This window comes from Phymastichus coffea, unplaced genomic scaffold, assembly GCF_024137745.1.
Source record: "Phymastichus coffea isolate CEN01 unplaced genomic scaffold, Cenicafe_Pcof_1.1 PCOF00208, whole genome shotgun sequence".
NCBI lineage: Eukaryota > Metazoa > Arthropoda > Insecta > Hymenoptera > Eulophidae > Phymastichus > Phymastichus coffea.
This window is the reverse complement of record NW_026707019.1, coordinates 1-224083: the sequence shown is the minus strand read 5'-3', so window position 1 is coordinate 224083 and position 224083 is coordinate 1. Positions and strand designations below refer to the sequence as shown.

The following is a 224083-nucleotide window of genomic DNA, read 5'->3' as shown; positions in this document are numbered from 1 at the left end:
CCCTGGGGTTCTTGAGGCTCTTCCACACTATTGCGTTAAGTTGGACGACTAAAACTGCGAAGACGACGTTGTCCTGGTGCAGTAGTATCGCAATTTTCGCTAAGACTGTTGCATAATGACGCGCAAGCCTCGACGTCGTTTGCCGACGCTCGCGCAAATGGCGGCGCACCTGCGAGAGACACAAACACACGCGAGCACGCAGCACACAGACACGAATACACATACAAAGAGAAAGAGAGAGTGTGAGACTCCAAAAACGCGCTGCTATGACTCCCGCTAGCTTGCTTTGCTTGACTTCTCCGTCGTAGGTTAATAGTACGCGACGAGGAGAGTATAGCGTCAATTCCGGCCGGCGGAATACGAGGAGAGAGTGACGGCGGCGGCTACGCTACGCTACGCGACAGATAATATGCCTTGAAAAATGCTCGGTTGGCTTTGTCCGCAGTGTGGCGGCACACCCAAGCGACGCGCAAGGACACGAAGCGCGGTAGTGTGGTGGCGGTGGCGGCGCGTCAAGCAACCGACTGCATTGCTACTGCTGCCTGCTATATGTGTGTGTATTTATTCAAGCAACCAGGCCAGAATCTCGCTCTTCGGCGCGTATGCTTCGCGTTGTATGGCTACCGCACACACGATCAATCGCACAGCCGGAGCAGCACTGACGCAGCTCCTCCACGCCGCCAGAGCGCAAGCCCCTCTTTGTCTCGCTCTTTCAGCAACCAGCACACATTCGCGCTAGCTCGCTCGCCCATTCGTTTGCTCACTCGCACAAGCGAGTTGAGCAGCGAACGAAGGCGTAATATTAGAAGAGGCTGCTTCACCTTGCGCGCGCGCTCTCGCTCGCTCGCTTGCCGCCACGCAGAAAATCGTTGAGAAAACGCAAGCCAGCGCGAATTCGTGAAGGGTGGGAGAACGCACCTCGATAGCTCGGTGACGACGCTGCTGTGGTGCTGCTGGCGAACACATACGCACACGCGAGAAAACTAAACGGTGTGACTAACGAAATCGAATAGTAGGTTGTGTGCGTGTATATTATGGCTATATACCGGGGACACGACACAACCCGCGAACAGCGACATCTTGTGTTTCCCCCAGCGTCAGATCACTACATTAGATTTAAACAAAATTCCCGCTGAGAAATAGTTGCAGATGACCGCAGCAGAGCTGCTCAATGCAAGAATAGAAATAGCAAGGAGATTATTACACTACCTACGTGCACAATAACCGTCATTACCGGGATAGTCCTTGATGAATTTATGATTATGACCTTTTGTTTGTGAAGATTTTGTTTGCTGAACGTGCTGAATCGGTGACTGCGACTTTTCTTAAATAGTCAAGTCGTAATAGTTTTAAGTCGTTCGGACTTTTGAACTCCAAATGTTTTTCTTTCGTTGCGATGATAAATTATTTAAATAGTATTAAGTACGACATGAATGGTGATATGAACTTGTTTGATTAAGACGTTCAACCAATCGTTATTTTTTCCAGTTAATTGAACAGCATTGTTTATCTTCCAGATACTCAAAAAGTATTATTTAAAGAAAACGGAGCTTTATTTTGTGGTTTTAAACTATGTGCGGTCTAAACTATGTATTTTCTTTGACACTTATAAAGCTATTTTTGTTATTATGATATAACTCACCCATAATACACACTTATAAATATTTTAACCATTAACTGCTTAATTTGCAATTGTTAAAGTATATTTTAATTTATATAAAATTTCATCCCTAGCCGTTGCAGACAAAATATTTTCCCATAGTATTTCCAATTTTTCGTTGTAAAACGAAAACATCGAATCATACTTACAAAATAAAATAATTTTATAAATTTAACTGTAATTATAAATGACAATTTAAAGCTCCATTTTGAGTATAAATCTATATATCTATATGTTGGTTCAATGAACTAACCTAACCCCAATAAAACAATGCGACGTCGTCGTCTTCAATTTTCCCACGTATCATTGTCGCAACATCGGTCGATATACGTTGCTTGAGTTTTCCTTTATTTGGCATTTTTTACGAAAGTTGATGACAATCAACAATGTAGTACACTAAAGTCCAATAAAAGTGTAATATATCATTTGTTTATTTCTAAAAATGGAGATTGCCAAATCTCTCTTCAATGTACGTGATCATGAAGGTTACGTTGGAAAAGATCACGATGTAAATAAACATTTTTATTATGTTAATTTTCATTGTTCATACGAACTTTGTTGTCTCGCTTATTCTTTTTTATTTATCAATTCATTATTCGCGTCAATTCATTAATTTGTTTCACTATTTGCCAAATAATCACATTATTTATCATAGCTTGATCATTAATCTTTTATTTTTGAAGCTGTTATTTCTAACATATTGCATATCAAAAGTAGTAGACTATTTCTTTTCCAAATTTACGTGACTTGTGATACATTGTAGTTCAATAATAATTTATAAACATATATTTTTCAGAGAAAACTTGACACAGCTGTATCTGATGATGAGTGTGACATTGAGATAAATGAATTTAGGGGTGAAGCATTATCACCAACTCCTGGAGGTCCATTTTCAGCACTCACATCTTCTATGTGGCCTCAAGATATACTAGCAAAACTTAATCAATCTGATGAATTAAATGCACAACCTAAATATAGGTTTGATGAGTTTGGATTCAAAGTCGAAGAAGAAGATCCCATGGAAGAAATTTCTAAAAAGCTTCTCAATGTATCTTTGGTAGAAGATCCACAGCAGAGGTAGTTTTTTTTTATAAATTTATGTTATAGTATAAAAAAGTAGTTTTCAATTTATGTAATACATTTCAGACTGCATTGGATAGCATTATTAGAGTTTAGTCATAACAAAGAAATAACAGAGCTTTCCAACATTAATAGTAAATTACCTCGTAATGACAAACTACGGGACATGGTGCGTCAAGGTATTCCTCATTCTTTGAGGCCAAAAGTATGGATGAGAATGTCAGGAGCACTTGAAAAAAAATTATCTTCAGAAACAACTTATAAAGATATTGTAAAGGCTTCCAGTAGTGATGCACTTATGACTAGTAAACAGATTGAGAAAGATTTGTTAAGAACTATGCCGGCCAATGTTTGTTTTAGTAATCTACACAGTACAGGAATTCCTAGGTTGAGAAGAGTTATGCGAGGTCTTGCATGGTTATATCCAGATATAGGGTATATATAGAGTTTTGTAATTAATACATGGTATCAAATGTGATGTCATGTTGTTTTTACAATTTTTCAGGTATTGTCAAGGAACTGGAACTATTGCAGCTTCGTTACTGTTGTTACTTGAGGAAGAAGATGCATTTTGGATGATGGCTACTATAGTTGAAGATTTACTACCTGCTTCTTACTATTCTTCAACATTGATTGGTAAGATTTTTAGTCTCTTAAGGTATCTCCTTTCATTTCGCTTACTGATTACTACACTTATATTTTTTTACTTTCATTTTATTGATACTTGCTTGTAATTTATTTTATATTTTTTGTAATTTAGGTATTCAAGCAGATCAAAGGGTTTTACGAACTATTGTTACCAATTTTCTACCAGACATTGATCAAGTATTGGTTCAACATGATATAGAGCTGAGCTTGATATCTTTAAACTGGTTCTTGATGTTGTTTGCCTCTGTTGTTCATATGAAAATTTTATTAAGGATATGGGATCTCTTTCTTTTTGATGGTTCTATTGTTCTATTTCAAATAACATTAGGAATGTTGAGAATCAAAGGTAAATTTCCAACTTTGGACAAAAGTATATTTTCACCAAATATACATTATTAATAAGCTTAAAAAAATTAAATGATTTATTATTTATAATAAGACTTTTGTAAATTTTAGAAACAGAGTTGAAAATGTTAGAAAACTCTGCTCAAATTTTCAATGCCTTATCAGATATTCCTGGAGATATTGTTGATGTAGACCAGCTCATTCAAGTATCTTTGGAAGTTGGTTGTCCCATAACAGATGCATTAATAGAAACTCACAGAAGAAGACATTTAGCTTATTTAATGGCAGATCAAGGTGGTCTTGTGGGAAATCCTGATGCACTACCTAACTTACCAAAGCAACATCTAAATAGGTAAAGGTCTCAATAAAAATTGAAAAATCGAGCAGAAATGAAAATTGGAATATTTTACCTAAATATTTTTTCATCATTTCAGGAGACAAATGAAAAGAACGAAATCAATGCTTCAAACCATTTTATTTGGAAGTGACGAAACTGAGGACAACATCAAGTGTAAAAATATTAGGCAAACAGGTAACTGTCTTTTTCTTGAACGCACTCACGGTTTATATAGTTAGCATCGACTCAATGTATTTTTTTGTACAGAAATATTAGTTGATCTGAGAGAATCTGTTTTACAAGTGGCACGACATTTCATAAATCTTGATCCAAAACTATCTAATTCTTACTTGACGGCTGATTATACCATGGAGAGTCATGCAAAAGATCATGATAATTATATTAATGTTTCACGAACACGAAAACGACGTGCCAAAGCTCTATTAGGTAAGCATTTATTTCATTTTTTTCTTTCTACTAATTTTCACACATGTTAATCATTTAATTTTCTATTTAAGATTTTGAAAGACATGATGACGATGAATTAGGCTTCCGAAAAAACGATATAATCACAATTATCAGCCAAAAAGACGAGCACTGTTGGGTCGGTGAACTTAATGGACTCCGAGGTTATTATTCTAATAAAATTCTAGTTATCAAAATCTTTACAGTCATTAATAATTTCCTTATTTTATAAAAGGTTGGTTTCCAGCAAAATTTGTTGAACTGTTAGACGAGAGGAGCAAGCAATATACTTGTGTTGGCGATGACGCTGTCAGCGAAGCGGTGACTGATCTTGTTCGAGGTGGATTGTGTCCCGCCATAAAAGCTGTCCTCGAGCATGGAATGAGACGACCGTCGTTCTTGGGTGGTCCTTGTCATCCGTGGCTATTCATCGAAGAAGCTTCTAATCGAGAAGTTGAACGAGACTTTAATTCCGTTTATAGTAGATTAGTACTTTGCAAAACATATCGCCTGGATGAAGATGGAAAAGTTTTAACTCCAGAAGAAGTATGCGCCAAGTTTATTTTCTTTTTGTAGATTTCAAAAAATTTCTTTGGAATTATAAATTAGTTGTTGGCTTTATTTTTAGGTTTTATATCGTTGTGTTCAGTCAGTTAATTTAACCCATGATAACGCACATGCTCAAATGGATGTAAAATTACGCTCTCTGATCTGCCTTGGATTGAATGAACAAGTTTTACACTTGTGGCTAGAAGTTTTGTGTTCCTGCGTGGAAGTTGTACAAAAGTGGTAAAATATTTATTTGATGATTTTAATTATCCAAAAAAATACAATTAAACTTCTAAATTAATGAATGGACAATGCAATAAGAATTTGAAAATATTTTTTTCAGGTATTATCCATGGAGTTTTGTGAATAGTCCAGGTTGGGTACAGATAAAGTGTGAACTTCGTATTTTAGGTCAATTTGCATTTAATTTAAATCCTGATTGGGAACTTCCACCAAAAAAGGAACAATCTCAACCATTAAAAGATGGGGTACGTGATATGCTTGTTAAGCATCACCTTTTTAGCTGGGATCTGTAGGATTCATTTACATAAACTTATGCAATATGTTAATTACTTTTATTGAAAATATGGCGCTTAATTTACTTGTAAGATATTTAAATAAGCTTTTACACTTTTTTTAAATGGAACAAGTATTTAAAAGTTTCAATTAATTTGATCTTATATAATACACTCACAATTTTATTTTTAATTTATTTTAAAAATACATCAAATATGTAATTCGTATGAGATCTCTTTCAACTAATTTTTAAAAGTATAGAAGTACCTGTTATATAAGACAATAGTTTAATCAGATTGATAGTGCAATATTTTTGCTGTTACACATTGTAATATACAACATTCACGTTATAAAATCATTATTAATAAGTAGTTTACTATATCTCTATATCAAAGCTTTCAAAATGAAATATGCCAATGCTTTTATACTGAGCTTTTAATGATCTTTGTTCCGATCTTTTGTCCGTCCTGTAGCACAGTTTTAATACAAGATTATTTTTACGTTTTTGTATTATTTATACATTCGTTATAAAGTATAATTGTAAAAAGTCTGCAAATAAGAATACGAATATGCATTGTTAGATTTACAAGCATGAAGGTATATACATAAAAAAGCGTGGTCATTGTACATGTGTGAAATAATATGTTTGATAAAATGTATGATATTTTACATATAACTTTCAATTTGCTAAATGAAAACAGGATCAAATTATTTAATGAATAATTTATTTCAAAACTCTGTACATAATAAGATATAATAATAAAAATAAACAAGAATAAAAAATATATTATTCATTATTTTTCTAAATTTACCATGTAATTGTTGTGAATGAACAGTCTCCAAACTTTTTCTTTTGTTGACTTTCATCTTTATCAGTATTTTTTATTGAAAAATACGTCTGAATATTACATTCACAACTCCGTCTTTTCAAATAAATGAAATGTAAATCCATCACATTAGTTCCAGTAAGACCAGTTTTTACCTGGTATTGCCCATCTTCAAAGCTTGAATAAAAGTGATAACTGTTGTTTATTTTCAGTACGTTTTCAGGCAACATCTTTTCAATATGCATTAGTTGACTTTTTATATCTAGTAACTCTTGTGATTTTAATGTAACTTTCTGCTTGTCCAAGAGTTGCTTGTGGAGTCCACTCAGCTTTGGATAGAATCCTGGATGACCAAAACCTCCAGTAGCATCAGTTGGTCCATCCTGGCCATCTGTTCCAGCACTGAGAAATAGAATAAAGTACCTAGCTAATACAGGATCTTTTGCAATTTCACTCAACCAGTCCAGAGAAAATCGAAGAGCAAGTTCTTGATTTCTGCCTCCTTCACCAGAACCTTCAACAACCACTGTTGGCTCTCCACCAGCTAGTAGCAAAATACCCTTGTCTTTTCGCGTTTTTGTTAATATTTCATATGCCTCTTCAAATTTTTCATTATTAATTTTCAAAATATCTAGATTGTGATTTTGAACTTCATTGACAAATTCTGTTTTTGTAGGAAAGCTCTTCTCCAAAACATGGCATATCACTTTTGTCAGTTTGGCATAAGCATAGCTAACATTTTTAACATCACCTTCAATCACATTGCTCAACACAATGCTTTCCAAATTCAATTTCTTAGCGAATAGAGAAGAAGCTACTAGAGCAGTTGCATTGTTCCCAATAATAATATTGTCCACATGTTTATACCTTCCTTCTTCAATCATAGCTTTTTCATCTACTGCATACTCTTCTGGTTCAGTAAATAGAATCTTTACATCTGTTTCAAGCTTTTCGTAAAGATTGTACTTTTGCAGTATATTTATTACTTCCTGTTGAGCACCTTTTTCCTCTGAACAAATAACATATTTAAAATATTTAAATGCAATTTTTGAACTATAAATGAGTCATATTAATAGACTTTGTGTAAATGATATTTATTACTACCGCATGAAAGTATTGGACAAGTTGGTCCACTGGCAATAAATTCAAGAGGATCTCCAACGATATCAGACAAAATGAGTGCAATGACTTTTGCTGGATACGCGATTTTCGCGAGTCCTCCTCCTTTCACCAATGACAACTGTTTTCTGACACAGTTAAGTTCTGTAATACTTGCCCCAGCGTTCTGCAATTTCCTGCACAAATCCCGTTTCATTTCCGCAGTAATGGGAGCTTTCGGTTGGAATAACAAAGCTGATCCACCTCCGGATATCAAAACAATCAGCGTATCGTTTTCACCAAGACTTTTAACCAATTCGACGATCTTCTCAGTATTTTCCAATGAAGCCACATCTGGTTGATTATTTTCTGCTGCCTCGCAATATTCGATGACAGTTGACCTTTTCAGAGCTTGCAAGTACTGGCACTGTTTTTCCGTACGTTCCTGTAGTAATTCCAAATCTGGTGATTTGACTTTGTAGCATTTGGAGGTTCGTGGTACAGAAATGATGCCACGCTTGAGTCGCGATCCGAGCAATTGCTCCATAGTGTAGGCCATTCCTGCTACTGCTTTGCCAAAACCCACGAGGTAGACATTGTGGTTTATTAGATGAGGTTCACCGTCAATAATAAGGTCATTCGATTCGAGGCGCACTTTATTTTCAATTAACACAGCCGGCAAAACTGATGAAACTCCGGCATCAAAGATTTTTAGCATTTGCAATTTTACGGTATTGATAAGTTTGGCATCAATATCCATCATCAAAATTTGTTTAGACGATTTTACATCTAATTTTGATTGTTTATTTGAAATTTTGTAGCTGATAAAACGCGGTAGAAGAGAATATAGGTTAGATTTATTTACGCTAGCTCGAGCAATTGTTTGAGTAAATAAACAAAGTAGTAACATTTGACTTAGCAAAAAACACTGAATAGTATTTCAAAAATTAAATAATGATATTACCATAAAATTAGACTATAGTAATGTAGATTTAGTATGTTATAAATTGCTAAGATACATTATACCAACACAATGTATAATGAAGTATTACGGTACACAATGTGAAAGTTTGACCTAGTTAAAAATTTGTTTATACGTTTAAATAAATTGATGGCCCTGATAAGGGCCGATTGAAAAATTAATAATTAAAGAGATTAAGATCTAATATTCTTGACTAGCTTTAGAAGTACTACCGGTCTTCTCAGTTTTCTTGGGCAAAAGTACAGCCTGAATGTTAGGAAGGACACCACCTTGAGCAATAGTTACACCAGAGAGCAGTTTATTCAACTCCTCGTCGTTACGGATGGCAAGTTGAAGATGACGCGGGATGATCCTGGTCTTCTTATTATCACGGGCAGCATTGCCAGCCAACTCTAAAACTTCAGCTGCCAAATACTCCATCACAGCAGCCAGGTAAACTGGAGCTCCAGCACCAACACGTTCGGCATAGTTGCCCTTGCGAAGAAGACGATGGATACGTCCAACAGGGAACTGAAGTCCTGCTCTGGCGGAACGAGTCTTTGACTTCGCCTTAATTTTGCCTCCCTTTCCACGTCCAGACATGTTCAAATTTAGATTGACAACAGTTATTTAACCAAGAAGAACAATTGAATGATTTTAAGAAATTTTTTTTCCGCTTTTATGTTCTCTGGCAGTCTCATTGCGAACCAATCATCGCTTATTTTCACAATTTAGTGGGGGAAAAAGGAATCGCCTTTAGGTACTATAGCGCGGGAATTCGCTCGAAAATAAAAGGCTCCAATAACTGACAAGCTCACATGTATATAATTTGTGCGTCCTGATTGGTGTAAATGCTGGTAGAAGTGGAATATTTTTTAATAGTTCAAATGAACTTCTTTTTCATAGCAAAAAATATAGTAAAATCATTATTATCAACCCTTTTTTGTAGATGTCACTATTATTATTCAAAATATTATATAATTAATTCACGTCAACATATATTCGATGATTTGTTTTTACAGTCCCTTCATACATGATAGCGGGAATCAGCTGTTCTTGCTCGGTCATTTCGTAATTAGGAGTTTGTATATCTCCACACGTGATAATATCAGTAGATTTTAATGTATAACGATATAGCGATGTGAAAAATATAATAGAATTTCTTAATTTATAGTTTGAATTTGACTGATACACTGAAAATAAAAATGGTTCGAAATTACATTAAAAAAGGGTTAAGACAAACATGGGCAGATGATTCAATGAGGACAGCTTTTGAAGTTTTAATCAAAAAAGCTTATAGTATTAAGAGAGCATCTGCTATTTATAAAGTTCCTCATGCAACCTTTTCAAGAAAAGTTAATCAGTGTCGTCTCGATCCTGAAAGACAAAATGAGTTGCTAGCTAATCCTAAATGTAAGTTTCATAATTAGTGTCAAATTAATATTTCTACTGTATTGTAATTTTTAAGTTAAATATCATTTTTCTTATTTGTAATTGTATTCAGAATTCATAATCATTCTTACATTTATTGCATTTATTGCAGCAATAAACATTTAAAGAGTATTTAATAAAGAGCAAGAAAATACTTTATGTAAATACATTAGTGAACTGGAAAATGCCATAGTTGGGGTGATAGGTATAGACGTTAGACGCTTGGCTTTTCAATTTGCTGAGAAGTTCAATATTCCTCATCGATTCAAAAAAGACAATGGATTAGCTGGTGAAGATTGGTACAAAGGATTCATAAAAAGAAACCCTTGTACAAAAGTAAAGAGAGGTGAAACATCCTATGAAAAGAGTAAAGTATTCAGCAAGGAAAAAGTGTACAAATTCTTTGACTCTAGAAAGTTTTTTAAATAAATACAACTTAAAGCCTAGTGATTTATATATTCTTGATGAAACTGTTATAAAATGCTCAACTCAATCAGTGCAATACTTTGGAAAAAGTATTGAATCTAATGAAAGTCAGGACAAGTTAATTACAGCTGTGGTTTCTTTTTTAGCTAGTGGAGCTTATGTACCATTGTTGATGATATTTCCTGATATAGTGAAAAATAAACCTTTGATCCATGGTGCACCTCCTACAGCATGGGCACTTGTTAATTCATGTGGACAATTACAGCTAGATATTTTTATCAGATGGCTTCACAAATTTATAGATTTAAAAAAACCTATAAAATCTAAACCTACACTCATACTTGTTCATGGATATCATTTGTATCTAAAGAACTTAGATGTACTTGAAATAATGACAGAAAATGGAGTTTATATGTTCTGTTTGCCTCCTAATCGTAGCAACAAACTACAACCTTCAAGATACAGTTTTATGGATGTTCTTGGTACAGCTTATAAAAATGAAGTGACAAACTGGACAATGAACTGTGCAGGGCAATCTGTTTCTGTTGATGAAGTATTCAAGTTTTTTGGCAATGCTTTTAGGAAAGTTTCAACAGTACTTACTGCTAACAGCAGCTTTGCAAGTACTGGAATTTGGTCTTGTAATAGAAATTTATTTAAACATGAATTTATTTGAACTATTTAAAATCCAACTTCTAAGGTGAATTGTAAAATAGCTTTAAATATGACAGAAGTTTGTTTACTTGTTCAAGTTTTATGTAGCTATATAGTATTTATTTGCAAATGTACAATCTTTATTTAAATCTGTCATAAATGAAGAATATCAAATAATTCAAACTAATGTATTTATTTTGAATATTGCTATAAATGATTTGCAAGAATTGATGATTTTATAAAATATTATTCAATTATATAAACTTCAAAAAACAAATAAAGTAGATAAATCTTGTAAGCATTCTATACAACTGAACATTTTCTATTAATTCAGGTATAATGATAGTGCCATAAAATATAAATAGATGTATCTTTAATATAATTCAAAAAATTTTTCTAATTAATGCAAAATAAATCATTGTAGTATGTAATGCATCCAAATAATAAGTAGACAAGCAAAAGTTCTATATTGTCACCTCTAAAAGCTCAATTTAATGAAGTTTAACTAAAAGATTTGGAATTTTTCGTACAAAGCCAAAAGAAACTTTTTATATTCCTCCCTACAAGTTGTAATTGTCAAAGATTATAAATTACTTGATTATCTTATTTATGATAATGTCATAAATATAGATGATTACATTAGTATATTTTTAATTAAGAATTAATACAGATTGATTAATCTGAAAAATTGATAAAAAAATTATTTAAGAGTAATATCAATTTCATCTCTTTTTTTGTATTTGTTCATGTGAATATAACAATTTTACATATAATGACATTTGAAAATTCTTATACATTTTTCATTTTTTTTAGAGTATTTAAAAAAGTTTACTTGTTTCAATAAACATTTAATATAGGTATTGTAATTTTAATGAGTTAAGAAATTTAACAAAAGAAAATGAAATTAGAGCATCTATTTGTAAATATGTATATAATTATTAAGTTTTATATCAAATTCTTAATTTATATATGTGTGTTTATTTATCATAAAAAATTTAAATACCTAAATATAATATCGATAAATAATTAATTGCTTCAGAAAACTAATCATATTTAGTAATATTTTTGTACATATTATAAATAAAAATAATTATTTTTTTAAATTATTAGCATTTTTTCTTGTACCTGCCTTATTTTTTTTTACATAATTAGGAAGAAGTTGTATAATTTTATATCACAGATAATTTATTTTCTATATACAAAAGTTTGGAATAAATCAAATATTTATGTTTTTGAAGGTTAAGTACGTGGAAATGGTTGGGTTCTAAGTTTCCATAATGCACACGAATTACCAAATTAACTAAATAGCTATACAATACCTACGTTAAATTAATAAAATGAACATCGTGCAGAAATGGGAACAAAAGAGTCATGCGAAAACATAATAGATATAGTTAAGGTACTGATAATCTTTGTGTGTGTGTATGTATACAGATTATTTGATATATTAATTATTAAAACTAAATGAAAAACAACAAAATTAAAAAAAATGTTATATTGCATAAAGCTATATCTAAAGTAAAATATACCTATATACTTCTACGTTTTCATTGGTGCTAAAGTAGAAGTGGGGATTGCGCTGAACGCGAAAGCATAAAAAAGCGCTGAAACTCAGTCGGCCATCCGTTCGCTTAGCCTCCGCCGCGCGCGCTGGTTGTGCTAGCCTTCTACACCGTAATCCTAAACAACCTCACAACCGGTCCTTATCAGGACCCCCCCCCCCCCCCCCAGTGCTTTATCGGTCCTTCTCAGGACCTCGTGCAAACATACAAACGCCAATGCCCAAGGTGCCGGTGCAAACTACGACACCCACCACATAAATCCTTCCTCTCATGTCCAATCAGCCCTTTTCAAGGCTTATCCCCCCCCCCCATGTCATCGACAGCTCCCCGCGACAACACCCAAAACAGCGGCCGCAGCCAACAACAAACTCAGCAGCAGCAGCAGCAACAGCAGCAGCAGATGCAACATCAAACTCAACAGCAGCAGCAGATGCAACATTCCCAACAGCAGCAACAACAACAGCAGCTACAACTACAACAAATGGGCAATCCTGATGCTTCCCAAGTAAGTTCTGCCTCCCCCGAAAAAAGGGACTCTGAGATTGCTGAATTAAAAGCCAACCTCCTTAACTTCCGCACCAAACGAGACGCCTTCTTTGTTGAAGCCAAAGCCTAGCTCGCCGAATTTGACAGCCACGTCCTGGCTCTATCCCAAGTGCTCGCGCGGGCAACCGCAGCCTCTGCCGCCGGCTCCCCCTCTCCCCCCGACCGCGTAGAGGCCAATCCTCCGCCCCCGCCCATGGACTGCTCTCCCATTACAATTACCCCACAACTCCCCCCCATCCCCCCAAAGGCTCATCCACACCATCCCTGCCCAAACGTCAACATCCTTTCCTCAGACTCATCAGAGGACTCCGATCCCTTTTTTTTTTTTTTTTGATTGGCGGGAGGGGAAATCTTCAGAAGATTCCTAGAGATGTAGGTTAGGGGATATGCTGGATTCGCCTACGAGATTCGTGGGCGCCTACCGGCTAAAACCCCTCCCCGTCGGTTACCAACCCGAAGGTTATAAGCCACCAGAAGTGAAAAATCCGAACAGCGGGGGTTGGCGGGGGAGGCCGCTGAAGCGAAAGTTGTTGAGGGGGGGGGGGGGCGAGGAGAGAGCAGGGTCTTCTGACCCTACCGGATGATTTTTTTCGGCATGTATAAGAATGGTTGCCTTTCCTGGCTGTTTTTGGGTGGATAGGGGAGACAAACCACCTATCACAACTCGCGATTTGGGGTCACGTGGTAGGGAATCCGCTAGAGGTCACTGGAAACCGGTAACTAATCCGCCAGAGTGCGTTATTAATTTTTGAATTACAGCACGAAGATTGTTGCTTCTCGCGAATAGACCACAGCATTGAGAATTTTCATTGTTTTGCATACAAGTTAACGCTTCGAATAATATATTATTTATGAGTAAATCTTTAATAAAAACAAAATATCTATCTCTATTTCACTTAGATAATTTGCCATTATCCAAAAAATTAAACACTAATCAAATTAACAATATTCATGATTGTATTGATGTAGAAAAGCATTTAGAATCACTCAATCTAGAAAATAAAAAAATTATTTTAAATTTATATACAAACTACATAAAAAAATATTTTGATCAATATGCAAAATCAGCGTATATTACAACGATAAAAAAATACGAAAACTGTTTAATTTTTGGAACAAATTGCTTATATTGTGATATACAAAAAATTTATAATCACAGAAATACAATATATTTTGTGTTGAGACTTGACATAGAGCAACTTGAACTGAGATGTTTTAATTGTAAACAAAAAATGTATATAGTAAATGGTTTTGGAAATAAAATATAACTTTATATAAATACATAGTTTATTTTATTATATATTTATAAAAATATGTTTATATATGTAAATATCCAATACTCGTTTTACATAATTTTAAATCAATGTATAAAACAATTAAAATTAAATTTTTATCTATTATCTATTAAATCATAATGTTAAATATATATATGACAATTATATAAAAATCACAATATTTTTATCTACATTATTTCGATGAAGAATTACAAAGACGTTGTTCTAAACGTATATATTTTTTCCGATCAACTACGATATTTTGGTCTTTTAATAAAATAACGATATTCGGTTCTTGAATACTATTTATTTGTACCTCCACTTTTTCTTTTGTATTTCTACTAACTTGCTGATTCTTCACTGAAATAGTTAAATAATAATTTTCATCTGTCAATGACCAATTAGGTTTGAAATTATTATCAAATTCTTCAATTTCAAAATCTTTGTTCCATTTAATCAATACACTTTCCAGTTGATAACGTAATAGTCGAAACATATAGTCGGTGGTAACAACAGTTTTTTCAGGTTTGTAGGAATCTCTAAAATATAAATATAAAATATTATTAAAATGATATATAATCAATATCAAATAATTATTAATTTACTCAATATATTTACAAATATTTAACAGTTAAAAACCAACATCTAAATAAATGTACTGGTTTTTTTTGGATCCTTGATACAAAATATTCCACTGCTTCCAGTTTATTTCCCGTTATATTCAACGATTTTCTGACAATGTCAATACGAGGATCAGAAACTTTTTTGTCCAATATTTGGCATAATATTGATTGTGTTAAACGGAATGCATTATCTACTGATACATATTTTAATGCAAATGTGGGATTGTAAGTTTTCACAACTCTGCAAGATTAAAAAATAAATATAAATAAAAATATATTTTTATTCATATTTTTGTCTCAGATAAAAACATATTGTATATGATATTTTTGTTTAATAATAAATATTTTTATATATATACTCACTGTTTACAAAAAAATCTTATACAAATGTGATGACTATAGTTGTACGATTCCGTTCGTAACATTTCGTTAATCCCACCAAAATGTTTAATTACACTTCTCACAGCATTATAATTTTTTTGATTACATTTGCTGACATTAATCGATTGACATAACCTATGCATGTCTAATTCAGATTTAATATTAAAATTTTTATTGTTAATTGCACTATCACAAAAATAATCCAATAAAGTTTTTAAACTGTCAAGATGTTCACTGAAGTACGTTTTATCCATTAATTTTGACATTTTCCTAGAGTGATAAAAATACATGTGCACGAAAGATGATTGAAAAGCGTACTAATCTGTTAGAGAGCATTAAAAATTTAAATGATCACGTGATAGAATTCAAATATCATATTTATCAATTACAATTGTATAATAGTTTCATATTTTTTTTTTCAATCGTATTACTCTTTATTTAAACAAACAAAAATTAATTTTCGTTTAAATTGTGTTCTTTGTAGATAATAATTTTCAGACGAAAATATTTTATTTTTGATATAATTGTTTACCGACGGAAATTTTCGATATACAAGTTGGATGTAGTTTTTACCATTAATCGATAAGTATGGTATTTGCTATAGCGAGTGATATTAAATGGTACTTATTTTTGAATTATGAATAGAAAATTACTACACCAATATATTAATATAAATAATATTTATCTACGATTTTAATTATTTAATTTATATAATATAATTTGTTACATTATACGATTTTCTTTAACTTAAATAATACATTTCGTTATTTATAATACTCACTTAAACAAATTCTTTTGTTTAGATTTATATTTTCTATTGTAATGATTTGAAATTAAAATATTCTGCGATTTGACTGTTTGTAAAACCAAATTGCAGCAACTTCAGATTTTCTAATCGTTGATTTAATATAAAATTGGAGATGGTAGTTGAATCTCTTTTTATGTTTTTAAACTAAAAAAAAAATATATCATTATTATTAATTTATATTATGATAATTGTTTATAATTTTATTGATTGAAGAGTTTACAGATAAAAATATAATCTAAATAATATTTTCGTCTTAGAGGAAAATATTGATTAAATTATATTTATGTCTGAAACACATTCAATATAACATAATTATAATATTTCTTTACCATAAACATTCCAATATATTTGTAGACTTTTTCGTACATTATTTTTGATGAAAATCCATTAATATAGAAAAATGCTAGGAGGATCAACTTTTTTTCAATGTCAGTTAACCGACTTAATGATTTTTTGCTATTATTAAGATTTCTAACGCTATCGATTAGAATATTTTATTGTTTCGCAAACAAATTTAACAATTTTTCTAGTATTATTGTAAATTGCGTGTCTAAATTTTCCTTTTGTTCAGAATCTAAGTCGCTTGTTATTTTTTCGCATATTGTAATTAATTGTTTAGCAAATTGAATACTCTTATTTTCTACTTTCTGTACTAATATTGCTATAAAATCGTCATAAGTAATAACATTTCCATGCTTATCAACTAATATTTTTACATTATAATTATCTTGTAGATAATTAAATTCAAATTGATTCATTTGTCGTGTTAAGTAATTAGAATATAATTCTATTGCTGTCATTTCTTGTTTTGATTTTAATTTAAATAATAAATTTTGATAATATGAGAAGCAATCAAACAAAATTTGTGCAATAATGTGGAATGATCTTTCAGTAATTAAATTTTTTAAATTATTAATATAAGTGATGAACAAATCGTAGGTTTTAATAGTTTCAAACGATTTTAAAAAATTGTTTGTTAATAAATTTTGTATAATTTTATAATAATCAATATTAACTATTTTCGCAATTCTATAACAAATTATTTTAATGACTTTACGAAATGTTTGAATAATAAATTTTGTTTCCGTCATATTCATTATTAAATAGCTATAATTAATGTTTTTTAAAATAAAAATATCCTCATATTTGAATATATTGTTGGTAAAATCTAATAATTTAACATAAAAATTATGTATAATATCATTGTCGTATAAATTAGTTACAAAAAACGGGACATGAATTTGCGTATAAACATTCATTGCTGTACATATATATAATTCTAATACTCCAATATTTTCAAAGAGATATTTATAAACAAATTGCAACCCATTTGTAGTCCAATTACTTAAGCATCCATAATTTGTAAACAGTAATAATTTATTGAACTTTTCATCATCATAAAATTGCAATTTACCTAATAGAAAATTGTGAAAAATTTGGAAAGAAACAAACTCTGTATTAAAATAGTCTTTAAGTACGTCCCAAGCTTGTTTAATAATAAAGATTGTATTTGTCAAATCAACATTTATAGTTTTAGACCTAATGTTTTTAAAAATATCTATGCAGTTACTACAGTTGTTTTCGCATGGACCAAGTTGTAAAGTAGATTTTAAAACGTGGGCTATTAAACTATGCCAACAGATTAACTTGTTAGAAAGAAATAAAAACATATTATACAATTCTCGTTGTCTGCGTTGGTGCTCTATTTTGTCTACCTGTTGTTTCTTTTGACACGCTATGTTTAATTCTTTTAAACTGAAAATTAAAATAAAAACAGAAAATTGATTTGATTGTATTTCAATCGCAGACAGAAATATACGTGTATTTATATTTCTATCTTAGACAAGAATATTCACGACAAAATATTTTAATCTGATAGATTTAATGAAATTAAATAAGAATATTAATTTGATTATATTTTGATAGAATTATATTGATTATATCTCAGATAGAAATATTCGTATTTATATATTCTATTTATAATGAAAATATTGATAATGATACATTATAATTTTGTGAATAGAATAAAATTCATTATAACATACCTTAAATAATCATTATAGTCTACATATTGTATACACATCGCTGGTTGACCTCGTCGACCAGCTCGCCTAATTTGTTGTGTATAATCAATTAAACTAGGAAACATATTATACTGTATTATAAAGTCAACATCATCTCGATGGACACCCAAGCCAAAAGCAGACGTTGCTATGATAATATAACTGCTATTAAAACTTTTCCATAACTTACTAATTAATTGTTTCACCATTGGTTTCGTTTCCGATGTATAAGTATCAACATTAAATATTCTATTTTCTTTTAAAAAATACTCTAAAAGATAACATTGTTTAATCGTCATGCAGTAAATGATTCCTGACTTATTTTGTAATATTGACTGTAATAATATTAAAGTCAATTGCATCCGTGCGTTCTTTTGGTCCAAAATTTCACAAGTATCTAATTTAGTGTTTATTTCTTCAACTTCTAATTCAGTCAAATTAAAGGTATTGTGATAATTCATTTCTTTAATAACAGTTTTGATATCTTTTATTTCTTTTAAGTTCAAAATAAACAATTTTAAATTTAGTCTACTATTCAAATGTTCTATCTCAGTACATTGATTATCATTTAGACTCTGACGAATGATCTCTTTGTCCTCTGGGTATAATGTCGCTGAATATACCGTTATCGGTATATCATATTTTAATTCTTCAAAAAAAGTGCTAAAAATATTTGCGCAGGCTTTTCGGAACGTATTGCCCCACAATACGCAAGTATGCACTTCATCGATAATTACTCTTTTTAAATAATTTTTAGTATACAAATACTGTAAAAAATCTGTTATTAATTGCCGATTTTGCAATTTTTCAGGAGTTATAAATATGATACTGATATTTGTAATAGAAGCTGCATATTGCTCAGGTTTTTGTAAAAGCATTAAGGTCTTTCTGTTTAATTTTTTTGAAATCATCAAATAATTAATCTAAAAAATCATAATGTAATTTAAATTAATTATTTATATTTTTAATAATAATGAATAAATAGTTATAAATTTCTGATTGAATTGCGTCGTTTGCAGACAATAATATTTAAGATTGTATATTGTCGTCTACAGACGAGAATATTCTATTTTGGGTATTTCTATCTATAGACGAGAATATTCTATTTAGGATATTGCTATCTACAGACGAAAATATAATAGTGAAATATGTAATATATTTTTGCGACCATTATTTTGTAAATCTATAATAAAACTATAATAAAAGTACAAAAATACTATAATAAAAGATCTTTTTTATGATAAATTATGACTAGATTAAGATTTTTTTTAGTCTTACGTTTTTTTCTTTACAATATAATGCCTGATCTTCCATGAGAGCTATTAGCGGTGATACAATAATGTATAAACCCTCGCTTAATACTGCTGGCAACAAATACGTTAAAGTTTTTCCACCACCAGTTGAAACGTGTACAATTCCATTTCTTTCACTTAAATTAGTTTCCATCACTTCGTTTTGAAATGGTCTTAATTCATTTAATTGAAATTTATTAACTAAGCACTCTACAATAGCCATTGTTATTATTATTTTGATATATATTTACCACGACCGTTAAAAATTTTACCATACACTTGTTCCCTACGTCCGTCACTTCGAAATTCAATGGCCGATATGAAAAAATAACATAAATTAAGAAAAAGAATTTTTTTGAAAAATCGCGCATGCGTAAGTTTGCTTCGATTTAGGTTTTCTAACCACTAATTTTTAATTGATCAATTATAATACAACGTTCAGCATCATGTCAGTCGTGTTAAAAAAGAAAAAATCTACGTGCACAAATCGATTTCCAAATGAAATCTTATTTGAAAAAAAGTATTTCGCATACTTGCCGATAACAGCATACCGAATTGTAGAACAAATGAAATTCCAATTCAAAGCAGGTTACCGCGTACCAATGGCTACGAACATGTACAAAGAAGAACATGAAATCCTTTCTTTGCAATATAGCAAACCTCTTTTCAAAAATATAAAATGCCATGGACGATTAGGGTCTAAATCAACATCCAATTTAATTGGATTTTTTTCAGGTGCATATTTAGAACACATGAAACCTTGGATTTTCTCCAGCGCTTATATCATAGGTTATTTTTTGTACCGATAGTAAGTTTTTATTTTTTCTATTATAATTTATTACTAATATAATTTCGAAATATTCTCTAATTTTTTGTTTGTATTCCTTAATGACTCTGCATATTGTCGTCCACAGACAAGAATATACTATGGAATATTATAATCTCAGTCAAAAATATATTTAAACAAATATAATAATCTTAGTAAAGAATAATATAGAATATTTATTATTGCAGCAGAAACGAATCCGAAATCACACCAATCTATAATAAAATAAAAGACGTAGAGAATTACGAAACGCCACCAGGATTACCTCCCAAATCATATATGAAGTTATATGATGTGGCCATAGTTGTCAATAAATATATATTAGGATTTAATACTAGTAAATTTGGCAAATATGATACACAAGACGGACCACTATCGCGTAAAACAATTGACCGGTTACGCAATGGATTAAAAGGGAAAAAATGCCTATTGCAATTAAGGGAAATTTTTTTTTTTTTTTTTTTTTTTTTTTGATGGGAGAGGAGGGGAAATCTTTAGAAAGACTCCTACTTAGATGGAATAGTGGGGAGTGTCGGATTTGTACCGACTAAAACCCCTCCTCATGGTTGCCAACCCTAGGGTTATAAACCAAGGCGCCTTTGATAGGCAAGAAGAGTTAGGGGCCCTGCAGGTGTTACTGAAGGGCACTGTGCGCGCGGGGCGAGGCTAGATATAGTTTGGTGTAGGGGGATTAGGGAACAAGGTCTAGGGACCTTGTCAGAGTTTTTACTGGTTAACGTGGCCAGTAGGTTAATGGAGGGGTTTTCATGATTTATGATGGAAGTGCGGAGGTTATTTGCGTAAGTGGAGGCTGCTGAATGGATAGAGGGGAGGCCTGTTTCTTTGAGGATCTGGTCGTTTCTTATGAACCAGGGGATGTTGAGAGAGCCGCGAAGGGTCTTCATATATGTACCGTTGAGGTTTTTGAGAGAAGAGGCAGTACCCCATACCGGTATGGCATAAGTGCTGATGCTTCTGATGATGGCATTGAATGCTCTGATTTTTGTGGATTGGGAGATAGATTTGTTGTTGAAGAAGGGTTTAAGAGAAGAGAAAGCTCCGTTGGTTTTGGAACGGACAGCTTTGATTTGGGAGTGCCAGTTGAGTCTTCTGTCAAAGATGACTCCCAGATATTTGGCAGTGTTGCTCCATTTGATGGGATGAGAGCCGACAATTAGTTTGTCCGGGGGAATATTTCTGTGGGAGAAGAAAATGGCTACAGATTTGGCTTCGTTTAGGTTAAAGCCCTATCTGTGGTACCATTTTAGGAGAATGGGGGTGTATTTGTTTAGGACAGATGAGCAGTGGCTTTTTGTTTTGCCGGTGTAGAGTAGTGCAATGTCGTCTGCGTATTGGGCTATCATGATATTCTTTTGAGTGGGAATGTCATGACAATAAATGTTGAAGAGAGAGGGGGATAGTTTGGAGCCTTGGGGGACTCCGGCGGGGAGAGGGAATTGGAGACTCTGACTTTGAGGGAGCGGTTCGTTAAAAAGGATTTAATCAAACCGATAAGGTAGTGGGGGAATTTTAGCTGGATGAGTTTATGGATGAGTCCGTCATGCCAGACTCTGTCAAAGGCTTGCTTGGCGTCGAGGAGGAGCATGGAGGTGTGTTTGCGTTTATTGCGGTTATCCGCAATAAATTCGGAGACTCGGAGGAGTTGGTGACATGTGCCATGATGGTGGCGAAAACCATGTTGAAAGTTGGGGAGGGCTTTTATTTCTGAGCTGTGATTGTTGATGCGGTTGAGGATTATGTTTTCAGCTACTTTACTTAGGGTGCAAAGTAGGCTGATTGGGCGGTAGCTAGAGGCGGTGTTTAGGGGTTTTGCGGCTTTGGGGACGCAGACGACAATTGCTTCTTTCCAAGAGGTGGGGAAATAGCTAAGTCTGAACATTGCGTTGACAATGTTACAGATGAATACTATGTGGATTTTTGGGAGAATTTTGAGGACGCTATTGGGGATGCCGTCGGGTCCTGGGGCTTTATTGTTTTTTAGGGCTTTTATGGCTGCTGTTATTTCGCGAGGGGATGTGGGGTTGATATCCTGGGAGGAGGGGATGAAGTTTTGGACTGAAAGGGTGACTTGTTTGTGGAAGTCTTGGTGCGCTACCGGGGTGGGGAAGGAGGAGCATTGGTCGGAGAGGGATTCAGCGAAAATTTTAGCCTTGTCCTCGTCTGCGGAATAGTTAATGCCGTTTTTGGTGAGTGGGGGTGAGTGCGGTTGTCTATTACGGAGGGTTTTGATGATTTTCCAGCAGCGTCTGGGGTTTGCCTCGGCTTCAGCAATATATTTGTTGAAGTGTGAGTCTCGAGAGGCTTGTAGGGCGGATTTGATTTCGCGGATTAATGTGTTGAGTCGGGGACGGAGTGCGTGAGTTTGGAAGCGTTGTATTTGTCTGCGTGTCTGGTTTTTGAGTTTGATGAGTGCGCGAATGTCGGGAGAGAGTGGTTGTTTGCTGGATGAAGGTGTTGTGGGTATGGATGCTAGTGTGATTTGGTTCTGGAGCTCGAGAGTGAGAGTTGTGACAGCATTGTCTATGTCTGCGGTAGTGTTGATTGGTGAGCATTTGAGTGAAGAGTGTTCGAGTTGGTATTGGAGGGAGAGCCAATCTATTTTTGTGGGTGGTGGTGTGGGGAGAGTGTGAGTGTTTGGTATTTCGAGAAAGACTGGGTTGTGATCAGATTGTAGGGCGGTGATGGACCAGGGATCTTTCTCGAGGGTGATGTTTTTTGTGATGAACAAGTCTAGGATGTCTGGGGAGTGGTTTGTTACACTTGGGAAGTGTGTGAATTCAGCGGGGGCATCTACTGAGAAGTTGTGTGAGTGGAGAAGATTGCGGAGGGTGGTACCTTTTCGGTTTTTGGTTCGGCAACCCCAGCAAGTGTGTTTGGCATTGAGATCGCCGGCGATAATTGTGGGGCAGTTGGGGTTTAGGAGAGGGGGTAGTTCTTTTAGGTTGTGGGTGAGGGGGGGAGAGTAGCATGAGATGATTCTTAGAGGGTGGTTGTTGAGAGAAATTTCACCACCACAAACCTCTAGAGAGGGGGTGGGGGTGCTTATTGCTTTGTGTCGGACGGAGTTTATAACAAGGGTGGCAACGCCGCCGAAGGCTGAGTTGGGGCGGTCGTTCCTGTATGTGGTGTAATTTGGAATGTAGAGTTTTTGGTGTGATTTTAAGTGTGTTTCAGTGATGCAGACTACATCAACTGAGTGTTCGTGTATGAGGTCGGAGAGTTCGAGAATCTTGTTGTGGGCAAGGATTCCTCTGGCGTTCCACGTCATGATAGTGAGGTTAGTGCTGTTGGGGGAAGAGGGGGATGTTCTGGAATTGGAGGAATTGCATGAAGGCACGAAAAAGGTTCAGAGTGGACGGGTCTGATAGTGGATTAGCTGTTGAGGGGAGCGGGGAGGGAGTGGAGTTGTTGATTTGCTGTGCGATTGGGGAGGGGGAGAGAATGTGTGCGTATGAAGTTCTTTGGGGGGGGAGGGGAGACGTGGATTGCGGTGCGAAAGGCGGATTAGGTTGCGTGTGTGTTATGTTGTTGTGAATGAGTTGAGTGATTGGTAAGTGTTGTCTTTTGGTGGTAGGGGGAGAGAGCTTAGTGCTGGTGTTTGTTGAGTGTTTGTTGGGTGTAGTGGATTTGTTGTTTTTGTGAGTGTTGTTGTTTTTGTTGTTGTTTGGGGCATTGGGGCAGCCTCGGTAGGTGGCGCGATGTGGGCCTTGGCAGTGGGTGCATTTGGGGGATTTGTTGGGGTTGTCCTTGTTGGGACATTTGGTTGTGGCGTGTGGTTTGGCGCAGAAGGCGCAGACCCAGGCTGCGTGGCAGTAGTTGGCGGTATGTCGGTACTGTAGGCAGCGGCGACACTGAGGGATCTCCTTGGATTTACGTTTGGGCTCAACTTTAATATTGAGCCCACCTAGAGTTTGGAGGTTAAAGATGGAGTTCGCTTGGGCGTGCTTGGAGTCGAGGTGAATGTGTATAAGGGGCCAGATTTTGTCCCCTTTTCTCATTCGATAGATGGATTTAACAGGTATTTTCTTCCTGTCAAGTTCGATTTTGATGTCGTTTTCAGAGAGAGTTTCGAGGACTCCCCTGATAACGACTTCGAGATCCCTATCTTGCCTGACTTGGAAGGTGGTGTATTCTGTTTTGTCAGAATCAAGTTTGGAGGTGAGGTGACAGAAGTCGTCAACGGTGTTTAGGTAGAGGCGGATGCTGTCGTTGGTGGACACGCATCGGCGGTAGGGGATTTCCTCGGAAGTGATGTAGTTATGGATTTTGGGCCATTTATCTTTCTGCTTGATGCAGATTGGAGGGGGGCGACCATTGTCGACGTCGGGAATTGATTCCGAGTCCGAGTCGGAGTTTGAGATAGAGGAGGGTGCTGGTGAGGTTGGGGTGTCTTGAAGGCGTTGTGTGGTTGGTGTAGAGGAGGGGAGAGTGTTGGAGGGAGCAGCAGGATTTTTCCTGCTGCGTTTGCGCGAACGATTGGGAGGTACGGGCTTGAAGTCCGAGGATTGAGAGTGGGGGGTGCTCAGGTCAGCGATGTTGCTGCTCAGGGGGGTGAGAGGGGTCTCAGAGGTTGTGTCGGTGTTGGAGGTGTCCATGTCGGATAAAGAGCCTGTTGGAGTGGCGTTGAGTGTGGCGGAGTTGATGGCATTGGCGATTGCCGTTAGGTGGCAGTCGAATTCTTGGATGCGGGCTTTAACTTCATTGATGAAGATTTCTCGGTCGCGGCATATTTTGTCGTAGTCCGCTCGCAGAGAAGTAATATCAGCGCTGCTGAGTGAATTGTTGCCCGGTGGGGGCATGGTGATGCTGGTGGATGGGGCTTGTGGAGTTGGCTCGTGGCTGACTTCGGGAGGGACGACTTGGGTGCAGTCCGGCAGCCCCGAGGTGGCGCTACTGGATGGCTGAGTGATGTGGAGCGCAGAATCCATTTCTGCGAAGCACGGCGTGGTTGGCTGAGAGGCGGCACGTATAGATGGCCCTGCTGTGGGCCGTTGGATGAGGAGGCGCAGCCTTTGCGGCGCAATGCCTACGGGGCTCTTGCTAATGGCGGGAAAAATAAAGGGCGAGTAGCCGTTATGCTTTGTTGCATCAATTGTGTGAAAATGAGTGTGAATTGGTGGTGTGGATGAGTGAGTGTGTTGAGAGAAAGGCAGAGTGGCTGGCCCTGATAAGGGCCGGTAAACTTATCTTTTAGTGGTACGCTGAGGATGACGACCGTTGGGCGCGGACGTTAAACAGCGAATGTGATGTCGCTAGCTACTACAGCACGCTTCTTTTCAATGCTGTTGGAGTCAAGAAAGTTGCGGATATTGGGCCACAGTTCCGTCTGCTTAACCCATTAACGTCCAAAATGTCAAAATTTCTTGCACGTTTTCAAAGTGATTTTTTCCTATGTAATTGGCGTTGAAAAAATTCTTGAACCACATATTCTGATGTAAAATTGCATGCTCTTTCAGAATCCGTTGCCAGAATCATGATAAAACTCACAGGAAATGAGATATGCTCGATTGAAACATAAAAAACACCTAAATTTTCGAAAAAAAAATTTTTAGGATTTTTTTTCGAAGTGTTACGGTGAAGATATCACCTTGCGACCGTGATCAAAGGTGATCATGGGATTTGAACTTTAACAGGGAATTTTTTTGTTTACCTTGAACCATCGCTTCTTTACAAAATGGCGGAAAAAACGAATTTTTTTTTTTCAATCTTCATCAACTTTTTTCTCAAAATCTATGGTCTTTAGAAAAAAATTCATAAAAACAAAAATGTCTTAGAATCACTCGAGAAACATCCTAAAATTTTTTCAGAATTTTTTGAGACAATTTTTGATTTTCCGGGAAACTTGGGAAATGGAATTTTTAAAAATGTCTCCAAAAATTCTGAAAAAATTTTAGGATGTTTCTCGAGTGATTCTAAGACATTTTTGTTTTTATGAATTTTTTTCTAAAGACCATAGATTTTGAGAAAAAAGTTGATGAAGATTGAAAAAAAAAAATTCGTTTTTTCCGCCATTTTGTAAAGAAGCGATGGTTCAAGGTAAACAAAAAAATTCCCTGTTAAAGTTCAAATCCCATGATCACCTTTGATCACGGTCGCAAGGTGATATCTTCACCGTAACACTTCGAAAAAAAATCCTAAAAATTTTTTTTTTCGAAAATTTAGGTGTTTTTTATGTTTCAATCGAGCATATCTCTTTTCCTGTGAGTTTTATCATGATTCTGGCAACGGATTCTGAAAGAGCATGCAATTTTACATCAGAATATGTGGTTCAAGAATTTTTTCAACGCCAATTACATAGGAAAAAATCACTTTGAAAACGTGCAAGAAATTTTGACATTTTGGACGTTAATGGGTTAATGTATATGGGAGGAGGGTGACCAGGGTGAACATGGTCTGAATCGGAGTCAGAATCTGATTCGTCAGAGAGAGATTTGTCGTCTAAGATGGAGATGGTTTTGAGGCGTTTGGCGTTCCGCTTGGATTTGCGAGCGGAGGACACAAGAGTGAATTTGGTAGGCTCAACGCCATTGGCGGAGGTATCCATGGTCAGATCGTTGTTTATGTCACTGGGAGGGCCGATGAAGGCATTGGCTCTAGTGAGAGCAAGATTTTGAGTGATGGCTAGAATGTGGGCATCTAGCTCTTTCAGACGGGCATTGACTTCGGTAACATATTTGTTACGCTGGAGGTCGAGTTCGGCTACTTTGGCCTGAAACTCTGAAATGAAATTTGCTCGCTCGTCTCGGAGACGGCTGAGGGAGTTGTTCAGGTTATGTAAATCGGTCTCAGGTAGAGAGGTGTTTGTGGGAACAAACCCATGGTTACTCAGAGGAGAAGCTGTAAAAGAATTAGCTTGATTATCAGGAAGAGCGTTGTTACCATTGTTGGTAAGTTGACCGTTGGCGTCTTGGTTGTAGGCGTCTTGGCTGCGGGCATCTTGGTGGCCGGCTTCTTGGCTGAGGGCTTCTTGATGGAAGATACCTTAGTGGGCGGCGTCTTGAAGAACAGAGGCTTGGATGAAGGCTCCTTGGCGGACGGGGCCTTGGTTGAGAGAAGAAGGGCTTCCAGTTGATTCGGAGGCCATGGTGAGTGGAGGAGAAGGGGAAGAGGAGACGACTAGGCCGTGTATACTACCACTTCTTAGGCTGGGAAGGTCGTTGGCTAAGGTCAGTATACTAGCCATACTTTGTAGTGGGAGGCCCTAAAAAGGGGCCGATTAGTTGAGCGCGACTCCACTGAAAGTCGGACGCGGTAGAACGCACGATTCGACGAGCGAGAGTAGTTGCAGAGTGAAACGGCCCTGAAAAGGGCCGGGTGGAGGGATGATAGAGGGAGCCTACAACGGGCACCTTCTAGCAGGAGAGTGAAGCGAGGGAAAGGTCCTGAAAAGGACCGTTTGGAGAGCGGAGGAGACTGGGGTTAATATCGTCCACGGTGAATAGGAACAACCGGCGCGCGCGACGGCTGAGCATCGACTGACGCTAGGTTTGCTCTAAAGAAATCCAGCACACAAACTAGCATAGCGTTAGCAATCTCCCTACTCATTTCTGATTCTATCCACCCCATTTGAAATTAAAAATAGCAGCTTGCGTGATTTGTCAACATGGCATGATTTTTAACGTTGTCTTCTGCTGCATACACATGTAAACATAATCAAGTTTCAAACAGTGTATTGTGTTGTGGTAGATCAAGCCAACATCAAAACTTAATAATTAAATATGTCACTGAAAAAAGATTAATGACGCCCTAGGACTATACTATATCAGATAAGTATTCTTGATTCTATCTATTTAAACATTACAGTGTAAAGAATTTGATTCTTTGTGTATTCTTTTCAGGAAATGAATTATCATAAACAGAAATTATTGTTTGGTCTGGATTATAAAATTATTTAGATCTGGATTAGAAAAAAAATTCTTCCTCGTCTCATTGAGCGAACTCATACAGTTAAATCAGCACTGGTATAACAAATTACCTGGTCTTGCAGAAAAACAACCATCACTGATCATTGGAGATAGAATTATTATGTTTTTCAAATGCGATGAAACAAATAGTATAAACTGATATAAATTTACATTCCAAACCTTATTAAGATCTTGATTTTTAAAAATGTATTTTTATACATGTTGTTTTAAAATTCCATTAAATTTTACAAAAATAAACTGAAAGTTATTATAACTAAAATTATTGAGTTATATTTTCATCTTATTCTGGACTCTACTTTCTATTATTTGCAGTCTTTTCCTCTTTACAAATGGCTTATAAACTGAAAGTTTATTTTTTAAAAAACATCCCTATGATTCTGTATCTCTATATTTCTTAAACAATTCAATACATGATCGAGGTTTTAAACACTCAAAAACTATAGAATCCGGATTTGAAAAATTAAATACATCAATTGTAGGATATAGATAATAGTTACTGCGTTTAGCTATAGAATTTTTTTAATAAGCCATTTGTAAAGAAGAAAAGACTGCAAATAATAGAAAGTAGAGTCTAGAATAAGATGCAAATATAACTTAATAATTTTACTATAGTAAAGGGTATCCAACGACTTTTTCATCATTTCAAACTGGAAATACTTTTTATTAAAATGGATACATATACTTTTTCATTTATTTATTTAATTTTTCCTTGATGACTATCACAGAACCTATAATATTTTAACAATTTGAGAATAGTCTTATTTTATGAAATAGAAATTATGAATGAATTATTACAATCTTTACAGAATTTTGTTAAACAACTTATAAAAAATTGAATAATTGAATCATAGCCGAGATTATAAATATTAGGCATCATAAATTTTTCTAATAATGTACTGGGAAAAGTTTAATGTAATATCTAATTCGCATATCCGCCGTGTAAAATATTTATTACACAAGCAACTACTTAATATGACATAAAAGTATCTTATTATTTTTAATAGTTGTAAGACGACAATAATCGCTTCCACAGCCGGCTTGTAAAGGCCTGGCCGAGTTTCATGAGCGGCTCCACGGCTATTGGCCTTCCTACCTTTGAGAGAACATGTACGCAGAGCTTCCTCCTTGAAGATGGCATCCATTAACGCTCGTGCTAGCAGGGTTTGGCGATAACACGATTCCTTAGCACTCTTGAATTCATAGGCATTGATGAAGATTTTCGTACCGGTTGATAACTCAACGATCTATAAAAATTTTCGTACATTTACAAACTTGTCTCGAATATTTTTGTAGTTTATTTTACATGGTTTTCTGCATTTTCTTCGTAATTCTTCAAAGTCCAATATCCATCACCGATATTAATATCACCGATCTCAGTTTTTATTTTTTTTGCAGGCTGTTCAATTTCGTCCTCGAATAATTCGTTTCCTTTTTTTTCTTTTTTCACTTCTATCATCATGGTTGGCTCGATAGTTCGTTTCGTTTGGCTTTTATGAAGACTGTTTGGCTAGCATTAAATGAAATGATGAAAATTTAGTTTTTTATGCGATTATTTATTTATTATTATTTTACCTCGTGGTTCTCTTCGTCTGAGTCGTCGCTAATGGTGATAGTCCTGTTACCTTTTTTTTGAGGTTTTACACGTAAGATCGGCGAAGACTCAGGAGATTGTGGTGTGTCCAAATAAGCCTTGTCCTACAATTATTTACAATGTTACTGAATAAAGTTTTATTGGTTTTAAAAATTAATTATGCCTACCACTGCATCTTCTTCCTTGAAAAGCTCTTTTTCGTTATCAGATAGTATTTGATCGTCGTCATTGTCAGACTCCATGTCAGTTGGCAAACCCAGTTTTGGCTCAAGTTCAGCAATGACACAAGATCTTCGCTTAGTGGATGAACTATTCTGCTGAGATGTTGATGGCTCCATACAAAAGACTTCATTACCATTTGGAAAGCAGTCACCAATATCGTCGCATGCTCTTTCTTGATCGCTTTCTTCGTCGGGAATGGTGTAAGAGCGCCTATTTTTCTGAATATCAGAAGTGGCAACACTTTCAACGTTTTCAGATTCAGTTGAAGATTTCTCAACCAAATCAGCGACGGAGATACCTGCTCGCGTATCATAACTTCTGATAATTTCAGATAGGTACGCCACTTTCTAAAATAAAATGATTGTTGAACATTTTTTTTTGGTTGATATTATTGGCAAAAAATATAAATAATTTATCATACCCTCTGAAGAAGTCCAATATTTTCGTTTAAAGTTACGTACAAGGCAGTGCAAGCATCAATGTAAGTAGACATGGTTCGGAACTCGGCTAATAACCAGTGCAGTCCTTCTGGTAACTGTAGTTTGACTGTTTCTTCAGAGCTTGCACTTACTTCACCGCTATTTATTTTTCTATCAGCCGAATTTTTGCCTACATTTATTTGGGATTCCATCTCCATCATGATACTTTTAGTCAACAAGCTATCAATTCTATTTGTTAGACGATTCTCAGTAGCCTAATAATGAAAAATATTTCATTAGCATACGAAATTAAAAAAAAAAAAAAAAAAAAAAAAATGTGTAGCTTTAAAAAGAGTACCTTTTTCTTTGTATTCTTTTCAGCAGTTTTCTTTTTCAGTTCCTTACTTTTTGCAAGTTTCTCTTTCTTGAGCTTTTTCATTTCGTCAAAAAAATATTCTTCATCATCTTTATGCAAATAATGTATTTGAAATTCATTTTACTTATTAAAACCATACTTATATACAAATGAAATTAACAATTAGTAATAATGTTACGTTTACTGCCAATCAAAAGTATAGAAGGTTATGAAATATTCGCAGGTTGAATAGAAGTATAATTTTTAGTTGACTTTACACAAGTTTAAGTTAAGAATATACATCGATCACCTCAAGCTCGATACATTGCGAAAATTTTATCTAGGCACTGCAGTCGATTTTTAATAGTTTGAATACGAAGTAAAAAAAAAAGTAAGTAGTCAAGTTCATAAAACACATCTATTAATTTGTACCTGATATTTTGACGATGGTCCCGGTATACTTTTGGGCTTTTCGAGAATCTTCTGGCCACAAATAAGAAATGGTAGTTCCTTCGCTGAGCTTGCTGGTTTTTTTATCTTTGAGGATCAATCGTTCGTAGATCAAACATACCGTAGATCCGCAGTCCAAAAGATACTGCATTTTTGACATTTTCGCACCGACTTGATATACGTATCCGCTCGAAGAGGTAACAAATTATTCTGCGTAGAAGCTCGAACTTGGTCAGCTTGCCGCTGTCAACTGCAGTAACCTATCTTTTCAGCATACTTTTTTTTTTTGATGCCATGAATGTTGTACATTAAGAGTGGCTTTTTTTTTGCTGAATCGTTGAGTGACATTCTAAATTTGAAATGGTTAAAGTTGCAAAAAATGATATCGGAAGATAAAAATGCTGAGGTATCGTGCATATAGGCGTGAAAATAATCAGGTAAATAAAACACCGAATTTTGTTCATATAAGTCTATAATTATAATTTTCATTTTTCTACGTACCTGTATACAACTGCGTATTAAATATCGTAAGTTCAATTAGCCTTTCTTTTACACTTTAACTTTTGTAAATTACTTGCTTCGTGTACTCTTGAGTCGAGTACGCAAATTCAAATTTTTTTATTGTACTATTTCTTTACAATTCTTTTTATTCAAGATTGGTGAAATTCCACCATCAACACTACGGCGCTAGAATCGACTGCAACAATTATTGCCGATTCAACCAGAAGCAGACATTGAGGCGGATGATCAAATTCGAGATGAAATAAGATACATGGATTATGATGAGGTATTTCATTGATTTCAAACTCTTGATTCTCTTATTTTATTTGCAAAATCAATACTGCTTATTAAAGCAAAAACATCATTGCAAACATCATAATATAACCCTTTCAAGTTACATTCAATTGGTATAAATACAGACGCGTAAAAATTAAGAAATAAAACGTACTCATTCGACCGCAACGCGCTGTGTGGCGCATATACGCAGGCCAACCGATGCCGCCGCCACTCGGACGAACGACCATAACAGCATTAGCCGAGCCTTGAAGCGCCGCTCGCTTGCCTACTCGCTTGCTCGGCAGCGAACAGCGTGCGAAGCTTTGTAAGCTCGCGCGGTGCGCTACTTTTTTTTCAAACAAATATCAAGCATTTTTGGCTCCGAAGTCATATAGTTATTGATTCAAATAACTTTTATGGAAAATTAAATAGATTTAAATTAGGGTTATGTAAACAATATGTAAACTTACAATATATAAATGATATTTTTTTTTAATTTACATGAACTTTCTATAGATGTCAAGCGACGATGATGGAAGCAGTTTATGCTCAACACCAACGAGATCGATGTCTTTTGAGTCTTTACGTAGCGATGATAATTTCGAAACTGAATCTGATTCTGGCAACGATGTACTTGATCAAGACTGCGATGACGATGATTTTTACAAGCAACTGTATGAGGGCTCAGACTTAACGGTTGGTGAAGCAGTATACACGATGTTAGACTATTATTTACAGAATGCTACAACAAAACAAGCTTTATACAAGCTACTTGACGTAACCAACAAATTTATACCAAAGCCAAACAATTTGCCGAAATCAAAATATTTTCTGTTGAAATTGATTGATTCAATTTTACCTAATAGCAGCAACGTAATAAAAAAACATCGTTATTGTGAGAAATGCGGTGAATATTTAGGTGAATGGCAAACTCAAACACCAATTACCAAGTGCCTCAATGGAGCATGCGACAGTAAAGATCTAAAAGGGCTTTTTGTAGAATATAGTTTAGAATCTGCTATAAAAAACGCACTTGAATGTCAAAATTTAGGAATGTACTTAGAAGAGTTCTATAACAATTATGTAGTAGATGAAAATTTTGTATGCGACATTACCTCAGGTGTAAAATATAAAAAATTGAGTGAAACCTGTATAAAAGATAAGTTTGATATTTGTTTACTGTGGAACACGGATGGACTTCCTGTTAGCAATAGTTCAAATGGTCAGGTTTGGTTGATACAGGCGCAAGTTGTTAATATAGGGCCTCAGCATCGTAGAAATTATTAGTTCGTTTGTGGGATTTATTATAGTAGAGTTAAAAAAGCCGATATGACTTCTTTTTTGTTTCCATTTGCGCAATCTTTGCAAAAACAATATGCAGAAGGTATAAATTGGATCAGTAAAGACGGGCAAAAATTTAACAGCAAAGTAATAGCTCCGGTTGCAAGTATGGATGCTCAAGCTCGAGCAGCTGTTCAAAATATCATGCAATATAATGGTGAATACGGTTGCTGTACTTGCGAGCATGAAGGTGAAACTTGTGCAACGGGTAAAGGCCATAATCGCGTGTACTCGGTGTCTTCCAATAGCGACCCTATTTTAAGAACTAAAGAACGAATGTATGCGCAAGCTAGAGAAGCTATAGAAAACGGTGTAGAACATGTAAAGGGTATTAAAGGACCATCAGTAGCGGCTCTAATTCCTTTTTTTGACGTAGCGGAATCGTTTATTTCCGAACATATGCATATGTCACTTCTTGGGGCTGGTAGAACACTTTTCAAGTGTTGGTTTGACCCCAAAAATAAAAGGAAACCTTATTATGTTAAAAAAAAATTTCGTGACGAAATTGACAAAGAATTACAAAAAATATTCCCACCTGATTACGTGACTCGAACACCGAGATCATTGAAATACATGAAACATTGGAAAGCTATCGAAATACAAGAATGCCTCTTAAACTATTTTCCAATTTTGTTAAAAAATAGACTTGCCAAAAAATATTATGATCACTACTTAGAGTGGGTATACGGCTTGAGAACTCTATTAACAAGCAACATTCATGTAGATCAAATTGAAATTTCAGATTGCTTATTATTTTTATTTATAATGAAACTGGAAGATTATTATGGACTAGATAAATGTGTTTCTAATATGCATCAAATGTCTCATACGGCTAGAAATGTTTTACTTTGGGGGCCGTTGCCAACGTGGTCTGCTTTTCCATTCGAAGATCAAAATGGTTGCGTAAAAAGACTTATTCACGGTTCAAATAAAATCGACATGGAAATCGCTAACACGCTAAAATTGATTAATGCTCGTATAGCTCTACGTCATAAACTTAATTATGTCAACTTGCCCAGAGATGATTCGGGTTGGAAAGCCCTTGGTAAACAAGTCAACCATGAAGCTTTGGTAGAAAACAATTTGGATGTAGTGCTTACATTTTTTATACAGAAAGGTGTGGATATTGCTGCTTTAAGATTTTTCATGCGCTTAGAAATATCTAACACTGTAGTAACTTCTGTATTGTATACGAGACAAAAAGTACAAAATAATTTTCATGTATTTTTGAATGATAATACGTTTGGATGTGTACTATACTTTGTGCAATATCAACATGAAATGTATGTCGTTTTACGACAATATGTCGTAGATTCACTAGCGTCGAAAATTTCAATGAACTCAAATAATGTATCTTTAGATTTTTCAAATTATTTAATACCTTTTAGGGAAACTTATACTACTCGCATTGTTTCCGTTGAGTGCATTCGAGGTAAGCTCATGCGCGTTCAAAATTATTTATGTGTACCAGCAAATACCTATCAAAAAAAATAGATTGCAATATATTTGTTGTCGCAAGTATAATTATAAGTAGATTCATACATCTTTTATGTACCCTTATGTATTGTAATAAATAAAATCATGTAAATAAATTGATTTTTACAACAATTTTACAAAATTCACGTTTGATAAATTTTTATATATAATTTATACACAATTTATATTTTCTATAAAAATTTTATAGAATCATTTTTTTATAAAAATTTTATAAAAACGTTTCTATAAAAATTTTATAGAAACTTTATAAAATTTTTCCACTTGGGTTTATATGTTCATTTTCAAAAACTTATTCTAGTAAATATTCTATATTTTAGTTAATTACTTAGCTTTATAATGATTAATAAAAATAATCTATCTGTTTATATTTTTTTCTCTATTAGATCGCGTATATTCTTCTTAAAGTTTTATATAAAATTATTGAACTTTTCATTTTTTATTAATAGTTATTAATTCAATCAATTCATAATGATTACAAGATTCAAACCATGAACGCACACAATATCTAATCAGCTTACTGTCACATATCAGCACGTGACTATCTTCTAACTAATTTAAATGTCGGTGCCATTTTTTTCAGATAAATTACATCTGGTTTAATAAAAAATTTCGTATGTTGTATGACGACTGGAAGGTCATCACCAAGGCGAAAGATGCGAGCAAGTTCGTCAAAGGAATTTTGAGAGCAATGCATTCAAAAGATGGTTATTATGAAAAACATTTGAGTACTAGATGTGTATCATTAAAACCATCGTATACGCCGCGGGGCGTTAATAGAAGAAAACCTCTTGACGATTATGAGCTTATGACAATAGAAAGTTGTCATAAGCTCATAATCTTAGTAATATGATAATTATTAATAATAATTATTAATATAATATTAATAATAAAAGAAATTGAATTCATAAAGTTAAGTTTATTCGCTTTTTTATAACTGTAATAACTTATTTCATTGAATTACAGAATGTTTAAAATATTATTGCAAGAAAATCCGTAAATTGAATGATGACGAAATAAAGAAAATCGTTGCAAAAAAAAATGGATACATCACTGAAGAAATCAATGTATGTATCAAAAACCAGAAAAAATTATTGAATACCAGATCATTGACCGAAGAACTTGATCCTTAAATATAATGTATCAATTTTATTAATAATCTTATAACTTAATATTATTTAACTTATTTTATTCATTACTTTTTAAACTTCTACAGTTTTATATAGATGCTTAATTATTTATTAATAATTTATAGATATGTCTAATAAATAATTTACTGAACATACATTTTTTAATAACGTATATCCACTTCCTTGAACGATTAATTATCCTACCAGTCAATATAATAAATGTATGAATGGCCCTAAAATTTAAATAGATTAAGATTGAAAATCCTTATTGATTATCCAAGAAATCCATTTTGATTCTGCTTAAAAATCAATGTGGATTGACTAAGAAATCCACCTGGATTCTGCTTAAAAATTCATGTGGATTGTCCAAAAAATCCATATGGATTCGGCGTGAAAATCCATGTGGATTAACCAAGAATTCCACCTGGAATCTGCTTGAAAACCCATATAGATTATCCAAGAAATCCATTTGGGTCGGCGTGAAAATCCTTGTGGATTAACCAAGAATTCCACCTGGAATCTGTTTGAAAATCCATGTGGATTGTCCAAGAAATCCATTTGGATTCTACCTGGAAATCCATTCTGGAAATCCAGCTGAAATCCATATGGAATCCACATGAATCCACGTGGAAATCCAACTGGATATCCAGCTGGATTTTTGCAATAGGGATACGCCATCCCTGTCTGAGGTTCCACAAAATCCATCAACAAACTTGACAGCACATACATGCGCATACTTTACATCTCCCTTAACACTCTTGGTTCATCAGAAACACCCAAATTCTAAGCGATACCGGCCTCCCCTCTATCAAGAAAGCTGCCGCCACCTACGCTTCTCAATCTCCGAGCACCCAAACCCCTCCATCAACTGCCTGGTGTCCTACACAAGCAAATCTAAGAACAAGATTCCTAGACCTTGTTCTCTCCTTACCCCAAAATAAATTCTCAAATTTCCCCCATTCCAAGCCTCGCACTCTGTGTAAGTGTCACCGACCCCTACCGAGTAACTTCCACCCTTTCTTGATTCATAACCTTCGGGTTGGTAATTGTCAAGGAGGGGTTTTAGCCGGTACAATTCCGGCACTACCCACTACTCCATCTCAGTAGGTGTCCTTTTGAGAATTTCCCCTCCACTCTTATAAAAAAAAGACTACTCCAGAAAACCGGCAACTTAGACCTCCGTCATAGACTCGAGCTAAAACGCGAACTGAATAACGCCATATAAACCTCCCGCTATTCCCACTTTAATAGCTACACATCCGAAGCCAAACAAAATCCCAGACGTTGCTGGAAAGTGATTAAAGCGCAGAAGGAACAGGCCCAGGGGGCTTTGCAATAGTTTGCCGTGTGTCGGTATTGTATACAGCGGCGGCATTGAGGGACGATGTTTGACTTCCGTTTAGGCTCGACCTTGACGTTGATGCCGCCAAGGCATTTGAGCTCGAAGATTGTGTTTGCGGAGGCGGTTCGTTAGAGGTGGACGTGGACAAGGGGCCAAATTTTGTCGCCGTTGCGCATGCGACGGACGGACTTAACGGGTAGACCTCTTTTGGCGAGTTCGGATTTGATATCGTCGTCCGAGTGAAATTCGAGGACACCATGGATGACTACTTCGAGGTCGCGGTCTTGTCGGACTTGGTGGGTAGAATAGTGGATTTTTTCGGCCTCCATTTTGGCGGTAAGTTGACGGAAATCGTCGATGGAATTGAGGTAAATGCGGACGGAGTTGTTTGTGACGACTGTGCGTCTGGTGGGGTGTCTTCGGCGTCCATGTATTTTTTAATAGAGAATCAGAGTTCTTTTTGAATGAGATGGATGGGAGGGGGGCGGCCTTTAAGGTCGGATTCATCGTCGGGGTCGGAGTCCTCTGAAGAGTCTGAGGAGAGGATGTTAGCCATCTTTTTCCGTTTGGGAAGGCATTTGGGCAGGGATGAATTGGATGAGCCTTTGGGGGGCTGGAGGGGGAGTTGTTGGGAGATTGTAATGGGAGAGCAGTCCATGGGGGGGGGGGGAGCCGGCGGTAGAGGCTGCAGTTGCACGCGCGAGCGCTTGGGTTAGAGCCAGAACGTGGCTGTCGAATTCGGCGAGCTGGGCTTTGGTTTCAGCAAAGAAGGCGTCTCGTTTGGCGCGGAAGTTAAGGAGGCTGGCTTTTAATTCAGCAATCTCAGAGTCACTTTTTTCGGGGGAGGCAGAACTTACTTGGGTAGCATCAGGGTTGCCCATTTGTTGTAGTTGTAGCTGCTGTTGTTGCTGCTGCTCTTGGGTTTGCTGTTGCATCTGCTGCTGCTGTTGCTGCTGCTGCTGCTGTATTTGTTGCTGTATTTGTTGTTGGCTGCAGTCGCTGTCTTGGGCGTTGTCTCGGGGAGCTGTCGATGACATGGAGGCGGGGGGGGGGGGGGGGAGATAAGCCCTGAAAAGGGCTGATTGGACATGAGAGGAGGGATTAATGTGGTGGGTGTCGTATTTTACACCGGCACCTTGGGCACTAGCGTTTACACGTTTACACGAGGTCTTGAGAAGGACCGATATAGCACTGGGGGGGTCCTGATAAGGACCGGTTGAAAGGTTGTTTTAGGATTACGGTGTAGAAGGCTAGCACAACCAGCGCGCGCGGCGGAGTCTAAGCGAACTGTCGGTGTGATGATCGGATGGCCGACTGGCTGAATGCCGATGGATGGATGGCCATTTTTTTTTTTTTTTGATGAAGTGGAGGGGAGATCTTGCATAGACTCCCACTAAAATGGAAAAGTAGGGAGTGTCCGATTCTTAGCGACTAAAACCCCTCCTCGAGGTTACCAACCCGGGGGTTACAAACCAAGGAGCCGTGAGGCAGAGAAGAAGAAGAAGTTGGGGACCACCAGTAATACCGGAGGCCATAGTGCGCATATAGGGAGGCGTTAGAAGTTTAAGAGAGAGGGTGGGGCGGGATGAGGCAGCAAGGTCTGGGGACCTTGTCAGAGGGTTGGCTAGTGTAGGAAGCTAAGCAGTAGATGGAGGGGTTAGCGTGTTCGGTGATTGAGGTGCGGAGATTGTACGCGTAGGTGGAAGCAGCCTCGCGAATGGATAGGAGATCCGTTTCTTTCAGAATCTGCGCGTTTCTGATGTACCAGGGGATTTTTAGGGAACCTCGAAGGATTCGCATGTATGTGCCGCCTAGGTGGTTGAGAGAATTAGCAGCACCCCAGACAGTGATGGCATATGTGCTGATGCTACGGATAATAGCGTTAAAGGCTCTTATCTTAGTTTGTTAGGAGATGGTTCTGTTCATGAAGAATGGTTTGAGCGAGACAAAGGCACCGTTAGCTTTGGAACGGACAGCTTTTATTTGTGCGTTCCAGCTGAGTTTTCTGTCAAACACTATGCCCAGGTATTTGGCAGAAGGACTCCACTGGATTTTATGTCCGCCGACAATTAGGTTGTCCGGGGGGTTGTTACGGTGGGAGAAGAAGACGGCTTCGGATTTGGTTTCATTGAGGTTGAAACCCCTGGTACCATTTAAGGAGGGCCGGGATGAATTTGTTTAGCACCGAGGAACAGTGTTTAATGACTTCCTGAGTAGAGCAGGGCGGCGTCATCGGCGTATTGCGCGAGCATTATGTTATCCTGGGTGGGAATATCGTAACAGTAGATGTGGAAGAAGGAGGGGGAGAGTTTGGAGCCTTGAGGGACGCCAGCTGTAATGGGTTGGGATCTGGATAGGATTTTTCCGATTCGGACTCTGAGGGTTCGATTTGAGAGGAAGGATGTGATGATACCGATCAGATAGCGGGGGTAGTCCAACTCGATGAGTTTGAAAATGAGGCCGTCGTGCCAGACTCTGTCAAACGCTTGTTGCGGTTATTGGCGATATATTCAGAAACCCGAAGTAGTTGGTGACAGGTGCCATGGTGCTGACGAAAGCCATGTTGGAAGTTGGGGAGGACATTTTTCTCATCGATGAATTTGTTGAGACGTTTGAGGATTATACTTTCCGCGACTTTGCTCAGGGTACAGAGAAGGCTAATGGGGCGGTAACTGGAAGCTTGGCTGAGGGGTTTGCCAGCTTTGGGGATGCAGACCACGGTGGCCTCCTTCTAGGTTGAGGGAAAGTATTGCAGTCGTAACATTGAGTTAACGATGTTGCAGATAGCTACGATGTGGATTTTAGGGAGTATTTTCAGTACGCCATTGGGGATGCCATCGATGCCGAGCGCCTTATTATTTTTAAGGGCCTTGATGGCTTCGGTGATTTCTCGGGGGGAGGTGGAGTCGATTTCGGAGGGGGAGCGGTTGAGGCGGCGGACAATTTTCCGTGACGCGTTCGTGAAAAGCAGCGAATTCTTCTTGGATGGGGAAGGGGGAGCATTGTTCCTTGAGGGACTCGGCGAAGATGTTGGCTTTGTCCTCCTCAGCAGAGTATGAGATTTCTTTGCTCGTCAGGGGGGCGAGTGAGGTTGTCTGTTGCGTAGTGATTTGATCACTTTCCAGCAACGCTTGGGGTTGGATTCGGCTTCCGAGATGTATTTTTCGAATTGGAGGTCCCGTGAGGATTGTAGTGCATGGTTAACTTCGCGGGTGAGGGCGTTAAGTTTGGGGCGGAGATCGGCATTGCCAATCCTTTGCAGCCGCCTACGCGTTTGATTCTTGTGGCGGATAAGGGCGCAGATGTCCGGAGAAAGTCGCGGTTTAGAGAGGGTGGTTGAGGAGTAGCTGCTGGCAAGTTCCATTTTGCTTTTTAATTCTTGGGTGAGGGATTGGACGGCATGGTCAATGTCGGCGGTGGATAGTATATGTTGGCATTTAAAGGGGGAGTTTTCTAAATGAAATTGAAGGGCTAGCCAGTCCATTTTGGCTACCAGTGGGGTTTCCTTCAAGCTTTTTCCAGGGATTTCGAGGAGGACTGGGTTGTGATCGGATTTTAGGGCCGTGAAAGTCCAGGGCTCTTTTTCGAGGGGGATGTTTTTAGTGAGAAAAATGTCCAAGATGTCCGGGGATTTAGTGGGGTCATCGGGGAAGTAAGTGAAATCAGAGGGGTCATCTATAGAGAAACAGTGGGAGTAAAATAAGTTAAGGAGAGCGGTTCCTTTCGGGTTACGAGAGCGGCAACCCCAAAGGCTGTGTTTGGCATTGAAATCCCCGGCGAGGACGGTAGGGGTGTTTGGCTGTAGGAGGGGGCCGATTTCTTTTAGGTTTTTGGTATCGGGCGGGGAGTAACAGGAGATAACCCGGAGGGGGTTGTCGTTATGAGTGATTTCTACACCACAAACTTCGAGGGAGGGGATGGGAATGCTTATAGCTTTGTACCTGACTGTGTTCCTGACTATGGTGGCAACCCCGCCGGATGCAGAGTTCGGGCGGTCGCCTCTATAAACAGAGAAGTTAGGGATGAAAAGCTTTTGGAGCGGTTGAAGATGGGTTTCGGAGATGCACGCGACATCTACTGAAAGTTCTTCTAAGAGATCGCAAAGTTCAGGGACTTTATTTTTGCCTTTGGCTAGAATGCCTCTGGCGTTCCAATTCAGAATGGTGAGTTTGGGGTTGCTGGTGAAGGTAGGAGGATTGCTGGAGTTACATAAAGTTGAGAAAGGAATGAAAAAGGTTCAGTGTGGCCGGGTCCGTGAGTGGGTCAGCGGGGGAGGGGGGTGGTGAGAAAGGCGGTGGTGGTTGAGAGTTAATTGGTGAGTTAGGCGGGTGTGAACGTGGGTATCTCGGGTTAGGTGATGGTGGAGTACGTGGCGGAAAAGTCGCGACGGCGGCGAAGGAGGTGGCGAACGTTTCATAATTCTGATGGCGCCGAGGCGGTTGGGGCTGGATGGGGGAGCTGGTTGTTGGTAGTTTTGGAACCGGGGAGACGGGGGTGGGTGGGAGGTTCAGCTCAGGTGGTTGGGAGCGTTTGGGTTTTGGTCGACGTTTGAGTGGGGCTTTTGGGCAGCCACGGTAAGTCGCGCGGTGAGGGCCTTTGCAGTGAAAGCAATGAAAGCAAGTGGGTGATTTGTTGGTCTTATTTTTGTGAGGGCAGGTAGATGTGGGATGGGATTTTGCGCAGAAAGCGCAGACCCAGTTGGCGCGGCAGTAATTAGCTGTGTGCCGGAAGTGCATGCAACGAAGACATTGAGGTGAGTCATTTGACTTGCGTTTACGTTCGGGCTTGATATTGAGTCCGCCGAGGAATTTCAGGTCGAGGATAGATTTTTGGGAGAGGTGGAGTCGAGGTGAACCAACACGAGGGGCCAGATTTTGTCGCCTTCACGCATGCGGTAAACGGATTTGACGGGGAACTTTTTCAATTCAAGTTCGCTCTTGATGTCTTCTTCGGAGAGCGTTTCTATGACGCCTCTGAGGACGATTTGGAGATCTCTGTCTTTTCGGACTTGATGGGTAATGTAGGGGATGTTTTCGGCGTCCATTTTTGCCGTGAGAAAACGAAAGTTATCGATCGAGTCGAGATACAGACGGACTCCGTTAGTGGTGCTCGCGCACCGGCGGTAGGAGATATCCTCGTTGTTGAGGAATGCTTTGATAGAAGACCATTTAGTTTTGTCATTGATGCTGATGGGGGGAGGGCGGCCGATAGTTTCTTCAAGATCGGGGTCGGGTTCAGAGTCCGAGGAGGAATCAGAGATATGTTGGTTTAGGATAGGGTTAGTTTTACTGCGCTTTAGTTTGCGCTTAGGGGTCACCAGACGAAAACCGTCGTTCGGTTGTGAAGAGGCAGTGTTAGGTGGCGTTAGGGAGGAGGGGTTATCGATCGTGGAGCCGGCCGGAGTGTAGTTGGCCGAGTTATCGGCAGGGCGCTTAGCGTGGGAGCGCGGTTTTTTGGCGGGAAGAGTTAGAGGGGCGTTTTGTGCTGTCTCAGGGGCGCTAGTGTCCATGTTTGCTTCCTGGATGTCCAGGGGGGGGGGGGGAAGCGGGGCAGAGGCTTGGGTGATAGCTAGGTTTTGTGTAAGGACGCCGATGTGGCAGTCGAGCTAGGCGATTCTTGCTTGGAATTCAGCGAGGAGATCGTTCCGTTGCTTGGTAAGGCACGGGGGTTAACAATTTCCATGGGGAGAGTGTTATCAGGCGGATGCTGTTGAGTGTTATCAGGGGGGTTGGAATTAACAGAGTTATTACCTGCGGAGGTGATGACTTGATGTTGCTGTAGTTGTTGCTGAGGGTCCCCGGGCGTCGGCTGCGACGGTTCACTGGGGCTGCCTTGGAGGGGAGTCATACGGTAGGACATCATGACTTCACTGTTGTTGTGTAGAGTAAGCCCTGAAAAGGGCTGTTTGAGAGAGTGTCGGAGTCTTAGGGGGGCAATGGCTGTAGGAGCTCGTGCGGGAATGGAGAGAGACGGTGCTGTGGTACCGCAGGAGTTAGGTGGTAGGTGGTCCTGAGAAGGACCGGTAAGTTTAGGTGGTTGGAAGAGTAAATGCACTCGCGGGAGCGAATATAGGACGCAGCCAGCGCGCACGACGGCTAAGCGTCAAACTGTGTGGATGGCCGACTGTTATTTTTTTTTTTTTTTTTGTTGATGGGAGAGGAGGGGAAAATCCTCAAAAGGACACCTACTGAGATGGAGTAGTGGGTAGTGCCGGATTTTTCCGGCTAAAAACCCCTCCTCGGCGATTACCAACCCGGAGGTTATGAATCAAGAAAGGGGAGTAGGTCATCGGTGGGGGCCGGTGACATTTACGCAGAGTGCGAGGCTTGGAAGGGATGGGAGGGGGAGGAGAGATTTGGGAAGATTATATTAGGGTGAGGAGAGAACAAGGTCTAGGGACTTTGTCCTTTGTTTTGCTGGTGTAGGACATCAAGTAGTTGATGGTGGGGTTTGGGTGCTCGGATATAGAGGAGCGAAGGTTTTTTGCGTAGGTGGCGGCAGCTTCCTTGATAGAGGGGAGGCCGGTTTCCCGTAGAATTTGGGAGTTTCCGATGAACCACGGGAAGTTGAGGGCATTGCGAAATATGCGCATGTAGGTGCTCTCAAGTTTGTTAATGGATTTTGCGGATCCCCAGACAGGGATGGCGTATGTGCTGATGCTACGTATGATGGCATTGGGTGCGTGGATTTTGGTTGGTTGGGAGATGTTTTTGTTGGTAAAGAAGGGCTTAAGAGGGCCAAGGCGCCGTTAGCCTTATTACGGACGGCTTGGGTTGGGTTTGTTTGTTCCAGTTGAGTTTTCTGTCGAATACCACTCCGAGGTATTTGGCAGATTTACTCCATTGGATTTTGTGGGATCCGATTATGAGATTTTCGGGGGGGATGTTACGGTGGGAGAAGAATAAGGCTTCTGATTTGGTTTCGTTGAGGTTGAAACCCCATTTATGATACCATTTTAAAAGGTCTGGGATGAATTTGTTGAGGACTGGAGAGCAAAACTTTTGTGATTTGGAAGTATATAGGAGGGCCACATCGTCAGCGTATTGAGCGGATATAATATTATTTCGGGAAGGGATGTCATAGCAGAAGATGTTGAATAGAGCTGAGGAGAGTTTAGAGCCCTGTGGGACGCCAGCGGTGACCTTTTGGGGGGAGGAGAGGAATTTATCAACCCGAACCCTGAAGGTCCTGTCGGTAAGGAAGGACTTTATGAGGCCGATCAGATAGGGGGGGGGCAGTCAAGCTTTAGAAGCTTGAAGATGAGACCGTTGTGCCAAACTCTGTCGAAGGCTTACTTGGCATCTAGGAGGAGCATGGTGGTGTGCTGTCTTTTATTCCGGTTGTCAGCGATGAACTTGGAAACCCTGAGGAGTTGGTGGCAGGTACCGTGGGAGTGACGGAAACTGTGTTGGAAATCGAGAAGAACCTTGTTGTTAGTGATGAATTGGTTGAGGCGGGAGAGGATGATGTTTTCAGCGATTTTGCTGAGTGTGCTGAGAAGGCTAATTGGTCTGTAGCTAGAGGCTTGGTTTAAGGGTTTTCCGGCTTTGGGGAGGCAGATGATGGTAGCTACTTTCCAAGATTTTGGGAAGTATTGTAGTCGCATCATAGCATTGATGATGTTGCAGATAGAAACGATGTGGAGGCGGGGGAGAATTTTTAGGACACTGTTCGGAATACCGTCGGGTCCTGGGGCTTTGCGGTTTCGAAGGGTTTTGATCGCGTTGGAGATTTCTCTAGGAGAGGTTGGATGGAATTCAGGGAGGGAGGTTTTTGGGTTACGTACTGTTTCGTTAACAGAGTTGTGGAAGTCGGTGAAGTTTTCGTGTTTGGTCTTGGAGGGAGTCTGCGAGGATGTTTGCTTTGTCCTCATCGGCAGAAAAGGAAAGTCCGTTTTTGGTGAGGGGGGGGTGAGTAAGGTTGGCGATTGCGCAGTGATTTAATCACTTTCCAGCAACGCCTTGGGTTTTGTTCAGCTTCAGATATATAGCTGTTGAAAAGGGAGTCGCGGGAGGTTTGTAGAGCTTTGCTCAAATCGCGTTTGAGTTTGTTGAGCTTGGGATGAAGGTCTGGATTCCTGGTTCTTTGGAGGAGTCTGCGGGTTTTGTTTTTCTTGCGAATCAATTCGCGGACATCTGGGGGAGTTTTCGCTTTGGAGAGGGGAAGGGGGGAGGATATGCTGCTAGCTAGAAGCATTTTATCCTCAATTTCAGTTGTGAGGGCGGTGACGGAGTTTTCGACATCGAAGATGGAGCGAATTTGCTGAAATTAGAAGGTGGAGGTTTTGAGGAGGTATTGAAGGGTTAGCATATTAATTTCGGATTTTTTGGAAGGATCTGTTAAACTATGGCTGGGGACTTCGAGGACAACCGGGTAGTGGTCTGAATTCAGTGCTGAGATTGTACGGGGGTCGTTCTCTAGGGTGATATTTTTAATGATAAAAATATCGGGAATGTCAGGGATTTTGTTGGGATTCCCGGGAAAGTGGGTGTGATCAGCGGGGGCTTCAATTGTAAATTGATTGGTTAATAGGAGGCGGAGGAGGGTTGTACCTTTGGAGTTTCGGTTTTGGCAGCTCCAAGAGCTGTGTTTGGCATTAAAGTCGCCAGCTAGAACGGTCGGAGTGTCCGTGTTGAGAAGGGGGGTGATTTCAGAGAGATTATTTGCGTTTGGGGGAGAGTAGCAGGTTATGATGCGTAGGGATTTGTCATTTAGTGAGATTTCAACTCCGTTGACTTCAAGGGAGGGGGAGGGAGTGCTAATGGCTTTATGCCTGAGGGAGTTGTGAACTAAAGTGGCGACATCGCCGAATTTAGAGTTGGAGCGATCGTTTCTACAGACGGAGTAGTTGGGGATGAAGAGCTTTCGGTTGGGCTGTAGGTGGGTTTCGGTGATACACACGACTTTTATGGAGAGTTTGTCGAGAAGGTCACATAGTTCCGCGAGTTTATTTTTGCTGACGGCCAGGAGGCCGTTTGCGTTCCAATTTAGGATGGTTATTTTGGGGCTGGGGTGTGAGGAGGACGGATCGTTGGAGGACGTCGGTGAAGTTGTTGATAAACTCCCGAAAAAGCTGAAGGAGGGGTGGATTTTCGGTTGCTGTGGCTTGAAGTGGGGGGGAGGGGAAATTGGGGCCGGCTACTTGTGCGTAGGTGAGAGGGCTTCGGGGGGGGGGAGGAAGTCCGGCTAGAGGGGGGGGGAGACGGTTGTGGTAAAACCGAGTAGAGGGGAGGGGGTGGAGGAAGCCGCGAAGGGGGCTGAGGTGGATTGGAGGAGGGAGGGGTAGCTGCGTTTCCCTTGGGATGTGGGCGTGTGGGTGGCGTGGGTGGAGGTGCCTTAGGGCAGCCTCGGTAAGTGGCACGGTGCGCGCCTTTGCAGTAGAGGCAGGTGGGGGTTTTGTTGGGTTTGTCTTTTAGAGGGCAGGTGGGGGAGGCGTGTGGTTTCGCGCAGAATGAACACGCCCAGGGGGCTTTGCAATAGTTTGCCGTGTGTCGGTATTGTAGACAGCGGCGGCATTGAGGGACGATGTTTGACTTCCGTTTAGGCTCGACCTTGACGTTGATGCCGCCAAGGCATTTGAGCTCGAAGATTGTGTTTGCGGAGGCGGTTCGTTCGAGGTGGACGTGGACAAGGGGCCAAATTTTGTCGCCGTTGCGCATGCGACGGACGGACTTAACGGGTAGACCTCTTTTGGCGAGTTCGGATTTGATATCGTCGTCCGAGTGAAATTCGAGGACACCATGGATGACTACTTCGAGGTCGCGGTCTTGTCGGACTTGGTGGGTAGAATAGTGGATTTTTTCGGCCTCCATTTTGGCGGTAAGTTGACGGAAATCGTCGATGGAATTGAGGTAAATGCGGACGGAGTTGTTTGTGACGACTGTGCGTCTGGTGGGGATGTCTTCGGCGTCCATGTATTTTTTAATAGAGAATCAGAGTTCTTTTTGAATGAGATGGATGGGAGGGGGGCGGCCTTTAAGGTCGGATTCATCGTCGGGGTCGGAGTCACATCCATCCATGAGTCTATCCTCAGCCATCGCGCGCGCTGGCTGTTCCTACTCACCGTGAACGGTATTACCCCAATCTCCTCCACTCCCTAAACGGTCCTTCTCAGGACCTCCTTCTCGCTTCACTCTCCTGCTCAAAGGAGCCCGCGTGGGCTCCCTCCATCATCCCTTCACCCGGCCCTTTTCAGGGCCGCTTCTCTCCTAAACTCCTCTCGCTCATCGAATCGTGCGTGCTACCGCGCCCGACTCTCAGTGGAGTCGCACTCAACAAATCGGCCCTTTTCAGGGCCTTCAGTGCAAAACACGGCTAATAACCTTAGCCAACGCCCTTCCAACCTAGGTCGAGATCATATCCACGGCCTAGCCTTCTCCTCCTCCCCTTCTCCTCAACTCACCATGGCCTCCGAACCAACCGGAAGCCCTTCTCCTCTCAACCAAGTCTCCGTCCACCAAGGAGCCTCCATCCAAGCATCTGTTCATCAAGAGGCCGCCAACCAAGGTACCTTCCATCAAGAAGCCCTCACCCATGCAGCAGGCCACCAAGATACTGGCAGCCAAGTTACCTACAACCAAGACGCCAACAATGGTAACAACGCTCCTCCTGATTACCAAATTAACTCTTCTTTCACAGCCTCTCCTCTGAATAATCATGGGCTCGTTCCCACAAACACCTCTCTATCTAAGTCTGAACTAAATAACCTGAACAACACCCTCAACCGTCTCCGAGACGAACGAGCAAACTTCATCACAGAGTTTCAGGCCAAAGTAGCCGAACTCGACCTCCAGCGTAACAAATATGTTACCGAAGCCAATGCCCGCCTAAAAAAGCTAGATGCCCACCTCCTAGCCATTACCCAAAATCTCGCTCTTACTAGAGCCAATGCCTTCATCGGCCCTCCTAATGACACGAACAACGATCTGGCCATGGATTCCTCCGCCAACGACGTTGAATCTACCAATTTCACTCCCGTGTCTTCCGCTCATAAATCCAAGCGGAACGCCAAACGCCTCAAAACCACCTCCATCCCAGACGACAAATCTCTCTCTGACGAATCAGACTCCGACTCCGACTCAGACGATGACCACTCTGGTCACCCTCCCCCCATTTACATTAAGCAAACGGAACTCTGGCCCAATATCCGCAACTTTCTCGACTCCAACAGCATCGAAAAAAAAGCGTGCTGTAGTAGCTAGCGACTACATTCGCCTCTACCCCCGCTCAATTGACGATTTTCGTCTCGTCACTTCCAAACTGGATGAGAAAAACATCCAATACACCACTCATCAACTACGACAAGATCGTGACCTCCAAGTCGTCATCAGAGGCGTCGCCCTCGCACTCTCCGATGACGCGATCAAAGCCGAACTTGTCCGCAAAAAGCTTCCCGTCAAAACCGTCTACCGCATAAGGAAAGGCGACAAACTTTGGCCACTTATCCACGTCCATTTGGACTCAAACCACCCTTCTGCAGAGGACATCTTCAAACTAGAATTACTCGGCGGTCTCAATATCAAAGTCGAACCCAAACACAAAAACAAAACCATCCCTCAATCCCGTCGCTGTCAAAATTATCGACACACGGCCCACTACTGCCGCGCCCCCTGGGTCTGCAGCTTCTGCTCCGAAAACCACGCCACTCTCGATTGCAAACAAAAAGACAACCCGACCAAAACACCATTGTGCGCTCTCTGCAATGGCCCGCATCCCGCCTACTTCCGCGGCTGCCCGAAGGCCCCGCATAGAAAACAACCAATGCCTAAACCTAATCCTGTTAGACCTACCACCCTGTTCAAACCGATGATTAGACAAACAGATGTCTCCACCTCAACCAGTTTGGCCCCCACGACCCAAGGCTTGCCCTCCTCAAAAACCGACCGCTCGGTCTCCTCCACCCATCCCCTCCACCAACGTACCAGGACCCCCCCTGTGCACCTACCACCCTGTTTCCTATGCACAGGCTACCTCCCCCAGAGCCCATCCCCCACCACCCACAATTCACAGCTCTCCTCCTCCTCTCTCACCTATCGGCCCCCTCGCCGATCCCGAAGCTGCACAGCTTTTTCTTGCCCTCATCACCAGACTCGGCATCACCCCCCAACAGCTGCTCTCACTCTACCCCACCCAACAGCCACACATTTCCCCCTTCCGATACCAGTAACCCCAGACTCATCCTTCTGAACTGGAATGCAAATGGCATTCTAGCAAACAATAAAGTTGCTGAACTTTGCGACTTTCTCGCCTCTCAATCGGTTGATGTGGCTTGCATCACCGAAACACACACTACCCCACAGAAAAAGCTCTTTCTACCAAACTACACTGTCTACAGACGCAACCGCCCAGACTCCTCCTATGGCGGAGTTGCAGTCATAGTCAAAAACTCCTTGAGGCACAAACCCATCAGCACCCCCACTCCCTCTCTAGAAGCTTACGGCGTAGAAATCTCCCACAACAGAAAACCCCTTAGAATCATCTCCTGTTACTCTCCTCCAAATGCCTCAAATAACCTAAAAGAACTTGTCCCCCTTTTCGACACTGCCATCCCCACAATCATCGCTGGCGACTTCAACGCCAAGCATGGAACATGGGGCTGTCGTGTGAAAAATCCCAAAGGTACTAAACTACTCAACTTGATGTACTCTCATAGCTTCTCCATCTAGGCCCCCTCTGAACACACCCGTTTTCCAGGTGGCACCACTTCCAGTTCAGACATCCTAGACATTTTCCTCACCAAACATCTCAATCTCTCAAATGACCCACGCTCAATCTTCGCTCTTAGCTCCGATCACAATCCTGTAATCATGGAAATACCCGGCTCCAGCGAGTAATCAACTCCAACAGTCACCAAATTCGACTGGCTTGCTCTCCAATATTACCTAGAAACCTCTTCCTTCAAGTGCCAACCACTACACACAACCACTGACATTGACAATGCTGTCCATACCTTGACACTAGAGATCAAGTCTAAAATTGAACTCTCATCCAAATCTTCTACAATCTCCCAGTCCAATCCACAAATCTCTCCCGAGGTTAAGGCACTCATCAGTAGAAAAAACCGTCTGCGCAAGCGCCTGCAACGCTCTGGTAACGACTCCCTTCGTCCAAAACTCAATGCCCTCAAACGTGAAGTCAATGAAGCCTTCCAACTCTTCCGCGAGTCATCATTCAACAAATACATCAATCAGGCCGAATCCAACCCCAAACGCACTTGGAAAGTGATTAAATCACTTCGCAACAGACAACCCTACTCTGCCCCCCTTTTCAGTAATGGACAGACCCTCTCTGCCGATGAAGAAAAGGCTAACATTTTTGCCGAGTCTCTACAAGATCAATGCTCCCCATTTCCTGTTCATGAGGACTTCGCGCACTTCCACTCCCATGTTACGGCCACAGTCTGCAACTTCATTTCTACTAACCCTGACATCCAACCTACCTCCCCCAAAGAGGTGGCTGAAGCCATAAAATCACTCCTAAACAACAAAGCCCCAGGACACGATGGTATCCCCAACGGCGTACTGAAAATTCTCCCCCGCATCCACATCGTAGCTATTTGCAACATTTTTAACTCAATGATGCGGCTACAATATTTTCCTAAGGTCTGGAAGGAAGCAACTATCATCTGCATCCCACAAGCTGGCAAACCTCTGAACCAGGTGTCCAGCACAGATCCATTAGCCTTCTCTACACCCTAAGCAAGGTCACGGAGAGCATCATCCTCACTCGTCTCAACAAATTTGTTTCCGACAAAGACATTCTTCCTGACTTCCAACATGGCTTTCGCCACCACCATGGCACCTGCCACCAACTCCTCCGAGTTTCCGAATTCATTGCAGGCAACCGCAATCTCGACAAACAAACCTCCATGCTCCTCCTGGACGCCAAACAAGCCTTCGACAGAGTCTGGCACGACGGACTTCTGTTCAAACTCATTGAACTCGATCGCCCGCACTATCTAATCGGTCTGCTCAAATCTTTTCTCTCCAACAGAACCTTCAGGATCCGTGTAGGTAAACACCTATCTTCACCGCAACCTATCACCGCGGGTGTTCCCCAAGGTTCCAAACTCTCTCCATGCCTCTTTAGCATTTACTGCTTCGACCTCCCTACCCAGAGAAACATATTTCTAGCCTAATATGCTGACGACACCGACGTGCTTTATACCGGTAAAGTCATCAAACACTGTACCTCTGTCCTCAACAAATTCTTATCTACCCTGCTCAATTGGTACCTCAAATGGGGCTTCCACCTCAACTTGGCCAAGTCCGAAGCAGTCTACTTTTCTCGTCATCATAACCCTCCTGACAATATTTATATCGGCGGTCACAAAATCCCATAGAGTAACTTTGCTAAATACTTGGGCGTAGTATTCGACAGAAAACTCAACTGGATTAAACAAATCCAAGCCGTTCGCAACAAGACAAACAGTGCCTTCTTCTCTCTCAAACCATTCTTTTCTAATAAGACTATCTCCCAGCGCACCAAACTACGTGCCTTCAACGCCATCATCCGCATCATCAGCACTTACGCTATTCTTGTCTGGGGTACAGCAGCCCATCTTGATAAACTCAATGGCACTTACATGAGAATCCTCCGTACCTCTCTGCAGTTTCCCTGGTTCATCAGAAACGCCCAAATTCTGAGGGAAACTGGTCTCCCCTCTATCCGCGACGCTGCGGCCACCTACGCGAATAACCTTCGCGCCTCTATCTCAACACACGCCAACCCATCTATCAACTACCTGGCCTCCTTAGTCAGCAAACCATCTGACAGGGTCAGAAGACCCTGCTCTTTCCTCATCCCCCCCCCTCTTCCCCCCACCCTTAACAATTTTCCGCTTCAGCGACCACCCTCCGCCAGCCCCCGCTGATCGGATTTTCACTTCTGGTGGTTTATAACCTTCGGGTTAGTAACCGACGAGGAGGGGTTTTAGCCGGCAGGCGCCCACGAAATTTCGTAGGTGAATCCGGCATATCCCAAAACCTCTATCTCTGGGAATCTTTTGAAGATTTCCCCTCCTCGGCCTATCAAAAAAAAAAAAAAAAAAAACCTAACGGCCACAGTTCTATTTCTCGGCTTGTCTATCTCCCACCCCTATTTCTGCTAGGTTTCCCTGCTTCCAACTGTGGCTACTAGGTTCGCTCTAAAGAAATCCAGTGCATGGTCTAGCATACCTTAAGCAATCTCCTATTCATCTTTGGTATGGCTTCACTCACCAAAACACAAAACTTGGTTAGGTACTGCACATGTAGCAGAATGTTAGATTTGCTTCCTGCAGCGTTGCCAGATTTTGAAAAATGATGCTTTGAAAATTCATACGGGATGACAGAATCAATGACCGGCGACTGTACAAGTAAATGTGTAAAAACGAAAATGTATAATATGGAACCGGTGTCACGAGTCATTAACAGAATCACCTTATCTACGGTTTAATTAATACAAGAGAAAAACATAAATATGTGTAAATTCTTTAAGAATACATGTGGCATCATCGTTAATTAATATCACTTGTTTTATATATTTTAGGACAGTTATCCGATATCAGAAGATATAGAGGACTTTGCAGGTAGTAGTGACGAAGAAGAAGATTTTAAAAATCTATCTATTAATAACGATGAGTTTGATAAAAGTAAATTTAAAAAATTAGATAATATTATATATAATAAAGAATACAATATGGTGAAACATTCACAAATAGGCCTTAGTAAATTAGAAATGATTTTGTCGATAATGAAGTATTGTCAAAAATATAATATCTCGATTCCAGGTATAGTAGATTTGTTTAAAATGCAAAATATGTTTCTTAACAAGAAAATTTTTCCTCAGAATCGTTATGAAGTCGATAGCCTATTCAATCCAGAAGGTGGTATTGATTATCATGTCGTATGTCCGACGTGTAATATTTATATTGGAACATTTAGTAACAAACAGCGGACAACTTTTTGCGAAGTGTGCGATGAACACATAAATTTGAAAGATCCATCATTCACTAATTATTTTGTGATTATCGATGTGGCAAGTAAGATAAGAAATTTGATCGAAACTAATAGTGATTTCTATATTGATATTGTATCTCGACGAAACAAAGAACTAACTGTTCATTTGAGGGATATTGGCGATCATCAAAAATACAAAAAATTTGTAGCATCGTTGCCAATTAATAGGAGAGAATCTTATATCAGTGTTACGTTTAATAGCGATGGATCGCCAACTTTTAAAAGTTCAAAATATTCCATCTGGCCAATACAAATTGTTGTAAACGAAGTACCGCAAGATATTCGTTCTACGCAAAGCATAACTTGTGCATTGTGGTTTGGACGTGACAAGCCAAACATGACATATTTTCTACGTCCCTTTGTTGATTATATTAATAAACTTACGAGAAACGGTATAACATGTGAACTGCAAAATGAAAAAAGGAATCTCCATCTTTACGCATTATGTTGTGTAGATGCTGTCGCACGGGCACCTATGAAGGGTACCGTTCAATTTAATGGTTATTATGGCTGTAATTAGTGTTTGCATCCAGGTGTACGTATTCGCCATGATACTGGATACGTTATGAAGTATCCGATAATGGATGAACATCCTGAAAAGAGAACAGTAAATAACACATTTGCACTAATGCGAAGATCAGTTGATTGGGATGCTCCTATTCTTGGCATCAAAAACGTAACTAGTTTGTTACTTATGAATAATTTCGACATCGTTGATGGGTTTGTTCCAGATCCACTGTACTGCGTTGATGCAGGTGTAGGTAAACAATTTTGCAACTATTGGATGGTTTCATCTGATATGCCGTACTCGGTGCCGAAGAGTATAATTAAAAAAATTGATCGATACATAAAAAACTTCAAAGTACCTACACAACTTGTACGATTATCACGTTCCGTAAATGAACGAGCCTATTGGAAAGCGGCAGAATGGTCAAATTGGATCCTTTTTTACAGCTTACCAATATTCAAATATATATCACAAGAAATTCCACATTTTGATGTGTATATGAATCACTGGTCTCTGTTAGTTGAAGCATATTACTTATTATTAAAAAATGAAGTAAATATAACGGAGTTACAGGAAGCAGATTTACTGTTGAAAGAATTTGTATTCAAAGTCCAAATTCTGTATGGTAAAGACGCAATGTCGTTTAACGTCCATCAACTACTACATTTAACTCAAAGTGTTGCTGATTGGGGCCCGTTGTATGCGCATAGCGATTATGTATTTGAATCAGGTAATGGAAAATTAAAACGAACTATTTATGCAGCCAAAGGTGTATTGAGTCAGGTATGTCGACATGTATGTTTTGAAGAAAGTATAATGATATTACAAAAACATGTTGAAAGTACTGAAGATTCAACGTGTTTAGAGTACGTGAGATATTTAGAAGGTGGATTTGTTAAAAAAACTGTTAAGTTTACTTACAGATATTTTGGAAGAACAGTTGTAAATAAGAATTATATGGAACAGTTTGAGTTACCGATAAATCAAGTGAGAGCCTACGTAAAAATGGTTAAGGATAAATGTTTATTTAAGACATGTGAAAAATTATTGTATAGATCAGATAATGCTTTTGCAATGCTGAAAAATGGCTATTTTATACAGATTCAGCAGTTTCTTATCAATTTTAAGGACGGAAAAGAGTACACTGTATACAAAAAAATAGAAGTAAGTAATGATCCAATCAGTAACAAGTTAATCTGCATAAAACAAGTCCTTGGAATGAGCTTAGATATTGATATAACAGAAACCAAAAATATTGACAAACTATGCGTTTATTTCAGTATTGACTGTAACGATTACATTTCATCTGTTCCTATCATGTATTGTAAAAAAAATATGAATTCTCAGTGTTTGTACTTTCTATTATTACGAATTTTTTTATTCTACAGAGTGGGCCATTTTAACCGACCCAGTGAATTTTCTCGGAAACTATGGGAGATAGTGAAAAACGATTGAGAAGAATGTTGTTCTACTTGGAAGAATACATATCCCTGTGACCATGCCTTTATCCTTTGAAGTCATGTTCAAGGTCAACTTGGTTTTTATAATAGGAACTTTTATATTCGACCTCGAATTTAGAAAGAGCAGGGAATTCTACTTTTATATGAGATAAGCGAGGGATCAGATAAGCCCTTCAATATTATGTAAAGGACAGTTTTCGTAAAACATGACCTCAAAAGTAGAAGACAAAAGTCATGAAATTATTGCTATTTAAAAGTCAACAACTTTAGTCAGAAATATTTAATGCTGAACACAATTCTTGCTCGGTTATTCGAATGTAAAAATTAAGAGAAAAATAAACATAATGTCAACCTGTATAGGTTACCCGGACCCCGCACATTACCTCATCTAAATGTAGAATATCCCGCTCTTTCTGTATCCGGGGTAAAAAAAAGGAGTTACTATTGAAAATAATTAACTTTGAAACTGACCTTCAAGTTCATAAGAATGTCCCCCTCAAATTTGAGCAACTTTCATTTGAACCGTTTTTCGCTAAATCCCATAATGTCCGATAAAAGTCGATCTTGATCGATTAAAATGGCCCACGGTTTACACCAAGATATTATGAAGTACTAACTTGATTTTAAGTATTAACATTAGTAGTGGTTTGAGTCGGTCTACTATTTAAAGCTATGAAATATAAAATAAATCAATTTTACTGATCTAAAAATTCAATTTTAGATACTAAAGAAATCTAATTGTATTACCTAATTACGATCGATAATAATTTGTACGATAACCATTGTTTTGTTGTTATGATAATATTCAAATACCTTAGGTGGTATTTGATCAATTGTTATTTTTTGTTAGAATTTTTTTACGATTTTTAGTTAAGTTAATGATGTAATGGTTTAATTAGAAAGACAGAAAGAATGAGACACTATTTGTGGAAAAAGCCTGCAAGGCATAAAAAACCACTTTATTTTAAAATGCACTGATAATGAACGGATTGATACAAAATGGAATTATAAAAGAGATTAAAAAACGAGTGACGTCGCACAAAAAGACTCGTACGCACGCCGGTATTCGTTAAAACAAGGAGATAAAACGCGCGCAGAGAAATTCACTAACCACGTGGCCGTACGCGAACCGAGAGCTCTTAAACGCACACACACACTTTCACACAACTAATTCTGCTATCGAAGTGACGATGATCTAGCTGATGTTCGACCCGGTGAAGCCGAACAAGTTGTATTGGCGATGAGGAGACCAATCACAAGAGTTTGTTGTTTGTTGAGAAGCGTGGGCTTCTGATGATTGATTGAGAAACGTGGGTTTCTCGTTAGTTGAGAAGCGTGGGCTTCTGTTGTTGATTGAGAAACGTGGGTTTCTCGTTAGTTGAGAAGCGTGGGCTTCTGTTGTTGTTTGACTGGTTAATAATCTGTTGTAGGTTGTTGCTATTGTTGGAATCGCTGACTGTTACTTTCGTTGTTGCTAACGGACACGGCGAACAAAGACTCCGTCCGCGGAGCGCAAGTGAGAGCTGCGCACGCGATCACTAGCTGCTCTTGACTGACTAACTGACTATTCGTTTCCGTGCGCTCTCTCACTCGCCGGTAACAAAATCGCGGGAATCAAGCCCGTAAGGTGGCGCCGCCTAGTCGCCTTTGCGCGCGCCTACCTCCACACTCACACATACGCACACATACATTGTGACGACGGAACATGCTCCCGGGGGAGGCTGCGGAATACAGATTTATCTAATCTTATGAAGCAGATTATGTTAATAATACAATGAACGCTTAATCTAGAAGTGACTGAACATATCACAGAACGCATTTACAAATCTTTGGTTGCTTGACAAGTTGGATTACAAGTTAACAAGTAAGAGACAATTTCCATTGGAGGGATTGCCCTGTTGATTAGGTAATGAGGATATGGTTAAGACTAGGTAAACAACAAAGGAACGTATTTACAAGTATGTACATGGTAATTAGGCTAACTATGATCGATCCTAGTCTAATTAGAACCTCAACGTCTCCTAATCCAGTTCTACAGACCGGATATCACGTCTCAAAAAACTTTGAGCTTCTGGCTGTGAAAATATTCCGAATTTCACCATTCTCGGACCAGGCTTAAGCTGTATTCTCAGAATACAGCGGCCTCTCAGAATACGATAGGGTTCGACTCATTTATGGCAAACCCAATCGCGCACATCTGGGGCCAATCAACGATTCGAATTTGGAAGTTGTTGAGGAACTATGGGGGGACTGCTCTATCGTTCGGTCGGTAAGATACATAATCGAGTAATATTGCGCTTGTAGACTCCAGCTGTAGTTTTTACAGAAGCTACTCGAGCGATGCCGTCACTCCCAGGAAAGACCTCGAGGATTACGCCCAGTGGCCACCTTGCACAATGTGTTAGGTCATCCATCATGAGAACAACCAGTCCAGGTTTAATTTCTGAGTTTGACGTATGCCATTTTTGTTGTAATTGGATCTCATGGAGATATTCTCTATGCCACTTCATCCAGAAGTTTTGTCGGGCTTGGATCATGAAGTTGGTGGTCGACAGACGATTGCTTGTAACTGAAATCAAAGATTCCTCGGGTAAGACATTGAATGGGCGTCCGATTAACAGATGCGCAGGTGTAATAGCTAGTGGGTCATTGGGGTCAGCTGAAAGAGCACACAAAGGTCGCGAATTCAATATCGCTTCAATTTCGATTAAGAATGTTTCTAGTTGTTCAAACGTAAGTTGTTTGTCTAGTATCCGCTTAAGATGATGTTTAAAACTCTTTACAGCTGCCTCCCAAAGACCTCCAAAGTGGGGCGACAAGGGAGGGTTGAAATGCCATTGTATTCTTTTCGTGATAGCATGTTCGCCCACCCTTTCGCGAAATTCAGGTTTCTCGAAAAGGTCGTAAAGCTCCTGAAGCTGTCTGTCTGCACCCACGAAATTGGTGCCGTTATCGGAATATACATTACTTGGTATGCCTCGGCGTGAGACGAACCGACGGAAAGCAATCAAAAAACCTTCAGTAGACAAATCTGATACGAGTTCGATGTGGACGGCCTTTGAAGCTAAACAGATAAAAACACTACCGTAGACCTTTAGGAAGGACTTATTTCGATTTTTCTTTTCTTTAATGAGCATGGGCCCAAAGAAATCAACACCGGTGTGATCAAAGGCAGGAGATCCCTCTACTCTGGCCTTAGGTAAATTTCCCATCTGAGCATGAGCTGCTGGTGGTTTTTGACGAATACAGTCTACGCAACTATGAATGATTTTTCGGATTTGTCTCTTTCCGTTGATGATGAAAAATTTGGACCTAATCGCGTAAAGTGTAGTTTGAATTCCGGCATGCAAATTGGAACGATGAACTTTACGAATTAATAGATTAGTTATGTGGTGGTCTCGGGGCAATAAAATTGGATGTTTTTGATCATATGGAAGATCAGCCTCCTTCAAACGCCCCCCCACGCGAATGAGACCCTGATCATCTATGAACGGAGTTAGCTTGTCGAAGCTAGTTCCCTTGCGACATGATCCAGATGAATTTGATAACTGACGAAGTTCTAGTGAAAATCTTTCTTGTTGAAGAAGCTTGAGAATTTTAGTTTCAGAAGCTGCAACCTCAAGAACTAGTAATGGAGGCATCAACGCTATGATCTTTCTAATTCGGTTCGAGGGATCCGTAATTTCGGGAAACAACCGAATGCGTTGGTTTGGGTTTCTACACGTGAGTTTCCATCGCGAGACATATGCTATTATCCTGGTGAAACGATCATAGGAAGAAAAACGTGAATAGATTTCACTGAATGAAGAAACTGGAACTGGATTGGTTACTAAACAGGTTCCTTGTTTGAGTCCTGGTAAGTCTTTGGGAGAGAGATGAGCAGATGTCGGCCAATCGCGCGGTGGAAGAGCAAGCCACGGGGGACCCGAAGTCCAGAGTGAATTATTAATAAACTCGGATGGCAACTGACCTCTAGACAGAGCGTCCGCCGGGTTGTCCTCCGAACGCACGTGCCGCCATTCGACCTGGTCTCCTAACGTTTGAATGTCGGCAACTCTGTTTGACTCAAAAACTCTTAGCAGGTGCGGGGCCTTTCTTAACCAGGCCAGAACAATGGTGGAATCGGACCAAAAAATAGTTTGATTGATCGGGAAGTTGAATTGGGGTTTAGCCTCTACATAAAGTTTCTTAAGAAGAGAAGCGGAACACAACTCTAACCTAGGAATGGTTACCCCTTTCAGAGGCGCGACTCGCGACTTGCTGCAAATCAACCTAATCACTACCGTATTGGTGGAATCTGAGGATCTAAGGAACATGCAGGCTCCATATCCGTAAGAGCAGGCATCACAAAATCCAAGAACTTGAACTTGAATTGGATTAGAAACTAGGAATTGTCGAGGGAACGACACTTGTCTTAATAGTGCAAGTTCGCTGGTCAGCGATTTCCATTTGAACGAGATGTCTTGTGGAAGCGACTCGTCCCAGGTAATCTTTGCCTTCCAGCAATCTTGGATCAAGACTTTGGCATACAATACGACTGGTCCTAAAAGGCCAAGAGGGTCATAAATCTTAGATGTTTCAGATAAAAGTAAGCGCTTTGTGGAGGTGGCTTGAGCGTCAACGACGTTGGTAGAATACTGAAGAAGATCTTGTTTGGAATCCCATACGATGCCTAACATTTTTTGGATGGGATCTTCCTTGATCACGCAATCTAAATCAAAGATGGTTTTGTCGATACTATCTAAAGCAGACGAGTGATTAGAGGCCCATTTTCGAATGGCAAAACCTCCTCTACGTAACAACGCTATCATCTCGTCGCGAATCGCCAAGATCTCCTCAAGAGTTTCTCCGCCTGACACGAGATCATCGACATAAAAATCACGGAGTAATATTTTGCTAGCTCGTGGGAAGTCCTTGGCTTCATCGCGAGCGAGCTGTTGAATGGTCCGGATTGCTAAGAATGGAGCTGAAGCAGTACCAAAAGTTACGGTATTGAGTTGACAAGTCGACAGTTTTCCTTCAACACGCCATAAGAGCCTTTGGAATTTCCTATCGTCTGGATGTATGAGAATTTAACGGTACATTTTTTCTATGTCCGCCGTGATAACGTACGTATGAGTCCGGAACCTAAGCACTTGCTCAAAGATGGTGTTTTGCAAGGTGGGGCCTACCATCAGGACATCGTTGAGAGAGATTCCCGTTGAAGTTTTCGATGAAGCGTCAAAAACAACTCGAACCTTGGTGGTTTCGCTGGATTGTTTGATCACCGCATGATGAGGTAAATAATAGCTGTCCTCGGAGTCTTCGCTTAGACTCATGTGACCTAAAGTGAGATACTCGTTCATCACCTTTGAGTACTCTACCTTTAACGACGGGTCCCTTTCAAACCTTCTTTCTAGAAAATGAAAACGCTTGAGCGCTTGCGATTTGGATTCACCGAGTTTGAATTTGGAATCTCTAAAGGGAAGACGCACAATATAACGCCCGGAAGGATCGCGCTGAGTGTGATTGAGGAAATGTTGCTCGCAAGCAACATCGTCTCGTGACTTAATCGGTTCGTGATCGAAGTCTTCAATAAGCCAGAAACGCTCAACGAGTTTGTCTAATTTAGTTAAGTTGCACCGAGCTGAGTTTGGAGATGGTTGGTCCCTGACCCCTCCTGCTACAACCCAACCCAGACTAGTTTTTTGCAAGATGATTTCTGATTCCTTGTGTCGGAGTTTAATTTGACCTACAGCTAATACTGACAAGGTAGTACTGGATGATAAAAGAATGTCGATGGACTTTGGTAAATGAAATTGAGGATCAGCGAGTTTTAGATTTTTTGGAATGTCAAAGAGTTTGCGAGGAAAAGTGTCGTTAGGCACAGCATCAGCAATTCTAGGTACAATCAAAAAACGAACTGGAAAATTTGAATTATTGTAATTTGAATGAACACTGGTTTGAATGAATTTGTTAACAGCCGTGGATAAGCCATCGACTGCTTCAATGTTTACTGAGCAAGGTGAATTAGGTAAGGCCAGAGAATTTGCAAAGGTTTCAGTTATCAAATTTACGGTAGAACAAGAATCCAAAAGTGCTCGTGCCACGACCAAATTACCTCGTTTATCCTTGAGCTTAACGAGAGCTGTTGTCATCAGCTGTGAATCTGCAGGAAAAGCTATCGAGGTGTAGGATTTATGGACTAGTCATGCTTGTGGAGTATTGGAGCTTGAGGTATCTTTGTTACCCTTGGGTTTGGAACCTGTATCCGAATGAAGTAATGTATGGTGATTCTTCCCACAAGGCTTGTTATCAACCCGATATCTACAATGTTTATCGCTACTACAAGGGCGAGGATGTTTCCAAAGGCAATTGAAGCAAAGATCGTTCTGTTTTGCGAATCTCCAACGCTCTTGAACTTCAAGAGACTTGAAGGCATCGCACTTAAACAATCGATGAGTACCCTTACATTTTGGACAGGGTAAATTGACAGACGCAGGAGCTGGTGATGTGGATGCATTAGAGGTAGTGGTGACTAAGGATTTAGCCCTTGATTTTGGGTTAGAGGTATCTATAGCAGATCCAGCCGGACGTTTTCTGGAGTTTGATGAGTAATCATTCGATTCATCAAAGGCTTCTTGTTTGAAAATTGCCTTCTGGATGAACTGGAATAAAGACTCTAGAGAAGGGAGTTGATTAACTTCTAATTTGTCATTCCAACGCCCAAAGAGGTAAGGGGGCAAGCACCTCTCAATGATCCTCACGACAATCTCGTCGCTTGGTTGTGCGTCAATTCGCTTCAAGACATTGAGATGTTGACGAGCGGTGTCATAAAGATCAGAGAGAGCCACTCCCTTGCTATTCCTATCTCCCCTAAGCTTAGGAAGATCCAGAATCGCGTTTAGGTGACGATTAGCTACAATCCGTTTGTGATCGTATGAATCTAGCAAGGCTTGCCACGCATTGGCATAGTCATCCGCGCATGGATCGTATTCCTGGACTTTGCTACGAGCACTACCAGTTAAAAGGGAAAAAAGCTGTCCGGCCTTGAAATCATCGCTAAGGTCGGTTCGGTTGTGAACGAGGGTAACAAAGTTGCTTTTGAATATGGCCCAATTCTTGCGCGATCCATCAAATTTCTCTATGGTAATATCCGGAAGTCTGGGTCTATCCTGCCACTCGGTGATTGTAATGTTGCTGTTGTTCAAGGTAGAATGAGCTGAAGGTCCTTCAAATAATACCGTAGTTGAAGTTGCTACCTCGTAATAAAGGTTAGATAGCTCTTGGAATGACTCGATAAGAGCATGCGTTGGTTGGAGTTTGAAAAGCTCTTCATTGAGCTGACTGTACTCATCGTAGAAGCTCTCGACTCGTTTAAGTCGTAACTTAGCGTTAGTGGGATTTGGGTTGTCTTTCAAATAATCCGCTAACACCTTCACATACCTTTCAAGGGACTGAAATTTAGTGGCGATTTGCTCCACTCGAAGCGTTTGATCGTTTGATAAATTCATAGTATCTAGCTTTATCAAATCAATAAAACAAAAAAAATCAGATGTGATTTTAATGACTAAAAACAATTTAAAATGGAATGAATTTAAAAAACGAAACGTTAATTGTGTAGAGAACATGACTATGAGAATTACGCTAATAATTTTAAAAGCGTTGTTTGAGTTCGTTGAACTCCGTGCCTAAAATTATTTTGCTCGCTAAGCGCACGACATTAAAGGGGATTCAATTTCAATAAAATGACGCATCGCTAATATGATTTCGTTATGCGGTCGCTGTAACGCACGCAGCAATAACGCGCGTTGAAATGATGTGTTGCAAATGTGATTTCGTTATGCGGTCGCTGCAACGCACGCAGCGACAACGCGGATTCGAACAAATGTCCGAAAATTCAAATCAATAAATAAGTGGATGAAAATAGTCGTAAATTTCAAATAAACAAAAGTCTTATCTTAGTTATTCCCGCGATGCAGAGGCTCCACTGGGCGATGAGGCTTCCTTAGTTGAGAGTGACGGTTGTATGCTAATAGATGATGTCGACAAAGAACGAAATTGAATGTTGTAGTTAAAACTGCGACAAGTCTGCGCTTGCCTTTCAACGGCGTGTTCGCGCCGAATTCTCAGAGGTCAACGAGTACTAACACACTGTGTTTATACGATGCGCGCGGTCACTTGTTTTCGCATGACGTCACTCGCGCACAAAGGAAACGATCGGTATTCAAACCTCACAGGAGGCACCATGTTTTGTTGTTATGATAATATTCAAATACCTTAGGTGGTATTTGATCAATTGTTATTTTTTGTTAGAATTTTTTTACGATTTTTAGTTAAGTTAATGATGTAATGGTTTAATTAGAAAGACAGAAAGAATGAGACACTATTTGTGGAAAAAGCCTGCAAGGCATAAAAAACCACTTTATTTTAAAATGCACTGATAATGAACGGATTGATACAAAATGGAATTATAAAAGAGATTAAAAAACGAGTGACGTCGCACAAAAAGACTCGTACGCACGCCGGTATTCGTTAAAACAAGGAGATAAAACGCGCGCAGAGAAATTCACTAACCACGTGGCCGTACGCGAACCGAGAGCTCTTAAACGCACACACACACTTTCACACAACTAATTCTGCTATCGAAGTGACGATGATCTAGCTGATGTTCGACCCGGTGAAGCCGAACAAGTTGTATTGGCGATGAGGAGACCAATCACAAGAGTTTGTTGTTTGTTGAGAAGCGTGGGCTTCTGATGATTGATTGAGAAACGTGGGTTTCTCGTTAGTTGAGAAGCGTGGGCTTCTGTTGTTGTTTGACTGGTTAATAATCTGTTGTAGGTTGTTGCTATTGTTGGAATCGCTGACTGTTACTTTCGTTGTTGCTAACGGACACGGCGAACAAAGACTCCGTCCGCGGAGCGCAAGTGAGAGCTGCGCACGCGATCACTAGCTGCTCTTGACTGACTAACTGACTATTCGTTTCCGCGCGCTCTCTCGCTCGCCGGTAACAAAATCGCGGGAATCAAGCCCGTAAGGTGGCGCCGCCTAGTCGCCTTTGCGCGCGCCTACCTCCACACTCACACATACGCACACATACATTGTGACGACGGAACAACCATAAAGTTTATTGCTTTACTCTTGTTCTTACTGAATATGTATTAAACTTAATTTATAACTGAACCGCCGAGTACATTTAAATTGATTTACATATCCTCTATTCCAATCTCGCGCGGACAAACCAAGAGACCGCCCGAACGAGAGGCGTCTCGCTGTGACTAGCCCACGACTAACATCAATAAGGTAAGCCTAAATGTAACTAAATCCATTTTGGATTTCCAGCTGGATTTTTGCAATAGGGATGTACTAATACTACTCACAATGGCGTTAAGTGCGCGGATTTTGGTGGGCTGGCATATGTTTTTGTTTGTAAAAAAGGGTTTAAGGGAGGCGAAAGCGCCGTTAGCCTTATTACGAACGGATAGAATTTGTTTGTTCCAGTTGAGCTTTCTGTCAAATATACCACTCCTAGATATTTGGTAGATTTACTCCACTGGATTTTATGGGAACCGAAAATGAGGTTATCGAGGGGGATGTCGTGATAGGAGAAAAATAAAGCTTCAGATTTAGCTTCGTTGAGGTTAAAGCCCCATTTATGGTACCATTTTAGGAGATCTGGGATATATTTGTTGAGAACTGAAGAACAGAACTTCTTAGTCTTGGAGGGTTATAGGAGGGTCACGTCGTCGGCGTATTGGGCGGTCATCATATTAGTTTGGGAGGGAATGTCATTGCAAAAGATGTTAAATAGAGAGGGGGAGAGTTTTGAGCTCTGAGGGACACCAGCGGTGACCTTTTGGGGCGAGAAGAGAAATTTGCCAACCCGAACTTTAAAGGTCCTGTCGGTAAGGAAGAATTTTATGAGGCCGATCAGATAGAGGGGGCAATCAAGCTTTAAGAGCTTGAAAATGAGGCCGTTGTGCCAAACTCTATCGAAGGCTTGTTTGACTTCTAGAAGAAGCATGGAGGTGTGTTGTCTTTTGTTCCGGTTGTCCGCGATGAACTCGGAAACCCAGAGAAGTTGGTGGCAAGTATCGTGAAAGTGTTGGAAGTCGGGGAGTATTTTTTTTCGCGATGAATTGGTTGAGGCGTGAGAGGATGATGTTTTCCGTAACTTTGCTGAGTGGGCTGAGAAGGCTGATTGGTCTGTAGCTTGAGGCTTGATTAAGGGGTTTTGCAGCTTCGGGGAGGCAGATAATTGTGGCTACTTTCCAAGTTTTTGGGAAGTATTGTATAGTCGCATCATTTCATTGATGATGTTACAGATAGATACGATGTGGATGCGAGGGAGAATTTTTAGGACACTGTTCGGATTACCATCAAGTCCAGGGGCTTTACGGTTTCGAAAGGCTTTAATCACGTCAGAGACTTCTCTGGGAGAGGTTGGTTGGAATTCGGGGTTGGAGGTGTTCAGATTGCGCACTGTTTCATTAACAGAGTCGTGGAAATTGGTGAAGTTTACGTGTGTGGGGAAAGGGAAGCATTGTTCTTTGAGGGAGTCCACGAAGATGTTCGCTTTGCCCTCTTCGGCAGAGAAGGATATTACGTTTTTGGTGAGAGGAGGCGAATAGGATTGACGGTTGCGTAGTGATTTAATCACTTTCCAGTAACGTCTTGGATTTTGTTCAGCTTCGGACATGTAGCTGTTGAAAATGGAATGGCGGGAGGCTTGTAGGGAATTATTCAATTCACGTTCGAGTTCGTTGAGCCTGGGGCGGTGGTGTGCATTTCCGGTTTTTTGGAAAAGTCTGCGGGTCTGATTTTTCCTGCGAATTAAATTACGGACTTTTGGAGGGATTCTCGCTTTGGAGGGGGGCGGGGAGAGGGCATGCTGCTAGCTAGCTTATTTTGTCCTTAATTTCCACTGTGAGGGCAACAACGGAGTCTTCGATGTCGGAGGTGGAGTGTATTTGCTGACATTTGAAGGAGGAGGTTTCGAGAAGGTATTGTAGGGTTAGCATGTCGATTTTATTTTCGCTGGGAATGTCGATTAAACTGAGGCCGGGGACTTCGAGAAGTACCGGGTAGTGATCTGAGTTCAGAGCAGAGATGGTACAGGGATCGTTTTCAAGGACGATATTCTTAGTGATAAAAATATTGTGAATGTTAGGGGTTTTGCTGGGGTCCCCAGGAAAGTGGGTGTGTTCTGCAGCGGCTTCAATCGAAAATTGATTGGCTAACAATAGGCGGAGAAGAGTTGTACCTTTGGAGGTTCTATTTTGGTAACCCCAGAAGCCGTGTTTAGTATTAAAGTCGCCAGCTAGAACAGTCGGGGTATCCGTGTTGAGAAAGGGGGTGATTTTGGAGAGATTATCTATATCTGGGGGGGAGTACCAGGTAATGATGCGTAAGGGTTTATCATTGTGGGTGATTTCAATTCCGTTAACTTCTAGGGAGGGGGCGGGAGTACTAATAGCTTTGTGCCTGAGGGAGTTGTGGACTAAAGTGGCGACACCGCCGAACTTGGAGTTGAGGTGATCGCATCTATAGACGGAGTAGATGGGGTTGAAAAGTTTTCGGTTGGGCTGGAGGTGGGCAATATCTACCGAGAGTCGTCGAGAAGATCACACAATTCCGCGACATTATTTTTGCCAACGGTCAGAAGGCCGTTTGCGTTCTAATTTAAAATGGTTATTTTAGGGTTCGGGGGGGGATCGTTGGAAGATGTCGGTGAAATTTTTGATAAACTCCCGAAAAAGCTGCAAGAGTGATGGATTGTCGGTAGCTGCAGCTTGAAGTGGAGGGGGGAGCTGGGGCCAGCTACTTGCGCATAAGTAAGGGGGCCACGGGGGGGAGAGGGTTGGGCTTGAGGGGAGGGCAGAGACGGTTGTGGTATGATCGAGTAGACTGGAGGGGGAGGAAGAGGCCGTGATGGCATCTGGTATGGCTGAGAGGAGGCAGGCAGCTCAGGGGGCTTTGCAATAGTTTGCCGTGTGTCGGAATTGTAGACAATGGCGGCATTGAGGAACTACGTTAAATTTACATTTGTACTCAACCTTGACGTTAATGCCGCCAAGGCATTTGAGCTCAAAAATCGAGTTAGCAGACGTAGTCCGTTTGAGGTGAACGTGGACTAGGGGCCAAATTTTTTCGCCGTTGCGCATACGCCGGACGGACTTGATGGGCAGGCCTTTTTTCGAGAGTTCGGCCTTAATTTCCTCGTCTGTGTGGTATTCGATGACACCGCGGATGACGTCCGCAAGGTCACGGTCTTGACGGACTTGGTGGGTGGAGTAATGAATTTTTTTGGCTTCCATTTTGGCGGTGAAATGACGGAAATCGACAATGAAGTTAAGGTAGATGCGTACGGAGTCGTTGGTAACGACTGTACGTCTAGCGGGGATGTCTTCGGAATCCATGTATTTTTTGAGCGAAAACCAACACTTTATTTGAATGAGTTGGATGGGAAGGGGGCGGCCCTTGGGGTCGGACTCGTCATCGAGATGACAAAGAGTTCATCGAAGAATCTGAGGAGATTTTTCTGTTTGGGAAGGCGTTTAGGCCGAGGCGATTTGAGCTCGCTCGTGTTCGACGAGCACTTAGTGGGCTGGGAGGGAAGTTGTTTGGTGACTGCTACGGGTGAGCAGTCCATAGAAGATGGAGGAGGATTGGCCTCGATGCAGTCGGAGGGAAGGGGAGAGCCGGCGGCAGAGGCTGCTGTTGCACGCAGGAGCGTTTGGGATAAAGCCAGAGCGTGGCTGTTGAATTTCGCGAGCTGGGCCTTGGCCTCAGCGAAAAAGGCATCGCGTTTAGCATGGAAATTGAGTAGACTAGCTCGCAAGTCAGCGATCTTATTCTCCCTTTCATCGGGGAAGGCATTGATGGGGAGTACAAGACTTACATGTGTTGTATGTGTTGTTTCAAGGTTGCGCATTTGTTGTTGTTGGAAAGTGGGTGAAGTCAGAGGGTGCTTCAATGGAGAGGCTATAGGAACATATTAGCCTGCGTGGGGAGTACCCTTTTGTGTTACGGGCGCGACAGCTCCAGAGGTTGTGCTTAGCGTTAAAATCACCAGCGAGAACGGTGGAGAGTTGGACTGCGTGGAGGGCCTAATTTCCTTAAGGTTATTGGTATCGGGAGGAGAGTAGCAGGAGATCACCCTTAACAATAACCCACAGGGGTTATCGGTATGGGTGACTTCTACTACGCAAACCTTGAGGGAGGGAGTAGGGGTGCTTATGGCTTTGTGTCTAAGGGTATTTCTAACTAGGGTGGCGACACCGCCGAACGAGGAGTTCGGTCGATCGCATCTGTAAAGAGAAAAGTAAGGGATGAAGAGCTATTGGTGAGGTTGGAGGTGGGTCTCAAAGATGCACGCAACATCCACCGAGAGTTCATCTAAACGGTCACAAAGTTCAGGGACCTTATTTTTGCCTTTGTCTGGGATGCCTCTGGCGTTTCAAATGAGGATAAGTAGTTTGGAGTTGCTGTGGCAGGAGGGGGAATTGCTGCAATTGCATGAAGGCGAGAAAGGAACGAAAAAGATTCATAGTGGTTGGGTCTGAGAAGTCCCCAGAGGTGATGGGTGGAGAGAGGGATTGCGCATTTGGTTGCGCTGGGGGTGAATGAGTGAAGGGTTGGGTACGGGTGCAAGGGGGGGGGCTGAGTACGAAGGCGGCGGCAGCCGCATAGGTATATAACGGGGTACGAGAGGAGCCTTGTTTGCATGAAGGTGTAGAGGAGTTGCCGAGAGAACCGCATGAGGGTGCTTAGGTGGTTTGGGCGATTTCTTGGGGGGGAGGGGGGCAGCCCCGATAGGTAGTGCGGTGGGGTCCTCCACAGTTAACGCAGGTGGAGGATTTGTTGGGCTTTTCTTTCCAGGTGCAGGTGGCAGTGGCATAGGGTTTAGAGCAGAACGCGCAAGCCCAGAAGGCGCGACAGTAATTGGCCGTGTGCCGGAATTTTTGGCAGCGGCGGCATTGGGGGATTTCTTTTGACTTATGCTTGTGCTCAACCTCCACATTAAGGCCACCTAAAAGTTTTAGGTGGAAAATGGAGGAGGCACTCGCATATTCGGAGTCTAGATTAACTTGGACTAAGGGCCAGATTTTGGTTCCTTTCTTCATGCGGTAAACGGATTTAATAGGGAGACCTTTCTTTTCGAGCTCCTGTTTGATGGAGCCATCTGAGAGGGTTACTAGAACACCTCTGATGACTACTGTAAGGTCTTTATCCTTGCGAATTTGATGGGTGGAGTATTCGATGTTAGATTCATCGAATTTGGAGGTTATGAGACGGAAATCGTCAACTGATAGGGGGTATAGTCGGATCGAGTCCAAGGTGTTGCTACATCGGCGGTATCCGATGTCTTCTTGGGGAAGTCTTGGAGAGCGGTCCAATGCTCTTTTTGTTTGATGTATATAGATAGGGGGAGGGCGGCCTTTTTCACTTTCTGAGTCAGAATCGTTCTCGGAGTCAGATGATTCAGAGGGAGCGATATCTAGAATGGGGTTAGTTCTGTGGCGTTTGAATTTACGCTTGGAATAGGTGGGTTGAAAATCAGATTGGGCTAAGTTGGAATGAGGTGTGGGAGAAGCATTAGAAGATAAATTATGAGCGGAGTTACCGAAAGAGAGAGGAGGTGTTGAGTAATCGGTTTTGGGGATGTAGACCACGGTGGCCTCCTTCCAAGCTGGAAAGAAGTAACGTAGCTGCAACATTGCATTGATGTTGCAAATAGTAACGATATGGATTTTAGGGAGAATTTTCAGTACTCTATTTGAGGGTTTGGATAGTCTAAGGGTCATCAGGAAAGGGCGAGAAGTAAGGAGAGCTTTAATAGAGAGATTGTGGGAGAATAGTAGGTTGCGAAAGGTGGTCCCTTTCAAGGTTCTGGCTCGACAGCCCCAGAGGCGGTGTTTGGCGTTGAAACCGCTAGCGAGGACGGTGGGGGTGTTAAATTGTCTGAGAGTGCCGATTTCCTTTAAGTTTTTGGTATCGGATAGAGAATAGCAGGAAATAATCCGTAGAAGGTTGAAATTTTTTGGGTTGCCCAGTCGATTTTAGAGGACGCAGAGGGGGTGGAAATTGTACTACCGGGGATTTCTAGGAAGACGGGATGGTAGTCAGAATGTAGGCTAGGGGAGGTTCAGGGATCTTTTGTGATGCTGATGTTTTTGAATAGGAAGTGTCCAGAATATCAAAGTTTTGATTGTTTTTGCTGGGGTCAACCGGAAAATGAATATGTTTTGAGAGGGCTACGATCCGTCAAAAATTCATGTTAAATAAAATCGTGTAGAATCCGTATGTGTACGAAATGGACCCAGCCAAACAGTTCTCGTAATGAGAAATAATCAAGTAAATTTCAATAGGATTTAAGATGACGCTTAATAGATTTTTGTAATCAGAAATAATAATAACAATAACACTACTGTTTTAGTGTGTGTGTGTATATATATATATATATATATATATATATATATATATATATATATATATATATAATGCAGGCTTTATAATGTTCTTTGGCTATTTATTTTATATGATTGACACCAAGAAATAAGTCATGAACGCATGTTGTAATTAAGGCTAATCTTAACATACATAAATTATCACACTGCAAAATGTCTACTATTCGACCAAATTCCTCTGATTGTAATTGAACTACATTATTATCCTTTTTTATATTTTGACCGTATTTTATAGTATGATACACTGTCTCTTTGTATATATATTTTTGATAAGTAATACAAACACTTATATTTTTCTATTTTGAAAAACTTTTTCCGCATATTGTTAAATTACTTATATGTTTATAATGTTTTGTTAACCTTTTTTACTGAAACATACTGCTGTAAAATGTAATAAACCGATTAACCGGATTAAATCCGATTAAAAATCAAGTAACAGATTGAAACTGATTAAAAAAGATTTTGAATACCTATGTGACGGCGGACAATTTTTAATTTTAATTATTATAAGAATATTTTTTTTTGTGTAGCATCTAAGCCAAGCACAGAACGAGAACAGTTGCTCAATAGCGAGGGGGACTGGGATGAGTGTCGCGATAAGAATTTCCCTCGAAAAGCAACAAAATCCGTACTGCATCCGAGCCAGCGTTCTCTCACGCATGTAGAGAGCGCGTAGCCCCCTTAGCACATGTTTAACGAGCGTCAACATGTCGATGAGAGGAGAGAGTCGTAAAACCGCGACTGCATCCTGTATGCTACTTTTCTCAACGGATCCTTCCTCCTTTTAAGATGCTCGAAAATTTACCATTGAGATGAAATAAAATTAAAAATTATCCAAACATAATTATTTAACTTTCGCAATACATCGTGGATAATTATGACTTCTCAAACCTCTCATCGAGTTTTCACTCCGAAATCCTGATTAGCTAGAAAATAAGAAAAACAGAGAAAATCCAAAAAAAAAGGAATTATATATGCGCACTATGTTATTACACAAATTCTTATCGTAAGAAATTGGGAAATAATCGCCTTGTTAAATTACATTTTTTTTTTGTATTAATTCCCCGATTAAAACTTAAAATAAATAAAATTGCATGATTAGAGAATAATTTAATAAACCACCCATAAATCTGTACAATACAGCGTGCGAAATAATAAGATTATACTTTATTACTTATTTTCAATACAAATTATAATCAACTGTAATTGCGAAAAACCCTACGATATTGTCCTTAGTACTAAGTAACTTGTAAGTTGAGTTCGGTTCGAACAGTCGCGAGAGTAGGACGTGTTTATATAGCTCTCCGATTCGTCACAACTGTTTACCGCTCGCGTCGCGGCTCGACCGCGGCGTGTCTGACTTGTGCATATACACGTAAACTTTAACATACGAAACAGTTTTCTATAACTACAGATAAAATCAATCCAACTTCGATAGGCGCAATGCCTAATAATCAACAAAGTGATAATAGTGCTGAAGGCGTGACAAAACTGCAAAGCCAAAATCACAGCCAACATCCAATGAGAAACTCTACAACAACGTTTTCTAAAATAGTGAGTAATAGTATGTACCCTAAAGAAGAACAAGCAGTTGTTATCGACACTGCAGATGGTATACAGATCAAAGATTACATAAAAGCCATAGCAACCAAAACCGCACCGACCAACATCATTGCTGCATCAAAAATTTCACAAAACAGACTCTGCTGCTACTTAAACAGTGCAAAACTAGTTGAACTTTTGACAAAAGAAGATAACAACTCCATAGATATAAATAACCAACAATTCAAACTCAGACCTTATGTTGCAAGAACCCGACGTGTCATTTTCTCCAACGTTCATCCAAGCATACCGAATGACGTAATAATCTCAGAGTTGACAAACAGAGACATAGCAGTAAAATCAAGCATGAGCTGGATTAGGATTGGGTTCGCGGAAGCGGGCTTCACTCACATTCTAAGCTTTCGAAGGCAGATTTATATCGATCCGGACGATGTAGCGAAACTTCCAAATGAATTTACCACGAAATACGGCGAATATATCCATCACATCTACGTGAGTACTGACAAAATAACTTGCTTCATATGCAACGAAGAAGGTCATACTGCTAGGTATTGCAAAAAATCAGATAAACAACAAAATGATGAATCTAAAAAAAATGCTACAGCACTTAGCCAAGACAATCAAGAATTCCAAACGGCATCCGCAACAGACAACACACAAAAATCACAAGAACAGAGCAAATCAACTAGTGAAATAGGTTCTGATTTAACTACAACACTCCCGACAACACCATCCCCTACTCAACTCAACGGGCAAGAAGAGTATGACAACATGAACACAGACAAGGAAGCAAAGTATTCAAAAGACCACTCTCAGTCAGCACATCATCGAGCGATAAGAAAGCGTCTGAAACAGAAGATAAAAGCAAACAGACAATCAAGCCACTTAAAAAGAAAAAGAAAACGGTAAAAAACAAAGTACCACCAGAAAATTTACAGACATTAATTGAGGATGCAGCTAACAATATAGAAGAAGAGTATAAAAGTGTATACCCTATAACTCCCACTCAACTATGCTTGTTCCTGACAGATACCTACTCAACGGGATACGCCGAAATCCCATCTATTGCAGAAAAATACACCCCAAACGTAAAAGCGCTCATAGTCATGCTGACAGATGTTCACAAACACATTATCGGTAGATCTATTAAAAGAAGAATAACGAACATAAACAGACACCTTACAGACACCTTAAGGTACTGTTGATTACAGTACCTTGCGCACTGTAATCAACAAGATATGGAAATTGATGATGCTACAACAAGTGAAAGTGAAAGTCAACAAGAAAATGAATAAACAATTACTATCAAAAATGGCTAAAAAAAAACAATTTTGTGATAACCAAAATAATGCTACTAATCTACGAGTGCTATATTGGAACGCCAGAAGTGTTTGCAATAAAAAAGAAGAAATTGCGAAGATAATTCAAGACATAGATGTGTTGGTTTGTGTCGAATCGTGGTTGAAGGACAGTGACCACTTTCTGTACGCCGGCTTCAACACACTCCGTAAAGATAGACAATACTCTATTGGAGGAGGTATAGTTTTTTTAATACGTAAAAATTATAATTATACTGAGATTAAAAATGTAATCAACGATAATTTTTATACCGAAGTATGTGGTATTGAAATCACCAATTTAAAACAGCCGGTTGCCATTATAGCGTCTTATAAACCCTCTGATATTCTACTAGACAATGATGAGTGGAATAGTTTGCTAAGTAACTCTTAAATTAAATACAGAAGCATTTTTCTTGGTGATTTCAATTCGCACAACGAATCATGGAACTGTCATACGACTGATTCCAATGGAGAAAGATTACAAGAGCACTCCGAGAAATACGATTTGTTTTTACATAACTCGAATACATATACGCGATTCAACAGTAGCGACAACACCAAGTCTAATATCGATTTAATTTTTTCCACTATGAACATAGCATATCTAATAAAAATCAAAGTAACTGAAGATTCACGGGGATCAGATCATTTTCCGATTTACATTAATTATGACTCGGAAAAAATAACATATAACAAACGCTCATTCAAAATACAATCAAAACGCACCGACTGGAAAAAAGTTAACAACACACTCGAGAAAAATTATGAACAGTTTCTTACGTATGACTACGAAAATTCCAATTCTCTAGAAAAATACAATCTTTTTACTAAAACTATATCTGAAGCGGTTATAAACTGCAGCCCAAAGAGAGTATACAACAAAAAACATCACAGAAACCCGGTCGAATGGTGGGACAGTGACTGTGAAAGAATTAAACGCCTAAGACAAGTTGCTTATAAGAAATGGGAGTATTCAGGTAGACTTTCGGACTTGATAGAATACAAACGTTTAAGAGCAGTTGCTAAACATACATTCAAAACAAAAAAGAAAAATTCTTTTCATAAATTTGCAGAATCTATAAATATGAATGTCAACTTAAAATACACATGGGAAAAAGCTAGAATATTCAAAAATAAATGGATAAAAATTAATCCCCAGAGTAAAGACGAGTATGCAAATAATAAAGAAAAAATCGAGTCAACCTTAAATGAACTATGTTCTGAACCGAAATTTTTTAACTGTCATGAAATATTGAGCGGCTCTGACAACCCCTTGTTAGATGTCCCATTCAGCTTTGTTGAATTTAATACTGCCTTAAAGTCCAGGGGAAATAAATCTGCACCAGGCTTAGATGGAATAAACTACGAAGTTCTTCACAACCTACCCATAAAATATTACCTTTTATTACTCGACATACTTAACGAATGCTACGCCACCAACACTTATCCGGAGAGCTGGATACAAACTTACATACGCTTTGTAGAAAAACCAAATGGCAAAGGACTACGCCCTTTAGCTCTGACTTCCTGTATTTGTAAAATATTCGAACTAATGCTCTCGTACAGGCTAAGGTCATGGGTCGAAAATGAGAACATTTTACCCAGCAGTTAATCTGGATTTAGAAAAGGAATGTCTTGTATGGATAATTTATCAACCTTTAAATTAAATATAATGAACGCTTTTAAGAAAAACGAGCACGTTCTTGCTTTTTTTCTAGACATAAGCAACGCATTCAACAATGTTCAAAGTCATATTTTATTACAAACACTAGCATATAAAGGATGCTCGTCCAAGGTTATTAATTTCATCAAATACTTAATAGAACACAGATTGTTGTTTTCGGAAATTAACATTGATGACCCAAAACACTGTTATAAGGGAGTCCCTCAAGGGGGAGTGCTTAGCCCACTTTTATATATTATTTATGTCTCTAGTATCTTTTTAGAACTCAACCAAAAAATAAAGAACTTACAATTTGCTGACGACGTAGTTTTGTACATTGAAACCTCAGATTTTGACAATGATAAAAAAATAATAGAAAATACAATAAAAATAGTGACTGACAGACTGAGAACTATTGGCTTGGACGTTTCCCCAACTAAAACAAACTACATGCATTTCAACCGAGACGGCTATCTACCGGGCGACACGGAAACCGCGATAGGCAACACCATGCTACCATCTCTTGAACAAGTCAAATTTCTCGGAATGCTCTTTGATTACCAAATGACATTTGACAAACACTTACAATATATACATTGTGACGGTAAACGTCAAGTTAGCGCTAACTATTTAACTTTATTGCTGTCCGTGAGGGCAGCACCTCCCGGGGGGACAAAAATACGTAACGAAGGAATTCGGCACGCGAGCAGACGGAACGCGCGCGAACGAATTTGAACCAGTGAAGCCTAGATCATCTTAGCGTCTGCCCGCTTTCGTTACCGCTGCCGATAATTCACGTGCCCTTGACATCCACCCGCTTCAAAACAGCAGTAATTGGTGACTCCGGATTACAGCCGCCAAGGAGCTACCCAGCTACGAGCCAGAGGCCAAATCAAGAGAGAGAGAGTGTGTGAGGTTTCGCCATCGAGGGCGAAAGCAGTGTGTGCGCGCTTTCGCGTCCCGCGAACAAAACAATAAGCGACTGTTTCGTGTTGTGCGATTTGCTGTGATTGTCTCCGATCGCCCGCAATTATAAGGTAAGCTGGCCAGCTTCATTTCGCGATCGCGGGCATAAAATAATAACTTGATACTAACTCTCGAGGCGTGCATGTAGCGGCTCTAATAACAAAGAGCAGTGGGCGTTCCGGCAAAGCGTGTTGTCGACGAGCGAGCGTGCATGTAAACAAACGCGCGGGCCGATCTTTTGTGAGTTTAGAGGGATAATAAAAGATCCGATTTACCTTACTAACAAGTGTTTTCATTGATTCTCTCATCTCACATAGCTTCCACTCAATTTAGTTTAGGTTATAAACGATTATCGGTTGACTGGCGTATGCTTTCTCGTGCTCTCCCGTAATAGTAGTGAGCATTAACGATTCACGCGTGTCCCCTTAGTATAATCACGCGACATAATAATTAAACGGTCATACCCCGTTACAACATGAAAAAACATACAGAGCTCTCAATATTATTAAATTCTTAAGAGGTGTATGGTGGGGAGCGCATCCCACCACTCTTCTAACGTTTTATAAAAGCTATGTAAGAGCCATAATTGATTATGGATCGTTTATTTACTACCCATCACAAAAAGCAAAAAAGGACAAACTAGAAAGAATACAATATGCTGCTATTAGGATGTCACTTGGTCTAAGGATGAGCAATCCTACCAATGTATTACTTGCCGAAGCGAAATTGATAATGTTGCAACACAGAACTGAGATAGTATGTACAAACTTTTTGTTAAAAACCTATAGCATTAAAAATTCACTGACACTATCGACTATTGAAAAATATGAGTTATACATTGGCACATGTACAAGGAAAAAAAAGTCCATTTTAGAAAAATGCATTAAAAAAATAACTTGCATCAAACATTTAATACACAAAGACATATATCCATCCTTATACAATTACGAACATGATATTATTAAATATAAAATTAATACAAATTTTGAATTTGGGCTACAAATGCAAAAAAGCGAGCACCCCAATGAAATGTTCAAACAAAAATTTGAAAGTATTGACTCCATAAAAATCTATACAGACGGCAGTAAAAACGAGAAAGGTTTATCGGTAGGCACTGCTTGTGTGTGCCCAGAGTTAAATGTCATCAAAACTAAAAGTATAATAAAAAAAGCCTCAATCTTTACCGCCGAATGTATAGCAATATCTGATGCAATTGATATTGCACTGGAGTTTAATAACTATCAAGTTGACATTTTTACTGACTCACTCAGTGTAGTGCAATCATCAACTAACCCCAAAAACACGGTTGATCAAAATTATATTTTATTAGAAATAAGACGTAAACTTATCGAAGTAATGAAAAGAAGCAATGATTTAACTAGAGTTACGATCTATTGGGTACCAGCACATGTAGGAATTGATGGTAACGAACTGGCAGATGAGCATGCTAAAAGAGCAACGGAACAAATACCTTTTATCAAAAATATTCCTTACAGTGATGTTAAACCATTTTTCAAACAAATTCTTCTAAATAAAACCAATAAATCGATCTGCTGCGACTCTACTGTAAAAGGAAAAACTTACTTTGAATCATATTATAAAGACATGTCGAAACCCTGGTTTGCTGATAAGTCACTCCCGAGACAACTTATCGTTACTATTTGTAGAATTCGCAGCAATCATGTTAATTTAAAAGAATCATTAACTAAAATAAAAGTCGTGCCTGATCCACAATGTGAATGCGGAAATTATGTACAAGATATAAACCATGTAATTTGGCAATGCTCATTACATGAAAACCAAAGGCCTACACTAGTTAAATCATTAGCAAAAATAAAACTATACCTCCCCTTAGATATCAAATGCTTACTATCTGAACCAAATGTTAAAGCAATGCGTATTGTTTGTAAATTTTTGACGGATTGTAATGTTAAAATATAGCAACCTAAGTTAGACTGTATTCCTCGAACATGCTTTGCCTGATCGCAAGAACAGAAACAGAATGATATGTTCTCAAATTTATTATTGTATTTTGTATACTGCTAAATAACTTATGTATTAGAAGTTAATAAAGCTTAAATTAAAAAAAAAAAAAAAAACTTGTAAGTTATCGAGTTTATACAAAAAAAATAAATATTAAGTTATTGTAAACCCGCTTATTGGATAAATCTTGGTTGAGAACGGTACTCGAGGAGCCATCTCGCGAGCCAAGGCCTGTACCTTTGCGTCCGCTCCTCCGATTTTCTTCACGCCCCCGCTCCAATTAGGGCCCGAAAACCCAGCGAGGAAAATGAGGAGAGACAAATGATCCAACGCATCATCGCTTGCTCTACTCCTCCCGAAACCAAGACACTGAGAGAGAGGGACTTACCACCCAGCCACCCCTAGTATATAAAAAGAGCTGTACGAGCCTCGAGAGGCAGAGAGTGGAGAAAAAAAATCAAGTGAAAAAGAAAAAATCAAGCAGTTAAGGAAATACCAGGCAGTGTCAAGGAAAAATCAAGGGAGTTGAAGAAAAATCACGTGGTACTATCAGTAAGGAGCAGGAAGTCAAACAGCTAAGCGGGACGAGAAAACAAGGGAAAATCAACTAATTTAAAATAAGGACGCGCAGGCCGAAAAATGCGTATTATTCAATAAAAAACAGTAAGCAAACGAAACAATTTTTATTTCCTGTTTTTTAATCTTTCTTTCTTCTAGTTAAGAAATAGCTCGTGCCTCTCTTTCTCTTTTTTTTATAATCTGGAGACTACTTTTGATAGGCTCCAGGAATTAATTTTGTTAGGAAAACCGGGGTACTACTATTTATAGGACCCGTGGTGCTTCTCGCCCAAGGATTACGACTTTCGATCGGAATCTAAAGCCAGAAGTAGGCTCTGTCGAACTATCCTCCTAGGTTAAGCATATTTCTTGACAAGTGATCCACGCCTGTTTAGGCGAGAAATCGCAGTTCTGGCGACATCGAAATCGTGAAACTGCGCTAAGCCTCAGGCGCACCTGAGTTGTGTCGTTGCCACGACGTCACACCTACATCTTATACTATAATTTATTTTAACCCATTAACGACCAAAGAGGTCAGTTTTTGGACATATTTTTGATCGCAAAATTCATTTGTAAAACGAAACAATAAATTGATCCAGGGTACCATACCATATGTTTTTAGGTGTGCTGAATCTAAATCCGGGCTCAAAATTCGAAAATTTTGCTTACATAATTAAATATGGCCGTTTTCTTATAAAAAAATAGGGACATTTTGAAAAAAAAAATTTTTTGGAATTTTTTTTCTACCATAACACATGTCAATATCGAAATCTTTCTTCAACCATGAGTGCACAAAATTGTTGAACTTTAACCGAAAATTTTTATATTCAAAGTTTTTTTTCCAAAATGGCAGAAAAAATGCCAAAATCTGGAAAAAAAATACGTTTTAGGTTACTATTTTTTTCTTAAAAACTATGAGGTTAAGGAAAAAGTTTTATATAACAAAAATGTCTTATGATTTGTCAAGGAACACTCTAAAACTTTTCAAATTTTTTGAAAATTTTTTTAAATTTTTTAAAAAATTACAGAATTGAAAATTTCAAAAAAATTTCGAAAAATTCTGGAAAAATTAGAGAGTATTCTTGGACTAATTCTAAGACATTTTTGATCTTATAAATTTTTCCCGAAAGCCTATAGTTTTAGAGAAAAAAATTCTCAAACAATTGTAGAAATTCTATTCAACTGTTTTAACTTTTGGAATTTCATAAGATAAGATGTACGGGATTTCCATTCTCCATGAGGTTGGAAGAAAAAATCGTATTACCTGAGTATTACCTGAGTGCTCATAACATTTATATTTAGATTTTACTCTCAGCGTAGCCCATCTCTTTTCTTAGAAAAGTTTTACCAAAACCTATTTGGGCAGATCGATTGAAGTCGATAAACATAACGTAGTTTTTCAACTCAAAAGTTATTCAAATTCATCATTTGAAATTAGGAGATTTTCTTAACACTTTCGTCTTTATACTAGCAATGCCTCGAAAAAGATCGAGAAGTGCTGTTTCTTCTGAATCTGGAAGTGAATCTGAATCATGCACCACAGACGATGATGAAAATTGCATGATACCAAATGCAGAATATTCTGGTTCGTCAGATTCTGAAAATGATTCAGATAGTTATTCAGATAATTACCGTGATGAAAAAATACCGAAAGCTACTTACAAGAGAGTTTCAAAAAGTTATCAAGCTGATCAAGCTAAGCTTGAAAAAGATCATAAATATGATTGGGTAGATGGTGAAATATATATTCTGATATAATTGAAGATAAAATATTATTTCCTAGATCTACAAAAAAAAAATTAGAAAATGTGATCCAAGAGAACTGTTTGAACATTTTTTTTCTATTGAAATGAAAAATTATATTATCGATGCATGTAAGGAAAATCATTTTGACTTATCATTAGTTGATCTAAATACATTCATCGGAATCATTATAACAAGTTCATTCAATAAACGAAAATCTCAAAGAGATTATTGGTCAACTGACCCTTTTTTATCTTGTGAAAAAATTTCTTCAGCAATGTCACGATCTCATTTTGAAATGATAAAGTATAAATTGAAATACTCAAAGGCCAAAGATAAAGATCCACAAGATAAGGCTTGACAAGTTCGTGCTTTGTTGAAACTGTTTCAAAAGAATATTCTGAAGTTTGGCTTTTGAAAATCAGCTTTATCAGTACATGAAATGATGGCTAAATCGTATGCTAGAACGTGTTTGAAACAGTTTATACGAGGAAAACCTACACGATTCGGTCTTAAATTTTGGGGTTTGTGCGCTGCTAATGGATACTTATTCAATATAGATTTATACTGTGGAAAGAACTCTGTAATAGGAGATAAGTTATCTAAATGCGCTTTAGGATCTCGCATGGTTTTACATTTATTGAAGTCTTTTTTTGAATTGACTTCTGATGCAAAAATTCCTCTTTATCATCTTTATTTTGACAATTACTTTACAAATTTAGATCTTGTTGTACATTTAAACCGATTAAAATTGAAATGTACTGGAACTGTTAGAGACAATCGTGTCCCAGTAAAAAATGTCATTCATAAAAAGGCTCCACGTGGAACATATGAAGTAAAGCATGAAAAAAACTCTGGAATAAATTACATCACGGTTATGGATTCAAAGCCAGTATTAATACTATCTACAGCTGCAGGGGTCACTCGATTATCATCAGCAAAGAGATACAGTTCGATCGAAAAAAAAAGTCGATATACCAGTTCCGCAAGCTTTTCATCTATATAATCAGTCCATGGGTGGAGTTGATGTACACGACGGCCACTGTAACAATTTGTTGCCAAGTATTCGTTCAAAGAAGTGGACGTGGGTGGTTTTCATTAGACTTATCCAAGCAGCAATTACAAATGCAGTTGTAATATTCAATGCTGCTGCTGATAGTAAAAAAAAAGTTGGAACTAAAGAATTTGCAATGTCAATAGCGAAAAGTTACATTCATGATGCTGAAAAAAATAAGGAAAAGCATACAACAATTCGAAAAAAGAAACAGAACAAGTGTTCCATTTGTCCAATAAGAACATATGTGTACTGTGAGAAGTGCAATTTGTTTTTTTGCAGTGCATGTATGAAAGCAAAGCATGTCTGATTACAGTGAGAGACCAGGAAACTCACTATAAAAAAGCACCTCGTAGAGTAAGAGGCGAGGGGACTCACTATAAAAAAGCACCCCGAGGAGTGAGAGGCAAGGGGACTCACTATAACAAACACCCCATAGAGTAAGAGGCAAGGGGACTCACTATAAACAAGCACCTCGAAGGAGACATGATTTTACTACGTCGACGCTGTTGTCTCTGGGTTACGCTAAGAGTAAAATATAAATATAACCTGAAAGTAGTCACACTTTAGAGGTACTCACGCAATACTTTATTTAGAACCTCTTGATAAATTAAACTTAGGTACGTTTATACCCCAACTTATCTTATGAAATTCCAAAAGTTGAAACGGTTGAATAGAATTTCCACAATTGTTTGAGAATTTTTTTCTCTAAAACTATAGGCTTTCGGAAAAAATTTATAAGATCAAAAATGTCTTAGAATTAGTCAAAGAATACTCTCTAATTTTTCCAGAATTTTTCGAAATTTTTTTGAAATTTTCAATTCTGTAATTTTTTAAAAAATTAAAAAGAATTTTTAAAAAATTTGAAAAAATTTTAGTGTTCCTTGACAAATCATAAGACATTTTTGTTATATAAAACTTTTTCCTTAACCTCATCGTTTTTGAGAAAAAAATAGTAACCTAAAACGCATTTTTTTTCCAGATTTTGGCATTTTTTCCGCCATTTTGGAAAAAAAACTTTAAATATAAAAATTTTCTGTTAAAGTTCAACAATTTGTGCACTCATGGTTGAAAAAAGATTTCGATATTGACATGTGTTATGGTAGAAAAAAAAATTCCAAAAAAATTTTTTTTTTTCAAAATTTCCCTATTTTTTTATAAAAAACCGGCCATATTTAATTATATAACAAAAATTTTTGAATTTTGATCCCGGATTTAGATTCAGCACACCTAAAAACATATGGTATGGTACCCTGGATCAATTTATTGTTTCGTTTTACAAATGAATTTTGCGATCAAAAATATGTTCAAAAACTGACCTCTTTGGTCGTTAATGGGTTAATCGGATTTAATATTATTTTAATAATTGTAAATAGAAAAATACCATATTAAGATACCTAATTTAAACTAATTATTGAATTTTCAAATCGGTTTTAATCGAGTATTTTTAGCAGGGTTAAAGGTCAAATTTTGAAAAAGAGTCGTTTGAGAGTAGATGAATAATAATTCTATAGTTTTAAAGATATACATCATTCAGTTCGTATCTCAGTTCATTCGATGCCATCAGTCAAACTCAGGGTTATTTCTATGTTAAATATGTTTATTTTGAAAAAAATGTATTTTTGATTGCAGATTCTGGAAAAAAGAAAAATCATATGTCCAGATATATCTGGACATATGATTTTTACATATATGTATTAATTTTTTTTCTATCATGGTCCCTAAGCTTATTTTGAGGTAACTTTATATATTTGTACAGAAGGTTAACATAAAAGTTAAAAAAACACAACTAGTTCATTACAATTGCCTTTCAATTTTTTAAATATAATAAAATTAAAGAAATCGATATATCCATTATTAATTAGAAATTAAAATTCATAAAAATCTAATCTATTAAGTATCATTAAGATTGGATAGAAAACTGTTCAATTAAGTAAAATTAAATTTTCATTGTTAAAAGAATTATTAGATGGTATTAAAAATGTTGTTCGAAGAAGTACAATTTATTAAGAATTAATTTTTAAAATAATTGTTACAATTCATAAAATATGATTACATCAGATACGATTAGATATATAGCTCCCACTCAATATTCATTAAAATCCATAAAAAAACCTTTCGATTAAATACGATTAGACAATTATTCCTTTATAAGTTCGTTAAAATTTATAAAATATAATTCAATAATAGACAATTGAATTGGTTTTTATTTAAAGTATTGTTTACAACAATTCATTATGATTAATATGAATGGAAATTCTTATTGTATGTTACGATTGCTGTTAGTTATGATTGAAAATGATTTATTTCCAATCGTCACTGAATCATTGATCCATTAATTCCATTGAATACAATTGATTTCCATTCGATATGAATGATTTTGAATAAGAACCAGTGGCCCTTTTCTAGCAGAGAATAGCAACAAAACGCTAATTGCTATGGGAAATTGTTTTATTTCTACAATAATTTCCCTTGACGCTTTCCATAGGCAATGTTTTTATAGATAAGTTGATAAGGCTTAACGAGGTATACAACCTAAGATCGTCTCCCCTTTTCTGTTTATGTATTTCCCCGATATTTCCCTGGTGCCAACACACCGGATCATATTTGGTGTGCTTACTGGGACCAACGAAACTAACCGCTTATAGAAGAGAAAGTCTATATATAAGTTTTTCCGACTAAAAATTATCCGAGGTAGGACGCACGGATGAGATGGAGAGATCATTCAGGTAGCAAAAAGAAAAAGTGTTCGGTAGCAATGCATAAGAGAGGGAGCGGCAAGTTCATGCGAACAAATAAGCCTTCTCACTGGGATAGTACATTACATGTTTACAGAAGTAAAGTATTAGCAAGTCCATAACTGGCGTAAATTGATACCCGAGGCGAAGCCGAGGATGACAAACACTAGGTATGAGCTTGTCATTTTACTTCCTGTAACGGGTATACTTTCTTTTCGTAGCAAGAAGGCCGAAAATAAATATACTAATTTTGAATATGTATAAAATTTATACAAGATTATATATAAAATCTCTACAAATCTTGTGCGATACCCGTATAAAATTCGTACACGGCAAAACCTTAAAATATTATGTGTTTAAATTTAAACGTTTTAAGTGTGCAATTGTGACGTCACCCATAAGAAATACATTGTCGCTGAATTTAAACGTTTAGAAGTGTTTACAATTGGGGACAATGTATTTCTTATGGGTGACGTCATATTAAACGTTTAAATTCAAACACATGGGTTTACCGTGTACCTAACCCATTTTTATCAGAAAAAATCTAAACCAAATTTTTATAAGTTTATTACACGTTTTGTATAAATTCTTAACCAAATTTGGACGAAATCGGTACAAATTTTATACTCAAAGGTTGACTGTTTCCTAAAATTTTAATGAATAAAGAATACACGCATATTATAAATAAAATAACGCGAACACTTCCGTTCAAAATATGTATACTTATTTTCAGTGGGGTTTGACTTTGTATCCGAAATTTTTTGCCTTACTGACTAGACAGATTTGGTTAAACAAGTCCGCGTGATTCATAATTCAAAAACAAAAACGACTATTTTGTTATATAGAAGTGACTGCTTTATAATAACTTCAAGGAAAATTACTAATTGAAGTATTTATTTATTTGCATAATTTCTTGACTAATACTTTTTGGGGCATGTATAAGGTAAGATCAACTGCGAAATGGTCCTACAAAGCGGGACGTCCAGTGCTTAGGTGACCGCTTTGCGTTAATCCTCTTATCTGTCATTGAAATGATTAAGCTACTGGAATATCAGTATTTAAATTTTCAGCCAACAAGTTTTTGACATCAAAATAAATACAGAATATGTCGTAGTAAATAACCATATTTATTCTTGTTTTTAAAAACATAATCGAATTAGTCAGTAGACACGAGAAATGCGAACGCAAAGTTAAAGACTAATTTGTTTGCATGGACTTGCCGCTCTCTCTCTCTCTCTCTTTCTGTCTCATTTCTATACCTGATTTACTGGCGACCACTTTCTCTTTTCGCAACCCGAAATGTCACTCCGACATAGCTGTACGCCTCATCCCTCGAATAAGTTTTAGTCGGAAAATCTTGTTCATAAATTTGCTCTTCTATAAGCATCTATCTTTGTTGCTTTCATCGCTGCACGTTGGAAACTTCAAAAGGCAAAATCAATATTTCTAGTTTATTGAGGCAGCTGCTATATAAATGTTGACGATGACGATTGTTTTAGCCATGCCTTCTTCTGGCACATGTGAATTGAAAATAATGAAATCATATATCATGAAATCATACATCGAATGATCCACAGAATTTAAAATCATTAGTCAATTACATATAACGAAGTAATTTATAGAACCCACGATGACTGTAATGTTAATTTACAAATGTTATTTTGTTATGTTATTATAATATTTTAAATAAACTTAATATTATGAAGGATTATTATGACTATTAATATTTCGGTAAATTAATTAAGAAATTGTTGTCGGCATCGTTGATAGAATGTTCAGCAATTAGACCGAAGTCCCGAAACCGTAGGCGGAGCAATTATTATCCTCCTTTAGCGGTGAAAACTATGGTCAACTCAAGTAGATTAGCGTAAGGGCCAGTAAGAGATGTCAGCAGGTGCTCCGCCTACGGCTTCAGGGCCTCGGCATAATTGCTGACAATTCTGTCGCCAGCGCTGACTGGTTAGTAGTTAGATCGAAGTCGTAGGCGAAGACTCGCTAGCACTTCTTACTGGTTCCTACGCTAATCTACTTGAGTTGACCATAGTTTTCACCGCTAAGGGAGGATAACAAGGCCTAATCGCAGGCCCAGTGAAAGAGAAATTCCAGAGAAGAGGGGTTGGATCGATGTGGTATAAAGGCTCAAGGCGAAGCGGCGGAACGCATTCATTCGGTTCAGTCGCAACTGCCTAAAACGAGTGATCTGTTTAGCATTCTGCAGACTAAACTTCACTGTGTAGATTTTTCGACCTGTTGGAAATTTATAGGCAAAGCAAGATGTCGGATAAAACTCAAGGACAAGAGTCTCAATTCATTGAAAACAATAAACCAAATGACGATACACCAAAGGTTGATGAACCAAAGGACGATAAAGTAAAAGACGATAAAGCAAAGGACGAAAAAACAGAGGAGGATACGACAAAGGACGAAAAAACAGAGGAGGATACAACAGAAGAGGATACGACAAAGGATGATAAAAAAGTTTGTATTATTACTTACTACAGTGTAACATGACTGTGTTGAGCTATTTTTATTTAAAAACTTTCTCTGATGATTACGTCATTACCGGATAAATTAATATTGTATGCACAATTAACTGAAATCTGATAATGTATGTAACGTTATTTATATCTTTTACTCAAGTTTATATCAGCACATGTCACTAAACAATTTTAACGATCATGAAAATCTATGTATACATTTTAAATAACAATTAATTTTTTTAATAGAATTCTCGAGATCTCACGGAATTCCCATATAATTGTGTGTTTAATTTTTACTGTACTCCGTATTTATGTAATCCTCATGGATTACGAAATCCACGAAATCTGCAACGTCAGTGAGCTTTAAATGACCGTGGACTTGTCACCGAATCACCTAGATGGCAAGATCCATAGTTGTCTGGATTATGCCAGCAAAATCAAGAAACGAACACTAAACGTAAATATTCGATTTTGATATTTTTATCGTTGAAAATTTGCCTTCAGTTTGTGCTTTTTAATTACATTAATATTATGATTAATCTAAGAGGGCATTCATCATAATTGTTTTTTATACGTTTTCTCTAATGCAAAATTACAAAGTTCAATTGCGTAAAAAAAATTTGACAGAGTGAAGTAGAGTACTTTTTAAATTTTATATTTCATTCTGTTATAGAAAACTTTCTAATTCGAAATTAATATTTTTATCAAATAATCACAGTAACATTAAAAATTCTTGTTAAGGTTGATTAACAAGAAAAGAAAACTCATCGTGGGAAGAAGCAATCGGCAATGTCGATCCAATGAATCTGTTGATACATACTGCTTATAAGATTAAACTGATTGGCCATACTACTAATTACTTTATGAAAGAAGCTGCTTGATATTTGAAAAATCAATAAAGTATTTTACTGTGAAATATTGAAATATGTTGATAAGTTTATTAAAATAAAGAAATTTGAAAACATATTAATAATTACTGTGGGTATATATAAGCATTTAAATGTCAAAAAATACAAAATATAAATTTCAGTGCAGATAACTTTAAACTATTTCAATTAATAAATAAATTATTTATTATGTGGTAATAATTAATAAACGATGAGCTTATACACATATTCAGCTATACCTAAATAACCTAAATGAAATGAAATCGAATTTGTACTACAGGAGACAATGTTTCATTACTGTCTAATTCATTTTATTTGTATATTTTTTATATATTTTAAACTTTTGTTTCTTAATTGTAAAATCCAGGTATATCTATCGAATGAATTAAAAAACGATTGGAAATTTATGAATTCGGTGTAATAAAGATATATAAAAAATAATAATAATATTGTGCAATCAGGTATTGCCGAGTTATATGGATGAAATGGATAATCTTTTTTACAAGATTATTAGTTTTCGTCATTCGTAAATTTATACTAAAAATATCGAAGTTTCTATAAAAATGTTATCATTTGACCTTAAAATAAACAAGAATAATTTATTTTAAGTTTTCATTTTATCGAGTCAATGATGAAATGGGATAATCTAATTTACCATCAGGGATATATTGAAAATATCCCTTTTAAATGAGGCCACCCCAATGAAATTGGTTGGACTAATCTAGAGATATGTGCGAAGATGCAATGCAGAAAAATGTAAACGATTCATTGAGCTTATCCGCACTAAGTACGACTCGGTACCAACACATTTCTACGGTGGCTCAATTATCAATGAACGCTGGATTCTCACTGCGTTATTGGGTAAATATAACATGCATATATATCACGTATATGAAGGACAAAAGGTAAGATTCAAGCGACCGTGCGAAAAACATTTGTAGACGTAGGCAAGGTACGGTGGCCGTATCTGCAAGTTCAGCGATAGTAACGAGCAAGTTGTAGTTTGAGACGAGAAATACAATTCTTCCAGATTCGTCAATGACATTGATCTCATCCATTCAGCAACAACTGATTCCCCTTACCGACGAAGACTTCAGCAAAGATAACTATCCTCTTACTTTGACTGAATAGGGTAGTATTGAGGTAGCTCTATAATCATTTTTATACTGCTATTATCTATTACTATATAAAAGAAATTAAATGATTCTAATTTACTGTGATAAGTTAAAGCTAATAGTGAGAAAATTAACGAAATGAGCGTCGCGATCATCGAATCTTAAATTTACATGTTGGCCAGGGTTGAAGTTGTAGATAATTGTTTAATCCGCGTATTTTGTTAATTGTTTAATTGGTATTGTTTCCTTTGATATGCTGTGCGCACGTAACAAACCTGATGCGTTTATTCAAATTTTCACTTTCGTTCACTGAATCTAAGAAAAAATGTGATATTTCTAATCTATCGGAAAAGGAGATGACATGATAGCCTACTCTGTCGAACATAATAAATGTAACATTAACATCGTTAAAGTACTAATTTGGAAAGCTTTCTTTCTTTTCGTCCAAGTTTTTGACAATGGAAAGTTAGAAGCATGCATTTAAATTAAAACAAAAATCAATTGTTATAACTATTTGAATTCAAGCATCTTGGAGAGAAGTACGGTAGGCTCCGCAAATGAAAGTGAATGGTAGAGGCGAGTGCAGAAGTTTTGCGCCAGCATTGTAGTTTGTGATAAAGTGATCGATTGAGCTCTTCATCTTTTACTCTTTGCAAGTCGTCGCAACCAAGGATGTCGAGCAGGCGAGTGGCATTGATGACAAAACATTGCTCGATATTATGAATTTGATTTGTAATCTCGTGCGTGTTTTTCTCACAACTTCCGGTCAGCAAGGAGTTACGAGCAGAGCTACGATTGCGATAAATAGCCTATTCGTATTCATTTAGACGCGTTCTACGCACTGACGTACGTTACGAAGATCGATCATTCCACATAGTCTCAAGCGCGTGTTCTGCTCATTCAAAAAAACAAACAAGAAAGGGAAAAGCCACTAGCCAATGGCATCGAAGCCAGAGAAGAAGAAAGCACGACCCCTATCGGTCGGCCGTGCAGCGTTAATCGAGCTGCAGCCTGCGATCGAATTACCGATCAATCGGCTGGCAGGCAGGCGGAGAGTGGCGGGCCGCTGGCGCGCAGAATCGCGCGGGCGAGACAGGTGCCAAGTGAATCGTCCGTCTCGTGGCTGTGCGGCGATGCCGCGGCTCCGCAAGCTCCGTAGCTTGCCGGTCCTGCCGCTCGCTTATCTCTTCTCCAGCGCCCAGGTGAGTTATCCGTCGCGTTTGTCGCGTGGACTTAGGCACGTCGTCGCTCCGTTCGTCCGTGCGGGCGTGTTAGGTGTGCCCGCGCGCGTGCCACCGTGCCGATCAATAGAGCGCGGGCCTCGTCGCAGCCGCACGAGCTAGATTACGCGCCACGTATATATATGTGTAGAAATCCGCCTATATGTACGTACTTCCGGGTGCGCGATCGGCCTTTGCGATTGCGCATCGAGAGGGCTCCTACTTTCTGGGGGCACGCGTGCGCAGTCGCAAGGATTTTCGATTTCCTTCGAGATAGGCTTTGCAGCGGATTCACGCGGATGAATATTCAAGCGGATGTGACGGAATTCAATGAGGCTGCACTCGGCTCGCGTTTCAGGATGGAAACTCGCGAGGTAGTCGTTGTTTATTGGGCAATAGGTAGCGCAATCTCATCGTCGGGTAAAGTTCGTAAGATGCAAAACTAGCCCTTGCATTCCGACGAGCGCTCGCGAGGAAAACGGTTTGGCAGCGGCCGACTCGTCGCAAGTACCTACTGACAAGCCAGTAGCCGGAGCTCGGACGCGCGGAAAAGGTGTACGCAGGCGTACTAACCGACGAGCCGCCGTGGTCGAGGGCGCAATTCGCGCGCGTCACTGCGTGGGGAGGAGGAGGGGGGGGGGGGGGGGGGGGGGGAGGCTGCGTGCACGCGCGGGCGCGACGGCGACTGGCTGGTCCGCCGCGATGCGACAGTCGCCTCACGGGTCGATCGTCCCTCCGCCGTGGCACTGCTGTTCGCAAGCTCCCGACCACGACGATGAGAGCATGGAGCTCGACATGGACCTCGACCAGAACGTAAATGCTACGCGTCGCTCTCGCTGTGCGTCCGCGTGTGTCTGTGCGCGCGCGCTTCCCCGGCGGCCCGGGCTTGCGCCCCGAGGGCGGCTTCCTCGCCGTTCGCGCCCGTGTTTACCTCTCTGCGCTGTCGCTTTTCCGTCGTTGCGCAACTACACAAGCGCCCGTTGCCGCGGTCCGGCGCACGCAGACGCACAGCATCGCTCCGAGCTTCCGTCGGTCTCTCATAATCGTATTTGCTTGTTGAAGGTCTCGGCAAAGCTCTGCGATGGAGGTCACGTGTAAGTATACGGCATCCGCGCACCCACCAATCGCTTGTCGTCAATTGTCGACGCTGCTCGTTGACGCAGGTGCAGCTTCCCCAAGGAGTGTTGCAGCCTCGGCTGTTGCAGCTACTCAGCGTTTCCCCAGATTGGCAGTTCCGCCGTGAGCATGTTCAAGTTCGTCTTCTTCTACTATTGGTACTTGTGGTGAGTGAACGACGACGATGACCCGTATGAACAGTGGCCAGTTGGACTGATCGCGCGTATACACGCACGCAGGATCGCGGTGCTGGCGGGTCTGCTGATATCGTGCGGCTGCGCCTGCTGGCTGTGTCGCAGGCGACAGGCGTACATGATGGAGGAGGGCACCATCTCCGATCGCGCCTCCACGGGCTCGTGCTACCTGCCACCGCACTACAGCCGCTGCAGCTCCGTCGGGCAGGCAATGCCGCCACCCTACAATGAGGTTAAGCGAGCAGTCGCTTCTTACTCGTCGTCAACTCTCCCTTGTTGTCCATTCGCTTTCGCGTCTCTCGCAATGCCGACGGCTTTTGGCTCGACGCCGTACTGTTATACATTATTACATTATTCACCTTTCATTTCGAACCTTTTCTATGAAAAGCTTTGAGAACGAGTGACCTTGTGCTTTCATCGAATAGAGAAAGCGGAAGAAACTTAGCTGTGTAAAACCGAGAAGGTGCTACTCGGTGTTTGCAACCAAGTGTGATCAGTTTCGCTACGTCATTTTCAACTTTACCATTTGCAGTTTACGATTTGGCACTGTATGCTGCCAAGTTCAGACGCGATTCTTTTATTGTACACGCCAGTTGCACATTTCGAAATATCGTATGCTAATACCCTATGATGTAAGATATATTTACAATTGGCTATAGAAGATTTCATGTTTATTTCTTAACAAAGCATTAACATTTAATATTCTAAAAATTTTTTTTTTCGTGTACTTGGGATTCGTGGGCGAAGATGTAGTTAGGTGAGAAATGAGCATTACAATAAAATATGTATATTGAAAACTCGAAAAAACGGGTGTGCCGTACGCAGACAGATATTGCAGCTTTGCGGATCGGTGCGCGCGTACAAGTACTTAAACGCGTTCGAGCGGAGAAGCCGACGTCGCTCGCCCAGCGAAGAAGCGGATTGATCTCTCTGCTATAGTGCAACAATGTATTATTCATATCTTTTGTCTTTCCATCTTCCTAGGTCACTTTGTTATTTCAAGGATAGAGTAAAGTGGAGAAAGTTAGGTAGGAACAATGCGCGTGGACCTGATAACGAAATTTGAGCCGTTTTATGGCTGGTGCCTACTTTCGCGGCATAATTACTCGTCGGGTCTGTCATGTGCGCGTTCTATCTTGATTTACGAGGCATTAAGCGATTGAGATTTACAGGCGGCTTATTAGATTTTCGAGCCATTGAATACTCGTAAATTGGCTGAACCTTACGGGCAATTGTAAACGAGAAAATATGACGGTTTGAAGAGAAACGTCGGGTATGTTTGGCACAGACTTGATATATAATACTGTGACCCCAGCCTTGGTCCAAACAAATTGCGAATGCCTTGAAAAGAAAACATCGTTTCAAACACACAAAACATTAATGAAAAATGCGCGTTTCACTAGATGTGACGAGTGAAAGCATCGATTAATAATCATATTTTTAGTAACAGATTGAAAAGGAAACGGTATGTGATTCGTAGGTGACAGCCAAGCCCGACCTGTATCCACTGGTGATCGGTTACGACGATGGCTTCGGCAAAGGCGCCTCGGGTCTGGTGATGCGTTACTTCAGGACGCTGTCGCACGCGAGCACTCTGGACTCGTTGAGCTCGAGCTTCATGTGCAACGTGGTCAACGATGCCAACACCATCATCCCGCCGCCTTACTCCTGCAACAACAGCATTGACGAACTGTCGACTGCCGGCACTGGTGGCGGCAGCACGTTGGTCAGAATCGCTTGCCCTTTCTTTGCCTCAGCTAAAGTCGCGTTACGCAGAGTCGACTTCCGCGTCGCGGAGCATTCACTCGTAGACATCCACACGTGGGGTTTTGGAATCTTTTGGGTGACGAAGAGCATGACAACCGTGCAATCGTTGAATCTACTATTAACAGAATGAAACGACGAATCGTGCGCTCAATTATTCGCCAGGATTGTCTGATTTTTGGCCCGCGTCTTGAATCATTCTCGCACCTTTCTCGTCGAGCGAATCAATCAAGCTCGCGTCTCGATTCGGTTTCCACCGAGGAATTCACTCGTATCGCATCGTTGCAGGGCGAAGCCGTGGGTGGAGCACGCGAGCGACCAACGAACTTCGGCGAAGGTTCCCTCGGTTCGCTGGCGAATCATCGCACCACCTCGGACGTATCCAGTCTCGCGGCTCAGTCGCCGCTGTCGCCGCCTAGAGCGACCAGCCCAACGATAGAGGTCAGTTATTTCTCTTTCACCATTTCTCTAACCGCGCGATACATCCATTCGTTTGTCCACACGCGGCAACACTGTTTTTCGCGATGCTCAAGCGATGTTTTTCGTTCTCTCGGTGATTACTATTTTGGTAACAAAGTATTTATGACTTCTTTTTTTGCAGCTGACACTTTTGGATGAACACACGTTTTTTACGATTTGAATCAATTTTTGCGATTCGCGATGGTTTTTTTTTTAGTCGCATGATTCACATACTTGTATATATGCTTTTCAAAGATAATCACGATATACATTATAATTGTGCTTTCAAACAAACAACATACACAAAGATTCCTTCAGAGTCGGTATGTGAAAATTTATCAAAGTTGCTCGTTTTAGCTTGGTTGTAATTGCATTCGTGCAACTGTAACTATTCAGCTTTAGCAGTTGCGTATGTTTGCGTGTATTTAGCATTGAGAGCACGTAGATAAATCGAATCTAATTATCGATGACCTGATTATTATTTGCGAGCGTACATTAATTGCCACCCAATCTGATCCTTGTTTGACAACCTTATTGTAGATTCGATGACGTTATGTTTGAAACAATCGATCGCTTTAACTATTTTTCTACTGTCCATTATTTTAAACGATCTATTAGTTCCAAAGTAAAGCAAGATATACTCCAATTGAAAAATGTATTGCTATCATATAAGAAACAAAAATAATGAAATTGCAGCTTCGCGAGCTCCTGGACAAGATCCAACAGCTGCCGGACCTGCCGCCCGCTCAGCAGAACCGACCGCAAGCTCTGTTCTCTTTGGGCCTGAGTCAGCGCTCGAGTAGTCCGTCGACCGACGAACCGCCGACGCAGCAGTCGGCCAACAGTGCCCGGACGAAGCGCACGCGTGGCAAGACCTACATCTCGGTGGGAGCGGGTCTGCCGACGCGCAACACGCGGTCGTGGCTGTCGCGCTCGGCGCCCACCACGCCGTCGGGAACCAGCGGCCCCTCGACGTTCCACCACTTGCACCACCAGTACCACCAGTATCATCGGGACAGCGACGCGGCCAACAGGCAGCAAGCTGTGCCGCTGCTGCTGGCCGAGCAGGATGAGAACGCGCCAGAAATTGTCTGAGGGTTCTGTGTCGTTTGGGCTAGACGCGGTTACGAGCGATGAGCGACGCCGTCGCCGTATGCTGCTGTCTGCCTCGCTCCCCGAGCTCGCGTCTAGCGCGCGACATTCAGCCCGCGCATGATTGCGATATCTGACCACCGGCGTTGCCGAGGAGGCTTCGCTCGTCGATCCATGCCGGCATATCGATCACTTCCGCTTTGTGAATTTTCAGTTCGCACAGCAATTTCATGCTTCGCGACAGTCCGTGTATGCGTGCTCTCGACCACGATTCTTCTCCATGGACAGGCCGGCGCGGTAGTGTGGATTGTCCTCGGGCGCAATGCCGACAAATACCTCGCTGGATTTAGTCCCTCGAGTGTGAGATTGAGTGTGTTGTTCAGTCTCCCCACAGCCAACTGTAGATTTTTACGAGGACTTCTTTTTTTTCTTTTTTTTTTTAATATCGACAAGTCATTGCTGTACGCTCGCCGCGTCCATCCGATGACGAACGGGCCGATTGTTCTTTAGCTTTCGGCACCAAGGTACACAAAGCACGTTTCGTTTGCGCGTAGTTTTAAGAGGACGTATTACAAAAATGCCGAATTCCGTAGCAATCGCAGTCCCATTGGAAGGCTGCTGCCGAACCACTGGAACGCGCGGTCAAACATGAAATTGCGTCATAGGTAGTCGATTAATTTGAGCACAACGCGTTCACACGGGGAAAAGAAATATATTTCTAACGAGAGAGTGAGATATTTTTCGCGCGACAGCTAGACAAAGGATCATTCGTGTTTCGATAAAACGACGACGCGAGCAGTAAACGCAAAAGATTCAACCGAGGTCTCTCGCGAATACCGCCAACATAAGCGGGTCGTCGCACAAGTGTACATAATAATGACTCGTAGGCAAAACGAAGTGTTTGTTCGATTATTGGGTTATTGGGTTATTCGGCAAAAAGAAGCAGCGCATATCTAATTGTGAATTACCCATGCGAGTAAGTCGAGCATATTGGCGTCGTTGATAAAAAATAAACTGAGGAACAACGAACGATAGGCTTCATCATATATCTACCGGAGCATCGAACAAAAACGCTTGATCACCTTATGTTTTTTTATTTCCTGTCGAAGACTCTGAAACTGTTGCTTTTATGTAACTCCGTTGTATTTGCGACGACAACGATGATCGTGGCGTGATTGTGCGATTGGATTCGTCTCGTTTTTCGCGCGTAAAAACCAAGATTTTTACATAATATCTTCTTCCCTATTCAGCTACATTTCAAGTCTGTATTGAATTGTTAATCCGACTATGTAACTTGTCTGCGTTCGTTGAAAAACAGTTCGCGCTATGCCGACATATGTATTGATCCACGTCATTTTCTATCCGCGTTATTTACTCTAATTGTTGTTCGGAGAAATGCACTGGTCCATAGTGACAATTAGCGAAAGCTTGGTGGATCAGTTCATTATCGAATGTGAGTTCTTCACGCATTTCAACGAGATACTGGACCAGAGTGTTTTTCTGCTTTTATTCGATAAGAGCAGCGCAATAAGCGATATTCTGTCACGTGGAAACAAATGTTCGGTAGAAAAAAAAATTGTTCATATAATCGTATAGGATATAAGCGTAACGAGGTGGAGTTGATTGCTCGAATATATCACTTTTTAAAATGCACAGACACAAAGACACATCCACACTACTGCAGATTCACCCAATATGCCGTAACTGATGTATACTCGATAAGCCGTCGACAAACTAGCGCAAGAACCCTAATAATAAACGTTGCGACAGAACTCTTTTGCGCGAGGTTCGGAAACAAAAACAAAATAACGGTCCATCCATTGAGCAGCCACCCAGCCGTTCGAGGACAAATAAACTTATAGATTTCTAGTCGTATACAAAAGAAGAGGGGGACGACAAATAGTAGAGGCAGGAAACAAAGGAAACTAGGTTTTTAAACAAAATGAAAAAGTGAGCATGCGTGACATGCCGATCAAAAGTCACGTCGCGGCGATTTTAAAACGTGGGCAAAGCAATTTTTAATAGTCGAGCATCATCGCGCGAGATGTGAGTAATGAAAAGGCGATAGGCGACGCGCGCGCGCCAACCCCACGCGTTTTTGCAGGTTTAGTATTTGTATAATTAATCCGCACTGCAAATGATGAAGCGAACGCACGCTAGAAAATCCGAGAAGCGTTCGGTACGATGTGCGAGCAAGGGCATCGCCCGTGAAATAGTCAGCAGCATTTTATTGTGACATTTCCTTTGCGTTGTCGGTGCAATAGTCGTTAGTCGAGAGCTCTTGTGCTGCGATTCCATTGGATTTTAAAACGAACCAGCTGACGATTGATTGGGCCTAGTACATCATTTTTGTGTGTCTTTTTTTCATTTATTTGCCTCCATAGAGTGTAAGTTTTTTGTCGCAATAACTGAGTTTATTTTAATGGTTACACTGTTTTTTATGAAATAGCTCAACTTAGTGACAGTACTATAAGCAATTTATTGTACACTCGATGCACGAAAGAAGTAGCGCACAAGAATTTTTATTCAGGCCGGCGTACTCGTTTTAAAGTTCAAATGAACTTGAAACTTTCGTTGGAAAAACAATCGAATCGCATTGAGCTTTGATAATAAACAGAATAACAGAATAAAAAAAATGAAAAAGAAAACACGATTAATACATAATTGTTGAAAGATGCAGAATTCAAGATTCATGGTACTACGCACGTCATCGTGTACTAGCATGTATTTTTTTATAACACGAGTAAAAAAATGAATAAAAGCTTTTATGAAACTTCGTTTTACTTTTATTTTATCCCTGTTGATATAAGAAAAGTATTCTTGCATGATTGTGATTATTAAAATGGTCATGAGTTTTACCATGAGACACTGATATAATGTCAAAAAATTTCAAACGTATATATAGTAGCTACAAACATTATTGTTGTAAAATACGCGCACGCGCTTCGTGTGCTTAGTGCTCATCTCATATCACTCATTGTTGATTGTGTATAGTGTCTTGTATGCGCGACGGGTCGTCACTTCGAACACTCACGAAATTTCAAAACAAAATATGTCTGTAAGTAACGTAAATTTTGTAAAATAAGCGCTTTCACATGTTGATAATACAGAAGATTCACTGTTCTCATTTTTTTCTGTTTTAGGAAAGGAAACCCCAGGTAAATTACGAACATTTTGTGAAAGCTAACCTAAAATATTTTTGCATAAATTAAAACTTTCCACGTGATTTTTAATTCATCTTCATTGTTTTTTAGCAAGGCTCCCAAGCCGATCAAAAAGAGAAGAAAAGGAAAGAAAGTATATTAGACTTGTCAAAGTATTTAGAAAAGAACATCAGAGTCAAGTTTGCTGGTGGAAGGGAAGCCTCAGGTATCCTTAAAGGATATGATCCTTTGCTTAATCTTGTACTGGATAATACAACAGAATATCTCAGAGGTTTGTGCTAAAACTACATTATATATATTTAATGCATGAGAGTATTTATTTATCATTTTTGTAGATCCTGATGATCCGTACAAGCTTAATCAAGACACTCGAGCACTTGGGCTTGTTGTATGTCGAGGTACATCAGTTGTTCTTATTTGTCCAGTTGATGGTATGGAGTCCATTCCGAATCCATTTGTTGCACAAGAAGGGTGATTTGTGCTGAATGACATTCTTTTTCTGACATTCATTGACATTTTTTTATATCTACATTTAATTATTATGAGGATTATTTGAAGAAAATGTACATAGGTATAATAAGAAAAATAAGATATCAAAATTCATAAGTAAAAATATTGATACCAGAATGGAATAGTTTATTTTTCTCTTAGTTAAATTATTAAATCTGCAATGCTGCAATTTTTGTTTCTTTACATTTGATAATAGTTGATTCTCTATCAACAAAAGTTATTTCTACATCTAAATACAAAACACTTAGTGAATTTAATACCCTTGTTGTAATTGATCATCACACTAATTTTAAGTGGTATAAATGTAATTAAAAGTTTGTATTAGGCAATAAGAAAAAAAATCAATTGATTTACAATCTTGTTGTCAAAGACATTACTCAGAGAAATCGAAGTAATATCTTTGGCTGGTAATATACAAGAGTTTGATTCATCACAGACGATTTCATCAATACTGAACTTACTATCAAAGCATAGCCACAGCTTGAAAACATGAAGTTTAGATTCCTCATCCTTGAAGCATTCATGGATGAATTTTAGGAAAGTAGTTTGATATATCAAATTCAAAAATTAATTAAGCTCAAATGTAACAATGAAAGGTGCAAATCGAAAGAACGAGGACATTGATAGGTGATTTAATTCACGACGCTTGGAAATGTAATCTCGAAGATGCTAGATTATTCGAGTACTGTAGTTTGAAATTTTTTTATTAGTTCTCCATAAATATCGTCGTTGGTGAAATTCAGAGAACAGATTTTAAATGCAGCACAACTTTGATCCAGCAATTATCTTGTTTTAAAGTCGTGAATTATTCTCATTATTTAATATATCCGAATCAAATGAGAAGGGAGTGGGCTACGAAGATAATGGAAATATATTTCGGTGAGGACGAGTTGATATATTAAGAAGAGCCGCGAGAAGAATTGCCAATCTAGTGTAAACGCTACATGTCATGGAAAACAGAATATTTTTTAAGCAAAACGTAACGATCATTTTATTCTTAGAAATTGCTAATTTAATTAGATTACAAAAATTGTTAAATATTACCATAATTTTGATTGATTCAAGTCAAATACCCATCGCTTTTACGATTACATTTTAATAACAAATAAAGAATTATTATTTCAATGAAAAAAGAACACTTAATTTTTATTATTATTGTAGAATTTGATCGATATCTCGCCTGGACAATATGATACATCTAATTACCAATAGATCTCTTCTCTTCAAAATCGGCAATTATCTGTTTGGACCACATTCCAAAAGTATAGGAGTTCCTCAAGGATCTGTATTAAGCTCCCTGCTATATAATCTATATGTAAATGAACTCTCACAAATCATACCTCCCAACGTAAAATTAATCCAATACGCAGATAACACTATTATATATACTTCTATTCCAGATATCAAACAATCAATAAACATATTAGAAAACACTCTTGAACTCATAATCAACTTCTTCCAACAATTAAAATTAACTCTTTCAGCTGAAAAAACAATATTTATTATCTTCACAAAAGCTCCCTATTCTGCTATTAAAAATTACTCTCTACTAATAAATAACACTCCCATATACCCATCAAAAAAAGTCAAATATTTAGGACTGTATATTGACTACAATCTTCATTGGAATGATCACGCAAACTACATAATAGGAAAAAGCTTAAAACTACTAAACATAATTAAAGTACTTAGAGGAACATGGTGGGGCAGCCACCCACAAATATTACTAAAAATTTATTCAGTTATTATTAGAAGCACCATAGAATACAGCCTCTACCTAACACACATAAATAACTCAACTCTTCTTATGAAAATACAAAAAATTCAAAACAGTGGAATAAGACAATCTCTAGGATGTAGAATTTCTACACCAATAAATGTCCTACATGCTGAATCCAAAACCTTCTACATCAAAGAAAGACTTCAACATCTAGCTGATAAATTCATACTAAAACTAATTTCATCTCAAAACTCATCAATCTTAACCAACTTAAAAAATTTAGATCACGACCTAAAACAAAAAGACAAATTTAAAATACAAAAAACTTTAAAATACTTTTGAATTTCAAATTTTATCTCTCAAATTTGAATTGTGGCGCATCGGAGTCCTCAGGTATGTACCCAGTACCCACAGCCATTAAAACGAAACGAAACGGACGACGGCCATTTCGATCTATATCTGATCGCATCAACTTCTTTTTCCTTACGCTTTGGTTAAGAAACGTAAGTTTTATCGCTTTTTTTAAATATTTTATTGTTTTTATTAGAAAAGCTTAAAATATCGCGAGCATTAACCAAATAAAAATCAAACAGTTTTTTAAATAAAATTTCTGGTATAAATCGTACCTTGTTAATAGTAAAAATGTGAGTCATATTGTGTCAAATCTTAAGACAACACGTGCGTTTGGTATTGGTTTTTATTTCTACATAAAATTATCAAACTAATGCAAATTTCACTCCGCAATTAGATTTTATTTATTTAGATTTAATCATTTTATCAAAATATGCCATGGAAAAACCTATTTAATTATTCATTTTTTTGTTATAACAAATCTAACCTAACTAGTGAGATTCAAGTCTTTGTTACATAGAAATTAAAGTACTATTATAATATTTTCTAGGTGAGTTATCCGAAATGACCAATTCCAAGGGTTACCGTAGAGGAACGCGAGACCTCTTCTCGCGAAAATTCCGTAGACATGGAGTCATACCCTTGTCTACGTACATGAAAGTATATAAAGTAGGTGACATTGTTGATATTAAAGGTAATGGTGCGGTACAAAAGGGTATGCCCTACAAAGTCTATCATGGCAAGACTGGAAGGGTATTCAATGTCACCCAACATGCTTTGGGCATCATTGTCAACAAGAGAGTGCGTGGACGCATCATTGCGAAGAGAATCAATGTTAGAATTGAACATGTTAATCATTCAAAGTGTAGAGAAGACTTCTTGACAAGGGTTAAGGAGAATGAAAGACTCCGTAAGGAGGCCAAAGAAATCAAAGCACAGGTGTCTCTTAAAAGACAACCTGCTCAACCAAGACCGGCACATATTGTGTCTGGTAAGGAAAAGCCGCAACTTTTGGCTCCCATACCCTATGAATTTATAGCATAAGATGAAATAAACTTAATTTGTAATAATTTAAATATTGTTTCTTTCATTTGTGTTTAAAACATTGTCTATACTTTAAGAACATAAATAAGTTTTTATTCTAATTAATTTTACTTTGAAAGAGGAAAGTAACAATTGCAAAGATAATATTTTTAATTATTTGTAAAAGTAAATACAGTTTGGAGAACACATAATTTGGTAGTTTATATTTATAGCTTGTTAAGAGAGCCTAATTATTTGTATTTAGATGATCTCTACGAGCTTAATTAAAATACTAGAACATTTGGACTTGAGAAATGTGGACCAACGTCAGTTCTCATCTGTTCAATTAACAGTGTAGAGCCCATTCCAAATCCATTTGTTATTAAAGGGGAGATTTGTATTAAGTGACATTCTTTTTCTGACCTTCATCAACATTTTTTTATATCTATATTTAATTATGGAAGAATTGCTCGAGAAAAATGTATATAAATACACTAAGAAAAATAAGATATTAAAATTCATTAGTAAAAATATTAATACTAAAACAGAATAGTTTATTTTTCTATTAGTTAAATTGTTAGATCTGCATCGCTGAAATTTTTGTTTTTTTACATTTGATAATAGATAGTCGATACTCAATCAACAGTAGTGTTTCTACATCTAAATATAAAACATTCAGTCAATTTAATACTATCAATGTATAATCACACTAGTTAAAAGTAGTATAAAATGTATTTAAAAATTTGTATAATGGTCAACAAAAAAAACAATTTATTAGTTATTTACGACTTAATCGTTTCCAAACTCGTTGCGCAGCCAAGGATATTGTTTGGGACAATCGAAGCAGGTAGTCAGATACCTGTGAGTTGTCAACACCTTACTTGGCAACTTGCACGAGTTTGGTTCATCGCAGACGATTTCGTAGGCGTCGAATTTTTTATCGAAGCATAGCCATGGCTTGAAAGCACGCAGTTTGTCAAGGCTCGTTGGATTTCTCATCCATTCAAGCACTTGTTGATTTGTAACAAAATAGGCGTCAGGAAACCGTAGAACGTCGTCGATGAATTTCTGAAAAGCAGTATGCTACATCACATTCGTAAAAACAAACGACACGCAACTGTATAATAATGAAAGGTGCATACCGACAGAGCGAGAAAATTGGTAGGCGATTGGATCCACGAGGCTTGGAAATGTAATCCCAACGGTGCTCGGTTACTTGAGTAATGCATTTTGAAGTTGTTCATCAGTGCTCCGTAAATATCGTCGTCAGTGAGATTCAAAGAACAGGCTTCAAGCGTTGCACAACTTCGATCCTACAATTATCATACATGTTTTTCACCTGTATCACATATCACTTACGTATAAAAATTACACTTATTATACATCAATTTTCTTGTTGTGAAAATAATATCAACCTCGAAGCGTTTTCCATGCAATTTCAATAATTGCGTCTATATGAAACTTTACCCATATTAATTGTGTAACACAAGAAAAGTGTATAAAATTATCTACCTCGACAACCAGTGGGTTTAGTGGAATTTCCCAAAGCCCTTTGTAAGCTTTCGTCGGGCAAGTCTGTCCAACGGCCGAACATCCGTAAGGAACTTGGTAATCAAGGGTGTATGGCCATATCGGTGGATTCGAAGGTGGTGCTATGATACTCGAGTCGTATACAAAACCAAATTCCGACATCATGAGAAATTGACGATTCCATCCAACTCGTAGGAAAGGAACTCTCAGACCTATACGAATTTCATGGATATTGATTCTGTCTTCATTTTGTACATTCAGTTACGCACCTTTAATGTCGTTCAATCGAACCCCAGCAAATCTATTGATGATATTAGCCTCACCGACCATCTCGTCGAACCAATCCTCGACCGTTGCGTTTTTCATCCACCAATCTTCCGGTCCTCTGTGCCTATATACCAGCAATTAGATTAGAATTGCATAACGTTAAAAAACCACCACGACGAGAACATTCCAACGTACGTCACCGAGTGTATGGCAATTTCATGACCAAGATTCCACAGGTGTTGAATATCCCTGTAACTTGTGTACTGATGGCTGATGAAGAAAGTAGCGTGTATCGGGCATCCATTAGGATTTTTCCTATCCTCGGTGAGCAACTCTGAAAAGAGAGAGAAAGGCTGTAATCGATCGCAGCTCTTAGGCAACGACAATGATCGTCGTCTCCGCTTACTCAGAAAGTAGTCGAAATTCTCAGGGTTAACGGCATCCTCGAACGTGACCATGATCATCTGGGGTATTTCAGGAGCCGTGAGATTGCCTGGTATTTCCGTACCATCCGCCGAGCACCAACAGTCTGGCAGCTCGCATCGGGTTCTGTTGCACGGCAACGCGCCGTTCACGTCTATCTGGGTTTCGTCTGCGAACATGCACATCTGGCTTAACGTCCGACCGGGCCTCGTTTAGCTTTCAGCGAATGTGGATCAAAGGTATTTCTTTGTAACGGTTCGGCGTGGAAGATAGACGCGTGGGATAAGCTCGCGGCTGCTAGTAATATTAACGACTGCAGTGGCCGTTCTCACCGCAATTCGCTTCGTCCGAGTTGTCGGGGCAGTCGGCATTCCCGTCGCAGAAGAGCGCCGACGACAGGCAGTTACCGTCGGCGCAAGCCAAGCTTCCGTCCTCGCAGCTTGCGTTCTGCCTGGCCGCCGGCGTCGTCGAGTCTTGCTCTGAAATGATCTTTATTTTCCAACTCTACACCAATTGGCGGAAGAAACGGCGCGCGATCACGCGCCCTGTCGCGCTTACCCAAGACCAGGTCGCAGTTGTCGACGTTGGCTTTGAAGTCGCAAATCTGGCGCGCCACGTCGAACAGCAAGCCCTGCGAGCACTTGAATTCGAACACCTCGTCGTCTGCCAAAGCGACCACGGCGCTCCGTTAGATAATGGCGTTGAAGAGGGAAAAGCAAAAGGACGCGTCTTGCGTCAGTTACGAGATGCCTCGAAGCATGCCTTTCACGTGTGCACGAGTAGCCCGAATTACTTTCACGATGCGAAAGCTTTGCGCTCACGCGCGCTCGCGCGTACGGGCTATCGGTACACGATCGTCGCGCGCCAGCTACAATGGAGTTATTCGATCGCGATTTCCTCTCGTTCTCCGGTAACTACGGCAGCGCGCTCGACCAGCCGTGGATCGCATCGAAACAAATAGGCGCGCGCTCGATGGAAATCCATCGACCCGGCAAAAGAGACGAGCGTTCGATATCGCCACGGAAACGGATGCGCAATCGGTCGCAGGAGAACTTGGCGTGCCGCCGAGCTCCCTGCGAACGTCGCAGCTAATTAACGACGAGCAAGAACGAGACGCGACGTCGCAATAACACACACGTCGTACGCGCGAGCGACCGTATTGTCAGTCTCGCGCGCCACAATTGCAGACGTGCTGGCGAAACGAGAAGATGAGTCGCACGTTGGCTTTGCGCTCGGGATCGTGTCATCATTGTATAATCGGACGCGTGCTTTGCCGCGAACGCACGCGATCACACGCGGACGCCTTGCGACACTCGCGCGCGCCTTTACACGAGCCTAGTTATGTCGTTACGGATTGCCCGGGCGATTGTTCGATTAGCGTGTCGTCGGAATGACTTTCGGAATTCGGACACTCGGCGCGCCGATGCCAATTAAAACGTTGGGAAAGCAGCGTTGACACTCACCGAGGCAGAGGTAATACTTGGAGCATTCCGTGGCTGTCCACAACGCTTGAGCCGCTGTCTTTGGGTTCCGGTAGAACTGCATGTCGCTCAGACAAGGCGCCTCCTCGGACTCTTTGCTCGTTTCGCCTTTCAACACACCCACAAATCAGACTGCATAATTGTCAAGAAACTTTCCATTTGGCCAATAACGCCTGTTAACATATTTTTGCCCGACAAGCGCCATCGGGATTATCGGGGAGAAATTGGCTTTTCTCTTTTTACCGCCCGAATAAACTTCGCGCGGCAGCAAGCTGTTTTGTCCGCGCAGCGAAGTGCCGATTTTACGAGCGACGCGCAGTGTAAAAGTGAAAACGTCGGCTCGACGAGGTTTATCGCGAGCATCCGAGAGGAAACAAAGAAATGCAAATAAACCGTTGCATAATTTTTCCGCGAATGAGTCAACGTACCTCTGTCAACGTCAAAAATATCAAAGATCGTAACAACGGCGTTTTCCTTCAATTCGAGGCGAGGAGAGTTTCGTTACCGCGCGTGATTTGGCATTTTAAAAATGGAAAGATGCAGCCGTGCAGGAGAAAAACTAGAGGCCGCCGCGTCAAAATTTGCTTCTCGCGCGCTGCGAAAATCGCCTTTCGATTGGCGCGTGTCGCGCATCGACGATAACACAAAACAATTGACGTATATACAAGAGAGGCCACTCGTAGACTTTCTATCCCGCGGAAGCATTGACCTCGAACTTGCCTCTCAGTGGGTCAAGGCGCTTTATTTTATTTATTTATATTTTGGATTGGGTTGAAGAGTACGCACCCGGAATTTTTAATTTACAGGTACATGATAGTTACGTCGATACGAATCCCGTTTCTGTTTTTTTTTTCATTGTGCGTCACTCGAGTTAAACTTTTACTTTTGACGTCGATGCACGGTGGTAAGACGGAACGTGCGTAGAATATTCAATGAACTTTTTCCAATATACCATTAGCATAACTAACATTTCCATCATAACAAATTCATTTATTTATAAATTAGTAAGACCTGAAAACGCTAGAGATTTAATCTTCGGAATATATTGTACCCATACATTTCTTACGTAAAAGTATTAATAAAAAAACTACGTTTGGCAATTAGCTGCGATTTTCGGTACATATTAATCACATTCTAGTGAATGAGTCTTTCAAATCAATGCGATACCAAATCATTTACGAAGAATTGAATGAACAAAAAAAATGAATCTTCATTATTCTTCCCGAAAGAAAGTTTTCCGCGTAGACGGCGCGAGCGTTGAATACGTGATTTTGGGAAGAGAAAAATGACGCGAGGACGCAGAGAGAAATGCCACTATAGAAAAGTCGTATCGATCCATAAACGTGTGTGTTAAGAACGGGTTTTGATCTCGCCGATGCTTTCGCTCTCTTACTAAAATGATTAATATTCGAGCTGAATCGACACGTCAACGGGCGCGAGAAAGTTTTCCATGCGTGGCAGCGGCAAAATTTTCGGTGTTATGGTAGTCCAAGAGGATGCGATCCCACGCTCGCGCGATGCCGTAAGACTTTTCCCACAGGCATCATTGTAATTATTAAATAATCGGCGCAAATGGAGCACCGAGGAGGACCACCCGGAAGCTCTCGTCTCTCTCTCTCTCTTTCTCTTTCTCTCACCCGCGAGTGCGACGACCAGCTGCAGGAAGCAGTAGCACAGGCAGCAGCGTGAGCGCGACATGATCGCGGCGCTACACTGAGCACTGGCACACTCTATTCGGCCTTCTCGTCGGAGCGCTCGTGTCCGCGACGTCGTCGACGCGTCTGCGAGCAAGGAAAGTCGCGCGCGCGCGCGCGTGCAGTTTTCGCGCGTTCCGAGCGCAGCTGCTCGCACTTTCAAACTGACTGGCCTCCCACCGCAACCATGCCTTTTACACGGCGACGATGTGCACCTTTTTCGTGCGAGACAGAGAGAGAGAGAAAGAGTAAAGAGTCGATCTGTCCTCTCTTCTTTTCGACGCTTGCGCTTCGGAGAGGAGACGGGCTTTCCGAGGCTTCTGATCCGTATTTCTACTTCTTTTCTTTTCTTCGGTATTACTCACGCACCAATGCAAGTTTCACGCACAACAGGCATTTAAGATCACGCGCCGACCATTATTTTTCGTACTGCAAACTGAGTATCTCGCGGGAACATCGCGTAAGATTATGACACGGCCGAGCGTAATATTTCCTGAACCGTCGCAAAGATACCTCTCAACTAGAACCAGACGATTATATCGCAATATGAAATTCATCGAGCGTAAAACGAAGATCGACGAAGTGCGAGTATAAAAGTGTGACTGGTTTCTTCGGCGAGACATAGCGTTCAACCCTATTTACATCGGAGCAGATCGAACGCGCGCGCAGATCAATATGTGCGCGCTTGCAGCTTGAGCGCGACATGAAGCAGCACGGATATGCACGGCAAATTAAATCTAATTGCTGCCTGGCGAAAGTTGTATAATTCATGATAGTGTCTCAGTGTTCAAAAGCCGCTTGTGCACGGACGCTGACATTGCTTACATTTTGTCAAAGACTCTGCGGATTGTTGCTTAACTTTCCTCTTTTTGCATCCGTGTCGATACGATTTGAATTTTCGTTTCTACTTTCAGGTATTATGAATTATTCGGAGTTGCTACTTTCATATAATATTATTTAATAATAAGCTGCAGCGTAAGGGGATGATGTACCTTGGAATTTTACAACCATTAAAATAAATAAAACAACCCTTTACTCTTTACAAGACATAATTTATTCTTTCGCCAATTTCAACAAAAAGGACATGTTTTCATTTTATGTATGTCCGTGGAAAGCTTTCAAACTACGTGATATCGGAGTCAGGGGGGAGCTCCTTTGAAAGAGTATGCTTCCGAGATGTTCCTGGTTCATCGTCGACTTGATTAAAGCATAACATTACAATATGAAGATACGAATTGACTCTCAGTATACCGATTTATACGTATATCGTATTTTTGTATATTTTTATACTGCATTAAAATGGTATCTATCGAGAAAAATACATACAATAGAGTTCAAAGCCGTTGGAAGATTTTCGAACAGAGATTGTCTGTGCAAATGTCAATCAATTTGAAGCTAAAGAATACCTTTATGGTACAACCATTCTCATGGTATTTTTTAAAAAAGTATACAGTTCAACAGTCTTTTGTCAGTTATTTTTGAAGGTAAATAACTGATTTAAAAATGATGAATTCACAATCTTTTGAAAGAATACCATTATACGCTACTTATATCTTCAGGAGTTTTATGAATATTTATATTTTATCGTGTACAATGTAATAAAACGCGAGAATATCGTTTTAACTTTTGTAATCATAACATATGTAATGTTATTCAACTCACTTTCGTAATATCTTAAAATATTAAGACAGTTTTTTTTAAATATACACTCAGTAGCACATCGTTTTTTTCTTCTATCTAACTAATGCGGATAAATTATGTTACTGTCACTGCCACATCGACATTCGAATATATTTAGGTCGCAAAAGACGTAAATTACTGGGAAATTGATGTCTAGATCGAACGTTTATTATCATTGTAACTGACTATATATTTAAAGTTGTATCGCGTCTGACGTAGTCGGCCTAAAAGTAAATATTTTAACGACTGTTTATTAAAATTTTGATAAAAAGCTACGTTTACTTTTACATCGGTCATATTAGGAGTCGGTTTTCTTTACTAATTTCTTTGGAACGTGAAATTCTTACAAAGATTCAAAACTGAATTATCGGTAATTAGTTCTTTTTTTGATAGCAACTTATAAAATTTGAAAACTCAAATCATTTTTGCTATAATGTTTTTAAACAGAAAAATATTGATTAAAAATAGTCATTGCATATGACAACACAACTCACCTTTAGAACTATCTTTCTCGCAACTTGATAAATATTTATAGTACTCGTGACTTGTGCCAGCCAAATTGACCACTCCTTCCCATAATTTTCTAAGCGTCGTTTTCTGATATCCACCCGTAAACTTTTATCACTACTTAAAGCACATTTGCACAATTGAGGAATATTTCACGCATGATTAGAGATATTAAGCCTCGCATTATATGTACTTAAATCTTACCTTCGACAATGGAAAATTTCCCGTTACTCTGAAATTATAAGTTATGACACTGTACCATTTATTCACTACTTTGATTTCTAATAATTCGTTTATAAGAAAGCCTTGTAGCACCATAAAAGATTACTTCACAAGTTTTACTTAGAAGAAAATATAGAGACGTAATGTACTTTTATGAATAATTTTATGTATAGATTTTTCACTAGCTTGTAACAGTTAAAAAACTGTTAAAAAATTATTATTAGACAAAATTCTTTGGTATTTTTTAAAGAAATACTTGAGTGTAAAAAAGATATTTAGGTCCTGTAATTTTTCTGAAAAATTAGTTGTCATTTCCCTATTCTCAAAACGTTCGACGTCATAATCTTGAAACATTAATATAATCTGTAATATCAGAAAATATTCAATAATATTTTGAAAATCACTTACTGGAAACTGAACCAAATGACAGAGTAACAGCAAATATCTTATCTCAAAATCATTTGAAATAAAGTATCCTGTAATAATTTTATTAAACATATATATCTTGTGCTTAATATGACAGTCTTTTCATCAAATTAATAGTTTTTTACATTTGCTGTTTAAAAATAAATTCAGCACCTTCAATAATTACTTTGATAACAAAAATAAATTTGAAAATCTCCTAAGCAGAAATAGAGCATACTTTTTTGTAACTAAATTTTTCTGAAAATTATATAGTTATTGGTGTAAAACAATGTTACGTTTGCATGATTTAATATATCTATTTAATATAAGAAAATAGAATTTCAGCAGGTGTAAAATTTCTATCAAGCATTTTATTACATAAATCTTACACCTCTAACATTATCTATTTATTATTTTAAAAATGTAAAAAAATGTAAAAAATTTGAAATAAATTAAACAAATCGTATAAAAATTTATAAAACTAATGCAATATATAATTAAATAATGTTTTATTCAAACAAAAACTCAATTGGAGCAGGCTGCAACGGGAATTTGATGAACTATGAAAAATTGAAGTGAATATGGTGGTAACACAATAACGTCATTGATGTTTAAAATCTTTGGTTCAAATTTCGGTAAACTTCCATCATTTTTTAGTTTTAAGATGTTCTCGTTCAAATAAATATCCCTGTTACAAAGAAATATATTATACATATTATTGGTTGTAGCTTTGAGAATATTGATCATTTCTGTGGTTATCAACAAAGACATTATTTATATCGCATTCACGCGTTATAAATACATACCTAGACTGCAAATCTTTAGAAGTGAGAATGTATGCATACACGTGCTTTTCTTTAGTAGGTATCTGCAAATTTATTCGAATGTCTTGAGTATTCAAATTCACGCCATAAATTACTATCGACGAGTCCGTACTTTTAGCCATTTGTTGTGAAGCACAGTGAGCATACATTCGTAATTTACCAAAATTGTCTGGTGCTTGCAAGTCCAACACTCTTTCGGAAACTAACTTTTTGTACAGTACAGACAGCCACCAATCGGGATTTGGATGCAAATCGTGACCAACCATCGCGTAATCACCACCGTAGAGAGTTTGCCTTATCACAACTTGAACGTTAGCTTTGGCGCTATAACCCAGTTTGTCTAACCATAAAAAGCTCGCAACAAATCTATCTGAAAGATTTGGTGCGCCTCCGCCGTACGCTGAACTTGTTTCAGCTGCAAATCGAAGTTAAACGTTTTTTTATTATTTGAAAGTTTTTATCCTTTTAACAATGAAAAATAACATTAAATTTTTTATACGCACATATCCACATATTTTTAACTTGTCCACTTGTTTTGATAGCCCAGTTCATTGTATCAATTTGTGTAGATAATCTATTGAATGTAAGTGGATTTAAAAATTCTTCTAACTGAGCTATGTGACCATTGAGATAATACTGATGCCATGTAACATCATCAATACAATCTTTAACATACTTTAAAAAAATGTGCGCATAAAATTGACCTGAATCTCCAATATGATTTGCTTCTGGACCCATGAGACTACTATCCTTGTAACCAGATTCATTTAATAAGCTACGTAATTTGCAATAATCTTCCGCTAACTGTTGTGCGCTTATTCTGATGTTAAAAACATGAAAGAATGAATTTGGCTCTACAAATTAAAATGAATATTAATTAAATTTATGCCTTATAACAAATCAGTGCTCATTAAAACAAATAATTTGTGTCAGCACAAACTTGAAAAAAAATTAATTTACCATTTCCCATTTGCCAATCAAGTTCCATTCCATGTTTCTTTGCAAAAAGTATGATTTCTTGTCCATTATCACTATTCCAAGATCCATCAGAGTTCCTTCTTAATACATTCAAGTCAAAAATCATTCTTAAATTAGCATCTTGAGTAAATTGATACAATGATATAAAGTCATTGCTAGTTATTGAAAAATTACTTGTATCATTACTATAAACTAACAATTCCTTGTTATCTTTTTTCTCCAGTTGCTCAGAAGTCTGATAAAAAAATATTATTTAATTAAATAAATGTATATTTAATTTGATACACATATTAGGATTGAATTGTACCTGATTGAAAAATAAACAGTCAGCGGATGTACCACCAATTCTAACAAAAGCTGGGCTAAGGTGCCGAGCAAGATTCATAAATTTCTTGTTATTGATTGGTACATTACTCAAATGCCTCAACAGGGACGAGTCCAAACCGATTGAAAGAAACTTATCAGATATAATATTATGTAGTGATAAGTTTGATTTTAAAGAAATAACATGTTTTAAAGGTATTTGAGTTGAATAACCATAATATAAAAAGACGGCACTCAGTATTATTAAAGACATACCAGTGATGTAATCTGTAAAATAAAATTAACAACTTGTAAAAACAACTTTAACATGAACATTAACATTCCTTTAAAACTTACATTGCTTTGTAGTATTTACAAAGCTTACATTAGGTTTTTTAGATGAGTTACTTTTGATTATCATAATGTATAAGAATGTATGATCGGTAAAACTCTAATTTATGTAAATAAAATATCTTTAGCAAGTTGGCTTAGCTATTATTTACTGATTATTATACTATATTATTGGTTATTAATTTTCTTTTAATTTTCTATTCAAATCAACTATAAAAAGTAGATATACCATGAAAATATTAATTTTTATTTAGTAATTTTTTACATCTACAGGTTATAATTTTATTAAATTCAAACAAGATTTACTTTCAAAATTCTCTTTAAACTTATTGAAAAACGTCTTAATGTTATACTGTCATTTTCATCACTCTGAAGAATCACTTATTGCGTTAATTTAATAACAAAGTACGATTATATTCTTTAATCTTTGTTTTGCTTTTCTATTTGCATTTACAAGCACAACGTTCAAATTTGTATTCTGCTACGAGTTGACGATGTGCGCACGCGCATACTATTTTTCCAGTTTTTTTACGTGCAAACAAACCGGTCAACGTATGCAGTAGTTTCTAAATAATTTTAGCGTTTTTAATGTTATTTCATACATGATAATGAATTTTCTAACGTTAGTATGTAATTTACTTATGATATGTACCTTAGTCAATGGGACTTTATCTCCAAAGGAAGGTAAAAGCTCCAAAAAAGATAAATCAATGAAAAAGGTTTGTATTAGAGCAAATCAATTTTTAAGCAATTACCCTTGTATATGAGTAATCTATTATTTACTATTGCTATTACTATTCGCTTTTATGATTGAACAATTAGTTTAATCTCGATCACTTAAATTTCTTAGGTTAGAAAATATATGCCTAATCCTTTCAGTCAAAATTCTTAAAAAACAAATTAATTTTAAACTGGTTTTTCTAGATTGGACCTGTAGATAAAGATGCATATCAAAGACACCTTGTAAAAACTACACCGAAAGTATCAGATATATTGCGTGAAAGTGGTTTATATGGAAAAGATACCAAATACAGAAATTTCGTGGCTGGTGATGTTTTGGGCTACATAACTCCAGTAAGTAATCCAATGATTTCATAGGGCAGACTTATTCTTTATCAAGTTGAAGTAATAACTGTTCATTTATGTTTACAGTGGAATGGGGAAGGTTATGAACAGGCAAAAAGGTTCCATGGAAAGTTTGATATGGTTTCACCAGTATGGTTCACAATAAATAGCAAAAGTCCTTTCAAGATTCCTACTCATGACATTCAGAAATCCTGGCTACATGATATGAGAGCTGATGACAATGACAATCATACTGTAAAAGGTAAGATACCAAAATTCAGCTATTTAAACTGCCAATACAAAAAAAAACATTCATTTTAAAAATGTGTATTATAGTTTTGCCAAGAATCATTTTTGATGGATGGTCAAATGATGATATTATTGAGTTGTTCAGTAATATAAAAAAAAGAGATAAACTTATTAGTACATTAGTGGATCTTGCAGAGGTATAATATTTACTTTCTATCTTTTAATGTGCTATAAATAATGAACGTATCTCAATTTATAAAAGTAAAATTATGCATAATGTTTAGAACTATTCATTTGATGGATATGTTATGGAAATATGGAATCAATTTATATTTGTTGGAGCAAAAAAGAATGTAGTAACTAATCTAATTATTGCTCTTGCTGATGGTTTGAGAAAAAAAGGTTTTTATACGATTTTAGCTGTGCCACCTTGGAGAGGGTATGTAATTTACTAGGGATATTGAGATTAAAGACTAATTAACTAATACTCTGTCTACATGAAAGAAGTTATACATTTATTTTAGAATGGACAAAGAACTTTTTACAAAAAAGAATTTTGAAGCTCTAGCACCACATATCAGATTTTTTTCACTTATGACTTATGACTACTCAAGTGTTCAACGTCCTGGACCAAATGCACCAATTAACTGGGTACGAAAATGTATTGAATATCTTGTACCCAAAACTTATGATCCAAAGAGATCTCAGATATTAATGGGATTAAATCTCTATGGATATCATTATACACCTACTGGAGGGGGTCCTATTGTTGGATCTCAATATTTGAAACTCCTTGACGAATTTAAAGGCAAAATTCAATATGATGAAGACAGTGAAGAACACTTTTTAGAACTTAAGTAATTATACTTCATATTTCTGTTAATTTCTACAAAAAAAATATTATAATAATCTAACATCATTCAGCTTTGTTAAAAATTATTATATAATATAGGTAACAATTCTGGTATATTTATTTCAGAACCAACGACGGTGGTTTCATATTTTTTCCCACACTATATTCCATTCGCGCAAGATTAGACCTCGCTCACGAATTAAAAACTGGCATCTCCATTTGGGAGCTTGGGCAAGGACTGACTTATTTCTTTGATATGCTGTGATAATGTATGTACTTAAATCTAATGTTTTTTGTTTCTATCTTGTATATTTACAGTGGTATATTTTTCACAGTCATGAAGGATATAAAAATGTATCTTGAAGTTGGTATTATTTTATCGTTTCTGTGCTTCGAGCCTTCATCATCATCATTGTCTGAGGACCTTGAATGATATGATACATCAGAGCCCAGCACATTTTAGCCGGCATCCAACTGAAAAACATAAAAATTGCTATGTAATCTTATAACGTCCGATGAACGTAAACATTACAATTTAAGAGGCAGAAAGTATCTCATTGCTCTGGGCAATATAACCCAATTTTCATTTGCACCGATTGCTGCTACGACTTCACTGGCAACATATTCTGGCTCGAGCATTGGCCTTAATCTGTGAAAATGTGCAATTACAATCTCGTGATAATCTTTGTTAATGATGGTTGTATTAATTTTTTATTTTCAAAAAAATAAATTAAGTTTTACTTCTGTTTTTCAATATTTCAGTGTAACAACGTTTTCTTACCTTGGCTTCACTCCACTGAACATTCCGGTGTTTATGAAATAAGGACAAACCAACGTCGCTTGAATGCCATCGTAACCGTGGGTCTAAAAAAATAATTACATTCATAATTAACGAAGAGTAATTTGCAAGACGTTTGACAATGCAATTCTCACCCTCAGCTCCGTAAAGAGGCTTTCGTGGTAACCGCAAGCAGCGAACTTTGTAGCGCAATAATCAGTGCAATTGTAAGTGCCTAGAAGTCCAGCCACGCTTGCTATGGTGACGATATGGCCATGATTTTCTCGCATCATTTCTTTCAAAAATGCTTTTGTTGTCTATTAAAAGAAACACGATTAGATTTTAACGTCGAAAGTGATAATATAATCATTCGGGAATGAAGTACACACCCAATAGTGTGAAATGATGTTGACTTTGAAAGTCATCTCGATTTCATCGTCGGGAATATCCAATAGAGTACTGCCGTAAACGTAGCCAGCATTATTTATTAATATCGTCACCTACAAATTCATTTTGATATGATTGCAGTCCTGATATTCAATGAAACGTAAAAATAATCCCTGACATTTCCAACGTCAAGTTTGACAGCCTTGGCGGTCTTGTAAACCTTCTCCCTGTCCGAAACGTCGCAGTGATAGGCCCAACATTTGCCTCCAGCCTCCTGTATGAGTTTGGCAGTCTCCTCGACTCCTGTTGCAAACGCGCGGTTAGTTCACTTAACACGGATAATCTTTACGGAGAAAGTTTTCGCAGACCTTGAGTTTCTAATTTTAGCTGTACGTTTACATGGGCGTTCATTTTGATTCTATGAGTAACGAATCTCGCAAAAAGAAAGCGCAAAAATGACGAAAAAAAAAGAGGAGCCGCGTGTTGCTGAAACAAAGTAAACTCTTGTAAATCTCGTGAAATCGGCGATTTCGACGAGAAAGTGATGAATCCCCGCGGGCTAATACACGCAAGAGACGACGAACAATGTGACCGGCAGAGAGACACTTTCGTCTTTCGTGCACTACGCGCGATTTTTCAAATAGGCTAATAGGTTTTTTTCGCACCGACGCAACGGCGTATCATTACTTACTCCGCCGAGGGAAAGTTGCACAATTTTTGCGCGACGGGCAATAATTCTATTTCCGTCAGCGAGGGCAGTGATTGTCGTCCGGCTCGGACGCTCTTGCATCGCGTCGGCACATCAGAAACTGCTTCGTGGGGGGCTTGCGCGACTAAATGCTGCCGCGAGTAGCGAGTTCCGTACCGGAGAATTGATTTCGCTTCGATTCGTTCATCGATTATATGGAGCATCGACGATAAAATTACAAATGAACCCGATGTACTGGTTTGCCGGCAAACGTATAGAGAGTTGCTCGCTGTAAACAGCGCGTAAACTCCGGTAATTCGTTTTTACTTACGAGTTACGCGCGCGTTTATGCGCTTAACTCGTCTGCTCGTTGAAAGCGAACGAGCGAACGCGCAGTTGAAGCGTGCGCCGAAGTGCCTGTAAATCGGCTTATGCTTATCTTGGGCCACGCCTAAGCGTCCTGAATTCGCGATAGTGCGTCACCGTAAGAAACCCAACTTTCCGAGGCTCACCCGAGCGGACTTTGTTGCGCGTCGCAGCTGACATCGCAACGGATATGCCGTCGACTGTAGGCGCACTCACCTGTCTGGTTGATGTCCCAGGCAACCACGCTGCATCCCTTGGAGGCGAGCTTTTGCGCGATAAGCCGTCCGATGCCACCGGCTGCGCCAGTCACGAGGGCCACCTCCTCGCGCAGATTTTTGCTACGATAGCGCCGTGGTACGAAGGTGAGTATCGCAGCCTCCAGCGCGTAAATCAACGACATCACCACGAATATCGTCGAGTCGTACAGCAGCGCGAATAGCTCGCGCCACTCGATCACCCACATGTTGTTCTCGGCCTGTGGAAAATTTGCGGTCCTTCGATGCGGGCTAACGCATTCGACACGCTGCCACGAGGCTGTTCGAATGTAACAGCTTCTCGATTCGACTGCCCGCGGCTACGCCAACAATGTGGAATCGGCAGCGTGCTCGTTGCTTGCGTCGCGGCGCCGTCCGCTCCACTAAAAGAGTAGCACGCCCGATCCGTCAAAAACGCGAGAGCTCGCGTGCGTCGCCTGGATATGAAACGAGCCAACGACCGGTCGTCCCGTAATCCCGACGCATATCCATTCGCTTCTTTAGCCGCGCAAACGAAAGTCGGTTGCGTGCTGCGCTGCTCGTTCTATATACGAATCACCGCGTAATGGGCTTCCCGCGTAATAATATATCGAGAAAGAAGGATCAACAAACCCACGGGAGCGTAGCGCCGGTGCGCGGGCAATCTTCTGACTTTCTACATAAGAGCCATCGGGTATCGGGCATCGAACGCCAGACGTGTACGAAAGCTTAAAAATGGATTAATTATTTGGTATTAGTTTGTAAAATAAAAATAAATCTTACACATGGTCTTTTCAGACCACGGATAAATCTTTGGTAAGAAAATGACAAACAATGAATTTGCTTTTTGACCTCAGTATTCGTTCAACATCCGACATCCGATGTCCGATGGCACTTATGTAGAAAGTCCCTTATAGCTTTGAAAACCAGCTGCATGCCGCGTCCCTTTTTTCAGATTTAATCGCATCGTTGGAATGCTTCACAACAAACGGTACATCTCTGCGCGTCGTTTGTTACTCTCCTGCGGTTTGATTTTATTGTAACCTGACGCTATGTTGAATTTGATCGTCAGCTATAGCACAATTACACTTTGTCTTAAAAAAGCAAGTGGTTGATAGTTACGCGCGAAGTATGTAACAATTACTGCAGAGACAAGTCAATGGATGTAAGTTAACGAGCAAATAAATAATTATAGTATTCACGCACACACACACACACACACACACACACACAATGCATTCATCAATCAAGTTTGCTTCACGACCCATTCAAAATCATTTTAGCTTTGTTTTCACGCCAATCGGACCCTAAGAGCGAAGACTGATCGCAGCACTTACTCAAACGGGATATGTCACTGGTTGAATGTAAACACAACCGACAATTGAACGCGGAAAGAGGTAAAGGCCGCAACGGTACATCTATACGCGCGTACATGCGGCTACACGACGAGATGTTGGCCCGACGCGAGACTCTAACGGAGTGACGAGCGAACGACACCCCACGCGTGGTCCGCTGCCTGGAGTAGCGCGCGCCGAGTGAAAGCGCGGCTGCTGGAAAGTGCGCAGCTTAGCATGTGAATGGACGTCGCGGGAGGAGGATCGGCTTTGTTTGCGATCGTCGATCTGTCGGCGAGATGCGCGTTCGACATTCACTTTCGTCGTCGGCAAAGCTCAAAGCGATTCAAAATTCCGAATATACATATAGAGCTGGACGATCGCGCGATCGATAACCGCTACGGCCTACCCAATGGGCGCATCGGACGAGCTTACCCATCGAAGGAGAGCGACGCTCGCGCCAAGCACAGCCGACTGTCGATCGAGCGGTTAAGAGGTTCGCTTTTCTCCTCGACAAGGAGCGTCGAGCGAAGAAAATAAAACAGATACGTTTTTCGGGTGCGCGGGCGTACGCGTCAGCTTGTCGCGTGGAGCAGTAGAAAGTCGAAAAAAAAACTCGCGGGCGTCAATTGCCGAACGTCACTCGCCACCCGATTCGAGGGCAACATTTTTGAAACGGACGCCGTATACGAGCCGCTCGATCGGAGCTGCAGATCCTGCGGGCTTGATTGCACGCGCGCTCGGAACTTCTAGGTCCAGGAGCAGAATGTCAGCGGCGAAAGCGGTACGACGCGACACTTTCTTCTCCCTCTTCTTCGTCTCGTTTGCGGACAATCGACGAACGTTTCGCCGGCTGTGCGACCAAGTCGTGCTGGTCCGACGATGAAGAAATTAACGCTCTCCCTTTTAGTTTCTTTCGAAGTTATGGAATTAGGATGCGGCGCAAAGTCAATAATTGAACAGCGATTGCGTTCAGTGCCAGCGCTTAGCTAAATACATCGTACAGTTTGCCTCGTTGTTGCGCGCAATAGTGAAAACTCACGGGCCAAGATTTTTTTTTTATCTAAAACTAATAATCCACGACAGTTTCGCCATCGCATCCGAGGAAAGGAAACGCTTCTCTTTATGAAGTTTGCACACCGCAAACATTCGTTTCGAGTTGCGACAAGACACATCTCGATGCAGCTTCGGCTCTCGCGCGCGCGGCTGCTACTTAGGGACGCGTTGCGAAATATATTACAACGGTAGCGATCGTTCGCGAGACAGAGAGATAACTATCAAGAGAGCCTTTGCAATGCTTGGTTATGGGACTTATCCGTTAATGAGAAAGTGATTTTTGTCTTCGAATCCAGGCGAATGAAGCAATTGATATTGTGAGCGTGGAAACGGATTGGCAATTATGCAACGCGCCATTAGAAATTCTACGTGGACTCACGTGTGTCTTTAAAGGACGACGTTAGAAGGAAAAGCAGCAAAGGCTTCTCGATCACATTGTTACCATAGTCGATCAATAATTCATACGGGGCTCTCGAGGGATACGAGGACAAAGCGATGTTCGTGAATACACCCGATGAATATTCAGCGCGCGGCAGATTGAACGCTTTTCCGTAACGCGCGCGGCTGATTGAACGACGTCAAACGTTACTGCGTGGCTTTCACGCGTGTACAAAAGAAACAAAGGGCTAACGGCGCCGGAGTGAGCCGCGGCACGTTTCTCGATCGGTCTATACTACCCAGTTCGTGCAACTTTCGCGAGGCGTCGATTTTGCGGAAGAGGGTCGCTCCAATTGCGAAGAAGGGCAGGTCGAAATTCCTGCTTTCGGTGTAATTCATCGCTTACGCGGCGTTACGACTACTTATTCACACCTGGTGCAAGGAGAAATCCTCGCATTTCTCGTTCATTTCGGTACGATCGCTCGTGAAAAATATCACTAATCTTCGTTGATCTCTCTCTCTCTCGCTCTCTCTCTGTCGTCGCTTCCGCGAGAAAAAAATAAACGCGGAGAATTTCGCGTGAAGCTATACGTGTGCCATGCACTAGGCGATGCATCTTCGCGCGGGTGAAAGGACTCTCACGGAAAGAGGAAATCGGGTCAGCGAACCGCTGAGTTTCTAGGCTGTCGATTGCGCGTATAAGGCGCTCGACGGACGTATACGTAAATAAAGAATGCAACGAACATAACAGTCCCTCATCGCGTAATTAATCGATTGATAATCGACGTTCGTAATGCGCTCCTCGTTGTCAATCGAGCTTCGAAGCGCCGGCCGGGTGCAGCGCGTTCATTCGGTACTGAGAAATTCAATGAAGAAGTTTTTCGTTGGTATGTCCGTGCAGACGATTTCTTTTATGATAATAGCGTGCTTGATAAAAGCTTAAATGACGCTAAAGACTGCTCGTGTTGCCGATCGTTGCCGACTCGTTTGTCGGCCCAAGAAAACCAAATCAAACGAAAACCTGACCTCCCCCCTTTTCCCGGTCATAAATATGCAATCTTCAATTGCCAACTCATTTCAGTAGAATTGTCGTTCGCAGCCAAACCTCATGGAAATTCGCCGTCACGTACGCGGACTGCAAGAACATTGCAGATGCAAGCATCAAGCGCGACAAACCAATCAACTTCCCTTTGTCTTTCTTCGCGTCATTGTTTATCCTGACTGAGGCAAGACATTTCTGTTTTACTACACGGGTTCAATGGAATTGCCGATCGTCTATTTGCTTGACCATTTGTTGAGAGAATGAATTACTTTTCTTAAAATTAAAAAATGGTTAAAGATCCGATGTTTATAAAAAAATAAGCGAGTCAATGATAAATTTAAAACGAATATTTATGTTTCTCTCTTCAAATATACTCATCATGTAGAAACTTTAAATGCTCGAGGGTAGAGTGCTTCCATCTAACATATAGAACTTGTCTGTATGTTTTCTAAAAAACAGATTCTTCGATCGGTTGGAAACTTGCTATCCTACTTGTCCGACCGAATCGCGGAGAAACCAGCAGCACCTACCATCGATGAGCCTTGGTAATGTAAAAATATCACGTAGACAAATACATTTCCAAACCCGTTATCGTCGAGCACTGCTGCGATTTTTGTGCGAATTATAAGATCTTCGTTCCTATTGATCGCAATTTCAAAGCTAAAAGAATTATCATTAAGAGAGAACCTTGAAAATGAAGAAAAACATGACGAACGCTCATTCATTCCGAAGTGATAAAATAAAGCATTCACGGAACTATTTTCCAATCGTCAATGTTTACGACGCACAGGCAACTGATCAATTTACAAAAAAACATCATTTATATTAAAAGATATATATGCGTGTATTCCAATTATCATTGAAAACATCGACGCCTTTTCAATAAAAGCGACCGTATATATGACTCGGACATCAGCATCAATAACGTGTTTCGTGACTTTCATTCAGCAGCTGCGAAAATGAGATTTGCCGTGTTGAAACGCAACACAAAAACGCAATAAATTCTTTTGTGTGCAAAGTGCTTACTCACTAGAAAATCGAAAGTGTTGTAAAACATCGGACAGCTTTACGGTCGAATCGAGATCCCTACGCATTTTTACGGAGTGTAGATAACGGACGAAAACCTGTTCGCACAATTGACCGTCTGACCGTATAGTCTCGCATGCACTCACGCGCGGCCAGATAACAATTGCGACGACGAGCTCGTGTTATTTCTAAAACTGATATCGGTAGCTTTTGTGACCCACAATTTCTTCAACATTGCGCTCTAACGAAGCACACGCGCGGCTTCGGCGTGACATTTGCGTGATTCTAACGGGTTTCTCCGTCAATAAAAGAACAGTCGACAAGAAAAGTACGAACGACATCTGGATACCATAGAATCGGTTTGTTTTCGAATAATAAATCAATCTCAATTAAGAAAAAACTGTCGACAGGGTCACGTGCCCGGGATACTTCGGACACTTCTCAAATGGACGCATAACGATCCACTAACCATCGGTAAACGATCTATAAGCGATTTTACAGGCTCATTAAATTGACATTCGCTCGTAGCCTAAATTATCTCCGGCGCTACTAAGTATAGCGCGTAGGCTGATATTTGTCGAACACTCCAGAAAGAGAGGGGGAGAGAAAGAGAGAGAGAGAAGAACCGCGATGATTTAATAATGCACGGGCGCATGGATTGAAAAGGAAAGGAAAAAAGTTCAAGGTTACGAGGATCACTCGATCTCGTAAACAGCAGTTGGGCAAGGATTTTCATCTCGCCAGGGTCGCGAGCTTTCACTCGACTGACAGGCTGGCATAAGGCAGGAGCTATCATAACAGCGCGCACGCGTTGAAACTAGACCGGACGAGTACTCGATGAGCATCGGCGCGCCGTGGCGCTGCGTTGGAAAAGTGCCGCGCGGCTTTATTTACAATTCGCGACGCCGTAAATCCAGCGCCGACTGCATTGCAAATCTCATTAAAAGGATACACGTGTATACTTTTCTCGCAGCGCTCGATTCGCTCGATGCGCGTGTAACTAGCTCGATGAGTTACACATCCTTGCATACGCATTGTTAAAAACCGGTATTTAGGTACTCCGGGAAATCGAGCTTAGCGGTATTCGCGAGATTGGAATTAACGTGATTTACGAGAGAGGTTTCTCGTTACATTTACTGCCTTGTCGTGAGAATTATAAATCCAACGAATAATTTTATGGGGATGTACGTTTAATTATTTTTGAATTTTATGGCTGTTCGTGGATGTTCTTGCAATCGTTTTACATTCTTTGCTAACTGAAGCGCAAACCAAATTGAAATCTTTTCTAGAAATGATGTTACACAACGTGCAGCAAGGTAACAGTGACTTTGGCGTGCGAAAAAGAAAGGAAAGGGGTGGGGGGCTACGAAGAGCAAAGTGGCCAACGCACGATCACTCGCCACGTGAAATTGCGAATATATTGAGAAAAGAGAAGCCGCGAAATGTATATCTTGGATCTGAATGAGCGCAAACCGGTGGAACCGCCTCGCGCGCAGAGATAAACGACGCAGGCGGCGCAAGGTCATAAAGAACAGATCGCACCGACGCTCCGGTGCTTTTATTTGGAAGTGCACTCGCGCAGAGTTGCCCGTGGTATATGGTGTATGCTTTTGAAAATTTTGCTTATCGGACCCTGCGTAGCCGCGGAACGATGAGCGATCGGTCAAGTGACGTAACTGCGCATCAATTCCAAAAATCCATTATCGTGTCGGTCCATAAGCGGTGAATATGTTTTCGGTACCTTGGAAATGATTTGCTCGCGCTCGCGCGAAAAGCATTGATCAGTCGAACGTTAAAGCATCCGTGTATCAGAGCGAACGAAAAGAGAGAGAGAGAGAGAGAGAGAGAGAGAGAGAGAGAGAGAGAAAATTGACCCGGTCGATATCCGTAAAACCGGTTGGCTGTTCTGCCTTGGAGGGAAGAGGACAGTTACGGCGAGAGCAATGGCACGTGAGAAGGATTTTTGAGAACGCGCGCAAACCACACACACGCTCGACGGATCAAAGTCTGAAGAGCCGCGAGGTTGACGACAGTTTCCTCTCGCGATTTTTGCATTGTAGACAGTTCCTGTTTTCGGTGGCAATGTCGCTAGCGAATACTGACGGCTCATTTCGGACACGAGCGAGCACGGAAATGTTGTTGTTGACGCGACGTTTGCCGTGACGATGGAACTGGACCTTGAGCGGTTTTTGCGGATTTGTTTTCGCTATTCCACTTGAATTCACACGCGCGAAGAAGAAGCGAATAAAAAAAATGAGAGAACGAGAAGAAGATGGTCCGGTTGTTATTTGCGCATTGAAAGGATGCAAAAGGAAAACATTTTCGCTGCCAACGCAAGTGGCAATGATTGAACGCGGAAGCGAAAATACAAATGATCCAATGAGCCGACAAGTTTTTCCGAACGAGAGCGCGATCTTACTGCGAGTTAATTTTTTATCCAGTGATAAAAAGAAGCCTTAATAACCGCCATCGAAGTATCACGAACGACACGTTTATTGCGTCTTCGAGACAAAAACACTGGCTTCGCCGTCGCTTCTTTTTACTGATTTTTAATATCGGCAGACATTCGTATCGCCGTACTTAATTTGCGCCTAATAATACTTGACACAGAAAAACACACAGCACGCGCCAGCCAAATGAACGGCTATGCGAGGTATTTTTTATCGAATTCGGGACGAAGAAAAAAAACCAATGAAATCTCTTACCCACGAGAATTTTCGGCGCGAGGTCGCGTACATAGATCCTACGGAGGCACACCTGCAATAATTAGGCGAACGCATTGGGGTCAAGGGCGTTTATGTATTTCGTTGCGCGAGCGACATATTTTTCGCAGACATTGCGTACGTTGAGGCAGTTTATGAAATCTCGATCGAGATTTTTTGTACTTTCGACTGGTATGTCTCATATTGATGACACAAAATTCGTGATAATCATTATTTCAGTGGACGATGAATCAGACGATTACAACAATGTCTCTTTTTTTTTAATAAAAATGTTGTTCTAGCGACTTTTAACGCAACGAACGTCCTAGATTCAAGTAATTTCTCTTTTTTTTTTTCAAGAAACTTTTTCACAATCGAATATAAGCAAGAGAATGCTGCAGAATCGTATAATAGCTCGACGATAAATTAGCGCGTGAAGTTTAGTAATTGCATTTATCGTTCATCATGAGATTGCGTCGGAAATAAGGTTGATGATTGTTACATCAACTGTTACATCAAGCGACAAGCAGAATAAAGAGAAAAAGAGCGCTTACATTTTCCATTCATTGGTTATCCGAAATTTCCCTGGACCGATTCATAGCCCGACAATTTTCACTTTGGTTCTTTGCTTATGACGGTGCCGCGGTAGTTCGGTCAGTGTATTATTCAGAGAGATGCTTTCGTCACGGAAGACTGTTCGTGACAACTAATTTACGGTGAAAATGAGAACTCTAGAAGTCTGGAAAGTGGCCTGAGATGTTACTTCCGTTACGGTGAATTATTACGCATGCCGTTTAGTGGTCATGGTTTATCTTTCTATTCGGTACGCGACATTGTCTTGTTTCTCAGATTTGCGTGATTGTGCGTCATGACGAATTCAGAAAAGTTATTTCTGTAAGTATTTCATGGGAATGCCAATGAAAGTAGCAATGCGTTTCGATATCAGTCCAAAGAGACGAATGAACAATTGCGAAGGGTCTTTACTTTTTCTTGAAGAGCATGTACGACTCGTCATTTAGCAAATTTCACGAAGTTAATTTAGGCAAGTATACCTTTAGATTTTTGGGACTATATATTCGTCGTGAAAACTTTTTGTAGAAAATATATTAAGGAATATAGTGGCATATGTAATGATGTTTAATTCTATGCCGGCATTTTTTTTTATTTTTTCATCTACTTTAAAATAGTACGCAAGTTTCTTTCAACCTCAATTATTTACAAATTTGAAACTGAATCTTCGTTAACTCCCATTTATTACAAATTTTTAATAAAACTTACAATCATTTTCTTAACTTCTGTTTATTTCCGAACCTACTTGCCGTTATCTATGAACGAAAAGTAATAATAATGCAATTAAAAATTTATTCCTTTAAATTATGACATCCATATACATTATTATTTTTATACAAACCTTCTACCGTAAATACCCGTCAAGTATGAACATTTTCTAAATCATGGGTAGGAAAAAGATTATATGCTATTACATATATAGGTATAATGTAGGTAGTGTAGATAATAGAAGATGACAATTTGGAAATATTATGGCGAAGAACATTTCTTTTGCGTATTTCGATCATTTAACCTAAATCAATTGTCAAAAGTTAAATAAAACGTTTAATGCATTTTGTAATCTATGTAATTATATAGAAATGAGAATGAATAGCTATGGTGATGCATATTATTAATCATGTACGACATTAAAATGAAAAACACCTCGGTCGAATTCTCCAGAGATAGTGGTTGATAGCGAGCCTTCGACATACTTGCCCAGCCGTTGTAGCGACGACAAACTCGTAGAAGCTTGTCATTACGACTGAATTCGGACGGATGAAGAAAATAAAAAAAATTAATGACGCCCGTGCCTGCTCTTGGGATTCGTTGGCATAGGCAACGTCGAGCGGACACTGTTGTGTTATCGTTAGCCCAATTTTTCGCGACAGTTAGCCGACAATTTGCAGCGCCGATCGCGTTCGTCCTGGCCACCGTAAGGTGCGCTCGTTCACCTTCGACCGCTTACCTCGGAAGTTATCGACGTTTTTACCATTTTTTCTTTGCGTCTTTCACAATGTTGTCCTCTCATTTGGAGAGGGGGGAGCTTACCTCGCGTTAACGTACAAATTTAATAACGGAAGAACGGCCGTCGACGCATCCGCGAAAAGCTTTCTCCCGCTACCAATTGGCCGCGATATTGATATATATTTACCAACAATGGCTAGTGAAAGACGAAGTCCCGAGAGAAGCGACACGCGGTCGGCAGTTACCACCACTGGGGGGGTCATCCCCCTGTTAAAATGAAAGCGGTCGCGTCGCGACCCCATACTGCAGCCGCGCGCGCGCCGAGTGAGAGTCTCTCTCTCTCTCTCTCGGGCAGCAGTGCGCGGCTCGATTCATATTATAACTTCAGTCCATCGCAAGCCTCAGCGCCAGCAGGACTGGCCCTCTCTCTCTCTCTCTCTCGCTCTCTCGCTCGCTCGCTCACTCACTCGCCGTTACAATTTGCTCGTACGCGCTTGCGACACTATATATAAGCAAGGAACAAGATTTGCTATTTCTCTTTCGTGGCCTGGATACACTCAGTGTGTGGCTTTTCCTTCTTCTGCTTGATTTGGGAGAAGACGTCGATCAGTGTGTTTTTTAACGATTGGTGAGTGATGCACATTGGCTATTTTGGAAAGTGCTTGCGGATTGGGACACTCGTGATATCTGTTAAAATGAGTTTGTTGAACCATCGGACGATTTTTCTTATTCTTCTTTTTTCAATTTAGTAGACTCTTGCAAATTGAAATGATATCTTGCAATCTCCTCTTACTAAAAAAACCTGTCCAATCACATTATTGAGCCTATTCCGCAAAAAAAAAAAAAAAAACACGAGCCGGACCCGTCTTTTTTTCTTTTTTTTTTCTTCGTCCTCGAATCGGCTTGCCGTTTAACCGAACCCGTCCGCGAATTCGTCAGCTTCGAATTAGGATAGCCGAACTCTGTTGGAAGATCTCGTTGCTGGTTTATCTTTTCCATTGTTTTCTCGCGGAGAAAGCTCTCGGTAAATCGCTAATGGTTCTCCGACGGCTGACGTTATTGCCAAACACGTGACTCCGCGTCGTTGGGCCACTTAGATCGCGCGCGCGAAAGCTCTCCACAATTACAAAGCGCACCGCGGCGGCTTAACTTCCAATTTGATCGACAGCCGAGAGTCGGAGAGATGTCGTGCTACTTAGCGGACGAGAGAGGAGACGTTTCGCATCTGCAGACGACGATCATGGTGATGATGATGCGCGTGTGTACACAGCCCGTTCATAAACGCGGATGGAACGCTCTTCGCATATTATCCCGCGTGGTTTCTATCTTTTGTAATTATAGCGTTTCTCTTCGAGAGAGAAAAAAATGAATCCAGCGTGGTAGCCGTGTTTATCTCCCGGCGATGTTTGATTAGGAAACGTCGTCGCGCGCATTCCCCATTTAGAAACTCCTCGCCTGTCTTTTTCGCTTTTTTTCTGAAAATTTCGCGCGCGCGTCCTCGAGTCTCGTGCAAAGGTCGATTTCCGCGGTGAAACACAAACGAGAAAACCGTTCGGGCGAACGCGACTTCCTCTGTTTATCCGCTCCGAGCCGTCGGCTCGACATTATGATGTCGCATATAGCGACCGGCCAGCGGTGTCTTGAATGTCACGCGACGAGCGAAATAGAAAAGTCATCTCGTTGGCATCTCGGACGGAACCCAAAGCGGAGCTATACGCGCGCGCGCGGTAAGAAACTGGTGCACGCGCGCGTTGGCCAGTTTTTGCCGCGATCACACGCAAGAGATATCAGACGGTTGCAACACGCGGGCAGGTGCACGAGCGATTTCCGGCGATTGGGGAAAACGAAAGGAATCGATTTTCCAATCTTGCCTTTAATTCCCGAACGCGCGCGCGATGCCATATCTATGGGTATAACTAGCCATGTAAATGTACCTACACTTTCGGAGGATTCAAGGTGAACGCGTGTGCCGTTGCGATATGCAAGACTCGAAAGTTTGGATTACATTTCTTGCGCGCTCCGTTTTCGACGAAGGAAAAAAAAAATTTAATGAGACGATTGCGACATTTTTCTTTCTCGGGTAATTACACCGCCGACATGGTTCTAATGCGTCATAAAATCACTGGGCTGCGTACGCGTGCATCGCGGCAAAATTACACCGCATGAAGTGAATCGCAGGTGTGCGCGCGCGCCTGTGAAAATTGATCGCGCGCGTACGAGCGGAAACAACGCGGACGAAAACTCATCAGCAAACCAAACACACCATTACCCAAGCGCCTCGTGTGCAATTTTAGGAGCGACTAATTCGCCACTTTTGCGTTCGCTTCGCATGCGATTAGCTTACTTCTGGCGCAGCAGCAGCAGCAGCAGCAGCAGCAGCAGCAGCAGCGCCACGTATACCAGAGGAAAGTTAACGGCGAGCGCATCTACTTTGCGGCAGAGATCGCGCCTCCTTTTTGTTCTGGGCGTCGGCGTATCGGTTATTGGCTCTCTCGCGCGTATTCTCGTCGGCGTTTCGCTTTGGCTTCGCTTATGAATTGCCGTTTATCGCGCGCGCGCCCTCGAGCGACAACTCGCGATATTCCGCATGCAAATGACGATCCTCGAGGCGTACGCTGAAAGTAAAAGCTGCTCGCTGGCTCCCAGCGATGCGCGCCGAATTTGTTCCACAAACACGTCCCGCGTACACCAATCCGTACGGCATCTAAGCGCCCGCAAACTTTCACAATGACAATCTCGCGTTCGACGCGAGTATGAGCCTCCGCGGGTCGCGTCTCGCCGTAACAACGACGACGAGCGCGCGCGGAATGAGGCGACTCGTCTCGCAGCCTCTCTGCGCCGTATGCAGCAGCGCACGGATGCGCGCGCGTTCGCCTTTGGCGCCGCGCGTCTGTGCAGTTCGGCTTTGACCTCGGCTCGCTTTCGCGCCGATCGACGACGCCGAATCGAAAGTAAAATCGCGACGTCGAGGCTCGTCGACGACGGTTCGCCGCACCGAGGAATTCGCGTCACGAGCGCGCGACGCGCGGCATTGCGCAATCCAACGCTGAGAGAGCCACACGAGAGGCTCGCGCACGCGACGCGCAGCTGGGCGGTGAACCATCCCGTCTCTCGCTCGCTTGACGCGAGTCGCCGATGCCATCGCCAAGAGGCACAACGTTCACGGGAGGTCTCTGCCCTCGCCGAATCGACGTCCTCGGCCGACGACGTCAATTACGACGCCGGATAGTCCTTCCAGCGGCGATCGACGTGGGCTCGCGCGGCCTTCGCCACCTTATCGGCTTTCGCGCAAAGTGGATTGTTTATTCGTCCATCGCCAATGTTTTTTAACGATAACACGAATGTAGATTCGACGACCGGTCGATAAAGATAATGTTAACTTTGAGCAGGCGACGCGTGTCAACTTGCGAACACAGTATATGTTGCTCCTCCTCCGTCGTTAGAACGCCCGAGAAAACTAGCCGATACATGTAAAAAATTGAACAAAAAAATAAATGAATAAATTGCCGTTGATACTTATTTACTTCGCGGCCAATCGAAATCTTGCGCAGAGTCGCGATTTGATCCCGAGTGCGTGTGATTATTCAGCAAACAGTAAACGCCGTTCGCTCGATGGTCTCCGCACCCAGTTGGTTTTTTGCGCAACTGCAGCTCGAATCGTAACACGCTTGCCAAGTCTATTATCCTCTCCTTTCTCTCCGCACGATAATCAAGCGCGGCACCTGCAGACGAGTAGTCGTTGCCCAATGGAAATTGATGCGGCTGGCGGAATGACTCGAGAAGAGGCGCAGCTAGATTGGGAAACGCCGAGAATGCGCGTCGCCCTCTCCGCCTCGCGACGGGACGCTTTGATTACGCGGAAAAACGACTTTTCGGCGCGCGTCGCCTAGGTCGTTCATTCCGCGCTGGCGAAGAAAAATGCGCATAAACCGTTGTGCTGCGCAATGATCGCGCGAATTCCCAATTCTTCCTCGTCGATAGCGTGTCGTAATCGAGACGGCCGATGGGACGCTGCACTCCCAACACGATATTCAACGAATCCCTCCCAGCGCCGTTCATCGAAGCTCCTAGGTGATGGTTTTGAAATCCATTTCAAAATGATGCGCCATTACGTCACGCAATTACCCTGCGGGGACATAAAAGGACTCTAAATGGAAACAAATAATACATCTCTCTCTCTCTCTCTCTTTCTCGTTTTCCCGACAAGTCGGCGATTACGCGTTTCGCTGTAACGGGCGCTCGATGGAGCGCGACGGACAATGGTGCACGCGCGATTTTCGTGGTCGCTGCAGCGTGAACGAACGAAACGCGCGCGTGACAAGCAACCCGACGCATATGAAATCGGGCGAAAACGAAAGTTCCGTTGGAGTCGTTAGAAAGCGACCGGCCGCAGTTCCAGATTGTAATAAGCAGCGCAGTGCCGCTTTTGTTTTCACTTTTTTCCACTCTTTTGTTTTCTTTTTTACTTTTCATCGTACCCGAAATTCTAGAGGCAGGCGCGCGCGCGTGATCGCTATCGGCGACTCTTGTGAAACGAGACGGACGCTGACGTTGTTTCTCCGGGGCAGAGAAATTGTCGCCGAAAGTTTCGCGCGCACGCGCGCGCTTAAACGTGCAAGCGTCCTTTGTCATCGACTGTGCGATGGCCAAACTGATATTGAGATTTGACCGCGATCAACTCGAATGGAAAATTTTTTGCACGACCGGTTCGGTCGACGAAAAAAGTCGGCTCGACCGCTCCACGTAAAAGCTTCTTTGGCGTGTGTCATTCCAATGTCGTCCGATCCTCCACTGCCGAGACGAAAGCCCATCGAGCGCTCAAGGGCACGTAGAAACGACAGTCGACGTCTCATCTCGATCCCAAGGCAAAGCAATGTAGAGCAGCTCTACGTCGAAAGTGTGTTCCAACGAGGGTGTTTGAATGTGCAGATCGAGGAGCGAACCGGCGGGCGAGCAGCGGCGGCGGCAGCTGTGCAGGCGAGCGATTGCGCGCGCGCGCGCGCGCGCGCACCACACGCGAAGGGGGGAGGAGCGCGGTGGTCGCATCGATCGCGCGAGCAGCCTGCACCCCGGCGCGCGCACTCGCGTCCCGGCTAGCGTGCGGCGCGGAAGCCCCAGCCCCGCAGAGACACCGAGGCACCAGCGCCGAGATGTCGTGGCTGAAGTCGACGGGCGACGTGCTCGGCTTCCTGCTGCTGTCCGTCGCGGCGATCATCGAGGGCCTGGTGAAGGCGCTCATCCCGCGCAAGTACCGCATGAAGCAGATCGCCGGGGAGATCGCCCTGGTGACCGGCGCCGGAAGCGGCCTCGGCCGCCTCATCGCCCAGAAGATGGCCGAGCTGGGCGCCATCGTCGTCGTCTGGGACGTCAACAAGCAAGGTTCGTGCCGACGGCGCTTTTCGCGCCCTCCCGCGGCCCACCGCGCCACGTGCTCGCGCGCGCGACCCCGCTCTGATCCCCGCGTGGCCGCCCAGCCAAGGGGAGAGCGCGCGCGCGAGCTTGCGCGGAGCAGCTCGCGCGGACGACGACGGAGTGGCCCTGTGCGCTCGCCGTCCGCGCGACTCGTGGCTCCGAGCAATTTGGCGGACCTGTGCTCGGGCCTGACGCTTTGACGGCCGGTTGCCTCGAGGTCGCTCGATCCTCGTAGGCCGAACGCGACGCAGACATAGGCGAAAGTGTGTGCTACGAGGAGATCGGCGAGTGGCCGCGCTCCGAATTCAGGCTTTTGCGTAATAGCTTATCGCGCTAAGCGACTCATTATATGCAGTCGTCAAGGCTACTTCGCGGGACCGATCGCTGCGATCTTGCAAAATCGCATCGATAGCGCTATTAATAAGCGGCGCCCCACCGATCTTATCGAGCGCGTTTGACCTTCTTGGTGCGCTCGCGATTGATCAAAGTCACTCGTCTGTGCACTCGTTGACACCGTGACCGCGTCGCGCCGAGGCGCCACGTTTCTCGATAAGGCCCGCTCGATCGAGACGACGACTTATCTGCGGAACGACGCTCAAGGTCGCGACTCGCCGAAAAAGCTCGCTGCCACGAGTGACTTTGCTTTATCCCAAGGTCCAACTCCATCGAGGGTAGCGAGTGCTCGAAGAGAGGAAAAAATTAGCGCACGGTGTAATCGGTGCCTCGGCAATGCAGTGTGCAATCGCAAAACCACGAGGTCGGTTTCTTCTTTTCTTCCATCGTGGATCGTGTTTTGCGCACAGTTGCCGATAATTCTGTCGGAATTCCGGCTATTGTAGAAAGCCGAGCGCGTTTCCTACGCCCGTCACGGCGTCGTAATCAAGTGGTGCTCCTCGCTTCCGTTTCGCCTTGGGAAAAAGAAATGAAGGATTAGCGCATGGGAGTGCCTAGTCCTTCGCGTGCGTCGCGAATCGCGATCGTCGACCGTTTTAGCCCTCAGCCGCAGACCGACGGAGAAAAAAGCCAGCGGCACCGCGAACACGACGAAGAAGCAGCTGTCCTTATGGCCGGCGACAGCCGCTACTTCGACAAAACGACGGTTAACCGCAGCTCCGACTACGCCGAAGATTTCGCGGAGATGCGCGGCGATACTTTTCTTCGTCGAGCCTGCGCTTCAGAGGCGGTACTGCCGTTTAGCTGATTGACCTGTGTGACTCTTATTTCAGGACTGGACGAAACGGTGAAGATGATCAAATCATCGGGAGGCACGTGCTACGGCTACGTCTGTGACCTATGTAATCGCGAGGACGTTTACAAGAAGGCAGCTCTGCTCGATAAAGAAGTCGGACGAGTGAGTTATTCATCGATTTTTTCCACGACTCTCAACCTTCTTTTCGCCGATGTAAAGGAAAAAAAAAATGATCAACGATTCCACGTCGTTTGATTAACGAGCATGCCGAATGAATTTTCTTTTTTTTTCTTCCGGCCGCAACTAACACAATGGCTTATTAGGCGCGATCGACTGCGCAATCGGCGAGCCTCGTTATCTCAGCATCCGAATCGACGCGCCGCTACGATTTCCTTGGTATGCGCGCGTTTCTCCCCGTTCGTGAGCGCGCCTTACGGCCGCGTATCCATCCGATCGAGATCGGAGAGCCCTTCATTAAAAGAAGCCTTCGCGCGTGCGCGTCCAGTGAATTTCACTTTTACCACAGTGCCGCGAGAGAGGACAGAGGCCGCCGCCGCCGCCGCCGCCGCCGCCGCCGCCGTTTGTTCGCCCGTAGGAAAGCGCCACGAGTCGTCCTCGAGGTTCGCCGGGAAGGCGCGGAAAAATCGCGCGAGCCCCGAGTCTCTCGCATCGAATTCGGTCATCGGACACCGGCGCCCGCGAGTGGAGAGGGAAGACACTCGCGGCACACGGGTACGACCGTTAAACGCGCTCCTCGTGAAAGCACTACGGCCGCCGGCGCACTATTACAGCACCATTTAACGAACTTGAATGCGCGCCTCGTTTCCCCTTGTTATTATCATCGTTGTTATTTTTCTTTTAATTGCTCGCGTGCGTTTGCCACGCGTCACGGTATACTTCGATAATGGCGCCCGCGGATCTTGCGCCCAATGGATGTCGGCGCGTTTCTAGTTTTTTGGAAAAGAGAATATGGTCACGCTCTCTTTGTTCCACCAGCCGTTTGATTTTCATAAATTTCTCAGGCAAGTTCATTATTCGTCTGTCACGGTTGATATACCGCGCCGCGTGTAATTGATACGTGGGCGCGCGCTCGCTCGGCTTTTTGATATCGCGACCTGGATTGCGTCGACGGATCGGACGTCCAATGTGGATCCGCTCCACGGAGTCGTCGCGCTCGCCGCTGGCTCTGATTGCCCATCAACGCGAGGATTTACAGCTGCCCGTGCCCGAGTCACCGATCCGAAAGCGGCTTCGGAAAAACACGGGGAAAGACCGAAAAGTCGAGTCTCGTTGGGCCGCGACAGTGCAGCCGCGCCGCGGGAGATAAAAGCCCCATCGGATACGAGCGTTTCGCGGCGCTTGCGAAAGTGCAATAGGCTGTTGCGCCAAAGTTGCTCGCCGCGCGGTTGCGAGATACACGCGTGCACACGCTAAACAGCTCTCGCGTGCACGCCAGTTTTTTTTTTTTTTTTTTTTTCTTTTTCTTTTTCCTTCTGCGAGACAGACGAAGCACAGAATGCGAAGTTTTTTCTTGTCTTGTTTTCCGAATGAACTTTCTTGTCCGCCGCCGTCGATTCGAATGCGCGTGAATTGCAAAGCAGGTATAGCACTGCGGGATCGCGCGTTTTTCCATCGGGAGTGGATTTTCGGCGCCAGCTCCATCGCGATCGCCCAATTGGACGCAGAAATCGTGGCCAATCGTCAGCTGACGCTTCTTCATTGCAGGTATCGATCCTCGTGAACAACGCTGGAGTCGTGACCGGCAGGAAATTCCTCGATTCTCCCGATCAGATGATCATCCGCACGATGGAAGTCAACGTCATGAGTCATTTCTGGGTAAGTCGCTTGGTGTTTTCCGACGTCCAAAAGAGCGCTATTTTGCCCGGCGAAACGCGGCGAGGATAGAGAAAAAGGCGCGCTAGATGCTCGAAAAAGGAAGGAAAAAATGAAAAGAGTTCCCTTTCTCCCGAACTCGGTGGCGCGTACGAGCATTCAAGGACCACGAGAGGAGAGAGAGAGAGAGAAAGAAAGAAAGAATTCGTCGCTTTGCAATAGAGGCGTGCGCGGTGAACGGCATTCCGTGTTTGGGCTCAGTTGCAGGTAGCAGCCGCGAAACCGGTATCGGGCGCAAACGATATCGGTAGACTCTAGACGACCGACGCGTCCCGATGCTTGACGCGTCGGCCCGGCTTCGCTTTCGGGGCCGTCGGCTCGACCGCGCGAGGGGCAGCGTTGCACCTCGCGCGAACTCGCCGCCCAAGCCTCGCGTAAATGCTCGGCAACTAAATCAGCCATCGAATTCTATTCCACCGAGCAGCTTGAGCTCGCGAATGGACGATCCAAAAGAGCAACCGAGCGGAGGGGACGAGCTTCGAAGTACGCGATTAATGTTCTCCATTCGTCTCGCCGGTTATGATCTACTTATCCCCGCGAAGCTTCTTCCGCACGCGGAGTCGTAACGGTAACTCATCGGCCAATTTTTCACGACGAGTCGCACTACGCCAGCCAGAGAACGAGAGAGAGAGAGAGAGAGAGAGAGAGAGAGAGAGAGAGAGAGAGAGAGAGGGAGAGAGAGAGAGAGAGAGAGAGAGGCGTTAAACGATTTCGACGTCAACACGAGAAACCAGTATCCTCTCGCTGACCTTCATTCCGTATCTCGCTTTTATTTCGCGTATGAAAATACAACAGTCGCAGCAGCAGCAGCATCGAAATTCGGGTCTTTCGTCGTCGGCTAGAACGTGTTTTCGATACATGTTCGAATTCCACGGCGGTTATCTCGCGTCCGTTTCATTCCCGTTCTGTCGGCCGGTAAAGAAAGGAAAAAAAGAGGCGATTCGCGCGTCGAGAAGACCTCTCACGACTCGCATCCTGCCCGTCACGCGTATTTTACAACTCGGGTTGGTTCTTCGTTCGCGAAGGTTCGCGCGAGGCGCGTGCAGCCGCCAGAGTTGACAAGCAATCGACAAGAGCCAACGTTGACCAAGGCAAGCTCACCCGAGAGAACGACGACAAGGAGACCCGGCGATCCGTCCGAGGATCGAGTCGTGCACAAGCAGGTCGCTAATCCAGATGTTTTTGCGCAGACGGTGAAGGCCTTTCTGCCGGCGATGCTCAAGGAGAACAAAGGTCACATCGTGAGCATAGCCAGCCTCGCGGGACACGTCGGCTGCCCCAAGCTCGTCGACTATACCACCTCCAAGTTCGCTGCCGTGGGCTTCGACGAGGCGCTGCGCATGGAGCTCGAGGTGAGTGCCGCGATCGGAGACGAGGACAAAGGCCGGCGAATGGACGCTCCAGCGCGGCTCCTCCGCGATACCCTCTTCGCTTCGTCGCTCGAGCGCGCGCGGCGAGGAGCGCCGCATCTCGCCGAACGAGCGGCAGACGCGACGGCGCGCCGAGGTGTGTGTGCCGCTGACCTAGAAAACCAAGCACTCGGACACTCCGTGGATCTGACGCCGGCTTGGCATTGTCGATATTTCTCGCGCCTCGCAAGGACAGCGAAGGCCGTGTGCGCTGTCGCTGGCGCCATGGAAATTGTCCGCGTCGAGAAAGGTCACGTCGGAGTTGCGGAGAGAGAGCCGTGCGATTCGCGCGGTCCAGCGTTGAGAACGACTCGAATGTGCCTCGAAGGGAGCGCGCGATTCGCGTGCCCGCTCGTTTGCCAGCTCTAACACTGTTGCGTTTCGACAGGCCGATGGATACGACATCAAGACTACTGTGATATGTCCGTTCTTCATCAAGAGCACCGGCATGTTCGATGATGTCATGGCCAGGTGAGTGTCGCACCAATGCTTGCTCGCTCCTCTCTCTCTCTCTCTCTCTCTCTCCTCCCCCCCCCTCCCTCGCTCCTGCTCAAAATAATTGGCGCGAGCAATCCGTTTTGGCGTGCAAATGATAATACAACGCAAACATTGTTCTTTACAGAGGTGAAATAGTCATATCCGACAGGTAATGCTTTGCTTTTGTGAGAATACTCGTTGCAAGTGTCTAAACAAGCTTTCTCGTTTCAAATGTTGTTTAACCGACAGTCGAATACGCTATGTGTTTGCTCGAATGCGAGGTATAAATAAACAACACCAAAGCTTCATCATTCACGAACTCGCGATTGCTGTTCGCGTTCATGCTCTTAAAATACCATCTGTGTAGCGAGTACGAATGTTTCCAATGAAGTCGTGGTGTGCATGCCAAGTAAATGTCTAATGTCTTTCATCTTCTTCGCAGGTTTATTCCGATCCTTAGCCCTAACGAGGTGGCCGATCGCGTTGTCTCGGCCATGCGGTGCGACGACAAATTCGCCATCATACCAAGTTATTTACAAGTATTGCTAGCAGCCAAATGGTAAGTCGGGTCGTCGCTCGCGCGAGGAACTCGCCGACTAAATGCCCCCGCTTTTCCGCGTCGGCAGGATGTTCCCGTGGAAGTGCGCGAAAATGCTGCTGAACGGTTTAGTGCACGACGCGGCGCCGTCCAATAACGCCTACCCACAGACGACGCTGACACCGCAGCTCGACAACGCCGGCAGCGGCAGCGGCAGCGAGGACGAGCCCAGTGGTGTCATTCATCAGCAGCTCGCAAGGCGCGTCTCCAGCTCCGAGAGGAAGCCCTAATGCACACATATCTTCGACGAATATTGCGCGAAACAAACAAAACAAAGACGAACGTACAAACGGAAAGTACACGCTCGAAAAACACGCATATCTATTATACGCGAAGCTCAACGACGCACAGCGGCAACGTCTTTGTTCCCTTCGCGAATCTACGTTGCGCGAAAACTTATCCCGAGTCTTCCGCGATGTTTTAAGTGCCATCGCCTTGCCTTCGATGTAACCACACGTCGTAGTTATAAGTCGCTGGACGACGAGGCGCGTTTTCTCCTTCTTTTCCCTCGTATCTTTGATATCTCGTGTACGCGTATAGTTAGGGTTCTTAAAGGTGTGAATTCTGTAATTTAGCCGATAACCCCGAGAGCTCATTACAAATGTAAGATATTATCCGTGCAAGGATGATTCGCTGCAAAAGCAACAAAAACGAAAAAGCAAGCAAGAAGTGTCAAATACACAGCCAAAATTTCGTTGTGAATGCGCAATAAATGTTTTATTCCTCCCGGTGGACCAACACGACTTTTTCTTGAATGTACAGCGATAAATTTTCACAAGTGTCGCGTATTTGAATTCCCGTTGTTTTCTCTCTACTGTTATCAAGCCCAGATGCAATTCTTGGGCGCGAAGATCACCTCCTGTGAAGCAAAGTACGTCAAGGAAAAGTCATTCTTTGTACATTGTTACACTATACGACTGTTGTGTAGATCTTTTCTACGTCGATGAAAAATAAAAATAAATCAATTTGTACTCTATTTGTAATAACGAGAGCTATTTTCGAATTTATTACTGTGAAATAAATATTTTGCTTTGTAAAAAATATAACATTACTTGGTTGCTTTTCGATGACCTGCCGTACCACTCATGTCCTAGAGGATCGGTGTAAATGAAGTCCGAACGCGGATGATTGTCCTTCCAAATTGCAGTTAGAGAAGTACCGTCTGGGAAAATGTAGGTTCCTTTACCACTGAATGCGCCTTGTTCGTCGAGTTCGCCTATGTACTCGGCTTTGTTGCCGTAGCTAATTGGTTGCAGATATGAGATCGAGGCATTCGATTCACTCCTCCATATTTAATCAGAAAGATTTTACTCACGTTGCGTGAAAATTGGAGCATACGGTATCCTTATCCCAAACTGCTTCGTACGCGTCTCCGTCGTAAGTTCTGTAAATGCCGTACCCTAAACAAAATTATATAACTCAGCAAGTAACTCTCGATGGGTTATCTTTCCCGTTACCGTGCCGATAGATTTCCTTCTTATTTACAATCATGTATCGGCCCTCGTACGAGTCGCCATTCGAAAAATTAAACGAGCCTATCCCCTGTTTAACAACTTCGCGCTCAATAACTTCAGTTTTACTTGCTTTCGACTTTCTTTTCGCCTTTTCCATTATCTTAATGTTATTTTTCGTTTTATAAAAAGTACGTTTTTGCTGATTTTGCAAACTCGTATTCCCCAAACATTGCAAACAAAAGTTGCGTTTGTATTTTGTTTTTTGCTGTCGCGTATCATATCAGATTAAATTAACGAATAAATAAATAAATAAATGACATTCCAGAGGATCAACTGATAAAGAAGAGCATAGCGTGATTACAACGGAAGTAATACGCACACAGATGTCAAAACATCAAACGTGGAATTATCAAGACTACGCGGCTATGTTATCCCAAGTAAGTGACAACGTCGCCTGATAAAATTCACTTCCTTGATTCAACTGAGCGCACGCGTAGAGTTAGTGAACTGACAGATGAGAGAAAACTAAGCGCAAGCTGCCATTCGGAAAAGTTTACCGCGCTCCTAGTCTACAGTACTCTGGTGAGTTTTGTATTTTCGCGCTGCGGCGCGCCTCAAGTGGCGCGAGAGGCACGTGACCTTGCAGACGACCTTAAATATCTGCTGCTGGTGTTAGAGAGAAGAGCGCGCGCGATCCATCTGAGGAATTTATATTCTCAACGTCGTTCTCGTCGTCGTCGTCGTCGTCGAGAAGGAAAACTCGCGAGAAAGATTTTGATTTGTGCGGTCGAAACCAGTGCGCTTCTCACGAGACAGAAACAACATGTTAAGGACGACGGCGAATTTACGTCACGAGCTTGCGAAAGCAACACTTCGTACCACCGTCCGGAGTAATATCGTAAGGTGTCTTGGCACTCAGTGCCTACACAGGAAGCACCAGCAGAGGTAAACAGCTTGCATGATCCGATTTCTTTTCTTTTAATTTAATGAGAGTTGAGATTTTTTTGAGGGGCTTAAGGGAGATGTGATGTGATGTGACGGTCGAAGTGAGGTTAGAATTATCCGGGTTCGTTTCTTGCACAATTACCATCGTCGTTTCTCTAGTGATTTACTGTTATCACGATGATTTTACTTAATCGACTACTGCGGTACGTCGTATAGAACCGCGAATCGTTACCACGTTGTGGGTGATATGAAGTTGACATTTGACATGTATGTCATAATTTTGGTACAGGAAGTCATTTCAGGTTGCAAATTGTTCAGTCTTTGAATATCATTTTTGACGATTTATTTATATTCTTTTTTCTGTTTTGAATGCTTTGTAATATTCAATTGAAATTTTAATATCGATTTAAATTTTCTTTTCTAACTTATTCCTCTAATTATACGATAATTAGAATAAATGAAATTTGCTCAACATGAATTTATGCTTGCTTAAAATTGTGGCAAAAGTTGGTAGAATATTAGCGTTTCTTATGAGTCAGTATTAGATTGCAAATCAAAATGTTAGTTAAAAATCAAAACAACAAAATTTTCTGAAATGATTAAATACACAAACAAAATTATGTAATAGAGTAACAACCATGAATACTATTTGCTTTATGAATTGAAAACTAGAAAATATTTCTTATGAAGTGTATGCAAAGTACATTTTTATGAGCCAATTTATTTGCTTTCATTGTGTTTTCATTTAAATGTACTTTTATAAAAAATTCGTTGACTTGTTCAATAGATAAATATTCTTTGGTAGGCCATTTCCCCACAAAAGTTCAAGGTTAGCAGTGCAACCATGGCAACAAAAATTAAGATACTATGCAGACTATCCAGATCATATCAGAGTTCCACTGCCAGCTTTATCACCAACTATGGAAACAGGCACCATTATTTCTTGGCAGAAGAAAGAAGGTAATGTTCCAGATGAATAATTTGTATTCAAAAGTTTAAAGAAAAATATAGGATTGACACGCTTATTAATATCAACGAATTCCCAGGTGAGAAGCTAAACGAAGGCGACCTGCTCGCGGAAATTGAGACCGACAAAGCGACTATGGGCTTTGAGACACCAGAGGAAGGTTACTTGGCAAAGATCCTAGTGCCAGCGGGTGAAAAGAACGTGGCAATTGGCCGACTAGTGTGCATAATTGTCACCGACGAAGCAAGTGTAGCTGCCTTCAAGGATTTTAAAGATGACGGTTCATCTGTTGCACCATCACCATCCTCCTCAACACCATCTGCTCCTGCTGCCGCAGCTGCACCACCACCTCCACCACCACCTTCAGCTCCAGTTCCAGCTCCAGCAGCACCTGTGTCATCTTTGTCTACTTCTGGAGAAAGAGTCTTTGCCAGTCCTCTTGCCAGGAGATTGGCTGCTGAACAGGGACTTAGCTTATCGGTAAGATTAATTGTCGATATCATCTTTACTTTGTAGAAAATATTTTTAAATTAAGAAAAAAAATATACATATGTATATATATATTTCCAGGGTCTTAAAGGCAGCGGTTTGTATGCTTCGATCACATCAAAAGATCTCGGTGGAGCATCTATGGCAGTAGCTGGTGCACCAGGTGTAGCTGTAGCTGGTGGACGAGATATTCCTATTTCCAATATCCGCGGAGTCATTGCTAAGCGTCTTCTGGAAAGCAAACAGACGATACCCCATTACTATCTCACCATCGAAGTAAAAATGGACAAAGCCCTGGCAATGAGAGAGCAATTTAACAAAATTTTGGAAAAAGATAAGATAAAGCTCAGTGTCAATGACTTTATTATCAAAGGTATGGCGATGGCCTGCAAAAAAGTGCCAGAGGGTAACAGTGCCTGGTTGGGTGACAAAATTCGACAGTAAGTCTTAAAAGACTTCATTTATCATCTAAATTCAGATTTATAATACTAAATTGTCTTTTTAGGTACGATCATGTAGATGTTAGCGTAGCAGTTAGTACAGAGAGTGGACTTATTACACCTATAGTTTTTGGAGCAGACCTCAAAGGTATCTCTGAGATTAGCAGCGATGTCAAAGCTTTAGCTGCAAAAGCTAGGGAAGGTAAATTACAGCCTCACGAGTTCCAAGGTGGCACTATTACAGTGTCGAATCTTGGCATGTTTGGTATCAAGAACTTCTCGGCGATCATCAACCCACCACAGTCCATCATTCTCGCGATAGGAACGACAGAAACGAGATTGATACCGGCCAATAACGACAGAGGGTAACTACGTTTCTTCAGAATATTTATGTTGGGAAGTATTTTGTTTTTTTTACAAATTTTATTTTATTTCTTTTAGTTTCAATACTGCCCAATACATGTGCGTTACTGCCAGCTGTGATCATCGTACAGTCGATGGAGCAGTTGGAGCTCAATGGCTTACTGCTTTCAAAAATTTAATGGAAAATCCGTCAATGATGCTTCTTTAGTAAGTATTATTGATTTGACTGATCATTTCAATGCAGTACTATATTGTCAATCAGAAATTTCTATGCTTACAGAGTAACCTATTATATAAAGAAGGCTTTAGTGGAGATGCAAAGTACAATTGAAAGTGCATTCGGGAGCGTTTGGTTGAGTACTTCTTCGTCTGTCGCGATTTCATCACAAAAAAATACAATATATAAGAAATTTGTACTGATTGATTCGAAGAAGTGAAAGACACACGCCAGTAAAACTATGAGATTTATTTAAAAGTAAAAGAGAAAGTAAGTGCTGTAATGAATCAATTGGCGACTTTGCTTGGTACTATTGTAAATATACAAATGAATTGGAAAGAAGAAAACCGTTATTAGAATGTACGTAATGAGAATTTACTACATCCTCGATCATTACACCTTAGTTGGCGAATAAAACAGATCGGGCGTACAAGTTACCTGTTTATAGTTGATAAATGTGTATACATATTACAATTATTTAATAAATTATATTGCGTTACGCCTCGAATAATCTTTAAATTTTTATTTTTGTTGATTGTGAAGTTCGTGATATCTTTATTTGTTGTTGATTTGGAAACGATAGTCACTTGACTATTAAAGCATGTCAGCAAATAAAAAATTATATGAAAATAGGATCTTCATCTATGAAATATATCTACAAGAAAAGAACGGAAACTAGGTCAAGTCACAGTTGTTATATGCAACAAAACAGATCCATTTAAACTTAAGATTGGACTCAAGAAAATGGCAATTAGTATCGAAGATTAAGATCTTGCGCATTGATTAATTTATCAGCGGTTCATATAGATCAATAAGTAAAATTGTGACGGTAATCCGAAAGAAGGATTTCAAGCTCTTGACACAGCTACTATATCGTTAGAAAAACTTCCGGAAAAAGATAGTTTATAATTCATTTTTGGTTAGAAACCTCCGGAAAAAGTCAGTTTATAGTTTAGTTGTCCTGAAATACCAAGGGTTTAAATAAAACAAAATCAATTAGTTTATTTAAAAAAGACAATTTCCGAAAAAGTTATCTCGTCAATGGCTTGTACGATTACTTTAGGATTTGATGCAAATCTTAAAAAATATTTAAAGCTTTCTAATATTTCATAAATGTTCGTAGTAACTCTATTTTTCAAAAGTGCTATTTTGCTTTAGCTGTATATTGCGCGATAAGGTTTTGTTGGTATCGAACCATTGCACTCTAACCGCCAAATTGAGATTTTACGATGTGAAATAAAGAAAGGCGACTCCGTTTGAATTTTATGCTAAACTTGGAGACGCTATTATTTATAAATTTCAATATAGTATTTTTCAAAATTAATGAAAAATTAAAAAACTCGAAACCTTTTAATGTTTTGGATAAAATCCATAGGTAATGAGATAAACTCTTGATGAAATAATTGTTTTCGAACCGAGATATTAATTTAAACTTACAGTTTTGTATAATTTAATAAGGTAAGATCGTACGGAAGATAAAATGGTATATTTTATTTTTATTGATTTAAACGTTGATATGAGGAGGCTGATAAATGTTAAACGATGAAAATTATATTCTTTGTTTGCTTGCAAAAATTTTTGTCATATATAAATGACCATTAATCTTTACTTTTCTTAGTCGTAATTTCTAAAATTTCAAAGATACATTACATAAGGTCTAAAATAACACTATTATAAAAAAATATTTAATGTTATACAAGATACTAAGTGTTAGATTGAACAACTTTTTGGAGGTCACATTTCGTTTGTTAGTATTTGTACTATGAAATGAGCAGAAATTTCTTCAATTTTATTTTTTTTATGTTAAATAAATTTTTTTTAAAATGATAAGTTTGCTGAATCCTAACAAAAAATATAAACTCAGAAAAGAAAAATTTGTTCATATTAATTATGTTAAATATTCAGTTATTCTCTCAGAATCATTCATAGCGTTAAATTATTTAATAATGTTATGTTAACAGTGACTTATAGGACGTATATATGTGATTTTATGGCTATTAAAATGTTCTGATGCGATAAATTCTATTGATTGATATTAAGATACGCTTAAATTTTCTCTTGTACATCGTTGATACATTATATTTAATAAAAAGTCAGTCATATATTTGAAAAAATGAAGTGGTTAAAATGACTGTTAAGGTTATTTATTAAAGTATATAATGGTGTGATGGTAAATGTCATTAGCCGCAGTACGCTTGGAGTACAATCCATTAATTTTTTATTATTGCTAGCACATGGTTAGGTTATAGGTACACTGCGAAGGTATAATATGAAGAATGTAAATATGGATTAGGAATAATGAGATGTTATTTTTAATTAATGTTATATTACAAAGTAAAGTAAAATTTAGCAAATTAATAACTTGTTCATCGTTTAAAAAACGTGTTAGCCCTGAAAAGGGCTGATTAATATCGTTGAATAAAAGGGAAATTGTAATTTAAGCACGTTCTCCGCGGATACGTCTGGCAAGTTGGATATCCTTAGGCATGATGGTGACGCGCTTGGCATGGATGGCACAGAGATTAGTGTCTTCAAAAAGACCAACAAGATAAGCCTCACTTGCTTCTTGAAGAGCCATCACAGCTGAGCTCTGGAAGCGAAGATCGGTCTTAAAATCTTGAGCGATTTCACGGACAAGACGCTGGAATGGCAACTTGCGGATAAGCAATTCAGTGCTCTTCTGATAGCGACGTATCTCACGAAGAGCGACGGTTCCAGGCCTATAACGATGTGGCTTCTTCACTCCACCGGTTGCTGGCGCACTCTTACGAGCAGCCTTGGTGGCAAGCTGCTTCCTTGGAGCCTTTCCTCCGGTGGATTTGCGAGCGGTTTGCTTGGTACGTGCCATGGCGATGCGAGTCAAAAACACTTACTACTCGTCGAAAATACTAGACGACTGTGCTGCGCTAGCTACTTTACATTTCTTATATTCATTTTGTCTGATGCTTGTGATTGGTTAGTTTTATGATGGAGGGAGACTCACTTGCATTATTCTATCGCGATTAGATAGATGTAGAGTGGTGGGAGACGTTACTTTATGAAAGCGCGCGAAAATACTTTAACGAGGAGTGAGAACCATGAGTGAGACAAAGACAGCAATTGCTTGTGCTCTGATTGGCTAAAAATTTGTGGAAGGGGGTTACACCTGCGAAGTGAATAAAACTCGAGGTTTCCCTCAGTCAAAATCATTCTTTCGTTGTTTATAGTAACGCAACTTACTTCTATCTCGATTCAAGATGACTGGTCGTGGTAAGGGAGGAAAAGGTTTGGGAAAAGGAGGAGCCAAGCGCCATCGTAAAGTATTACGTGATAACATCCAAGGCATCACAAAACCCGCTATCCGTCGTCTCGCTCGTCGTGGCGGAGTGAAGCGTATCTCCGGCTTAATCTACGAAGAAACCCGTGGTGTCCTCAAGGTTTTCCTTGAAAACGTCATTCGTGATGCCGTCACTTACACCGAGCATGCCAAGAGAAAGACCGTCACCGCCATGGACGTTGTCTACGCTCTGAAGCGCCAGGGCCGTACTCTCTACGGTTTTGGTGGTTAAATGAATCATCCTTCTAAATAAATAAAAAAAAAATAAACAGCCCTTTTCAGGGCTACCAACATTTTTAAACGTTTAATAAACTATTTGTACTAAAGTCAGTTATACAAATACTGTGTTGTAAATATATATTATTTACGTATTAAATAGATAGGTTATCTACTATATGAAATTTTATTACTAATTCAACGATTAGCAGGGAGTTTCACCGCACGAAATCTATCCGATTTAATAATATAATCTATAGTAATCAAAATATTCCATTTACATAATCAAAATGTGTTCATTGTTTAACATAAAATAATTTAATAAAATAATGCTGATAATGTATCATTAGCTTTCAACTCAAAATCTATATGACAAAGTAATTTAAATGAATACTTAATTTTTAAATGAGTGGATGCTGTCATCTGAAATTCTCTCAAGTCTATTTTTCTTAATACTGATCAATTACTTGAATAAAAAAAGCAATATTATCTACTTTGATACAGATAAAAAAGGAATACAAATCTTCACAAACTCTATTCGTTAGAATAACCCAGTAGTAGACTTAGTAATAGTTGACAGTTTTTAGAGCATCTTGCAATTGTGACATAACTATATAACAGATTAATGTTTCATGATGAAGTTACTTGTGCTATCAGATTTATATATCCGGCATAATTAAATAATATGGAAAAAATCATTTTACACAAGAGAAAAGAAAGCAGCTATAGGTTATTTTACAAGTCAGAGAAATGTTAATTAGGTACTGGTGAACATGAATACAACATTAAAAGACATCAACACATCTATCTGCTTGGTCTAATAGTATTATACGGGAGTATACGGGATCAGAGCAATATTATAAATTTTAATTTTATTATGAGCCAGACCAGTGAAGTGAAATTTAATTCTACTACAGGGTTGGGTAATGAATATGTATATTTATTTCGATATATACTATATCTTGTAAATGCATACCCTGGTAAATAAATAAATAAGTGTCCAATACTTAAAAAGACAACCATCATATGTTTCTTAGATAGAATAAAGCTATTCGATTGATAAGGCATCTTGGTTATGTTAATGTTAACATGACTAAATGTATATACATACATACATAGTTATCACCACCAGTAGAAATAGTATAGACCGTATACATAAGAGAATCTTATCCTTTTTCGTTTCATATTCGAATATTCCATAAACATAGGTGGTACTCTGCAGGAAGTTGCTCAGCTGATTCCAAGTTCTTTTATTTAAATTATTGTACTTATAATAATAGATATTTACTATTTCAATCACAAATAAAGAAATTTTTATATCTGGGCATTATTTAGTATAAATACCGTAGGGAATTGAGTAATTATATTAACGCAGTTGTTTTTTATTGAAAATAGAAAAAAAAATATTTAAAGGTTAAATGTGAATGAGGTTATATTAAATTTTATGTAAATAAAGAGGAATTTTAGTTTTAACAAGATACCTCTGATTAACCATGTATCTACAGAATTTCTTTACGCCAAGACGCTAATTACACCAATTTTTAATCATTTTATGTTCTAGGTTTTATAGAATTCCCGTATAAAATGTGTTGTATTGATCTATTTTTTAATTTTCTCTTTGGCAATGTGAAGTTAAATTTTTAATATTGTTATAACCTAATAAATTGGTATTAATAGTCAATAAATCAGTTTTTATTTTATAGAACATAAAGAATTATAATTATATAAAAATGTTGGCTGTCAGAATATTAGATCAAACGTTGTGATTATTTGGTGGCCCTGATAAGGGCCGATTTTGAGATGGTAGGAGTTATAAATGATTTAAGACGAGCTTTTTTCAGTTTTTTTGGGAAGAAGAACAGCCTGAATGTTAGGCAGAACACCACCCTGAGCGATAGTGACTCCAGATAGCAATTTGTTTAATTCTTCGTCGTTACGGATGGCAAGTTGTAAATGGCGCGGGATGATTCTAGTTTTTTTGTTGTCACGAGCGGCGTTACCAGCCAACTCCAAAACTTCAGCGGCCAAATATTCCATAACAGCAGCCAGATATACTGGGGCACCAGCTCCTACACGTTCGGCATAGTTGCCTTTACGAAGGAGACGATGGATTCGTCCAACAGGAAATTGAAGTCCAGCCCTGGTTGAACGAGTCTTTGACTTTCCCTTAACTTTTCCTCCACCTTTACCTCTTCCAGACATGTCGATTAGTTTAGCAGGTAATTTCTCTTAGAACGAATGAACGTACTATACAGTACTGTGCTGAATCAGTGCAGCTCTGCCCTTATATACATTTTTGTAGACTACCAGCGCACAAACAGCTGCGCATTTCTTACTTGTGGTGGGAGAATCGGTCTGTCATTGGTGCGCTGGACTTATGCTGAACTATATAAAACAATTTCGTTGGCTATGGCACCTCATTGGATTCTTAGTCGTCCTTTGTATATCACATATACATATCTTCTAAAAGTATCATCATGCCTCCTAAGACAAGTGGAAAGGCCGTTAAAAAATCAGGGAAAGCTCAGAAAAACATCACCAAGGGTGATAAGAAAAAACGCGGAAAGAAGAGGAGGGAAAGTTACGCTATTTACATCTACAAGGTTCTCAAGCAAGTTCATCCTGACACTGGTGTGTCTAGTAAGGCAATGAGCATTATGAACAGTTTTGTTAACGATATTTTCGAGCGCATTGCTGCCGAAGCTTCACGTCTGGCTCACTACAATAAGAGATCGACCATTACCTCTCGGGAAATCCAAACCGCCGTCAGGCTCCTTCTTCCTGGTGAACTTGCTAAACACGCTGTCTCTGAAGGAACAAAAGCTGTTACTAAATACACTAGTTCCAAGTAAATTTCCTATCCCAAAAATTTCAAATCGGTCCTTTTCAGGACCACCAGTTTTGTCAAACGTAACAAATTCAAGTTCTACATGGTTTTCATCAATTTTATACTTTCTCTAATATTATTCCCTATACAAAATTTGATTCAAACAGTTTTAGTAATTTATGAATTAAATTTTCTTAATTGGCATATTTTTATTTTCATCAAAAAATTTGTAAATAAAAAAAATGACTGTAAGATAATACTTCACAGACTTAAACTACATTGACATAATATTGATAAAAAGTAAAGAAGCATACATTGATTCAAAATTAAATATATAACTGTATAATTGTTTGTACTCTAGTTTTGTAAACTGCAAAACATTATTGGCATACAGAAAGTAGATTTATAAATCTATAAATCATTGTTTCCAAAACCAGGATAAAATATTTCTTATTGAAATGATATTTAAGATTAGGAATTTTTCCCCACAGGAACTTCGTTCTCATCTATACATATTTTCTCAATTATTTTATACACTTGAAAACATAAATGCTTATTCTTCAATTTCTATATCTTTTTTTTATGTGAAATGAATTTACAATTTACTTATGGCAAAATTCTTATTCAAAACTATTTTACAACATATAAATTTAATTTTCTTAAAACATTAAGATATTTATATTTGAGCTTCAATTTCACCCATATAGATCTGTTTGTCACTTGAACCAGAGCACACTAAAAGCAAAAGAAAAAAGATGATTTTAGATATATAATAAAATATTATTGGCAATATAAAAGATGAAATATATTTACCGATTGGTTCCTTGGGGTGAAAATCAACATCATTTACAGATCCATTATGTCCAGGGAGTTTATAAATAATACGTCGACTTGTTGTATCCCAAATGTAATGGAATCTATCTGAAGAACCAGCAGAGACCTTAGTTCCATCCAATGACCATGCACACCTCAGAAGATTTTGTTCAAAATTATGCTGGTGCCCAGAGAACACCTTTAAGCACCTTTCATAAGGAGCAAATGGTCTGATATCCCATATTCTCAGTGCATTGTCCATTCCATTTGAAAGTATATAAGAACCATCTGGACTTAAAGCTAAACCAGTAACTGTATCAGTATGACCTCTCATTCTATGCAAGATTGCATTTTTTCTCAAATCCCAAATTTTTACATCGTTGTCTATTCCGCCACTAATAACTTGTTCAGCTGTATCATTGAATGTCACAGCTGTTACCTAGGAATATAATCATATTTCAGTATTTTCTAGTTTTTAAACTAAATTTAATTTACAAATTAGAATTAAACTATACCTGATATGTATTATTTAAAGTGATGCATTGACCTTTTTTTCTTGGGTCCCAAACACGAATTGTGCTATCATCACTTCCAGAACAAAGTTGAGTTACTCCGCGTCTTGTTCCATTAACAGAATTGACAAAAGAACTATGACCCTTAAGCTTTTTAACTCTTGCTCCAGTTTCAATGTCCCAAATACCAAGTGTCTTGTCCGTGGCAGCTGTATAAATGTGGTTCCCATCAACGCTGAATTGTAACTCTCTTATTGCTCCACTATGACCCGACATAACAGAAATATTCTCACATTCTCCATAAACATTCCATAAAACTGAAAATTAATACATTTCAAAAGATAATGAAACAGAATGTATGTTTAGAAATTTTTTAAAAAGTATTTTAAACTAAAAACTCACAGATTTGTCTATCAAACCCAGCAGATGCTAAATATTGACCATCTGGATGAAATTTCACACCAAAAACTTCTCCTTGATGTCCTTCTAAGAGCATGATAGGAGCAAATAGCGATGACGTCCTTGGTGGCCCCTAAGAAGTTTCAAATGGTAAACAAGAACATAGTTATTGCAAAATTCTTAATCTTATCTCATATTTTAAAAAATCCAAGAAAAATTACGAAAGCAAAACTCCAAAATTTGACTTCAGATTTTAAATATTGAGATTTATAATAGTTTTCCAATACAATAACGTTAAACTATTTAAATTATTGAAAAATCAGAGTAGAAAAATTGTAGGTTATACTTACACTTTGGACCACAGCTTTTTCTCTACTGCTAAAAACAACTTCATTTTTTGTTTTCTTTGAAGCAGGAACTAACGATAAAATATCGTCACCTTTTCTTTTATCAGCTATAGGCATTTCTATTAATATATAATAACAATGAAATGCTACTTAAACGCTAAGTGTTTGAGTTTACAGTACACAGTACACACTAACACGTAGCTTAATTACGACGGCGTCCTAGTCGGCAGTTACCGCTCACGACCGCGTGCCCTTCATGACACTTCTTTTACCCTCTATTCCCAGATATATTTGTATTGCCTACTCGATCGGTAATACAGTGTAAATAATCTTACAAGTTCTGAAAAAAATGTAAAAATTAAATGAAAATTTCAAGTAAGAACAACAATTTACTAAGAAAATAAAGAAATACAGTTTTGATTAAATTTACAAATATTATACACTTGAAAAATAAATGTCATGCACGTCAGCTGATGCGCATGTGTAGAAAAAAAGGAGATGAAGAAAGAGGGAATCAAAGAATCAAAGAATTGATAAAATAGCGTCAAGTCAACGGTGGATCGTATATTTGTTAAGATTTGTTATTCTTGTTTCGTATACTACACTGTAGATATTCAGAACAGTAATTAAGTTATTCTAGTCTTTTTTAGAGATTAGTAAAGTATTTTTTACGGTCATACTATTTAACTCTAAAATCCGTTGCTGCCTGTTACCATTTTTTATAAATTTTACATACTTAACCATATTGTTAAGAAACCTAAACTAAGAGAATTTTTATTATCTCAGTCGTATTTTTACAAAGCAATCAAAGTGTTCAAGAGACAATATTAATAATGTCGGCGTGGGCAAAAATACAGGCAAATGAAGAGCCTATCAGTTTTGATCAAATTAGATCAGAGCAGTTGGCTCAAAGTTTGCAAGAAAAGTATGACATTTTTTTGCTTATGAATTTGACCTACTGGTCATTGCATCAAATTCTTACATAATCTATTTTTGTTGCTCAGAGAAGTGAAAAAGCATCTTGATTCTGTTGTTAAAAAACACCCAGAAATTCCAGAGCAAACAGTCTCTGATTTACAGGAGTCTCCAAAACTATTTGAAATTGACCAGACAGAAAGCGATGAAATGATTGCACAATTATTACAAACAGAAATGAATCAGGAGCATGACCTCATGCTCAAGCGTACTGAAAAGAAATTCAATCGTAATTCAAAAGGTTGAGAAAGTTAAACTTTTATTATTATCCAATATGAAAATTCAACAATAAATTCAAATTTATAACTTTTAGTTAACATTTCATACTTGAATTACCGAGCCGGAATTGGTGAGCCTGAGGAACCTAAGAAAGATGACGATGAAGAAAGAGATTTTGATAGATTTGTTGTAAGTACAAAATACTCTCTTTATAAATTAACAACCAATTATTTATATTAATCAATCTAAAATGATTTTTAAAGAGTATTGAGAAAGAGTTTGCTTCAATACCTCGTTGTGGCTATAAGAAAATTAGGGAGGGTGAAGGATCTCAAATTCTTACAAAACACGATGTATTGATGAACTCCCGAATAAATGCATGTCGTGTACTTGAGTTTCCTCCGGGAATTCAGACAGGCGACACTGGTGGATTCGATGTGAAATTGAATAACAAAGTATTTAACTCTCTAAGGCAACACAGCTATGCACATTGCTCCAGAGAGAGGGCCAAGGCTCATTCAAAGCCACAGCCTAAAAGCCAAGCGCCATCAAAAGATACAGAGTAAAGACTATGTATCTATACTGTTGAAAAATTGAAAGAGATTTTTAAAAATAATTCATGTCAAAAAAGACAACAAATTTAAAAATGCATAGCTCATGATAATAACAGTAAAATTTTACTATTCAAAAAACAATAAAATAGTTTATTAACAAAAATCATTCGTCTTTATTCATGTATATAAAATTACATTTTATTTTAATCACAATCATCGTTTGTATCTTTATATATAGTAAGTTTACATGACTGCATTCAATTATAGGAAACTCCGCGAAATAATTTAAGAGAATCATTGTATACTGTCATGAGGACTTGTAAAATAAATTCGCATTCAATCCTCCATACATATAGTAGTAAATTTTATGATAATCATTGTTAAAGTTTGAATATTCATTCAAAATCGTAAAGATTTCCTTCCTTTGCGTAATGTCTTGTAATTTTTTCACATTAGCTACAATATCACGTATCAAGTTATATGAAAAGTTCATTAATAATTAAAAATATTTTACTACATATATTCCAATGTTGTTTGGATAAAAATATGCGTGAAATATTGCAAAACAAATTAAGATATCACCTTAATAGTATCGATTTCATTTCGTAGAATACTGTACCGATCTAATCAACTTTTAACCAGTCACGCAAGTTCCTTGCTCGGAGCGTTGAGTGGAATCTGCCCTAAGACAAACTTGTTCAGTTTATAAGCTGCCTTCTCGTCATCAGTCAAACTTTCATGTGGCGTATAAGCCGTTTCGTCAATTTTCACGTTCACAGACACGCCAAAAGCATTACTGCTACTTGCTTGAGTGTATCCAAATGGACAAGATTGTGTAGACGAGATTGTGCCGAACGGGGAACTTATACTTTTCGCTAAAAATGGATTGTCACTTTGTTGCGTAGTAGTGACTGTTCCGAAGACATTGGTACTGGTTTGTGTACCAAAGGTAGATCCAGCAAATGGTGCCTGAACAGGTGACGTGACAGTCGGAGTTTCAAACACATTCGGGGTACTATTAATTGTCGTAGTCGGTCGACCACCAAAACCAATAGAAGTTGCTCCGAATATTGAATTTGCTACGCGAAAAATCAAATAGCATTAATCTTCTACGTAAATTAGCTGAGAAAACCATAATAAAAATAATATCTACCAGTGGTAGCTCCAAAAGGTCCACCAGCTGCTGTAGACGTTGCAACTCCGAAAGGCGAAGTATTTTGAGCAACAGCAGAAGTTACTCCAAAAGGCGACGCATTTGGAGTAACAACTGTAGACGTTGTTGCTCCAAAAGGCGAGGCATTTGGAGTTATAGTTGTAGACGTTGCTACTCCAAACGGTGAACCATTTGGAGTAACTGTCGTCGACGTTGCTGATCCAAAAGACAAGGCATTCGGAGTCACTGTTGTCGATATTGCTGCTCCAAAAGGTGAAGTATTTGGAGTAACTGCTGTAGTTACTGCTGCACCAAAAGGTGAAGCATTTGGAGCAACTACTGTACTTGCTGCTGCACCAAAAGGTGATGCATTTGGAGCAACAGCTGCAGATGCTGTTGTTCCAAAAGGCGACGCATTTGCTAGTGCACCAAACGCATTCGTATTTGGACTTTGAGCAAGAGATTCAAAACTCGATGTTCCTGCATTTACGCTTCCGAAAATGTTAGTTGCTGTAGGAGTGGCAGTTGCCTGACCAAACATCGACTGTCCTCCGAATACCGAGCTACTAGCAGTATTCTGCTAAAATTAAATTATATCAAAAAATATATATAAATATTCATATCTTATTTTTGACAGCTAGACGAAATTTCAAAAGCTTTTAATAATAATATGATTCATATAAAAACTATTTCCATTATACCTGTGCTCCAAATGCGGTTGTTCCACCGAAGATAGGTCCTCCACCAAAAGCCGTTGTAGCTGTTGTTGACTGACCAAATATGTTAGTCCCTGATTGAGTATTTGATGAAGCAGCTTGAGCTCCAAATACGGAGTTCGTTGTAGCGGAAGCTCCGCCAAATACATTACTACTATTTGCGGTTGCTCCACCAAAAACAGATGTCTGACCAGTTTGAGTTTTGAATAATGGATTACTTGCTTGACTGTTAGCTCCAAAAGCTGAAGGTTGTCCAAAGGCTGTTTGATTTGTGGCTGGTGCACCAAAAATCGAAGTACCTGAGAATTTTATAATTTTTAGTAATCTATTGATGTTCTGCATAAAAATAAATTAATACCTTGAGATGGTAGGCTTCCAAAAGTAGATGTCTGTACAGAGCCAAAGGGTGTAGGTGCAGGTTTGTTAGCACCACCAAATATGGAATTACCAGTTGTAGAATTCCCACTAAATACGGATGTACTTCCAAAAGAAGCTTTTCCTCCAAACACATTTGTAGATGGAGCAGTGGCTGGTTTACCAAAAATGGAAGCTGCTGGTTGAGATGAATTAAAGGTACTTGTGCTTCCAAAAAGATTATTACTTGTTGCTCTAAATGTAGTTTTTTGACCAAATACATTGGAACTTTGACTAGTGTTTGAAGTGCTAAGCTGTGATGCCCCAAATGCAAAATTTCCTTTATTAGCAGTATCAGATCCTGAGTTATGAATTTCTTCCTGTCAAATTATTAAACTATCAAAGCTAGTTCATTAGAGATTGAAAGTCTAATTATATTGGCAAGGTTACCAGTATTTGATAAATAGCAGGCGTTGGATTTTTCAATGCATCACGCTTCGCCTTCATTTGCTCACACATTTGTTGAAATTGAGAATTCTGAAAGAATTTCATAACATCAGTAAAACATTTAAATATAATTCAATCTCAAATTTAATTATAAACAATTTACCACTTGATCCACAGTTCCAGTTTTTTGTGCTTGATACATTTCCCATCTGACCTCTTCGGGAGAAACGTCATCCATGCCAGGAATACATTTTTTTTCTTTGAATGGTCCATAACAAGAAAGCAACCATTGTCCACCTCTCTCAGCTTGAAGCACTTCTTCCGCGACCAGTAAACTAATTGAAATAATGAATATTAATTAATGGTTGCTGAATATTTTGAAATTACTGTGTCTATTCTGTAAATATTGATTTGAAATCCAATCCCTAATTATCAATAATAAAATTTTTCTAAATCATCTAATACTGTAATGATAAATAAAAAACACTCACGCAATATTTTTATCATCGTTAAAAGTTTTACTCCTGTTGCCTAAAAATCATAAACAAATAACATAACCTACATACACTTCTACATACACAAAAGCTACGGTTTCGTCGTAAAAAAACTCACCAAAACTATGATCGAACTTGCAATACTGTCCATAACGGCAAGTGCCTTGTTGAAAATACTTGCACAGTACCATTTTTATTAATAACAACAAGATAAAAGTTACTTTTTATGATGCGAGAGAATATGTTGACAATATGTAGAGATTTTTTTGAGTCTTCTGCTATCTCTATTTATAATCTTGTCGGCCCACGCGCATTTGCGTTTGTTTGTTGTTCAGTGTTCATTAGTTTATTTATTTTACATCTATGGCATGTCTATATTGCACATACTGTCACAACAAAATAAAAAGCGAGGGTTTAAAGTTCAGTGAAAATTGTAATAATAGCATCGATAGGCTGTTTGTTAATCGTCAGTTAGAGGCGTGGGTGAGGCTGAGTTCAAATTATATAGTAATAAAATAGAATGCGCGCACATATTTGAAATTCACACCTCGGTTACATTTTAATGAGTTTTCATCAATTTATTTACACTTTATTTTACAGCGCGTACGATATTCTCATTAGAATTTCATTTTTGATGAGGCACGTACTCCATGGGCGCATCCCCGAAGTACATTTTCACTTTGGGCTTGTCGATGTTATTTTCATCCTCGGTGACAGCCTCGAGAGTAACAGTGTTGTTGGACGGTGTACTCGACAGATCGGTATCTTCGGCCCTGGCGCTTTGTTCGTGCATCAGAGTTTCGCGTAAGAGAATCTGATAGAGTTGTGCACCGTTTATTCTTCCGGAGTTAGCGACCGACGAGAGCCGTCTTAAGGAGGCGTTTATCGCGGATAACACGCTGTCGCGACTTCTTGAGGGTTGAGCTTGAGCTTCGAGTGTACTAAGGTTGGGAATGGCATTCGCTCCTTCTACGACTAAAAAATATTTACACAATGATGAAAACTATAATAGAATTAAAAGGAATAAATAACTAACATAACTCGACCTAAGAACTTTTTCGTAAACGATAATGTGTTTATCAAGCTATGATTTATAAATTTTTACTGCACGTTAGTCGACCTCTTTGATTTGAACGCGTCACGCTCGAATGTAACGTGGAAAGTGAAGCAACGTTAAAAACTATTACGAATTACACATTACCGCGTTCATCGCCGAGTTTGATGTTTTGTATTTCTTCGATCGGCTCTTCCAACGCGCTTGCATTTTCATATTCTGGAACCTCCACTTGTGTCAACGAAATTTCGATAACATTCACTATATCGTTGGCGCCATCATTGTTTTCTTGAAAGCCAAATAAATTGTATTTTTGTAGTTGTCGGCGTACAGTCGATGAGGACCACACGCAAAAGTTCTGCAGATGCAGATATTCATTCCTGTTTTTATTTATTTAAAAAATAATTTTTTTTGAAAGCTAATTAGTTCCGTTCGCAATTATAATAAAAATGTGGGACTTACGCAGGTTGCAAATGAACAATTCCAAAAATAGTTACGAGCGCAAGCACAAGGCCCAAAAAGTAAAAAAACATTTTCTTGAATTTTTCTTACTTCTTGAAATAACGTGTTGCGCCGCAAATTTTTGACACATGAATCTGACGTCTGCAGATGACAGATGAGCGTCATTGCAAACCATTTTCAAGCAATACAAAAACAAAAGTTTATGAAGGTTTGAGCGTGAAATGAATGTGAGTATACTTTTGTTTTTTGTAATCAAAGAACAGTTTTTTATTCCACGAATCGTGGTACCATAGTAATTGGTTGAACTTTACAAATGTCCCAATGATTAAAGATTTATTAAAATTTCTTGTCTCAGTCTCCTCGCGTACTGGACGATAATAACTATTAAGCATTTTCTTTCTTTATTTCATTCGAAATAATAACATTTTAATTTCTTCGTTATGATTACAACCACTTAGTCGACAAGACTAGAAGTACCACAGGATTCACTATTTAACCACGCTCTCTCACTATGGTCTCCCGTATAAAATTCACATTTTGGATAATATCCAAAGAGACTATAAAAAGAATACTTATTAGGGATTCCCATCTGAATCAATTTCCAACAATTGACATCCAGTTTCGAAAATTCGAAAGAAAATTGGTAAATGGCTTTCGCGTGCGGTAAAACGTAATAATAAAAATATGGTGCGACACTAGTCAAGAAATCAAGAAGTACTTATATACTAACCAGGCTGACGAAATGCATATACAACGATTTCAAAATTTTAAACTTCCTATTTCATGACGCGAAGAAATGAGAGAATAATTTTAAAAATGAGAAACTTGTTTCACGTATTGATGATAAAAAATAAGCGTTGCTTTCGTTTCGTTATTTTTGTGTCAAAAATACTTATTGTTTGAATTATCATTGACATCGATTACAAAAAGATTGTTTTAAATAAGATATTTATAAATACGTTTTTTACTTATTCGACACACAAAAGTAAATAAAGAAAGAATAATGAAAAATGCAAAAATTGTAGAACACATCATTTGGCGTCATAAAAGAAAACATTAAAGTTTTACAAACGAGCAGGAAACGAAAAAGTTTTTTACGCGCACATTATATCATTAAACAAATTTATCTCAACTTTGTACTCTGCGCAAAGTACAAGAATGTATCAAATATATAATATATATTATTCATTTTTTTGTTTTGTTTTATAATTGTCTCTCAATTATTTATCGTCCCTTTACGGAATGATACGTGGTCTCTTGAATTGAAAATATTAATTTAATCGTCTAAGTCGTTGACGTGAAGAACTTCTCTGTGGGTTAGTCCAGCTTTCAATAAGGTAAGAATATCAATACTCGGATATAAAATCCTTCTTGGATAACTCGTCGTTATTTCAAACTTTGCCGGTGAATCTGGCTGACTGAAGATCCAAAAATATACGTCCTGGAATAATCATAAGTTCAAATTCAAGTGTATAAATTATCTAAAACTTCAAAAATGCAAAAGGTCAGCGTACTTGAATAGTATGACTCATCAAAAATCGTCGTTTAACAGTCCTCTCGCCTAATTTAATTTGCAGGTGACACGCGTTTGGATCTGTAGGTGCGGGCTCATTCGGGACTTTTCCTATAGACAATTCTTTCTCCAACTTGATGCGCTCCAATTCACGTTCTTGAGCATTGTGCAATTCTTTTTCACGCGCCTCTTCTTCCTCACGAGCACGTCGCTCTTCCGCACGTTTGCGATCTTTCTCTTGATCGGCGCGCAACGACTCCTCATAGGCAAGATCTTGCTGCTGCCTCAGTGATTGTGTAAGGCTGCGCTCAGCACGCTCCAGGCGTGCCTGGATCAGGTTGATCTCATTGTGATCGATTATCGTTCGCAGTCGCAACGTCAGTTCCCCTGGCGACGGGGTGCCCTCCATTCTGATTTAATTATTAACACATTTATTATGCGTAGAAATTATAATTGATAGAAAAAAACGTTAGGATTTATTTTAAAAATAATTGTAGCTTACCGTCCCACTATTGTCATTTTATTATCCTTTAAAACAATAACCGCCAAAAACGGATAAGTACCGGCTCGGAGCGCTTCCGCTACTTTATAGCCTTCGCCTGACTTAACATTGCACGCCCAGAAGAGGGTGTGAGTATTTACAAATCGTACTAATTCAGAGTTTCCAAGAGTATTTCTAAAAGATTAAAGCAACCAATGTTCAATGAGAATTGAAAGCTTTTCCAATTAAAAATATAAATTTAACATTAATCAGCATGCATTACCTGCACCATTGGTCAATCTCTTGGTTTTCATCTTTGTGAAGGTACACCAGAAGGAATCTTAACTCTTGTTTTGCATCTGAGAGCGCTTGACTATAGGAGCCCTGATAAAAGACAGGGTGACTTGTCCCGCACTGTTCCTCGTATGCTCGTATAAAATTCATTACATCTTGAACAGGATCCAAAGACACTATAAAAAAATACTTATTAAGGATCTCCATTTAAATTAATTGCCAATGAATGATATTTATTGAAAGTTTTACTTACCAGGCCTAACATTTCTCCTAAATATTGCAAAAATAAGTTGTAAAATACTGGTGAAAACGTTATAACAGAGAGACATTATGTAAGAGAAAAATCCACCGCTTCCTGAGCTGCCCGCTGGACTAAAATAAATTCTAGAACTAGTATCGTCAACAACTTGTGGAGGTCTGATTCTTGCATCTTGCGCATACATTGATGGTCTGCCTTCGTCAAGGTTAAGTTGTTCCTGTACAAAAATATAAATAATAAAAATACACAGCTCAAATGTTTATTAGAAACAACGAAGTTCTTTAGAACCCTGAACATATTGCACCAAAATTCATAATGATTGTTACATAAACTGCTAAATATTTATTAAAATTGAGAAAGTATAAGACTTATTTGTAATGACTAGAAAAAGAACATTTAATTCGGGCGATTAATGAATTTGCGTCATTTTAGCAGTAAGGGGAAATGATGAAACACGCATGTTTCGGAAATGACTCTAGTTTCAGAAATCGTGACCTAAAGCGTTAGAGGCATAAATATGAATATTCATACCTGCACAGCCACCTCCAAATTCCAGTTGTGTCGTTGCAAAACATCTCTGCAAACGGACAGATCTACAATTCCTGTGAGATCCTGAAAAGTAAGAAAAATAAATACACGTTCTATGTGAAAACAACATGCAACTGGCAGAAGAGCTGACGTTGCTTACGAGAAAGAACAAAGAAAGACAGAACTACACACGAAACGAAGCTCACCTGGAACTGAAGGACCTTTTCAATTTGGTCGCCAATGAGATCACCAAGCTCGAATTCTGCCATCGTCGCTAAATAGACAGACTTTGACCTCTCACTCACACTCACACTCTCACGTGCAATATCTGTCTATCAAGGAAATCGCAGCTGCATTTGGACGCTGTCCTCGGCGTCGTTTCACGCACTGTACACGAGTTTTCTTCCTCAATTGTCGTCGATCCGACTCTAAACGTAGACACCCTAACACCATCAACAGCTGCACTGCACTCGCGCCAGCTCGCGCATCCCACGAAAATTTCCTCAAAATTACTTAGGACTTTAGGAGAAACACTATGTCAGCGATCTCTTGCGGTATTCTTATCAAGCACACACTATTTTTTTAATATGATGTTATATGAGGTTATGTTATTTTTGTACGATTAGCGCGCCGAAAACTTATTTAAGAGATCTTAGGCGATGCGAAGTTTTTGGCTTGATTTTTTCTGATAAATTATAATTTTGTGAAAGGATTTTGACGAATGAGAAATTCAGAATGTCGATGGCACCTATAGGAAATTTACCGTGAGTTTTTTTACTTAAACTTGTAGATTTTAAAGGCCGAGATGTTTTGCAATATGACAACTTAATTTGTTATTGTTTTTATATTGTATTTTCTTATTATTGTAATGAACAATTGAAACATATCAGACGCATTTTTCTTCATTAAAGTTTCAATAAAATATCGTTTAAAGCATCTTTCGAAATTTGATAAATCAACTTTATATTCCTACTAGTATTTATTTATTAGCAAATATGAATTAATGGCAGTCGTGTATTTAGAAGAAAATAAAATAAATGTTTGTCTATTATGAAAAATATTTTTACATTTATTTCTTCATTTTTAAATAGTTATTGCAAGGGACTATGGTCTGTGATATCTGGAACTACATGCCGTTGTGACAAGGAGCTCGTCGAAGATGAAATAAAAAATGCAACAGTAGGACTAAGAGATGGCTTGTCTTATTTCAAACCTTTCACAGAGGTTTCACTGCAAGCTGTTAGCAAAGCAAAGTTACCTCCAAAAATGTATGATCTCATTAGCAAATTAGCACCGCTTTTGGTAAGTTATTTGATACTTATATGATTATATTTTAACACTTAATAATGATACAATGTTCTTTGCAATTACAGAACTTAGATGCTACAATATCATGGGATTTGGTATGTAATTTTATGTTATATGAGTATCGTAATTGTGCAGAAACATTTGCATCACAACTCGCAGACTTGACTTCTATGAGAGCTTTGATTGAAGACATATGGAGTTTTTATTACACAGAACGCATTACACTGATTAAATGTTTAAAACTGATGGTGGAGTACAGAGAGAATGAAAGACACCCCCATCGCAATCATTTTGTCAAATTTTTTGACGATATTCTTCTTGGCAATCTTCTAGAATCAATGAGGAAACAAATAGAAGCATTGAAATTTATAAATCCACCAGTCAGATCTCAACTATTTACCGATGAGCATTTGCATCAACTGTACAACAGTAGTCTCATTGAGATGCGCGAACTTTTGCATATTTTTACATTGGTATTGCACGAAGTACACGTAGCCGAAAATGAATTTGTAAATATTTACGGCAGTATCAGCGGTGAGCCTCGTCGTCTTATCAGCTCGAAAAGCCACGAAGACAAGGAAGCCGTGGCAAGAAAAATTCAAGAAATTCAATACAGTCAAACTGCATTGTTAGTTGTTGGGCTTGATATGATGAAACATACTGGCATGGAAGATTGGATCAGAGATGTTAGAGGTAGTATGCAAGATATCATGGAACATAAATATTCAAGAGATTCTACTCCTCAAGATGGACCATTGCTTTTGGCTTGGATGTTGGCTAATTATGTGATCGAGCCTGACAATAATGACACTATTGTTAAATACAGATCTTTTGGTATAAGAGCAATTCAACTTAATGTATTTTACTATTTGCAAGGACTGTTGAACAGTGAAATGATCAAAGAGAAAACTCAGTATTCTATTACTGTGAGAGGCAGTATTTATAATCTACTGACTTTGCTGTGTGCATTTGTAGATGAAGACAAACTCGATACTTTTCCAGGTAATTCTTTTTTTCTATTCAACTCCAAATTATAAAATTGATTCAATTCACTTAGTGCCAATGATTTATTTTTAGGTGTGTTCGATGCATGTGCAGCTGTCTTAAGTTTTCCCGAAACAGCCGAACGTTTCTGGCAAGAAAGGAAAGACAGTCGTGGTTTATGGCCGATTGTACATTACTCCATACAGTGGTTCCCTTATCGATTCGAGCCTCTCACAAACATCGCTAATGGCCTAGCTATAGCTTCGAAATCCAGTGCTTTGAAAACTATTGAAATTCTAGAGAATCTACCATCAATCACGCTCGAGGTATCTCGTCACACGTTCAACGTCGAGATGCAGAGAAGACCGTACGAGCAACAATGTGTGATTCATCATAATTCTTTCTTGATACCACCAAATTGCCCTTACGTGAAAATCAATGCCAACCAAAGAAATACAACGAGAGACGAATACGAAGTGATTTTATTCCAGATCAAAGCCAATTACTGGGATGCATTTCACCATAAGATCGAACTGCTTTTGCTTGCAGCCAGTGGTGGTATCATCAATCTGAGCGAGGATACTAATGCATTGCCAGATCAAGTATCTCAAAGTTTCGGTTTATTAGAAATATTTCTAGATAAGAATATTGATATATCACCAAGTATGGTCATACCTACGGAACTGAGCTTCGAGGTTGTTAATCGATTCTCTTATCCAGTTCTACCACTCAACATTTATAAAGTCGTAGCAGCTTGCATAAAAGTCTCATCAAAGCTAGTCCTACGTTATCCGGAAGACGTACTTTCTCGGATGCGTTCGGGTGTCTATCCTCGCTTTGACGATCGTTATCAGAAAACCGACGAATTCGCTCAAGCTGTGTCCTTCGATGGTGGTCTCGTGGCTTCATGGCTTTCGAGTATCGAGACGATCCAACATAGTTACCCAATTCTCGATGCCTATCTTGACACTTTGTCCAACTATCTTGCAATAAGACACAGTAAAGAAGCCTTATACGCCGTGGAAATCCCTGGCATGATTATGTTGCTGCAAAGTGTTTTACCAAAGCTCGACTCTTGGTACTTTGCTTCGGAGTTAGAGCGAGTTGAATTGTGGCTTAAGAGTGTGTACTGTCTGCATAGAGCCTTGGACGTTACTCCCGGAAAGAAGGACGAGTCGAGGAGTGAATTAAGAAGAATTGTCACGTACAATCTTTTGCATCTCGAACCCAGGCATGCTTTGTTGAAATTGGTAAGAACCGGAGAGAAAGCCTTGAGAGTGAAGATGATGAGCGAGACTGATTGGATTGCTGGCAAAGGTTTCAAGGTAGGTTTCTTATTCTTAACTTACGATATTTAACTGTTGTCAGAAAAAGAAATGGAAACAAATAACATTAGTCTAGCAACGCCACAATTTGGCTGAATCAATTATTTCTCACGACTTCAACTTTCTCAGGTTATAAAAAGCGTGCAATTAGCTCTATCAGTAGTAAATCGTCTTCTGCTATACCGCAAAAATTTGGGTATTGACACAGAAGAACATTCCCCGTTGGAGGCTGCACTCTACGCCTCGCCATCCTTACCAAACGCATTACTCATTGTACCAACAATTGTCGACTATTTGTACGTGTGGTTCAGTCCAGCGTTGCAAGCGATGGCTGTACGTTTATTGAAAAAATTTGCGGAAGGTTTCTCAATGTCGTTGCTCGTTTGCATGGGTATGGACGGTACGGCCATACGTGAAACTTTTGCCTCAAGACTGATGTCGCCGACTTGTGGTGCCGAAGTGAAGGTTGCTATTTTGGAGCTGGTTACCGTTTGCTTGGATAAGCAGCCAGGTTTGTTCGCTACTCAGTACTGGCTAAAATATTGTACGTTCAGAAAATTTCAATCGCGACTTGTCTCTGATTTGTAGGTCTTACCGAGGCGCTATTTAACATAATGCACCAAGCCGAGCGTAGACGAATCTTCCCACGTCCAGCCGATGAATTCCTCACTGAAGGATGCACTCGTTTTCTTGATCTCTACTTAGATCGCGTGCGGAAGGAGGAGGATATCATCTACGATCGACTATACGATAGTACGATGAATTTACTGCGAGCAATGTGGTATCATCGTAACGAGATTCTTGTCAGCTTTTTCCGCAAGCGACCCGATTTCTGGAGCAAACTATTCGCACCAATTTTTCGCAAACTCGTGCCCCGGGTACGTGGTTATTCGCAGTTATTAGACATCGTTACTTTAGAGTTGTTTAAAAGTCTGGTGTTGGAGAAAGATTTTACAATGAATTTGCAAAAGTTGTTGAACGATAAAGAACAACACTGGGAAAGTTTGACTGAATACGTTTTCGAGAGCATTCCCATGCCTACGGAGGATATGCAGCAAAATTTTCAGGATGATGAAGAGCAAGTAAGTTATTAGTTTTCATATTTTATAATTTTATTGATGATATTTGTAGTGTGGTAGAAATTTTCTTTGACAGAGACGAAAATGCGATTGATATGTAAATTATTAATTCCTAGGTGATAACTGAAAAAGATGCCGGAGTACATCCATTGTATGAGACAAACCTTGAGTCCTGGTATCAACTGCTAATGGTCCTAACTGGCGAACGCACTGGTCACGAGTATACAATTGGCGCAAAGCAAGCTCAAATTACAACAAATCTTGCACTTCAACATTTACTCTTGCGTCTCAAACAATTACCATCTAACTCAAAACGCAATCGTTTGGCTCACGCCAAACTTACGATGTTACTCGCATCGATTTCACTGCGTTGCTTCACTGCCTGGCATGACATGTGCATTGGTGATTTTAATCCTGAAAGCGAGCTCAACGAGAAATTATCCGAGGCGATGCAAGAGATCAGCCAGTCATATCGTGGTTATGGAAGACCGCTAAGACAAACCCTCGTGGCACTTTTACTCTGTTGGATCGACTTAGACGAAAAACATCTACGCATGAAGAGTGAATTACTGGAATATCTATTGAGTCAAGCGTGTACTTTGGCTGGTGGCGACGTGGATGAACTGAGAGAAAACGCAAGGAATCGAGAAAAAAGAAAGAAACCGGATAACTTCAAAGAAGAAGAGTTGAAGAGAGAGGCTGAAGAAGCTACTGCTGTTTGTGAATGTATCCCTGCTACGTTGACCGTGTGTCTTGTGACGAAATTGTTAAAATTCAAGATGGAACTGAAAGTCAAAAAGCGCTCAAAATCACCACCTTTGCAATTAAGGCAGTTGATGCCGGAATTGTTAATAACTGTGGGCATGACTCTGCAGAAACATCCTTATATCAAATTCAGCAAAGCTGCTTTGACATTGTTGAGTGCTATCGTTAGGTCCTTTCACGTATCGATGCCATTGGATGAAGAGGCAATCGCCAAACTTTGGCTGGCACTCATACCTCCTAAGGATATAAAGGGTAGTCTGCAAGATTGTTTATACGAGGTATGTTCGTTGTCTAACCATTACATATGTGTTTATTGAACAGTAGTTCTAATTATACAAAATTTGAAGCACAACTACATGAGTGACAGAATTAATTTGGTTAAACAGACACGTATAATGGAATTTGAATAAGTTTTTTAATTTTATCTTTTTCATAGCACATAAGTGGTTCATGTAGATACATTTGTTTATCAAGTTATTATAATAACACTGAGACTTGTTGATATTGCGATAGACAGTCGATAATGCTTATTGTATGGATTTTCAAAATTGCATTTAACACCGACTAAAATTAATCCTTCAATAATAACTATATGAAAAATATTCTTTGTAGATCAATCCTTTAATGTTATAATATTTAGAAAAATAGTCATCTACTAGCTAAACTTATTATATCGATTGTTTTCAAAACATTTTCATCCCTCGTTTAAAATTGATTGTATTTTTTGTCAAGAAGCGTAATTGAAAACTTTTTGTACACACATATATATCTCAACGCACAATTAATACTCTTAAGCAGAAGATTCATCAAAATCAACATTCGTTGACAAGTTCATCATTAAACAATAATATACTATGATACATATAACTTAAATAGCTTATTATTACACTCCGTGCAATGATGAGATACTTAAATCACAAGTACCGTACATTTTGTAGTACTACCGATTTAAAATCAACACTTACGGTTCGTCTATCGGTAACTTAAGATGGTTAAGAAGCTTGGCACCGTGAGGTTAAGGCACGAGCGTTAACGAATGCTCGAAGCACAGTGTAAAAATAAACTACTTAATTCACAGTTAGGCGTTACTTAAGTGCCGATTCAAGTCCCATAATGCTATAAACTTTTTTTATAAAATCGAACAAGTAGATATTAATATAGTTTAATATAAGTCGCTAAGTCGTAAAAATTACCGTTCAGATTGATCATCCGCCAACTAATTTGACTTGCAGATCATTTCTAACTTTAAAGAATCAAGTTGCTTTTTCTAATGATTATCAGTTAGTCACTGAATAGCAATCATGATTTGTCATTGAAATACGAAATTTATCAAGATATAATTCAATTTTCATCAAGTCGTAAATATACGAAAAAGAAAATTAGAATTATATGCCGTAGATCGGATACATAGAGAAACTACTTACTAAAATAAAAAATTGAAGTCTCGATATACATTAAGCAAAAAAAAATCGTGCAGTTACTTTACATGATTAATGATTTGTAGGACTGTCCAAGTAATACAAGTCAATGGCGCTGTCAAGACTGGTGGCCACTTTACACCTGTGGTTTAGAGTTCATCACGAGTTTAGTGTCATCACGCGAACCATCATCTTACGTACGCCCAACAGTTTTATATCTCGGCTCACACGAACACCTTCTGATGGAAGCGTCGACACTGTCAAGACACACGGCCGATCCAGTTGCTGCCGATCTGATCCAGTCACTCGTTTCTCTAATCGCCGCCTTAAGTTTGAAGCCTATCTTCTGGCTGTCCGTTCATCCGAGCATCAGAGAAACTCTCATCGTGAGTACACCTTTAGCTTTCATCGATGCGATTTCCTTGATGGTGAACTCGATCGTTGCTGCAAGGAATTTCGATTTGTTTTGCTTTTTTCATTCTCGTTCTCATTGTTGGCATATAAATGTTTATCGATAAAAGAAAAAGCAACGATAGGCACTGAAAGTTTATAAATTACATGCAATCACTATGACAGACTTTTTTTAACATGATGCTATATGAATATTTGTATGTTACCTTTGATTCTGGTAGAAATAACTAAAGCATGATTTTGTAACTTGAACAGCGTGTGGATTATTTAAACGAGCTGAGTGTTTTTCAAGCAGTGAAACAATGCTAATTGTATGATCATGCTAATTGTAGATGATCATGAATTTATGTTTACAAAGATTTGTACGAATTAACTGAAACTTGTTTTAGAAATGCATGTACTTTTCGTACGACAGTACAGTCAATCTACTCCTGCGTCCACGTATCCTGAAGTTCATAATCGACGGCATAAGCGTGGAGAGTGCCGAAGAATTACAGAGTTGTGACGAGCGACAGCTGAGCGCTGAATTGAGACTTCTCGTCAACAAACTGATACACATTAACACCTGTTGTGCTCAGAGTTTCATCAGATTCTCTCCGAGGATTAATGCTTTAGTCGATACTATCAACGCTCAAGAGGACTTTTGGTAAGTTACCTTAGAAAAAGTTACTAAATAATTAATTAACGTACATTATACAGTAACATTTATTTGCCAATCATGATTTCAGGTACGCTCCTATGGCCGAAATGAATTTCGGACCACCGCAGATGTCGATGACTTCGGGTCCTAGTCTGACATATGGAACGATCATCAGTTCAGCTCAACTCTTCACGCAAGCTCAGTGGCACGCATTGTTCTCCGGCAACACCGCTACATGTGGACCCAGTCAATCTTTCCGCAGAGACCAACCGGATCAAAATGACATCAATCAAAACAGCAGTTCTTTGAATACAACGTTGAAAGGCAAAGACGACAAAATCGATTCGGCGCGTAGGGAATGGGAACTGGCGACCCCGGAGAATTTACGTCGAATGCACGCAAAGGATTTGCGCAAGATGCTGTACAGCGGCTCCTCGAGTGGTTTGGGTGCATCAGTACTGGCAAGCTCCTCGTCGTCGAGACTTGGTTACGATCTCACAGTGCCATTATTAAGTAGTCCAAGGTTAATAAAACGACCATTCGATCCGTTGATTTGTGAGAATATGATTCTATCGCGAGCTACAACATTAGGTACCCGACCTGGTCGTTCGCACGTCAGTAGTGCCAGTAGTCCTGGACCAACGCACGACGGGAAATCTAAAAGTCCTATGAGAGATATGACTAATGGTACCGACCCGTGGTTCGATTCGATGGAAGAGAATAATACAAGATTAGCGCTCGAAGTAAATTTGGTGCTGATACTTTGTCAAGCATTGGAAGGCGTAAGAAGTCCAAGACTAGCGATCAGAGATCGACAATTGATTGGACGAGAGACTGCGACAGAGCTAGGTTTGTTCTTCGAATTTTTAGAGCATCGAGCACAACAAAAAGTACCCGACTGGACGATAGCCGCGACTCTTCTTGATTCCGAGGCTAAAAATACGAGGTTGATTTATCCCGATGAAGAGGCTGATAAGAGGTTACCAGTTAGACTCAAGGAAGGTAGCACTATACACAAAGTACCTATTCGCTCATTAGGAGACAAAGAAGGAAAAGAAACAAGATCGAAAGAAGATACTGTGACTACTGGAGTATTCAACGTTAAAATTGATACTAGCCAATTCCTTGGATTGCTCGGGAAACTTGTTAAGTCGGTTGTTGAGTCACTCGATTCAGCACAGTTTGCTTGATCTACCCAAGTGTAGTTAGTGTATAGAACAATATGAGAGAGCACCGTGTTTTTGATGAGTTCATGGAATGACAATAAAATGAATTCAAGCGCAAGCTATGTTTCGTGATAACATTCAAAATGCAATGTAAAGTTTGATAGTATTTTTTTTAATTTGATGTATCAGTGAAAAAGAATGTGATTATAGACAATTTTTTTTTGTAACGAAACTGACAATGTTATTTATATTCCCACAACTTCTGAAGTCAATTGTATTTATTGTTGATAACTGATTCAATAATGTAAGTAATATTTTTCCAATAAATCATGTTTTTCACATATAAAAGTATTCTTTCTATCCTAAAAAAATAACGCATGAAGGGTTGATCAACAAAATAACAAGTGAAAAAAGGAATGTTTGTGACTTTTCTTTACTTTTAGTGAATCTTACATCACGGTGTCTGTCGAAAAGGAAAGAAAAACATTCCATCAAAGCGCCGACACGCGCATGGTTATCCGATTATACTATTTTGTCTAAATATATATGCAACTGAACTCTGCTCTAAGAAACTACAGTTAAAACACGATACTGCAAAATTCTCTTAAGTAGTATTAGCACAATCAATCTTCGAAGAACCCCTTCAAATAACAGACACACACGCGTGTGTGTGTATATATATACATATATATATATATATAGGCATTTATACATACATATACATATGTACATATATATACATATTCGGAGAAATTCTTTTTTTAATATTTGCAGTTACGATTAACAACACGCCTGTACAAAGATATTACGTAAATAATGCCATCTTAATCATAATCGTTTTAGTATACAAAGACGGTTTTATCTGAAATTTATTATTTTTTATTTTTAATATTTATTTTACTTCTCTTTTAAATTCCACTTACTAAACTAGTCGCTCAATATATTCGTCTTTTATAAATCTATATATGTATATATGTATATATATCAGTCGCCGTTTTGGACTGTAATTTCCCTTAATAGAATTTTCACATTGAAAATTAAAGTCTTATCAGGGCTTATCCTTCGCTTCTTCTTTGCAACCGCAATCCAAGCATTGACAGACACAATGAAAAATCTTACAATGATACAGTATAAAAATATAATTCATGGTTGTTTCAACGAATGCAGTGGTTATGATCACTTTTGTTTTTTTTTTCTATCCTCTTATACATGTGTATACACGTGTGAAAACTTGAAATGCTTAAGAGAGAATTTTCTATTGTAATTACACTCAACTTCCACGTCTACAATAACTACTGGAAACACAATTAGTTGGCAAGAACACCTCAATGATTCATAGTCAGAAAACTTTCCGAGTAAAATTGAAAAAAATAGTAATATTACGTCCACGAGATAATAACAATATATAAATTCCACTGACGTACAGCTTCGTATAGTATTATCTTCACGATTTGTCCCACAAAAAAGCGTTACAAAAGTGTTAATCCCCTACGATTAAACGACAGAGAAAAAGCAAAATCAGCTCCACAATAGGTTGGAATTTGATTCCACGACTTAAAAAAGAAAAATATAGTTGAGTAAAAAATTCTCTCCTACAAAACACAGTGTATAATAATGAAATCATGTGTAATAGCGCGCGCGCGCGTGTATGTGTGATTATGAGCGAGAAAGACGAAGGAAACGCGATAGAAACTGTGAAATTTAGCGCTAAGGAGGTTGCTCGTTAGGAGGCGGCTGCTGCCTGTCCTCCTGCTCGTGATAATGAAGATGATTACGAGATGACCATGACGATTCAGCCGGTTTAGCCAAATCGAGGGCTTGGTGATGCTGATGGTGGTGATGGTGGTGGAGGTGTGCGATGCTAATCGATTCTGACGTCGGTAGGAGACTCATGTTTACCGGTGTGCTCGTTGTCGTCGTCGTCGTTTCTGAGCTCGTCGTCGACGAAGACGTAGTTGTGCTACCACTGATTGCTGTCGTTGCCGCGGTGTTCGACAGTGATGACAAATCGTCAGGCTTAGCATCGTCTAACATCAACGATGGTGGGTTGCTCGTTCTTTGACGCTTCGCGTCGCCATACAGCAAACAGTGAACGTTCGGCGAGCTACTTCTGTCGCGTACGCCTTCTTGCTCATCCAGGAAGCGATCCATGTAGTCACTGAAACACAACCAATCCTAACTATCTGACTTTTGCAAACATCACAATTGTTTTCGACTTTCATTCAGGACTGCAGATTTTTTTGCGAACCACAAAAATTGATGCGAAATATTCTATAAATCATTTGATACTTTGTTGAATTAGCATAATTGCCATGGGCACTATCAAGTAAACAAATATTAGCCAAACAAGTGAGACCAACAAACACCGAACTATTTCTCATTTAATTAAGTCGGCGACGAAACAGATGTCTATCACGAATTCGATTCCGTCTACATGAATTTGGAATTTCGCGCCAATGATTGCAAAAGCAAATAGCTATCTGTAGTTGCGCGCGCAAATTTCAAGAGACATGTTGACATCCAAAGCGCCTCGCAGATACCTACGCGCTACTGACCTACTTGCACATTTGAAGTTAACAAATAGCAGCCTATCGTCACTCTTCATCCGCGCCAATGGCTAATATCAAATACCATCCGTACGCGCAGTGTTGAACCTTCGAAATTTTACGCAAGTTTAAAGTGGCGCAATTATCGATTAACGAGTCCTGTTAAGAATCACAATAGATCGAAGGCGAACGCAAAAAAATATCAGCACGATGTTAAAACAATTGGCCGGCGAAGGTGACGACGAAATAAACGTGGAATACGCTCTAGCCGACGCACTAGACATAATTTTTCATCAGCTAAATATGAAAGACTTGAGCAGCGCCTCGTTGGTATGCAAGTGAGTACTTGATTCGCGGTTGAGGACCAAGATCGAAATGGATATAACGATGTTTTGCGGCAGATTGTGGCGCGAAGCAATGTTACGAGAAGTCGCGAAAAGAGGACCCGACAGGTTATTGATACCACTTTCGAAAACCGACTCGATTTGTCATTTGATGAGCAGCAAGCCTCGCGTAACTCTGTTGTTTGTCGCGCCTATAACCAGACATATTTGCGACATCAAGCGCGACGTGCGCGCAAGTAAGCATCTCTTTTCTTTCGAGCCATTCACACGCGCTAATAGCGCCCGCTAATCACACGCATATCCAATTAGTCGTAAGGAAGTACGAGAATTGTTGTCCGGGCTATTTGGCAGCCATCGGGGTGCATTATGCTTTCATGGGCAGAACGGACGTAACGATGACTTTTGATTTGTCAAGTCCGTCCGACAGGATGCTAGGCCTCATTCTGCCCGACCGCCGAGACTTGAAAATTCGAGTCGGTTGCCACCCGGACTTCCACTGGGCGCGCGACATCGACAAGCTGTTCGACGACTTTTTCCCGGAGGACGCGGATAGCGGAGCGACGATCATTTTGTTCACCCAGGCGTACGAGGACAATTCTCATGTGACGAATCTCATCAAGAGCAGGTAATCCTTTTTCCACGTTGAACTTGAGTCGCTGATTAATTTTTCGTCGAATAAGATTCCAGCGGACAATGGCAAAATTAGCGTTATGGGGTGGATCTTTCTACTCCGGTCTACTATCAATCGAGAATCAGCGAATGGACGAAGATAGATGCCTGTCTGATTTGGACTCTAATCAACTGAACGGCGTGTTCGCCGTGAGTGTGTCGGGGCCGAATCTGGACTCGTGGTCGACGGTGATCAGCTGTCGTGAGAGCAAATCTGCACTCGTGAGTAAGCTATTGAACTTGCGGGAGCGATTGCGGCTCAGGCGAAGGTCCGTAGGTCTGGTGTGTGGCCCAGGTGACGTTTACGACGAGAGGTCGACGGCAGCGAACGCCTTGGACTATCACAGAAGCCCCGAAGATTTCATGAAAGCCGTGACGGAGGCTTTTCCGAGCATCCCGTTCACGGGCATATTCGACGTTATTCCCGGCAGTGTATTTTACGGGACCAACTCCCGTGCGCATGGTGAGGCACACTCGAATCGAGAATCGCCGATCGAAACTGCACGCGAATCAAACCCTTTCTGCTTCGTTTGCAGATGCCGGTCAAGCACTCGAGCACAAGATGACTTTGTCCTTGCTAATATTCACTTATGATTGAGCGCCGCGTAAAAGTCGTTGTCCAGTGATGCTTCGTTAAGCATCAATCGAAGATCATTTGCGCTTTCGAGAATCAACACCAAAGCACTCGACGGTTGGTGAGCAAACGACGATTACACGTACCAGCGACAAGTGAGACATAGTTCACGATAGCTGTACACTGTCCTGACACTAGTTCCAATACCACTGCCGGCAATTAACTTGCGTGCTCGCCGCTTGGCGTTCCTTCGCGAAACCGGGCTCTTTTTTCAATTTTTCTCCCTTTCATATCATTTTTTGTATCATGAAAGCATCGTCCCTCCATCAAGGTCGATTGCAATACATTTACATATAACCATGATAAATCGACTTGCGTTATGACGATAAGAGATAATATGCATTCGCTGACGGTGATGACATTTAACTCGTCGATAATCTCAACTTTACTTATTCAGCGTACAATTCCCATGATAATATTTCCCTCTTCTACATGTAGTATTGTCCTCATATTCCATTTGCCACGAAAATAATCATTCAATGCAAACTTTTGTGAAAATTTGAATGCATGCTAAAGCAATCTCATTGTCTGACTAAAGTAGATCTCTACCAAGCAGGATATTCGCGTGAGAAACAGCAGGTAACAAACGCGCGAGATTGTTGTAAGGTGGCCACCGTGAGGAATTGAACATTGTCAAAGATCATGGAGCTAAGTAGCCGATCGCGAACAGAATCAATTACGATCTCATGAAGGTTAAGCCAGAAGTAATTTTTAGCGTCAGTGACGACGCAGAAGCCCAACAATACGAAACGGCAAATTTCAAAGTAACGCAGCTTCGCGATTCGCGATTACTTGACGCGGTCGTTCGGCGTTCAGAATGAACAAAAATTACTTCCCCAAACTATTTGATGGTTGTGCAATTGGACTTTGTAGCGATTGAGGAGCAATGCCCGACTTGTAATGACGAATCATCAGAAAGCGGAATTCTCGCTTTACTAATACCAAAGTACCCGGATCCGGGAGCTCGTAATATTCAATTTGTAAAGGATTTACTGATGGTGGACTTGAGACTACAAGCAACGATTATCATGTTTGCTCAAACGATACATAGAAGGGCAGATCTGTTAGTGCTGCTCAAACGGAAGCAAACAAACTAATTCAATCAAATTGTCCAATCTGGATTTTCTTCCTAAAATCGATATTTCTTGACCAACATGCTAACGAGATAACAGAGATTTACTTCGTAGAGAGCTACCAATTATTGCGCCCCGAGCGTAACAGTCAATAGCTGTATAGAATTCAGCGATTCTTCAGTAGCCGATTATTCGGGCGTTAGAGTTTTACGACAAGCCCAGTCACCGTCACTGCTTTTGCTGGAATTCGGAAATCAGTGATAAATGTAATTTGATCGATTATTGCCACGGCCACGTAAATGTGATTTATCTAGAAATAATGAAGCTTTTAGAAAATTCCAAATTCCTTGCGTGTTCCTCGTTGACGATATTAGAAATTGATTGAAGTGGTCCGCAACATAATTAAAGTTTCTCAGCATTGACCCGAGCAAGACATCGATCAACATCAATAGAAATACGCATATTTCGGTTGACAAAAGCCAATGTTACTCGTTATATGGAACATTTTACCCTGAATTCGAAAGATTTAGAGCGTCAATTCATAGACCAGTGTAGTATTCATTTTTCACATGTCGCATGCGTTGGGGAGGCCTGCAAGGGAGAATCACCTGCCGATGATCACTCGTCACAAGCTTATTCGTGCCTTCAACATTCATTTGTACTTTCATTTATTCCCGAATAAATGCTGATTTCGTTAATAAATTGAAAATCATTGCTCCTACTCAAACTCGCTTATAACAGACAAATTTACTTTAATGTTCCTGTCGCTCTCTATAACTAAGGAAGAATCTTGAATAATTAAAGTTTCTGACATTGCTCGTCGGAATCTTGATTATAAGATGTCCTTGTGCACAATGTTATTAAAGATTGGCATACGATTTGTTCAAAGAAAAAGAGTAGCTATTGGCATTTGACTAAAATTATGAACGAAAAAAACAATTTAAACTGTACAACATTTAAACAGTGTTGTGATGATGACAGCAAAAAGTTTATATTTAACTTCATAATAGCTAATTTTTTAAATATTATCTTAGTACTATAATGCTTTTAAATTGTCATCTCATGAATTTCCATTTCCAACTTGTCTAAACCTCCTAGATAAGTCATTTAATGTTTAATACTTTTGCTCAATTTGTTTAGTGTTATTCACGACAGCAGGTAATCATTACCATTTCTATTTTTAGAATTATGCAATTTTCGCACAATCTTGAATCTGATACTTTATAACTCGTATAATCCTCTTTTTCATGAAAGTTTCGATTTTTATTTTAACTTGACTTTAAAGTTTTACTGCAAAATTTTCCGAATTACTTCAATTATTTGTAAATATTTTTTTTAAGCGAAACAATAGAATAAAATAAAAACTCACGTGACACCTGGATGAAGAGCATACTTTTTCTTTTCCAAGCGGGCCTTGCAAGTGAAAATATCGTGTCTTTCGGTCTTTTTCCACAAGTAATAAAATTGCACGAGTTCACCAACCGATCTCGTTCTCACCTATTCAAATTGAAACAATACATCAAGATTTTACTTATTTTTTAATGCTCGAGCAATTGATAAGTTTACCTTATTCTTTTGAATAAGGTGAAAATCTTTGCCGTAATGCCTGAGGCCCGACTCGAAATTGTGACACTCCTCCTCAGACCATAGACTGACAGTCTCGCCAGAAGGCAAAACATTCATCCTTCGTCTCCTGAGCGCTTCCTCGAGATTATAACCACACTGAAGTAGCAAATACAAGGCTTGTTCATCATCTCTGATATGGTGGCCACCAGGTAGAGCAGCACCACCTTTAACAACAGGAAGCTGAGCCCGACCGAGAAACTCCTCGACTTCTTCCTCGCTAATAGGATACGGATCCCAGAGCATTTTGTCGACGTTTTCGTAAGGTAACGCGTCATCGTATTTGCAAAGACCTTCGGGTATAGCAGCCTGGTAATCGCTGCCAACCATTATAGTCTTCTTCCACTCTTCCTCGTCTGGGCTATAATCGCAGTCATCCTCCTCTTCTTCGCTTTGAGGCCGAGAGACACTGCGCAATAGTCTAGATGAGCCTCCCCCGCCACCGCCACCACCGGGACCACCACCTCCTCCGATCCCGCTGCCGACAGGATCCAAAGCTGTGCTACTGCTGTTCAGGTTGTCGTTGCTAGACCCGACCTCTCCCGGCTGGCTATTGTTCAGCAGAATCCCCGTGCTTGGAGTAACACCGTCTTCTGCCTTCGCTTCAACGTTCCCTGATGTTGTGCTAGATAGAAAAGAATTTATCAATCAAAGTTGACAAATGGTCAAAGAAAAAGAGAAAAAAAATGCCCTTACTGTGCATTAGCGTTGGGTCCAAGAGATGTAGCTTCAGCGTTTATAGCTGTTTCAGGTTTCTCGTTCGACGGCCTTGTCACACTTGCACCATTTTCTTCAGCTTTGACCATGTCGGTATAAAACTGCTTGAGATCTGGTTCATAAGTAGCTGGATCGTCATCGTCCTCATCCTCATCATCTTCGTCATCATCTTCATCATCGTCCTCATCATCATCTTCATCTTCTGCCTTTGGATCCTGGCAGGACATATCACCATAGCCGTACATGACTAGCAGGTCTTTCAATGGCATATCACTTTCCTGGGAAGTAATATTTTATACGATGGAAAATAATTTATCTTACTTTGTTAGTAAATCGAATTAAATATGTTATGAAATACAACTTATTATCAAAATTCAATATATAGCAGTAATAAGATTTATATTATATGAAAACATAATTTGCATTAAAAATATAAATGGATTCAAAAAATTGAGAATAAATTACAATTGCTATTCAAAGCATTAAATAAACTTCAAACAAACATTTCATAAATATTTTTTGATTTATTGCAAAAATTACCATAAGAAAAACTTGCGCATACCTTTTGTAGGTGTGACAACTCATTGTGAGTGTCTTCACTAGCTTCCAAAGCTTCCTCCTCATCTAGTGTTCGCTCATCATCATAATCATTCATCAAAATAGCCGAACCACGGTTCATCTCAAAATCACGGTCAGCTCTACCACGTTTAGAGCGTCTAGATTCATCCCGGCTCATTGTTTTTTTACCTGTAATGTCATAAACCAGTAAGCAAAATAAAGAATTGAAGATTGACATTGTACAAACATACTTTTATATATAAAATTCAAGAAAGTTCAACCAAAAACAAACTGCTTCAAAGCAGTTATAACAGTGTTATCGTACGAACAAGTTGATATATAGCTAGTAACAAGTTCATTGTATCCACAGGTCAATGTAGAAATCACAGCCAAGGTATTTACCGCGGATGCCGAGGCATCGCGTCCCGGTGACAAAGCCCAAAAAGAAGCGTAGTTTCTAACCTACAATGGGTGTATAGTGTCCTGCGATAATTGAACTAAATTGTTTTACATATCACAAGCTGATAGCTGTTTATCCACGTCCATATTCATTAATTTGCTGCTTGACACGTTACTTTTGCGTAATTTAGATTTTAACGAACAAAAATAATGTTTTGCAAGAGATTTGCGACCAAACTATATTAGCGTAGGGATCTGATTTAGATTACTGGAAGAGGCCTAAGCCTAAGCGATGCGCGCGCGATTTCCGTCACCAAACTTTTTTAGAGTTGACGGGTTTAGTGACCATCGCTAGGACGTTGTTTCATATATTGCTGATGTAATATCTCCTCTTCTATATATCTACACTTTTGGTTTGCGCGCGCAACTCACGTGAATTTAAATAAGAATTAAAACGTGGTTCAGATAACTTTTGAAAAGAAAAGACAAAATTTACTTTGAAGAGGATTTAACTACCCGTAAGCCTCTATATATATTTATGTGAAAATAACAGAGCCAACTAAACGGTTCGGTAGCGAAATCGAGTCTGAACTCGCGATGCGGGGTCTCGGCTCCGCTTAATGCTGCTTGCTGTCATTCGCGCGTGCGGGGGAGGGAAAAAACGTCCCTTTTCTGGGCACTGGCGAATGAGGAGGCTGATTTTCTCCTCCCCTGGCTCTCAGTCTCGGCCTCTCTTCTCTCCTCGCTGATGGTCCACGCGTGCGGCGTAGTTGTTCGCAATGGTAACAAAATTTAATGGGCTTTCGGCTGAAAACCCATTAAATTTTTACGATTTGAAAGTCGTCAAAAAAAGTTGTTTTTTCTTATTTTTTTGAGCCATCCTTTACGACCCGCTGTGTCGTAGCACCCAAGTGACCATTTACATTTTTTACGGTTATGCTAGCCTATTATGTCTATTCAAGCTAAATATTTATTTGAACGCTCGCGCTTGCATTCTATTTTCTTATGCACGTAGCTTACTGCTTTTACTTCGCGTACCCGACGATATGTGACGTCGGTTCGTCACACTGAATATACAAATTTTTTGTTGACCAATTGTAGTATAATTATGATGTTTTATTTTGTAATGATTGATGATAAATTTTTTTTTTATTTATTGCATTATAAGACGTAAATAACAAATGTTGTGTTTCTAATTCTTGTTATACTTTTACTTTTAAATTACGTAAATCTTCAATTTGCCAAAAGGAAGAAAATTTCGACAATGAATTTTTTGAGAGTAACTATAAATATTCGTGTTTATTAATATAAAAAATCTATTTACCTGTTACTAGTTAGATTTCAATTTAATTGAATGTTTATAGATAATTTTAATAAAATTATCTATAAACATTAAAGATGATTTACCATCTACTGCATTTCGATTTGATTTCCACCGTGTCATCATCTGCTATAGTTTAGATAATCCACGTCGCCGATGAACTAATCAAATGAGATTGTATTTACTGTAGTCAGATCTATGGCGATAACATTGTTACATTAGGATTTATTATAATATAGAATCAAATAACACGTTAATATATTTACTCAGATATACGTGAGTGAAAGTCAGAAATTTGAAGTTTGATCAATTATGTAAATTTTGTACAAGAATTATTTTTACTAAAATATTTTTAAACTACGAAGACTTTATGTTGTGAATCGAACGAACACACTACTTAGCAATACATTAATATAGTCATTAGTGCTTGGAGACTAATCAATTTCAATTTACAGAACAATGTCATTACTTGTAGCTAGACGAGCTCTACTGTCGCAATCTACAGTAAGTGCTATATTACGTTTATTAGAAATTTCATATATACTCAAAAACTGTGAGAAAGTTATTTAAATTTTTATTTCTGCATTATCATTCTTTCGACTATGCTTTTACTAATAAACAATAAATTATAATATTACAGGTTGCAAATGAGTTTGCTATCAATTATATCTACTGTAAAAAGTAATATTAAATTCTCTATGTTTTAATGGAAATATATTTTTTATTAGATTCATTCAATAAAACTTATTAAAATTTTAGATCCACCTCTGTAAATGATGAATATGAATATATTCAGAAAAGCAAAGTGCCTACAATGCACTTTCAGCCTTCACTCCCTCATTTACCAATACCCAAACTTGAAGACAGTTGTAAACGTTACTTGAATGCTCAGAGACCATTGTTGCAAGATGAACAGATGCAAAAAACTGAAGCTATTGTTAATAAATTTCTTAAAGGTGAAGGTCAAGCTTTACATGCAGAATTGGTACGTTCAGATGCTGCTAATAAGCACACTAGTTACATCAGCGAGCTATGGTTTGATATGTATCTGCGTGATCGTAAACCGCTCCCAATAAATTATAATCCATTTTTAGTATTTAGTCCTGAAGATAAAGAACAATACAATAGACAACTAGTCAAAGCAACAAACCTTGTTGTTTCTTCTTTGAGGTTTTTAAAATCTTTGAGAGCTAATTTATTAGAGCCAGAAGTTTTTCATTTGAATCCCAAAAAATCTGACACAAACTTATTTAGAACCTTCACTGGTTTATTGCCTTCGTCTGTATCATGGTATGGAGCATATCTTATGAATGTATGTATATTCACTAGAAAGAATATCATTTCACTAAAAAATTCAAACTCTACATTACCAATATCACCTTTTATCCACAGGCTTACCCATTGGATATGTCTCAGTACTCAAATCTATTCAACTCAACTCGTATTCCTCAAATCGAAAAGGACCAAATTGTTATGGATAAATCAGCTAAGCATATAGTTGTAATGAGAAAAGGACATTTTTATGCTTTTGATGTCTTTAATAAACAAGGAAGCATTCTACCAGCACGTGAAATAGCTCAGAACTTGCAGCATATCTTAGAAGACCAGAGGCCAGATGTTGCAAATCCTGTTGGCATTTTAACAGCTGCAGAGAGAGATATATGGGCCAGTGCTAGATCCCATCTGGTTCAAATAGGAAATAACAACGTACTGAAGAAAATAGATTCCGCCGCTTTCGTCGTCATTCTGGACGATGAACCAATTGGTACCGACCAGAAAAAACTTCTCAGAAGATATCTTCATGGTGAAGCTGAAAACAGGTGGTTTGACAAATCATTTTCCTTAATTATCAGTAAAGACGGTTTTGCTGGCATTAACTTTGAACATTCTTGGGGTGATGGTGTAGCCATTCTCCGCTATTTCCAAGACATCAAGAAAGATATTTCGGAAAATCCACGTTTTCATCCAGAAGACGAACAAAATCTGACTTCAGACTCTTTGTCGGTTGAAAAACTCGACTTCAAGTTGGATGAGAAAGTTAAGGAATTAATTTCTACTAAAAAAATACAATATAATAAGTGGACAAACAGTCTAGATATTGGTTTTCTAATTTATGAAGGATTTGGTAAAAAGGAATGCAAAGACTTTGGAGTAAGCCCCGATGCTGTGATGCAATTAGTTTTTCAATTAGCTCTCTTCAAGCAGGAATTAAATTCTGTTGCTACTTACGAATCTTGTAGTACAGCTGCTTTTAAACATGGCAGAACTGAAACTTTAAGGCCATGCACTGTTCAAACGAAAACTCTATGCTCGACCATGACAAAAAATACGTCTGATTTGTCTGTACAGAAGATTAAAAAGATGATTATTGATGCTAGTGATGCTCATACTCAGTTAATGAAAGAAGCTGCAATGGGTATATAATGGAATTCCAATAAAATAATTCAAATAATGAAAGAAGACAATTTACAAATTGATAAATTAATTTCAGGTCAAGGTTTCGATCGTCATTTTTTCGCTTTGAGGAAACTTGCCGAAAAATCCGGCAAAAAGCTCGATATTTTCCGAGATCCAGCTTACGAAATGATTAATCATAACATCTTATCAACTTCGACTCTCTCAAGTCCTGTAGTAATAGCTGGAGGTTTCGGTCCCGTTGTGAATGATGGATTTGGTATTGGATACATGATTCAGGATAGAAAACTCGGCGTCGTTGTCACAAGCTATCACAATCACAGAAGTACTAATGAATATGTCAATAGCATGGAAGCCTCATTTAAGGATATTCACAAAGTTCTGCTGAACAAATGAATCTGTTATTAAATAACATTGTCTTAAAGTGAAATTTTATTTTTTATGCTACATTTCAATTATAATAGTAATTAGTGTCCAAAAAATTACAATTATAATTTTTCTCTTTGTTATCGGTGAAAGCAAATTTGTATTTGAATGCTGCCAAAAGCTATGTGGGCTTTTGCCTCTCTTTTATAATGATGTATTTACATTTATAATAGATATATATTTTCTTATATGATACATGCATGTTATATCAAATAAAATGAATTGTTACTTTTGTACAATGTACCTACGTAATGTTGAAAAATTAAAAGTTGTTAAAACGCACAAACGATGATTTTTTAACTTGGAATGCAACTCAATTTTTCTCTTCAGATACAATAACTGTTATTTTTTTCACAATACACTCAAACTATCAATATAATTCTAACATTCTTTATATTAAAAAGAAAAACAAGTATCATTGGCAGAAATGAATGTTGAACTAACGACTTAAATGATATTTACAACAATCATAACTGTAACAAGATTGATTGACTTTGAGATACAGAATGGAGTATTTCTCAAAGTAAAGCAATATAGCTTTATTTGGAACTACCGAATTAGTCTCTTTACACACAAATCACGCCAAGGATCATTCAAACCTTTGCTTACAATTTTTTATATGTCTGTAGACTGCTCATCTTTACGATAATTGAAGTAAATGATTCATCTACCCTTTTTTTCTGTATTCCTTTGACAAAATATCAGTTTTTTAGGAAGAAAAACATTGAACAGTTTAATTGTAAAAGAACGAATATTATAATATTTCTTCCTTTGTATGATCCACAAGAATATGCTTTTTTAAGATGAAGAGCTGCTACTCTGCTTCACTTTCGAAGTCTGTAATACAAAAATTAAATATATTTAAAATTAATAAAAGACTAAACCTTATAACAACTAAAATACTAAATCTTAACTTTCAAAAAAAATTCAAAATATTAAAAAAAACAACAACTAAACTTACCATATAAATGCCAACAATTAGGCCGAAAAGACCAATAGCAGAGCCAAAAATCTCAATGATAAGTATCTTAACAAACAGAGCAGAGTTGGCAGCATCAGAAAGAGCTGCTCCTGATCCAACAATTCCTACAGCAATACCACAAAACAGATTCACAAGTCCCACAGCCAAACCTGCACCAAACATAACATATCCAGCCATCCAAGTCTGTTCCCTAACAGTTTTGCTGATCTCCACAGCTGGAGGAGCTTCCAGCATACCGGACAACACAATAGCTGTGATTAAACCATAAATAGCAACAGCTTCACAGAAGATAACTGAAATTAAATTCTTGGTCTTGATTCTAGGTGCTTTCACACCACCACCAATAATGGAAACTCCTGTTGTGTGGATACCCCTGTGAAATACAACACATGTTAAGTTTTGAAATTCAGCTTGTCTATGATAAGAAAGCCAACAGAGTAAAACTTACATAGCAGCACCAACAACTGAGAGTGCTACCGTGAGACCAATACCGACACAAGACCACATGTAAGGCGAAGTATGTTCCAGGAACCTTGAATCAGAACGGAACATTGTAAAATCGCGTCTAACTGCTCTTGAGAGAAGTTTTATATACTCACCATGCTACACTAACGCGTTCTCCTTTACCAGTGAACACATGATACAGAGCTGAAAGAGAAGAAAAAAGCTTTGTCAGTCTCACTTTCAACGAAGTCTTGGTGAACTGCCGCAAAGAAATCTGAGTGGGCGGCAAAGTGAAAAGGAATTAGAAATCATATACGAACTCAGAATAATCGACGTTGCAGTCGCGGTGCCCAGAAAGGTGTAGCCGACGATGTATCTAAGGTTCATGATTATGAGATGTGTGTGTGTGTGCGTGCTCGGACGAAAGAAAGAAATGATATCAAGTGGATATCACTCGATGTAGACACCTCCTTCTGGACCGACGATAATCTAGAAATCTCGAGGAGACTATCTACACCGCCAGGAAGAGCAGACACCCGTCGCTGTCATGTGACGACCATACTAGCTGTGCTCACCCTCAGTGCTGCCAATCAACAAATTCTAGTTATTTTTTTTACCTAGAATATTTTGCGACTGGACTGGGTATATATTGATTTTTTTCGTGGAGTTTTGAAAATTTACCGGGGAAGAGTTATTCAAGTAGTTTTAATTGACAATGTTTTCTTACAACAATGTTGAATAATTCAATTTATAAAGAATATAAATATTTTGCATTGTACTTGACGATTTTGCAACGTTTATAGATTTATTGATAAACTATGAAAATAAAAAATATTAAAAAAATTATCTTATGACGAGAAAACCAATTTACAAGAAATATATCTCGTACGTGCATCCGCGCAATTTTTGCAGTAATTCTATTTAGCACGCGTGACTGTAAAAAATGTTTACGCTAAAAATGTAAATGCAGACATCTTATCGTATTGGAGTTATTTAAAAATAATTGCTTTACGATCAATTGGCAATCCGTCGTCGATGAATGACAACGGATTTCAATATCTCCACATTCTAGCACACACAGTTTAGCGATTATCATGCAAACACATAAAATCTGTCGATGCGCGCGCGTACACTTGCCGATCGTGCCTCTCACTATTTCCTCATCATTCCGGTGTACCCTATACACGCGAACGGAAAGATATGTAGAACCACAAAGCATGCAAAATTACCAATTCTTTTTATATCATTATTCGTTCCAAAAACGTTGAATTGATTGTCCCGCGTATTGAAAATGATTCGCAAAGAGAGAGAAAGAGAGAGAAAGAGAGAGAGAGAGAGAGAGAGAGAGAGAGAGAGAGAGAGAGAGAGAGAGAGAGAGAGAGAGAGAGAGAGAGAGAGAGAGAGAGAGAGAGAGAGAGAGAGAGAGAGAGAGAGAGACGTAGTGTTTCCTTGCATTCAGCAAACAAGGAAAGGCAAGCTGAAAATCTAAACTCGAATGTGTCTGTGTATATATGTATGCAGCGCGTGCGTGGTGTTATCAATGACTCGCCGGCGATGGTTAAGAACAGGGCAATGGACCGTGACTCCGTGGCGGCATATTTCTTTATTGATCGCGTGCACACGCGAGAAACGAAGAAGGCTGCTTGATAATGATATGAAATTGACGATGAACGCGTCTGCGGATGTCATCTGTTCGCTATGGACAGCTTGGTTCTCACATCGAGACGAAAGCTATGCATCTCTCAATTTTTTGCGTAATTGCATCTGGTTGTGCAATTTCAAATGCATGCATATTCATATACACGCATCGCAAAGTTCGATCGGGATATAAATGAGAGGGATGAGCACGTCAGCGCGTAAAGCCCCCCAATCGTATGTAGATTATTCAATCCAACGATCTGACCGCGAAGTATACAATAGTTCTTCCTCGTGCGTGAAAGAGAGCTAGGATAGATAACTCGACTGGCCTACATCTGTGGCAAGAAAAGCCGTATCGAACGGCACATGATCTCTTTCTCTCTTTCTCCCTCCTCCTTTCTCATATTTCTACACGTGAACGTTGCTTCTGCGATACTTTGATAATTTTGATAACGTGTTCGCGACATCTCGTGCTTTTACATTTTAAATATCAATAAAATAATATTTTTAATATAAATTTTCAATGTCATTATACTTTTATACTGTTCAATGACATATTTCCGTAAATTTTCATAATTGAATTAAATTTCATTTGATTTTAATATAACTGAATATCATAAAGTAACAAAAAACTGGTAAATCATGCATTCAAAGAGAGCTTAAGCTCAATCTAGCAGGTGATCCGGCCCTAAAGAATTTAATAATCCGAATAATTCGCGATGTCATGCACGAACACCTATTAAATCGTCTGGAATACAATTGTAGAGATAACGGATTATAAGCTAGCAACCACAGCTATGTAATTCTAGAACATTTACTCGCAACGTCTCTATATCGTCCTGATAATAGCTGTTTTTTTCTATCGAGTATAGTTAGCTGACTTGAACAAAACAAATCAAACAAAATATTTTCGGAGCGCTGCGTCAACACCATGTCACGCTTTCTGGTGCCGGTCATATTCCTATATATACATGCTTATTTCAACTTTCACCTGACGCGTCGCTGCGCACTGTGTGCAGATGGGCGCCACACGCACACTCATCTACTTGGCGGAATTCCCTGTAAGCACCTCTGCTATAGAAGCGTATACCTAAATAATCCTCTCTCACTCTCTCTCTCTCTCTTTCTCTTGCAAACTTGCTAGCAGGCGCGCGCGCACTCTATACCGTGAGTCACTGAAATGGGAAGGGAGAATGCAAAGAAAAGAGGGGGGCGTAGTAGAGTAAATGGCGGCTTGCGCCTCTGCCTCGTCCGCGGGTGTCACCTCAACGGCAGCAGCAGCAGCGCTCTAGCGCACTAGAGAGTTATAGTACGCCCCTTTCGCCGAGTAGAGAGTTGATATAGTGTGTATGCGTGCGCGTTAGAGGCCAGGACACACACAGTCGATAACCGTCGTTGGCACATGAATGAACTCGCGACGTTCGTCTCTTCGTCGTTCAACCCTTCCCCGTTGATATCGCACCGTAATATCATCTCGCTACAGGCATAAGGGAAAAAATAATTTCGCTGCTTCTTGGCGGCGTGCGGGCGACGAACGATCAGTAGAAGAAGAACGACGAAACAGCGGCGCGGCGCTGCAAGTGTCCGTGTGTGGCTCACCGTGTGCAGTGATACATTGTGCTATAACAAAGTGTGCCTCCCGTCTGCGTCGAAGAGAGTCTTGTACGTTGTAACCGCTCTCTCGCAACAGTAGTCTCGGCTAGCAGCGTACGAAGTGCGAACCCACGCAGAGAGAAAAAGCCGCTCTCTTTCGACACCGACAGTTTGGAGTCGACGTCGTCGTCGCCATGACGCAGCTGCTACCCATTAGGTTCCAGGAGCACCTCCAGGTAACGCTTTATATCGCCTGGATGCGTCTTCATTGTAACATACGGGGAAAACTACTTCATACAATAAATGGTTCGTTATCGGACATCGATTCACTGGCGCGTGTCTGCCGCTACCGCCGCCGCCACGTCTGCACCCATACATACAGTCGTACATTGTACGCCCCTTGCTTCCGCACCGATTACGACTTCGTATACTCGAAATTTTTTCTTCTCATTTGCTTTTTCATTCGGACCAATCAGAAAGAGATCGAGAGAGAAAGAAAGAACTACTTGGCTAAGTGTCAGTGGTCAAGGATATAACTGCTCCAAACTCATTGCTCAGGACATTCCTTAAGTTTGCCCGAGGTTTTGCAATGATTTGGCTCTCTACTCGTGATTGGCTCTTTCTGTCTGTCTATCTCTCTCTCTCTTTCTCTCTCTCTCTCTCTCTCTCTCTCTCTCTTTCTCTCTCTCTCTCTCTCTCTCTCTCTCTCTCTTTCTGATTTTAATGTCTCTTTCATTGTCAAAGTGAGTGGTAAACATGCTACTCGCACACAACCTAATTGATTAAATGTTTGTTTTTATTTTGTCTGGACTTTTATACTCTGAGCTGATTTGATTGATCTATTCATGGATCTGATGAGCTATACATCAGCTGCCCCTGTACAATGATTAAATTAGTCAGAGTTTCTGTTAAGTCCAAGTACTTTTAGAAAATCTGACTTTATCATTCAACTACAAAATTCTTTATTACTCGATTGTTTAAAGCTTAGACTTTCTGTTTCTGATGATAAGCTGTAAGGATAGGTTAGTCGAATATTATAGTTCACTATACAGTCAAGCATATTCCCATTATTTATGCTAAAGAATTTTCAAAAACTTGTCTTTCTTTCTCGTCAACAACTACCAGAATTTTCAAGCTCCAAATTTCCCAAGTTTGCTATTTGTTTATGCAAGCAGAGATTGCTTTTTCTAACTGTGTTTTTCTTTCTTTCTGTCTGCCAAAAATAGCTCACTGCGGTAGGGATCAATGCCAACAATGTCAGCTTCAACACGGTCACCATGGAGTCAGACAAGTTTATCTGTGTCCGGGAAAAGGTGGGTGACACCGCACAGGTGGTCATCATTGACATGAATGACACTTCCAATCCCATCAGGAGGCCCATCTCTGCCGACTCAGCTATTATGAATCCTGCCAGCAAAGTCATTGCACTCAAAGGTAGAAAACTTTTTAAGTACACTTTTACAGTGCCATAGATATTTTCTATATTAAAAAGTTAAATGTAATGCATAAGTTACAAGATGAAATGAGGTATAGTTTTGTGACAAAAATATATACTAATACTTATGTCAATGTAGCTCAAGTTCCAATTAGATATATTGATCCATATCCTGACTACAATGGACTATTGTGTAGCTAGAAACTTTTTTTCTGTAATTATTCACTCACAGTAGACTACTCATTAAATAACCAGAGAAAATTGATATTTGAGATAATTGTATTTTTAATAATAATATAGCATTTCACCAGATATTGCAATTAACAATAATATTGTTGAATTAAGATTATCGAAATTATTTGTGCTTAAGTCAATCTATATCGAGTCAATCTATATTGATATTTTTTTGAATAACTGGATAAAAATAAACGATTTTTTCACTGGTATACAAAAAAATTGATTCTCGCTTGTACGGATTCATTGACAACCGGACTTCTAAGCCGCGTCAGCAGAATAAAAATCATTCGTGAGCTAAATGTACAAAAAAAACAAGTTACATTAATTACATAATTTGTTATCAATCTGCAGCTCAGAAGACGTTGCAGATCTTTAATATTGAGATGAAGTCAAAGATGAAGGCTCATACAATGGCAGAGGATGTAGTATTTTGGAAATGGATTTCTCTCAACACTTTGGCCCTTGTAACAGAAACATCAGTATATCATTGGTCGATGGAAGGTGATTCTCAACCATCGAAAGCATTCGAACGTCATCAATCTTTACACGGCTGTCAGATTATTAACTACCGTACCGATGCCAAACACACGTGGCTACTTCTCATCGGCATCTCAGCTCAAAATAATCGCGTGGTCGGTGCTATGCAACTCTACTCGGTTGAACGTAAATGTTCGCAACCGATCGAAGGCCATGCTGCTTCTTTCGCACAGTTCAAGATGGAAGGCAATGCTGAGCCTAGTAATTTATTCTGCTTTGCCGTGAGGACTGTTCAAGGTGCTAAGCTTCATATTATCGAGGTTGGACAACCACCTGCTAAAAATCAAGCTTTTCCTAAGAAAGCTGTTGATGTTTTCTTTCCACCTGAAGCTGGCAATGATTTTCCTGTAGCTATGCAGGTGAGAGCTTCATTGTTTTTTGTAGACTATTTTTTATTTTTTCCTGTAATCGAAGGTTTAGCTGGCTCGTTTTACAGGCATGAAACATTTGCATTTATCTGCAAGTAGCGTTCGATAAGACGTATCTGGCATATTTTTCGTGCATTCTGTTTCACAGACCACATTTTTTAAATTAAATATACCATTCGGAAAAAGTTTCTTTGATACTTACCCATTGAATTTGATTTATTGAAAACTTCATTAACTTTTGCTTTATTAAGTTTTTCGAACTTCCTAAATAAACGTTATAATAGAGTAATTAATTTTTCAATAAAAATTACAATTTTCTTTACTCAAAGCAATACTTAATTACAACTTTTAATCCCCCATAGGTGAGCTCAAAGTACGACGTAATCTACTTGATTACTAAGTACGGTTACATCCACATGTACGACATTGAGTCAGCGACGTGTATCTTCATGAACCGCATCTCCGGCGAGACAATTTTTGTCACCGCTCCACACGAGTCATCAGGTGGTATAATCGGCGTTAATCGCAAGGGTCAAGTATTGTCGGTATCTGTCGACGAGGAAAATATCATTCCTTATATCAATGGAGTACTGCAGAATCCTGAGCTAGCTCTGCGTATGGCTGTGCGTAACAATCTGTCGGGTGCCGAGGATCTTTTCGTACGCAAGTTCAAAATGCTCTTCCAGAATGGACAATACGCCGAGGCCGCCAAAGTCGCAGCTAACGCACCCAAAGGTATTGTTGTTTACCGAAAAATTAGACCCTTATTTTTTCATTCTTGCTTTCGTTCTGAACGCCGTAGATAATAAGCGCTTGTTTCCTTCAGAAATTATTAGTGACTCGATAAAAATTACAGTTCCACCTAGATTTACAATTCAGCTCTGTGTGAATCTTCTTTAATCTATCATAATTATTAGTTGTTTTGTAGTTAAAATTGATCGAGCCTCATTAGTAAATAATACTCTTACATGTTTTAAGGAATTTTACGAACTCCCGGCACAATCCAGCAATTCCAGCAAGTTCCAACGACGCAGGGTCAAACGTCGCCCCTTCTACAATACTTTGGTATTTTGTTGGATCAAGGTCAGTTGAACAAATATGAATCTCTGGAGCTTTGTCGTCCAGTTTTAGTTCAAGGACGAAAGCAACTTCTGGAAAAATGGTTGAAAGAGGATAAACTCGAGTGCAGCGAAGAACTCGGCGACTTGGTTAAACAAGTCGATCCGACGTTGGCTTTGAGTGTGTATCTACGCGCAAACGTGCCTAATAAAGTGATTCAGTGTTTTGCAGAGACAAGCCAGTTCCAAAAGATCGTTCTCTATGCCAAGAAAGTGTCCTATACTCCCGATTACATTTTCCTTCTGCGAAATGTTATGCGAATTAATCCAGATCAAGGAGTACTCTTCGCGCAGATGCTTGTACAGGATGATGAACCTTTAGCTGATATCAATCAGATTGTTGACATTTTCATGGAACAGAATATGGTTCAGCAGTGTACCGCTTTTCTCCTTGATGCTCTCAAAAATAATCGTTCTACCGAGGGTGCACTCCAAACAAGACTTTTAGAGATGAACCTTATGTCTGCTCCACAAGTTGCAGATGCCATCCTCGGTAACCAAATGTTCACGCATTATGATCGCGCTCATGTCGCTCAACTCTGTGAGAAAGCAGGCCTCTTGCAACGTGCTCTCGAGCATTATACCGATTTGTACGACATCAAGCGCGCGGTTGTGCACACTCATTTGCTCTCGCCTGACTGGTTAGTTGGATTCTTCGGCACTTTGTCTGTGGAGGACTCGTTGGAATGTCTTAAGGCTATGCTTACCGCTAATATGCGTCAGAACTTGCAGATTTGTGTACAGATTGCCACGAAGTATCACGAACAACTGACAACGAAAGCCTTAATCGACTTGTTCGAAAGTTTCAAGTCATACGAAGGACTCTTTTACTTCCTTGGCTCGATTGTCAACTTCAGCCAGGACCAGGAGGTGCACTTCAAGTACATCCAAGCTGCTTGTAAAACCGGCCAGATCAAAGAAGTTGAGCGTATTTGTCGCGAAAGCAACTGTTATAATCCCGAGCGCGTGAAGAACTTCTTGAAGGAAGCTAAACTGTCCGACCAGTTGCCGCTGATCATTGTTTGCGACCGTTTCGACTTTGTGCACGATCTTGTGCTCTATTTGTACCGCAACAACTTGCAAAAGTACATCGAAATTTACGTGCAGAAGGTTAATCCATCTCGTTTGCCCGTAGTCATTGGAGGTCTTCTTGATGTTGACTGCTCTGAAGACATCATAAAAAATCTTATCCTCGTTGTTCGCGGTCAATTCTCGACTGATGAGCTCGTCGAAGAAGTTGAAAAGCGTAACCGTTTGAAACTTTTGCTTCCATGGCTCGAGTCTCGTGTGCATGAAGGATGCATCGAGCCGGCAACTCACAATGCCTTAGCCAAAATCTACATCGATTCGAATAACAATCCTGAGAGATTCTTAAAGGAGAATCAATTCTACGACAGTCGCGTTGTCGGCAAATATTGCGAGAAACGTGACCCTCATCTCGCTTGCATCGCGTATGAGAGAGGATCGTGCGATCGCGAACTTATCATCGTGTGCAATGAGAACAGTCTGTTCAAGAGCGAGGCAAGATATTTAGTTCGCAGACGTGATCCAGAACTCTGGGCTGAGGTACTCAATGAGGCTAATCCCTTCAGACGTCCGCTCATTGATCAAGTCGTTCAAACTGCTCTATCCGAGACTCAAGATCCTGAAGACATTTCTGTCACTGTTAAAGCATTCATGACAGCTGATTTGCCAAACGAATTGATTGAACTGTTGGAAAAGATTGTATTGGACAGCAGCGTATTTAGTGACCATCGCAACTTGCAAAATCTTTTGATCCTCACTGCTATCAAAGCTGATCGCACTCGCGTTATGGAGTACATCAATCGGTTAGATAACTACGACGCACCTGATATTGCTAACATTGCAATCAATAATGAGCTTTACGAAGAAGCTTTTGCTATTTTCAAGAAATTCGATGTTAATACCTCGGCCATTCAGGTGCTCATTGAACAAGTGCAGAATTTAGATAGAGCCTACGAATTTGCTGAGAGATGTAATGAGCCTGCCGTCTGGTCGCAGTTAGGTAAATACCAATTCATTTTTTAAGTCTTCTTTCTAAACTTTGTAAATAATATCTACTTTTGAGTTTGTATATCGCTTAAATTATTTTTTATTTTTAAATTAAATACAAATTTTCAACGCATCTCAACAGCTCGCGCCCAACTACAAAAGGGTATGGTGAAGGAAGCCATCGACAGTTTCATTAAGGCCGACGACCCATCTGCTTACGTCGACGTTGTGGAAACAGCCCACCGTACAGGACATTGGGATGACTTGGTACGCTACCTACAGATGGCTCGTAAGAAAGCACGCGAGTCGTTCATCGAGTCAGAATTGATCTACGCGTATGCGCGCACCAACCGTTTGGCCGACCTTGAGGAATTCATTTCCGGTCCCAATCACGCTGACATCCAGAAGATAGGCGACCGATGCTTCGATGACAAGATGTATGATGCAGCCAAATTGCTCTACAACAACGTCTCCAATTTTGCTCGATTAGCCATTACATTGGTTCATCTCAAGGAGTATCAGGGTGCTGTTGACAGCGCAAGAAAAGCCAACTCCACACGTACTTGGAAAGAAGTATGTTTCGCCTGTGTGGATAGCGGTGAATTCAGGCTTGCACAGATGTGTGGTCTGCATATCGTCGTTCACGCTGACGAACTGGAGGACCTTATTAATTATTATCAAGATAGGGGACACTTCGAAGAGCTTATCAATTTGCTCGAGGCTGCACTCGGATTGGAGAGAGCACACATGGGCATGTTCACCGAGCTGGCTATTCTCTACAGCAAGTACAAGCCGCAAAGAATGAAGGAACATCTAGAGCTATTTTGGTCTCGCGTGAACATTCCCAAGGTGAGAAAATAATTCAATTACTTGTTTTCAAAAAGGAAAATGTTTTCGAAAATTAAACATATATTTTTATTTTCAGGTACTACGCGCAGCAGAATCAGCTCATCTATGGGCTGAATTGGTCTTCCTATTTGACAAGTACGAAGAATATGACAACGCGGTGTTGGCAATGATGCAGCATCCATCCGAGGCATGGCGTGAAGGTCACTTCAAGGACATCATCACCAAAGTGGCTAATATCGAACTTTACTACAAAGCTATTCAATTTTATCTTGAGTACAAGCCTCTTCTGCTTAATGACATTTTGTTGGTTTTGGCACCACGTATGGATCATACGAGATCTGTTGCTTACTTCACTCGCACCAACCATCTGCAATTAGTTAAGCCCTACCTCAGATCTGTACAGACATTGAACAATAAAGCGATAAACGAGGCTTTGAATGGATTGCTGATCGACGAGGAAGATTATCAGGGACTGAGGACATCGATCGACGCATTCGACAACTTCGACAACATTGCGCTGGCGCAGCAGTTGGAGAAGCACGAGCTTATCGAGTTTAGGAGAATTGCTGCCTATCTATACAAGGGCAATAATAGGTGGAAACAGTCGGTTGAACTTTGCAAAAAGGACAGGCTCTTCAGGTATGAAGCTTCTTTCTATTAATATCCCAATAGTTATTTATGAATAAAATAAAAAACAAAGTATTAACGACATGTTTATTTAAAAACGTAGAGATGCAATGGAGTATGCAGCTGAATCTCGCCAGCACGAGGTAGCCGAAGAGTTACTTGAGTGGTTCTTGGAAAGAGGATCTAAGGACTGTTTTGCTGCTTGTCTGTTCCATTGCTACGACTTGCTTCATCCGGATGTCATTCTGGAACTCGCGTGGAGACACCAAATCATGCACTTTGCAATGCCTTACCTTATTCAAGTATCTCGGGAATATATTACAAAGGTAAATAATCCATTGTTTTCTTAACAATTCATATCTGTTCATGCTTTATATAACGAGAGAATTATTTCGTTTTACAGCTCGATAAATTGGAGGAAGCTGAGAGCCGTCGAGCTGAAGAGACTGACCACCAAGAACATAAATCTATGATTATGCGTAAGTGACAACGTTATTTAGTCTTTTTATCGGAAAAATGCTAACTTTTATCGTAATTTCCAAATGTACGACTCATAGAATTACGCAAGTTATCTCAATATCATTTATTTTTAAGTTTATTAAAATTAATTTAATAAGCATTGTATAGTAAAAGTTTGGTTCCATTTAATTTTAGTAAACCTAAAAATTTCGTTATATTCAAATGCTATTCAACGTCAACATCGAAAAAAATTTAATTTGTATATGCAAGCAAACAAATGATTTTGCTTTATTTAACAAAAATTTTAATCGAAATTACAGCGGAACCACAACTGATGTTGACAGCAGGACCAGGCATGATGGCACCAGGTTACGCGCCACAAACAGTGTACGGAGCACCAGCCCAGGCTGTCTACGCACCACCGGCAGCAGCGCCTTATCAAACGTACGGCATGTGAGATACGAGTTCGCCTCTCTACGGCGCCTCTATGTAAGCGCGCTCCTAATCGCGACGACATTTTACTATGCATAAGCTTCGAAGAGAATGAATTAAAAGAAAAAATAAGAAAGAGATTGTGACGTGGTAGTGCATATAGGTCATAATATCTATTGCTGAATAATAAAAAGTACATGACGGGAAGAGGATTATAAAAAAAAAGCAAACAAATACGGTCACTAGCTGACAGGACGTCTTTACGCTTAGATTTCATTCTTACTGTTGAATGAGAGTGAGAGAGAGAGAGAAAGAGAGAAAGAGAGAAAGAGAGAAAGAGAGAAAGAAAATAAGAGGTGACGATAGAGAACCGAGTGTATACAATATTTGAATGGCTACTCAATTCAATTGTACCAAATATCGATATAATTGCAAATTTGTAGATAAACAATAACAAATAACGATTCGGCTCTTGAAACGACACTTCTGGCTCATTGTGCAAACTAGAAGAGAGTGACAGTCGTGCGGGAATTCTGTGAATTTTAACGTGAATTCGTGAGACATGTTTTACGACTGCGCGCTCTTCGCGTGCAAAGAGTGCAAGACGATCGACGAATTATAAATGACAAACAAATGTATAAACAAAAGATAAAATGTTATTGAGTATGCGCAGTTCCACTTGCAAGACTGCTCCCTCAATTAAATATACGTTTACTAAGCTCGAGATATAGCTCCTCTTTGAAAAATAAAAGCTAAATAAATTAATACTCTTGTCTCTGTCGACTATATTTCTGTAAAATGGACTTTTTTCTGCGTTCAACTGTGAGGACACTTGCTACGAGGTTTATTTTATAACCTGTAGTCTCGTTCAAGTTATTACTATTATTTTGTATTAATTATTATTATTATTAATAATATTACAATATTGTTCTTTTTTCATCCGTCTTTGTCTAACTTTTAAATTATTATTGTATTTTGCGTGGGCATAAATCTAGTTTGGAGAAAGCATGAACTTCGCTTGTTTTAGAACAAGAATGTCCATTATTAGTGTCTTGCTTTCTTTTTTACGTAGTTCTCTCGTCTATAAACTTTTTTCCCTTCACTTTTTTATAATTAAATTTAAAAGAGTGTTTCTGCTGCTTTGTTTTTTGTAGTTGTACCAGTGTATCCGCATCTATTATTTTTTAAAGATCGGCCTTGCATAAAAATCACATTGTAATAATGTCCTCCTCGCCCCTCCCCTTTTTGCCTTAAATATGAACATCGATATACTATTGCCAGTAAATTTGAGCGTTAAAAAAAGCATAAAGATCACCATTTATGCAAGAAGACTCCTTAGATGAATCATAAAATCTATACAAATCACTCACACTGTAGGGTGCATATCACACACACCTTTAGATAGAACAGATGTTGATTTGGCACTTGGTCGCAGATAAAATCAGTAATAAATTAGTATTGTAAGCCGAAGATTATTATAACTGAGACACGCAACAAACAAATTGTAGACAAATTTCAAACATTCCCTTCATCGAAATTGCGAATGATTATCATTGTATGAAATCTTTTAAAAGAAAATAGTGAATTATCGAGCACGGGACTACGTGAATGAATTGTATTAGTTTCCTGGAGCGAAGGAGATATCTGATACTGTTTTTAAAGTCGTTCGCTCCATCAGTTGTTGTATCGATATCACAATTATTTGAATATATATTATGAATTATTATAATAATAATTATTATTACTGCGTCATATGTTGGAGATAATAAAAGAAAAAATCAATATGAAGAGCGAACGAGGGAGAGAACGATAGAGCGAGTGGGATAAAAAAATTAATACAAAAAAAAAGGAGAAAAAAATGATTAATAATTATATATTATAAATACATGAATATGTTATATATTATACTGGTAATTGATATAACATGTAATTAGTAGATATACATAATATAATGGTATGAAAAAATGAAACGTATTAACGAAAACACTGGAAAGAATAATAAAGAAATGTGACAAACGAAAAAATATTGAAATGATTTAGATATGTTTGTTAACTGAATGGAGAAAGTAATTGGGGTTTTTTGATGATATACTTGTATTATTTTTGCTGTTGAATGTACAATGGATGTGCCGAATGCTATATACATAGTGTGAAATAAAGTAAAAAGGTCGTGAATTCTCACAATCGACTTGGCACTAAAGCTTAGGTACATGATTATTTTTAAATTTCTTGACAGATCGTTCTGCTGGACGTATGCAAAGTTCCTTTCCAAAAATTTCGATATTTATGCTGTTTTCTAAGTGTATTCGAAAAACACATGACTCTTTGGCTATCGCTAAAAAAAAAAGACGAGGAACTCTTAGATTATCGAATCAACAATGAATCAATTTATATTGCTTACTTCTAATTACATCATCTTCACTTAATATTCTAAATGTGTTTTTGGTATCTTGTATTATGATCCCTCTAATTCCAACAGTACTTGGACACTTTGATTGTACAATTGTCACTATGGCACCATGAAAGTCTGCTTTGATCAAATGCTGATTAACATTTTCCCATTGAGAGTCTGTAGGATTTATTGGCAATGTTTTAAAATCCTGCAGACCAAGCATATGATGCATGTATCCAAGCCATAATGAATTCAGGGACAACATTTCTGTATAACGGAGACTTTTCTTTCCAAATTTGTTGAGACCTAGAAGAATGCCTTTCCTCATTGTCATGAACGGAGACTTTTGCGGCATCTTTTTATAAACTTTGTTTTTGTGTTTGTTGAATATGAATACCTGCAGAAAAGTAATAGATTCATAGTATACTTCCTTATTCTATATTTTTTTTGTCTGAATTGAATCATTCACCTTTTTAAGCTCATTACCAATTCCACTAACATCGCTTGAAGGCAACACATTTTTTAGAAAATTCAGTAAATATTGCTCTCGCTGTTCTTTCGTAGTTACTTTGGTAGTAAGTGTTATTGGTAGTGGCATACATATATTCTCTGTAAATTAAGTTGCAAATGTTTAGTTAAAAGATATGATGCAAAGAAATTTTATATTTATCTATACATATATTAAAATTATTACAGAATAGTAATATACAGTAGCAATGAAAAAGTACTAATTTTGAATAAACATAAAGTGTATCTACTGAAATTTTGTTTTAATACTTCATATTTAATTTCTCAGAGTTTTACGTATTTTAAAGAAATTTGAGCAATAAAAATAATATCTGTAATTTTTTAATAACAATTCATCATTTATTCTGTTTCTTTAAATGTTTAAATCCTAATTTTTATTCCAATTTATTTTAGTTTTGGAGCTGTTTACTATTCTAGCTTCCATCGTCAAAGAGAGCATATTTAATGATCAAAATTTAGAGAATTTTTATTTGAACGTTTGTTACCACTAAATTTCAATAAATATTAACAAAGTAAATAACAACAATGAAGAGAACTTACGTGTGGAACCCTCCATGTCAGCAAACCAGTTTACACAACACATAACGTGCGACTTAACCTATACAAAATCCGAAGATTTGATGCATGACAGCCAGCCTGCAGAAGAGATATCATCCAACCATCTGAATCAACGTTGCTGATTGGTGAATTGTGGCTCATCGAAGTCCTCAGGTCCCCACGGCCATTAAAACGAAACGAAACATTGCTGATTGGACAGTGCGTCCATACCATAAGCTAAAACGATCAATTTTGAATAGTCGAATTTGGTACAAAAGGGTCGTCAGTTTGTATGTATGTACTATTCAATTTTTTTTCATTAACTTGCAATCGTCAGTTGGTTTTCAATGAATAAATTTAAATAATCTTTTTTGTAATATTTTTCATGCTCACTTATTATTAAATTTTACCATCATTGAAAAGTGATAAAATCTTCCGGAAAGCTTAATTTAATTATTTTTATTGCCTTTTTCAGACTTGTTAACAATAAATTCCACACGCATAGCGCCGCGTTCACCTTCAAATGTCTTCAGATCTTGCAGAGACGGTGGAGATCAGCGTCTGCTCAACGCGCGCACATACATACACGCAAGCACGCACATTCCCTTGCGCAATGCATACATATATGTACCGCACACAACCTCAGTTATTTAGCGATACACACCTTGAAAAAATACAGAAGTGTGACGTATCCTCGAACGCATGCGCATTGACTAGCGGAGCTTCAGTGTATTGCTGTCATGTCAACAATCGGCTGCATCTCCTAGTGCCTAACAAACCTTTTTTTTATACTAAAAAAATAAATCGTAAAAAAGGCGGTCGGCCGCTCTTTCGGTAAGGTATGTGACGTTGAGAACGATAAGTGAACAAGCCGCGTCTTCAAAGTCTCGACGAAGCAAAAGAGGTCGTTTACTTGACGAACGAAAAGAGGTGTGTTAGCGAATTAATAATAATATTAAGAAACAGAGAGAGAGAGAGAGAGAAAGAAAGCTAATGGCGTCGAATCCTGAGGAGCAACAAAGAATGCGCGAGTGTATAGATTACATGCAACGGTCAAAGATCATGCCGGTGATCAAAGATGTTTTCGTGCAACTGTGCGTCGAACAGCCGGACAATCCAATCTCCTTCATGCGCGAGTACTTCCAGAAACTAGAAAGGGTAAGCTTTATTTGCTTGTCTTGTAGAAGAAACGAGGATAAATAAAAAATATCGTTGACGTGGTGTATACGAATGTTTTCATATGTGTGTGTGCGCGCGCGCGGTGTGTGGGTGTGTGTGCACAGAGGCGTCACGTGGTTGTGTCCGGAGTTCTACGACGACGATCGTTAATTCGATAAGTGGAGCAGCGTCCGATGAGAGAGTTCGTCACGGTTATATACCAGAGTTTAAGCACACTTTGTTTTAGTAGAGAGCACATGTACGTTTAGACGGTCTCATTGGTTGCTGGCTTCAGAACGAGGACGCGAGCTTTTGTCGAGCATAGCAATTTGATTCGCAAATTAATTTTTCAGGCTGCGCGACGTCGAGGAATACACCTTCGCAATTTGTCGCGCGATCGTGTTTACTTCGACGGTTGCCATTCACTCCGAGAATAATATTGTCACGCGTAAACAACCAACGTTGCGAATTAATAGTTTATGTTTTTCAATTGCATTCATTTTTCTTGGGGGAAAAACTAGCGATAGATTTTCATAGTATCGAGCTTTTCTGAAGCAAGTACCGTAAAAACTATAATGACAACCAGCATATCCTTGAAGATAAATTCACTGGTTTCTCTCTCTCTCTCTCTCTCTCTCTCTCTCTCTCTCTCTCATCTCTACCGCCGCGCACAGAACTTCTATCGATTTAAAGATAAGATCCGCCGTTAATAAAGCTCGCGCGCTCTTTGACGTATAATTTAAATACGAAACGCTTAAAAAAGGAGAAAAAGGAAGAAAATAATAATAAATTCATTTTCAAACTGTTAATCAAACTTTCGACGCCTCGACAGTTTCGATTGCTCAAGCTCGCCGGAGAGAATTCTCGACAGATCTAAATATAACCGGCACGAGTTGCCAAAAAACTTGAAAAAGCTCAGCGCGTCACAGGCCAACGACGGAAGTTGTGCGCCGAACGATTTCGATCCGAGCAGCACGTGGCTGTCTTGCACGCAAAGCTTAACGTAAAATAAAAAATGGACCCGCGTGTGTGTGCGTATGTATGTGTGTCTATAAAGTTACGAGAGAGAAGATAGCGTGACGTCACGCGACAATGGCTTTGACGTCACGGCGAGCGCTGTGGGCTTGCGGCCATCCATCACCACGGTGACGTCATGCCTAACTATTTTAAGGTCGCACAGCTAACACCCAACGATTCGTAATCTCGTAAGCGCGTGCGAGAGATTACCGTTCTCTCTCTCTTCTCCACGAGATGTTCGCACACTTACTCTCCCCGAGGAGCTGGTCGTTCTTTGCTCTTTCAGACTTCCTCGACGGGCAGGATTAATCGCGGCGATTCTTTGGCAACGAGATCTTTGAACTGCCAGATTTGTCCGCTGAACTCAATTGACGATACGTTTCATTGGCTCGAAAGTCCTGTTATGACAGCAGAACCGCCGTATTTCATGACGTTTCCTCCAAATTGTTCAATCTAGAGCGGCGCGGTCCGCTTGATTAGACGGAATATACCTCGCTCAATTGTCTTTTTACGACGCACATGGCTACTATCTTCGGCCAATATAACTGGGGAGTACCGCAAGGATACGCATAATGAAAAAAATAAATAAATAAATAAATAAAACGAATTTTCGCTGCCTTGCCGTGGCTGTGAGATCGTCGGAAATGCGTTTCGCATTAAACGACCAGATCGCCGCTTTTATGAGCGTTCCCCAATAGCGTATACATCGACTCTCTTCTTTTCATCTAATCGCCGATTCTCGCGCATCGACACCTTTGAAAAAAAAACGAAAACAGAAGAAAAATATCTTACGGTTTCCCGCGTTGAAAGCTCAGTTTGTTCTCTCGGCAGCAATCGTCCTAACGCGCACAGTTCGTGAATTTTCGACTAGGGTCTACACGCGTTTTTCTCCCAGCGAAAATCATCTTAGACGCATAAATTATCACAAGTAACGGTTTCGACAGCCAAGAAAAAAACAAAAAGAAAACTGAAAAGAAAAAGCGGCACTCGCATGTTTGGCGTCAATTACTTTTAACGAGACGCTCGCAAGCTCTCATTTAGAATTCAGCGCTTTCTTTCCTTCGGGTAGGAAGCCGCGGGACAACAATAAATTCATATGCGCGAGAGGAGAATCGTCAAGCTCAAGGGCGTCGCGTGCGCGTTCATCCTACTTCTCTCCCTTTTCGTTTTTAATTGCCGGCTACGGCTACTTGGTTTTTCGAGGGTCGCGGCCCGCAGCGGTTGACGTGCGACACGCTCGCTCTCGCGGCGGCCCGTGAGAGAGTTCATGGCCTCGGCGCTTTTCGCGACTGAAGGGAGGGAGAGGGACCAGTTATTTCTCGTCTGCCACTCGCCAACACGAAAAATCACTATTTCGCTACCAAATTCGCTCGTTAATTAGCCTCTCCGCGCTGAAGTTTCGCATACGGAAACGGATTCGACTGCGGGGACGTTGAATTTTCGCATAAAATGAATTACAGCGTTCCTCGCCTCGTGGAAGCCTAGCAATTGGCATCGCGGCAAATATTAAGCTGCGCTGCGCCGAGATCAAGTGTCTATCGCGACTTCAATTTAAATTACGGCGTCGCTCACTCTCCCCACGCGTCATCGTCGCAAAAACCGCGCGCGCACTTTCCTCGTCCCGATGGCGGGTAAGTTGGCAGTCGCGAGCTCCAGCCGGGGATCGGGAGGCAGCGTTGGCCAATTACATTTTGAACGGCCGACAGACATGGGCAGGCGCTCGGCAAATCGAGAACATCGGGGGCAAGGAAAAAAAAACCACTGAAAAACAGCGGCAGCTTGGGGATCAAAACTGACGGCCGAACGCCACGTAGGCCGCAAGTGCTTCCACTGACTGGCGGCTAATTTGTAAAACGTTTGAAAAACTTTCGGTCCCATGTAAAACCGATTATTCTCCTTGACTTTTCAATTAGCAAAACCGCCCGCTGGAGAGGTCGAGGAGTCTCTTCGGCTAAGAGCTTCGGTGATGTACTTTTTTCCTTCGAAACGAACGATTCACCGTCATCGCGTTCGTTACAATCGCCATTTCTCGCGATTTTTTTTTTTTTTTTTTTTTCGTTCAAGTACACTGGACGGGATTATAGAATAAGCTACTTGCTTGGAAGCTTTGCGGGCTGCGTTACGTACGTGTAGATAAGGCATTACGAGAATGTCAAGAGAAACGACATTTTTTCAATTATGTAGATGCGAGGCTGAGAAGAATGCTCGCGATATTACGTTTTCAGCTTCATTGAATACGTCTGATATTTGTTCACTTACTTTTAACATTATCTCAAACTTGATCGGGAAGTCTTTTTCATTTATTTTTTCTCTTAATGCACATTCGATCGAGTCTTTCAATAACTTCGGAGATGAAATACTCAAGAAAGAAGAAACAAATCGAAAGTATGAAAATCTCCGCATACTTCAAGAGAAACGACAAGGGACATGCCATTTGTTCCGTAATGTACATATATAAGTCTGCGAAGAACGTAAAATTTTACGATGTACGCGAATTCAGTTTGTAAAAAATGCGCGTAAGTAGCTATTTTTGTGTTCAACGGAGTGTCTATGAAGCTTGTCCTCGGAAGCTCGGAAAAAGAAAGAAGAGCAAACGAAACCGAAAGTGCGTAGAAGCCTCAGTCAGTGCTCTCGGGAGAAAGGGGCAGGGGAGGGGGGAGGGAACGGAAAGGCCAAGGAAAGTGTCGGCGTCGCCAGCACAACGGCCGATCGGGGAGCGGGCGAACAAACGAACTGGGACAAGGACCGTGAAAAACTGGGACGAAAAGCGGGAGCGTTGTCCCTTAGACGTGCATCCCGAAAGCTCGGTTATCTGCTTACGGCGACGCGGGCGCAGCTTTCGACAATCGCCACGCCACGGAGTCTCATAGTGATCCGCGAACAATTGCCCTCGTCGCTTCGCACTTGATCTTGTTCGCCGTTCGCGCTCCACAGGGCGACCCCCTCCTCCGCGCGCATGATTTTTCATCTGCGACGCGATTTCTTTTTGCAACGCAACGAAGCCCGTGACAGATAGCGGCATACTGCTAGGCGAGTGCGCGTCGGAAACTGGGCGACCCTTTACTCCGCGATTGCGGCGATCGATGGCAATCTTTGCACCAATCAACGGCGCCTATCTTCGCGCCAATGCCGGTTCCGGATGGTGCCTCGCGCCTAGACGCTTCGTCGGGAGGCAGCTGTCGCCGACGCGATTGAAACGTTCGTTATCGATTTCGCGAGCCGAACCTTGGATCCTGGCTCTTCTCGTTTCTTTCGCAAATCTGTCCCAATTCCGCTCCGCCAGATAACGGCCGCGGAGCAAATGGGCGGGCGGTTAAACGTCCATCAATTACCGCAAAAAGCTAGTTCTCCGCTCCGCACGTCGATCCGACCTCGGGGCGTTTCCCTCCTGTCTCGCGAATCGCCGAGGACTCGGACGTTAACGAAATCCACCCGGAGCACGACTCCCGCAAGTCGCGTCGTTCGGGGGAACGATGATGGGCGTAGAGGCACTTCGCATCGATATTCGACGGACGTCCAATCACTCGGACTAGTGGCTGACGAGTGCGCGGCTTGCTCTACTGCTCGGCCTTTTCATATCGTAGCTCGCTTTCGAAACCTCGCGCGGCACTTACACGTGCCAGCTTGCCAGCAGCGCACGGCCGTTTAGTATATGATTTTTCTATTTGCTGGTCGCTCGACGAGTTGCGAGTGTCGACGGGTGCACTTTATTCCGGCGATCGACGGCTTCGTCGCACCGAACGTCCAGAGGCAAAGTTTCGTGAGCGTTCGTTCAAGAACCGCTCGCCGTCGAATTTTTCAAAGCAAACGTGCGTTTGGACGCCTCGTCCGCGTCCATAGAAAACAACTCGTCGGCAAGCTTTTCCAACTGCCAGATTTTCATTCGAAACAAAAAAAGAAAGAACATCACCTCCAGAAATAGAAGTCAGCTATCTACCACCTAAGAAGTATTTATATATGAAGGCGTCGACCCCCTTCGTTTTCCTGTTGTTTTTTCGGAAAAAAGAAGCGTTTGCGAGAGGAGGAGACGATCGTCTAGTCCAGTGAGCCAGAGAACAGAGAGAAAGAGAGAGAGAGAGAGAGAGAGAGAGAGCGAGAGCGCGACTAAAATCAATACGCCTCTCGCACCGAAACGAAGGCCGTCCAGCCGTGTACACGACCGATCCTCAAAGAGAGATGAGCACACGTACCTCCATTGGGTCTGGCAGGGTGCGCGTCTGAAAAAACTGAGCGCGACGTCCGCGAGCGGAGGCACGCGGCAACCATGCCGATCCGCTAGGCGCCCGCTCGGCGCGCTCTTTCGGATACTGCGTGGCGCCCTTGCATCGCCTATCGATCGCGCGTTCCGTCCTCTCGTGACCGCTTATTTCGGGAATGTGGGACGGAGCGCGAGGCTCGATTGATTCGCCACGACGATCAACGGCAGCGCTCGACGGTGGACTCGGGGGACTCACGGCGAGCATCGACAGCGCCGACGAGCGAGGCATCTGTCGATCGCGCGTGTCGGGCGCTGCCGAACGGACGCCGATACCGACTCCGCGCGCCTCCCGGATGAACTCTCGCAAGGTCGATCGTTGGCCGCCGGGGCCTCTCGCGCGGGACCGACTTGCGCGCGTCCCGTGCACTTGGCCGGCAGGCGATTGCAAGCTGTCACCTTCGCGACGGAAGGGGACCGCGACGACGCTCTCGCTGGAGACCACAGAGGCGGAAGGGAACGGCAAGACGTTTCGGCGACGACGAAAACACCCGCGGCGACGAGCGAAGGGGATGCATCCAGAAGCACGATTGCAGCGTGCGCGCGCCCCTCCTCCGAGCCTCCTCGTCGGCGGCGCTGCGCGCGCTGCCAAACATAGATCAGAGGCAACGCTCCGTCTCGCGCGCGCGCGCGTGCCCGAAATATATAGCGGGCGGCCGGGGCCGCCGTCGCTCCAGAGTGCGCCGAGGAGTCGCGCCGCTCGCACGCGCCCGCCGCCCACGAGGACCGAGCGCGCGCCGCGCGCGTGTGCCGCTAAGTGGATTCCAGCGGAGGAAGCCGAAGAAATGTGCCTGTGACGGGCAGTGCGACGACGACGCGCCCCGGAAGCCGAGCGCGCGGGCAGCCCCGCCGAGAGTGTGAACCACCGACGCCAGCATGGCCGACGAGGTAATCGCGCGATCTGTGACGATCGGCGCGGCCGACCGGACCGCCCGCGGCGGAAATACATCGGCGGACGCGCGTGGGCGCTTTTGGCTCGGGCGCAGCCTTCGCCGGGGCCGCCGACTGCTAAAACCGAGCGCGGAGCGTCGACCGCGCGCGACCACCGCTAGTTTCGCGCGAGCCGACGATCGACGCTCGGCGGGGCCCGAATCGAAGCTTCCGACGTCGACAGGGCATTGTCGCTTAGCGCCCGCAAAAGTTGGCGGTCGCGACGCGTGCGCGGAGCTAATAATAAAGCGCGCCGGCGAGCGAGCGGCTTGCCGTCGATCTTGGCGTCGCGACTCCGGCAGCCAGGCGCGAAGCTGGTTTACTCGTGCGCGGGAAGGGGCTACTTCCGATCGGAACCCGGCCTGGTTGACTTGACCCTAGGCAAAGTCTGCGCGCGTCTTGCGGCCAAGCGCAACGCTCGTGAGACGGATAGCACAACACCGTTTGATTTCCGCGGCACGAGTTTCGTGCACGATCACGACCAGGAACGCGCGTGGAAAAATGCGCCTTACGTCGTCGCCCAAGGAATCCAATAAAAGGGCAGCGCAGTCGCGAGCTATGCCGGGGAAAGCATCTGTTTAATATCGAATGGAAAATTCGAACGAGCTCTCTCTCTCCCCCTCCCCCTCGACGCAAACACATTCCTTTTCTGCGCGTCTCTACAATTACCATATCGCGCGTCGATCTCGTACTCGCAGTCGCGTCCAAGGCCGTCATTTTCCTCAAGAGAGGGAGGATCGATGCCAAGGATTCCGCGAGATGTATCACAAACGGTTCAGCCTCTCCTTCCCCTCGTCTTGTCTCCTCGAGGGTCTTGGGCACTCATCCGCGTATCCGCCTAGCGAAACGTCGCAAGGGCCTCTCACGCTGCTCTGCAACGTGCGAAGGTCACCGAGGGAGCGCGCGACGCGCATAGGGTGGCTTTCACGGCTCGCGGCGATCCTTCGACCGCTTCGACCAGATGTTCGACGATGCCCGCGCGTCAAAAAGTTCTCGTCGGAGAAGAAAGGACAGCTACCGCGTTGATCTTCTGCCAAGTTCCTTACTTCATTTATTTTTTTTCTCTCTCTCTTGCTTTTGCCGAGAATACTACGACCGGCGGCTTTCGAAATAACTGGCGAGCCCCACGGGCATCTCGAAATTGTATTTCGTAAATCAAAAACACTCGTCCGAATCGCATGAAGAATCGGCCGTGCGACATTATCCATAGCAAGCTTCGTTTCCTCTGCGCGCGCGATTTCCTTTCGGCTCGCGCGTTATCAGCAGCAGCGCCTCGGGAGAGCATTCGTCCGCTTCGACGTGGAAATGGGCAGGGTAAAAGTTAGCCGCATAACGACGACGCTCGCAATTGAAAGGAATTGGCTGCGTGTTTGCGCGCGGCCCCGGACTATGTTCCGGAGGGAGTTTCCTTTTTCGGCAAACAGCGAAATCCGAGCTTCCGATCCCTTTTCCGATCAATTTCTGCATTGTGCTCCACTGACAACCTGATCGCTTCGACTTCGCAAGTAAGATTTGTATCTTTTCTTCCGGTGTATTTCACTCGAGAAGGAGACTCGTGAGTTTTATATTTCTGCCGCACGCGCGTAGGATATATATATATATATATATATATATATATCGATTGGGAGAAAGTAAACGTACGAACAAAAGACTAAGAGAGGTCGTTGTCGGGATGAAATATTCGACGCGCGCGTAAATTCTCGAAGCTGCTAATCGAGCGAAAAACCACGAGTGAGAGAGAAAGAGAGAGAGAGAGAGAGCTCGTTCGAACGAAATTAAAGCAGACAAACGTGCGACTGCGCTCGGTAATCAAAGCGAACTTTCTTTCTGAGCGGCCGCCCCAATTACGAGCAACCCTTCGCTCTTTGCGCGCGAATAATAAACAGGTCATCTGCCACGCCACCTAATATTAACTCGCTGTCTCTCGCTCGAGCTTGCGGCAGATTAGAAAGAGCCTCGCCAAGGCTACGCGTTTTATTTATAAAACCAAGGCGCCAGGGGGCAGGGGGGGGCGCCTCTTCTCGCTCTTCGTTTTTTCTCGCTCGGTCGCAATCGACGCCATTCGCTAATCAACTCTCCGGCGTTCTTCCGATTGATTGCGCGTTAACGATGACTTTCGCGCGGTCTCTGTCGACAATTGTTTCGTACTCGCGCAAAGGAAAGCATTGTCTTGCTCGAGCATGCCATCGCTGCACCCGAAAGTCGATATTTATAAAAAATAGAGGCTTCGCTGCAGCCGCTCGCTCCTTGCTTTTTACAAAGCCCCGATCGATCGCTCGTTCACGCTTGGCGAGAGCAGACGAGCGCTGTCGCACAGCGAAAATTGCATCCGCGCGATCCGACGATGACGATCGATACCTCGAACGTCGCTGCCTCTCTTTGAGCTGGATTCGACCAGATTCGCATTTGCGGCTTTCGCCTGTCTCCTCCTCTTCGCAAACCCAAAATCTGGCCCAATTTGAATGTTCCCGCGAGTGGATGACGTCTGTGCCGTGTTCGCGATTTCCCAAGTTAACCTCGTTTTCCCGTTGTCTCCGGACACTTGCCGCGAGTCGAGCGGAGTCGCGCGCGCAACCCCGTTTCCCGCGTCACCACGGCTAGTGCGATACTGCTGTTCGCGCGCTGCGAGCTCGTCTCAGTTGGGGTCGACAAGCTTGAAAATGCCCCCCCCCCCGTCTCTTTCATCGCGTTAATTACAGCTCTCGCGCACCGATAAATGCACACAACGGTCCGCCTTCGCGCTGAAGTCCACCGAGGCCTGTAATCGGCATCTTTGAAAACTAGAAAGCGACTGGGGTGCATCGTCTCGCCGCTTTCCGGCAAAGGCAAAGGATTGGCGAGTTGTCCGGCGATCTTGCCACCGCGTTACAAGAAAACGAGATAATAATCAGGCCGGGCCGCTCTCGTCCGAGACTCATCGCTCCGTCAGATCGCTCGCGCGAACAACATTCAAACGGGGTTTCGCGTGGCGCAAGGCCAGGCCTCGACACGCACGCTCGCGTGCGACAACGCGTCGCGGTCGAGACGGCTGGCCGACTGATCGGGCTCGCGAACGCCGATGAAGCTCGACGCGAGTCGCTTCCGCTGCCGAGCGAGCCGATGCGCAGCCTTATCGCGGCGAGAGAGAGAGAGAGAGAGAGAGAGAGAGAGAGAGAGAGAGTGAGAGAGAGAGAGAGAGAGAGAGAAGCGAGAGGCAATTCCTGCGCGGCTGTCGCGGGCGACTCTAAAGCGGGCGACTGCTTGCAGCAGGCGCAAGACGCCAAGCAGCAGACAGCCGCGAGTCCCGAGGACACGGAGGACTTGCCGGCGGGCCAGCAGGGCCCCCAAGTGCCTCGGCGCCGCGGCGGCATCAGCGCCGAGCCAGTCACCGAGGAAGACGCCACGAGCTACGTAAAGAAGGTCGTGCCCAAGGACTACAAGACAATGGCGGCGCTAAGCAAGGCCATCGCCAAGAACGTGCTGTTCGCCCATCTCGACGAGAACGAGCGCTCCGATATCTTCGATGCCATGTTCCCCGTCACCTTTCTGCCTGGTGAGACCATCATACGCCAAGGTACGTCGGTATTCCGCACGGGGCAACCTCTCCCTCCCGAGTTCTAGTAGAAGCTCCAGGAGCCACGTCTAAATCCTATTCCGACCTTTGGGCAACAGGTGACGAAGGCGACAATTTCTACGTGATCGACCAGGGCGAAGTGGAAATCTTCGTGAACGGCGAGCTGGTGACGACGATCGGCGAAGGAGGCAGCTTCGGCGAGCTGGCGCTGATTTACGGCACGCCGAGAGCGGCCACTGTCAGGGCCAAGACAGACGTCAAACTCTGGGGCATCGACCGCGACTCGTACCGGCGCATACTCATGGGTTCGACCATCAGGAAGCGCAAGATGTACGAGGAATTCCTCTCCAGGGTCTCCATTCTCGGTCAGTGCTCCACGCATTCGTTGCTTATCGGCCGGCTCGTTCGATCGCAAGCGCAGTCGATTGACGTGCGCGCGCGCGCGCGCGCGACTCCCAATCGAACGGAATGAGCTTTCGCGGGCGCGCGGACGCTCGTTCACTTGCCTGCAAGCGCTCCGAACTCTGGGCGCCGCTTGTTCTTATTACAGTTCAATCGGTGATTCTGCATTCTTTGACCGTTGAGAATTCGTTACTGGAAAGACAAATTATTCGACATTCGAGGAATCCGATAAGTTAAGCCTGACGAGCATTAACCAAGCGCAAACACTTGCAGAATCTCTGGAAAAGTGGGAACGACTAACAGTAGCGGACGCTCTGGAGCCAGTAGCCTTCGAAGACGGCGAGACGATAGTACGTCAAGGCGAGCCGGGCGAAGATTTCTACATCATCGTCGAAGGTACAGCTGTCGTGTTGCAACAGCGTTCCGAGTCAGAGGAACCAGCCGAAGTCGGTCGTCTCGGCCCTTCGGATTACTTCGGTGTGTGTTTACATTTACATTCGTTTTCGAGACTACCAATATCGCGTTTGTTCTCTCTTCTTTCACTTCCAGTTTCGAGCTAATTCAAATAAGGTTTTTGAAAATCTTTATACAATTGTTGATTTCTTTCATAGAATTTTGAATGAAAAATAATAATTATTGAAAATTAAAGTCACAAGAAAAATTAATAATTGAAGCTAATTATTCAAAAAGAATATTTAAAATAAATTTAAATAACCAGTGATTGAACAATTAGTTTATTTATCTATTTATAAGTGCACAAAACAAGAAAACCATTTATTTTCGCATACAAAGTGATTTGAATTTTGACTCTAAAGGACTAAATACTTAGAATTCTTTAAGTATACTTATAGACTAATCTCCGAAAAATGTTTGCAGGTGAAATAGCTCTACTTCTGGATAGGCCAAGAGCAGCAACAGTGGTGGCACGTGGTCCTCTGAAATGCGTAAAATTGGACAGGTCGCGTTTCGAACGAGTATTAGGTCCATGCGCCGACATTCTCAAGCGCAACATCACCCAGTATAACAGCTTCGTCTCGCTGTCCGTGTAGAATGATTGTTCGTGCAATCGTCATTCTTCGCATACTGCTGCCACAATCATCAATCTATTCTCTCTCTCTTTCTCTCCAAATCACGACTGACCAAAAATATAAAGAAAAAAAAAATCCAATTCGTAACAATAATACAGATTACATCTTGTCGCGCTCTAACTAAACGAAAAAAAAAACTCACCAAATCGACTTGTTACACCTTTTTTTATTTTTCGGAAACGATAATTAATATTTTAATATATACTGAATTGTATTACATCGGCTAATATATATATACACACACATGTATGTGTATATATATACACACATACACTCACACAAATACACGCAGTACTGTACTATGTAATTAGGAAACAGACGCTGTTTATAAAGAATTTTTCTTGTGTATACGAGAGGAGTTCGGACAACAAAGAAGGTATATTATATATGGAAAAAAGGAAAACCAAGGAAGTAACCAGATTGGTTTTGTCGTTGTATTAAAAAAATTCAAGGAAATAACAAAAACACGATGTAATTTCAAAATAATCCTTGTCAATTTTATTCATAGATCCTGTACAAATCCTCTTCTCTGGATAAAGCGTTGGGCGTGTATGTACATGTGGCCAGCTGACTTCTGGCGATGACGAATGCTTTCCACTTGGTTATTCTATGTTGCTTTCTAATAAATTAACTGACTTTCGGTCGTTTTTAAAATCTTAAAGTGTATTAAACACTTTTTTATTATTCTTTATACAATGAGAGAACCATTCGCTCATTCATCACGTTAATTAAATCAAATCATTCTCGCACTCTTTTCATTACAAATTACATATATTATATACGATAACTAGAATAGTAATAATTTTTTTATGCAAAAAAATTAACAATTAATAGATAAATAGATCAACAAATTGATGCTTCAAATTTTATCATAAAGCTCATCAGGCGTGTATGTGTTTTTTAACTCGCGTGCGTGTGCAAGTCGATAAAAACATACTGACTGGTTGCAACAATCTACTGCTGTCTTCACCTTCTTCCTCTGCCACCGTTGCTGCCGCTTCATTTGACCTGCTGATGTTGTCGTTCGTCCCTCTCTTGCCGATGATATAATAAAAGATATCTAATCTATGTGTATTCTGCGCGTCGGTAGCATTAAGAAGTCTGGTAGGGAAGTAAAATTGAGCCCGGCTGATTTTTAGTTAATTTTTTTGCCTCCGGTAAATGATAATGTTACAAATGTCTATCTTCGTTTCATGAAATAACGATGCTCTTTCTCTTCACTTTGCCGTGAAAGGAGGTGAATTGCGAACTGGGGAAATTGTATACATGTGAGAGATATTTTGCCTAATATTCAGGAGAAACAAACGATGAAAGCGAGAGGTGGATTTACACATAGCTGTGGCCCACACAGCATATTGAGGTGTGGCTCTTGTCGGGCCAAACACCAAAAATACATGACTGTACAAGCGACAACGTTGAAGAAAAAGAAACAACGTCGTCGAAATATTTACATTCCGCCTGCGTGCAATGTATCTTTGTACAAGAGAGAAAATTTTTTCGACGCCGGATTCGCACGTCGAAGGAATGAAGAGTATTTCTCTTGTCGTATATACTTGTTCGATTTCCAGTCCCATTTATAGGGGGAATATCAAAACAAAGAAATATATATAATCCATAGTCTTGGCGTACGGAATCTCCGAAGAAGGGAATTGGAGATTCTCTTTTCATGTACGAAGGAGATGATAGCCAGGCTAATTTGTTATGCGTCTACCAAGCACCTATAGAAGAGCTGCTCGTCTTGCAATCGAGCTGCTTGCGCTCGGCATCACCGTAAGCCAAACTGAATTCAGCGACAAACTCGTAAAACTTCTCCGTCGATTCGAATGCCAATTGTGCAATGATGAAATCAACCGCCAAATTTTGTCGATAGCTAAACAATAAGAAAGAATAAGATTAGTCGTCTTCAATCGATAATTGTCCGACGATGTTTTATATTTTATTAATTTATAAGTGTCATCATTATATATTTATTTTTAAAGCTTTGTTGTGTTTATTTTTTTTTTTTTTTGAGAAGTTGTTCGTTGAAGTTCCTGAAACAGAAAAATCTAAAAAATTGTTAGATTCCCCGCCCCAAGATCAAGTCGCCACAGGAGACACTCCTCACTTTTAAAAAGCTCCTTTAACTGCTTGGCTCAGGAAGTATCATTGATACTTCAAGCGTGTATCATGCGATGTTGCTAAGGAAAAGTTTGGCAAATATGTGGAGAAACATGTGCGATTACAATAAGCACAGTGATAGGTTTAAGAATAATGATCTTAACCAGTTTATACAGATCCTATTAGATTTGAAAAGCAGTATAAATGAATATTCTTAAAATACCATTTAAGATTGTAGAAGTAACAATTCAGTATTCTTAAACGGAAGTCAATACTTTCTGCAATGAGAACTAAAGATAGAATACTTATTGTAACCTTGTAAGTAGAAAAATTCAAAAATAGTGATAGAAAATATCCATTGATTTATCTACCAAAATAAATGTGGTTGAAATGCCCTTGAAATTTTTAATAAAACGCTACTGTTAAAACATTACCCTCCGCCAATTTTTGCCCTTCTAATTTAGATAAGATTATGGCAGTATATGCATTCTTAGTCATTTTACAACCACAAAGTTAAAAATAAATATTCCAACTTCATTTTTATTCGTAGCAGATAGCGCTTTTAAATCCAACACTGAGATTAAAAATCGCATTTTATAGTCACTTATTACCAACACAAGAAAAGAGAAAGAAAGAAGGAAAAGGAATTAGAGAGAAAGAAGGTGGAAGGGATAGAGAAAAAAGAGATGGATATCCAATATGCGATTACAAACATTAAAGTCATTGTCCATCTATCATAGTCAAAATATAAATAAAGTTAAAAGCCATTTAGACGCTTGTTGTCGAGGCTTTTGTAATCGCTTTACATGAACGTCTGTGAATAGTGCAAAAGAAAAAAAAACCAAAAAAAAAAATGGTCTGCCAGAAATAGTACCAAGGTGATAAAAGGTAAAAGTAATGATACGTACACTTTGATCATTTGTTTAAGAGCAAGCTTCCTCTCTCTGGCAATAAACCAGTCCATGAGGAATCCCGCCATTCTCGGGGCTTGTTTATAAAGCTTAAAGAAACTATGGTAATTGCCTAACCACCACGCAGAACGGACTTTTAACGCATGATCCACGCACTCATCTTTTTTGTCATTGTCCGAGAGCGCTGCGAGTATTGTCGTTAAATCTGAAAATAAAATTACGAACATTAATCTTCTTGTCTATTCATTTTTTATACGATTAACTTTAAAAAATTTACCCGAAGTATTCTTAGTGAAGATGTAGTAGAGTATACGGTAAGCGACAAACTCGCAGCGATTCTCACCACCAACTTCCGAATACAACATACGCAGTTGTGTTTGGCACTGATTGAACTCCTCGTGATCACCACGTTCAAGCGCGACTCGCGCGTGAGTTTCATAAACGTGTACAGTGAATGAATCCCTTATACCCTGAACCGTCAAGTCTTGACGAATCGATTTCAACTGATCGCACGTGTAACGATAGTCTTGTTTAGTCGCCCAACGCTTTTTAACGTGATCCAAAGAATGCTTTAGCACACTAACTGGGCGAACCGCCGATGCAGCTGGAGCCTAAAATATACAGATTTTATTGTATTATCATGTGATGTATACCAAAAAAAGGAGCCAAAGACGCGAACGACCAATATTATCTTTAGATTTTTGGAAAGCATCCAAACACAGTAACCGCGACTTGAAATTCGCTAAAAATAATTCGGCTCTAATATATTCGCAAACAATCGATCGATGGTAAATCTAATACTAACCGAGGTGAGTCGCAGGTACGGCTTCTCCAGGTCGGTACAAGTACCCACGATATGAAGTCCTGTAAAGTCAAACTCGGCTGTAGGGTCGTCCCTGACGATCATATTGTTAATGCGCATCGACGGTTTGACATGTTGCGCAGGTCGTTGGGGTGCTGAAGGTGGCGGTGGCGCGTGTTGCTTATTTGTAAACGAGTTACTGAATCTCGCGGCGCGCTGTTGTAACTTCTCTTTCGTACCGAATTCCTCGATATTACCGCCCTGAATACCGTGCTCCGAGTAGAAATGGCAGTTGGCCTTGTTCACGTTCATCTTCTGCTTGTTGTTCTTGTTCTTCTTATTCTGCTTCTGATTGAGATTTTGCTGGTGGTGATGATGTTGCTGCTGCTGCTGCTGCTGCTGCTGGCCCTTCTTGTTTTTCTGCTGCTTGTTGTGCTGCTGGGTCACTGGAACCTTGTAATCGTGTTCGCTCGACGATGATGACGAAGTACTACGTCGGTATTTACGCGGCTGCGAGGGGGATTTCGAACGCGACCTCGAGCGGCTCTTATTGGTATTATTGAGTTTAGAGGATGACGACGAGAGGAAAGGTGATGATTTGGTGCCAAGTCGAGCACCAAGGTTCATTGAGATACCAGGCTTGCGTAGTCCAGCTGGACCGACCGTCACCTGCAGGGGCTTGATCGTCATGGTCATGCGCTCGCTGTGGATGCTGGGTAAGGGTTCGTTGTCCCAGTCCTTCAGCCACAATGAGCCATCGTTTGCCGACCTTGTGATCTTGCCCTTGAGTATGATCTCCACCTGATCCTTGTCCACCGCCGTCTTACACTTCTCATAGCACCTGTTCACGTAATTCTTCAAGCTGTCCGGCCAGTCGCTAATTGGCGATGGTGCCGGAGCAGCTAGTTTCGCGGGACTGGGCTTAACGATTGCCGGAGGTGGCAACGGCGGTGGAGGTTGCGAGGTGTCGATCGGCGGTACTTTTGGGAGCGGAGGTGGCGGTTGTTGTACGTTCGCTTGTATAGTCGCTTGAGGCGACGGGGGTATGGTGATCTCTTCGATTGGCGGTGGCGATGGTGGCTTTTCCGCGGGTAATGGCGGTAGCGGTGGCAATTCCGACGACGCGTTCAGCATATTAGGAGGAGGTATCGAAGTATTAGGTAATTGTGGTTGCTGCTGCTGCGTCGCCTGAAATTGATTGTATTGAGCCGCGAGATTTTTGTTCCGCTTACGCTTCTTCTTCGCCGCGCCGCTGTTGCTCGACTGACCCTGCTGACCCTGCTGCTGATTGTAACCGAGACCTGCCTTCTGGTTGGGCAGATTGAAACGGATTCCGCTGAAATCTGCAAAAAAATTAGGTTATACCATCTCAATCCTTTCATTTAATCGAATACAATATATTCATCGATTTTCCGTCTCCGATAAAACTTAAAACACAACACACGTCTTTCATATAACATCCTTGGTTATTTCAAAACCTTTGTATACCTTCTAATTTACTTTATATGCGACTTTCAAGATTCAATATACTTAAAAGCGACGTTTAGATGTGTTTGGTATACCTCAAACTTTCATAACATTTTGAGTCACATTGACGAGTCATCAGGACTACCAAAATAAACCTTATTAATTCTCTACAATTCACAAGTAAACACAAATTTCACTAGTCTTCAATGTTACCATTGATTAAAAAATTCAAATACCTTATTTAATTTGTATAAATAAAAAGGAAAATTTATTGTTTTCATAGAAATACTTACTATTGGATTCAGTTTGTTGAACTGGATTCCAGCCACCATAAGGATAAGAGTTATAGGCATATTGTTGAATATGAGATGCCTGCTGGTTGTTGTGTTGCTGGGCATTGTTCTGCTGGTTGCTGTGTTGCTGGGCATTGTGTTGTTGGACATTGTGCTGCTGGTTGTTGTGTTGAGTCTGATTTTGGGAGATTTGCTGGGTCTTTTGCATAGGACTCTGCACCTGGGAGGATGGGGGAGGAGGTCCTGGAGGAAGAGGTGGAAGGTCAGAATCATCGTCAAAGGTCATTGGAGTAGGTGGAATTGGAGGTGTCTGTTCTGTCGGTTTCTTTCCTTGGTTGCCTTGCTGTTGCGATTGTTGTTGAGATTGCTGTTGCTGCTTTTGTTGTTGGTTCTGCTGTTGGTTTTGTTGCATTTGCTGCTGCTGCTGCTGCATTGAGTGTTGCTGCCCTTGTCCTGACATCTGTCCATATTGCCCATAGCCCATCATATTGTAGTGCTGATAATACATGGCTTGATTTTGATGGTTGTAGCCTTGATTATACATTTGTCTAAAATACACACAAATTTAAAATGAGAAACATTATTTAAATATTCTGATGTTTGCAAATTCTACCGTACAATTTATAAAAAAATTAAGAAAAATCATTGTGATTTTGACATTACAATGCAATTATGACTTTCTACGATTATTAATTATTACCAATCAGTGGAAGAACATCATTCATATATTAAAGATAAAACTATGAACAGTTATAATAAACAATTGCATATTATGCATGCAAAACGTAGGTGATGCATATCTAACTTTATTTATTTCAATACTATAATTAATAATGCTCAATAAATTTCAAATAAGAATAGTTTTAATAAATTACAGAGTACTTCAATGAAAAAACTGGGTCACTAACATTTTAATGCAGTCTATTACAGAATCATGTCAATTAGTCTTAAAAAATATATAACAACGTTTCGTAATTACTTTTCATCTATTCTTATTTTTACGAATGAATTTGTAACGAAACAACATGGCTCCCACGGAGTTCTTTTTAAAAAATGTAATCGATCTACAAATGCAAGACTCAGAAATAATATCGACTACCTCCCCCTTCTCGCATCAAATCCACCATCTTTAACGTGTGAAAATAGGGAAAATGTATTCGATTCTACATCCGATGCGAGCTGCATTTTCGCTTTATATATATATATAACGGTGAGTAAAAGCTTACTGATAGTGGGAGTAGAGATGCATGTTGTTCTGTGAATACTGCTGCTGCCACGCCATGTTCGCCATCGAGGCCTGCTGCTGGTGCTGAAACTGCTGGTGTTGCTTGTGTTGTTGCGTGGATGCCAATGCTTCGCTTTCAGACATACCTACAAGCTATTATTTACTGCCGTTGCTCAAAGGAAAAAAAATCGTCAATGACGAGAAAAATATCCTGGACTGTCAACCCTTTGGCTTGTGCTGTCTCTCCCTCCTTTGTTTGTGATGACGCGCAATTGAAAGCAAATATAAAAAATAAGATACAAACAGAAACAAACGTTTTTACACTAACGCGATGCTTTCATGCAAAATAGATTCTATTATTGACAAATATTCGTCAAATGTAATAAGAGGATACAAAATAACACGCGACAATAATAATAATAATGCCTTTCTCTGCACTCTCAAGTTAGTGCAGAAGAACGTGCACGACGACTCGATGAATCTGCGGAGTTTGCTATAAAATGGAGGTCGTCGAGTACGATCAATGCGCGCGCAGGTTGACTCTTGTTTTGCGCATGCGTCAAGATTGCAAGGCGCTGCAATGTGAAAACTGGTTTCTACTCAGCTGCTCGAAAAAGAACTTTCTAATGGAATAGAAACTATTTATAGGAACGGGATTTCTTTTGGAATGAGGAGATAAACAACATAAAATACTATTCGATTATAACAAGAATGTAATTTCAGTTATTTTCAAAAATAGTTACAACTATAAACAGATATTTTGTTTCAATCATGAATTAGCTTAATTCAATTAATGATGAACCATCTGTATGCAATAATACAAGTCCCAGAATGTTACATAATTTTACCTTTTTTATATTTCTAAGATTATTAATACCGTGGGAGAAACCTTATTGAAATAATAATTAACACTTTAATGTGAAAATAGGGTTCAAAAAGTGCATAAAAAGCACGGCATCCTGAAAAGTTGATAAATCCATCAATGAATGTAACATACGCAAATTGCAAAACTAAATTTCTATCGCACGGAAATGAGGGCGTATGCAAATGGACCGTTCAAACGTGATTATTTTATAGGCTGCCTAGACACGGAAAACGTACGTTCCGTTATTTGTCGCGATTTGTTGCTTATTTGTATTGGTAGACATTTTGCACAAATTAAATGCACAGAGTGGTGCGAACGTGAACCCTTCATTTTTCCGAGCAACGTCAAAGGAATATATACTTTCTGTCAACGAATATGTATTCTAGACAACACATATAGTGCATCGTAATTTGTTACTAGCTGAAATTTTTATTGATTAAGAACATCTAAGCAAAAATGAATATAATATTCGAGCCGCGACATGTCCAATATGTTCTTACATCATCAATACGTCATTTACGCTCAATAAAAACCTTGTAAAAATCGCGATCTACGATTTTTTTACATTTCACATGTTATAAAAATAGGATTTTACAGTAACAGAACAAAATCTCTGGGTTAATCGATATATAAATAAAAATAATGAAGAAAGTTTTCATTAAGACCCAAACCGAATCTAGGCTAGATAGCCCCTAAGTAAGTATGCGCTCCATTGTGTAAATAAAAAAAAATTATTCATGTTTTTTTCTTTTTCAAATAGCTTATAAAGTTATTTAAACAACTTAATACAATTTTGGAATTTCGAAAAACTGTCTAAGAGAAGAAAATTTTTCTGGTGATATTTCATCAGTAGAAGCCATTTTGTTGATATAAAATCGCTCTGCCGTTTGTTTGTCAAACGCCATGTTAATGATGGAAAATGATATGTTATATTAAACGCGTTACACATTTCTTTCTATAAAAATGCTCATTTTCATTCAAAAAAACTTTACAGTTCGAATGTTTCTAGACTAACATTATTCTAGAATTTAGCAAATAAAATAAAGATGACAGTATTATCATTGTAACGATCACGACATATCTTTAAATATTTACGCACATATAAATTAGACGTCTAGACATCATTAATCTGCATCGATCAATGCACATGTTTTATCAGAAAGACGCGTCGCCAAATTGAAGAGTGATAACGAAGAAATTCATTTTTTGATGGAGGAAACGCAATAGCAATTATAGTTCAAAACAACGATTCTTCGCGATACTAGTTGAGTAGAGCATGCGGCATGTCTTTCTTAGCGCGCAAAATAAGGACACAAAAATTAACGACGTCGTTGGCCTTCCAACACAATGCAATAAACAAAAAATCGAATGTATTCTCCGGGTACAGCGTGGCAAAGCGATTGATTCATGAAAATGTATGCGCGCACACGCATGCCGATCGCCTCGTATATATTCTACATCGGTAACAACGAGACTGCGGGTGTGAAAAATCCTCGTCCTCGAGCAGTTTTCTATCCGTCTCGTGGCTACTTTTCTGCGTGTAAAATTAACGCTCCACTTGTAGCTCCGATCGAAGCCAGCTAATTATGCACTCTTGTTTTTCGAAAAAAAATGATAATAAACGCGCAGCTGCTTGCGATCGGCGTGTCAAGCAAAATAAATGCCTGCGCTCAACGATGACAATTATATATCGCGGCAAGTCGTACTCGAAATGTACATATGCTCGGCAAGCATAGTTGACATTTGGTCGCGCGCTTCGGTGTCGAGCAATCATCGACATAACATGATGCGTAAACTCTTTCCAATTGATGGAAAAGAATAGCTCGCGCGCAGCAGCGTTTTCTAGAGCTCTCTCTCTCTCTCTCTCTCTCTCTCTCTCTCTCTCTCTCTCTCTCTCTCTCTCTCTCGTGCGCGTGCGCTGACCGTCAAACCTCTAGCCGCATATAAGGTGGTGTGATTCACAAGAGTCATTGCCACTTTGGATTCAACTCTGAATTTTCGACGGAAAGATCATATTTGCAAACACCACACGCGGCACCGATACAAAGTGTATATCGGCTGACTAAACATGAAATGAAGTGAAAACCTTATCTTCCAACTCACAATAAATCAGCCTCTTTATCGGTACGACGTAAAGAAACATTAAGTGTACGAACTTAAGTTCAATACACTCTAAAAAAGAAAAAAAAGTAGTTTGAAATAGGTCAAAGCGGAGCGCATTAGGGTTATAAATATAATAGGAAAAGAGAAAAAAATCTCATAACATCTCCACGGTAATGCACAATAATAAACGATGATTACACATTGTCTCTCGCTTGAAAGTAATGAAAAGACATTCGATAGAAAAAAAAGAAGTCGATATAGGTTTCTAGATAAATGCATCGAGTGTAATTGCAATCATGTCGCGCTTTTTTATTGCTCTCGATTAGCACTCGCCGCTCAATATTCATACTCCGCGAGTCTCATTTGAAATTTGTAGTCTGATAGATAATAAAGTATCCGAGTAATCCGTAAAGCGGGATTTCGTGATTTATATATTAACTTGTGTGCGTATTTTTTTACAATATATATATATATATGTATATATATATATATATATTCGTATTAATCGTAACGCTCTGTCACTCTGTATCACGCGGCATTCACGGCTCACCAGATGAAATTCGCACAGGTATCGTGACATTGCGACGTCAAGATACCTGTGAAAATTCTATCTATCTTTGTTTCTCTCGTGTGCACGTTTGTATCACGACTCACGTGGGTGGGCTATTGGCACGTTGTACAGACGGTCACGTGATGTGACCACGCGCATAAGTGGTGCCAGCGGCCGCTCGCTCTCTGCCGCGGCAGCAAAATCCCCCCTGGCAGCTTTCTCTCCATGGACGTCGACGAAGCAGCATCATCAAATTTGTATCTGCAGCAACGACGATCAAGATGAGTTATTAGTCATCATTCTCTTGCACACGCAAGTGTGCCAATACAACTAATTGTAATGACGTGAGTAGAATGTGCGTTTATTCGCTCTGAAACTCTTTGACGAATCGTTAAAAGGTGCGACCGGGTCAGTGAGGAGTTCTTTTCATAAAACGTATGTGAACATGCTCGCGGTCGGCCATTTTGTATGATTCACTAGCACCAACTTTTTTGTTTGGAGGCGATATTTTTTATGCGTATGTTTTTGGCGGTATAATGGCTAAATATTGAATTCATACTTAATTTCGGAACTTGTACCCTGCAGTAGGTCGCGCAAGTCTTCAGCTCTATTGTAGTCGGCAGTGACGTCACGAGCAATTGTTGCATCATCATGATTAATCCACGATTTTGGCGGTTTTCTAACACTTTTTTCCATTTCTCGATTGGTTATGTTACGTAGTATTGGCACGCTTTTAATTTTGCATAATTTGTTCTTTTTTTACTGACTATGCCGATTCTGCAAGTCGCATGCTTTCTCAATGTATTCTGCTGTTAGTTACTGTCAAAAGCAGACGCGTGCTCTCACCGTCTGCTCCGTATTGAAAATACTAAACACAGCGAATGTCAACATGTGATAATCAAATTCAATTTGGATTCTTTTATTATCAACGCGGGTGTGTACAATTTTATTCATGAAACGGAAATACAATATAGTTTTGAAAACGAATGAATGTAATTATATTTATTTTTTATTTCACTCGTTTTATGTAACTACTGGTATTTATACATTAATTTTCACTTAAAATCAGACACGAAGGGTTTCAGTATTGTTTGTCAGTTTATATGTTTTTTTCTGTTGGAGATAAGCAATGAATTCTACATAGTATGCTTGGGTTAACTCTAGATATTTTGCAAAATCAGACTGAACATATTTTCTTACTTTGAATATAAAACTTAAGAAAATTTGAAAATTATTAAACATCAGTATTATTTTTTGTCTAATTTCAGTGTCACCATGGCGCTCCTTTCGAGCTACGTCGCTTTGCCGACACAAATTTCCTTCAACAACAAAGAAAACCCCAATTATATATACGTACATCGGTTTTCGATAAATGAATCGCAAGATGTCATCGCAGGAAATTCCAATGTTTTGGAAGGTGGAGCCATTGTCCCCTAGTGGGACACCACCACCATTTGATGACGGAGAATGGCTCTTCCTCGACGAAAAACCTACAGTTCTCGAGGGCAACGACGAAGAGTCCGTGCTCTACGAGGAGCAACTCACGCGTGCACAGGTCGCTTCAAAATTTTTAGAAGAATTAGAGCTTAAGACATGGGTCAAAGAAGAAGGTGAGTTTAATTTTTTTATTTGTATACTGCTGTTAAAATTTACATTTTCATACATCCAGTTAGTTTGTAGTTCAATCGGTCCTATTTATACTTTACACTATGTTCTGTCCTTCGATTAAGTTATCTGATTGGACTTGATGAGAATGGAATTTTTACACAGGACATTGATAAAGCATTGTGCAAGTCATTGAATGGGATTTTTTTTCTTGATAAAAAGTAATTTAAATAAGAGAATTTTATATCAAAAACAAAATATTTATGATAAATATATTGTTTTTGATGTATCTTATAATAAGTGAATTATCTTAAAATATTATGAGTATTAAAATTCACAGTTTCTGATACTAACAAAAAATTTATCTAATCTAAATATGAGAAATATAACGAACAATGAAGTCAGAATCGGACCAAGAGGTATTAAGAAGCCACAATTGAATGTTCAGTGAATCCTTGAATCATATTCATCGATTATAAACCACACTACAAACTAGTGATTAGTTTACCTGTGCTGAGTAATTTATTAAAATAGCTCATAATGGCAAGCACGATTTTTAAAACTATTAATAATTTATTGCTTTGTGCTCGTTAGCGACACTCGTACGCACAGTTATACAAGTTATCGATATCCTAGCTAATTATAAAAACACATTCGCACTGTCGGAAAATAAAATCAAAATCAGTTCATCGACAGCCTTGGCTGTAGGAATTATCTAACAACTGCATTCGATCCTCTCTCTCTCTCTCTCTCTCTCTCTCTCTCTCTCTCTCTCTCTCTCTCTCTCTCTCTCTCTCCTCTCTCTCTCTCTCTCTCTCTTCTCTCCTCTCTCTCTCTCTCTCTCTCTCTCTCTCTCCTCTCTCTCTCTCTCTCTCTCTCTCTCTCCTCTCTCTCTCTTCTCTCTTCTCTCTCCTCCTCTCTCCTCTCTCTCTCTCTCTCTCTCTCTCTCTCTCTCTCACCTCTCTCTCTCTCTCACTCTCTCCTCTCTCTCTCTCTCTCTCTCTCCTATCTCTCTCTCCTCCTCACTCTCTCTCTCTCTCTCTCTCTCTCTCTCCTCTCTCTCTCTCTCTCCCTCTCCTCTCTCTCGTTCTTAATGCAAGACATTCTCGCGACGCAAAGCTGGTAACTTTATATTGAAATTCGAAAGTCGCTGTCGGCGAAAGAAACAAGCGAACGATAATCCCCTACGAGTCATGCGGAGCTTATCTCCCGTTCTTTCTCCGTGAATTCAAGACTGAAAAAGTGAAAAAATCGTCGTGCTCATTACGCAAGTACGTTGCCGAAAAATCGGTAGCTTTTAATACACATTCGTTTGGAGAGTGGTGTCTGTGCGCGCGCGCGGAGGACTGTGGAGAAGGGACAAACTGGTTAACCTCTATCCGAATCAACTTCGTGGCAACACTTCGTCGAGAGTGTTAAAACGCGGACAGCGCGTGGGGGAGAAACAGGAGGAGTAGGTAGGAGAGGAGAGGAGGTTGAAACGATAAAGTTTCGCCCGTCGGTGCGTGCGATCGCGCAGTCGAGTCAGTCGCTGTTTCGTCCGCGCACGCGCCGATAAGTCGTTGCAC

At 40.2% G+C, this 224083-nt stretch overlaps 30 protein-coding genes and 1 long non-coding RNA gene across 51 annotated transcripts; 16 read left to right on the top strand and 15 right to left on the bottom strand.

Moving 5' to 3' along the window:
- Nucleotides 1–1974: 1974 nt before the first annotated feature.
- On the top strand, nucleotides 1975–5620 carry LOC131674013 (small G protein signaling modulator 3 homolog). 3 transcript variants are annotated; one of them, XM_058952442.1, is made up of 12 exons: nucleotides 1975–2129; nucleotides 2457–2737; nucleotides 2807–3175; nucleotides 3246–3376; nucleotides 3501–3734; nucleotides 3845–4085; nucleotides 4168–4265; nucleotides 4338–4517; nucleotides 4589–4699; nucleotides 4771–5081; nucleotides 5164–5324; nucleotides 5428–5620. In XM_058952442.1, the coding sequence occupies exons 1-12, from the start codon at nucleotides 2103–2105 to the stop codon at nucleotides 5618–5620; spliced, it is 2337 nt and encodes a 778-aa protein (XP_058808425.1). In that variant the 5' UTR covers nucleotides 1975–2102. The 3 variants fall into 3 exon arrangements, with proteins under 3 accessions (XP_058808425.1, XP_058808424.1, XP_058808423.1); XM_058952441.1 differs by having other exon boundaries at nucleotides 1975–2168; nucleotides 4783–5081; XM_058952440.1 differs by having other exon boundaries at nucleotides 1975–2168.
- A 767-nt stretch (nucleotides 5621–6387) lies between these two features.
- LOC131674014 (glycerate kinase) lies at nucleotides 6388–8435 on the bottom strand. Of its 2 annotated transcripts, none has more exons than XM_058952443.1 (2): nucleotides 7532–8435; nucleotides 6388–7436 (listed from the first exon to the last, which is right to left on the bottom strand). In XM_058952443.1, the coding sequence occupies exons 1-2, from the start codon at nucleotides 8433–8435 to the stop codon at nucleotides 6409–6411; spliced, it is 1932 nt and encodes a 643-aa protein (XP_058808426.1). In that variant the 3' UTR covers nucleotides 6388–6408. The 2 variants fall into 2 exon arrangements, with proteins under 2 accessions (XP_058808426.1, XP_058808427.1); XM_058952444.1 differs by having other exon boundaries at nucleotides 6388–7427.
- Nucleotides 8436–8679: 244 nt separating this feature from the next.
- LOC131674015 (histone H2A-like) lies at nucleotides 8680–9185 on the bottom strand. Its single transcript, XM_058952445.1, has one exon. It carries the CDS (start codon nucleotides 9087–9089, stop codon nucleotides 8688–8690), a length of 402 nt encoding a protein of 133 aa, XP_058808428.1. The 5' UTR covers nucleotides 9090–9185; the 3' UTR covers nucleotides 8680–8687.
- Nucleotides 9186–9336: 151 nt separating this feature from the next.
- On the top strand, nucleotides 9337–11707 carry LOC131674001 (uncharacterized). Its single transcript, XM_058952424.1, has 2 exons — nucleotides 9337–9899; nucleotides 10030–11707. The coding sequence occupies exon 2, from the start codon at nucleotides 10276–10278 to the stop codon at nucleotides 11017–11019; it is 744 nt and encodes a 247-aa protein (XP_058808407.1). The 5' UTR covers nucleotides 9337–9899; nucleotides 10030–10275; the 3' UTR covers nucleotides 11020–11707.
- A 45953-nt stretch (nucleotides 11708–57660) lies between these two features.
- LOC131674012 (uncharacterized) lies at nucleotides 57661–61542 on the bottom strand. Its single transcript, XM_058952439.1, has 3 exons — nucleotides 60643–61542; nucleotides 60518–60572; nucleotides 57661–60422 (listed from the first exon to the last, which is right to left on the bottom strand). The coding sequence occupies exons 1-3, from the start codon at nucleotides 61540–61542 to the stop codon at nucleotides 57661–57663; spliced, it is 3717 nt and encodes a 1238-aa protein (XP_058808422.1).
- Nucleotides 61543–86430: 24888 nt separating this feature from the next.
- Nucleotides 86431–88234, top strand: LOC131674004 (uncharacterized). The gene is made up of 3 exons (XR_009302767.1): nucleotides 86431–86943; nucleotides 87192–87402; nucleotides 87687–88234. It is a non-coding gene; the product is annotated as an uncharacterized LOC131674004 (long non-coding RNA).
- Nucleotides 88235–90002: 1768 nt separating this feature from the next.
- On the top strand, nucleotides 90003–97553 carry LOC131673989 (uncharacterized). Of its 4 annotated transcripts, none has more exons than XM_058952405.1 (7): nucleotides 90003–90149; nucleotides 91230–91261; nucleotides 91337–91450; nucleotides 91523–91709; nucleotides 92958–93203; nucleotides 93530–93682; nucleotides 94397–97553. In XM_058952405.1, the coding sequence occupies exons 1-7, from the start codon at nucleotides 90081–90083 to the stop codon at nucleotides 94793–94795; spliced, it is 1200 nt and encodes a 399-aa protein (XP_058808388.1). In that variant the 5' UTR covers nucleotides 90003–90080; the 3' UTR covers nucleotides 94796–97553. The 4 variants fall into 4 exon arrangements, with proteins under 4 accessions (XP_058808388.1, XP_058808387.1, XP_058808385.1 ...); XM_058952404.1 differs by having other exon boundaries at nucleotides 91331–91450; XM_058952402.1 differs by lacking the exon at nucleotides 90003–90149 and adding an exon at nucleotides 90869–90980 and having other exon boundaries at nucleotides 91331–91450.
- Nucleotides 97554–97737: 184 nt separating this feature from the next.
- Nucleotides 97738–98583, top strand: LOC131674000 (U6 snRNA-associated Sm-like protein LSm7). The gene is made up of 4 exons (XM_058952423.1): nucleotides 97738–97850; nucleotides 97936–97950; nucleotides 98047–98227; nucleotides 98292–98583. Exons 1-4 carry the CDS (start codon nucleotides 97845–97847, stop codon nucleotides 98429–98431), a joined length of 342 nt encoding a protein of 113 aa, XP_058808406.1. The 5' UTR covers nucleotides 97738–97844; the 3' UTR covers nucleotides 98432–98583.
- Nucleotides 98584–100598: 2015 nt separating this feature from the next.
- Nucleotides 100599–101613, top strand: LOC131673997 (large ribosomal subunit protein eL21-like). The gene is made up of 2 exons (XM_058952421.1): nucleotides 100599–100689; nucleotides 101088–101613. The coding sequence occupies exon 2, from the start codon at nucleotides 101102–101104 to the stop codon at nucleotides 101579–101581; it is 480 nt and encodes a 159-aa protein (XP_058808404.1). The 5' UTR covers nucleotides 100599–100689; nucleotides 101088–101101; the 3' UTR covers nucleotides 101582–101613.
- Nucleotides 101614–101861: 248 nt separating this feature from the next.
- LOC131673998 (chitin deacetylase 1) lies at nucleotides 101862–107144 on the bottom strand. Its single transcript, XM_058952422.1, has 10 exons — nucleotides 106899–107144; nucleotides 105244–105369; nucleotides 104339–104443; nucleotides 104113–104259; nucleotides 103764–103949; nucleotides 103553–103691; nucleotides 103360–103481; nucleotides 103073–103302; nucleotides 102703–102873; nucleotides 101862–102628 (listed from the first exon to the last, which is right to left on the bottom strand). Exons 1-10 carry the CDS (start codon nucleotides 106957–106959, stop codon nucleotides 102350–102352), a joined length of 1566 nt encoding a protein of 521 aa, XP_058808405.1. The 5' UTR covers nucleotides 106960–107144; the 3' UTR covers nucleotides 101862–102349.
- A 2990-nt stretch (nucleotides 107145–110134) lies between these two features.
- Nucleotides 110135–112668, bottom strand: LOC131674003 (heparanase-like). The gene is made up of 7 exons (XM_058952427.1): nucleotides 112532–112668; nucleotides 112232–112435; nucleotides 111879–112162; nucleotides 111554–111806; nucleotides 111097–111447; nucleotides 110576–111008; nucleotides 110135–110457 (listed from the first exon to the last, which is right to left on the bottom strand). Exons 2-7 carry the CDS (start codon nucleotides 112293–112295, stop codon nucleotides 110295–110297), a joined length of 1548 nt encoding a protein of 515 aa, XP_058808410.1. The 5' UTR covers nucleotides 112296–112435; nucleotides 112532–112668; the 3' UTR covers nucleotides 110135–110294.
- A 217-nt stretch (nucleotides 112669–112885) lies between these two features.
- On the top strand, nucleotides 112886–114107 carry LOC131674011 (chitinase domain-containing protein 1). Its single transcript, XM_058952437.1, has 6 exons — nucleotides 112886–112909; nucleotides 113150–113299; nucleotides 113378–113552; nucleotides 113627–113736; nucleotides 113824–113978; nucleotides 114044–114107. Exons 1-6 carry the CDS (start codon nucleotides 112886–112888, stop codon nucleotides 114105–114107), a joined length of 678 nt encoding a protein of 225 aa, XP_058808420.1.
- On the bottom strand, nucleotides 114108–139116 carry LOC131673987 (short-chain dehydrogenase/reductase family 16C member 6-like). Its single transcript, XM_058952398.1, has 11 exons — nucleotides 138834–139116; nucleotides 138692–138776; nucleotides 138429–138618; nucleotides 116828–117086; nucleotides 115736–115860; nucleotides 115560–115670; nucleotides 115326–115487; nucleotides 115174–115256; nucleotides 114925–115041; nucleotides 114786–114866; nucleotides 114108–114335 (listed from the first exon to the last, which is right to left on the bottom strand). Exons 1-11 carry the CDS (start codon nucleotides 138985–138987, stop codon nucleotides 114260–114262), a joined length of 1443 nt encoding a protein of 480 aa, XP_058808381.1. The 5' UTR covers nucleotides 138988–139116; the 3' UTR covers nucleotides 114108–114259.
- LOC131673988 (epidermal retinol dehydrogenase 2-like) lies at nucleotides 126811–138386 on the top strand. Of its 2 annotated transcripts, XM_058952399.1 has the most exons (9): nucleotides 126811–127026; nucleotides 131328–131777; nucleotides 133037–133161; nucleotides 134725–134835; nucleotides 136083–136244; nucleotides 136690–136772; nucleotides 136924–136947; nucleotides 137221–137337; nucleotides 137405–138386. In XM_058952399.1, exons 2-9 carry the CDS (start codon nucleotides 131549–131551, stop codon nucleotides 137604–137606), a joined length of 1053 nt encoding a protein of 350 aa, XP_058808382.1. In that variant the 5' UTR covers nucleotides 126811–127026; nucleotides 131328–131548; the 3' UTR covers nucleotides 137607–138386. The 2 variants fall into 2 exon arrangements, with proteins under 2 accessions (XP_058808382.1, XP_058808384.1); XM_058952401.1 differs by lacking the exon at nucleotides 136924–136947 and having other exon boundaries at nucleotides 126812–127026.
- A 106-nt stretch (nucleotides 139117–139222) lies between the features above and the next one.
- LOC131673986 (dihydrolipoyllysine-residue acetyltransferase component of pyruvate dehydrogenase complex, mitochondrial) lies at nucleotides 139223–143140 on the top strand. Its single transcript, XM_058952397.1, has 7 exons — nucleotides 139223–139775; nucleotides 140581–140735; nucleotides 140822–141222; nucleotides 141313–141671; nucleotides 141737–142036; nucleotides 142113–142241; nucleotides 142315–143140. Coding segments are annotated over exons 1-7 (1467 nt in total). The 5' UTR covers nucleotides 139223–139653; the 3' UTR covers nucleotides 142316–143140.
- A 1504-nt stretch (nucleotides 143141–144644) lies between these two features.
- On the bottom strand, nucleotides 144645–145184 carry LOC131674016 (histone H3). The gene has a single exon (XM_058952446.1). It carries the CDS (start codon nucleotides 145097–145099, stop codon nucleotides 144689–144691), a length of 411 nt encoding a protein of 136 aa, XP_058808429.1. The 5' UTR covers nucleotides 145100–145184; the 3' UTR covers nucleotides 144645–144688.
- Nucleotides 145185–145462: 278 nt separating this feature from the next.
- LOC131673990 (histone H4) lies at nucleotides 145463–146001 on the top strand. The gene has a single exon (XM_058952406.1). The coding sequence runs from the start codon at nucleotides 145488–145490 to the stop codon at nucleotides 145797–145799; it is 312 nt and encodes a 103-aa protein (XP_058808389.1). The 5' UTR covers nucleotides 145463–145487; the 3' UTR covers nucleotides 145800–146001.
- A 2207-nt stretch (nucleotides 146002–148208) lies between these two features.
- Nucleotides 148209–148675, top strand: LOC131673991 (histone H2B-like). Its single transcript, XM_058952407.1, has one exon. The coding sequence runs from the start codon at nucleotides 148261–148263 to the stop codon at nucleotides 148633–148635; it is 375 nt and encodes a 124-aa protein (XP_058808390.1). The 5' UTR covers nucleotides 148209–148260; the 3' UTR covers nucleotides 148636–148675.
- Nucleotides 148676–149000: 325 nt separating this feature from the next.
- Nucleotides 149001–150905, bottom strand: LOC131674019 (U5 small nuclear ribonucleoprotein 40 kDa protein). Its single transcript, XM_058952448.1, has 5 exons — nucleotides 150685–150905; nucleotides 150338–150467; nucleotides 149939–150252; nucleotides 149424–149862; nucleotides 149001–149345 (listed from the first exon to the last, which is right to left on the bottom strand). Exons 1-5 carry the CDS (start codon nucleotides 150796–150798, stop codon nucleotides 149287–149289), a joined length of 1056 nt encoding a protein of 351 aa, XP_058808431.1. The 5' UTR covers nucleotides 150799–150905; the 3' UTR covers nucleotides 149001–149286.
- On the top strand, nucleotides 150374–152585 carry LOC131674020 (serine/threonine-protein kinase RIO3-like). 3 transcript variants are annotated; one of them, XM_058952452.1, is made up of 5 exons: nucleotides 150374–150484; nucleotides 151468–151606; nucleotides 151686–151897; nucleotides 151970–152064; nucleotides 152139–152585. In XM_058952452.1, exons 2-5 carry the CDS (start codon nucleotides 151515–151517, stop codon nucleotides 152439–152441), a joined length of 702 nt encoding a protein of 233 aa, XP_058808435.1. In that variant the 5' UTR covers nucleotides 150374–150484; nucleotides 151468–151514; the 3' UTR covers nucleotides 152442–152585. The 3 variants fall into 3 exon arrangements, with proteins under 3 accessions (XP_058808435.1, XP_058808432.1, XP_058808434.1); XM_058952449.1 differs by lacking the exon at nucleotides 150374–150484 and adding an exon at nucleotides 151017–151056 and having other exon boundaries at nucleotides 152139–152445; XM_058952451.1 differs by lacking the exon at nucleotides 150374–150484 and adding an exon at nucleotides 151144–151251.
- A 469-nt stretch (nucleotides 152586–153054) lies between these two features.
- LOC131674018 (nuclear pore complex protein DDB_G0274915-like) lies at nucleotides 153055–156032 on the bottom strand. Its single transcript, XM_058952447.1, has 8 exons — nucleotides 155712–156032; nucleotides 155591–155630; nucleotides 155263–155434; nucleotides 155103–155189; nucleotides 154657–155032; nucleotides 154284–154597; nucleotides 153583–154162; nucleotides 153055–153508 (listed from the first exon to the last, which is right to left on the bottom strand). The coding sequence occupies exons 1-8, from the start codon at nucleotides 155782–155784 to the stop codon at nucleotides 153072–153074; spliced, it is 2079 nt and encodes a 692-aa protein (XP_058808430.1). The 5' UTR covers nucleotides 155785–156032; the 3' UTR covers nucleotides 153055–153071.
- Nucleotides 156033–156218: 186 nt separating this feature from the next.
- Nucleotides 156219–157180, bottom strand: LOC131674002 (uncharacterized). Its single transcript, XM_058952425.1, has 3 exons — nucleotides 157110–157180; nucleotides 156795–157027; nucleotides 156219–156568 (listed from the first exon to the last, which is right to left on the bottom strand). The coding sequence occupies exons 1-3, from the start codon at nucleotides 157178–157180 to the stop codon at nucleotides 156219–156221; spliced, it is 654 nt and encodes a 217-aa protein (XP_058808408.1).
- A 188-nt stretch (nucleotides 157181–157368) lies between these two features.
- Nucleotides 157369–160645, bottom strand: LOC131674009 (FAS-associated factor 2). Its single transcript, XM_058952435.1, has 7 exons — nucleotides 160391–160645; nucleotides 160188–160268; nucleotides 159651–159873; nucleotides 159387–159573; nucleotides 159125–159298; nucleotides 158624–159032; nucleotides 157369–158550 (listed from the first exon to the last, which is right to left on the bottom strand). Exons 1-7 carry the CDS (start codon nucleotides 160451–160453, stop codon nucleotides 158386–158388), a joined length of 1302 nt encoding a protein of 433 aa, XP_058808418.1. The 5' UTR covers nucleotides 160454–160645; the 3' UTR covers nucleotides 157369–158385.
- Nucleotides 160646–160792: 147 nt separating this feature from the next.
- LOC131674005 (nucleoporin Nup188) lies at nucleotides 160793–169637 on the top strand. Of its 2 annotated transcripts, none has more exons than XM_058952428.1 (10): nucleotides 160793–160948; nucleotides 161276–161486; nucleotides 161558–162494; nucleotides 162570–163801; nucleotides 163931–164312; nucleotides 164390–164883; nucleotides 164997–165923; nucleotides 167150–167449; nucleotides 167864–168120; nucleotides 168203–169637. In XM_058952428.1, the coding sequence occupies exons 1-10, from the start codon at nucleotides 160920–160922 to the stop codon at nucleotides 169302–169304; spliced, it is 5871 nt and encodes a 1956-aa protein (XP_058808411.1). In that variant the 5' UTR covers nucleotides 160793–160919; the 3' UTR covers nucleotides 169305–169637. The 2 variants fall into 2 exon arrangements, with proteins under 2 accessions (XP_058808411.1, XP_058808412.1); XM_058952429.1 differs by lacking the exon at nucleotides 160793–160948 and having other exon boundaries at nucleotides 161405–161486; nucleotides 161558–161587; nucleotides 161652–162494.
- Nucleotides 167334–180946, bottom strand: LOC131674007 (mesoderm induction early response protein 1). Of its 4 annotated transcripts, XM_058952431.1 has the most exons (11): nucleotides 180876–180934; nucleotides 180726–180791; nucleotides 180563–180650; nucleotides 180315–180489; nucleotides 179251–179360; nucleotides 177449–177633; nucleotides 176866–177164; nucleotides 176113–176794; nucleotides 175916–176043; nucleotides 171180–171438; nucleotides 167334–167507 (listed from the first exon to the last, which is right to left on the bottom strand). In XM_058952431.1, exons 5-11 carry the CDS (start codon nucleotides 179288–179290, stop codon nucleotides 167469–167471), a joined length of 1632 nt encoding a protein of 543 aa, XP_058808414.1. In that variant the 5' UTR covers nucleotides 179291–179360; nucleotides 180315–180489; nucleotides 180563–180650; nucleotides 180726–180791; nucleotides 180876–180934; the 3' UTR covers nucleotides 167334–167468. The 4 variants fall into 4 exon arrangements, with proteins under 4 accessions (XP_058808414.1, XP_058808415.1, XP_058808416.1 ...); XM_058952434.1 differs by lacking the exons at nucleotides 167334–167507; nucleotides 171180–171438 and adding an exon at nucleotides 175698–175836 and having other exon boundaries at nucleotides 180876–180946; XM_058952432.1 differs by lacking the exons at nucleotides 179251–179360; nucleotides 180315–180489; nucleotides 180563–180650; nucleotides 180726–180791; nucleotides 180876–180934 and adding an exon at nucleotides 177696–178118.
- On the top strand, nucleotides 179357–181992 carry LOC131674006 (carnitine O-palmitoyltransferase 2, mitochondrial). The gene is made up of 6 exons (XM_058952430.1): nucleotides 179357–179440; nucleotides 179620–179668; nucleotides 179805–179845; nucleotides 179924–180476; nucleotides 180557–181580; nucleotides 181656–181992. The coding sequence occupies exons 2-6, from the start codon at nucleotides 179624–179626 to the stop codon at nucleotides 181973–181975; spliced, it is 1983 nt and encodes a 660-aa protein (XP_058808413.1). The 5' UTR covers nucleotides 179357–179440; nucleotides 179620–179623; the 3' UTR covers nucleotides 181976–181992.
- A 63-nt stretch (nucleotides 181993–182055) lies between these two features.
- Nucleotides 182056–183998, bottom strand: LOC131674010 (V-type proton ATPase 21 kDa proteolipid subunit c''-like). The gene is made up of 5 exons (XM_058952436.1): nucleotides 183752–183998; nucleotides 183587–183635; nucleotides 183436–183519; nucleotides 182967–183360; nucleotides 182056–182842 (listed from the first exon to the last, which is right to left on the bottom strand). The coding sequence occupies exons 1-5, from the start codon at nucleotides 183816–183818 to the stop codon at nucleotides 182804–182806; spliced, it is 633 nt and encodes a 210-aa protein (XP_058808419.1). The 5' UTR covers nucleotides 183819–183998; the 3' UTR covers nucleotides 182056–182803.
- Nucleotides 183999–186309: 2311 nt separating this feature from the next.
- Nucleotides 186310–194762, top strand: LOC131673992 (clathrin heavy chain). Its single transcript, XM_058952408.1, has 10 exons — nucleotides 186310–186898; nucleotides 187889–188096; nucleotides 188686–189230; nucleotides 189602–189974; nucleotides 190218–192383; nucleotides 192513–193219; nucleotides 193296–193858; nucleotides 193950–194172; nucleotides 194250–194325; nucleotides 194626–194762. The coding sequence occupies exons 1-10, from the start codon at nucleotides 186857–186859 to the stop codon at nucleotides 194760–194762; spliced, it is 5040 nt and encodes a 1679-aa protein (XP_058808391.1). The 5' UTR covers nucleotides 186310–186856.
- A 2170-nt stretch (nucleotides 194763–196932) lies between these two features.
- LOC131673996 (ribonuclease P protein subunit p29) lies at nucleotides 196933–198336 on the bottom strand. The gene is made up of 4 exons (XM_058952420.1): nucleotides 198198–198336; nucleotides 197599–197738; nucleotides 197139–197526; nucleotides 196933–197072 (listed from the first exon to the last, which is right to left on the bottom strand). The coding sequence occupies exons 1-4, from the start codon at nucleotides 198238–198240 to the stop codon at nucleotides 196933–196935; spliced, it is 711 nt and encodes a 236-aa protein (XP_058808403.1). The 5' UTR covers nucleotides 198241–198336.
- Nucleotides 198337–198927: 591 nt separating this feature from the next.
- LOC131673995 (cAMP-dependent protein kinase type I regulatory subunit) lies at nucleotides 198928–211023 on the top strand. 4 transcript variants are annotated; one of them, XM_058952417.1, is made up of 5 exons: nucleotides 198928–199352; nucleotides 208804–209107; nucleotides 209206–209472; nucleotides 209783–209986; nucleotides 210386–211023. In XM_058952417.1, the coding sequence occupies exons 1-5, from the start codon at nucleotides 199188–199190 to the stop codon at nucleotides 210556–210558; spliced, it is 1113 nt and encodes a 370-aa protein (XP_058808400.1). In that variant the 5' UTR covers nucleotides 198928–199187; the 3' UTR covers nucleotides 210559–211023. The 4 variants fall into 4 exon arrangements, with proteins under 4 accessions (XP_058808400.1, XP_058808399.1, XP_058808402.1 ...); XM_058952416.1 differs by having other exon boundaries at nucleotides 208801–209107; XM_058952419.1 differs by lacking the exon at nucleotides 198928–199352 and adding an exon at nucleotides 205286–205512 and having other exon boundaries at nucleotides 210386–211014.
- A 189-nt stretch (nucleotides 211024–211212) lies between these two features.
- On the bottom strand, nucleotides 211213–217868 carry LOC131673994 (leukocyte receptor cluster member 8 homolog). 5 transcript variants are annotated; one of them, XM_058952415.1, is made up of 7 exons: nucleotides 217539–217868; nucleotides 217394–217485; nucleotides 216168–216715; nucleotides 214411–215750; nucleotides 213883–214216; nucleotides 213603–213810; nucleotides 211213–212467 (listed from the first exon to the last, which is right to left on the bottom strand). In XM_058952415.1, exons 2-7 carry the CDS (start codon nucleotides 217456–217458, stop codon nucleotides 212305–212307), a joined length of 2658 nt encoding a protein of 885 aa, XP_058808398.1. In that variant the 5' UTR covers nucleotides 217459–217485; nucleotides 217539–217868; the 3' UTR covers nucleotides 211213–212304. The 5 variants fall into 5 exon arrangements, with proteins under 5 accessions (XP_058808398.1, XP_058808395.1, XP_058808396.1 ...); XM_058952412.1 differs by having other exon boundaries at nucleotides 217394–217482; XM_058952413.1 differs by having other exon boundaries at nucleotides 217394–217482; nucleotides 217543–217868.
- Nucleotides 217869–224083: the final 6215 nt, after the last annotated feature.

Coding starts and splice junctions, on each gene's coding strand:
- LOC131674013 (XM_058952440.1), top strand. CDS start 2,103: ATGGAGATTGCCAAATCTCTCTTCAATGTACGTGATCATGAAGGTTAC. Junction 4,266..4,337: donor TAAAAATATTAGGCAAACAG/GTAACTGTCTTT, acceptor TTTTTTGTACAG/AAATATTAGTTGATCTGAGA. Junction 5,325..5,427: donor GTGGAAGTTGTACAAAAGTG/GTAAAATATTTA, acceptor TATTTTTTTCAG/GTATTATCCATGGAGTTTTG.
- LOC131674014 (XM_058952443.1), bottom strand. CDS start 8,435: ATGTTACTACTTTGTTTATTTACTCAAACAATTGCTCGAGCTAGCGTA. Junction 7,437..7,531: donor TTGTCCAATACTTTCATGCG/GTAGTAATAAAT, acceptor TTATTTGTTCAG/AGGAAAAAGGTGCTCAACAG.
- LOC131674015 (XM_058952445.1), bottom strand. CDS start 9,089: ATGTCTGGACGTGGAAAGGGAGGCAAAATTAAGGCGAAGTCAAAGACT.
- LOC131674001 (XM_058952424.1), top strand. CDS start 10,276: ATGAAAAGAGTAAAGTATTCAGCAAGGAAAAAGTGTACAAATTCTTTG.
- LOC131674012 (XM_058952439.1), bottom strand. CDS start 61,542: ATGACAACAGCTCTCGTTAAGCTCAAGGATAAACGAGGTAATTTGGTC. Junction 60,573..60,642: donor AATCCAGCGAAACCACCAAG/GTTCGAGTTGTT, acceptor TCCTGATGGTAG/GCCCCACCTTGCAAAACACC. Junction 60,423..60,517: donor CTTAGGTTCCGGACTCATAC/GTACGTTATCAC, acceptor GGCGTGTTGAAG/GAAAACTGTCGACTTGTCAA.
- LOC131673989 (XM_058952402.1), top strand. CDS start 90,870: ATGCGACAGTCGCCTCACGGGTCGATCGTCCCTCCGCCGTGGCACTGC. Junction 90,981..91,229: donor ACATGGACCTCGACCAGAAC/GTAAATGCTACG, acceptor TGCTTGTTGAAG/GTCTCGGCAAAGCTCTGCGA. Junction 91,451..91,522: donor TTCTACTATTGGTACTTGTG/GTGAGTGAACGA, acceptor ACACGCACGCAG/GATCGCGGTGCTGGCGGGTC.
- LOC131674000 (XM_058952423.1), top strand. Junction 98,228..98,291: donor TACAACAGAATATCTCAGAG/GTTTGTGCTAAA, acceptor TCATTTTTGTAG/ATCCTGATGATCCGTACAAG.
- LOC131673997 (XM_058952421.1), top strand. CDS start 101,102: ATGACCAATTCCAAGGGTTACCGTAGAGGAACGCGAGACCTCTTCTCG.
- LOC131673998 (XM_058952422.1), bottom strand. CDS start 106,959: ATGTCGCGCTCACGCTGCTGCCTGTGCTACTGCTTCCTGCAGCTGGTC. Junction 103,950..104,112: donor CTCGGACGAAGCGAATTGCG/GTGAGAACGGCC, acceptor GCATGTTCGCAG/ACGAAACCCAGATAGACGTG. Junction 102,874..103,072: donor TAAACCCACTGGTTGTCGAG/GTAGATAATTTT, acceptor TGATAATTGTAG/GATCGAAGTTGTGCAACGCT.
- LOC131674003 (XM_058952427.1), bottom strand. CDS start 112,295: ATGATAATCAAAAGTAACTCATCTAAAAAACCTAATGTAAGCTTTGTA. Junction 112,163..112,231: donor TGTAAATACTACAAAGCAAT/GTAAGTTTTAAA, acceptor TTTATTTTACAG/ATTACATCACTGGTATGTCT. Junction 110,458..110,575: donor TCTAAAGATTTGCAGTCTAG/GTATGTATTTAT, acceptor TCTTTGTAACAG/GGATATTTATTTGAACGAGA.
- LOC131674011 (XM_058952437.1), top strand. CDS start 112,886: ATGGGACTTTATCTCCAAAGGAAG. Junction 112,910..113,149: donor GACTTTATCTCCAAAGGAAG/GTAAAAGCTCCA, acceptor TGGTTTTTCTAG/ATTGGACCTGTAGATAAAGA. Junction 113,553..113,626: donor TGACAATCATACTGTAAAAG/GTAAGATACCAA, acceptor TGTGTATTATAG/TTTTGCCAAGAATCATTTTT.
- LOC131673988 (XM_058952399.1), top strand. CDS start 131,549: ATGTCGTGGCTGAAGTCGACGGGCGACGTGCTCGGCTTCCTGCTGCTG. Junction 131,778..133,036: donor CTGGGACGTCAACAAGCAAG/GTTCGTGCCGAC, acceptor CTCTTATTTCAG/GACTGGACGAAACGGTGAAG. Junction 136,773..136,923: donor TTCGATGATGTCATGGCCAG/GTGAGTGTCGCA, acceptor TGTTCTTTACAG/AGGTGAAATAGTCATATCCG.
- LOC131673987 (XM_058952398.1), bottom strand. CDS start 138,987: ATGGAAAAGGCGAAAAGAAAGTCGAAAGCAAGTAAAACTGAAGTTATT. Junction 138,777..138,833: donor GAAGGAAATCTATCGGCACG/GTAACGGGAAAG, acceptor AATTTTGTTTAG/GGTACGGCATTTACAGAACT. Junction 114,336..114,785: donor ATGATGATGATGAAGGCTCG/AAGCACAGAAAC, acceptor CTTTAAATTCGT/CAAGGAGTTTCAAATATTGA.
- LOC131673986 (XM_058952397.1), top strand. CDS start 139,654: ATGTTAAGGACGACGGCGAATTTACGTCACGAGCTTGCGAAAGCAACA. Junction 141,223..141,312: donor AACAGGGACTTAGCTTATCG/GTAAGATTAATT, acceptor ATATATTTCCAG/GGTCTTAAAGGCAGCGGTTT. Junction 142,037..142,112: donor CCGGCCAATAACGACAGAGG/GTAACTACGTTT, acceptor TATTTCTTTTAG/TTTCAATACTGCCCAATACA.
- LOC131674016 (XM_058952446.1), bottom strand. CDS start 145,099: ATGGCACGTACCAAGCAAACCGCTCGCAAATCCACCGGAGGAAAGGCT.
- LOC131673990 (XM_058952406.1), top strand. CDS start 145,488: ATGACTGGTCGTGGTAAGGGAGGAAAAGGTTTGGGAAAAGGAGGAGCC.
- LOC131673991 (XM_058952407.1), top strand. CDS start 148,261: ATGCCTCCTAAGACAAGTGGAAAGGCCGTTAAAAAATCAGGGAAAGCT.
- LOC131674019 (XM_058952448.1), bottom strand. CDS start 150,798: ATGCCTATAGCTGATAAAAGAAAAGGTGACGATATTTTATCGTTAGTT. Junction 149,863..149,938: donor CTTTAAATAATACATATCAG/GTATAGTTTAAT, acceptor TTATATTCCTAG/GTAACAGCTGTGACATTCAA. Junction 149,346..149,423: donor TCACCCCAAGGAACCAATCG/GTAAATATATTT, acceptor TTTTGCTTTTAG/TGTGCTCTGGTTCAAGTGAC.
- LOC131674020 (XM_058952449.1), top strand. Junction 151,607..151,685: donor GCTCAAAGTTTGCAAGAAAA/GTATGACATTTT, acceptor TTTGTTGCTCAG/AGAAGTGAAAAAGCATCTTG. Junction 152,065..152,138: donor GAGATTTTGATAGATTTGTT/GTAAGTACAAAA, acceptor TGATTTTTAAAG/AGTATTGAGAAAGAGTTTGC.
- LOC131674018 (XM_058952447.1), bottom strand. CDS start 155,784: ATGGTACTGTGCAAGTATTTTCAACAAGGCACTTGCCGTTATGGACAG. Junction 155,631..155,711: donor CAAGTTCGATCATAGTTTTG/GTGAGTTTTTTT, acceptor TATGATTTTTAG/GCAACAGGAGTAAAACTTTT. Junction 155,190..155,262: donor CTGGAACTGTGGATCAAGTG/GTAAATTGTTTA, acceptor AAATTCTTTCAG/AATTCTCAATTTCAACAAAT.
- LOC131674002 (XM_058952425.1), bottom strand. CDS start 157,180: ATGTTTTTTTACTTTTTGGGCCTTGTGCTTGCGCTCGTAACTATTTTT. Junction 157,028..157,109: donor ATTGTTCATTTGCAACCTGC/GTAAGTCCCACA, acceptor AAATAAAAACAG/GAATGAATATCTGCATCTGC. Junction 156,569..156,794: donor CAAACTCGGCGATGAACGCG/GTAATGTGTAAT, acceptor AATATTTTTTAG/TCGTAGAAGGAGCGAATGCC.
- LOC131674009 (XM_058952435.1), bottom strand. CDS start 160,453: ATGGCAGAATTCGAGCTTGGTGATCTCATTGGCGACCAAATTGAAAAG. Junction 159,033..159,124: donor AAAATGACAATAGTGGGACG/GTAAGCTACAAT, acceptor TAATTAAATCAG/AATGGAGGGCACCCCGTCGC. Junction 158,551..158,623: donor TGATGAGTCATACTATTCAA/GTACGCTGACCT, acceptor TGATTATTCCAG/GACGTATATTTTTGGATCTT.
- LOC131674005 (XM_058952428.1), top strand. CDS start 160,920: ATGTCGATGGCACCTATAGGAAATTTACC. Junction 160,949..161,275: donor GCACCTATAGGAAATTTACC/GTGAGTTTTTTT, acceptor ATTTTTAAATAG/TTATTGCAAGGGACTATGGT. Junction 164,313..164,389: donor TTGCTTGGATAAGCAGCCAG/GTTTGTTCGCTA, acceptor TCTGATTTGTAG/GTCTTACCGAGGCGCTATTT.
- LOC131674007 (XM_058952431.1), bottom strand. CDS start 179,290: ATGATGACACGGTGGAAATCAAATCGAAATGCAGTAGATG. Junction 177,165..177,448: donor AGTTGTCACACCTACAAAAG/GTATGCGCAAGT, acceptor ATTACTTCCCAG/GAAAGTGATATGCCATTGAA. Junction 176,044..176,112: donor ACCTTATTCAAAAGAATAAG/GTAAACTTATCA, acceptor CAATTTGAATAG/GTGAGAACGAGATCGGTTGG.
- LOC131674006 (XM_058952430.1), top strand. CDS start 179,624: ATGTCATTACTTGTAGCTAGACGAGCTCTACTGTCGCAATCTACA. Junction 179,669..179,804: donor CTCTACTGTCGCAATCTACA/GTAAGTGCTATA, acceptor ATAATATTACAG/GTTGCAAATGAGTTTGCTAT. Junction 180,477..180,556: donor ATGGAGCATATCTTATGAAT/GTATGTATATTC, acceptor TTTTATCCACAG/GCTTACCCATTGGATATGTC.
- LOC131674010 (XM_058952436.1), bottom strand. CDS start 183,818: ATGAACCTTAGATACATCGTCGGCTACACCTTTCTGGGCACCGCGACT. Junction 183,636..183,751: donor TGCAACGTCGATTATTCTGA/GTTCGTATATGA, acceptor CTTCTCTTTCAG/CTCTGTATCATGTGTTCACT. Junction 182,843..182,966: donor TAATTGTTGGCATTTATATG/GTAAGTTTAGTT, acceptor TTTGTATTACAG/ACTTCGAAAGTGAAGCAGAG.
- LOC131673992 (XM_058952408.1), top strand. CDS start 186,857: ATGACGCAGCTGCTACCCATTAGGTTCCAGGAGCACCTCCAG. Junction 192,384..192,512: donor TGCCGTCTGGTCGCAGTTAG/GTAAATACCAAT, acceptor GCATCTCAACAG/CTCGCGCCCAACTACAAAAG. Junction 194,326..194,625: donor ACATAAATCTATGATTATGC/GTAAGTGACAAC, acceptor TCGAAATTACAG/CGGAACCACAACTGATGTTG.
- LOC131673996 (XM_058952420.1), bottom strand. CDS start 198,240: ATGTGTTGTGTAAACTGGTTTGCTGACATGGAGGGTTCCACAC. Junction 197,739..198,197: donor TGACATGGAGGGTTCCACAC/GTAAGTTCTCTT, acceptor CTTAATTTACAG/AGAATATATGTATGCCACTA. Junction 197,527..197,598: donor TTGGTAATGAGCTTAAAAAG/GTGAATGATTCA, acceptor ACTTTTCTGCAG/GTATTCATATTCAACAAACA.
- LOC131673995 (XM_058952416.1), top strand. CDS start 199,188: ATGGCGTCGAATCCTGAGGAGCAACAAAGAATGCGCGAGTGTATAGAT. Junction 199,353..208,800: donor ACTTCCAGAAACTAGAAAGG/GTAAGCTTTATT, acceptor GACTGCTTGCAG/CAGGCGCAAGACGCCAAGCA. Junction 209,473..209,782: donor CTCCAGGGTCTCCATTCTCG/GTCAGTGCTCCA, acceptor AAACACTTGCAG/AATCTCTGGAAAAGTGGGAA.
- LOC131673994 (XM_058952410.1), bottom strand. CDS start 217,536: ATGTCTGAAAGCGAAGCATTGGCATCCACGCAACAACACAAGCAACAC. Junction 215,751..216,167: donor TCAACAAACTGAATCCAATA/GTAAGTATTTCT, acceptor ATTTTTTTGCAG/ATTTCAGCGGAATCCGTTTC. Junction 212,468..213,602: donor CTTAAACAAATGATCAAAGT/GTACGTATCATT, acceptor CTTATTGTTTAG/CTATCGACAAAATTTGGCGG.